The sequence below is a fragment of the Eretmochelys imbricata genome, chromosome 25, assembly GCF_965152235.1.
Source record: "Eretmochelys imbricata isolate rEreImb1 chromosome 25, rEreImb1.hap1, whole genome shotgun sequence".
In the NCBI taxonomy this organism is placed as follows: Eukaryota; Metazoa; Chordata; order Testudines; family Cheloniidae; genus Eretmochelys; species Eretmochelys imbricata.
The window spans coordinates 8,074,390-8,362,747 of NC_135596.1; the positions used below are offsets into that span (position 1 = coordinate 8,074,390).

The 288,358-nt window shown below is 45.1% G+C and overlaps 5 protein-coding genes and 1 long non-coding RNA gene across 14 annotated transcripts; 3 read left to right on the forward strand and 3 right to left on the reverse strand.

The window, feature by feature from the left end:
* Positions 1-3,610: 3,610 nt before the first annotated feature.
* On the reverse strand, positions 3,611-19,476 carry LOC144280263 (uncharacterized). 2 transcript variants are annotated; one of them, XR_013348759.1, is made up of 5 exons: positions 18,444-19,476; positions 13,806-13,853; positions 7,293-7,381; positions 5,717-5,950; positions 3,611-3,777 (listed from the first exon to the last, which is right to left on the reverse strand). It is a non-coding gene; the product is annotated as an uncharacterized LOC144280263 (long non-coding RNA). The 2 variants fall into 2 exon arrangements; XR_013348760.1 differs by lacking the exon at positions 13,806-13,853.
* Positions 19,477-20,469: 993 nt separating this feature from the next.
* On the forward strand, positions 20,470-82,212 carry MLLT1 (MLLT1 super elongation complex subunit). 4 transcript variants are annotated; one of them, XM_077842101.1, is made up of 13 exons: positions 20,470-20,597; positions 27,742-27,922; positions 42,369-42,451; positions 54,018-54,161; positions 56,416-56,541; positions 58,777-59,322; positions 66,229-66,316; positions 67,926-68,037; positions 70,502-70,601; positions 73,348-73,419; positions 74,287-74,349; positions 76,173-76,244; positions 77,766-82,212. In XM_077842101.1, the coding sequence occupies exons 1-13, from the start codon at positions 20,586-20,588 to the stop codon at positions 77,892-77,894; spliced, it is 1,728 nt and encodes a 575-aa protein (XP_077698227.1). In that variant the 5' UTR covers positions 20,470-20,585; the 3' UTR covers positions 77,895-82,212. The 4 variants fall into 4 exon arrangements, with proteins under 4 accessions (XP_077698227.1, XP_077698226.1, XP_077698229.1 ...); XM_077842100.1 differs by having other exon boundaries at positions 58,777-59,321; positions 66,219-66,316; XM_077842103.1 differs by lacking the exon at positions 74,287-74,349.
* Positions 82,213-89,914: 7,702 nt separating this feature from the next.
* ACSBG2 (acyl-CoA synthetase bubblegum family member 2) lies at positions 89,915-127,356 on the reverse strand. 4 transcript variants are annotated; one of them, XM_077842192.1, is made up of 15 exons: positions 127,280-127,356; positions 117,074-117,191; positions 110,787-110,866; positions 109,961-110,199; positions 107,414-107,502; positions 106,393-106,513; positions 105,492-105,572; positions 103,766-103,915; positions 99,104-99,280; positions 98,013-98,194; positions 96,834-97,067; positions 95,403-95,620; positions 93,329-93,468; positions 91,995-92,241; positions 89,915-90,160 (listed from the first exon to the last, which is right to left on the reverse strand). In XM_077842192.1, the coding sequence occupies exons 2-15, from the start codon at positions 117,184-117,186 to the stop codon at positions 90,054-90,056; spliced, it is 2,178 nt and encodes a 725-aa protein (XP_077698318.1). In that variant the 5' UTR covers positions 117,187-117,191; positions 127,280-127,356; the 3' UTR covers positions 89,915-90,053. The 4 variants fall into 4 exon arrangements, with proteins under 4 accessions (XP_077698318.1, XP_077698320.1, XP_077698319.1 ...); XM_077842194.1 differs by having other exon boundaries at positions 127,221-127,297; XM_077842193.1 differs by lacking the exon at positions 127,280-127,356 and adding an exon at positions 121,278-121,436.
* A 51,859-nt stretch (positions 127,357-179,215) lies between these two features.
* Positions 179,216-251,663, forward strand: RFX2 (regulatory factor X2). Its single transcript, XM_077841998.1, has 18 exons — positions 179,216-179,265; positions 199,650-199,759; positions 203,712-203,801; positions 204,541-204,620; positions 206,781-207,045; positions 215,254-215,328; positions 222,858-223,039; positions 228,728-228,847; positions 231,337-231,452; positions 233,207-233,325; positions 234,331-234,443; positions 238,581-238,732; positions 241,120-241,217; positions 242,814-242,963; positions 244,195-244,403; positions 244,891-245,044; positions 250,801-250,843; positions 251,554-251,663. Exons 2-18 carry the CDS (start codon positions 199,655-199,657, stop codon positions 251,661-251,663), a joined length of 2,181 nt encoding a protein of 726 aa, XP_077698124.1. The 5' UTR covers positions 179,216-179,265; positions 199,650-199,654.
* Positions 251,664-255,922: 4,259 nt separating this feature from the next.
* LOC144280202 (CD209 antigen-like protein C) lies at positions 255,923-272,924 on the reverse strand. Of its 2 annotated transcripts, XM_077842057.1 has the most exons (7): positions 272,808-272,924; positions 264,978-265,160; positions 264,231-264,335; positions 263,077-263,241; positions 262,571-262,722; positions 261,352-261,464; positions 255,923-258,795 (listed from the first exon to the last, which is right to left on the reverse strand). In XM_077842057.1, the coding sequence occupies exons 2-7, from the start codon at positions 265,054-265,056 to the stop codon at positions 258,642-258,644; spliced, it is 768 nt and encodes a 255-aa protein (XP_077698183.1). In that variant the 5' UTR covers positions 265,057-265,160; positions 272,808-272,924; the 3' UTR covers positions 255,923-258,641. The 2 variants fall into 2 exon arrangements, with proteins under 2 accessions (XP_077698183.1, XP_077698182.1); XM_077842056.1 differs by lacking the exons at positions 264,978-265,160; positions 272,808-272,924 and having other exon boundaries at positions 264,231-264,480.
* Positions 272,925-275,248: 2,324 nt separating this feature from the next.
* Positions 275,249-281,595, forward strand: LOC144257530 (la-related protein 6-like). Its single transcript, XM_077805513.1, has 3 exons — positions 275,249-275,415; positions 277,714-277,924; positions 280,534-281,595. Exons 1-3 carry the CDS (start codon positions 275,249-275,251, stop codon positions 281,593-281,595), a joined length of 1,440 nt encoding a protein of 479 aa, XP_077661639.1.
* The last annotated feature ends 6,763 nt before the right edge of the window (positions 281,596-288,358 follow it).

Sequence of the window (288,358 nt, forward strand, 5' to 3'; positions counted from 1 at the left end):
CCCAGAATCAGGGAGGGGCAAAGGTGGCTCAGAGCCATCCCCTTTCTCTCCCCACACTCTCTGTCTGCATCTCCTGAGGAGTGCAGCTCGGTACCTGGATTTATACCTCTCCAGCTCTCTTGCTACACTTCCCCCTTGCCTTCCCTTTACTCCTCTCCGTTTCTGTCTCCTTCTATCCCTTTCCCTCATGACTGCCAATCTCCACCTGGCCCTGCCTCTCCCATCTGGGGACCAGCCCTTACTCCGACACTCTCTGGCCACGGCCCAGCAGAAGACACGGCAGCCACATGCTAGCCATTGCTATCTGGGAGGGACGGGGGATGCTGAGTTGCGGCACTGGTGTAAAGCACTTTGGGCCCCTTGGATGGCAGGAGCCAGAGCGGATTTAAAGCCCCAGCAGAGGGAACTGCGTTGCGCCAGGCCACAGCCACTCTGCAGCCTTTTCTGGCTGCCTACACAACCATGGTGTCGAAGATGGAGCTGGGCACGGCCATGTCCCCGGGCCTTTCTGAGTGATGACCATGCTGTTGATGAAGTCGCGCAGAGATGTGTCGGCCACCAGGATCGTCAGCCCCATGACCTTACTGATGCCAAAGGCTTCACCCGACTGCAGCAAAACAGACACACACTGAGGACTCAGTGGGGTTGTTCAGGCTGAGAAGAGGACACAGTTATTGGCCCCATCTCTCCGTGTCCTCTCTGTGGGCTGGGAGCTGCCTTGCCTCCCAGGGGTCACACTGCCTGGGGAGTCTGTGTCCCCGCACAAGCAGTAGGAGAAGATCTCTGCACACAGCTTAAAGGGTGGCTCCGAATGGGGACCAGCTGCTGCAGGGGCTCACTCCCCACAATGTTACATGCCTCCCGGAGTCAGGTAACTGTGGGTGCACTTGCATGGGGAATGGTCAGCCCTTTCCTCACAGTTGAACCAACAGCAGAAACACTACGCGGCAGACAGTGCTTCAGTGTGTTCACCCTGGCACTGTGTCATCTCAATGTGCTTTGAATGGAGTTCGACAACAAAGCCCTAAGAACACCAGTGCCCTGGTGATGCGAGCTCCAGGGGAGCTGCATCGGTGCCAGAGACACTGTGCAAAAGCGCCAGGAGAGCTCCCATGGACACCAGACCTTTCAGCCCAACCCTGCCGGTTCCCTTTCCTACCCCCTCTGCAGCCACTAGATGTCAGCACTGCATGTAAAATTAGGTAAACATTTATGGTTCCAGAGAGAGACAAAGGTGAAGAAATGAAATAGTGGGCAGACATATACACCAGTACAAAGGGGAATGCTGTGGTGGTATTTTACACCCACTGTGCGCTCACTTTACCCTAGTCAAATGACTGCACAAGCCGGACAACGGAGAATCAGATCCCCTGTCTTTGTCCACCTGCCTCGCTGCTCTCTTTCTCGTCCAGTGTGTCTGTCTCTCCCTCTCTTTGTCTCTCATATTCCATCACTGTCTGTCTCTCTCTCTGTCACACTCTCTCCCTTTCACTTTTCCTCCCCATTTAATTCTCTCTCGCTCACCCGCTCGCTCCCTCCCTCTCCCCCGCTCCCTCCCTCTCCCCCCCCCCATTGCATTCTTCTTCTGCCTATTAATAACTTCTGGTCAATTTCACAGGTTGACTGCTGGGTGCCCTCCCCACCAATGGAGCTATCCAGCCCCAGCCACTCAGCATTCTGGCACCAAGTTCAAAAGTGCAGCGGGGTTTTTCTTCCCCTCCCTCCTGCTCAAAGAAATGACTCCGTTGCCAGGTAACTTGGCACAGGAAGAGCTGGTCACCTATGCTCCCCCAGCCTCCTCCAGGGGCTGCCTGGAAGGGCTGTGGTGGTGGGCATTTCCCAAGGCCCTAGATAATCAGACACATAGATGCCATACAGGGAAGCAACAATCTCCAGACTCAGCGAGTCACTGTGGTGGCAGTTTCCGCTGCAGACAAACCCAGAGGCAAAAGCCCCTGCATCTGACTGTAACAAGGGATCTGTTCTAAGCGCATCTACATTAAAAATGAGGTTACTGCACTTGACTGGGTGCCCCAGGCCTCAGTCACAACTAGGTGTGTAACTGAAACGCCCAGTCAAGTGGATCGATACCCGGAGAGGCCTCGTGGCATCTGAAACCTTCATGGGGTTTTGGATGAAGCCAAACGTTATTGCCGAGGCTGGGCGCTGAGTCCCTGACCCTAGACACCTGTAAAAAAACACGAGGCTGCTTTAAAGGGGCTGCAGGGTGTGCCCCCACCAGCATCCTCCTGCCTGCTAGCTTGAGGACAGCAGTGAACGTGGGCTAAGCAAAGGAGTGGGATCTGCAGGATGCACGTGGCACAGGCGGGGTGAGATCAAACTGTCGTGCTTATGAACACATTATTAGAAAACGGATGGGATCATCAAAGGAACAGTTCGGGACATCGTTCTCTGAATTTGAACGGATTTGTGTTTTGCACCACGCATGGGGAGCAGCGTGAATGGAGTGGGGATGTCGGGGTACCACATCCTGCATGCTGAGTGCAAACAATGCCACAAAGGGCTGTGAAGTCACCCGTGTGGCCATATGGTTTTCTAACCAGTGGTGCACCCACCTTATTGTCTCAGCTACATTTCCCTAGTTTGTTTCTGAAAAGGTCATGTGAGACAGCATCAAAAGCCTTGCTAAAGTCAAGATAGATCACATCTACTGCTTCCCCCCATCGAGCTTGTTACCCTGTCAAATAAGGATATTAGGTTGGTTTGCCATGATCTGTTCTTGACAAATCCATATTGACTGTTACTTATCACCACATTTTCCTCCAGGTGCTTACAAACTGATTATTTGATTATTTCCTCTGTTATCTTTCTGGGTACCGAAGTTAGGTTGACTGGTCTATTATTCCCCTTTTTATAGATCGGTACAATAGTTGCCCTTTTCCAGTCCTCTGGGATCTCTCCCATCCTCCAAAAGTCCTCAAAGATAATCACTAATGGCTCAGAGATCTCTTCAGCCAGTTGCTTAGGTATTCTAGGATGTACTGCATCAGGCCCTGCCAACATGAAGACATCTAACTTGTCAAATAATTCTTAACTTGTTCTTTCCCTATTTTAGTCTCAGCTCTTACCCCATTTTCACAGATGTTCACTACATTAGTCCTCCAATCACTGCTAATGTTTGTGGTGAAAACTGAAACAAACATATGGGCCCCTGGTCACTCTAACCCTACCCCTATCTCAGTCCCGCCCATGGGATTTCCTTCCCCTTGCTCCCTGACTCCTCCTCCTAGGGCTAGGGTCACACTGCATGAAGATGACAGGCAGGAACATTTGATGGTATCTGGAAGAGAATTTCAGACTCCAGAACCCAGCATCCCAGTGAGGGGCAGGACACAGGGAGAAAAATAATTTAGGAACAAGGGATGATGCAGAGGCAGACAGTTAATTAAAATTCTTCCCCATCCACCCTCCACCTGGGGCCCTTCAGCACAGAAGGGAAGCTCTAGCGTCAGATCCGCCCTGGTGAGATGGGGGGCAGGTTTGCACTCACTGACTGGCCAAATGTCAGGAAGAGAGGTGCAGTATCATTTCAAATGTACACTGGTCTAAACAAGAGCAAAAACTGGCCCTTAAAATTCATTTTCCCAGACTTTACACCACTAGAAATAAGGGCCTCCTTTTTCGATTAGGTTCACTTCTCATGATCAATATTTTATATCGACCCAAAAGCAACATGCCATAAGAAGAATTCTCACCCCTGGCTTTTCTGTTGTTCATTTTCAGGCAGTGATTTGTATGGACCCCAGGAGCTGTAGCCTAATGAGGAACCAAAGCAAAAAAAGAGGGTAGATCATAATCTGCAAACACTAAATAATCTAGCTGTCGTTAGTTGCTAAAATCACTTTGTTTATTGCTGACCAATAGATACTGTGGCTTTTTGTGGCCAGGTTAGTGATGTGCACCTTAATGACCCCATTATGGCATCATTATATTGCAGCATACACACAATTATATGCAAATGCTCACCACTTTTGAGCTGTTGACAAGTGATCTAGTGTGTACTGCCTATACAGTACAGTCATACATTTTCCATCTACATCAGATGTTTCATGACACATTTCGCACGTATACTTAAATGATATGTGACTGCATATAAAAATAAATAGGCAACAGAATGACTCTAGCCAGCACTGGTGATGTTTACAGAATGCATTTTAAAGGCATGAAATGTGGCCAAGTTGATCCTATCCTCCATCTATATAAAATATTTATGATATATAAGAAATATACACAACCCACTGGTAAGTGTGTTTTACAGTGGACATGGGTGTTATAGCTCTAAGCAGGGAGATCTGGCTCAGTAGTTCAAACAACAGCAGCTCATGTTTATAGCTCTAGAGGCCCCGGGTTCAGCTCCTGGTATGGCAGCCATCACATATGTCCTACACCTTATGGCCCAGCATGGGCCACTAAAACCGAGAGAGCTGTGGTTCTGTGCGGCTGCACTGGATTCCAAGGCACCAGAGACAGCAGTCACTGTTAGAGACACAAGCACTCAGATGCCGCATTGGGGTCTGTAACATTGGAAGCACCAGGTACAGTCAGAGCTACCAGCACCTAGCTGCCATATTGGGATTCAGGCACCTTAGAAATTCCAGTAATTCTGAGGTCTGTGGTCACTGAAATGCTGCACGGACACCTGGGAACCTCATAAGTTCAGTCCTCTGTGAGGGCTGAGAGAATCAAATTGCCATGTTGGAACTTCAAAGGTATCAGAAGTGACAGTCACTATGGGGGCTGTGGGCACCGAACTCGGACACTTAGGGCGTGGGGCATCAGAAACATCAGCCAGCGTGAGGACCACCAACACCAAGCTGTCTGAGATCTTCCGAAACACCAGCAAGCGTGTATGCCATGGCAAGCTATAATCCAGGGTACGGGGAAACACCAGCCACCGTAAGTGCAATGACCATGGAGCTGTTACACTCCAGGGCAGTATATTTTTGTAGTGGCTTTTTTCAGAGGCTGATTCTCAAGTGGTGAAACAAACCTCCCCTTTTGGACACTGAACCTCTTTGATCCATGTGAGCAGTTCCACATGGGCTGAGTTCTCAGCACCGGTCTGATTCCCCTGCCCGCCACTGCCGGTCACTGCCTTTAGGAGGCAGGGTAATATGCTCTCCATAGAAAATAATATCCTACTCTTTGTGACCTTGTTTTTCTGTTAGGATGTTTGATCGGCTTATAAGTTACCAGGGAAATCCTTTCTTAGGTGGATTGTCAGCAGCAAACATTACGCTTAAAGGCTGCATCAGTCTGATATTGCAATTGAGCAGCTTCCAGTGAAACCATCATCAGTGCAAGCCCATGTGTCAGCCAGGAGGCGGCACCTTGAGAGCAGATGGTGGTTTCTTCAGTGCGCTGTCACCCTCCAATTGCATCAGAAATGCATAAGCTGCCAAGGGCAAGTCATGTGATTAGGCGTTTCCGTGGCAGGGATTTGCTGTCCATCATGCACTACTGCCAAGATCTCATATTCGGTATTGAACACGTATGCCAAGTAAAGTGTTCATTGCGGAGGATCTGGCTGGCTCAAGGGACTGATAATAGAAGGAGCCTTTCCATCACTAGTTCAAATCCAGCATAAGTCTGTAGAGTGTGACGGAAAGCGATTCAATAGTCTGTGCAACAGGAGTTGGTGGGTCTCGGTTTAGATCCCAATGGACAAATGGCCACATTGTAAAACCAGCCTCACCTTTGATGTTAATTGGATCTCTCACGAGCAGTCTCAAGCAGAGAGGTGAAGGACTGAATAGAAGTGGAAACGGATGGTATGCCTTTCCTACCCATAAAGCTGGTCCCTCTAATTCAGAATTGAAGCACGTTAGCAGGGCAGCCTGAGGACACTTGCACGGCCTGTGCAGCATCTGCTAGGGACATGCTGTATTCATGACTGTTCATCTGGTTCTTTTCATCAGCACTAAATACACTGAAAGAAGAAAATAAATTCCATTGTGTTCCTACTTACTAAGAAAAATGTCTCTCCTCCTTCTGGCAAGGAGGGTGATTGTGCTTTTAACGTCTTTTGCATTTTTCGGTTGATATACACTATAATTTAGATTTTTCTCTACCACAAAAGAACTTAGTTAAGCTAACTATCTGACAGTGTTGTTGGTTTTTTTTCCCTACTGAGTCCCTCACTAATCAGGAGACTAGAAGAATGTTCAAGCTGTCAGTAATTTTTCCCAGATGCAGCTCATAGTTGCTAAGAGTATCTTTTTGGCAATCCAATTTCTTGGCTATTAACAATCTGGGCCTTCACTATCCTGTGTGCTGGAGTTAAATATGTGCTGTGAATAGTGGGGGTGAAGGAGAGGCCTTGCACCTCATTTTAAACAGCAGTTCCCGAGAGAAGAAAAAATACATCACTGGGGATAAGCATCTGATTTGTTTTTAAGACCTAACGTGCTCATAAGATCTCATGCGTTGTCAGGGTCACCATACACAGAAACATGCTGGGAGTCCCTGAGTATCAGTACTATAACCAGGGCATGGATCAGCATTCACGTCACACTCCCCGGGCCAGGGAAGCTAATGATCAAATCAGTGGACCAAATTCAGTGATGAATCCCGGTCACATGCCACCTGAGGCACGCTGCTCATACACTGGTAGTACTAGAACATCAGAGGGATCTATGGCTGCAGAACCAAAATTTCTTCATCCTGCCAGCTGTTTTCTCCCTCTGTTACTACCCTTTGTTCTATCTTCTCTCTGGCAACCAACAGGGAAGTGTTCCTTGAAGAGAGTGTCCTTCATTGAACTCTGTGGCATGAACCAAAACAGCACACGGCCCCTCACTCCGCCCAAAGTAACTGAATAATTTCGCTACCTTGGATTCAAAATATTTGCTAAGTGCGTAAGTGGGGGGATGTGATATCATTACTAGCAATACCACCCAGCAATTATAATTGCCAAGAGAAGAATTTTGAGTCTTTGTGATGCATCTGAAGAAGTGGGTTTTTTTACCGACGAAAGCTTATGCCCAAATAAATCTGTTAGTCTTTAAGATGCCACTGGACTCCTCATTGTTTTCGTGTCCTTGTTAGTTACTGTGTTTGGGAAACTGATATCTATATCCATAAATATACAAACCAGAGTCTCTCTGGTTCAGATGCAGTTCTGCTATTTTTGAAGTTCTTCATCAATAATACCTAGCTCTTATATAGCACTTTCCATCAGTAGAGTTCAAAGTGCTGTAAAAAGGAGGTAAGCATCATTATACCCATTTTATAGATGGGAAACTGAAGTACAAAGAGGTGAAGTGACTTACCTAAGGTGACCCATCAGACCAGTGGCAGAGCCAGGAACAAAATCCAGATCTTCTGAGCCTCAGATCAGTGCTCTATCCACTAGGCTGCACTGCATAAGGAACAAAAGAGGAACAAAACGGCTCCCCAGTGAATACCAAGGTAGATGCAAGGTCTGTGTCTTAATCTTCAAAAATCTTACAGGGGACTGGTTCAAGCTATTAAAGAGTGTCCGTGGTCACTACTTTCCACATCAGCCATGTTCTGCAGAAACTGCAAACATGTTATCTAACAATCGTGAGGACAGGAGATAGTGTTTTTTCTTAGAGACCGGACCACGACGACAAACTCTCACCCACCAAAGCACAGAACGACCACAAAGTCAGGCACCTTCAGCTCAGAGTGCAAAACACACTCCTCTTAGCTTTTCACGCACATCCTCAAAGAATCAAATGAAGTAATAATAAAACAGTAATACAGATAATGATCAGTATATCTCCATGGATGTGACAAAGAGAACAGGAATTAGACAGATGGCTGGATTTTATAAAGGTTTCAAAATCAATCACTCCAAAGTTTGGAAATAATAGAATTAAGGTTTCCCACGTTGGGGCCTGAAGGTACTATGGTAATGGGGGCGTGGGGGTTGGAGTGTGGGGAGTGGAAAGAACCTCCTGGACTCAGCTTTGGCATCTGCTCTCCTGTTTCCTCTTTTCAAACAGATCCAGTCAAACGCTCTCAAAGGGCCCAGGTAAGGAAGCCTTAGAGTTGAGTGAGGGGGTGACAGAAGTGAGGAGTTCAGTGCCTGATGGTCAGCTGGCTCCCCAGAAGTGTGCCTTGTGGGGTAACTGAGAACAGCTTGCACTCTGCTAGCTTGATACTGCCAGACTCTCCACCAACGCATCTGGACTCACTTCCCCCGTCGACACAGAAGAGTTTCCCCCTCACTGGTATCAGACACAAGCTTGTATGCTCCCCAGATAGCAAGACTTAGCTGATGCAATGGGGATATATCTGGTCCAGGCTTGTGTACCTGTAGGGGTCAGAGAGGGTTTGTTTGATATTCCTTTTGCACCCTCCCAAGAAGGGCTGGAGATTAGTCTGTCCTTGGTATCTCTCCACCTACGTTGAACAAAATGATCCAGTTGGTCTTCTCCATCCTTGGACTCTATGATTCCCTTTTCCTCTTACACATAAACATTGAGGCAGAGTTTACATGAGAGATTTTTCCGAAAAATATCCCTCCTGGTCCTAACACCAGTTTATCTGATGGTAGCACCAATGAGAGCCATAGTGACCTGCTTGGCTACATAATCACTCACCAGTTTTAACCCTGCTTGTAGAACCAGTGGCAATTATTTTGTAAAATTCTCTGTTGTGGGCAAGGCCCAAGTCAAGGATTTCAGAAGCAGAGCCTCTGAAAGAAAAAACCTAAACAAGAATAAAGGAGATCTACCACACTGAATCTGCATATATGAATATGCAAATTAGGCCAGTTTCTTATCCATGAGCACTGGATCTGCTGTAAATGACAGCAAAATAGCAACTCTCTGCCAGAATACAGCCCCCGAAAGAAGGAAGCTAATTGGATTTGCATCACCCACTGCAAAACCCAGAAGTTGCTGGAATGAATATAAAGAAACAGGAGCTCAGCCCATGGTTGTCTTGGATGCTGAGACATTCAGCTGACAGCTCATTAATGTGGGACATCCCCATACATTTAGAACCATTGAGAGGGCTGATTTGTCTACTAGCTATGCCTTCCCCAGTGCTTTGTGCACATTAAATTCCTTATGCACTCCCATTTACTTATGCAACCATTCCACCTTGGGGATCTTTTCAAATCTCATAAAGCACGAAGGGATAAGCACATCAATGGAGACCCCCAAAGAACGGGCAGGTCTCAGAGGAACTAATGTTGGTAACACTGTTTTCTCTGAGGGTGTAGTTACACTACAGATACTACAAACTCCCCTGAGCGATGTAGCTAGGTGGAGCTAAACATTTTAGGTACAGACCCAGCCTGAGTCAGGGCTGATCAATTGCCTCAGGAACAGTGCTAAGGGATGTTAGGTAAAGTCTGTCAGGTAAAGTACAAAGTATGTTTTTAACAATATAGGTCTTGTCTCTATTACAAAAATCATCTGGTTTAATCTCATAAAGCAGAGAACAAACAACATTTAGCAGATGTTAGTTGTGTTGCTTAATGCACTGCTGGAAGGCACTCAGGGTATGTCTTCACTGCAATAGCTAGCTCGAGTTAGGCCAGGTCTACACTACAGACCTATATTGGTCTGTAGTGTTGAGAAATCCACACCCCTGAGCGATGTAGCTATACCAGCCGAACCTCCCTCGTACGCAGCCCTGTTGACAGGAGAGCTTCTCCCATTCACATAGCTACTGCCTCTCGGGGAGGTGCCTTAATTATGCCAACAAAAGAGGCTCTCCTATCGGTGTAGTAGCACTGTACACGAAGACAAGTCCTTAGTGTTCAAAACAACACTGGATTTACACCGGGTGATTTGATGAGCAGCACAGAGTGATCAAATGAGGCGCTGATAAGGTGCTGCATCTCCACAGCACTACTAGCTTACTCATTTCAGCTTCGACCCCCTCCCCGACCCCTGCCCTCAACAGGGTACGTAGCTCAGGCTTAAAGCGCCACTTAACTTGAATAAGAATTTTGTGTGTGTAGGTGGGAGCTAAATTGGGGTAACACTCGAGTTACAACTTGAGCTAACTATGCTGTGAAGACACACCCTCAGATATTATGGTGACAAGTGGGGTATAAATCCTATACAGAATACTTAAATGCTTAAATTCCAGTTGAGTGTATTTACATTCTTAGTGATGTACTGATGCAAGTAAACATGTACAGCTTTGTCCTGCATCCACACTAGTATTGGGCTACCCTGATTGTAGTACGTTGCATTCTGGGTATGTATCCCAGAATTCCTGGCACTGCTCACTAGCATGGTGCTATGCCTTCTAACTTCTGGGCAATTTGCGCTCAGTATTGTGAGATAGAACCAGGGCTACTCAAAGGAACTGTGGGAGGAGGAGTTAGGGAATTTCCATAAATTCTTGTTGCAAAAAACAGCTCTGTATCCAGAAGCTGCTCACTATGATATGGCTCACAAATGAACATCACACAGTGCCCAGCACTGCTGGTATGGTAGATGATTTCCAGCCAAACTGATCCCTGGACAGCAGAGTGCAGAAAAGAGACCAACCAGACAAGCCATTTTTACAGTCACTGGGGTACTGGGGGACAGCAGAAGGGAGGCCTATTTGTATTTTATTGTGTTAGCACAGTAGTGAGATGGGTTCACACAAGCAAACAGTTGATTGAGCTAATTCCAATTAAGGTTCTCAAGAAATTGGGATAACTTGAACAGACTTGATAACAAGTGAAAAGTCAATTGTAGCAAACTTGTATGTGTGAAGGGCACAGCCTACCGAATGAAGAACAATTCAATTGATCTCTCCAGTCGAGAATCATAGAATATCTGAGTTGGAAAGGACCTCAGGAGGTCATCTAGTCCCACCCCCTGCTCCAAGCAGGACCAATCTCCAATTTTTGCCCCAGATCCCTAAATGGCCCCCTCAAGGATTGAACTCACAACCCTGGGTTTAGCAGGCCAATGCTCAAACCGCTGAGCTATCCCTCCCCCCCGAAGAGGGACAGACAAGGCCTCAGAGTTCACATTGCTCTATATTATGAATATGTAATGAGCTGGCATATTATGTAGATTAGTTATGGGTTTCAGATGTCATTACATGTAAGTGGTAGAGCAAGTTTTGCAATAAGAACTACAATGAATAACAAAAACATTTTGACAGCTCAATTTAGTATAGACTTTGGGCTAAATTCTGCCCCCTTCCACCATGTAATTCTGTGATAAGCCTGGGATTAGTCCAGATTTACAACAGTTTAACTGAGGGCAGAATTTGTCCCTTTTCCATACACACATACTTAGTCTGTGATACTAATTTATAAGTGATGAATATTATACAGTGAGCCAACAGATACATTCTATAGTACATTTGGTGTACCTGCCTCTATCTACAGTATGGCCACAGTGGAAAGTCCCAAAGTACACCTGCTGATCAGCATTAAGATATCAATTCAGCTGATGCCAGTTCAAGGCCTTGGTCCTAATATTCAACTTGATTTTTGGATCAAGCACCAGCTACATTACAGATCGAATTTTGATCTTTGGACTACTGAGACAGTTTCACTCTCCTGGGACAATGGGGATCGCAAACCCAAGGATGAAGTACATGAGAGCAGGGGACAGTCAAGGGGATAAGGCTGTGGAACAAACTTCCAGAAATCAAGCGAATACTGAGGTTAACCATTGTTAGGAAATGCCATAAAACCTTCCTTCTGAAAAACGCATTTCTACCATAGCAAAATTGTCACTCACAATGCTGACGTCGCACAACACCCACTCCCCAGAAAAACCATATAACAACCAAACAAAAAACCAAAACAAAATAAAACAAAAACACCGGTCACAAACCACTTCAAGCAGAGTTTTTACTTCAAAAAGGCAGGAGGAGCTACAGAGTCCATGAAGTCCACTAGGAACTTTTCTATTGCTATTGATTTTACATGGAAGGTGCTCAGATACTATGATGATAGGAGGCAGTATAAAACTCTAAGATAGAGAGATAGAAAATGTGGTCAGTTCATTTGTGAGGCCGTAACTGTAGCACACAATCATTTAGAGTCCTGCTTCCTTTTTGTAACTAAACAATGAAGATGTATTCAAAGGATAGCTTCCCTTGTGGACGTTTAACATCCTCAGATATTTTTCACAAGAGTAACAGGGGTTAATCATAGTGTCCTGGCCAAATTCTAATTTGGGTAACTGCTTGCAACCTCCTAAACTCCTTCTAAAGTGTCAACAAAATGATGTATTCTCTTTCTCTTCATAAATGAAACTGCTGTATAATTGTGTATCTCAAGCTGACTGTGAAACCTCTGCAAAGAGTCCAGCTGACACAAATGCAGTTACCCACCTTCTTTGTGGTTTAGGCTGAACACATTAAGCCTTTGCTCCAGCTCCATGAACACATTTAGTCTTTGCTCCAGTCCTACCACCGACTCCTTCTGCTGCCAGTTTAAATCCTAATCTCCAAAACATTTAATGGATCAGGTTCTAGCTACATTACAGACCACATTTCAATCTATGAATCACCAAGGCAGTTATGCTTTTCTGAGACAATGCAGAACAAAACACAGAGGACTTGAGCTGGTCAGGAATGTCCTGATGAAATGGTTTTACATCAGAAAACGTTGATTTGTTGGAACCAAAACTGTTTACAAGAAAGGGCCAGTTTTGATGACTCTCTCAAATAGAACAGTTTTTGAAGAAAAAAAAAAAAGTCAAGATTGTTGAAACATCCCACTCTGACATTTTAGGGGGAGGGGAAATCATTTTTTTATTTTTGTTTTGAAATCTAAATTAATTTATATTTTAAAAGGTACAAACAAAATGTTTCAAAAATTTACCAAAAGAAACATTTTGATTGATTGATTCCAACATTTTTCAAATGATTGGTTCATTAATATTTTCGAGATTGGGACATTTTGTCCTATTTTGGGACAGGAAACATTTCAAAATATTGAAAACTCTCACAAGATGGAAAATTGTTTTCCACCCAACTCTACAAAGTATTCTTGGTTGACGGAATCCAGCTACAGAATGAACTTCCAGAGGAGATCAGATGAAACCAGAGTCTGACCACCTGAAGGAAATGCTGGACAATCTTCCTTTTTGATAACGTTTTTCCATCAAAACCAGAACAGTATTTACAACATCAGCCACCCCACTTTCCCCACCAGAAATGTCCACCCTTCCCTCCCCATGCAGAAAGAGTTCTATAATACAAAACTGGTGTGCCAGAGACTCCAAGGCGGCCACACTGGATTTTGCTTTTGCCAATCTATTTTATGTGAGAGGGGCTCATAAACTACAGTGGTAGGTAGATGTACAGAATCTTAAAACAGATAGATTGATAGATTCTCTACTAGTCCTAGCTACATGCTTTACCATTAGACTGCAGCATAAGGGTGAATGTACCTCAGAAAGGTAGATAATTCCTCCTAATCAGGAGAAACATCAGCAAAAACTGAGGAAAATCTCTGCAAAATCCCCACAATTTTCTCTGTATTATCCATTCTCTCCCACTTCTGCAATGTACTCCTGTCCCTTGTGACAAATCATTGTGCTGCTGTAACCATGGGTATATCTACATTGCGACTGAAGGTGTGACTGGCTTGAGTAGGCACACTCAGGCTAGCTTCCATCTAGCTAGCGCGGCTAAAAATAACAGTGAAGACGTGGCGACACAGTTAGCAGCCTAGTAATGCAAATAAGTAGCCAGGGTCCTGGATAGGCTTGTACAGCCCATGGTGAAGCCTGAGCTGTTGCATCTTCATGGTACTTTTAGCACGGCTAGCTAGATTAAAGCTAGCCTGAGTATGGCAAGCTGCAGTCACACTTCTGACTGTAGTGAAAACTTACCCCAGGTTGTTGCAGGGGAAGCATGGCAAACCTCATGCTCTGCAGCTTCTGTTGAGGGAGAGGGGAGATTATCCACTTTAGTTACACCGAAGGAGTAATGTTAGATTTTTGCAGGTATATTTTGGAACCTAAACATGTTGACAGTGCTCCTTTAAATAAACAGCTGCAGGGAAGATGATGTGTTCCCACTGTCATACTGGGAATATTCTAGAGACTGTAGGTAAATGATGAGGATTGCTAGTTCCTTTTCTTTCATACTCAGCTATGGTATTTATTTGTCTTTTCCTGCCCACTGGTCCATTTTGTCATTCCCACAGCATGAGCATTATGTGACTGTTACTTGATGTCAGATCATTCTAGCTATTCTCAAACAATGTGTATTTTCCTTCCTCAGCACGCAGTTTCTGGACTTGATCCCACATTAAGGATTGGTTGGTCTTGGCAAGGATCCTTTCCTCTCTTATATTCCTCCCAAAGGGACTGAGCCAAGTCCCACGGAAGTTAAGGGAAAGACTGTCAAATTACCTTTCTTAGCGCTATCCTATCAAAATACTCATGCATTTTCCAATCTACAAAGATTCTAGAAAGTGTAATTAATTTGAATTTGTGTAGCAAATTGTTCTGCCCATTTCCCTTGTTGAATGATGTAGAATGTAATTCTAAATGCACCATAACATTTTCCCAAAGGGAATTTTTTAAGTTTTCCCTTGAAATGTTGTTCTACTCAGAAAAGCTACACAGCGTATGGCTTCACGGGGTTCTGTAACTCCAGATCACAAGAAAGTCAGTTCACAAGAAATCTACACAAGGAAAAAAGGTGTATTATTAATGTGTCGGCTAACACAAGTTACATTCCTAGTGTAGACAAGAGAGACAAGGTAGGTGAGGTAATATTTTTTATTGGACCAACTGCTGGCGGTGAGAGAGACAAGTTTTCAAGCTTACACAGATCTCTTCTTCAGGCTACAGAACTAACTCAGGGAAAGTCTACACAACAAAATTAAGTTGACCGAAGTTACATTGACATATAGCCACCATAGTAATTACATCACTTTTGCATGTCCATACTACGCTCCTTCTGTCAGCGGTGCATGTCCTCACCAGGGGCACTTGCACCGATTTAACTGACAGTGAGGGGCAGCTTCTGAAAGGCAGTAATAGTTGATGGTGCAAGTGCTGGAGGAACCAACTAGGGACAGAGGGCCCTAGACAAATTGGAGGATTGGGCCAAAAGAAATCTGATGAGGCTCAACAAGGACAAGTGCAGAGTCCTGCACTTAGGACAGAAGAATCCCATGCACCGCCACAGGCTGGGGACCGAATGGCTCGGCAGCAGTTCTGCAGAAAAGGACCTAGGGGTTTCAGTGGATGAGAAGTTGGATATGAGTCAACAATGTGCCCTTGTTGCCAAGAAGGCCAATGGCATTTTGGGATGTATAAGTAGGGGCATTGCCAGCAGATCGAGGGACATGATCGTTCCCCTCTATTCGACATTGGTGAGGCCTCCTCTGGAGTACTGTGTCCAGTTTTGGGCCCCACACTACAAGAAGGATGTGGAAAAATTGGAAAGAGTCCAGGGGAGAGCAACAAAAATGATTAGGGGACTGGAACACATGACTTATGAGGAGAGACTGAGGGAACTGGGATTGTTTAGTCTGCAGAAGAGAAGAATGAGGGGGGATTTGATAGCTGCTTTCAACTACCTGAAAGGGGGTTCCAAAGAGGACGGATCTAGACTGTTCTCAGGGGTAGCAGATGACAGAACAAGGAGTAATGGTCTCAAGTTGCAGTGGGGGAGGTTTAGGTTGGATATTAGGAAAAACTTTTTCACTAGGAATGGTGGTGAAACGCTGGAATGCGTTACCTAGGGAGGTGGTGGAATCTCCTTCCTTAGAAGTTTTTAAGGTCAGGCTTGACAGACCCCTGGCTGGGATGATTTAGTTGAGGATTGGTCCTGCTTTGAGCAGGGGGTTGGACTAGATGACCTCCTGAGGTCCCTTCCAACACTGATATTCTATGATTCTATGATGTAAACAATGCAATGTCTACATCAACCTAAGCGCTATGCCTCTTGCGGAGGCGGAGTTATTAAGTTGGCGTAATGGGCAAGTTACATCAGTGGGAGCTACATTTTTGTGTAGACAGAGTTAGATCAATGTAAGCTGCCTTATGTTGACCTAACTCTGTAGTGTAGACCAGCCTTCAGTGTCACAGCTAAAGACAAGGTAGAGCAGATTGTTTAGCATAAGTAGTTATCATATATTTCAAGGGACCATTCAAGGTGAAGTGGCCCATTAATACACCCCAGTCACAGGGAGGAAAGGAAGGAAGGGAAAAGCAGGGTTTGGAGTGGGTTAAGAGATTGTTGCAATAAGCCATAAAATTGGTGTCTTTATTCAGTTCATAATTTTGAGTATCTAGCAAAGTCATTAATGTTAGCTCACAGGTTCATCTTTTGAAAGTGTGGTGCAAGTTTTCTTTGAGGGTGAGGACTGATTGGTCAGCTAGAGAGTGATTGCTTTGCCAAAAGTGTTCACCCTCAGGTGATGCACAGGTTTTGTCTTTTATCACTTTCCTACGCAAGTTCATTCTAGAGCATGGTGATTGTCTCGTTTCACCCAGACAGTTGCTATCAGGGCTTTTAGTGCACGGGATGAGGTACACAACATATTGTGATAGGCACGAGTAGGACCCATGGATCTTCAAAAGTGTGTTGTGGAGGAGCTGATCATTGTAGCAGTGGAGATATGTCTGCAGGAACCTAGAGTTTACCTTGACCAGCTAAGACATATTAAAACTACAACTTGTTTTCCATACACAAGGATTTTAATGTGCGAGTTAATACATGTTAGCCTCTCCATGTTAAAAGAATATAAGACCCTAGCAACGCTGATTGTGTAGGGCTATCCGGAGTAAAAAATCAATAAAACCCTATTTTAATCACTAAAGCCACAAATATGAATCAGAAGTACAAGATATATGGCATAACACAGTGCCATTTTAAAATAGATTAGAACCATACTTTAAGAAGAAATTTTCTCTCTCAAAAGTTGACTATTCTAACCCAACCTGTGCATCTCTCTAACATTAGATTTCATGTTCTGGTATGAATTTACTTCAAAACGTCATCATTTTGCACACAGACTTTACCAGGGAGAAGACCGGATGCAATTTATTACCCCCAGACCTGGCTTTGAAGCATATATATTCCTGACTAGTATGGGAGCAGAGCATCGGAGAACGTAAAAAATCCAAAATTTTCCTGAGACCCACCCTTCTCATTAATTTATCACCTCCTTAGAACGCACTTCAGATGCGGGAATGTTCATGTTGTATGTGCTTCATACATTTGCACTGTGGAAATCTTCCTCATTCTCCAGTCATTTCAGATGGCAATAGTTTTAGCTGTGCTAGTTAGATTGGCTCTGTACCGAGTCCTTGATGCATGTTTTTTGAAAATTCACAATGGCCTGGGGCAGAGTACAGAGAGGTCTTTAATAAAATGAGAGCCAGAGAAGTCACGGGCAAAAGGCCAGAAGAGAAAATGGCTGAGTTGCAGTAAGCGCGGAGTCCAGGAACAACTGAAAGCCAGAAGGGAAACTTGTACTCAAAGACAGGAGAGATACAGTCCCACATTCTGAAGCGAGCGAATAGTCTGGTCATTGCATTGTGGAATCCCTGGAGTTTAGAGGATGGTACTTTAGGGAAAGTGTTAAAGAAAGAATGGTAATATTTGAGATAAAGGAAGATTAAGGAATTAGAATATTTTTGACGGGGGCAGGCTCAAAGAAAAGAAGTATCCTGATAATATTCACGTACAATTAAACTGAATAGACAGAAGTTTACAATTTACAGAGAAGGAAGACGAAGGATGAAAAGTTCAAGGGGAAGAATGACACAAATGACTAGTTTTAGGAGCAAAGTTTAAGAGATCAATAGCAGAGCCTGAGACAAGGGGAAAAGAAGATTCTTCTCCAAAACGGACTTCAGTCTTTGCAGCATGCAGACACTAAGGACCATATGATGATACCAGGAAGTAACAGTCAGGACAGTGAGTTAGAGGAAAAAGAGACGTGTAGAGCTGGGAGTTATCTGCATGGAAGTGATGTTCACAATCAAAGCTATCAATGAGACCTCCCATAAAGAGAAGCTCTAAGGAGAAGAACAGAGAGACAGTTTTCAGACCCTGTTTCTAGCAGAGGGGAACATGGAAAACTAAAAGAGTAGCAGTTAGCAGTGGAATTCAAACCAGGAGACAGTGATGGAGTCATTGCTGTTAGACAACTGAGATTCAACACTTCTAGTCCATTGTGCTTTGCAAACATCTGACATCAGGCTAATGAAACTGTTTCTGTGTCTAGAATAATTTAGGATCTTGGTTAATTTTTTTCGGATGTCACTAACTTACCCTCATTTTCATCCCTGCCTCTACCCTATGAGTTGGCTACACATACTATGTTAATGGATGACATGTATTTTTGTATGTACCCCTACAGACTTCAACAAACTTTCAAAATGTGATGATAGCCAGGGGCTTATTTGGAGCCTTACATAACTGAGGAAAATAACTTGCCTTCCAGGCTTAAAAAAATTAAAAACTTTTGTTTTTTTGGTTGTAAATATGACACACAAACTCACCAGCAGCACTAAGAACCACATCTGAGGATCTTTTCTCAGTGAACTGCATGCCACAGACAACAGTTCCTTTCAGGCGCCTCATCCACAGCTGGGCTTGTGGTAGTAACTGCTGCATCTCATAGCACAGCTGGGCCTGTGGCTAATAACCACTCATTTTGCAGGAGTTACTTCATATGATGTTGCATTGCCAAGGCTTCTTGATGTACAACTGAAAACGTGCTATCAACTTTTCTGTGCCATTTTTCTCATGCAAGATAATCAGCAGCGCATTGCACTTTCCCATACTGGAATCATCTGTCTCCATGGAACATGAAGGACAGTTTAGATCAAGATGACACACTCCATGCTAGGAGACCAGCGTGCACATAGGGAGCTGTACTGTTTCTGCTGCACTGTGTTCTGGAGATTCTCCGCCTCCAGCTGGCTGAAGGGGTGATTCATGTCAGGAGCTGTAGCTCTTGCCCTGGTGTGACGGGACCACGGGCCCTGCAGGGCTGGTGCAGGCAGGGGCACTGGAACAATTTGTACAGTGGGGGTGCTGAGAGCCATTAAATCAAACTGCAAACCCGGCATAGGAAGGAAACCACTTCAAGCCAGGGCATGCAACAGCACCCACAGTTCCAGCACCTATGGTGTGATGGGGCCCACTGGGAGCCAGGGGCCCTGCAGGACTGGTGCAGGGGGTGTGATGGGGCCCACTGGGAGCCAGGGGCCCTGCAGGACTGGTGCAGGGGGTGTGATGGGGCCTGCTGGGAGACAGGGGCCCGGCAGGGGTGGTGCAGGGGGTGCGATGGGAGACAGGGGTCCCGCAGGGCTGGTGCAGGGGGTGCGATGAGAGCCAGGGACACTGCAGGGCTGGGAGCCAGCGGCCCCGCGGGGCTGGTGCAGGGGGGGTGATGGGAGCCAGGGACACTGCAGGGCTGGTGCGGGCGGTGCGATGGGAGCCAGGGGCCCGCAGGGCTGGGAGCCAGGGGCCCCATGGGGATAGTGCAAGGGGTGCGATGGGAGCCAGGGGCCCCGCAGGACTGGTGCGGGGGCTGGGCTGGGAGCCAGGGGCCCCGCGGGGCTGGCGCGGGGCGGGGGGGGCGATGTGGGAACCAGGGGCCCCGCGGGGCTGGTGCGGGGGGGCCGATGGGCGGGGCGATGGGAGCCAGGGGCCCGCGGGGCTGGTGCGGGGAGGGGGGCGCGATGGGAGCCAGGGGCCCGCGGGGCTGGTGCGGGGGGGGGGCGATGGGAGCTAGGGGCCCCGCGGGGCTGGTGCGGGGGCTGGGCTGGGAGCCAGGGGCCCCGCGGGGCTGGTGCGGGGGGGCCGATGGGCGGGGCTCGGGCGGGGCGATGGGAGCCAGGGGCCCGCGGGGCTGGTGCGGGGAGTGGGGGGACGATGGGAGCTAGGGGCCCCGCGGGGCTGGTGCGGGGGGGGCGATGGGAGCTAGGGGCCCCGCGGGGCTGGTGCGGGGGGCCGATAGGCGGGGCTCGGGCGGGGCGATGGGAGCCAGGGGCCCCGCGGGGCTGGTGCGGGGAGGGGGGGGCGATGGGAGCCAGGGCCCTGCAGGTCGCCCAGGAGCCGGGGCCCGCGGGGCGGGGCAGCATTGTGCACTGGGGGCAGCGCCCCGGGGGCTGGCGTGGGGCACTTCTGGGAGTCAGGCGCCCAGCCGCTGGCGGGACCCCTTTCTGTGGGTGGCCCCCAGGGCCGTGGGTGAACAACGCAGGCCGGGCCGGGCCGGGCCGGGCCAGGTCCTCCCGGGGCCCGCGGAAGCGGAGGGGGGGCGGGAGCTCAGCTCAGCCCCCGCCCCGGCAGCGGGCCCAACCCCCTCAGCTCCACGCTGCCGCCTGACCCCGGCAATGCGCCGGCTGGCCACGCCCCCACCCGCCTCCCATTGGCCGCAGCGCCGGCCACTCAGCTGGCGGCGGAGGGGGGCTCGCGGTTCCCGACGGATGCCCCGCCTCCTGGATGCGGGCTGAGCTCCCATTGGCGGCGGAGGCTGCCCGTCCGGGCGCGTCTAGTTCCGGTTCCGTGGGGCGGGCTGAGGGGGGGGAGGGAGAGGCAGGGACTGTGCCTGTGAGTGACACACAATGAGGCGAGGGGCCGCGGCGGGGCCGTGAGGGGCCGGGACCGAGCGGGGGGAAGCAGCGGGCCCAGCCATGGACAATCAGGTGAGGAGGAGGAAGTCCGGCCTCCCACACACGGGGAGAGGCCAGGGGTGATAGGCCCCTCGCCCCCTCAGCGCCATGGGGGAGGGGCAGCAGCGGGACTGTTGCTCCCCCTCCCCTCCGAGTCATAATTCAGGGGAGGGGCAGCAGCGGGGCTGTTGCTCGCCCCCCCGTCCCCTCAGAGTCGTATGGGGGGGAGGGGCAGCAGCGGGGCTGTTGCTCCCGCCCCCCCCCGTCCCCTCAGAGTCGTATGGGGGGGAGGGGCAGCAGCGGGGCTGTTGCTCCCGCCCCCCCCCGTCCCCTCAGAGTGGTATGGGGGGGAGGGGCAGCAGCGGGGCTGTTGCTCCCGCCCCCCCCCGTCCCCTCAGAGTGGTATGGGGGGGAGGGGCAGCAGCGGGGCTGTTGCTCCCGCCCCCCCCCGTTCCCTCAGAGTGGTATGGGGGGGAGGGGCAGCAGCGGGGCTGTTGCTCCCGCCCCCCCGTCCCCTCAGAGTGGTATGGGGGGGGAGGGGCAGCAGCGGGGCTGTTGCTCCCGCCCCCCCGTCCCCTCAGAGTGGTATGGGGGGGGAGGGGCAGCAGCGGGGCTGTTGCTCCCGCCCCCCCGTACCCTCAGAGTGGTATGGGGGGGAGGGGCAGCAGCGGGGCTGTTGCTCCCGCCCCCCCGTCCCCTCAGAGTGGTATGGGGGGGAGGGGCAGCAGCGGGGCTGTTGCTCCCCCCCCCCCCGTCCCCTCAGAGTGGTATGGGGGGGAGGGGCAGCAGCGGGGCTGTTGCTCCCCCCCCCGTCCCCTCAGAGTGGTGGGGGGGGGAGGGGCAGCAGCGGGGCTGTTGCTCCCCCCCTCCGTCCCCTCAGAGTGGTATGGGGGGGAGGGGCAGCAGCGGGGCTGTTGCTCCCCCCCTCCGTCCCCTCAGAGTGGTATGGGGGGGGAGGGGCAGCAGCGGGGCTGTTGCTCCCCCCCCTCCGTCCCCTCAGAGTGGTATGGGGGGGGAGGGGCAGCAGCGGGGCTGTTGCTCCCCCCCCCCCGTCCCCTCAGAGTGGTATGGGGGGGGAGGGGCAGCAGCGGGGCTGTTGCTCCCCCCCCTCCGTCCCCTCAGAGTGGTATGGGGGGGGAGGGGCAGCAGCGGGGCTGTTGCTCCCCCCCCCCTCCGTCCCCTCAGAGTGGTATGGGGGGGGAGGGGCAGCAGCGGGGCTGTTGCTCCCCCCCCCTCCGTCCCCTCAGAGTGGTATGGGGGGGGAGGGGCAGCAGCGGGGCTGTTGCTCCCCCCCCCTCCGTCCCCTCAGAGTGGTATGGGGGGGGAGGGGCAGCAGCGGGGCTGTTGCTCCCCCCCCTCCGTCCCCTCAGAGTGGTATGGGGGGGAGGGGCAGCAGCGGGGCTGTTGCTCCCCCCCCCTCCGTCCCCTCAGAGTGGTATGGGGGGGAGGGGCAGCAGCGGGGCTGTTGCTCCCCCCCCCTCCGTCCCCTCAGAGTGGTATGGGGGGGAGGGGCAGCAGCGGGGCTGTTGCTCCCCCCCCCTCCGTCCCCTCAGAGTGGTATGGGGGGGAGGGGCAGCAGCGGGGCTGTTGCTCCCCCCCCCTCCGTCCCCTCAGAGTGGTTTGGGGGGGGAGGGGCAGCAGCGGGGCTGTTGCTCACCCCCCTCCGTCCCCTCAGAGTGGTATGGGGGGGGAGGGGCAGCAGCGGGGCTGTTGCTCCCCCCCCCTCCGTCCCCTCAGAGTGGTATGGGGGGGGAGGGGCAGCAGCGGGGCTGTTGCTCCCCCCCCCTCCGTCCCCTCAGAGTGGTATGGGGGGGGAGGGGCAGCAGCGGGGCTGTTGCTCCCCCCCCTCCGTCCCCTCAGAGTGGTATGGGGGGGAGGGGCAGCAGCGGGGCTGTTGCTCCCCCCCCCTCCGTCCCCTCAGAGTGGTATGGGGGGGAGGGGCAGCAGCGGGGCTGTTGCTCCCCCCCCCTCCGTCCCCTCAGAGTGGTATGGGGGGGAGGGGCAGCAGCGGGGCTGTTGCTCCCCCCCCCTCCGTCCCCTCAGAGTGGTATGGGGGGGAGGGGCAGCAGCGGGGCTGTTGCTCCCCCCCCCTCCGTCCCCTCAGAGTGGTATGGGGGGGAGGGGCAGCAGCGGGGCTGTTGCTCCCCCCCCCTCCGTCCCCTCAGAGTGGTTTGGGGGGGGAGGGGCAGCAGCGGGGCTGTTGCTCACCCCCCTCCGTCCCCTCAGAGTGGTATGGGGGGGGAGGGGCAGCAGCGGGGCTGTTGCTCCCCCCCCGTCCCCTCAGAGTCGTATGCGGGGGGAGGGGCAGCAGCGGGGCTCTTACCCCTCTTATCCAGCTCTTAATTTGTTTTAGGGCTTGCCAGGGCTCAGCCCTGGCACTTCTCAGCTTGGCAGTTCAGAGCCCCGGCACCTCTGGGCTTGCCGCATCAGTTATGAATGTGTAAAAAAAAAAGAAAAAAAATGCTTGAGGCCTGGCACCTCTTTCAGTACAAATTAAGCCCTGCTTGTCCCCTCAGAGGCATAAAGAGAAGGGCGGCAGCAGAGCTGTTGCCCCCCTACCCCCTCAGAGCCATAATGGGGGGGGGGGTATTGCCTGCTCCAGAGGAGTAATGGAAGGAGCGGTAGTAGGGCTGTTGCCACCCTCCTTCCCCTACCCAGTGGTGTAATGGGGGGGGCGGGAGCGACACAGTGCTCTTGAACCCCCCCCGTGGCATAATGGGAGTGAGGGGCAGTAGCCCTCCCATCCCCTCAGAGTTATAATGGGGGCGCAGCAGTGGGGCTGTTGCCATCCTGCCTCCACAGAAGGATAAGGGGGCAGGAACACGGTGGGTCTGTTCCCCCCATTCAAAGGCATAAGGGGGCAGAAAAGGCCAGTGGGGTTATTGTCTCCTCCTGTCCCCTCAGAGGTGTAATGGTTGGGGCAGGGGCAACAGCGGGGCTATTGTGTTCCCCTGCGCTCTCAGGCATAATTGAGGAGAGGGGAAGCAGTGGGGCTGTTGCCCCTCTGCCCCCTCAGAGACATGAGGGGAAGGGGGGCGATGATACAGCTGGCCTGTAGCCAGCTCACAACCTACCCAGACATGGGAAGGAGGTATGATGGGTAGCAACAGGCCTGTTGCTCCCTCACTCAGACATGAGGGAAGAAGGACAGTATCGGTAGCAGGGCTCTGCATACTGCCCCCTCCCACAATGCGTGAGCAGAGCAACTGCATCTGCAGGGGCATTGTCTTCTCTAGGCATTAGTTTGGGGGAGGATTAGCGTCAGCATTAAGGTTCTTGCACTGCAACTACCCTTCACTCAGCTCTGCTTGAGGGGAAGTCATGTCAGCAGTAATGCTGCTGCCCCTTGTTAGACGTGGGGGAAGAGGTAGCGTTATCAACAGGGCTATTGCTGGCCCTGGTCATGGGGGGAGACCCTGCATTCTCAGAACAGAGTTTATTTCAGATCGTCTTTTTTTATTTCAGATCATCATTTTTTCCGTCTTCTTCCATGTGTCCATGTATGTATTTTGACATATCATATCCGCACAAGTTCAGGCTTATGAAGTCATACGGGAGGTTCAGTTAGTGCTTGATTGATAATCCAAAAGGAAGAGAGAATAGGTAGAGTTGGTGACTTGAAAACAATTGATACATCAAAAGAAAATTAGAGGGGAGGGTTGAAGACTTTAGTAAATTATTGTAGAGTATGTTCATCCCCACCATCACCAGTTGAACAGGGTTTTTGTTTCCTCAGGGCATGAGAGAAATCTCTTACTCCATAATTTCAAATGGGGCAAATTAAAATATTTTAGGTTTTATTTAGATTTCCTTTCAGCTATTAACTGGACCTGAAGAGAATGTTGCGAATAGTTCCCACTCGAAGCAGTTCTTTTCTATATTTAATTTTCCCCTCATCCAGATAGTTTTAGCTGAGAACTGTATGGGACGCAGTCACTGAAACTGAGGAACCTCCATAGGGTAATAGCCATTTATACTTCTCTGAAGAGTAGAGTGTGTTGGATGCAGTAGCAAAATTTAAGGTGTAGTTGAAGCTACAGAATAAAATGAATCTGTTGAAAAGAATTCCTGTTTAAATATCATGGGAAATATCCCAGATAAACTTGCTTTCAAGAGTTTTCCCCCATGGATGTCAGAATTTAGGTAGACTATCTACACAATGGTGCATCACCATGTACTAGGTTCTTGTGTGTTGATTAAAACTCAGTTTGCCTTTTTCCTTGGACCTTCATGATTTTTAAGCCTAAAGAAAGGGAAGCATTTGTTAGGAAACAGAAATATTTGACAACGGAGCACCATTATCTGTAATATTGAGGTGCAGCCCATGGAAATGACAGGTGCCAACATGCAGAAGAAGAAAATGACCTAGCAAGATATCTTTAAGAGGAAGGTGACTCAAGAGAAAGACTTCTGTAGAATGGATTAAGCAGTTAATTAGAAGAGCTGGTACCTGGGTTTTATGGTTGATACATGAACTGCTGATCTCTAAAAGTATTTGATGGTGCAGGTGATAGCTTGGAAGAAAAATTTTAAAATCTTTTTGCCTTAGAGAAACAATTTTGAAGGTAGGTTTTGTGATTGAGGTACTAGACTGGGACTCAGGAGATCAGAGTTAAATTCCTGGCTCTACTATAGATTTCTTGTGTGATCTTCAGCAAGTAGCTTAGGCCAAGATTTCAGAAAGCTGTCTGATTTTTGGCTGCTCTAATTAAGACTCCTTAAAGGGTCTAGATCGGGGTGATGAAACTTACTGACCATACGAGCCGCGTACGACAGTCTTCAGAAGTTCAAGAGCCAGGGCACACCTGTCAAAGCTCGGGGCTTCAGCTCCATGGGAGGCATCTGTCAGGGCTTCAGCCCAGCTCCTGCTGAAGCCCTGGCAGGTGCACCCTGCAGGGGTGAAGCCCCAAGACTCCCCTCCCTTCTGGGCAGAAGCCCCAGCCCCACCACTCCACTGCAAGGCAGAGGTCCTGAGGCACCCCTCCTCCCCCCCCAGCCTGGTAGGTGGAGAATGCGGGGGAGCATGGGGGGGCTCTGCGAGCCGCACTTTAATGATAAAAGAGCTGCATGTGGCTCGTGAGCCACAGTTTGGCCACCCCTGGTCTAGATTATCAGAAATTGCTAAATAAACACCTTCTGAAAACCAAGCCCCTTCCAAGTGTGTCAAGTTTGGACACTCAAAATCACTATTCTCATACTCTCAGATCACCATTTCACATATGGAGAAAATACCTTTTTCAACTAGTATCTGTCTAGACCAGTGTTTCCCAAACTTGGGACGCTGCTTGTTCAAGGAAAGCCCCTGGCGGGCTGGACCGGTTTGTTTAGCTGCCGTGTCCGCAGGTTCGGCCGATTGTGGCTCCCACTGGCCGTGGTTTGGCTTGGATCAGCAAATGGCAGCCAGTGGGAGCCACAATCGGCTGTGGCAGGTAAACAAACCGGCCCGGCCCGCCAGGCACTTTCCTTGAGCAAGCAGCCTCCCAAGTTTGGGAAACACTGGTCTAGACTAAGCATTTTAGGGAAGGGACTCTTACTAAGTATAAAGTAAAGGAGTACTTGTGGTACCTTAGAGATTAACAAATTTATTTGAGCATAAGCTTTCATGAGCTACAGCTAGCTCACGAAAGCTTATGTTCAAATAAATTGGTTAGTCTCTAAGGTGCCACAAGTACTCGTTTCTTTTTGCGGATACAGACTAACACGGCTGCTACTCTGAAACCTGTTACTATGTATAGGTCCTATGCCTAAAACAGTGGGTACCTTGATCTCATTTGGGGCCCCTGCATGCAGCTGTAATACAAATAATAATGTTCCCCTTAAAAATGCCCATCTGAGACCTGACTAGGTTACACATACAATTTATAAGTGAAATCGAATCCCTTATTCCTCATAAATCTTAGTTGAGTGGGAATCCGAACCAAGCACTGCCAACCTTCATGTGGGTTTGAACTTCTACTTGGTTAATCTGATCATTTTATTAAATTTAGTGTAAGATGGTCTTGGCAACTACTTCAGTTTGTATAGGGCACATACTTCAAACTAGAGTAATACATACATGGCACATATTCTCAGGTGAGTCTCTGGCTCTTCAAATCTCTCCTGAAACCTTTTGGTGTGCTTTAGTTTTTTTGAAATTAATACTTGCCTTCCCTCTCCTACATCCACCTACCTCCTTCCACTGTCTCCGAGATGTAAATTGTCTACAGTAATGTATGCATCTTAATTTAATTTCAGCTGTTTCTTATACTCTGTGTAGTGGGCTTTTTGTTCCTTGTATGGGGCACAATACCCATTTTTTTCTAGTGTTATCTGTTTAATATTATTTAGACTAGACTTCAGAAACTTTATTTGGGGCTAGGTCCCTATAGTGCTGGGTGTTTTACATATACATACAAAAACACAGTTCCTGCCCTTAAAGAGTCTTGTGATCCTTTCTTTGAAAGAGGTTACATAAATTATTTGGTAAAAACACAGAACATCATAGTTACATTTTTTTTTGTAAATTACACAATTCTTCTACTAGCAAACACACAATAGTGTATTGTCTGTATAAGTCCATGTAAGCATAGGCCATGTAAATCAAATAATGTATGAAACTTATAATGCAACTAAATTCTAGTTCCTATGAAAATACATGATACTTGTGTCCTGGAAGTTTACTAACTCAAGTGCTGGGAAAAAGCAGTACTGTAAGTTTTTTTTTTTTTTGGTGGGCTTTCATAATGGTCTAACCCAGTGAGCAAATGCCTAATACTCTTTTTAAGATTATTTTACTATCTGCAAATGCTGTAAACGATTTGGATCTGAGAATCCAGTTGTTCTGCTTTGTCTTCCTGAATGATAAAGATGGTGGAGTCAGAACTTAGCTTACAGCTTAGTTGATGTATCTGTCTTCTATAGCTGTATTGACTCTGCAGAGTAAGGTGTGACTCAGGCACACAGAATAGATTTATGATGTTAGAAACCATTTTCACAATCACTTTTCTGACTGACCACAATTTAGTTTTAAAGAATCGCCATGATCTTCTGTGGCAACTTAGTTTCATTGTGATAAACACTTGATTTGATTCTTGTCCTTCTGATACTTAGTATCTTCTGTCTGTAGATCTCAAAGCTCTGTAAAACAATGTCATCTGGCCTGTATTGACTAGTGTCCCACATCTCTCTCCCTTTCCAGTGCACGGTGCAAGTGAAGCTGGAGCTGGGGCACCGAGCCCAACTCCGGAAAAAGCCCACCACCGAAGGGTTTACTCATGACTGGATGGTATTTGTCCGTGGCCCAGAACAATGCGACATCCAGCACTTTGTGGAGAAGGTGGTCTTTCGGCTACATGAGAGCTTCCCTAAACCCAAACGTGGTGAGCGTGCATGTTAACTAGCATTCAGTCTCCTTTCTCTGGGGGATAGTCATGCAGTCTGGGTCTGGCATTGCACTGTTGTTTCGGTGAAACATTTTCTTAAGGAGGAACAAAACACACATTGCATACACTTGAGTCTTGAGGTTTGCCACTTTTGTTTGAGGAAGATTAGAGAGAATCTGACCTTTCCTCTAATGAAAGGGTCAAAGGTGAAATGCTTCCTCCCTCTTTTTTTTGTTTTGTTACTGAAGTATTATTATTTGCGTGTTTTCAGAGAACTTAATGCCAAGAGAATGGGGACAAATGACTACCGTGTTACATGGTGGGAAGTGCCACTTGTGGCTATGCAGCTGTCTTAAGGGTATATACTTGTCATGGTTATTCGTAAAACTCTCATGCTGTGAAAAGCAACTTGAAAGGTGGTAGTTCTGTCTTAAACCTGTGCAGGTAATACATATAATGATTACGTCTGCCACAAGGTGGTGGCAATACAATTGATGTATGATAGGAAATTGGACTGCTGAACTAGAAACAAATTTATAGAAAGACTTGAATAAAAGTTGCAGTTTATGCTGGTTGACGAGGATCCTAGCACAGCAATTACCTTATAACAAACATCTTGATGACTATTCATCTTTGCTAACCAGATTACTGTGTCACCCAGCACTAAAAATGGTAGTTTGTTTCCCCCTTCTTAATTCACACTTACCTTAAGGTTCACCATGACGCCAACCTGTTTTTCACCAAAGAGGGGTTGGAATAGAGGGATTTTGCAGTCCATCAGTGCTATTCCTAGACTGGCCTGAAGGGTTGTTGCAAATGACTCTTTCCCTAACCTGAAGCAAGAGATTGCTGACATGGGCTGGGCTTCACTGCACTGCTAACAAGTTATTTTAACCACTAAAGTATTGTAGAAACAGTTTTTAATAAAATAAAAAAGGCGGCCTGCAAATAGTCTAAAAATCTGAAATCATTTCATGGTAGGATTTTAATGTGAAATCAGAGTTAAAATCAAGTCAATTGACCCTTATTTCAAACTGGCTTTTTTGTTGGGAATGCAGGGAATTGTTGAGTTACATCTCTTGGCACCCTTACTATGGAGTAAGAGTGTGGAAGTGGGGAAATTAACTTGTGTGGTGTTAGATTTGAGGAAATTGCCATTTCCTAATCAAGCTATTAATTTAAAATTCTTTGAGTGTTGGTCCCTGTATGTATTCCATATGTGGGTGCACGTGTGGCATGCACCTGAGTTTGGAAGTGTTCGTTAGCAGTGTCCTTTGACCCGAATGTGCGTAGTGTATCCCCTCCTGCTTGCAGCTGAAGGTATACTAGGTTGTGCAGGTTGATGTCTCTCCAGTTCCCTCTTACAGCTGCATTGCCTGAGTCGGAACCTTTGTTCCTTTGTGCTCTTAGTTTTTGCAAAAAAAGTTACTTCTGTCCATTTGTTGTAGATTGTAGTTTTAGAGTAGATAATTTAGTCCGGCGATGCCCTGGATTCTGGGTTTTAAAAACTCTCTCTCTTGCCCTCGCCTGTTCTCTGTGATTGACAAGCACCAGCGATGCCTTTGTTGCCTTGGCAAGGCTCGCATTGTGGCTTGCTGCTCCATTTTTAAGTCCTTCCTGCCCCAAACCTGGGAAGCTCAGGAGCTCTGCCTCCATAAGTTCCTAATGCAGTAAGCTATGCGACCACGTGCACTCTCGGATCCAGGACCATCAGATCCCCTGTACAATAGCCGTCAGCCAGAGGTGAGAGATCTTATGAGCACCTCACAAGCCCCAGGTCTGGTGATACTGAAGACAAACAAACTCTAACATGAGACTCTCTCGTGGGCACAAAGAGCTGCAGACTGCTCCCAAGTGCAGCTTTTCCTACCTGAGCTGGGTCAGGTTGGATGAGATGTCTCGCATGAATCCTGCTGGACCAGCACACAGGCTTCCCTGGATGGAGGGTGAAGCTCATTGCAAACAGGTTTCAGTGATGACCCTGGTACCCATGTGTCTGGAGTGCTCACTGGCATGTGCAACACCTATCCTGCCATTTTCCTCATGGCTCCTGGAGAAGCTGGCCCTGCAGATGCCACCAGGGCCCTCTGGTATCTCCATGGACACACCAAGGACTTCTGGCCGCTTGGAGCCTCTCTTGTCAGCAGCAGAGCTGATGCTCCCATACCTGCCATTTCCTCTCCTCTCTGGACCCTTGCTTGTTAGAGATGTCCCCACTCCAGAAGACGAACCTCTTCTGCTGTTGCCGGACAGACCCCTGCCATGCTGCGGCCCTCCTGTGTCACCGATTCCCCCACTGCCAGAACTATCCTTGGAGTCGGAAGAGTTTTCGGAGCCAGAATCCTCGTTCTCCCCAACGTCGCACTGCAGTTCAGACTTGTATCCCTACCAGTGTATGATCCAGCAGCAAGGACCATAACCTACTGCATCCGTGGGACCCTTCCCCTTGGCTGTACCGGGCACCCTCACACCCCTAGCGCCAACAGCATGCACGCTCCCAGGCATCTTACCGTGCCTGCCTGCTCTTCCACCAGCACCGTTGAGTTCTGAGGAAGAGGCAGACATTGAACTGGAACTGTCTGCTCTGCCGGTCCCAACGGCTGCTTGCTCTTACTGAAGTGTTTATTTCCCTCTCGCTTTCTCTGCCAGACAACAACTGGTAATATCAGGGTAGCAGCAGACCTGGGGATTCCCTTGGAGGAGATTCAGGACAAACAACATCAACTTCTGGACATGCTCCAACCTCGGGCCCTCTAGTTTGGCACTACCTATTGATGAGACCATCTTTCAACCAGTGTGGGCAGTGTGGCAGGCCCTTGCCTCCTGTGCCCCCACACCGAAACAGGCAGAGAGGAGGTATTTTGTACCTGCTAAGGGATTTTCTTTTTTCCCATCCACCCCCCAGCTCTCGTCGTCCACACAGCAGCAGAGCACGCATGCCAGCACCCACAGAAGTCGACCCTTCCAGACCAGGCAGCAAAACACACGAAAAGTATATTCTTCAGCAGCACTGCAGTTCCGGATTGCAAACTATCAGGCTGTGATGGCCACGTATGATTTTAATAACTATGTGAGGCTAGTAGAGTGCCGGGAAAAGCTGCCATCACACTAACAGCAGCAGTTTCAGTCACGGGTAGACTGGGTGCCTAGTGACCACAGTGGGCCTATAGGCAGCTGTGGATGCAGCTGATAAGTCTTCTCGCTCTCTCACAACTGGGGTCGTCATGCAATGACATTCATGGGTCCGGTCATCCGGCTTGCCCAGGGAGGTCCAAAATACAATCGAGGACCTCCCCTTTGATGAGAACAGATTGTTACACAACAGAATGGATGAATCCCTTTATTCGTTGAAGGACTCCAGGGCCACGTTACGGTCCCTTGGTGTGTATGTGTGTTCTAGCGCCATGATGCAGACAACGGAGGCAGCAGTTCTGTCTGTGCCCCCACACTTCCTACTCAGCCTACTATCAGCGTTCTCAGGAGGCCCCACATAGGTGGCACCACTCTCAACAACCTCGATTCCCTGCCTCTTCCACAACTGCCTCTGCCACAACCGCCTCCTCGACCTTCTCCCACCAGCAGTCAAAAGCTCAGTTTTGACATGCCGATCGACACCTAAGAACCTCCCCTGACGCCACCCATGGTGCTCCATATCGTTTTTGGGGGTCGTCTTGCTCTATTTGCATGCAATTGGGGCAAGATCAACATGGACATTTAGGTACTGGAGATCATCCACTATGAATACGTCATAGAATTTCTCTCATCTCTCCTCTGCCCCCCCAGCATCATCTCACTTCCCACCTCCAGGGAGCCATAGAGCATGTCCCACCTCACTACATGGGATGAGGCTCCTACTCACCATACTTCCTCATCCCAAAGAAGAGCAGAAGGCACCGTCCCATTCTCGATCTTTGGGTGCTGTACACCTTTATCAGAAAGTCCAGACTGTTCACCCAGCCTACTGCAAATTTCTCCGTTTTTGGGTAGGACACAACCACTACAATTCCGGGTCTTTTCGGCATAGTGACGGCTCTGCGAGTCTTCACAAAGGTCTTCACTGTGGCAGCAGCACAAATGCATCACCTTGGCTATTTGGTATACCCCTACCAAGACTGACACGACAGTCCGACGTTGTCTCTCTCTCCGTGAACATATGGCAGCCTGCACCTTTGTGACGCTACACATGTCTGCACATGCCTTGCCTCCAGATATGGCTCCTCTCTATCTATGAACCATATTGTTCCCCAGATTGTGCTGACCTCTCTCACTTGGTGGACCGATCCTTCCGAGGTCATGGTCGGTACCCCCTTCATCCCTCCCACCCCACAGGCCACCATCACAACAGACGCTCCTCTTGTGGGTTGGGGAGCCCATCTAAACCATCACACAGCCCAGGGAGTGTGAATACTATGGGAAGCCAGGATGCATGTAAACATACTAGAACTGTGGGCAGTCTATTTTGCATGCCAGGCATTTCTTCCTTTCATCCAGTCCCACCACGTTCAGTTGTTCTCCAACAACAGTGCAGCAGTTGTGTACACCAACAAGTAGGGCAGCGCCAAGGCTCCCTCCCTCTGTTCCAACTCCATCCACCTTTGGAACTGGTGCATCAAGCACCATATGAGGCTCCAAGCCATGTACATCCCAGGCATCCAGAATTCACTAGCCGACATGCTCATCAGGACTCTCTACCTCAACCACGAGTGGGAGTTGCGCGACGCCACACTCTGGTACCTCTTCGACAAACGGAGCACCCTTCGGTGGGACCTCTTTGCCACTTACGAGAACCAAAAGCTCCCCCTTTATTGTTCTAGGGGAGTAATAGGAGAGGACTCGCAGGGTGACACTATCCTCCTCCCCTGGACAGGTGACCTCTGCTATGCCTCCTCCCACGAGTGATACGCAAGAACCCTTGGGACTGGGTCACTGTGGTATTCGTAGCCCTGTTCTGGCCCTGTCAGTTCTGATGCATGGACCTCCTCAGACTCTCCACCCACACATCGCTCTGCTTTCGAGCCCTCCTGGATCTCCTCACACAAGACTGGGGCCGGAACTGGCCCCCCAATCTGAGCCCTCTTCACCTCATGGCCTGGTGTTTGGATGAGGCTTGAGGGTAGATAGGGCATGCTGCAGCCCAGTGCGACACGTTTTTAACCGGAGCAGAGGGCATCCACCATGGCCTGCTACCGAGCTGAATGGAGATGCTTCACATCATGGGCTCACCACAGTCCCCACCACTGAGTGCAATATCTATACCTATCATCCTCGACGACCTTCTCAATCTCAAAACGTCGGCAGTGCTCAGTGCCTTTCCTCCTCCCATGGATGGCACCGCTCTGTTTACACCCCCAACCACCATCTGTTTCATGAAGGGTTTACTTAATTTAATACCTTCCTGCCAGTAGTCAAACCCACACCCCCATGGGACCTTAACCTTGTTCTCTGTACTCTACATTGAGTGCTGGCAACGTGCTCCCTCTCTCACCTCTCGCTTGGTGGCCATTACCTCAATTAGATCGGTCAGTGAACTGGTGGCTAGGATGGCAGACCCCTCTTACACGGTATTCCACAAGGATAAAGTGTCCTTACGATTACACCCTAAATTTCTCCAGGAAAGTTTTTGGAAAGGGTAGGGGACAATTTCCTCGTGCAAGTGCTGGAGGAAGCAACTAGGGGCAGAGCTCTTCTTCACCTGCTGCTCACAAACTGGGAAGAATTAGTAGGGGAAGCTAAAGTGGATGGGAACCTGGGAGGCAGTGACCATGAGATGGTTGAGTTCAGGATCCTGATACAGGGAAGAAAAGAGAGCAGCAGAATACGGACCCTAGACTTCAGAAAAGGAGACTTTGACTCCCTCAGGGAACTGATGGGCAGGATCCCCTGGGAGAATAACATGAGGGGGAAAGGAGTCTAGGAGAGCTGGCTGTATTTTAAAGAATCCTTATTGAGGTTACAGGGACAAACCATCCCGATGTGTAGAAAGAATAGTAAATATGGCAGGCCACCAGCTTGGCTTAACAGTGAAATCCTTGCTAATCTTGAACACAAAAAAGAAGCTTACAAGAAGTGGAAGATTGGACAAATGACCAGGGAAGAGTATAAAAATATTGCTCGGGGATGCAGGAGTGAAATCAGGAAGGCTAAATCACACCTGGAGTTGCAGCTAGCAAGAGATGTTAAGAGTAACAAGAAGGGTTTCTTCAGGTATGTTAGCAACAAGAAGAAAGTCAAGGAACGTGTGGGCCCCTTACTGAATGAGGGAGGCAACCTAGTGAGAGAGGATGTGGAAAAAGCTAATGTACTCAATGCTTTTTTTGCCTCTGTCTTCACAAACAAGGTCAGCTCCCAGACTACTGCACTGGGCAGCACAGCATGGGGAGGAGGTGACCAGCCCTCTGTGGAGAAAGAAATGGTTCGGGACTATTTAGAAAAGCTGGATGAGCACAAGTCCATGGGGCCGGATGCGCTGCATCCAAGAGTGCTAAAGGAGTTGGCGGATGTGATTGCAGAGCCATTGGCCATTATCTTTGAAAACTCATGGCGATCGGGGGAAGTCCCGGACAACTGGATAAAGGCTAATGTAGTGCCCATCTTTAAAGAAGGGAAGAAGGAGGATCCGGGAAACTACAGGTCAGTCAGCCTCATCTCAGTCCCTGGAAAAATCATGGAGCAGGTCCTCAAGGAATCACTTCTGAAGCACTTAGAGGAAAGGAAAGTGATCAGGAACAGTCAGCATGGATTCAGCAAGGGCAAGTCATGCCTGACTAATCTAATTGCCTTCTATGACGAGATAACTGGCTCTGTGGATGAAGGGAAAGCAGTGGACGTGTTGTTCCTTGACTTTAGCAAAGCTTTTGACACGGTCTCCCACAGTATTCTTGTCAGCAAGTTAAAGAAGTATGGGCTGGATGAATGGACGATAAGGTGGATAGAAAGTTGGCTAGATTGTCGGGCTCAACGGGTAGTGATCAATGGCTCCATGTCTAGTTGGCAGCCGGTATCAAGTGGAGTGCCCCAAGGGTTGGTCCTGGGGCCAGTTTTGTTCAATATCTTCATAAATGATCTGGAGGATGGTGTGGATTGCACCTTCAGCAAGTTTGTAGATGACACTAAACTGGGAGGAGAGGTAGATACGCTGGAGGGTAGGGATAGGATACAGAGGGACCTAGACAAATTAGAGGATTGGACCAAAAGAAATCTGATGAGGTTCAACAAGGACAAGTGCAGAGTCCAGCACTTAGGACGGAAGAATCCCATGCACCGCTACAGACTAGGGACCGAATGACTAGGCAGAAGTTCTGCAGAAAAGGATCTAGGGGTTACCGTGGACGAGAAGCTGGATAGGAGTCAACAGTGTGCCCTTGTTGCCAAGAAGGCTAACGGCATTTTGGGCTGTATAAGTAGGGGCATTGCCAGCAGATTGAGGGATGTGATCATTCCCCTCTATTCAACATTGGTGAGGCCTCCTCGGGAGTACTGTGGGAGTTTTGGGCCCCACACTACAAGAAGGATGTGGAAAAATTGAAGGGAGTCCAGCGGAGGGCAACAAAAATGATTAGGGGACTGGAACACATGACTTATGAGGAGAGACTGAGGGAACTGGGATTGTTTAGTCTGCGGAAGAGAAGAATGAGGGGGGATTTGATAGTTGCTTTCAATTACCTGAAAGGGGGTTCCAAAGAGGATGGATCTAGACTGTTCTCAGGGGTAGCAGATGACAGAACAAGGAGTAATGGTCTCAAGTTGCAGTGGGGGAGGTTTAGGTTGGATATTAGGAAAAACTTTTTCACTAGGAGGGTGGTGAAACACTGGAATGCGTTACCTAGGGAGGTGGTAGAATCTCCTTCCTTAGATGTTTTTAAGGTCAGGCTTGACAAAGCCCTGGCTGGGATGATTTAGTTGGGGTTGGTCCTGCTTTGAGCAGGGGGGTTGGATTAGATGACCTCCTGAGGTCCCTTCCGACCCTGAGATTCTTTGATTCTCCCAAAAGTAGTGTCAGAGTTTCACCTACATCGGTGCATCCTCCAGCCTGTTTTCTTCCCCAAACCATACGTTTCCTATGCAGACAGGGTCCTGCATTCCCTTGATATCTGCTGTGCACTGGCATTCTGCCTCCACAGAACTCGCTCCTTTTGCACATTGCCAAAACTATTTCTGGCCATTGTGACCGATCCAAGGGCCAAGCGCGCTCCTCCCAGCGTATCTCCAAAGGGGTCTTGGCACATCCACGCGTGCTACACACAATCCAGTGTACCCACTGCCTGATGGAGTCACAGCACACACTACATGAGCACAAGTGCTCCTAGATACAGCAAAGACCATGTGGAAAACTCCTGCCACCATTTTGGCAACTTGTAAATGGGCAATAACATACTATCTCCCTGTGCTCGAGATTCAGAATTTTTGTTTACCCATCCCCACCTAATTCCCTGGTGCTGAATGCCATAAATGAGCAGGGTAGACAACATTACTCTAGGTCTACTCTTTATGACAAGGACCAGAAAAGGTCCTTTTTGAATGGAAGGCCTACTCATCTGCAACCCTCCAGTTTTGAATTGCAAACTATCAGGCGATCATGGCCAGGTATGACTACATGAATGGCAACAAGTTTACATCCTTTATTGAGCATCTTCCAGAGGAGCATAGAGAGTGCTTCCAGGCTGTCTTAAGGAGGGCCTTTTATTAGGCAGAACCTCTCTCCGAGCATCTTTGGATGCTGGAGACACTGCTGCTAGATGCCTCTCCACAGCAGTTGTCATGTGCAGGGCATTGTGGCTCCAGTTGCCAGGATTTCTGAGAGAGGTTCAGAATATAGTTGAGGCCCTCCTGTTTGATGGTCAGAAACTTTTTTCAGGAGCTATGGACGCATCCCTGCACACCTGAAGGACTCCAGGGCTACATTGAGGTCTTTCAGTATATACAGTCCTGCTAAATGTCCTCTTATTTGTAGATCTCAAACTGCCCAGAGATTGTACCCAGTACAATTCTCTGATTTTTACAGAACCACCGAACATACTAGGAAAAGAGATTCCAGAGGAAAAGAGCTTCCCACCCTCCTTCAGCTCCTACCTAGTTATCATTGAAAGAACAATTTTCACAGGTTGATTGAGAGCTCAACTCTTCCCTCACCTCTAGTTTGCAAGCCGCAACCTTTTGCCTACCTCCCCACTTCTGGAGGCTGCCTTTCCTATTTCCAACAGGCCTGGCAGCATAGTACAACAGACAAGTTGGTCATAGTGGTTATAACCTCAAGCTACACCATCTGCTTCATGTTTCTCTTCAGGGACCCCTTTCATGAGACTATTTTGAGTCAAGAAGTATGCTCCCTCCTTTGTTTAGAAGCCAATGAACCGGTCCCATCCCCTCACAAGTGGAAAGGGTTTTAATCAAAGCATTTTCTTGTGTCAAAGAAGGATGGAGGCTGATGTAGATCTAAGACAACTGAACAAATTTGTAACGTCTCAAAAGTTCCAGATGGTGACTCTGGCAGCTCTAATCCCTTCTCTAGAGGCAGGAGATCGGTTTTGGCCCTCAGCCTTCAGGACCCCTATTTCTTTATAGTGATACATCCCACCACACAGGAAATACCTGCATTTCACCAGGGGCCAGGATCATTTTCAATAGTGAGTACTTCCCTTCAGCCTCTTTTCAGCCCCAAGGCTGTTCTTGAAGGCTTTAGTGGTAGTGGCTGCTTACCTTCATAAAGAAGTAATTTTAGTCTTCCTGTATCTCAATGCATGGCTCCTCAATGGCTAATGTTATGAAGCAGTACTAACTTCCACTCAGATGGCTCTCCCTCTTCTAGGAGTTGGATCTCCAGTTAAATGTAAAAAAATCCAACTTAGCCCCTGTTCAGAGAATACAATTGATAGGGTGCATATTTGGATTCATTGATAGCCAGGCCTTCCTTCCCACAGACAGATTCATAACTTTATCGAGTCTGGTTGGGACAATTCAAGGAATCCCCCATACTACATTAAGGAACTGTTTGGAACTCCTGGGTCATATGGCAGCTTGCTCCTTTGTGATGGAGCATGCAAGATTATGCCTCTGCTGTTTTCAGGGCTGGTTTAGGGGGACCTATTCCTCAACCAGAGACAGCTTGGACAAACACGTTACTGTTCTCCTCTAGATGAAGAACTCCCTGGGTTGGTGGAAAGATCAATACAATGTATGCACAGGCGTCCATCTATCCACCCAGCTCCAACAATAACAGTGACAACAGATGCATCGCTGTTATTGTGTGGGAAGCACGCGTCAACACACTCACAACTCAGGGCAGATGGTCACCTCAGGAAACTGGTATTCATATCAACTTATTAAAACTCAGGACAGTTAGGAATGCCTGCCTTCAGTTCTTATCCCTCATCAATGGCAAATCAGTCAGAATCAGGATGGAAGAACAAGGTCCATCTCTCTGTGCGCCAAAGTTATGAAGTCATGGAAATGGTGTATTAGCCCATCAGATTGCTGTTTACCTTCCTGGAGTTCAGAATGTCACAGCCGATATGCTCAGCAGGTGCTTCTTCCAGGACTATGAGTGGGAGCTGGACTCTCACATCCTTCATGGGATATTCCAGAGGTGGGGACTTCCTGTTGCTGGATGTGGAGAATAGGTGCACCTGTGGAAGTGCCCATTATTCTGCTTGAGGGGAGGTCTAGATTGCCTTTCTTTTGGAAGACCCTTTATCCTTCCTTGGACAAATGGGGCTTGTTCTACGCATTTCCCTCCAATACCACTAATTCTAAGAGTGATGAACAAGATCAGGCAGGAAAAGGCCAGGATTATCCTTGTGATACTGGCCAGACTGAGGCAAGCTTGGGATCCTTACTTCCTTCACCTGTGTGTCCAACCAGTGCTCAAGCTTCTGACCTTCCCTCATTCCTCTCCCAGGTTGCAGGTCGTGTGCTTCACCCCAGCTTAGGGGTCTTCTGTCTCCAAGTTTGGCTCGTACATGGTTCCCGGGATTAGAGTACTCCTGTCAAACAGATGGACAAGTATTACTAAATGGTAGAAAGAAAAGGAGTACTTGTGGCACCTTAGAGACTAACAAATTTATTTGAGCATAAGTTTTCGTGAGCTACAGCTCACTTCATCGGATGCATTCAGTGGAAAATACAGTGGGGAGATTTATATATAGAGAGAACATGAAACAATGGGTGTTACCATACACACTGTAATGAGAGTGATCACTTAAGGTGAGCTATTACCAGCAGGAGAGCGGGGGTCGGGAGGGGGGGGAAGAGGGGAAACCTTTTGTAGTGTTAATCAAGGTGGGCCATTTCCAGCAGTTGACAAGAGAGTCTGAGGAACGGGGGCGGGGGATAAACATGGGGAAATAGTTTTACTTTGTGTAATGACCCATCCACTCCTAGTCTTTATTCAAGCCTAAGTTAATTGTATCCAGTTTGCAAATTAATTCCAATTCAGCAGTCTCTTGTTGGAGTCAGTTTTTGAAGTTTTTTTGTTGAAGAATTGCAACTTTTAGGTCTTTAATCGAGTGACCAAAGAGATTGAAGTGTTCTCCAATTGGTTTTTGAATGTTATAATTCTTGACTTCTGATTTGTGTCCATTTATGCTTTTACGTAGAGACTGTCCAGTTTGACCAATGTACATGGCAGAGGGGCATTGCTGGCACAGATCACATTGATAGATGCACAGGTGAACGAGCCTCAGATAGTGTGGCTGATGTGATTAGGCCCTATGATGGTGTCCCCTGAATAGATACGTGGACACAGTTGGCAATGGGCTTTGTTACAAGGATAGGTTCCTGGGTTAGTGGCTCTGTTGTGTGGTGTGTGGTTGCTGGTGAGTATTGGCTTCAGATTGGGGGGCTGTCTGTAAGCAAGGACTGGCCTGTCTGCCAAGATCTGAGAGAGTGATGGGTCGTCCTTCAGGATAGGTTGTCCTTCAGGATAGGTTGTAGATCCTTGATGATGCGTTGGAGAGGTTTTAGTTGGGGGCTGAAGGTGATGGCTAGTGGCGATCTGTTATTTTAATAAATAATATATAATAATATAATAAATCTGTTATTTTCTTTGTTGGGCCTGTCCTGTAGTAGGTGACTTCTGGGTACTCTTCTGGCTCTGTCAATCTGTTTCTTCACTTCAGCAGGTGGGTATTGTAGTTGTAAGAATGCTTGATAGAGATCTTGTAGGCGTTTGTCTCTGTCTGAGGGGTTGGAGCAAATGTGGTTGTGTCGCAGAGCTTGGCTGTAGACAATGGATCATGTGGTGTGGTCTGGATGAAAGCTGGAGGCATGTAGGTAGGAATAGCGGTCAGTAGGTTTCCGGTATAGGGTGGTGTTTATGTGACCATCGCTTATTAGCACCGTAGTGTCCAGGAAGTGGATCTCTTGTGTGGACTGGTCCAGGCTGAGGTTGATGGTGGAATACCCCCCCCTCGCTGGTAATAGCTCACCTTAAGTGATCACTCTCGTTACAGTGTGTATGGTAACACCCATTGTTTCATGTTCTCTGTGTATATAAATCTCCCCACTGTATTTTCCACTGAATGCATCCGATGAAGTGAGCTGTAGCTCACAAAAGCTTATGCTCAAATAAATTTGTTAGCCTCTAAGGTGCCACAAGTACTCCTTTTCTTTTTGCAAATACAGACTAACACGGCTGCTACTCTGAAACCTGTCATAAATGGTAGAAGGCAGTCAGCTTGAATTACTTACCTTCAGAAATGGAAGAGGTTCAACCACTGGTGTCCACCATGTGCCAGAATCTTCTCTGCTCTCAGTTGTCCGCTGGACTTATTTAATAAACCCAGGTTTCAGAGTAGCAGCCGTGTTAGTCTGTATTTGTAAAAAGAAAAGGAGTACTTGTGGCACCTTAGAGACAACCAATTTATTTGAGCATAAGCTTTCGTGAGCTACAGCTCACTTCATCGGATGCATGAATCCATGAATCAATGAATGCATGCATCGGATGTAGCTCACGAAAGCTTATGCTCAAATAAATTGGTTAGTCTCTAAAGTGCCAGAAGTACTCCTTTTCTTTTTAATAAACCCAATTTTTTTAAACTGTATTAAGGTTCAGCTCACCACAATATCAGGATTTTATTCCCGACTAGAAGGGCTTTCTATTTTTACTTCCCCTATGTCATTGAGATTTATTAAGGGTCTGGAAAACCTTTACCCCCAGGTTAAGAATCCTACTCTGACACAGATATGGAGGCCGCATAAGGTTTGATCTGCTCCTTACTTTACTTATCTATGAAGATGGCCTTTCTAGTAGCTATCACGTCAGCCCACAAGGTTGGAGAAATTGGAGCCTTGATGGCAGCAGACCCTTCTTTTATGATATTTTTTTCAAGAACAAGATGCCCCATGACTGCACCCAAAGTTCTTACATAAGGTGCTGTCAGATTTCTATTTTAACCACTCTATTTATCCACCAGTATTTTTTTCTAAACCACATCAATCTCAGTGGGAGACTTCCCTTTCCATAGATGTATGACAGGCATTTGTCTTTTATCTGGATAGGACCAAGCAGTTTTGGAAATCACCTAGACTCTTGTCTCTATCGCAGAAAGATCAAAGAGATCCATGATGTCTTCACAGAGACTGTCAAGCTGGATCTCTGGGTGTTCTACTGCTTTCTGTGATGCAGCTGGTGTGTTGCATCCTCAAAGAACTATGGCACACTTTATCAAATCACAGGCATTTTCCATGGTGTTACTCAAAAACATTCCTGTGTCTGAGATATGCAGAGCTCCTACTTGGGCTTCAGTGCTTACCTTTTCTAAATATTATGCCTTAGTCAATGCTGCCAGATCTAGTGAGTCTGTTCTGCTGTACTGTCTTCAGTCTTTTGTACTTAATTCTGAAGCTAGCTTCTCCCTGTGAGGATAGTACTCGGGAGTCAACAGAAGAGAAGAAGCCCTAGGGACACTACTTGAAGAAGAAGAAGAAGAAAAGGTTACTCACTTTGTGCAGTAACTCTGGTTCTTTGAGATGTGTGTCCTTGTGGGTAGTCCACTACCTGCCCTCCTTCCCCTGTGCTTCGGACTGTTCTTCTTGGACGCTCAGCTACAGACGGACGTGACTGTGGTTCCCCCGGGCAGCCCTATATACCTTTGCAGCACAGCATGAGGCTGCGTAGGGTGCATGCGCAGGCAGAACAGACACTACTAATAAAAAAATCTCTGAGGGCTCAAGAGACCCACTTGCACCTGAAGTGGAGCACCCTTAGAGCGCACATCTCGAAGAACCACAGTTACTGCACAAGGTGACTAACCTTTCATTTTTGAGGGTAGCGGGCAAGCAGTTTTCCTACCCCTAATTAAGCATAGGATCTTATTCTGTGTTTATAAAGGTCAGAGGTTTGCCCTGCATTGTCAGAGGCTCATTTCTCTTCCTTGTAATTGCTCTGATCTTGGATACTGTTACATTATGTCTGAAGCTAATGTTTGTTTTGCTTTTTTCTTCTTAGTGTGCAAGGAGCCTCCTTACAAAGTGGAGGAGTCCGGCTACGCTGGTTTCATTATGCCCATTGAAGTACACTTCAAAAATAAGGTAGAGTCCTATTCGCCTAATTGTTTTGATTGCTTTGAACTGCACCAGACAGTTAAACTGCTTGGCAAAAATGTGCTAAATTATGGGACCATTTTGTGTGGTTTTTATTGCTCTGATAAACAAAAATTGACTCTGATTTTTGGAAGTTATAGCAAGCTTTCTGCCAGACTTTGAAAGGAAACACTCCTGTCTGGTAGAGAGAAAGTTGTAAAGAAAGGTAATATAAGGATAGTGTAGCAAGTTATGGGCTTGTCTAAACACAAGTTTGTATAGTACAGATCCCCAAGTGGGGGTGAAGTTATATTGATATAAAGATGTGTGTACCAGAGTAATTTATTTGTCTTGCTGTACAGGAGTAAACTATAAGCTCCTTTTATATTGGTATAATGTCTTCCACACTAAGGATTGTACTGCTATTAAAAAAAATTTTCAAAAAATCACACCCTTAACCTAAATAGTTATACCAGTATTAATATGGTATGTAGACACAAACATAAGACTTGTGTGTCTTGGATATAGTAATTCACAATAGAGACTATAGGTCTGAGTTTGTTCACCCCCAAAAGAAAATGCGAAAGACTTTAAATCTTAAGATTCAACGATAACAATGTGAAAGTTAAAATGTAGTCTTCGCTGCATACGGTGAAGATAAAGTTTAGTCCTGCCTCAAAAGTCCTATGCCACATGACTTAAAGAAGGTTACGGAGACTAGGGATTTGTCAAACCAACTTTGCACTCGCTGGTTGTATATTCAGTTTCAAATTAACTCTTTATTATGATCGTTGTGTTGAGCGTTCCCTTCTTTTGGTTACTATACAAAAAATTGGATGTGAACCAGTTGTTTGTTATGTATAATATAGCTGACATAAACCCAGAAAAGCTAGGAAATGAAACCATTAAGCCACCTAACAGTACATAACCTCTAATTCCTCACCCATGGGTAGATACTTTACCATTACCACAATTACTGTATACCACACACCAATACCGTAACTCTACCTATCTGCCTTCCAGCACCTCCTTTACTGAACACATTAGGCTGTCTCCATCCTTGCCTTCTGCACCTCTCTTCACCACACTACCTCCTCCCAACACTATTAGATGTGAATGTTTGGAGTATTTGTCTGCTTTCCCTTTGTAGCTTGTGGAGCTCTGACCTTTATTACTGAGGCAGTAATGAGCTGGTGAGCAAGTCCGATAAATTTCTCATGTTTTGCCACAGAGGGAGCACCTCCGACATAGCATTGGAAGCTTTTTTTGCCCAAGATTGTCACTGTTCTGAGGCTGGGACATGGGGGAGCCCAAGGCATGTAAAGGGAAGTGGGGATTGCAGTGCGTGGGGCATGAGGGTGGGTGATAGAAGCAGTTTTGCCCAGACCCACAAAAATAATGAGATTTTAAATAGGCAAAGTTTGTGACTTTTCCTTCGGATTTTTTGGAAGCTTTTAGGTGAAAGCCACACCTCCCCCTCCCTTCACTCACTTCAGGTTCAGAATTCACCTTTAAATAACCAAACAAAAAATGTGATCCTCTCCCCTTAGGAGAGTTCCCTCCCAGCTGCCAAATCCTGGTGTGGGTGAACAGTCATTCACTTGCTCTTCACTTCTCTCTCCTATCATTGTCTTTTCCTCTCTTCCATTTTCCTCCCATTCTTTTGCCCCACTTGCATTCTCCCTCCATTCTACCTTATAATCACCTGTCTTTCACATGCCCTCAGTCTCCCATCTCCCCACATTCTTTCCTGCACCCACACTTGATTGTCCTTCCTGCCCTCCATATTCTCTTGCTTTCCCTGTCTTCCTTCCATATTCACATGCTTGTCAGAGTCTGCTCTTTGCCACCTAATGGCATATAGGGCTGCCACCTTCCCTGAATATAGCTTGGTTTCACCCTTTTGGGGAACAATGGGAGGTGGTGGCCATTATTGCAAAAGACTGCTTAAATCTCTTCCTTCACAGATATTAGGGACATGGTGTCCATCTTAACTGATAAAAGCAGGGGTGCTCTCTTTCCCACTGAGAACAATGGGAGATGGTAGCCATTTTGAGGGTCTTTGCAGAGACGAAAATGCGAAGAGGGGAGGAGGAGAAGACAGGAAAATCCCAAAGATCAGGAAGTGGAGGAGAAACGCAAAAGAAGATGAGGAAGGAAAAGAGAAGGCAGGATTACTAGAGTCCCGCAAATCTGCGGATATCTGCTTTATGTCCGTGGACCATGTTTGCAGATCAGATGCAGATACAAATTTTGTACCCACGTCGGGCTCTAAGGATTACTGTTGGCTTATAGGGGAGCATGCTTTCTCACTGAGTGATTGAAAGTGACATTAGTTGTTTGTTCAGTACCTTAAATGTTTATTACTTAAAGGCTGTATCCTCCCCATGATCTCTGTGCAAACCTACTGATGTCAGCGACAGGTCTGCTATATATTGTGGGCACATATAGTCCTGAATTTATATCACAGTTCATGGGTCATAATTAAATATGGAATTTGGCCCTGACTTCCAAATGAGTTTGATACCCCTGCTTTAGCTCAGTTAGAAGTTTTTGGATTTGATACAGGAATCACTTAGTGAAATGCTCTGTAGCCTGTATCTATGCAGGAGGTCAGACTAGATCACACTGGTCCTTTCCGGTCTTAAAATCTCTGAATTTTGACAGTTTTGGCGGATGGTTGAAATGTGTCCGCTTGGTGACTGCGGTGTTCGTCAGTTTCGACCCTCATATTGTGTTCCTGTAGGTGAATTGAGATTTACAAAGGGTTTTAGGCCCTGTAACAATACCACTTTTTAATACCTTTTGAAAGGTTGAAGTGTGGGAGGGTGGAAACAAACTGGAGAGGCAATGGACTCCTAATCCACGAGGGTAGATCTTTTTCATGGTTTGCTTAAATTAATTTTTAATTCCAAGGTTTTAGTCTTTCCTTTAACTCTTCCACTTTCCCATTTGGTTAGTTTCTGAATTGTTGCTAAAATGGGAAGTAGTGTTTGTTGGAGCCAATGTACTCCTTACCTTTTGCGTAGTGAAGCATGCTGCCATCTAGTGCTATTGGAGAACCTTACTTTGAGAGTATCTTCAATGAGCTTCATCGGGGACTTCTGGGCAGCGTGGTATAAAGCTGCCTGTCAACTCTGTCCTCTGCATTTTCTCACCGCCCAGTTGGAGTTGGGAGAGTCAGCAGCCCCAGCACCGCCATAGCTGGTGCGTGTTTGCCTTCTCAGAGAGGCACCAGAAGTAGAGATGGCAGAGTACAGACGGTGTTGTTGGGAGCTGTTCTTAACCTCCACCCCATGTGGCCCCGCCTTGACACTGTGTGTTCGTTCACCTTCACTATACTGTAATGTGGTTCATCGTGGGTGGGTGAATGCTTTTAAACTCTTGCCCATTTGACTTGGAAAAAGATCCTAATGATCTGAAGGCAAATGATTTGAGTCCTCCACAATGTCAGAGTAGGCCCTGTGGGAAATAAGACTTTCATACCATAAAGGTGGGGGGGGATCCTTTCATTTGCTAATCTAGTGCTGGTGGCCAGCTAGAGCTCCTGCCTCTGGAATCAAGCCTGAAAATAAAATGGAAGGTTCTCAGCAGATTATGTGAAAAGCAGTTTTGTGAAAGTGAAATTGACTAATAGTAACTGCCAATTCATTTGGGACTGTTTGACTGAAAATGTTAGCTCGCCCACTTCTATTTTTAAACCCTTTCTATTTCTTCCTGTAATTGGATCAGTATGAACTGGTTACAGTAAATGCATTGCAATCTTTTTCCTACTCCTTCCCCAGAAATCTGATGGTATTGAAATTTATCACAGCCTGCTGCTTATTTCCAAATACATATTTCAGAACAGCAACCACTTAAATCTACAACATAAAATTATAGGTACGGTTTGTGGTTTTCAACCACTATTATTACATTGTGGACACTGACCAAATGATTATAAACCATTACAACTAAAGAACCAAATACAGTTTCATATTATACCAAGATCAGACAGAAGATATTAATGTGACAGGTATCTAAAACCATTGCATTAGGACCTAAATAAAGTTTACCATCTTCAAACTGCAGTGTTAAAAAGAGAGACGATTTTCAGTATTTACATAATAGAATACATACAGTGAAACTTAATTTATTCTCCATTACTAAGAAGGGAGATGGGTGGGGAAGGAGAGATACCAATTTGGTTCTTATCAAACATTTTGCTTTTATTTAAAAAATGAGGTTTTTTTACTTTGTCTAATATTTGTTTTGGAAGAAAACTTCTTTTGTATTAGCAAGTCTCCTTCAGGATTTGAGTTAACTGTTTATGGTGATCCAAAAGAGTGTAACTAGGAGAAAAGGGGTGGAATGAACAAAGGAAAACTTAGGCTAAATAGCAGGAATCTTCCTGTCAGTGAGATATATTAATTTGTGGAATCGTCTTCCAGGGAAATTGTGGAGAACGCATTTTACCTGAGACACTTAAAACTTTACTGAAGAAAGCACTTTTAAGGTGCTGTATGGGAAAATTCCTACACTGATTGGGGGTGAGAAGGGATAGATTTGACCTCTTTCATCTATTATTTAATTGTAGCATGCTGAAAAAAACAAGAGTTTAGTTTACTATAATTGTTGCTTTGTTTTTGCCATTTTCTTTTTGGATGGACTGGAGTTTGTTCAGTATGTTTCCTCAGCCTAAGTTTTCTTGTGTGTCTTGCTGCCTTTCATAGGTCTTCCAGTTTGGTGCTCAAGGATTTATGTGGTGCCTCTTTACGTGCAATTCTGTATGTTACACATCACTGTCACTCTGGCTGGCAGAGCAGTGTTGTCAAATGTAGCTGCTTTCCTAAGTGGGGCAGTGTCCCCTTCAGCATTTCTAAGAGCTGACAGCTAATTAAACATATACCTGGATTTGAAAATTACCTTATAAAAATGTATTCGCTGCTCCAAGAAAGTATTGGCTTAAAATGGAGGGTTTATATGATACTTCAGTTTTTTATTAATTTTTATATATCACAAAAACAAATGAATATATGGAAAGTGCAGTGTATAAAATATTACTAAAACTTGTAAGGTAAACACAAGCATAAGAACCTAGATAGTAAAATAGTTCTATCTTACGCTCTTTCAGAGGAAAGACCAGAAAAGTTAGAAGAAAAAGGGATTGTAAGTTCCTAACTAGGATTGTTGTCTTATTTTCTATCTGTAAAGTGTCATTCATACCTGTGGAGTTATGTAAACAGTGTGTGATGAAGAAAATGAATAACTTTTTAATATTAGCCATTGGGAATTTAACCCTTAGCACTCACCTACCTCCCCTTCTGTCAGCGATGCTATCAATTTCTGAATTTTATCTCATGTCAGCTACTTTAGAGAAAAAGAGATTTTGTTTTCCTGAACTGTAGAGGTTGCCCAGACTTTCAAGAAGTCTTATTATACCTTGAGTTTTTAAAACAAAGGAATAAATGTCTCTTTGAGGAGATTATAATTTATAAAATCAAGACATCTAGTCATATATTTATCTCTGTAATTGGGGAAATCTGAATAATCCTATCATGTCTCAAAGAGGTTAAGAGTGTCTTGAGGACTTGCCCCCAGAATAACACCAGCAGCACCTTAGGCTAGTCACTCTAAAATGGCCTATTACACAGATCTGGGTGGAGAACCAGTCAAACAGGTTATATAGCCGTGAATAGAGGGTCTCATCCATACACCAGAAAGTGTTATGTACTGGTTACAGAAAGATGACCATGTCCCAGCCTAGATCTCTGGCAATGGGGAAGCACTGTTAGTTGTCATGGTTACTGAGGCTTTGTCTGCACTAGCATTTTTGTCAGTCAGGGGTGTGGAAAAAATCCGCACCCCAACTAAACCACACCCTGACTGACATAAATTTCGCCGACAAAAGCGTCTGTGTGGACAGCACTGTCGGCGGGAGAGCATCTGCCCCCGACATAGCTACTGCTGCTCATTGGAAATGGTCTAATTATGCTGGCAGGTGAGCTCTCTCTCACTGGCATAGAACAGCTGCTGTAGGGTCCGTAGTGTAGATGTAGCCTAAGTAATCACGGAGCTGCTTCCTTAGTATTTTAAATTTCTCTAGGGCCTTTCATTCTGTAGAATTCCAAAGTGTTTTACAAACCCTGTGCACATAGCACCAGTAAAATTCTTCACCTCTTGGTTGGAGCATGTGGCCAGGGACAACACACCTTGCCCAACCGGAGGGAAGGGGAAGTTTTGACCGAGGATATATAAAACTGTCACAAGAACTTTAACCCTTTTTTAAAATTTTAAAATGTCAGTAACTAACGAGGAGTAGGCGATGGTAATTGACGGGGTGCAAATGGATGCTAGAATAGTGAGGAATCAAGCATAAGGTGATCCGATAGGTGACAGGTGGGGGGAGTAGAGGCATCCATTGGATGGGACTCAAAGTGGTTGCAGATTGGTTAGGACATGTCTTAAGCTTTGCAGTAGGCTGTTCCTGGTCTATTTATTTAATGGTGTGTCAGGATTAAGGGATTGTTGTCCATGTGGAGTGGACAGAACCTCAGTTTCCAAAGCCTCTAATTGAAAAGATCCATACAAGATTAACAGCATGAAGGGCTGAGTTAACCCTTGGACTTGAATTTGAGTTCTAGCAAGTTTTAACATTGCAGAGACACTGTTGAAACATCCCCGCTAACTGTCGTCTTGGAGAGGTAGGAGATCTGTCCCTTTAAGAAGGGACTTGAACTCTGCAAACGTTTTGCCTTTCCCCTTATGCATCTGTTTGTCACTTCTTAGAAATTAATCTTGCCACATATCTATTTGAATGTGCCTAGTTGGCTCTTCCTTTCTTGGCATACTTATCAGCATCAGAGTTGGGCTCTATATAGTGGGATCATTTGAGCCTACAACAGTTACCAGCCCTTATCTCAGCAACTCAAGTAAATAACAGTGCTGAGTCCTCATGTCACGTGTATATGAGGCCTGGGAGAAGAGCAACAGTGCATGCAGCTGTGCACCTAAGGCAGTTTCGGAAAGGAAGAATGGAAAACCTAGGTTCTTATTTAGAATGGCTTTGAAGTCTGGCCTTGTAGATGTACTGGGACTTTCACTTTAGAGTTGGAGGGTGAGTAGCCTGTAATAAATCATATTGTGGAGGTGCTCCTGGGCTTTCCTAGGTGTGTGTTTGGAGAGTCCTGGGGGAGAAACTGGATGATCTTAACCTTCTGGGACCCACAGGGTTCTAAGCTCTAGTGGTCAGTGAACCCAGCACTGAAGAAACGCATACTTGCTAGCAGCTCTCTGGTTTAAGGCTGCTTGCAGTCATTTCTCTGGTGTGATACCTTTTTTTATTTAAAAATGCTTGTTTTCTAGAGTTGAAAACCTGTGTGAAATGGAGCGTATTTAATGCTTCTCTGACCACTAAATGGATTATTCTCCCATACAGGGCTGTTTGCATCTAGAGAAGAGAGGACAGGTGATCTTATGGTTAAAGCACTTGACTGGGACTCAGGAAATTGGGGTTCAATTCCCAGCTCTGCCACAGTCTCTGACTTTGGGCAAATCACTTAATTCCTCTGTCTCAATTCCCCATCTGTAAAATGTGGCGATTCATCATAGAGTTGTTAGAATAAATACATGGGAAATCCTCAGTTACTTTGAGGACCATATAAGTATCTAGATACATGAGATGAAAGGGAATTATCTCTTCTGCTTCTGTACGTGTAAATCTCCTATTTTGAAAACAGTATAGCTGTGCTTCCTCATTTGCCTACTATTACAGGATAATGGTCTTTAGATAAAGCTTGCTTTTGCTAGTTATGTCCTCGAGCCATTGACTCCATGTGGCAAACCTTGAGAAGTCTTTTAGAAACAATTCTATGTACGTCACACTTTCTGGGGCTCTCTTCATCTATTTAAGTTACATGAGGCAATTGCATATGTTTGCAATCTTTTGTTCCAGAATTAATTACTTTTTCTGTATATTTTGCACCTGAGATTGTTACCTCAGCCTTCAGGATACCCTCCACAGCAGCTATAGATTCCCAACAAGTGGAGAGAAGAAAGTGCAGAGGTCTTTAAATTCTCTGTTCATGAAAATGTCCTTTTTGACAAACTGAGAATGAAATTAAACTGTGGCATCCTTACTAAATATATTTTTTTCCACTTTCCTGTGAGGTACAAGTGGCTCTTTAACATAGCACTGAGAAACTGGATTCTCCAAAACTTACCTTAGGGGTTCCTTGGATTTTAAAGACCCTGTCTTCATCTGTGTAATTTGTATGTTCACACTGTGTTTACCTGAGAGCCCCAAAACCTTTGTGCTATAGCACAATCACCTGCACGTTAGTCTTCTTCTGGCCTGGGAAGCTAGAGACTAAAAACTTGACTCCCAAGCTCTCTCATAGGTACTACTTCTGATGAAAGGCCAGCTGTGGTCACAGATGTTTGTTTTAAGGTTAACAGTGGCTTAGCTCTTAAGGGGAGTCGCATTTATTTATATATATATATATATATATATATATATATATATATATAAAAAAAAAATATTATGTGCACACACTAGTATCTCCATGGCAAACTTCCAGAATCTGTGTGGTCTGAGAATTGCCAGCTCTTCATTAGATCTGCTGAAAATAGGTTGACTTGGGCTAGAAGCCCAAGGCTTCTGTTCTTGTATAACAGCTGCACTAGACTGGTAAATGAAATTGCAGGAAGTGATCTGTAGTAAGTAAGACTGCTGTGAAGTTGCTGAATGTTATGGACTGAATGCGACATTCATGGAATGCATGCATGCAAGTATGGGATCTTCTGAAAGGCCCCACATAGCTTCAGAAGGGTCCCCTTTGCTATGCTCAGTAGCATTTCTTGAAGCATTGCTTTCTGAGATGATCCTAGGAAATGGAGTATCAATATACAGGGTGATGGACAAGTGTGTACAATGGTCTGAAGCACAGGAGGGGAAATGGATTGGTGCTGTCCTGATGTGGACAAGAATGCATCTGAAGAAGCTTATGCCCAAATAAATCTGTTAGTCTTTAAGGTGTCACCAGACTCCTCTTTGTTTTTGAAGAATGCTTTGGTAGCTATAGGACAATCCCTATGACATACTCACTAATAAAATCTGGCATAATGGAAATGCAGCTTCCAGCCATACCAAGCCTTATCTTGTGACCAAACAGTTCATTGTTACATAGGAGAAGATCAGGAAGTTTCCTAAGGTCAGGAACATCAGAGGGTGTCTGCGTGGCCTCCAGGAGTGTCGGGTGTGACGCTATAGCTGAGTCACTGGCAAATGTCACCCTCTGGCCATGTTCAGCAGCATTCATTTTGAAGGGATCTCTGAAAGGGATTTGAGTAGTAAGAGCTTATCAGGGTGGTGTTGACTGTAGTACCTAAACAAAGGGGTAGGGTAAAACAAAAGGACTAGGGAGAAGAGGACCCAAGCTTGACTGTCTAGGGAGCCAAAATCTCCCTTCCCTCTCCTTAAAATAGAAACAGAATGTTGGTCTGAAGCAGGCTTCTGTGCTCCCTGTGTTTGTAAGAAAGAAGGCAATACTGGTTCACCCTGGTCCTTGAGGCTTTTCCCTGTTGTAATAAAAAGGACATGTCTAATTTCAGTGGTGTCATGAGGACACGTGGGCTGCAAATCCCCAGAGGATAAAAGCACTTGAAATTATAGTATTAAAGGTGATACATAGCCTTAAATAGGCAAATAGAGGAAGGTTTCTCTTCCTAGAGACCATTATCCATGCAATTTGCCAACTAAAACTGTTCTTTCACTTATTACCACAGACTGGGATGCAAATTGGGCCGGATGGGCATTCCATTTTATTTTTATAGTGAAATCTGTTATTGTACACCTCCCTAATAGCGCTGTGTGCTACGTTAAGGATCATCATCTGAGTTAACAGAACTTCCTCGCAACCTCACTCAGGGCTGTGAAACATTTCACTCCTTGTGTGATGTAGTTAGGCCAACCTAACCCCCACTGTAGATGCAGCTATGTTGACATAAGACGGAGAAGTGCATTAACTGCATTGACAGAAAAACCCTTTCTGTTACTGTAGTGATGTCTATGCTACAGCGGCATATCTGCAGCACTGCATCTGTTCCCAGCAGTGATTGTATTGTAGACATACCCTTACGCTTATCTGTGTGTGTAAGGTGATAGATACTCCTGCAGCAAGCAGAGTCCTTCCATTAGCAGTAGAACTAGACACTGCACTGACAGAGACTGATAAAGCATCACAATGGCTGAGAATTCCCTCTCACTAATGGCTGCACTTATGTTAGTAGCAGCCAAAAAACTAGCAGCCAGTGGTACGTGAAAGGGACACAGTCGGCATAAAACTCATATTTAAAACCCTTATTTCTGTTACTAGCCTCACCTTGGATTACTAACTCAGTTTTAAACACGTGGTTTGTTTTACACCACTTACGTTGTTTATTTTCTCCAATTGCCTTATGGCTGGATGACAGAAAGAAACTAATCCGTTTCACTGATGTACGTCTTCATTTTCTAGTTCTCCTGACCTAGTACAAGGAATCAATTGCAGGAGACAGGGTTTTGTGGGTTTTTTTGTGTTTTTTCATAGCACTGAAGACAAACAATATTCATATTATCTTTTGTAAAACCTTTAATATAAACCTGGGAACTAAAACTAGTAAATGTCCATTTGCTAACCTAGTATTATCGATTCTCCTAGTTTCTTGATATACGAGGATAGGTGACTGAGGAGATGTCACTCCTACTTTTTCTGAAGAAGATTAAGGAATTGTGTTACCTGTGTGGAAAGAGTTCCAGCAGTGCTCTGCCCCATACTGTCTGTCCCATACAACAAATGCATGAGAACTCTCTTCACTGATGCAGCAGGTGGAACAGAATCAGTTGGCCACAAATAGGAAAACAGTCTGAACTTGTATACAAATGCCAGACTTCATCAGATAAAGATGGCTCATTTACAGTACTTGTAAAGCTGAAAGGACTAGGGCATTTGCTCGTTCATCAGCTTCCACCCAACTCATTCAGTTTTTATTTCAAAAGGGATTTTGCATATCTAGCACTCCTTCCCTCACAGTGGCTAATCTTTCTAGAACCCGCATCCCTTTGGAGTCCAGGAGTTGTCCTTTCCCTAAATAATAAAGCAAAATATGTTTCTAATGGGTGGTAACTATAGTTCCATTATTCTCCAAAGAGGCTGAACAGATAGATGGTATGTTTGTACTAAAGAGTGGAATGGATAAAATTTGTACCTTCTTTCTTGGACCTTGGATGCCTAACCAAGACCAGCATCCCTGTAAACAATCAGTTTTGGCAGGTGTCAGTCAATATCCTTATCTATAGATTGTCACTCTAGGGGAAATTCATGTCTGAGTTTTTTGGTGTGAGTTTTTTGGCAACTGCAATCATTGCAGGCATTTTAGAAAATGAGATATTTGTACCTAGATTTTGAAAACTCTGTGATTCCCAAGATGAAAAACTGTTATGAATGTGACATTCATTCAAGAGTTAGTTCAGCATTCCTAGGACTGACCATTTGAAACCTCTGACCTAGCACACTTGCCAAAACACTTCATGAGTCTTCTGCTTTCTTGGTTTTAGGAGGAACCGAAGAAAGTTTGCTTCACATATGACCTTTTCCTGAATCTGGAAGGAAACCCACCTGTGAACCATCTTCGCTGTGAGAAACTGACATTCAACAACCCCACCAAGGACTTCAGACGCAAACTGATTAAAGCTGGAGGGGTGAGTGCCGAAAGAACCAGGGATGCGAAGAGACTTTTAGTGAAAAGGTGTAGCCAACTAATTCTATTCTGGGGGTTCTCTCTGTACTTGAGACCCAGCTGTTTTCTGAATAACTTAGCTATTTAGATACCCTTATTATAAACAATCTCAACTGAACACTTGCTGCATTTGTCTTGGGGCAGATTCAGGTTCTGGTGACTTAATTGAAATGCTAGCAGCTGCAAGATGTTCTTGTGTGGATCACTTGATGCATTTGTATTTTCAGTGTAAATTTGTCTGCACACTGTGCCAAGGCCATAAACTTGTGGCTGCAGGCACCAGTCTGTGGATGGTGACTTTTTTTGTCCATCTGGCTGTTTTCAGATTGTGTGAGCTCCTTTTGTGAACTGGTTGGTGTCAATAACTTCCTCCAAATGTTCCAATATACAGAAGGAGACTCAAGAAAAAAGATATCCTAGTGTTCCTATTCCTCTTTCCCACAAGCAGGCTTAATAGTTGGCACTTCTGGCCAGTAAGTGTCCCCTAATCCTAGCGTCCGCTGCCTATCGCATAGGAAGCAGAACCAGGGAGAAGTTCTGGGTGCCAGATTATTTAAAGCAGGCTAAGAGGAGAACACGCCTCTGCATGTGAGAAAACATTCTTTCTCTGCATGCTGGTGGGGGCCACCAGTTGCAGAGGAGAGAGGAACCATTTCATCATGTCTGCTTTTTTAAAGCTGGTATGTCTGTCGAGAGGTTAGAAACACAAACTTGGAGAAATAGAGAATTAGAATGAAAGGAAAAGAGAAGAAGGAAATGGAGAGACATGACATGCCAGGAGAAGCAGAAAATGAAGGAAACTGAGTTAAAGGAGAACAGGAAATATGGGGGATCAAGATTGTGTGATGGAGAATGGAGGCAAATAATGGTAAAAAGAAGTAAATAGTAAAAGTAAAGTTATGGAGAAAAGCCTAGACAGACCCTTGAAAAGCTGCAGTAATGAAGACTTGGGCAGCCACAGTGGGTAAGTTACTGGTTTTGTGGAAATTGGTACTGAGGAATCATTCACTGAATATTGCCAAATAGTTGTATAAGGTCTAAGCAAATTACCTTGACCCACATTCCCTGTGAGATCTGGCAAATTCGCAGTCGGGGTTCTAATATTTTGACAGTAAGTCTTTCCCTGAGTCTTTTTTCAGCTGAGGTTGTAATGTGACAGGGTTTTAGGGCACACCTGACACATGACTCCATTCCAGTCAAGCACCTTACTATTCCAGGTATTCCTAAATTAATCTGAAAAAAAGTTGTCTACCTAAAACCATCTTTCTGGCCTGGGATGGTAGAAATAGTCTTGTTCCATGAAGAAGTTTGTAAGCAGAAGATCTCAGAAGTGGAACTATTAATTTATTTGACTAAATTCTAAGTCAGTCTATCCAGAACTTCCCTACAAGTCCCACATCCTCCTGCAATGAGGATGAAGAGGAAGAGGCTTATTTCAGCCATACAATGGTGCTGAGCACTGTTTGCTTTTTGACACTTTTTAGGATTTTAGTCATGCATTTTTCTTGCACGTCTCTAGGATCATCAGATATTGGAGTAACATCATATTTGGACCGTTATTTAGAAACTGGGTGGATCAACTGAGAGTCACGTCTGATATGACACATCAAAAATCTTATTGGTCCCATAGCTCATTGACAAAAAATGTGGAAGACATTTCTTTCAGTCCCAAATTCTCAGGGGAATTACTTTAGCTACATTGAGAGGAGCCTAGAGACATTCTCATGGCTATCCATGTGTGTTTCTGATCTTGCCAATAAATGTTTTTCATGGAGGTTTTTTGGCTGAAAGAATCCAACTATCTCATATTCTGTGAAATCTTGCTCTCCCTGGCCCCCAGTTTGCCTCCAAACTGTTTAGGGCATAAGAGAGGCTGGTGCATTTTACTCTGTGTCTCCAGCCTCTCTTGGTCATAGCCACAGTTATGCATCCTACTTGTACACAGGGTGCTGAAGTTCCCCTTGGTGGAACTGAAACTTGTCATTGCATCTTGGCTCCCAAAGTCATCTCTCTGAATGGTCTCTATTTAGACATTTGTCATTGGAGCTGGGAATCTTAACTGGAATTATTCAGGAGATATCTTACATCTTTAAAGGGAAAAAAGACCTAAATAATAGTAGCTAGAAATGATCAAAAGTCACTTGCTGAAGAGTAATCATGTTAAAATAGTCAACATTTCTCCTTACTTGTATATCATTTCTCTTCTTTATTACTAGGTGATGGTAATGCCAGAAGGAGCAGAAACAGTGTCCAGGCCAAGTCCTGACTACCCTATGTTACCCACAATACCACTCTCTGCCTTCTCTGATCCCAAGAAGACCAAACCATCCCATGGGTCAAAGGTCAGTGAGGCATGCTGCATTTATTTTGGAGCATTGGAGTACAGGGCTCTGTTGCTGGAAATGCACCCCAAAATTAAGTTTCCTCTGTAGTAACTAATTCTGGTTACTTACTCTGAGCATCTGGGATTTCTTCTTCCTTAGACTCTAGTTAGTGACCCAAGCAATTTGCGTTGTATTTGCTCTGTAGGATTCCCTTCCAAGCAACAGCACTGCGATTTCCTCAGCTTTTAATGGAGGAGGTGCAGCACTTGGTAACCATTGTTGTCATCCTCTGTATCTGACACATTAAGAACCCTTTAAATGCCTCCGAGGAGCCTAGGTTTCCTTTCTAGTAGCTCATGCACACAAGCTATTATTTAGTCTCTACCTAGTATAGTGACAAGTGCTTTGGAAATTCATAGATGAACATGTCCCTAGTGGAGTCCCATTGAGTCCACTGCTCCTGTTTCTCTCTATCTCAAGTCCAGAAGGCCTTTAGAATTCTTGTGACTTCCTGGCCCCTCTGAAGAGATTTTAAATAATTAAAGCCGACAGGATTTGTGAATATTTGTGAGCTAAGCCTACATGCTCAACTGCTAGAGCTGATATCTTTAACTGAGGCTAGTAAAGCTTTCTTTTTAAGTCATTTCCAGTTGTTATAACTTGTTTCCATATCTCTGGATATAGAGTAATTGAATGCAGCTTTTGCCCCCTGTCTCATGTAATAGTTGTGGTCAGAGTCCCTGAGGAATTCAACCTCCCAGCAGGAAGGAGAGGTTGACTAGAGAATCAAAACTTACTCTAGCAGTGTGAATGCTTGGGATGGCCATGTAAAGAGCACAAGATGTGCTGGACCTGATCAAGCCAGTAGTTTGAAGATTTTGATATCCTGCCTGTAGCAATAGCTAGTTCCCAGAGGCTCCAGAAGAAGGTGAAATTCACCTTCAGCCTCCACCAGCCTAATGCAGCTGACCTTGTGTAGGTTTTTGTACATAGCAAGGGCAATTCTCGCATGATCCCCACAGGCAATGTGCCTTGAAGCAGATTACATGTATTCTGTCGGTTTGCATAGCTACAAAAATTAATGGCCAAACAGAATGCTCAAATGACCTGAAGAAGAGCTCTGTCTAAGCTCGGAAGCTTGTCTCTTTCATCAACAGAAGTTGGTCCAATAAAAGCTATTACCTCATCCACCGTGTCTCTCTAATGACCAAAGAGTTCAGTGCTACTATACGTTTTCTCCATTCTTCTAAAGTTATTGTATTTTGGCTGTGTCTTGATTCTTATGGGATGCAACAGGGAAAAATGACTTTGAATCATGTATTGCTTGTCTAATAGTGGCTGATTTGATTTTTGGACAGGTATTCGATAGAAAATGCTGAATCAGGAAGAAAGACTATGGCCAGGTCTACACTAGCAAGTTTACAGTGGTGCAGATGTCCCGATACAGCTGTGCCGCTGTAAGATTGCTCATATAGCCACTCTATGCCGATGGGAGAGAGCTCTCCCATCGACCTAATAAAACCACCTAAATGAGCCACGGTAGCTATGGCAGCAGGAGAGTGTCTTCCGCTGACATAGTGCTGTGCACACGAGCACTTATGCTAGCGAAACTTATGTCGCTCAGGCAGGTGTTGTTTTTTTTTCACACCCCGAGTGACATAAGTTTTGCCAACAATAAGGGGTAATGTAGACCTGGCCTAAATTAGAGATGCTTTCTCATTCCGTACAGACCCTCTCTCTCCTGCTTCCATGATGGCAGAGCAGCATGTGTGCACTAACTGGGGCCAGTCATCCAAAAATGGCAAAGGCAAATGACTCCTCATTATGCATTTCTATCCCTGAGATAGGCAGGTGCCTACTGAGGTGTGTTTTTGTACTGCTTGTTAAGCTAAAGATGTGCTGTGGCAGGAAGCCTTGGCTGTGATACAAGTGTCAGAGACCTCAATCATTTTCCTAAGATCCAACATAGTATTAGTTTAATGCTTGATAGGTAAGGCATTTTTGGAGGGGGATGGGTGTGATCACAGCTTACTCTGGCAGAGTAAAAGATCTAATAATTCTCCTCCATTGAATTGTTTTGTTCCTAAAATGTGTCTGTTTTAAAAGGACAGCTTGGTATAAAAGTTCACCTTATGTTTAACACTTACATGAAGTAATATAGTCTTTACCACAGTCTGTGCAAATTTGGATTATAGTGCTGTACTGAGTTTCAGGTTTTTATGTAGCTTCTGTGTTTCTGTCCCTAAATTTTAGGATGCAAACAAGGACAGTAGTAAAGCATCCAAACCACACAAAGTAACCAAGGAGCATAGAGAGAGGCCAAGGAAAGACTCTGAGAGCAAAAACTCCTCCAAAGACCTCGAACGAGAACAAAGCAAGCCTTTGAAAGATTCCTCCAGAAAACCAGCTGAGAACAAACTGCCTAAGGATGAGAAAGCACCTCCTAAAGCTGCTTTCAAGGAACCAAAACTAGCCCTGAAGGAGACCAAACTGGAGAACACTTCTCCAAAGGGTGGACCACAGCCGGAGCCAAAATCTTCCAGCAAGAGGCCCTCCAACGTGGAGTCACCAAAGCCAAGCGCCAAAAAGCAAAAAAAGAGCAGCTCCAAAGGGGTGAAGAACATCCCAGGAACTTCTCCCCGAACTGCGTCTTCCTCATATCCAGAGAAGAAACAAACCAAGGAGAAGATGAATGCCAAAGTGGAGAAAGTAAAATCTGAAAGCGAAGCCAAGGAGATCAAAAAACCCGTGGAGATGGAGGAGTCCAATTCAGAGGATGAAACTTCTTTTAAATCAGAGGTGAGAGAGAGTTTTTCTCCTACCTGGCCTGGTGGGCATGTTGCTTGGGTTTCTTCATGGGAAAAATGCAGACTAGATATAGTCTTTGATCTAGTCCTGTTTCAAAGAGGACTAGATGAAAGTGCAATAATGAACTGTTAATGCATGATAGTGGGGCCTTAGGGGAAGGGGTGGGCTGGGCTGGGGGCAAGCCTCCCCGACCCCATGGTTCACCCACTGCCCATGTGTCTAAGTTATGATCTGTCATTCAGACTTAGTTTCTTTGCAGTAACATTTTATGGTACAGGCCTGAATATGCCTTCAACTTCTTTGGTGATAACATCATGATTTTATGCCCTCGTCCCAGTTAAAGAACTGAGTAAATAATTTTTCTCTTCGAAAAGCATCATAACTGTAAAAATAGAATGTACTGACTTGTCTGAGGCTGATGGCGAGAACAGAGAATATAGTACTATTAGGCAGGCCTCAGAAACTCTACCTGATTCTTGCTAGCCTAGCCAGAGGACCAAACATACTAAGTGACGGGTTCTTCTACAGATAGGCACCTGCAGTGGCTCCAGGATCATCACAAGGCCTTGTAATAAAATTAATTTATGGCACCAATCTTGACTGAGTAGGTTTAGTTCTGTGGTGTAGATGTCTGCTGCTCGGAGAAGCTCTACACCAGTGGGGCACACCCTCTCTGGGGGGACAAGGAGGAACATCCGGGGGGGTGGAGGGGGGTTGGAAGGGAGAGGGAAGGTGCAGCAGGGCCTGGGCCAGCCCCCATGTTGGCCTGGAGGGGGACCTCCCAGCCCTGCTCTGCCCCAGCTCCACTCTCGGCTGCCAGCCCACAGCCCCTGCTCCCTGGCCGTGGCCCCCTACCTGGCCGCAAGTCCGCTACCAGCCATGGAGGGGCACACCACATTGCATTACTGGTAAGGTTGGGGCACAAGAGGAAGAGTTTGGGTACCACTGCTCTACTCCCTCTTTTCCTACAGCCTCTCTATGAGCTAGGGTGCGATTCCCAGCTCATGTAGACATACTCGTGCTAGGTCTCATCTGAGCTAGCGTGCTAGCATGGGCAGCAACCCGTCTGAATCCCATAGGTATCTACGCGGCACAGCTTAGCTCATGCTGCTGCTGCCTGTACCCGCTCAGCTACGGTACTTTTTTAGCACACGAGCTCAGATGAGAGGTAGAATGAGTATATCGATGTGAACAGGGAATCACACCCCTAGCCCATAGTGTAGATGTAGCCTTGGTAAACTGAGAGTTCCATTCATTCATTATCTCTCCCTTATCTTTGGCTGCTGGGAGAGGCAAAATGCCACTTTCTCCCTCAAGGATGGTTGTTTACCTGTTCTGCACTGAATCACAGGAGCACTCCTCTTTTGCCCTTGGAGTGCTCAAGTGGAGTGCTCCGTTGGTGTGTTCTGTGATTTGCTTTTCTGCCTGCGTATTTCAGGCAGAGAGCCGTAGGGGACTGGACCATGGACAGGACATCACATACCCTCTTGCCAATTGGCTATGGCAGAGGGCATTTTTTCCAATCCCTGCCCTTTGCATGTCTTTTCCTCAATGTTTTGATTCAGCATTAAACTCAGGAAGGGCCTTGGATGCCTTGGTGAGAACTGCATGGAATTTGGAAAATTGAAAAAAGTTTACAAAGAGAACAGCATTCTGAATGTGCACTCAGTTTCCTGGTAGAATGTCCATGCACCTTACTGCGCAGGATGAAGCTGGTCTCAAAAGAACTCCCTCCTTCCTGTTTAGAATGGAGTATAAAATGGTTGAGCTTCCCTCACTGTCGCAGGACAGTGGTCTTACCCACAGCAGTACATAATACAATGCTTAGATCTAAATAAGTGTAATACTTTTTAACTCCGTTGTTTTTATAACAGCCTCAATGAGAGGTGATACTTAAAAATAAACAACTGGAGAGGCTTGTTGCTAAATTAGCATTGGTATTGACACTGACCTGTAAAAATAATCTGAGCCCAAATTTTGGTCAGCTTCTGGACATTTGTCAGAAGATGAAGGGCTACTGTCCATATGCAAAAAATTGAGATAGGTGTAGCTATTGTTATTTTAAATATGGGGGTGCAGTTGTGAAACATGTTCATTGAGCAGTGGAAATTGGCAAAGGTAATTCAGCCAGTCACAAGTGATTTTATTCATTTGTAACTTTGATCACATTAGTTAAAATGCTCTAAATTTCTTCTTCTTCTTTTATCCTGGTTATGTCAGTCATAAAATGTACAATATCCATCTGAGGAGGATATAGGTAGAGAGGGACTTCAGGAGTGAAATGTTGACTTACCTGCCAAATAGAGATTTTTTTTTTTAAACCCATCGCTTATTTGTGCTTCACAACCTCAGAAGCTTGTCTCTCTCTCACCAACAGAAGTTGGTCCAATAAAATATATTAACCTCACTCACCTTGTCTCTCTCTAGTATCCTGGGACTAACATGGCTACAACAACACTGCATGCTTCACATATAGACATAGGAAATAGGATGTGGTTATAAGATCATGTGTGATGTGATCACCTGATGCTCATGGATAATCCCTGTCATCCCAGGGAAAGGCAGAAAAGACTCCAGCTAATTTTTCCTGGAGGAAGTTCTTTCCAGGTGTCAATGTGCATGTAGTGTGTATATATAGGTTATGTACAATATGCATGTGTATAGCAAAGAATGACTATTCCATCAATGATTTTTGGAAATATAAACAATCAAAATTTTAGATGGAATCATTTTCCTGGAACTCACTGTAGCCAGTCTTATTCATAATGCAAACTCTGAACTGTTTAAATTTTAAAGCTGCTAAAACATGTACTAATGAACTGATATCTATTTTAAGAGAACGTGTAAAAGTGAAGGAGAGATCACTCCCACAATCTGGAACGACGAAGTGGAAATCTCAGAGTAGTCAAATAAGAGTTGGGTCAGATTGTTCTAAAAGTAAAGATTCCTCTCCTTCCAGTTTTAGTATGACATTCTTCTGTATGGGTGAGGTGTTCCAGTGACGCTCTAGATCAGTGGCTCCCAAAATATGGGGCATGTGAAGGGTACTTGAATAGGCCTCCCATTTGTTCTTGAGCCTGAGCTTTTATATAAGGAGAAAAAAATCTCTAGCGGTTATGGTTGAGCAGAAAATCTTCAAAACCTGACGACGTGTAACTGATACCGTGGAGTCTGCCTGAATTTGCAAAGAGCCTGAAACAACAGTTCTGAGGTGTGAATTTCCCTATTTAAACCAATGGGTACTAAATCAGATTACAGTAATATTTCAGATGTTGACACTAACTATTTCACTGCTCCTCGAGGTATGTAAGAGAGAAAAAGTAGTATATTATTAAGGTCTACGCCAGCATTTTATGAAGTTGTGGGAGAGCATGGCACGAAGGCCTAGGTGGGAGGCAGGGGAATGAAAGATGTAGAAGGTGTGTAGGTCTTTTAACAACATGTAGCAGAGTTGCAGGGGAGGATGTGTGAGATTGGCTTCATTTTTCCCTTAGTGAAAGTTCAGCTTTCACAAGTTTAGGAAATGTCAAAACCATGACCTTTCTACGAATTGGGGATGCTTTATTCCAGATAAACAAACATAGGTAAATAGTTAGAAACACACATAATTCCACCCTGGATAGGGTGGGGAAAGGCTACTTTAGGTGGTAAGGGAGTAGATTTTGGATGCAGCAGGTGACAGATGCTGTGGAATATTGCAGGAGGAAATTAGTCTAATCAGTTGTTCAAATATTCTAATCAAATATTTCTAATCAAATATTTCACTCAGCTGTTAACTTCAGCCCAACTTCAGATTGTCCTTGCTCACAATAATAAGACAGGTAGAACCTCATCCAGCAATCATAAACGCAGTCCAATCTACTTGTCTGAGAAGAGGCCACGTAATTGGAAAATAGCTTTGCCATAGTCATCCTTTAGTCCATAGTTTAGTATTTTTGTGTGCCCAAAACTATTGACTGGATAGGTGTTGGCTGAAACAAGCTTATAAGATCCCATGTCGTAAAACAGAGATCCCTTAACCTAGGGTAATTTGAAACTGTAAATGCAAGGCAAAAAGACCTGTCTTTCAGGACAAGAGCTTCCCACCGAGCGAAGCATTTTAAACATATTTCTTTGATAGTCTGCAAGGAGTAGAGTAAACTGTAGCTAAGTGGTGTGCAGGGTGTGGCTACCTGCCTTAGTAAAGTGGGATGGACCAGGAAGAGCATCTAACACCTTGCTGTGTGCTCTGCACTGATGCCAGTCGCCTGGGTACATTTATAGATGGTAAAACCAACATCTTGAATTTCTAAGTAGCTTGTAGCCCATGTACCTCAAACAGGTTTTCCCTGTGACTCAGCACAGCTAAGGTTGCTGAAAAGTGCGGTCAAAGGGGGTCCTGTACAGTGTCCGGTCAGATGTACTGACCGGACACAAAAGTCCAGTTGCCTGGGTGGGGGAGGGGTGCTGGGTCATCAACCGCACTAGCTCCTACTCAGCCGGGGCCGCCTCCTACCGGCATCTCATGGGCAGGCAGGCTCTGCATCAGGGGCTGCAGCTCCTGATCCAGCCCTGGAGCAGAGGAAGCCCAGCCTGAGGGAGTGGAGGGATGTGGGGAGGCTTGAGTGACGGGGGAGAAGGAAGAGGAGTGAGTGGGGTGGGGCCTTTAGGGAAGAGGAGCAGCAGAGGTAGGGCCTTGAGGGACGAGGCGGGGCAGGGGGAGGTTCCCGTGCTCCTGCTATAGTGTCCGGTTTTCAGAAATTAGAAAGTTGGCAACCATAAGCACATCTTTGTTCATCTGGAATGCTTCAGTTAACTGTTCCAGGGAGGCCCAAGGAAGCAGGGGGCAGTGTGAGTAGTGTGGGGGTTTTTGCTTTGTTTTTTGTTATCTCCTTATCCTGGGGGAAATGTTGTTTGTAATCTAAGCTGTGCAAAGTGTGCCCAGCTACTGCAATGCTGGATGCCTCCCAAGTGTTTGAAATAAAATGGATGCTAATGAATGACCCCTCCCCTAAGTAGTTAGTTGTTTAAGGGGCCAAGAAGGCGCAGTGCAGGGTAAGAACACCTGTTAGTTGGTCAGGTACCAGAGTTATCAGGGTGGCTCCCAGATCTAAGTTCAAAAGCAGCACCTTGGTGAGAGTAGCAGCACCTCCTGTTCCCAGCAATCCTGAAGGAGCTCTGCTGTAGGTCTTTGGTATCTGCTTCTGCTTAGTAGGTTTAATCCTCATGGGCAAATAAGTGTCTTGTGAACTTTCTAACCCTTGCTGCTATATGCCAATGTATCAAATATCCCCAGTGTTAAAATGTTTACTTTGCTATGGAATAAGTTGTAACTGTAGAAAGATCTTGTTTAACACTTGTATTTCCCTGGTTTTGGTATGAGATACATGCATCTCTGGTGCGCTAGATAATAAACCTACAACATAAAAATATAAAGAGAAAATGCGGTCACTGCCTTCTTTTGCTAATGTTAAAAGGTGACATGCATGTTGCCGAGTCCACTGCACACTCCTATATCGTATTAATGTTTCCGAGTATATAAAATATATTCACCAATAGAAAAGTAGGGTTTTCAGACTCAGTATTCCATTGTATGAAATAATAACCATTGGCTTTCTAGGATTATGTACAAATTTAAAATGCTGTTTCCTGGGAGAACTACCAAGAAATAGCCCTGCATCCTGTTACAAAGGGGAACTTAAAGTAAATCTAGACCCAAAGGACTATCTCTTACAATAATCCTTACAACAAATAATTAAAATTATCTTTTTACTTTCTGCTGTTTTGGACCAGAATACTTGATTTAGCCTTGACTGCCACCTTGTGGTCTCTGGTACTACAGAATGTGGGTGCTCTGCAAATACCTGATGCTACATGAAATACTGTAAAAAGATTTTAATACTTAATTTCCATATGTTACTAATAGCACCTATTAAAACTCCTATTTACTTGTCACAATTTTATACTGTTTGTTTCTTGCATTTCTGCTTGGAGGGGTGTCCCTGAAGTTAATTTCACCTGTTTGGTCACTTTCATTTTCAGGTTCTCAGTGTTGGCATTGCAAACAATGCAAGGGAATGTTTAATGGTTTTCATTGGTATTTTTTTAAAGATGGAAGCATTTTTATTGATCTTGGCTTTTGTTACAATTTCTATAAAAATCTAAACTGGAGCCAAATCACAGTTGTCTTGTAAAGCAGTCACTGCTAGGAATGCTTAGTTTAAAGATGTACTGTCAGTTTAACATATATAGTTCTAAATAGAAATATTCTTAGTTTAAAGAGCATTTTAGGCTATGAGGATTAAAGTAATCTTAAACATTTAATTTATTTTTCATGATTTATGCTGGTTGTTTACATTTTGCATTTCGTCTTTCACAGTGAAAATAGACTTTGTATCCACTTTCACTTCCAGGTTGTCATACAAGTTGTCATACTATTTCATGCTTTTTGAGATGATTTGAGACTCAGTAGCGAGGGTGGTGTGTATTGGAAGCTTGTGCTGCTGCTGTTTCAGCTGTCTTGGGACTACACAATCCCAAAAACTAGCAGCCCAGAATAGGGTGATCAGAGAGCAAGTGTGAAAAATCAGGACACTTTTTTTTTTTTTAAAGGGGCGTGGGGTATATAGTTGCCTATATAAAACAAAGCCCCTAATATTGGGACATCTGGTCACCCTAGCTAGTCCAGAACCTTTCACTAATATTAATTAATTGAAATTACATTTTATATGTTTTTAAAAAAATTAGTGAGCAGTGCTGTAGATAAAATGATGTAGAATGGAATGATAATGTGACGTTCTTGAGCACTGCTAGACCATGTTGCATTTTGGTCATTCTTTTCTGTGGATTGAAAGGTTAAGATTTTTTTTTCTTTTCTTTTTTTTTTTTCTTTTTTTTTACCTTCTATGGGGGGTGAAGTCTGTCCACTCCAGTCCTTCCAACTCCAGTTCCAGCTCAGACTCCAGTTCTGACTCGGATTTTGAACCATCTCAGAACCACAGTCAAGGTGTGTTGCAAGAAGTGATATTCTTCAAAAACCTTCTCACTTGATTTGTATAAAGTGTTTTTTACCATATGTTACAGTCCAGGAATTCCCCAGGGGGATATAATAGAGCCTAAGGGGGGATATGATAGAGGTTTATAAAATCATGAATGATGTGGAGAAAGTGAATAGGGAAGTATTATTTATCCCTTCACGTAACACACGAACCAGAGGTCACCCAATGAAATTAATAGGCAGCAGGTTTAAAACAGAAGGAAATACTTCTTCACACAACGCACAGTCAACCTGTGGAACTTGTTGCCAAGAATGTTGTGAAGGACAAAAGTATATCTGAATTCAAAAGAGAATTAGTTTAATTAAATAAGTTTGATAAATTCATGGAGGATAACTCCATCAATGGCTATTAGCCAAGATGGTCAGGGATGGAGCCCCATACTCTGGGTGTCCCTAAGCTTTTGATTGCCAGATGCTGGGACTAGATGATGGGATGAATCACTTGATGATTGCCCTGTTCTGTCATTCCCTTTGAAGTGTCTAGCATTGGCCACTGTTGGAAGACAAGGAGTACTTGTGGCACCTTAGAGACTAACAAATTTACAGGGCTGGATGGACCATTGGTTCGACCCAGCATGGACATTCTTATGTTATCCTTTTTACACCACCATTCAACAGGCAGAATTTAAACCTGCTTCATCAAGACTATCTAAGGCCAAGGACATAGCTTGGTTTTGCTGAATGGAATTGATGCATGTTGAATTTACTATGTGATTCTATGCAAGGGAAAAAGTAGTATCTTATGTATTTGCCATAAACAAATATTTGTTACTTTGGTAGTTAATCTGTGGGCACTGAATATCTCTGGAACTGGATTTTTCCTGCACAACGTGTTGGCTTCTGCTTTTATTTAATCTTTTAAGATTTTTGTGATCTGTTCAGTTTAAGAGGTTTTAGTTTGTGAATTTGTTCAGTGCTGACTAAAATCTCATGGCATCACCAGGCTTATGACTTTCTCCCACAAACTCAGTTTGTCCCAATTAATAGAAATTAGAGATGGAAAAGACCTATTAATTATATCAAGTTCATCCCCTTGCCAATGCAGGCATGTTCCCATTATTACATTTCCAGTGCTTTGTTCTGTCCAGCTTTAATTACACGAAGAGATGGAGCATCCACCGCTACTTTCGGCAGTCTTAACAAGCACTGTGGTGCTGCAAATGCCACTTCTTGGGTGACACTTAAAACTTGCCTGGCACATGCACTGAAAAGTGGCTGTTTTTATTTTGACACGAGCAGGGGGAGTAGAAAAACCCTTTAAAGTATAAAAAGGGTTTTTAAAAGTTAATGTTCTTTTCCCAGTGATCTATGTTAGAAAACTGAATTTCCAACACTACTTCAGTCTTGAGAAACACAAGCTGACATATCCTTGGATAGAACTTAAACATCTGTGATGCTTGTCTAATAAATCATGACTCTCCTGGGTTACCTTAGGGATAAACAAAGCCAAGTTTAGTTCGTAGCAGTCAAATACGATTCTGTAGCAATCATGCTGAAGACATATTGCATCTGCGTTAAACTGCTTTTCTCCCTTTTCCTCCCTTACCTCTAATCTCAGGCCCACTGCGCTCCATGGTAGAGGATCTACAGTCAGAGGAATCAGACGATGATGACTCCTCTTCTGAGGAAGAGGCAGCAGTCAAAGCTAACCCGGTCAGCCGGGATTCCAGGTGATAAGGGAATGAAAGATGCCTAGCCATCGCTTCATTTTGCTTATGTTTATTTGTCTTTGTAACGTCTATGACCATAACTTTGTAAGAGAAAGGAAACAAGGGCATTGACATGAATGCTGGGGTGAAGAATGGTTTTTTGAAAGGAACAAATTCATGGAGGTTTAAAGAAGAGGGCCTTGAGTAGTAGTATGTGGCTGCTAGACTTAAGGTCAACAAAGTGACTAAGGGGAATTGGTATGGTAGAAAACCCCTTAGACTTGAAAAGGAAGAAGTCATTAGAGTCTTGTGAGAACTGTTCCTCTGGAATACAGAGGACAGAAGTTGAGTTGGAAGAATTAGAAGAGAGAGATGAAGGGGAGCAGGTCAAAGTGCTTGGAAATAAAGACCATGTTCGATAAGACAATGAGGAATAGAGGTAGACTGAAGACTTCTGCAAAATCTAGGCTTTTTCAGTGAAAGTTGCTAGTCCTCATAGTTAAACCTTTAAACCTTCCACCAGTGCAGTGTTGTCCTACTGAGGCCTCGGCAGCCTGTGACGTTCTTATTTGCATTGCAGTAGCACATAGGAGCTCCATTTATGAACGGTGGCCCTGCAGTGCTAGGCACTGTACAAACAACAAAATAAACTCCCCTCTCTCTCCTTCCACTTTAATCTCGCTGGAGTGTTGATACTAAGGCCTAATATTTGTGGTAGTGGTGTAGCTATGTTGGTCCCAGGATATTAGAGAAACAAGGTTGATGAGGTTATATCTTTGATTGGAACAACTTCTGTGGGTGAAAGACAAGCTTTCGAGCCACACAGAGGAGTTCTTCAGGTTCCAAAGCCTAATGATATTTTAAAGGTCAGCATGGACTATTTAATTGCTGATCGTTTTAGTGGAGGGGATGCAGTAGAGGTAGAGTGAAGCCTGTGGGCATTGCGGGTGGCATTGGGAACTTGTAGATGCTGCAGAGAAGAAAATGCAGAAGGGATAAAGGGGGGGGGGTGGGTACAGAGAAAAGAAGAGATGGAGTAGAAATAGTAAAGATCCCCAAAGGAAACGTAGTTTTCCATGGAGTGGTGCTGGATGTGACTTCAGGTAATGAACTACTATTAGTAGTAGCAGCAGTAAATATTTATTTATGGTAACACGCAACCAGGATTGGGGTTCTATGTGCTGGATGTTGTAGAAACACAGAAAAGAGACAGTCTGTGGCCTGAGTGGGACTTACACCCTAAATATACCAGATGATAAACTGTCACTAACGAAGGAAGAGCATAAAGGCTTTAGAAGCACAAGCCCCATTGACTTTCAATGGGATTTGTACTCCTAACTTCCTTAGGTGGCTTTGAAAATCTTCTCTGAAACTTGGTTATTTAACACCATATTCTAGCCTGTGACCATGGTGGGAGCACTGCTGTGGACTGGAAGCAGTAATCAACACTCAAACCATGACTCAGGAACCGTAATTGAATATAAAATTCGTCTCTTTCCACTGAATGAGTTTGATCTGGATAGAATAGAGAAATGGCGAGGCTGGCTGGCTGTGTAATCTCCTTACCTCAGGTTACCAGTACTCAGCCCAGAAGTAATTCTCATTCCTGCTGCTGATTAGACTGTGCTCCTGCAGGACTTGGCCAAAAGTAGTTTCCTGCTTTAGTCAATGGAAATAGTTGGATTTTGTCCATCTCCCCTGAGGGTATGCTGCTGTAGCCAAGATCTGGAATCTCATGCATTTAGCCCAGTGGTTCTCAAACTTTTGTACTGGTGCCCCTTTTCACATAGCAAGCTCTGAGTGCGACCTCCCCCCCCGCCCCCCCCAAATTAAAAACACTTTTTTATATATTTAATGCCATTATAAATGCTGGAGGCAAAGCGGGGTTTGGGGTGCAGGCTGACAGCTCACAACCCCCTATGTAATAACCTTGCAACCCCCTGAAGGGTCCCAACCCCCAGTTGGAGAACCCTTGATTTAGCCCAGGCAGCACCTGTAGGTTTTCAATGGGCCCTCTATCCACCACAAAAATATACTACTTTGATTAGCTTCTGTTTATATCATAGTGACTGAAAAGGAGTGTGGAGCTTTTTCAGGGTCTGTCATTGATGGTCAACCTATATTTAAATACAGTTGAAGTTGTGGTGCTTTTGCATGTTTATACACTGAGGATGAGCCTTCAGTGGAAATTTTGTGGTTTTCCTCATTCATTGTAAATGTTTAGTGCTACTTGTGTACAGTACCTACAGCATTGCAAAACATTGAGCTTCTGTATGGGAACAATTGCAGTAGCATGTCATCATTTGGAATATATTCTTCATTCTGAATTGGATTGAAATGTGCTGTATTGGAACCGCAGGTTGACCAAAACAGAACTGCAACCTCAACTACAAAAAGATGATTTTTGATCCATGTATTTCTCTTATAGCTAAATAGCAGTTTCCTACTAACTGGTGATGGTAATTCTATGCTACTTGCTTCTCAGATTGAGTCTTAGCGACAGTGACAGTGACAACAGTGCGGACTCCTGCCTGGCAAGTCGAGAACCCCCTCCCAGTCAGAAACTTCCCCCAACTAATAATAAGGTACTTGCAACATGGGTGTCGACACAATGCTCCTTTATTGGCTTTGGCTTGGATCTGCATCTCCTAAACAGGCAAGACTGAACACCCTGGAAGCTTTGCCTGTAGAAGGAACTGCAGGACTAGGCCCTTGAAGAGCTCATGTTAATTGCGGGTGGGGAGAGGACACTATCAACTTGACATCTAGTCAATTTCAGAGTTCAAAATTCCAGGTGCTATACCTACCTACTTGTGAGACTCCCTGCACATTTCCCTGGTTTGACATTCACATTTTCTGACTTCTTAATTTTGTGTTCTCCCCAAGGCAAACTGACTACATACAAAGTAAGCAAATTGAAAAATAGGAATAACTTTTACTCTAGTATCTTTCAATTACAGTAATCTGAAGTTAATTGTAATTGATTTTTTGAGTCAGAAATGATTTGTTGTACAGTATCTCTTTAACACAGTGAAATATGGCTCTTTAGAACTCAGTGATGCCAAGAGAACTGTGTGGTGATGGAGAGCAAATTAGGTACAACCGTTAATGTGAGTTGCCAGCCAGAGATGTCAGAATTTTGGGTTGCAACTTGTCTCATTGCAGCAATGATAAGACCATAGCATATTGCATGCAGGTCTTAGCATCTTGCCAGCAAAAGGGCAACAAATTGGATGGAATTCAGAAAAGAACAACAGATTAATTTATATATTATAAGTAAATCTCTCCGTCCCCTCATTAAACAATTGTTTAATGTTCCCCTCAGGAAACAAAGGGTAGGAATAAATGGTCAGTTTTCAGAATGGAGAGAGGTTAACAGTGGTGTCCCCCAGGGGTCTGAACTGGGCCCAGTCCTATTTAACATATTTATAAATGATCTGGAAAAAGGGGTAAACAGTGAGGTGGCAAAATTTGCAGATGATACAAAACTACTCAAGATAGTTAAGTTCCAGGCAGACTGCGAAGAGCTACAAAAGGATCTCTCAAAACTGGGTGCCTAGGCAACAAAATGGCAGATGAAATTCAATATTGATAAATGCAAAGTAATGCACATTGGAAAACCTAATCCCAACTATACATATAAAATGATGGGGTCTAAATTAACTATTCCACTCGAAAAAGATCTTGGAGTCCTTTTGGAGAGTTCTCTGAAAACATCCACTCAATGTGCAGCGGCAGTCAAAAAAGCAAACAGAATGTTGGGAATCATTAGGAAAGATAGATAATAAGACAGAAAAAATCATATTGCCTCTATATAAATCCATGGTATGCCCACACCTTGAATATTGTGTGCAGATGTGGTTGCCCTATCTCAAAAAAGATATATTGGAATTGGAAAAGGTACAGAAAAGGGCAACAGAAATGATAGGAGTATGGAACAGCTTCCATATGAGGAGAGAGTAATAAGACTGGGACTTTTCAGCTTGGAAGAGATGACGAAGGAGGGATATTATAGAGGTCTAGCAAATCATGACTAGTGTGGAGAAAGTAAACAAGGAAGTCCGGTGGCACCTTAAAGACTAACACATTTATTTGTTGTTTTTTGTGGATACAGACTAACACGGCTACCCCTCTGATAAATAAGGAAGTGTTATTTACTCCTCATAACACAAGGAGTAGGGGTCACCAAATGAAATTAATAGGCAGCAGGTTGAAAACAAACGGAAGTATTTCTTCACACAATGTACACTCAACCTGTGGAACTCTTTGCCAGAGGATGTTGTGAAGGCCAAGACTATAAGAGGGTTCAAAAAAGAACTAGATAAATTCATGGAGGATGGGTCCAACAATGGCTATTAGCCAGGACGGGCAGGGATGGTGTCCCTAGCCTCTGTTTGCCAGAAGCTGGGATTGAGCGATGGGGAATGCATTACTTGATGATATCAGTTCTGTTCATTCCTTCTGGGGCACCTAGCATTGGCCAATGTCGGAAGACAGGATACTGGGCTAGGTGGACCTTTGGTCTGACCCAGTACGGCTGTTCTTATGTTCTTAAACAGAGATTAGATGATGACTAAAGAGTGCTTACAATTAGCTGCAGGGCAGAAACACCAAGATGGAAAAGAATTTTTTGGGAGGTCCATTAGAAATAATGTTGTTAAACTAATAAGTGGAAAGTGCATCCTAAACATCAGAAACAGTTTTCTAAGTGAGATCTTTTGAATTGTGGATTGTCAAGGATGGAAGCCCAATCACAAGCCAGTGAAAAATGGGCAAAATGCTAGACATACCCTGTAGGGAACAATTCAGTGCTACTCCTAGGGAATGGCCTACTGACCTACTAGGCTATGACTGCCATCTTTTCCTGGCAGGCTTCTCCATAGCTGGTTAGCAGTGTGAATCAGTTTGCCTCTGCTTGCAGGTGCCAGGAGTGCCATTCGTAAAGGACTTTTTAATTGTAAGCGTAACTTTTTCGTACTATACAGTTCACTTCTTTATCCAGCACTGTGAAAAATAAGAGCTGTCGCTCTGCGTTGCAGAGCTGCTGAGGTTGTGATCATTCCCTTTGCCCAAGTCAATCAAGCCAGCAAGTGTTTCAAGCCTTTTATCAATATTTAGTGACGGAGAAACTTTTCCCCTCTCTGCCTTCAATCCCTACATCATGGTTCTGTCCTTGGTGCTGTGGACTGCCGAAGGCAGCTCTCTCCACAGCTCATCTACTTCACTGCCCATGTCAGCCAGAGGATTTCCTTCCATTGGCAGCCAAACCATTACAGTTCTGCTCTGCCTCAATTATTTTTGGTCACAACCCACTATTTGTTTTCCTCTCAGGCCTCTGGAAGAAAGAGTCCAGAACCTTGCAACAAGCCAGAAAAGATCCTGAAGAAGGGAACATATGACAAGGTACTTTTGCTTAGGGTAGGCATAGCATAGTATTGTGGGATACAGGAGGACATTTCTCCATGAAAACAAGAGCTCAGAAGGAGTACTTGCCCCCCACATTGAAACAATTTTGGCCCATTAAAGGCTTGAACCCTGAAATACTGATGCTAGAAGTACTGACTCAAAATGAGGTGATAGAAATGTTATAAGTGTTTAAGAAATGAACCCCACATCCTTTCCAGGTGTTGCCTCTTAGATTAGTTCTCTCTTACTTTGGTCTTTGTCTTCTCTTTGAGGAGCATTGTGGCCACAGGTGACAAGGCAGTTTACAGCTGGTTTGATCTTTGCCAGAATGTTAGAATGGCAGTTTGATTATTGTTTCACGCTCTGATTGCTCAGAGCCTTGCACACCTAATTGAGAGCTTTATTTATCTCGGTGGATGCCCCTTCTTTCTCCCCTCTGGGGCAACTTAATCAAGTTTTTTGAACCACACACAGTATTTAACTTACTGAAATGCTAAACATGGCTGATTTCTTCACTGTTCGGAAAGGTCTCAGTAGGAGAACTCTTCCTATGTAGAAATCCTTCAAATGTACATTTAATACTTTCATTTCTGAGCCACACATCATACTACTAAAAATCACAATATGAGGATTACCTATTGGACTGCAAGCCGGTTTCTTTTCTGCTTGAATATTATTCAGCCAGAAGAAAGGCAGTGTTTAAATATTAAAGACAATGTGTGTTTGTGATCTTGCTAGCAGAAGGGTCAGAATACACACTTTCAGTGGTCAGCGTAGTGTTCTGGGTGAGATGCTTGTCCCCAGGTGAAACTTCAGGGTGCTGTGCTAAGGTGTATCTCATGACTGATTTCTTTGCCTTGGTAGGATTGCTTAAATGAGCTCAGTTTTGCTGGTACATGCATGAATAACTCTGGGACAGCTTTACAGGTAAAGAATCTGTCCTCTGATTGAAAGCACTAGACCAGTGGTTCTCAACCTATTTACCATTGTGGGCCGCATCTGCAGCTCTCTGTGCGTTGTGTGGGCCGCATCCACACAATCCACGTATTACCTGTGTATCTACCAAAAAAAAGAAAGGTCGAGTATTTGTCATCTGACAGCAATACGATTCAATGCCTTTCATTTCAATAAAGGCAAATGTCTACCAAGAGCATTTTAAATTAGTAAAATAAGACAAAACATTAACTGTTAAAATGAATTAATTTACTGTACGGGTGGCCTGGCATGGTATATTGCCACCCTCACTTCTGCACTGTTGCTGATAGCGTCGCTGCGGAGCCTGCCTGCAAAGACGGGGAGCCCTGCCTGGTGCGGTGTGCCCCCCCCGCCAAGGCGGGACTGTCCCCATGCACCCAGCCCCCCTTACCCAGGGACTGCCACCAACCCCTTCCCAGATGGCCCCCCAGCCAGGGAAGGCCCCACCCATCACCCAACCAGCCTGGGACTGCCCCCCCCCCCAAAACACTGGGCTAGCATACATGCCTGCCCTGCAGAGACAGTGCCCTGTCCAAGGCAGAATGCCCCCCGCCCCCAAGGACTGTCCCCTTCTGCATTCAATCCACCACCCAGGGACTGCCCCCCAGCAATCAATCTCCCCATCCAGGGACTATGTCCCAGTATCTAGCCCCCTATCCAGGGACTGCCCCCAGCCACCAGTTCCCCCACCTAGAGTCTGTACCCCATATACCAACTATACCCTCGCTCTGCGGCCCTAGTCTGCTATACCCTTGCCCTGCGGCCCCAGCCCCCTGCATGCCATGCCACACCTGCTGGTCTCCTATCTTGGCAGCACATAGCTCTGCCCGCCTGCCTCTGCAGTCCTAATGCTGGGGAGCCTGCTCCAGCTAGGGTCACTGGACCCGCAATCCTGAGGCTTGGAGGTGGGACACTAAGCACCCTGGCCTCCTGCTGATGCCGCTGGGCCTGATCCTGTGCTGTCCCATTTTTGCACGCACACCCCTCCCCCTGCTGGCTCTGCGGGTGCCCCTCCCGCCCTACCCTAGTTCTGGCCCTAAAGATGTCACATGGGCCACAGCTGTGCGCTGACTCAGCTGCAGGTTGAGAACCACTGCACTAGAGTGTGCTAACAGAGATTTGCCCTCTTGGCTGGCTTCCCTGAAAGTCTGGTCTAATTCTTAAATTGAAGTGGGTGAGGGTGTAAATGTCCCCGTTTCTTGGATGTAGTATCAGTGAAACTTCCTGGGGAACAATGATTTCAAAAAGTTTCTTCCTCAGTTTGGTTGGAAGCTTCATATGAACACATACTAGTGTCAGTGTATTACTAGAATCCCATCATAGGTGACCACCTACTTGGTATTGTATTTGGGGGCACAGGTGAGCATTTAGCACAGACTGCTCATAGGGCACTAACATGGAAGTTCACCAAGAGACATTCAGCCTGAAATTGGGGGTGCTCTAAGTTCAAAGGTTCAGATCACTTCTCACAAGCCATTTGTTTGGAGGGAGACACCTTGTGGTGCACTATGAAACATACCTGACTGGACCCAACGCAGCTGGATTTCAGTCAGTTTAATTTCCAAGCAGATGAGAGTTGATGAATTAGACTACAGAGGAGGGACTGGAAGGTTTTTTTGCCGGGGGGGGGGCGGGAATGGGAACAAAAAAGTGACAGAAGGCCCTCAAGCAGCTGCCCAAAATCTTCATTGGGGAAGTAACTGCTTTGCTTCCCTGGCAGTACTGGAAACATGCCAGATGTGTTGTTTTATTCCTTTTTACCCTCTCTTTCACAGGCCTACACTGATGAATTGGTGGAGCTTCACAGACGGCTAATGGCGCTGCGGGAGCGCAATGTACTACAGCAGGTAGAGAGTCTGTCGGTTTTGTGTTAAATTACACCCTATATCCTTGTAGCATAGGTAATCTTCTCACATCGCTGGTGTAAGTCAGACCCTTTGTGTTTTAAGTGGTGTTAGGGGGCTTATTCCTTCACCCACTTACTTCCCTGGTCCTTCTCGCATGAACAGAGAGCAACAATACCCATAGTCCAAAGGTGCAAACAATTCGATGTTTATTGGGGTGAACTTCCAGCAAGCATGATTCCAGTTTCCTTCCTTAGTGTCCCCCTTCCCAGTTCTGACACCACAGAGCCTTACACCTGTGTCTCTGTTCCCATTCCTGCCCTTAGCCAAATGTGATTCCAGTTTCCCCACCCCCATTCCCTGTTCCCATTTCCCCCTTTAGCAAAACATGATTCCAATTTCCCCACCCCCATTCCCTGTACCCACATCCCCCACCCACTTCCTGACTGATTGCAGACTATATCATAAAACTTGAGTTCTGCTTAGCTATACCATAACCAATCATTTTCCTGAAATTTAACTAACCAATACTAACATATTGTAACATGATTATGTAACCAATTATATCCCACCACCTTAATTAGTTCACACCCAGCAAAATTAATTATACAGCAGACAGAAGCAATCACGGAACCAGACAGAGATTATACAGACAGACAATAGGGAAATGGGGACTACAGTGATAGAACAACAAAGAAATGAGGATTTCACATCCCAGCTATTGATAAGTGAGTTCTTGCCAGACAGGATGCTATCAAACTAAGTTTCCTTTTACATCTTCTAGGTACTTCCCTTTCTCTGGAGGCGATAGGCACTATCAGGACAGGATTGTATTCCTCACAGCCCAATAGCACCTTATTTCAATGTGACTAGTTTGGAATGTGAGGATGTGACCGTTCGCTTCCCAGCATATGGCTGCCTCTGTTGCTTAGCCAAAGACCTTAGCCTAAGCACAGGGCCGCAGACTGTCACAGTAGGAGAAGGACCTTACACTGGCAGACAGTGATTTTGATTCTTTCTTTTATATCTCTAACTAGCCAAGTGATAAGAATACACCTAAATTCTTAGCGTATAGGCCTTTACAAACAGGCCTGAATATCTATATCCTAACAAGTGGCACCTGTAATTTTCCATTGCAATGGATGGTTCACCACAAGTGAGTGATCCCTCTTTATTAAAGCAAAAAAGTGTAGAAAGAAGCCAGATACGCGTTGAGTGCTCGTATTGAAAAAGGGTTGAAATATAGTGCACAGGACCCTTCCTACCCGTATTTTGTTCAAGCCATACCCAACTTGGGCTCCTTGGAGCGTCCTGATAATTAAAATGCCTCAGATTTAAGGGGAAATGGTCTGCCAGTGCCTTTTTGTGGCTGGGCACCCATCTCTGCCAGGAGATAGCTTTTAAAGCCCTCTTGTGAGGGTAAGGGAGGGGGTTTAATTGGGCCAAACCGACCCTCCCCTTCCAGTGCACTAGGTATGGCTGTATCTGAGCTCCTCACAAACATCCTTGCTCCTTTCTCTTCAGATTGTAAATCTTATTGAGGAAACTGGGCATTTCAACGTTACCAACACAACCTTTGACTTTGACCTTTTCTCCTTGGATGAAACGACCGTCCGTAAGCTGCAGAGTTATTTGGAAGCAGTGGCAACATGACGCTTAGCCTTGGAAGCGGGCTGCTTTTGAAACCAGAAATCCCATCTCTTGGTACCAGGAAATAAACCCTTGGAACTAGGCCTTTTTACTCTCTCAATTCACCCGAAGCACTGCCTTAGAGAACAGCCATGCTCTGTGAATGCACCCACCGCCTGCTGCACTTTTTCCAAACAAGCACCCGTAGTGCTGAGTCTGTCCTCCCTCGCTTCGTACGTACACTCGGGCACAGGTACTGAGCAGAGCAAAAGATGTGCTGCTCCCAGCTACACAAGAGTGTGACCTTGGTTTGGTTTTACTTCAAGAAATTGTGTCTTTCAGAATACATTTTCAGGTATCTCTGAGAGCTGAAGGAATTTGGACAATGCTTTCTTCGCTGGATCCAGGGACCGACTTGCCCGCAGAGAGACTCAACTGAGTCAGATTTCTCCCAGCTGGGGGAAGAATTGTTCGCGCTGTGTAAGCAAGATTGGCTTTTACAAAGCTAGCCATGTGACTTGCAACAGAGACTGCTTCCCAAGGGGTCCTGTTGGTCTGTTGCAGAGGAAGTGGATAGTTGTTGCTTTTGATCATTTGCAAGTTCTAGAGCGGTTTGGTACAACAGCTTATTGTATGTAATCTGGTCCCTGATCCCTGGAAGGCATTGTTTCATATGCAGAGTGCAGGGCCTTATTCTGTGTTTCAGCTTCTCAGAGAGACAGAGTTTGTGCTCTTTGAAGAGGCTTCCAGAATCTGCTGTCTCCCACTGGGGTTTTGAGACTTCTTGTTGATCCAAGCCCCTAAACAAAGTCTCACTCCTTTCAGTCTGCTTTAACTGTAATAGGACTACAAAACTGTAAGCTGTATATTTTATATATATATATATATATATATATTATATATATGTATGTACTGTATGTATAAGAAGGGCCTAGTTGGGTCTTAAGATTTTAAAGGTGTGTTTTTTCTGTTATGTTTTTTTTAATGGTAATGGCAGGGGAGGGGGGTGGTTAATAATAAGATTTGACTTGTTTGTTTGTTAAAAGGCCTCTTGTGAACAATTTTTAGTGTATGAAAGCTGAACAGCGATCTTCAAAGCGTTTTGTGCTCTGGAAGGGACTGACCTGTCTCACTTTCATTCTTCAGTGTTTGAATAACTTCGCCAAAATATGTCATTGGTTCTTGTTCTATGTTCTCAAGGATGGATTTTTCCTACAGTGGCCCCTACAGTACTGGCTATACTCTGGGAAACCAGAATAAGGGAGTATTTTAATCCTGGGACACGCTAGAAAACGAAAAGATCTTGGAACAAGTGAAGTCAGGTTTTTCTCTCACCTGTTCAAAAGATGGCAGGTAAATGGCAAACACTAACCCTAGTTCAACTTCCAAATGGAGGTGGGGGAAATACCTGTTATGTCTTCAGAAATAGATTAAACTCTTCTTTCCTAAAGTCACTATTTTTAAAGAAATAATTTTCACTTTTCCAATCAGGTTCTAAGCTTTTGCCAGATGTAAATGGGCTGCTGGCCGAAAGTTGTGGGGAAAGCAACAGTTCAGAATAACCCTGCACAAACAAACAAACCTCTTTCAAAGTTCCATGTGGGAGCTGGATGAGGTATAAAAGATCATTCTAAAGCTTCTCCCATGTGCTGTCCCACTTTTCAATATGAAATTGTAGTCCCTTGTTTTGGATGTTCCCTTTCTTTATCATGGAAATGTTGCAACTAATAGATTAAAGTGGCAATATAATGATAAGCTTGTTTGAGTTGGGTCATGTTGACCCGATTCCTGTTAATTTTGTCTGTTTGTACCATCTGTCACATGTCTTCATAGAAACGTCAAGCTCATGCCAGGTCTATCCCCTGTCATGCTGACGGTGATCTGATCTGTTTTTGTTTTCCTGATGGACATTTCCAAGCCTGGATAGAAACCGTGTACAAGAATGTGCTATGGCAAGGTTAAGAGGATTACCAGGAAAGGATGAGACTACAGTACTATCTCAAGCTCTGCAACTGGATATGGCTAAGTGAAGGAAGTCGCACCAGACTTAGCTTTTTAATGTTCTGCAGATCCCTTGTGCTGTTCAGGGCTTACTGAGTACATTTAAACGATAAGAACAGTCTGTGCTTGTTGAGACTATTTTTGATGGAGGGAGTGAATTCTGTCATGTTGCAACATGTCCAAGCCCACTCCAAAAATTTTTGGGTGTATGGAGAATGGCTCCAGGTATTCAGAGCCTCCAAATAGCCTTGCTCCAGAGACTCTAGCCAAGGGATGTGTGAGGCCTTCCCCTCCATGTAACAGCAACAGTGTTAACTGAGCTGTTTGTGTGGAAAGTCCCTAAGACTTTCACCTCCTCTCTTCTCCCGAGATCAACTTCCTTCCCTGCTCCCAAATCCCATTTCTAAATCAACTTCACCCCTAGCACCCATACTTACTGTATTGGTCTTGGGACTAAGTAGTTTCCAGATCTGTAGCACAAAGGACTAGAGAGAGGCACACAAACACTTCCCCATCATATTAAAAACAGAACCTTTATCATGATGCTCCCCAGCTGGGCCAAGGAGCAAGAGTCTTGAGGTTGTCCCTGAACATAGCTGTGCCATGTGGTGGTGCCTAGGGCTCCCCCCTGTGGCTACTGCACCGTCTTGTCCCGGATTTTTACTTCACTTGTGAAATTTAACAAGTATTACTATTTCATGGGGAATCTTTTTTTTATAAAAGGTATTTTACATATGAATTTTTTAGACTGTTTATAATAATCTGGGAAACCTGAAATGGAAATGTTCCCCCAACAATAGTGTTCTCCGTTGTGTGCGCCTGCTGGTTTGTTTCTCACAAGTACTTTGCTGGTATTTTACGAAATCATTAGTTTTTTTGGGGGTGGTGGTGGTAGGATTGGGGACCACATGAGGAATGACTCTGCAAACAAGGAAAAATTGCTTAAATCATGGACCTCCCAACCTTTGTGTCCCCTTTTAGTTACATTTAAGAAAAGTTCCACTTGTAGATTCTCTAGTAGGCTGACTGGTATTCTGAACATGCCATGTACAAGTCTTTGTGGATAAAGTGTTTGTTCTTGTGTCACTCTTGAGAGCATGGGTGGATAATTGTAAAATAGAAAGGAGATTTTGATACTGATATTACCACTACAAATCTGTACGACGATGCATAGTAACTTGCATTGTTTAAAATAATGCAATTGTCTGACTGTTTTAGCCATAATGATTTTTCCAAGGAAAATGGACAAAACTCAAGTTTACTCTAAATGTCCTTCAGCTTGGTATTAAGGGCATGTACAAGTAATGATTAACCTGAAGGCTTTCAGAGTAATTGATTTGAGTAATGTGGATGTGAGATCAGGGCACAGCTTTTCTTTTGCCCTTGGTCTTTGTATAAAAGGGCAGAATAGGGGTCAAGAACACTGTCCAGTTGTCTTGGTCTGATCTGTATTAAGCCTTGAGGCTTTCATTACTGGCATTTACTGTAGAAATGGACAAAAGGTTGTGACCAGATCACAGAATGCCAGGTAGGAAGAACATTGGACACAATAGTAGTGTAAAACAGGCTTTGATGTAGTCAGCCTGAATATATGGAAGTGCAATGATTTAGCCACAAGTTCTTATACTGCTCTCCATGGTGGGAGCATCAGAACTCGTAAGGAGCTATGATGCAACAATCTAGGACCAGTTCTTGTCAGAGATCTTTAACTTATTTTGATGGTAAAACATTTAAACTTCCCTTTATGGAGCTTGCCCCATCATATTCTCTGCATGCAGAGACCTGTGTCATTATTGGTTCAGTAAATTTCAAATGTAATGTTGTCCAATGGCCACTGATGGCTTTACATGCACTATAGCACAGTTGATATACTCAAAAGAAGCTTCCTTGATCATTTCAGGTGCCTGGCACTTGCTAGTTGACATTCTGAAGTGTCAAAACTAGACACAACCATTGTGCACCTTGTAATGGTTCTTACTTTTAAAGATAAATTAAAATCAGATGGGTATTGCTTTCATGAGGCATGAAATAGCCATCAAGAACTAAAGAGATGAGTTTGCACTCCTAAAAGTGTGTAAGTACTTCAGCTTCTAGATTTTTTAATTGTATTCTCCCTGAAACCCAAGGTATTAAATACCTTGTCATTTGAGGATATGAAAGGTTGTGCTGGGAAATGAGTTCTTCACTCAACTATAAGAAATTCATCTGGCCCCCAAGATTAAAAGAGAGAAGAATAATGTTTGTAATAAGTTACAGGATTGTTTTTGTCCTGAATTTTAAACTTTTTGTTAAATTTGTGGAATTATGGAGGAGTTTTATAGAAAAACGTGAAATAAAGTAAGATGGAAAAGTAAAAATGAAGGGGTATTTTGTTTCTCTTAACTTCATTCCCGACTTGGAAAGGAGATGCTCTGCTAGAAAATGACCTCTACATTGTAAATCTCTGCTTCAGAAAATGTTTTTCCTGAGAGAAGTAATATGGAAACAGTGGCCTTAGCTTAAACTTAAAATAATCAACTGAATGTGACTCCTGCAACTCTGCTCTTACAGCAGCGTCAATAATACTTGGGACAAATATTAACTATTCTAGAGCCTTGTCATCTGCTCCATTAAACTCAGAACAGTAACTACTTGACAAATGGAAAAGGGCACAAGTGCTAAATGTTATCACACTTCTGAGTTAAACTGTTCACCACTCACATGAAACTAATCTTCATCAGTGTGGTGTGTAGTGCAGTCTGACCTGGCCTGTACTGGCCAAAAGGAACAACTTGCTGTTTAGCAGTGTCAGTGAGCACTCTACTGTCCAGGCAGTTTCTGCTTTTAAAAAATGCTTGCTGCTTAGTTTTATGAGAAATGCACGTCTTGTCTGCTCTGGAAGAGGCTCTGGGGCACAGCAACTTGTGATTATGATACTGGGTACCAAGGAAGGGAAATCTAAGTGAGAGGGAAGAGAGTTTAAAATAATTCAAGTTTCAGCTTTTCTTTCACGCGGGTGTTATTTTTGAATGTTATCTAGGAGCCAACAGATTCCCTCCCCCCAGTCACTGCAATAAAACTACCTCAGACTTAGGAATTTATGCTCATGGGACCCCGAAAGATGGAAGAATTATCCCAATTTTACATTTGGGAAACTGACTTGTCCAAGGTCAGCTTGTAATCAAAACTCAGGACTATCTTTGTGCCATCTTCGTTAGAGGCTCAAACACCTTCTCACACTTCCCAGTGTCTTTCGGCAAAAGCAATGAAGTCCAAACTTGATATTTAAGGTAGCAAAACAAGCAGGAAAACTCCCCCAGCCTTTGGCTGCCTTTATACAACACAAAAATGAGATGGAATAAAACTCAATTGTCTTTCCTTTCCAGGTCACCAATTAAAGATCTCACTACACTTTTACCTTGGAAGTTAAAGTATTTGCATGGAATTGAAACTGTATATTGGCAGGTATGGTGGTAGAATTTTATGGTGAACATCTGGAGCTGTTTAGTCTACTGTAAAATCTCTTGTGATCAGTCACGCTAGGACCACTATTTTCTGTGGGGTTAGAATGTTTTCTAATGTGTAAGGATACTGTTTCTGGCTGGAATTATGAGTAGTGTTACTAAAATTCCCTTAACAGGTGTGTTCAAAGGTTTATAAACCTTAGAATACACTGCAGGATTAAGCAATACACATCAGTGTTTATCCCTGCTTCTGCCATATGATACTACCTTTGTCCTCTTTGTTCATGGGCAGTGAACACACCCCCATTAGCAATGCATAATAAGAAAATGAATAATTTCAGGAGGCAACCTGCCCATCAGATTTAACAGCACTGGTAACAGGTTGGTTACAGGGTGGCTGGCTGGCTCAGGATCTCAAACAGAATTCTCCATGATGGCAGGACACTCTGCCTATGTCTCTATTCCAGCGGTTCTCAACTTGCAGCCCAATCAGCACACAGATGTGGCCCATGTGATGTCCTCAGGGCCATACAGGTAGAATGTTTGTGTGTATATATAAATAAATATATGTGGCCGTAGCCCACAGTGGTAAATAGCTTGGAACCAGTGATCTAATCTAACGCACCCACTGACTGCAGATTAGTCTGCTGGAGACAGTACAATGCTAAATTAAGACCCAACTTCCTACATTGACTTGAGGTAACATTATAAATATTTGCAAAAAGAAAAGGAGGACTTGTGGCCCCTTAGAGACTGACCAATTTATTTGAGCATAAGCTTTTGTGAGCTACAGCTCACTTTATTGGATGCATTGAGTGGAAAATACAGTGAGGAGATTTATATACACACACAACATGAAAAAATGGGTGTTTATCATGCACACTGTAAGGAGAGTGATCACTTGAGATGAGCTATTACCAGCAGAGGGGGGTGGGGGGGGGAGAAAACCCTTTGTAGAGATGATCAAGGTGGGCAATTTCCAGCAGTTGACAAGAATGTCTGAGGAAGGGGGGGGGGGAATAAACAAGGGGAAATAGTTTTACTTTGTGTAATGACTCAACCACTCCCAGTCTCTATTCAAGCCTAAGTTAATTGTATCCAGTTTGCAAATTAATTCCAATTCAGCAGTCTCTCCTTGGAGTCTGTTTCTGAAGTCTTTCTGTTGAAGAATAGCCACTTTTTTAGGTCAGAAATCGAGTGACCAGAGAGATTGGGGGGGTAGTCACTCTCCTGCTGGTAATATCTCATCTTAAGTGATCACTCTCCTTACTGTGTGCATGATAAACACCCATTTTTTTGTGTTCTGTGTGTATATAAATCTCACTGTATTTTCCACTGAATGCATCTGATGAAGTGAGCTGTAGCTCACGCAGGCTTATGCTCAAATATATTTGTAAGTCTCTAAGGTGCCACAAGTCATAGAATCATAGAATATCAGGGTTGGAAGGGACCCCTGAAGGTCATCTAGTCCAACCCCCGTCCTCCTTTTCTTTTTGTGAATACAGCCTAACATGGCTGCTACTCTGAAACTACAAATAGTACAGCTCTCATTAGGCTGGACAGTACATGTGGAAAAGTTTCCCCCTTTTCTGTAGATTCAAGTCCCCTGGGCTTAGAGCAGGCTTCCTAGTCACACACTCAATGATCTTGGAAGTTGAATTTTTCCAACTGTTGCTTAGTAAGTGCTGTCATGGAAGTATTACCATGTGTGTTACCTCAACCCCTTTCACAGATGTTTAACTGAAAAAATAGTCACATGTACAGAATTCTCCCTGCTGCCTCATCAGCATTGAGTAATGCAATCTGGGGACATCACTGGGAGCCTGGCTCTGAGTTAAAGAGCATTTTGCACTTTTACATTAAAGCAACCCCAGGAGAATGGCTCTGAAGCAGAGATTTTTAGTGCCCATGGCTCCATGAAGAGAGTGTGTGGCATTAGTAGAATCATCACCAGGAGAAAGCAGGGTGTGATGTGGAAAAGAGTCCCACTCTCTTTCTAGATCCATGTAAAAAGGTAAGTGAAGTGTGAAAGGTAGATCAAGCACTTCTAGAGTTAAGTGACATTTTGTAAATGTGTAGCACTCCAGGATAAGACCATGAGCATATTTTTCAAAGAGGTTCTATCCAGAACTAAGGCTTATGTTTCAGAAGAGAAACCCAGCCTCAAACTGGAGAAGGCTAGGAAGAAACTTTTGTTGTGGGCAGGTTCTCTACCTTCCTCAAAGAGCTGGTGCTGGCCCCTATATTGGGCTTGATGGATCTATGTAATGATGCAATTAAATTCCACTCAAAGGAATTAATTACCTTTCCAAAACCAATCCTGTCATTGCTCTTTCCTGGAGTTCATAACTGGCTATTTTACATCACTTTCTAAAGCTAGTATTTCAAGGTAGCTCCTTTGTTGCAACAGCAGGTCCAAGATCTCTTGCTGTACTTCAAGGGAGAAAGGACATTTAGAATAAGGAACACATGCTCTTTAGGATGGTACTTGAATGTGGAGTTCATTTGCAACATGAATACACCCTATTTCACCTTAAACTTTAGGAAAGCTAGTGTATTGGTTATATCACCCTTGTATATAAGGTAGAAATTTCTCTTTGATGCTACTGGAGTTAAATAGACCATGCCCCAAGTTCTCTAGAGACACAAGTCCCAAATTGCCATCTTAATAGAAAAAGGTTCAAGTACTGCTTTGTATAAGGAGTTTCTATTAGCCTTTTATACAAGGTGGCTATTAAACATCCCCAATTCCCTTTTAGGCTGGAACCTGTTTCTATAGGCCACATCATGTATGTCTACTAGAGCTGTCAAGTGATTTTAAAAATTGTGACTAATTGCACTGTTAAATAAGAATACCATTTAAAGTTGGGTGTCTTCTGTATTTTCAAATATTGATTTCAATTATAAAGTGTAATGAAGTGTATAGGGCTCACTCTTTTTGGTCACAAATATTTGCCCTGTGAGAAAAGAGAGTATATTTCCAATTCACCTAATACAAGTACTGTAGTGCAATTATCATGGAGGAAAGTTAATTCTACATTTGTAAGTTTATGTACAACAAAACAAACTGCATTCAAAAAAGAAAAAAAGTAAAACTTTAGAACCTACAAGTCTACTCAGACAATTTGCAGGAGATAATGCTGCCCCCATCTCATTTACAATGTCACCTGAAAGCAAGAACAGGTATTCTCAATGCTCTTGTAGCCAGCATCATAAGATATTTGTGCCAGATGCACTAGAGATTCATATGTCCCTTCATGCTTCAACCACCATTCCAGAAGACATGCATCCATGCTGATAACTGGTTCTGCTAGATAATGATCCAAAGCAGAGTGGACTACTGCATATTCCTCATCTGAGTCAAATACCATAAGCAGAAGGTTGACTCTCTTTTTTGGTGGTTCAGGTTCTGTAGTTTCTGCATTGGAGTGTTGCTCTTTTAAGAGTTATGAAAGCATGTGCCATACCTCATCCCTCTCAGATTTTGGAAGGCACTTCAGATTCTTAAAGCTTGGGTCAAATATTGTATCTACCCTTAGAAAGATCACATTGGTACCTTTTTTGCATTTTGTCAAATCTGCTGTGACAGCATTCTTAAAAAACATGAAACATGTACTGGGTCATCATCCAAGACAGCTATAACATGAAATGACAATGTGGTTGAGCAAAATTCCCCCCCCCCCCCCGCCAGTGAGGTCAGTCAAATTTAGTTTGTTTTTTTTTTTTAAAAACCAAAACACACAAACAGCAGCATAGAAGCATGTCCTCTGGAATGGTAGCCAAAGGGGCATATGAAGGTTTAGCAAATCTGGCACAAATACTTTGCAATGCTGGCTACAAAAATGCCATGCAAATGCCTGTTCTCACTTTCAGGTGACATTGTAAATAAGGAGTCAGCAGTATTGCCTGTAAATGTAAACAAACTTGTTCAGCCAATTGCTATGACAAACAAGGAGGAGAACTGAGTGGTCTTATGGGCTCTGAAGTTTTACATTGTGTTTCAGTGCAGTTATGTAACAAAAAAAGTCTAAGTTACACTCACAAGAGATTGCACTACAGTACTTGTATGAAGTGAATTGAAAAATCATGTTTAATTTTCACAATGCAAATGTTTGTAATAGAAAAAATTCTTTAAATTTTCAAGTATTGATTTCTAACAATCATTAACAGTGTGATTAAACTAAGTTAATTTGAGTTTAATCTGTTAACACACTTACCCACAGCTGACCCTTAACCAGAGGCCAAGTCACCTGGCAAAAGGACTAATTGTACTGCAGGTGTTCAAGCTTGGCTAGAACCTGTGATCTAGGAGCTTGAGGTCAGAGGGTCCCAGAGTGCATGTTCAGACTCTGGCTGCAGCATCTACACCACAAACAGCTCCTTAGCTGGAGTCCAAGCTACCTGGCACAGGTGGGCAAATGTGGTATTTTAATTGCAGGGCTGATGGGTAGTTCAATGTGTTGTCCATTAAACAGTACTCTATTCTCCAATGCTTAGTGTTCTCTGCTTCTACTAGTTAAGTCAGCTATAGGGCTGAATTAGTTTGCACTCTATTGTCCACTGCTTGCTTTTAGGCTTCCTCCTCCCTAGAGCAGGGATTGTTAGCTTTGCATTTAAGTTCTAAAACCTGACAGTTAAGGGTCTCCATTTCTCTCCCTACTTTAGAGGCAGTGAAGGTTATGCAAGTCACTATGAAGAAAAAAAAGTCTTGGCAGAATGTCAGCACTATAACCAACAGGATGTAATGTACAGGTGGTGTTCCTAGAGGGGTTGAGTCACCTCACTTAGATTTTATGAAAGCTTGCTCTTTCTGTACCTCTGTTCTAAATCTTGTTACTGTCCCATGAATCAAGATGATACCCAACTTCCTTCACCACTAGTTTGCTGGTCCAAGCTTCATTTAGTGACATTTAACTAAAACCTACCTTGTGGCAAGTTACTGAAATGCTATTTCAAAGACAAATGAGGTTCAGATGTTTATTAAGAGTTGACATTTCACACTTGTCCCATAAATACAGAAGGGCAGTCAATGGTAATAGTGCATAGCACTTGTATCAAATTACAAGCTTATTTACACATGTGGAATCTTCATCCTCAATTCTTGTGTAAGTGCTTTAAATTCCTTCCCTAGCCATCTTACAGATAGTTTAAACAACAAACCCTGATGTAGCTCAAGTGATGGCAAAGTTTCATTTGATATACAAGTCAGAATAGCCATTTAATCCTTGTGTCCTGAAGTACTCCTCAGCCTTTTGAGATGCCTTATCGTAATTCATTCATATATATTCCTCTGCCTGACCCATCCACTCCAGGCACTGACAAAGATAATGAACTGAAGATGACATCAGTAAGAGTTAGTCTGAAAGTAGCTAGAATGATTGCACTTGTTCAATCCTTCACAATCTCATACATGGTTCATACAGTGTTGTTCACAATCACAGATGAATACAAGTTTCTCAAAAAAAATTAGATCTTTAAAACATTTAAGGTCCCTGAAACTTAGTTGGAGTTAGGCCTTCATAATGATACAGATTTCTGCATGACTACCATATCATAACTGCTTAACAGGAGGGGGTAAGCAGAGCTAATTTACTCGTCCAGGCATAGAGAAGAAGATAACTGATATGCCTGTTCACATCAGGCAAGGTGCCCCTGAGTAGAATAGAGTTTACTGTAAGCATCCATGAATTCAGTAACAGTTGCTTGCTTCTGTAGAGGGGCCTACAGTGCAAGACTGCTTGAAGTTATAGAAATGCAGCACCACACCTAGTTCCCTCCACACCCCCACTGAGGGGGAACCTCCCCCTAATAAATTAACCCTTTTGCCAGAAAAGGCAATGCCAATCAGTGGAGCATTTCCTAATGCATGCATTATTTCTCTTTTCAAAAGACAATTAGCCTTTAAAAACTGTTCAGTCCATTACTGTCCTAAAAGTATACTTGCAAGAAGTCATTAAGACTTCTCACTCACCCCAAGTGTACTACACCATAAAAACCTAGAAGTTCTACCTGTGAGAAGTTTAAGACATTCCAGGGTTGTGGGACAACTGAGGAACAAGTCAGAAGGGACAGGATTTTGTCAGCTCTATCAGACTCCCTTTGCTGGAATGCTTCTTACAACATATGCACCGTATAGTTTCAACAAGTTTATGGCTTTGATATCCCAACCAAAAAAAGTATTACACAATGAACCAAGTAAACCTGTACTTTGTATCCACACTGTATAGAAATCCTTTATATGCTATATGTATAATTTACTTACAGAAGTCATTGCTATTAAAAAAGTACCCCAGCCCTCAAGTGTAACTACAAAGAAACCAAGATTCCTGCTTGTGTTTTACATTCATTTTCAGACAAAAAAAACTTTGGTGGAAAAATAAGTTATATCATGGTTTTTACAACACAAAGTAATGCCATGGTACTATTAAAATATTGTAACTATTTAACTTTTGCTGAGATTCTATTTGCCCATATATGATAACTGATTTTGAGCTGACCATGGCCATTAGAAAAAGTCCATCCAAAAGAGAGGGAATGTTAGTGCAGCATCACCAATAACTAGAGTCAGGAATGTATACAAATATACAGTGATTGCAGGGCTACAATATTAAACCTGGTTTATTTCAGAGATGCATTTATTCCTTCATTTGGGAGTCAAAGCAATGAACAGCACACACACACACTTACACAGCAGTAGAAGAGTTGAGAACTGTATGTTGAGACCTGCAGTATTCCAAGGTTACTTTGAAAGAGGATTTGCTGATGTGGTTTCCACAGTGTAGAAGTGGTCTATTGTATCTTTATACATCTTTGTTACAACAGGCCTCTTCAGTTTCATTGTTGGGCCTGTAAGAGGGAAGTATTTTAACTGTTATTTATCCTACTAAGACCAATTCCAAAAAGTTTAATGTCTTGAAGCAAGGCTGGTTCCTGATTCTAGAGAAAGGCACAAAAGACAGTTGGGCATCCAACTTGGAAAGTCTCCCTTAGTTACTATGGTTTCCCATCTTGGAAGGAAATCACTTGACAACATCAGGGTGGAAGGCACAAGAAAAAACTGCTGAATGGGGAAGTGTACACAAATGGAAGGAAGCAGCAAGGCTGCCGGCCTCAGAACCAGGGAGAGAAGGTGTAAGCCTTGGCTTCCCATACCATCTAGACTTCCAGGGCTGTAGTGAACAGAAATGCCTGATCTTGGGCTCAAGCCTATCCAGGCACCAGAGTCATTTGGCAGGCCAGGAATTGAATGGTTCTTGGTGGGTGGGCACCACAGAGGGGAGGTGCATGACAGCCTGAGGCAGCTTACTGCAATCCTCCAGGAAGGAGTTTAGGCTCTGGCACATTCTTTAAGAGAAGAAGATGGTTACAGTATTCACTTGTTACCGAGGGCATGGCTACAGATGGCTTGCAGATGTAGAGCGCTTTGAGTTAAACCAGCCTTTGTAGAGTGCAGTAGGGAAAGCGCTGCAATCTGTCCACACAGACACAACAAGTGCACATTAGCAGCTCTTGCAATGGCCAGAGAGCAGTGCATGGTGGTAGCTATCCCAGCATGCAAGTGGCTGCAACATGCTTTTCAAATGGGGGGGGGGGTGGAGTTGACAGGGAGCATGTGTGTATGGGGGGGGAGGAGAGAGTGGGTTGGGGGGCTGAAAGCATGTCAGCCTGCTGTCTGGTAAGTTCAGATAGCAGCTCTCCCTCCTGATAAGCATGCCAGCTGTCAGAAACTGAGCTTTTGAAGGGCATATCTGCATTCCTGCAGAGATTCCAAAAACGATTAGAAGAGTGGCCACATGACTTAAGGGCAGAGTGCAGTAACGCAACACCTTGTTCACACTGACACCTGGGTGTTTCAGCCAAGGCACAACAAGTGTTAATCTTCTTGCTGAGGTGGAGTACCAGGAGCACTTTGTGTGCCTTGCCAGTGTGGACAGGTAGTGAGCTAGGGCACCCGGGGCTGCTTTAAATGTGCTATAACTCGCAAGTGTAGCCAAGCTCTGAGATTAACCGGGTTCCCTCACCTAGTGCAATTAAGCAGCCCTGCAAATGGCTACCTACTTGTGCCCCTCAGGGTACTCTGCCCTTTTGGACCTAAGTAGGAGCAGGCACCAGAAATCATTAACTCCAAAACTGCAAATTTCCATACCTCTGGGGGATGTTCACTTTGAAGCTTGGACATGAAATCAAAGATTTGGATACTGTTCAACTGCTACAGATGCAGCAACAAGTTGCTACAACAGGATGCCAGGGTGCAGATGGTTACCAGCAAGGCTTGTTGGAATTGGGAATGAAATATTAAGCCATCCCACTCTAAGACTAAGGTCACAACCAGTTCCACCCACAAGCCAGACAGCATCTCCTCCCCTCTCTCCTGTCAACCAGAAACCTCAACCAATTTCTGGTTACTACACGCCAGACTTTCAGAGTGCCAAAAGTGGCTGTTGTCCAACCTACCTAGCTGACAGGCTCCTACAGTTCTGTTGCTTGAGTGTCCAGCACAGTGGAGTACACACACTGTACATTCACAGGGCAGTTTAAGACTGCCTTTAGTATCATAATACATGCAAGAGATCACATCACTCAGGACTTTAGGGCAATGAGAAGATGAGCCACCCCCTAATTTGAAATCAGGAGTCCTGCATTTGTTTCTAGTGTAGTAGCAGCAGCTCAGGTCACTTACCTAGCTCTCCACCAGAGATTGAGAAGTCTTTTTCTAGAATGACCCACTTCTGTACTTTCTGAGCATTTGAGGTGGCTCTCTCATTGACTAATGCAATTCCCTTCTGGATAGCAGCATCAACAGCTTTGTCTTTGCCACCTACAATGTCTGAGACTTTTGTAGCTTTGCTGCCTAATCTGAGACAGTATGCTATGGCTTCCTGAGTAAGGTTGTCCTCTGGTTCCCCTGTTTCTTCATTTACAGTGCACTGTAAGAGGAAGGACAGAAAAACCATGACTTCACTGGTTCAACAGTTTACATATTAGCTACACTACAGAAAAAAAAAAAGTAGTTCTTTTCTACAGTCACATGCTTATTTAACCCAGCATAGTTTATTTTCTTACTACCTTGGCTGATCCTAAGCAGACAGCCAGAAGCACATCACCTTGGTGCAATAGTTTACCAATTCACTGACGCCTGGTAGTCGAAGGAGATGATGTTCAAGTGAAACCCCTCAGATCTCAGCATGCTGGGGGAAAATTGTTCAGCACCTAGGCTGCTCTAGAAGTAGGTAGAGGATTTCTAGGGCTAATTTTGTTACAGCTACAGTTGTGGTTCACGCTCTTTTCCCATTGATTATTGGGGGCATTTCTAGGAGTTAGAAAAAGAAATGCATTGAATCTGGGAGAGGCATGCAGCACAGGCTTCCCATACTGCTTTGTCACGGTCTCTTAACAGCTCAGCACCCAACAGCTCTTATTATGGAGAGTGGGAACTAGCCTGCAGAAATCTAGAGCTCAATCTTCCTTGGTAAAAAGATCGAGACAGGTGTTTTTACAGGCTCTTGAGCTTGTCATTACCAACCTGGGAAACTTTTAAAGCAAATCAGATTTAAACAAAGAAGCTACAGCTTGTCACTGCTATGGTGGGTGAGGTTTGGGGAGGAACTACAAGTGAGAACCACATTTTCCCTCTTGCATCTTACTGCTTCCATGTCCTCAACTTCAACTCCCTTCTATTTTGCTGAATATGTATATAGAGGGACGAATTGCACCTCTTCATAACCAAACTATAGCCATAGAATCTAAACATGCAGTCAGTTGCTCCCATGTACTTCTTACAGTCAGGTTCTTGTAATTTAAAGTTATAGCATAACATGCTGTTTGGTGTTTATCAGAAGATTAGTTTGTGAAATGCTTATTTGCAGGTATTAGATACAGTTTCAGATCTTTGATTTGACAGCAACAAGCCCTCTTAACTCTTCTACTCCCAGAGTACAGCTATTCTGGCTAAGGTGATAGATAGCTCATCTTATTTTCTGGCTACTTATTAGGAGATAATGGAAAGAACCATACCTTCAGAGTTAGAAGCATAGCAAGGAATTTTGCCTTGTCTCCAACTAACATAGCATTGCTAATTATAGGAACAGCGTCCTTTACAGCATCTTCAATTGGAACAGGAGGGATATTCTCCCCTCCAGCAGTAATGATGAGCTCTAGAAGACAGTAAGGCATAACTATGAAAATGCGACCTTTCACTAGTTTCAGTTGTGTGTGTTTTGAGAAGTGTAGGTTTCAGAGACAAGTTGACATATGCAAAGATTACAGCACTTGCACATGTTAGACAGCCAACTTCAGTCTTGTAGCTACCAAACAATGATGTGTCCCTAAAAGTCAATTTAATAAAGACATACATGGTCTGCTGTGCTATTAAAATACACAAGTGACTAACAGATTTGAAACTGCTGTAGAGGGGAGTTTCACTAATGCCCTGGAGAACTTAGGACTGAAGAATTTTAGGTACAGTTGGCTATGTAGTACATGGGGCCTTGAGTATCAGGTTATTTTTGGTGAACCTTTTAACAGCTTAGTACTCGAAGATTCCCTGGGACAATGGTCATCCTGACTTGTGCAGATCCAACTAGGATCTGGAGAATCTTCCCATTAGGAAAGCCCAGAGAGGAACTGCCCTCAAGAGCGAAGAGACTAGCTGTTCCTTTGCATTCAAAGAACAAAAAAGGTCTTCAGCCCTATCTGCCATTAGTCGTTCTTCCCCATCCCCTCCCTTGGCCTTATTTGTGCTTAGGTCCTGGGGAGACTCCACCATCTGGGATTATGGAGTTTGAGCTGTTGCTGTAGGGGTCATTGTTACCTGACTGTTCACTACTCTTTTCCTTGAAGGAAAGGTCTTGGGCCATACTTCTACACCCCAGGCAGGGAGGGACCCTATTTAACCCAGTCCTTACCAGAACTCTAGTACTGGTAGCCAGGTATCAGAACTGGAGGAGGACCCAGAGGCCAATTCTTCCCTGTCTGTGCCAATGCAGAGGGGTGCCTATTCAGTACTCAAAAGACTCAAGACCAGCCATGTATTTGGGTAGGGGTAGACAGCGACAGTCTGAGGTGCCCTAGAGCTGCGAGACAGGAGGGGGACATTGCTACAGTGGCTCAGAACTAGGCAGTTTTAGACCCTTTGAGAAGAGGATAAGGGGCCGGGGGAGATGGGACGAAGGCTATTCTTCCCTTACAGTAGAATGTAGGGGTACAGATAGCACATGCCCAGATAGCATGGGTATAAACAGCTGTATAGAGGAGGCCAAAGAAAACCCCCCAAAAAAACCCAAAAAACCACCAACTGCCCCCCCACCACTCAGTGAATGGAGTCTGTACACACCAGAACCCTAGTGGAAGATACCCTATACAGCCAAGCAGTGCCTCCTACATCTGCAGTATAATGATCTGCTGCCAGAGAGAGTTTCCCTCCCATCCCCCTGAGGGAAATGCTAATCCTTTCCCCCCCACTGCTTCCCCTAGTATGCTTGTGCTACTGACAGCGCAAAGGTGGAAGGATCAACTATTTCTCTCTGAAGAGGACACACTAGGACAGATAAATCAAGTTTCTATAGGACAGATACAAAAGCAGATCTGTGATTTAAGTAGGTGTCCTTCATAGCAAGGAGTGGCATATACAGGCCACTCCTGGGAACGGCTTCCCTTAATAAAGTTTTATATCCAAATAGCTGGCTCATCTGACTGAGAAGGTGGATGATGTGGTAAGAGCTAATACCACAGCCCATTGAAACTAGAAGAGTTACTCTGCCAGTCTTGATTCCCTGAAGTCAGACTATAGCCAGCAAGACTCAGCCTTAGACAATATCATGTTGCAGAGCAGGCCACTGGCTCTTTAAACTCCCCACCCCCTTTTGAAGTCTTGACTTCTAAATGTGGTAAAAATGCTGCAAAACTAAAGAACAAATTGTAGAATACCCTACCACATCACCTTGATGCCAGGCTAGGTCATAAGTGGATAACTCCTGAGGTACTTATTTGATACCAAGTCACGATAGAGGCCTACTTAGCTTGCAAGTAGTAACAGTTCATAGTACAGGATGGTGCAGCCAGACAGTTCAAACCAAGGATGAGGTATTACCTTTAATTCTTCCAGTGATGTAAAGGAATCCATTCTTGTCATGCTTGCCAAGATCACCCGAATGGAGCCAGCCTTCATCATCAATGGCCTCTTTGGTTTTATCTTCCATGTTCAAATAGCCCATAAAGATGTGTCTACCTGAGAAACAGATCTCTCCACTGCCATCATTGTCTGGCTTGTAAATCATTGTCCGGCAGCCTATAATCTCTTTTCCACAGCTAAAACAGGGACACATTCTCCTTAAGATTCAGTATGCTAAAAGCTATAAATTGTTAGATTCCCTATCAGTACCACTTAAAATTTAAAAAAAGTATTTAAAAGTATTTGCACAACCTGAGTATGTCTCATGGCTTTGTGGTGTCACATCTTTCAGCAAGGAATTCATTTGTTTATAAGCTGAAGCTGCCTGTCAGTGTAGTGTAATGAGACCTACAATGGATCTGATATTAACTAGGAGAGATTAGGACCTACTAGACCAGGGGTGGCCAAACTTACTGACCCTCCAAGCTGCATACAATAATCTCCAGAAGTTTAAGAGCCAGATGCACCTGCCAGGGCTCAGGGCTTCAGCAAGTTTGGCCACCCTTGTACTAGGCATTTAGGCCAGGTCTACACTAGGAAATTAAGTCACTATAACTATGTTGCTCAGGGATATGAAAAATCCAGACCCCTGAGTGATGCAGTTAAACAGACCTAGCTCCCAGTGTAGACAACACTGGGTTGACAGGAGAATTCTCCTGTTGATTTAGTTACTGCCTCTGAGGGAGGTGGACTACCTACACTGATGGAAGAAGCCCTCCCACTGGCACAGGTAGGGTCTTCACTGAAGTGCCATTGCAGCCTGGCTGCAGTGTTTTAAGCATAGATCTGCCCTTAGTGTTTTCAGAAGATTGTTTTAGAATACCTTAGGTTTAGAAAATTGTATTATAATTAAGCTATTTATTCCAAACACTGAATAAACAGGGACTTGTGATTTCAAAGATTAAGAAAGATAATGTGAATATATTACAAATTACTGGATGTATTAACTATGTCATGAAGAATGGTTGTGTGCCAGAGTAGAAGTCATGAGAAACAAATGACTATTCCTCTTTTACCAGTTTCTCTATCCCTCCATTTCTCAGTTGTGCCTCCTAGAGAGCCTGGCTGATTTAGGCTTTAAAACAGAGCTCCTGTTCTATAGGCCACTGCCAAGTTCCACCATTCCTGTACCTCAGCCATACAGTTGAGATGTTGACTTGCTCCCAATCCCCTCTTACTGGTGGCTAGCTGATGCTGGTACAGGCTGAAGGAGGGGAGCTGCCTGTCTCAGGGGAGGGCAGCAGTGATCCAAGTTGTCTATAAGTTTCTGGTATGAGAGAAACTCTAATGAAGTTCTTCTTTATGTAAGAGTCAGTTATCTAGTTCCTCTCCACAATGAGGAATACATACCTAGTGATCCTGAATGTGTCTGGAAGAGAGACTGTGTGAGGTCCAGAGCTCTCGCTCATGCCATACAACTCATACACAGGAATGTCCAGACTCAGGAAATACTCCAGAGTCTCTTTAGTAATTGGGGCAGCCCCAGTGTAGCATTTTGTGCATCGATCCAGCCCGAGACCCTTCCGAACTTTTTTATACACCAACTGCCTGGCTAGACGGAAGTCCACTGGGAGTTCAGAAGCCCTTTAAAAGAAGAATTGAAAGAGAGACTCAGGTTAGTCTCTTATCATAGACTATTAGGGTTGGAAGAGCCCTCAGGAGCTCATCTAGTCCAATCCCCTGCTCAAAGCAGGGCCAACCCCAACTAAACCATCCCAGCCAAGGCTTTGTCAAGCCAGGCCTTAACCACCTTCCTAGGTAACCCATTCTAGTGCTTCACCACCCTCTTAGTGAAATAGTGTTTCCTAATATCCAACCTAGACCTCCCCCACTGCAACTTAAAACTATTGCTTCTCGTTTGTCATCTGCCACCACTGAGAACAGCTGAGCTCCATCCTCTTTGGAACCTCCCCTTCAGGTAATTGAAGGCTGCTATCAAATCTCCCCTCTTTTCTTCTGCAGGCTAAATAACCCCAGTTCCCTCAGCCTCTCCTCATAAGAGAATGTGTCCCAGCCCCCTAATCATTTTTGTTGCCCTCTGCTGGGCTCTCTCCAATTTGTCCACATCCCTTCTGTAGTGGGGGGACCAAAACTGGATGCAGTACTCCAGTTGCCAAATAGAGGAGAATAATCACTTCCCTCGATCTGCTGGCAATGCTCCTACTAATACAGCCCAATAGACCATTGGCCTTCTTGGCAACAATGGCACACTGCTGATATCCAGCTTCTCATCCACTGTAATCCCCAGGTCCTTTCCTGCAGAACTGCTGCTTAGCCAGTTGGTCTCCAGCCTGTAGCAGTGCATGGGATTCTTCCTTCTTAAGTGCAGAACTCTTCACTTGTCCTTGAACAGCCTAGACAGCCAAGCTTCTACTTAGTTTCAGAAGATGCTCTTAACTTTTTACAACAGACCATTAGTTAAAGACAGAATCCTGTATATTACGTTTGATAGCATCCCATCAGAATAGAGCAAAATATGCTATTAGGATCTACAGGCTGCATATAAATTGCTTTTTAAAAAAAATTTACCCATTCATCCGTTTCAGGTTAGTTTGTAATCCTACTTCCTTAGCCCATGCTGCCACTCTTCTTCTGAGAGCAGATGATTTTGCACCCACAGATTTCATTTTTTCTTGTATTTTCTCCCAGACGCGAGGAACTCCCATAAAAGCTGTTGGTCTGACCTCCCGTAATGTGTCTATCAAGCTGCCCTAAATGAAGTAGAATTTTAAATGTTTAAAACCACTTTTGTTCAGAAGATGTTTCTAGTCGATACCTAGATTTCCTTCCAAAAGCCACTGACAGTGGATTAAGTCAGTACTTATTACGAATGAGTAGAGTACTCCATTCCTATAGTACACTCATCTTCAAGGGGCACAAACCCAGAATCAGCCCTCATTTCAACTTTCAGGAATCCAACTCACAATGCCATAGTGCCACTACACTGTGGACTCCAGATTAGTGTCAAATGTCACTCCCAAGCAAAAGCTAGGTGCCCCCAGAAACTAACCTCTCATGCTCAGCAATTAGTCTAGCCCTGAAACATTCATACTAGCCATCTTGCCTTTTTGTATTGCTAGCAACGTGGGGAGGAGTTTGCTTTCCGAGTGCTTGTCAGAAACTCTGGTTTTCAAAGGCCAGGGCATGTTAATGCCCCTTGCTTGGACCCCAGATGCACATGTGCCAACTCTGCATAAAGGGCAAAAACCTGGCCCTTTGCATATCAGGGTAGATATTTTGGAGTATGGCCAGTAAACCCATGGCACTACCCTGCTATTAGAAAGGAAAGTTGCAGAATAGAGAGTGTCTGAAAATGACATAAGGACCCAATATATTCATATAGATTCAGAGTACATGGTCACCTTATCCATCTTTGTACCATACGCAGCAGAAAGGTGAATAGATGCAAGTTACTTGCTTGTGTCTCAAGTTTAAGGGTCTGTTTTATGTTACAAAATTGGTGTAATTTATTATTACTTGGATAAACAATCTGAATTTCTTGGGATTGTCAGCTTTGTTCATGGCCAACCTAGGTTTCCTCTTGTGACAACACTCCCCTCCCCCAAGATACAGCCCTGTTACTGTCTATAGGGATCTAGATTAAGTAGCGTGGTCCTTACCTTCAGTGCATCTGGTTGAGCAAAGAAAACTTGTGCACCACATTTTATTGGCAGCCAAATATCAATCATTTGAGCAGCAATATGACTGAGGGGAAGGTAGCTGATCACCAGCTCCTGTTGCTCAGTAGCGTCTGTCAGTTGTACATAGCGCCCTGCTGATAGTGAAGTCCAAGTTATCTGAAAACAAGCATCTCATGGTTACCATTCACACTAGTGGTTCTGAACAAGCCTGCAAGGACAACACTGATGTCATTTAAAGTTTAGATACTCTGTAGTTCACAGAAAGTATGCTGTGTGTGTTTTAAATCCATTAAACATTTCGTTTCACTTTGAGAGTTTCTCCCTTTTCCTGGTCTCTTTGGCTAGTTTGAAACTTGTGTTTAACTTAACCAATTGGGGGGGGATCAGAATGAGCCCTATCAGTTAAGGTTAAGCAGGTAACTGAATTAGATTACTAGATTCCAAGGCCAGAAAGGACCACTGTGATCTAATTGCCTCCTGCGTAACACAAGCCATAGAACTCCCAAAATAATTCCTTTGTGAACTACAGATGTTTTTCTGAAAGATCTGCTATCTTAATTTACTAGCTGCCATTGATTAAGAATCTACCATGAGCCTTGGTAAATTCTTCCAGTGGTTAAGGTCTAAATTTTTAAGAGGGCAATTATTTCCAGTCTGAAGGTCTCTAGCATCAGTTTCCAGACATTGGATTGTTATATCTTTGTCTGCTAGACTGAAGAGACAATCATAGATACTAAGGTCAGAAGGGACCATTATGATCTAATCTGACCTCCTGCACAATGCAGGCCACAGAATCTCACCTACCCACTCCTGCAAAAAACCTCACCTATGCCTGAGCAGGTATGTGTTCCCCCTCTAGATACCTGTTGGCTGACCAAGTCACCCTTTAGCCTTCTCTGTGAGACTAACTATCCTAGTGCTCCTTGGGTGGGATTCATGAAAGGACTCAGGTGTTGCAATGCTGAGCATCATGGCACCCAACTTTTAGGCATCCAGAAAGTCACAGGAAAAAACATGGAGATCCATAATGCCAAGTTAGGTACCTAAGCTTCCTCTAACAAATAGAGAGAGATAGGCACCTAAGAATGCAATTCACAAAAGCCATGTTAGGTGGGAAGCCTGCTAAGATAGCCAGTGGGAGATGTGGACCAGAGGGGTGTGTCCTAAAGGTGCCTATCTCTGCTTAGTTTCAGAGTAACAGCCGTGTTAGTCTGTATTCGCAAAAAGAAAAGGAGTACTTGTGGCACCTTAGAGACTAACCAATTTATTTGAGCATGAGCTTTCGTGAGCTACAGCTCACTTCATCGGATGCATACCGTGGAAACTGCAGCAGACTTTATATATACACAGAGAATATGAAACAATACCTCCTCCCACCCCACTGTCCTGCTGGTAATAGCTTATCTAAAGTGATCATCAGGTTAGGCCATTTCCAGCACAAATCCAGGTTTTCTCACCCTCCACCCCCACGCACAAATTCACTCTCCTGCTGGTGATAGCCCATCCAAAGTGACAACTCTTTACACAATGTGCATGATAATCAAGTTAGGCCATTTCCTGCACAAATCCTGCTTAGCAATCCATGAATGGGAACCTGCCATCTGGAGTGAGGTAGTTTAGGCACTGAAGTAATTTCTCATGAGACTGAGTTAGACTCTGCCCCACTCCACACAAAGTGGCTGGAGGGGGTAATGCCCCCTTACAAACAGCTTCTAGCTCAGAAGTTAGAACACACCTGGGAAACAGGAACTCCAAGTTCAATTCCCCCTCTTTGGCAGAGGGGGAGAAGGGAGCATATGAACAAGGGTCTCTCTCAGAAGTGTGCTCTAGCCATGGAGGTCTGGGATATTCTGATGTGGGGCTCAGTTTCTCCTAAGGAAGCTGTTCCACTGTGTGTAAATAATGTGTGACTGGACCCAGGAGGCGAGTGCCCTACCACTGGGCTACACAGTCATTCCCATTCTCTTGTCCAGTGACTGCCCCACATCAGAATGTCCTACAGCTCAGTGGTAGAGCCCACCTCAGCAGTGGGAATTCCACCCGGGTCTCCCATAATCCAGGTGAGTGCTTTAGCTATTGGGGCTAAGAGCTAGTGGGCACCACCATTACCCCCTCCTCCAGCCAGATTTTGAATGAGAGCTGCTCCAGTGGGCTTCCTTGGAGGCCCCTATGAGATCAGCCTCTGCATGAGGTTTTAGTTGCTCAAATCAAGGAAAGACCAGCTTTCAGCGTCACTGTCTAGGCTGGGCTGGAGCATGAAACATAGGCATGGAGGGAACATTTACCCTGAACAAGAAGCTTAGGCACCATGTGAGTTTCAGTGCCTACAGAATTCAGCAGGAGTGGTGTGGATCACAGTGGAGCCAAAACTGGGACTCAGGCACTTGACTAGTTGGATCCCTTGAGTCTATCCATTCCCTATAAGGCATGTTTTCCAATCCTTTAAATCATTCTCTGGGCTCTCCTCCAAGCCCTCCCCAGTTTATCATTTTTGAATTGTGGATACAGTTGTCCAGCTATGGTCTCAATGACCAATTTAAAATAAAAAAATAAAAAGGGAAAGCCCCTCTAGTCTTACTCCAGATTCTCCCATTTATGCTTCCAAAGATTGCATTAGCCCTTTAGGTCAGTGCCACACTGGGAGTTCATGTTCAGCTGATTATCCCTGGAAGCAACAACACGAAGATGTGTGTGTCTTGGGGAACAGAGTCCCTTCATCCTGTATTATGGCCTACTTCTGTTGGTCCTAGATGTAGGCTTCAAGTACATGTTCAGCCCCCTGCTACTGGAAGGGCAGCAGTTGGCCTCCCCCTTTATACTACCCCTTCTCAGGAGGGACTGAAGGGGTGTGTCATTTATACTCTGAGGAATGAGACAGAAATTTCACTTATGGGCAGGTATTTCCATCATTGCTCACAGCAGGGCAGTCTTGAACCTTTTGACAGGCTATTGGACTAGATGGAGCACTGGTCTGGAAATTCTCATGTTCACTGTTGGGCCTGTTCAGACACTAAGAAAGCATCCTGGATCCAGTCCTGAATTAGTTTTGATCAAGAGAATTGGGGAAAGACACTTTGTAAGTAGCTTCTGTGTACACACAGAGAAAGCGGAGATTAAACCTGCCATGACATCTCAGTCACGTTCGCCTTGATTGCTTTAGTGTCTGTGGCCAGTACTACTTGGTTTTCAATCTAGAATCACTGTCTGGGAGATTGGGACTGTAGCACTTAGAGCAGGGGTGGGTAAACATTTTGGCTCAAGGGCCACATCTGGGTATGGAAATTGTATGGCAGGCCATGAATGCTTGAAGACAAAGACGAAGTAGCAGCATGTCCTCCCTCCGGCTCTTATAGCAGAGGTGTGGTCAGGCAGCTCTGCACCCTGCCCCGTCCACAGGCGCTGCTGCTGCAGTTCCCCGCCAATGGGAGCTGCAGGGGCTGTGCTTGGGGTTGGGGCAGTGCATGGAGCCCCCTGTCTGCCCTTACACTGCTGCTTCCAGGAGCTGCACAGAATCTGGCACACCCCCAACCCTGCTCCCTGATGGGAGCTTGAGGGCCAGATTAAAATGTCTGGAGGGCTGGATGTGGCCCTCAGGCTGTAGTTTGCCTACCCCTGATTTAGAGCTTAAGTAGGATTTAAAAGCAAATTGTATGAACTTGCATCCACAGAAGACCAAGTCACGACCACAAAACAAACCAGTCCAATGCTTTTGGAGTTAGGCTATAGCCTCGGTTTTGATCTGACCCATACTTATCCTTCCTCACACACACCGTGTAGCCCTTGAATCCAAGTACTCTGCTTTTCAGAGTCTCTTGGTGTCTTAACAGATTCACCAGCTGAACAAAGAGCATAATCTTTTGGAGCATCTCTTGAATCTGGTTTTGACTTTTTTGCTGGCAGACTAATTGCCAGCTACATAAGGTGTGTAAAACAGCATCAGTAATACTAGGGAAACAAGCTACCCCAAACTACTTCAGTCACCTCTATGCAGAGACCACCATGAAGGAGTGTCTAGGTTAGTGGCTCTGACATTCCATTTGACGGAAGGCGAGGGTATGTCATTAATAGCCCACATGAATGCTGGCCAAGGTTAAGCTTTGTAAAATGAAGATACTGATCTTTATACATTTCTTTGAGACTTAATGAAAAGACCTAAGAGCTAGCTATTAGTAGCAGTAATGAACAGTAGGGCCCAAGTCTACAAGAAACCCAGTAACAGTTTCAGTGTCCTGATCTGGGTTATAGGAGAAAGAGAGAGAACTGCCCTTGTAGTGACAGACTAATTTCAACATGTACAAAATGGTTGTCTGCATTTTTAGGACAAAATATGCCTAATATCTTTTCCTAGAGATCTATTCTGACCAAGCCATGGGTGTGTTGGACATACACATGTGGGGCATGACAATTAAGCAAGATTTGCCTCACTCTGACCAGAAGTAAATGAATTTTGCCAAATCTTGCTTAAACAAAGTGGTCTTGAAAAGAGAAACTGTTCCAAAGTTAATGTGTGTTTGTTTCCATTATGTCTTAATGTTAAATATTTTGGCTAGAGCCATTCTTCCAACCTCAACACTATTTAAAAAAAAATAGTGCATCCCAGTGACGTCTGATCACCAATAGCAGTTAGGCAAGAATACTTACATTATCATGACTGAGCATAACTCCCTTTGGCTGTCCAGTTGTTCCTGAGGTATATATCAGCATACAGCATTGGTTAGGTTTCTGGGAATCGATGATCTTATCGAGCTGGGAATCTGGAACACCACTGCCAAGGCCCATAAATTCACTCCACTGCATTCAAAAGTAAAGAGCTTGGTCAGGCTTTACACCATCTTTCACATATGCAACTAAGCTGTCTGGAAGGGGTGGGTAGGTGGAGGGATTTAAATTGGTGAAGACCACTATTGTTTTTCCAGTGAGATTTCATAGGTTTTGTGACAGGGTAAGGTCAGATGGCTATAGAAAAGTAGTGGAAGATATTAGCTCCAGGCTAAACAAATCCCTGGCACCAGGATAAGTAAAATGGCAGCTGCTCTAGGTCAATTACAACACCTGGGGCCAATTAAGAACTTTCCAGAAGGCAGGGAGAATGCTAGGTTGATTGGGACACCTGAAGCCAATCAGGGGCTGGCTGAAACTAGTTAAAAGCCTCCCAGTCAGTCAGGTGGGTGTGCATGTCAGGAGCTGTGGGAGGAAGTTGTGCTGTTAGAGAGACTGAGCAGTACACACCATATCAGGCACAAGGAAGGAGGCCCTGAGGTAAGGGTGAAGTGGAGCTTGAGGAAGTGAGGGCTGTTGTGGGGGAAGTAGCCCAGGGAATTTTAAGTCATGTTTCTAAAAGGTCAGCTACCATAGCTGATACTATTAGGGTCCCTGGACTGGAACCTGGAGTAGAGGGTGGGCCTGGGTTCCCCCCCTTTGCCCCCTGATTAATCATGGAGACACTGTGCAAGGATGGATAACTTCTCACCTCCCTCACTGGCTTATGATAAAAATGGCTCTGACTGTGATCCTTGTCTCTAGAGAGAAGGGTTATGTGGAGGGTCTCACTAGCCTCAGAGGCTCACTGTAATGTGCCAGGAAACATGGGACCCATGGAGGCAAGGACAGAACTTTGTCACAGTTTACACATCTAATTATATCTTCCATTAGTCCATGGAAGTCTTTCCAATCAAGAATTCACTTCAATTACAATAGTGTATAAAGCTGTGGATATGGGGTGTGTGGGGAGGAATACAGGTGTTTGGCCCCAGTGCAGTGATTTTGTTCTACTGACACATGAAGGAAGACATGTTTCGGGGAGTAGTTTTGAGGGAGTTTCCTGGGCTGTTAGTGATGATTTCATTGAGTCTTGCTGATATCCTGTCTAAGGGCTTATTTAAAAATAGGACAGGGAACACTAGCAGGAAAGTCATTGGTCGTGATTTATTGGAAAGGGTTATCCTCCAGAGAGTTTGAGAAATAAAGGGCCTACTTCTACATGGCTTTTACTTTGTTTAGTCATTACATCCACTCCACACAGCTGTGGAGTTACCACTTGTGTGAGTGGAGAATTATCTTGTAGTATTTCCCCCTCCCCCTGCCACCTCCATCCACTGCATACAAGTGTAAGCAATTTATGAAAGAACATAAAAGAAAGAACTTTCCCCACCCCAAACTGTTCCCTAATGAACAAGAATGTCCCATTGCCATCTCTCATGGCTCACCTATGGAGGGGCCCCTACTAGATGACAGTTTGCCAGTATTACTCACTACAGCTGCATGTTGAGGTGTACTTGCAGCACCATCAAAGTGTAGCTAGTTATTTACAGAGGCATTTGTTATATGCAAGCAACACCTCAAATGTTACTTAAGTGTCATTACTTACAGTGTAGAGATTTGGTCTCTTCTCCTTAAGCTCTCCATTGTACTGGATGATTGCTTTCAGAAGAGGGAGCTTGTGCTGAACCTGCAGTAAAGTGGAAGCCAGGGATCAGAGTAAATTAGTGTTTCTTGTGCCTTCCTTTCAGCTTGATGTATGCAACAGAACTTTGTTGTAGTCTGAAGACAATAGCTTCACCCACAACTGAAATTGCAGCCACCTTTGGAGTGGAGAATATTAATACTATTTAATGATATAGTCTGAAGCCTGTTGGATTCTAACTTCAGGTAGTTAGAAAGTAATTATCCAGACTGAAGTTTTACAGGAACACCTTGATTTTTAGAAAGCATCATGGGATTTTTAGTGATGATTAATTTTTGCTTGTGGTATTGTGACTGTTTCAGAGCCTTGACTAGAAGGGTTTCTAGTTTTAACTTCCCTTTCAAAGTTGCTTTGGCTACCAGCCCCCTCCCATCCACCTCTGATAGGTGAGAGCACAGGTTGGACTGTTCAAATTCAGTTAATGATTCCAGTCTTTATATTTAACATTGCAATCACCTTTCCACTCTAGTCCCAATTTGGCTTCCCTGCCTGCTCACAGGTAGGCTTGCCAGCATTAGTGAGTGTTTGTACTCCACCGTATCCCTTTAGAGTGCTATAGCACACACCAGGTGCAGTCTGAAGTCGCAGGGGGAAGTGGGAGTTCTGCTGTACAGTCAAGTCCCCTTCCATCCCCAGCCCAGAAAGAACAGGCATTTCTTGGTTTGACAGAATGAATAAAAAGGAGAAGGAACACACCCTAGGTTAGAGCTAGGGATGGAATTTAAATACTTGCTTGACTATCTAACCCAGCCAAATGCTTTCCATATGCCACAGCCACCCCTAAACTCTATAAAAAGATATTTACTTCTAGGATTTTCTGCAGCTGTTTATGATTCTCCACAACCAGGATATTAGCACCACAGTTCTCTGCTACATACTGGCAGGCTTCAGGAGAGTTTGTGGTGTAGATGCCAACAGCAAAACCACTATAAATAAATCAGAGTTAGAGGGTAATAGTTAAGGATTTCAGTCTTAGAAGTTGGCCTCTTTAACAGAGCCCTCCCACCTGGAAAAGTGCTCCATTACAAAAGAGTTTTAGATTAAAGAGGATACCTCCTTTGTGCTAAATTCTAGAAATTGAAGTTCCATTCATAAAGATCTAGGATTTGTTTTTCAGGAGCCACAATATACTAGATTCTTTGCAGAACCTCTGCTCAGTTACAGGACTAGTAGTCTCTCCCCTCCCCTGCAACATGAAGTGCAATGAAACATTCTTTCAGACCAGCATATTATTGCTTCAGCTCAGCATTCTGGAAGCACGACATCCTCTAATCCAGTGATTCTCAACTGGGGTCCATGAGCAGGTTTCAGGGAGTCCACCAAGGATTAGACTCATTGGGGCCCAGGGCAGAAAGCTGAAGACCAACTGCATGGGGCTGAAGCCTGAGGCCCTGAGCCCCACCACCCATGGCAGAAGCCAAAGCCTGAGCAACTTAGCTTCATGTGGCTCCCTGTGGTGTGGGAGCCCAGGCAATTTGCCCTGCTTGCTACCCCCTATCACCGGCCCTGGTTTTTATATGCAGAAAACCAGTTGTGGCACAGGTGGGTAGTGAAGTTTTTATAGCATGTGGAAGGGGGGCTCTGAAAGAAAGGTTGAGACCCCTGCTCTAACCAAGCTATATATGTATCCCTCTAGCCCACCTTGTTCATTTGTTAGAGGTCTAATGATAGTTAAAGAGATATCTAGAGTCTAAACAAATTGCTAACCACAAATAAAGAGTAGAGCCTTTGACATCAATTGTTCAATCATGTTTTTAACACCTATTGGCATCTGAAAATACAATAGCTTGCCCTGGCACTTTAAAAAGACTAAATTGGTTTCTTACCCAGCTAGAATAGCTCCAATGTCAGCAATAAACCACTCTGCAGAATTAAATCCCAGAATGCCCACTCCATGGAAACGCTCCAATCCCAACTGTAAATAAAGATCAGATAGGACTTATTTCTCTGGGAAAAATAAATGCCTTAAGATGAGTTAAGCCATGTATACACTAGTGAACTTACAGTGGCACATGTGTGCCACTGTAAGATTGCTTGTGTAGCTGCTCCATGCAGAGAGAGCTCTCCTGTTGATGTAATAAAACCACCTCAACAAGCAGCAGTAGCTATGTTGGTGGGAGAAGCTTTCCCATTGACATAGCCTTGTGTACACCACCGCTCTTGCTGGTGAAATTTATGTTGCTCAGATGTTTTTCTTGCTGAATTGGAATTCATTTGCAAATTGGATACTATTAATTTAGGCTTAAATAGAGACTGGGAGTGGCTAAGTCATTATGCAAGGTAGCCTATTTCCTCTTGTTTTTTCCTACCCCCCCAGATGTTCTGGTTTAACTTGGATTTAAACTTGGAGAGTGGTCAGTTTGGATGAGCTATTACCAGCAGGAGAGTGAGTTTGTGTGTGTATGGGGGTGGGGGGTGTGTGTGTGTGAGAGAACCTGGATTTGTGCTGGAAATGGCCCACCTTGATTATCATGCACATTGTAGGGAGAATGGTCACTTTGGATGAGCTATTACCAGCAGGATAGTGAGTTTGTGTGTGGGGTTTTTGGGAGGGGGGGTGAGAACCTGGATTTGTGCAGGAAATGGCCCAACTTGATTATCATGCACATTGTGTAAAGAGTTGTCACTTTGGATGGGCTATCACCAGCAGGAGAGTGAATTTGTGGGGGGGGGGGGGGGGGGAGGGTGAGAACCTGGATTTGTGCTGGAAATGGCCCAACCTGATGATCACTTTAGATAAGCTATTACCAGCAGGACAGTGGGGTGGGAGGAGGTATTGTTTCATATTCTCTGTGTATATATAAAGTCTGCTGCAGTTTCCACGGTATGCATCCGATGAAGTGAGCTGTAGCTCACGAAAGCTCATGCTCAAATAAATTGGTTAGTCTCTAAGGTGCCACAAGTACTCCTTTTCTTTTTGCAAATACAGACTAACATGGCTGTTACTCTGAAACCTGACTCTTGAATATAGTTTTGCCAACATTAGTAGTATAGAAATAGCCTTAGTTTGAACATCTTTTCTATATGGCTGCTAGAAGCAGGCATATACTTTGAGCTTAATCATCAAGAAAAAGCTCAGCCAGTGTACAAGAGGATTCACATTAAAGAAATTCCCTCAAGAATTAGCACAGAACCAAAACACCAGTTTAAATTTAATCTCAATATATTGCTCTGTTTTGTTCAATGCTGACAAAGTGCAAATGCAGACTCCCAGCAAATACAATAAGACCACTTCATTAGCATGAAGTAATACTCTATAGTGGAAGACCAGATCAGGAATCCAAATTCCTGAGTTTAATCCAGACATATCTGCTCCCTCTGTGGACTTGGAAAAAGCTAAAGTGGCAGAAAGAGTTGAGACCCTTGCATTTAGTACCTTACATAGTTAAAGGGTTAGTCACATTTTAATTTAAAATGTGATGTATCTAATATCGAAGGCATGCATCCTGACTCCATTGAAGCCCAGGGCTGGTATGCTATGGACTTCAACTGTACCAGGATTTCACTTAAAATCCTCCTGGTTTTGCAGCAGGAACTCTTACTGTGCAATTGAAAGGGCAGGAATCTTGGATTTCAGAGCTTTAAATTAGAGCAATAGGTTAACAGAAAGCACATGCTATTTTTAGTTTGACAAATCCTCTCATGAGTGAAACCTGGAGAAGAGGTCTAATATATTCAGCCATAGAATTTCTGCAAGAGGGTGGCAGACAAGACTTTTATGCTAATGAAAAGCCAAGCAGAAAGTTTTGAAGCAACTTTTCACTCTTATACAAAGGTCATTTTTCCCAGTTTGGCCATTTCCTTAATATTGAAATATTTTGATAAAACATTTCATGGACAGTAGCAGACACTTGCATATAGTCACATCCTTAATTATATTAATATATTATATTGCATATAATCACATCCTTAGTTCTCATTACTTATTGCAGCAGAGAACATGCAAACAGATTGAGGCTTGGCTGGTAAGTTTGACAGTTTTGTAAGGTGGTCTTGAATGTGGGCAGGGAGGAACATTTATATAATGGATGTGTCTAGAATTAACCCACATTTTTAGAGTTAAAAACAGAATAAGCCAAGTTTAAATTCCTTTGAGGAATGTTATGTATATCCAAGATGAAAAACCAACTCACATGCCTCCTGAAGAGTCATCCTCTGGCACGAGCACATGAGAGGTTTCAGACAGAACAATTCAGTTAGCAAGTGTCTCTCATTAAGACTCCATGATACTGAGCCACACTATCCACTGTGCCCCACCCTCTTCCTGTAAGATTAGGGTATACTTAAACATTGCCTAAGTTTCAGTGACTTAATATGGACATTACTGCAATCAGTAATAGTGGATGGGTGAATAAAAGTTCTACAAGACATACCTTTATAAAGCTTTTTGCTGCCTTCCGGCATTCCTCATAGTATTGCTTATAAGTTTGCTTTATCCACTTGTCACCCTTCTTTGATGCAAGGGCAAAATAGTTACCATATTTTTTAACAGCTTCCTGGAATACTTCATGAACAGTCTTTGGTGTCTCACTACCAATACCATGTTGATCTAGCCTCAGTTTAACTTCTCCATCCCGTCGTGTTGTCCATAGGCCTGAGGCAGGGGATGAAGCTAGTATTAAATAAATAAGGTTAGTGTAATGTCTTGCATTTAGATTTTTCCTTCTGCCACTATGAAATAAGAAGTCAGATCTGAGAGATTATACCCAAGGTATAATGTGAATTGTCACTTCTGTACTTTGGGCAAGTTGGCAGGTAGTTCAGATTCTATTTTAAGACTGGAGTTTTGCTGAAACCTGAACTATATTCAAGCTGTATGCAAGAGAACAAAGATGGGGAACTTGAAACCTCTCCCTCCCACTAATACTTTCACATATCCTCTAACAAGGAGGGTGCTATTCTGCCAAAAGATGCTTGTACAGGAACAGCTGGCACAAGAGGCCAAACTCATTCAGTGCCTCTGCCCCAACCCCAGCAGGGGCTTGTTACACTACACTGTGTGCCAGTGGATATTTACCCTCCCTGAGGGCTACCACCACTGCAACCCAAGCTAAATTCAGCATGGTTTCTCAGGAGACTATCCTGCAGTTCATGTTTCTTGTTTTATAACATACAATTTTGGAATTCAACAATTTGAAGTTTAGAGCAATGTATTAGTCTACAACAAAAGATAGTTGTGACAGATTCCTTTTTGCTTACCTTTGGATCTAAACATATTTAACTGAGATTCTTCAGTCTTAGTCTCTTCAGTTGTCTCAGCACTATGGTCCTCAACAGTTCTGCAAGCAATAGCAAGCACTAAGTATTGGATGTTATTTTAGTGCACGGACCGAAGTGTATAACATATTCCCATCACAGTTCAGATATTTCTCAGTTTCATAATTTCATTTTGCTAATCCCTTGATGTTAGGAGGGGGATTTTCCTACTATATTATTGGTCCCCAATATTCTGGATTTGAGTTTGTCCTTTTACTGATAGTCTATGTGGGGCTAACCTAGCAAGACAGTCCCAGCCTCAAAAAGTTTACAATCTAAATCCAAAGTGTTTGTTAACGTAAGTTTGAACACAGAACTGGTTTTGACCAACAAACTGATTACTTGCATTTCCAGGCAAGCTGTGTCTGAACTCAAGCTTAGCATCCACTGGCAGCTAGGAAGGCTGGCACAATTGAACAAAACCAAACCAACTTCCCAAGTAGTGGACTTACAAAAGCAGATGCCAGAAGTGGAGGAGCTCTCTTCTGCTCCTCCTAGGGAGCAGGTCTTCCCTGCTTGCTACCACAGAGCTCCAATCCAGGACACTTGGCCCCAGCAGCTTTCCCTCCTTACCACTCAGATTAGTGGTCACCCAGCACTCTCTCAGGAAAGTCCAAGAGTCCCCAACTTCTCTCAGAAGGATTCAGCAGCCTGAAAGTAGGTAAATTTTCACAACACTACTTTTGCCTAAACTAGTATGCTTCAGCTATTGCTAGTTGGCCTGATGTGGTGGTTTCTGCTAACACCAGATGCTTCAAAGGACGATGAAAGAAACCCCCTCTGGTCTGGTTAGTCCATTAAGGGAAGTTTTTCCTAAATGCTTAGTTAATGATTGGCTTTTCTCTTGAAGCATAAAGGTTATATCCTATTGCATTCTAGCTTATGGAACTGTGGATCATGTGAGCCACGTAAGTCAATTTTGACTCCTACTAAGCTGTTTGCCTCAATAGTGTCTTGGTCTCTTCCTAGCCCACCATGCATCTCCAGTCCCTTTTAGGGCATTACCCCACACACTAGTCCCCACCTCCTCCAAAAAGCCATGGAAGTAGCTTTTCACAAGTCATACAATGGGGGGTGGAGGGTGAGAAAACCTGGATTTGTGCTGGAAATGGCTTTTAGATAAGCTATTACCAGCAGGACAGTGGGGTGGGAGGAGGTATTGTTTCATATTCTCTGTGTATATATAGAGTCTGCTGCAGTTTCCACGGTATGCATCTGATGAAGTGAGCTGTAGCTCACGAAAGCTCATGCTCAAATAAATTCGTTAGTCTCTAAGGTGCCACAAGTACTCCTTTTCTTTCTGCGAATACAGACTAACACGGCTGTTACTCTGAAACCTGTTATGGGACTGAAACCACCACCTAACTAGTAAACAAAAAGGAGTACTAGTGGCACCTTAGAGACTGACCAATTTATTTGAGCATAAGCTTTTGTGAGCTACAACTCACTTCATCGGATGCATCCGATGAAGTGAGTTGTAGCTCACAAAAGCTTATGCTCAAATAAATTGGTCAGTCTCTAAGGTGCCACTAGTACTCCTTTTTGTTTACGAATACAGACTAACACGGCTGCTACTGACACCTAACTAGTGTTTCACTATTTTTATGGTCTAGACTTAGTCTCTGATCACTGCCTCAAAGTTAAGTAGGCCTCACCTTGAGCTCAAACTATATAGTTTAGGCTGCAAGTTGGTCACCAATTCGATGATTGTGACTTCTGGGGCAGCCCATGGACCAGTTGCACCAGCCACTGCTGGGGCAGTCTCAGGCCACTGCCTGCCCCCCAGCGGTGGGAGGATATTTGGTGTGGGAGGGGTGAGGGCTCTGGGCAGTGCTTACTTTGGTGGGGCCCTTCCCAGAAGGGGCAACATGTATGTCCATCCATCCCTCCCTCAGCTCCTAGCTCTGTGTGCTGCCTCCACCGTTCCCAACCAATGGGAGCTATGGTGCTGGCAGCGCACAGAGCTAGGAGCTTAGGGAGGGACATGTTGCTTCTGAGAAGACAGGTTGGGAACCTGTCAGCCCCACCAGCTCCCCCCACAGTGCCCCCCCCAGTCCTCCCCATATTTAGTCAGGGGTATAGTACAAGTCATGAATAGGTCATGGGCCAAGTTCCCTCTAAGCTGCACAGCAGCCTATTAAGCTCCACACAGGTGCTCAGGGCTGCAGCAGGGAGAGATTCCTCTCCCCCCAGCCCCAGGCCTGCTGTGGCCATAGGAGAGGCACCCCCAGCCCAGGTGCTGCTGTGGGGAAAGCTTGGGGGGTCCTCTCCCCACTGTAGCCCTGGGGCAGCCTACACCCCAGACCCCACATCCCTGGCCCCACCCCAGAGCCTGCACCCCTAGCTGTGACCGGTCCATGACTTACTAAAAATACCAGTGACTAACACAGCCTTAACCAGAGTTAGTTGAGTCATCATCCTAGAGGTTAAGGGATCATCCCATCATGGTGCTGGGCAGCAGCTCTACTCCAGGTTCAACCTTGCTAGAAGACATCTGGTAAGCACTGTCCCTTAATTTTTGTAGAAATTGGGGAGGAAGTGAACTCCACTCTACCCTCTTGGCTGCTGATAGGAATGAAGAGACTTTGTATTCTTCTTCTCCAAGACAGGTTTATTATCAGACCTTCATTCTCTGCCCTCATTAGCCAGGTATATTTGCCATAATGAAGACTGACAGCAGTCACATACTGTACCTTCCAGATAACTTAACTGGAAGCTGAACTCTGGCCTGGCCTTTGGGGACCCATGAACCACTCACCAGAATGAGATCTCTTGAGCTACAAGTGTAACTGTCCTGCTCTCCTAGTATTCATATGGCTGGTGCTTGCTCCCCTGCACTGTACAATGCCATTCATACACTCACCTTAACTCCTATTAGTCAGCCATGACTGCCAAAAAAATATATAAAGCTTATTTTCCACCCTAGAAGGATTGAATATTCCCATCTATCTTGCCTTTGTTTCTCTAAAGTCTGTCACTTTGAGATCACTGCAGGTCGATAGGCAGGTGAGCACTTTGTGTCAGTGCTGAACCTTCACTCTTCATGAAGACTCAGGTAGGGGGAAGAGTCCCACCTTTTGTTCTGTTAAGTACTGATCCACAGTTTGAGTCTGACTGTATCCCTCAGTGTCCACTTCTAGAAGATTGGCATTTGTTCAGAAAATACTCTGGAACTCACTAGGTTCTTATGACATCACTGACTTCTGAATTCTAGGCTGACCCTAGCACTAGGTATCCAGTTTGACCCTACATGCAGGCAGGGTCACTTGGACACGAACTGTTGCTATAGAAATAGAAAACCTTAGCTAGATCATTGTGACATACAAGAGTCCTGGCACATGATTGGCTGTAGACAGATCTGTAGTTTCAGCTGTTGGCTTTGGTATGAGAGAATGTTGGTCCAAGGCTGTTGGTCCTGATTCAGTCAGAATTTGTGTCCTTCACCCCAAACTTCTAGTTCTCCCCCTTTTGGAAGGGGAATTGAACTGTTCTGTTTAAAATGTAGTTTTCTGGAGAAACACATACTGGCATTTGAGGTGCTATGTTTATCTCATTGTAAAAATGAGCAGACTTGTTCATTACACATGAGGTGACTTAACTGGCAGTCAAGCAGATGTGGGGGGAGAAGTGTTGACATTTTACAGTTAGTACATTGTCACTGGTTTTGAATCAGTAAAGTTCAGTTCTTGTTCCCATCCCTAGAGTTCCAGGGGTGGGTGCACAACTGCTGTATTTGGAGGCGGTTCTCATGATCTGCCAAAATAGGACTCAAACCACTGCAATTAAGTCTGAGGTAGCTATTTTGACACTGCACAATAAAACAAAGCTTGCTTCTCCCACTAGGTCTGCAATCCAGAACCAGAACAGGAGAAAGTAATCAAGTCTGTCTCTTAACCTTGCTCAGCAAGCTATGGAGTCTTAACTGCGGGGCCAGCATAAAGTATGCTTCTTATCAATTTGCACTTCTGTTGACAGATTGGCATGAATAACTGTCACTATTAAGTGTTCATTTTGCTGAAGTGTTTGTGCATTTGTGAGAGTAGTTTAGGAGGTTAAAGCAAGGGGAGGGGGGAGATCAGTACATAAAACTGAAGACCAATGAGAGGTTGCAGAAACTTCACTACTCACTAGGGCATTTGGTAGCTGTAAGCTAGCAGAGGATAAATTAATACTGATAAATGGATGCAGAACCACTGAAAAGTCAGACTGGTCATTCTTACTGAATCTTATGGATCAAACAGTAAAGCCACATCATTAAGAAAATAGAGGAGCAGTGTTGCAGTATTTGCAAATGGTAAAATTTACTCTATTAGCAGTACAATGAGGTTGCTTATTATTGGAAGGGAGTTTGGGAAACTATTGCAGGGCTAAGAGGTACCAGCTTTTTAACATGGTTTGGTATTCACTAGCAAGATGTGGGTGGTTTTTCTAGCAGGTTGTAGCACTGGAGTACAAACACTTCCACAATGCTACCACCACAACACAAGCTTTCCTTTTGATTTTCCCACACCAGGTCAAAAGTTGTTTTCTTCATGTGTTTCAAATAAAGAGACAAGATCTTAGGCTGAGAGCCTCTGGAGAGTTTGGCACCTAAATCCCACTAATTTCATTGGATTGGGGAGCCTAATTCTTAGGCTCCTTTTTAAAAAAGAGAATCCCAATTTCTCCAGCAGCAGTTGGTTTGACAAGGCTCTTATGCTATAGTTATGCAGGAGCAAGTGTGAATGAAATATTATTGCTTAAATCACCTTAAGCCTTAATTGAAGATATCTTTTTGCAAGACATTCCCTATTGGCTAGGGTTCAAGGCTATACACAAATCTTTGTTCCAGGCCATCTAAATTAGGGAGGGTTTTATGGGCCATGGAGCAATAGACTATAGCTGGTCAGGTGAACCTATGGAGTTCTCTCCTCCCCAAACACTGCAGAAAAATGACTGACAGGGAAGCAAAGGAAAGCCACAAGAGTGATCACATGACCTTCCCCAGCAGTACCCAGGGCAGCCAGCAGAGATGTAAATCACTGTGGGGCAGGGGAAGACCTAGCTAATGGTTTCTACCTTGCATCTGGCTCAGCTGCTAATCCTGGCTGAGCAGGACAGGACTTCCTCTTTCCCCACATGGCATCTGGGTCAGACCCACCCAAAGATTTCTCATCCAGCTGCAGGAAGCTCTGCAAACTTCCCCTGCTTCCTACACCCATCATTCCTCAGCTGCAAGGGGAGGGATCCCTGTACAGGGAAATGCTCCACCATCTGCCCAACCCCCATGCATCCAGACAGTCTCATAACTAGAACCTCCTGCTGAATCTCACACCCCCTCCCCCCATAGAACCCTCTAGTAAGCCCCATTCCCCCTGCATCTGGACCACCCTGTTGAGCTACCTGCACCCCCACCCTACTGAGCCCCAACCATCTTCACTTGGGACTTCCTGCAGGGGGCTCCATCACCATTGCACCCAGACCCCCACCCCAACAAGCCCATGCACCCAGATTCCTCATTTTGCCCCACACAACCCTCTCAACCCACACCTGGATCCCCCCTACACTAAGTCCCTCCACTCTTGGATCCTGCCTTGCTGAGCCTGCCTGCCCACACCTGGCATGGAGGGGGAAGGTCCCTGGGGTGTTTCTGGGGCAGGCCTGGTCCTTGTGCAGTGTCAGGGTTGGGTGCAGCCACACCACTGAATGCGTTCTCGGGGGTGGGGGGTGGGGGGGAGCTGCACAGTGATCTCCCATCTCTGGGCAGCCAATCTTTTAGTTTTCCCCATGGGCTGTAAGAGATACATAGCTCTACATGGTCTACTTTGACCAAAATCCCCCTTACTTCCCTCATATGTGGCACAAACAAGATGTACTTTCCTACATTTGGAGATTTCCCTGCAGACACCCAATATTCTGTTTGCAGTATAGCAACATTCCATAATATAGAAGTGCTAAGTATTGGCCCATGCCTTTCTACGGACAAGTTTAAATTCTGCCAGAGTTAACATTAAATGCATACTTTTATAAGAAGTTCAGTCTGCCTGTACAGAATGCTTTTTGAACACAAGCTAAACGCAGTGTATTTCAGAAGCTAGTCACTGCACTAAAAGTGAGTTCTATTCTGCTCTTTTCCTTCCTCACAGGATTAGATTTTAATAGTACAAGCCCATGTGAATGTAGATCATAGAAACTATTCTAGTTAATCAAATGGAAATTAATCTAAAAATTCTTAAAGAAACTGGACAAACCTGGATGGAGAGTTCACCAAGACATCACTAAGAGACACCCCACATGGTACTGGAACTTCTGAGTTAGGGGCTGAATCTGCCAATACAGTACCCATTTCTGATTCAGACAGCATTGTCCCTGCAAAAGTTTAAAATGACAAAGTGATAGTTTAAAACTGCTTTAAGGAAACTACTTATCAACATTGTTAACTGTCACTGAAAGCAGCAATATTTGTATTTGCAAAGAATAAAATAAGATTCTTTATCTGGTCCAGTACTAGGATGGTGCTAGATATAGAATATATATATTATGAGATTTGTTAGTTGTCAGATTTTCCCAATTCATTTTTAAAAGTATGGTCTATAGTTGACCTGCTTACAATTTAACATCTCATAAAAAGGTTCTCATTTATATCCTATGCTATTTAGCCAGAAATAATGAATTTAGATCTTAACCCCCCAAAACCCAACCACCATCACAGAATTATGGTTTAGAATCTCAGTGCATTTTCTGTGCCTTTGTTCAATCCTCTTCCTCTGCAGTCTATCAGCATGAGCACAGATGTGTAACATCCTTTATTTTTTTTAAACTAGCACCTACCAGGAAGAGCTGTAACATCTTAGGTCATGTGTTCTCTGCATTGCAATTGGAAGTAGCCCATCACCCCACTTTTCTCCTTATATAGAAAGACTGATCATGTGTTTGTTCCTCCTTCCCCTGCAACACCAGCACATGCAATTACTTTCTTAGAGGATGCTGGATAGTTTCCTTTTTCCTGCCTGGAACATGTCCACAACAACTGTGATGTGGTCACAGGAACAGGGTTACTATGCTACAGACAGTCAAGTATCTATTATATTTGAACACAAAGTAGGCACAGTTCATTTTTATATGAATGACAGTTCAGTAGCTGCCTTCTTCCTGAGTGGGTTTCATAGTCAGCATTAAGTGAATGTATCACTATTGTGTCTTAAAGGTTGAGTTTGTTCATCTAAAATTAACCTAATGCTAGAAGAAATGTCAGTGTATATAGTCCTCAAACTCAGGATAGTTGGGTTGGGCTGGGCTTTATTTGCCTGGAAGAGAATCACCCTATAAACAGGAAGGAAAACACATTCTTGTTAACTCCTTTAAGAGGCATAGTTCACCATACTATTTTTTATTTCTTTTAACAGGACAGACATTGCAATAACTTTAAAGTGGTCAATAAAAGGCACTATGATAACCTAAATCCATTTATTGGATTTTTAGGTTAAGGGCTGGTTGCTTTCCTCTAGCTAGTCATGAAGCAGAGAGTCTGCTGAACTGTGGGGTGAGAGAAGAGAGTAATAGCAGCTCTGAATCATTTTGCTGCATCAGAACAACTCTTCAAAATATATTGCGTGGCTGCTTCACCATGGCCAATCTATAGTATGCTAGACTCTTATCCCAGTAGGAAATTCTTACAGATGTTCAGTGATAGGAGGGCAGTCAAGCCACCAGTGTAGGAGATAAGGGGAGACAATATGGGAATTCTCTGAAATATTTATTATGAAGCCTTTGTGCCTCTGTTTCCCCTCTGCACTTTGCATTGTAAAAAAGTTTAAGTCTCCTGCTAAGACAGTGCAGGAAGCATGAAGTAGAAGTGTCACCTAGTGGTCTGAGTGGAAGAGCTAAGTCATTAAAGACTGGCTCAAACTGACCCCAAATCAAATCAGAACATCCAGCAAGACTAAGGCCTGGTCTACACTGCCATGTTAGGTCCAATTTAAAAGGACTGCGTCCACACAGCCAAGCCTGTTCCGTCAGCCTAAAGGGCTCTTAAAATAAACTTCTGTACTCCTCCCTGATGAAGGGAGTAGTGCTAAAAATTGACCTTGCTGGGTCAAATTTGGGATAGTACAGATGCAAATCGATGGTATTGGCCTCCAGGAGCTACCCCAGAGTGCTCCATTGTGACTGCTTGGGACAGCACTTTGAACTCTGATGCACTAGCCAGGTACACAGGAAGAGTCCTAGGAACTTCTGAATTTCATTTCCTGTTTGGTCAGCATGGCAAACTCAGCAGTACAGGTGACCATGCAGTCCCCCCAGAATTGTAGAGTGTAGACTGTTTCTAGGCTCCCCCTATCATCTCCATCCCTGAGGAGATCGCAGGTGGGAAGAGCACTCATGACTACATGTTTTCAGAGCTCATGCAGTCCTCCCGCACTGATCATGCATTAAGCTGTGCCCTGAGATATTCAGTGGCAGAGGCCAGAAAGAATTCAGCGAGTGTGAAGAGCGGAGGCAGGACATGATGCTCTGCTAATAGGAAAGCCAACGAGAGCACAGACCCCTGCTGCATCCACTGTATAACCGCCTACCCTCCTCCCCATGTTCCATAGCTGCCTCACCCAGACACCCAAGAATGTGTGGGGGGGGGGGGAAGGAGAAGACTCTGGGCACCCAGTCATTCCACTGGAGAGGATGACCCAAGCAACAGAAGGCTGTCATTCAAACAGTTTGATTTTGAGTGTTCCTACAATAAACAATGTGGCCTTGTCCTTCCCTCCTCCCCTACCCCACTCAGGCTACCCTGTCAGGTTTTTTTGTTTTGCTTAACAAGGAAAGAATGGTTTCAAAACAATAGTTACTTTATTTCAAAGGGGGGAGGGTGGCTGGCTTACAGTGTATTAAAAACAAAGGGCGGGTTTGCATCAAGGAGAAACACACAACTGTCACACTGAAGCCTGGCCAGTCATGAAACTGGTTTTCAAAGCCTCTCTGATGCGCAGCGTGCCTTGCTGTGCTCTTCTAAATGCCCTGGTGTCCGGTTGCTCAAAATCGGACACCAGGCAATTGGCCTCAACCTCTCACCCTACCATAAATGTCTTCCCCCTTACTCAGATATTATGGAGCAAACAGCAACAATGGGAATGTTGGTTGTGCTGAGGTCTGACCTAGTCAGCAAACAGCATTAGTGAGCTTTTAAACCTCTAAAGGCACATTCTGCACTTGCTCAGCCTATAGTTGAACTGCTCCTTACTACTGTCCAGGCTTCATGAGCCATGGGAGCAAGGGGTAGGCTTGACTGCACAGTGCTGCCAGCTGGGAGAGCCTCCAACTCGCATTATATTCCAGGCAGGACTGAATCTCCATGAGACAAAACTTGGAGAATGACCTGGAGTGTCTGGCTCCCATTCAGTGCTCTAAGAGGAGGATAGCCATGTCTGTCCAGGCACCCTGATCGACCCCACCAAGGTCTGCCAGGAGCACCCAGGAGATGGATGGCTCAGTCCTCCTGCACCATCTTCTGCAAAGGCAAGGAGCTACTGCTGCGTTACACATTTTCTTACATGGTACCATTTAGAACATCTAGTCACTTGTTCACACACTAGTTACAAATATTTAGGTATTAACTTACCTAGCTTAGTGAAAACTTGTTTTAAAAGGTTACCATAGTTGCTAATTGTCGCACAACTGTTAGTAAATGGCTTGGCTGCCCTTGTATACATTCTTAATATGTTCATTCAAGACAGACTCTCAGCCTCCATTTCATTTAGCATAAGTAGTTGCTTAAACAGTAAACAAAATTTGTTAATGTTTAGCCATTGGATTGGGTAACTGAATATAGAGACTTTGTCTGCACTACCACTTTTGTTGGTAAAACTTGTGTCAGTCATGGGTATGAAAAACCACCTCTCACTGAGATAATTTTTGCTGGCAAAAGTGCTGGTGTGGGCAATGTTATGTCAGCAGGAGAGGCTCTTCTTCTGGCAAAGAGCAGCTACACAGGAGACCTTACAGTGGTACAGCTGTGCTGCTGTAATGTCTGTAGTTACTTAATGTAAGTGAATCTTGTACAATGACCTGGTCAGTTGTTACTGGTCTCCTAGTGGGGGAGCCAGCTGTGGTCACTCAATTAGGGTGAACTGCAAAGAATGGGGCAGACAATCCCCAAAAAGCTGGTGGATATTCCAATACTTAAATTCACCAATCCAGCACAGCTTATTTATTACCTTACTGGTTACTCAAGTCTAAAGAGTAACCTTAAAGTGATCCAGCATCAGGCCCCCATCCAGGTATGCATGTCAAATATTTCATCATGTAAAAGAACAGGTTCTATCGGTCCCAAAGGATTGGACAGTTTACCTCCCAAGTTAATGAAGGTTTCAGAGCTTACCCAAATATACATGACAACCAATTCTTATTAAACTAAAAATTAAGAAAAAAAGAATGTGGTTAAAAGATCACTATACATACACAGACAGGAGTTCAATTCATTGAGTTTCAGATTCACAGCAGAGATGGTGAGCTTTGTAGTAGCAAAGACTGTTGATTACATGGTCCACCCTACTCATATATAGGTAAATACGCAAACATTATCTCCCCACATGTCTTCTCTGGGTTATTCATTTTACTGGATGTTTAACCCTTTCTAGCCATGGGTCAGTTGTCAAGGCTGGATTTAAGGTTCAATAGTCTACAACCCCCCCCCCCCCCCACTGGAAGCGTTAACAGGTCACTCCACCTTGAATGGTCCCTTGAAATGTGTTAAATACTTATGCTAAACAATCTGTTCCACCTTATATTTAGCTGTGACACTTCAATTAAGTTTCCCAGCTCTAGGGTATGCCTTAACATGGCTGTGTAAGCTCTGCCGGGGCAGCGCTTTAACATGGCTGTGTAGTCTTGGCTCCACTACTGGGGGAGAGCTCTGCCAGCGCTGTAATAAAGCCACCTCTGTGAGGGGAAGGGCTCCCAGCACTGTAGCACTGTCTATACAGTCACTTTACAGCACTGAAACTTGCATCGCTCAGGGGGTACCTGTACTGTAAGTGCTACATCAGTAGCATCAGTGTAGCTGCGCTGCTGTAGTGTATCTAGTCAAGATGCTCTATGCTAGGGTGGCCAAACTGTGGCTCAAGAGCCACGTGTGGCTCTTTTACTGTTAAAGTGCAGCTTGCAACCCCCCCCACCCCACCTACCAGACTGGGGGAGCAGCTTGGGACCTCTGCTTTTCAGTGAGGTGGTGGAGGTAGGGGCTGCTGCCCAGCATGGAGTGGGAGTCTCAGAGCTTCTGCCCTGCAGGGGCTCAGGGCTTCAGCAGGAGCGAGGCTGAAGTCCCATCAGGTGTCTCCCACAGGGCTCATGCCCTGAGCCCTGGCTGGCATGCCCTGGCTTTTGAACTTCTGAAGATGGTTGTATGTGGCTCAGAGGGTCTGTAAGTCTGGCCACCCCTACTCTATGCAGATGAGAGAGCGCATGCGTGCTCTCCCACTGGCATAATAAATCCACCTCTGTGAGAGGCAGTAGCTATGTTGGCAGAAGCAGCTCTCCTGCTGATATAGCATGGTCCACACTGATGCTTACAGAAATGTAAGTCAAGGGTTCTCAAACGGTGGGTCACCACCCCATTTTAATAGGGTCACCAAGGCTGGTATTAAACTTGCTGGGGCCTAGGGCCAAAGCCCACCACCCAGGACTGAAGCTAAAGTCAGAGCCCCACCACCTGGGGCCAAAGCTTGAGGGCTTCAGCCCAGGGAAGGGAGGGGGTGGCTAAGGTTATATGCCCCCTGCCCAGGGCAGAAGCCCTTGAGCTTTGGTCCCCCCCTTCTGGGGTCATGCAGTAATTTGTCAGAAGGGGGAAGGGTGTCACAGTGCAATGAAGTTTAACAGCTGGTGTAACTTACATTGCTTGAGGGGGTTGGCTTATTCACACCCTACCCTGAGCTACATAAGTTATAAGTGGTAGCATAGATCTGGTCCCAGACCTGGAGAAGAGCTCTGTGTAAGCTTGTGTGTATCAACAGAAGTTGGTCCAATTAAGAGATACTACCTCACCCACCTAGTCTCTCTAATATCCTGGGATTGACACAGCAACAAACATTGGATGCTGGAGCAGAAAGTCTAACTTTAAAAAGTACTCTGGAAATATTTCTGAAACAACTGAACACACTGAAAATAGAAGCCGCACCAGACAGGATAATTTCAGCATGTCAGCTTCTCTTGGCCAAAAGTGAACTAACTGATGTCCCTTAGTCTAATATTGGAACTTTAGTACAGTTAATATTTCAGTAACATCACTTCAGAGACTGTACTATTTGAACAAGAGAGACTATTTGGTGATTGTATTAAAATTAATTTGGCCTTAATGTTTAGAGCAGGCTGTACCTTTACAAAAAAGGCAGGGAGTAGAGGTTTCAGATTACATGGTTTCTAGTGCAGGAGTACTTTATATTTATGGTTTTAAATCTTGATCTCCTTGTGCAGAAGGCACTGACTTAGAGGAAGCTAAGTAAGACTATTTTCTTGAACATGACCCTAATGGGTGGAGGAAGGGGAGCATGGATTTCAAATGATTTTTCTTGCAATTTCCTGCCATGTACTGGAGAGTTGCTTACATATGGGAAATAGCGTGACTGTTACTACAGCTTCCTCACTATCTCTCTCAAAGGTTCTTTGTTTTACAGCAGAGGGGTGTCAAACAAAGATAGTTTTGTTACCATAATTATAGTTGACATTTAAACATAATTATGCTTGAAAAAAAAGCTAAGCTTCAGGTTAAACAGATTGCATCTACATGGGAAACTTTGCTAAAATTCCCCACCAGCATACCTTTACCAGTAGGCTATTTTCTGTTTGTGCATTTGATAGCACATTAGATGGGGTAATGTAAGTTTGACTGGTTTCAGAGTAGCAGCTGTGTTGGTCTGTATCCACAAAGAGAACACAAGTACGTGTGGCACCTTAAAGACTAAAATTTGAGCATAAGCTCAAAATAAGTTTGACTATATAGTCAGTTTCCCTTTGTTTGACTGGGGTTCCCCCCACCCTCACCACACAGTGAGAAGCCACTTTTTCAAGCATGATGCTACAATTTTGAAACCACAAAAGTTGACAGGACCAGAGTGTTGGTGTAGTATTCAAGACTATCCCTTTAACCTGAATTTTTAAACTGACTGAATTTCAAGTCAACAGTACCCCTACTGAATCTTTAAGGTAATTTTAAGCTAGTTTCTACTAATCAGAAATTTACTTCATTGTAGCTATATTTCACCAGGAGGGAGATGGAGAAATACAGGAGACAGGGAAATATAGGTAGGCAGCTAGCTGCTGCTTAGGGAAGAGTAATAGATGTAAGCCTCTCCTCCCCCCTCTAAACATTTAATCTTCTTTATTCCTGCCCAGAATGGGAACTGGAAATTTATCCAGCCATTTCTGGGTGCCAGAATTCTCAATGGACTTCTGACCAGATGCTAAAACCTGTTTTATTGTACATGAGAATTTTTGGGAGGGTAGGCAGAGAAATGTATTCATTTTTCAGTACAGAACTGTAGGTTGAAAAGGACAGAATTCACTGCAGGTATCCAGAACACAAGTGGAACTGGCTAGATATGCAGCCTGAACTCTCCACCAGTTAAATTTGGTGAGCCATCACAGCAAGTGTAGTAATTTTTGTTCACTAGTTAAGGCTACACTAGTTATAAATTAGTAGGAGCTGGTTAAGATGCCTCTCTCATTTAACTGTGTTTTTAGCTTTAGTGTATAAATCTGATCTCAAATCTAGAACAGTTGTAGTCCATGGAACACTGGTGATCTGTTGAGACTGCATAGTCACAGGTTTCCAACTTCCCTTGTAGCCATCTGCTAAGCCACCTTGCTTCCACAGAACAAGGTTAGAAGAGCAGTTTCTGTATTTGCCACAGGGGTGTTTTGATAATTACTGGCAGATATGGTGGTCCATGTTACTGCCGAAAACAAAAGGGGTGGTGTTCCATATGGCACAATTATGATGTGAACCACCTCATGAAAAATTCAGAAACCCTGAACTAGATACTACTGTGATCATTCTATATAGCGATCCTACTTGACATCTGGATTTAACTGACATAATATAGTTTAGGAAAATGTGGAGTTTGTTACTGAATGGACACAGAGGACATTTAAAAATCCTGGTAAAATACTGGAATGAACTATTAGTTTTTTGTGGCTGCAGAATGTTCTGACGTCTTATACCAACGTTAGTCATTTCAGCACCGTTTTCCTAACACTGCAGGCTCCCTCTACAGCATCATGCAAGTGTAACCTGATTATTTCAGCCAATAGACATGTTACAAGTCATCATTTTGACACATGATAGTCTCAAGACACTGAATGAGTAAGCTTAGAGGTTATCAGAGAACATTAACCTGTTGTAGAGGTCACAAGTGCACTTCTTCCTGTCGAGGCAGACAGCAGAGGTACCATGAGTTACTCACACAGATGGAAACACACTGAAAACAGTTTAATACTGATGAAAGTATAGAACACTGTTTACAGTTTATAGCCATCAGCTTTTCCACAGGAAGTTATGTATGTGGCAGGAAGTCTACTGTTGATTCTTTGATACACAGCTATATTGATCTTGTTTCAATAGAGGCAGATGAGATCTCTCCTCTAGGGTCTACCATAGCACCAAACATTTTTTGTCCAGAACTGGAAATAGGCAGTTAAAATATGCACCAGTTTCTGAAGTATACTGGCAGTTTTTACAAGACAGCCACAGAAGAAGGGTATAATATAGACAAAGCACAATCTACATCATTTTTGCAGCAGGAAGTTCCTCAGCATTGGAAGATTGACTTTTCAAAATCTGATCAGATCTCACATTTGCTGAGGTCAGCTCCAGTACCAATTAAGAATATGGAATACATTAAGATTTTAGTTCAGAAAATCAGAGAAACATGAAGTCTTTTTAAACAACTTTGTCACATTTTTAGAGAGACACGTGAGACACAAGTGACTAGCCCTCACGCAGGCATAGCGTTGTATTAATATTTGCTTAAGGAAGTGTCAACAAAACAAAGGTCTAGAAACTAGGTGACAACTACAAACATCCTGGCAGATTTCAAATGTAAGGGAACAGACTAACGTTCTTGTAGCTAGGAGGACTTTTACCTTCGGGGGGGAGGCCTCTGAGCAAGCACACATCAGAAACGCGCTAATAAGCGGCCAAACGCTCACTCTTTGCGCCATGGGGGGAGGGGGGAGGGAGAAAGAGGAGACCAAAAGAGAAAATGGAAATTCCAGTTCTCCCCTTAGACACAAAACCTCAAGTGCCCCAGATGACGTGTCTCTTCCCCCCCCCACCCCCAGGGCCGCCCGCCCCGCGCCCTCAGAGGGGAAACCCAATACGTGGCACGGGTGCTGCGCTTTTCCGTCCATAAAGCGCCCTCCAGCCATGAGCTCATTGAGGAAGCTGCTGTCCACCCACGCCCTCACTCCGCTGGGGGGAAGTGGGGGGGGGCGGGCGGTGAGGCACCTGCCTTGCCCAGCCCCTCGCCGAGCCTTTGCTACCAGCCCGAGGGCCCGCCGCAGCGGAGCTTCCAGCAACGCGGCGTCCCGCCCGCGGCACGTTGCGGGCACTCGGGCCAAGGAGCGAGCGGCTCCACCCGGGCGGGGCGCCTGCAGGGGCGGGGCGGGTCACCAGAGCCCCCGCCAGCCGCCTCACTCAGGCGGCCGCTGCCCCGCCAGCTCCTGCCCACGCAGAGGGAGAGGAAGGGAGCAGGGGAGCCCCCCCCGCACAGCCCATCTCCGGGGGAGCAGCCGCCCCTCCATCACCAAGCCGTACCGGGGGGGAGCCCCTTCATCCATCGCCTCCCCACCTGAGGGGCCAGGCACATCGCTCCCCAGTACCTGGGGGGGGTAAGGGCGGCCCCTCCATCTCCCCCACCACCACCACCACACCTGCCTGAAGCAGCCCCGTCCCTCCCCAATACCTGAGGGGGGGGTAAGGGCAGCCCCTCCATCTCCCCCCCCACCACACCGGCCTGAAGCAGCCTCGTCCCCCCCCCCCAGTACCTGAGGGGGGGGTAAGGGCAGCCCCTCCATCGCCCCCCCCACCGGCCTGAGGCAGCCCCATCCCTCCCCAGTACCTGGGGGACGGGGGTAAGGGCAGCCCCTCCATCGCCCCCCCACACACCGGCCTGAGGCAGCCCCCCCCCAGTACCTGAGGGGTTGTAAGGGCGGCCCCTCCATCGCCCCCCCACACACCGGCCTGAGGCAGCCCCGTCCCCCCCCCCCCCAGTACCTGAGGGGGGAGGTAAGGGCAGCCCCTCCATCGCCCCCACACACACCGGCCTGAGGCAGCCCCCCCCAGTACCTGACGGGTTGTAAGGGCGGCCCCTCCATCGCCCCCCCACCGGCCTGAGGCAGCCCCAGTACCTGAGGGGTTGTAAGGGCAGTTTCCTCCGTCCCTGCGGGACCAGCCCCCCGCCCTTTACCTGGGGTGGGCGCGCCGAACCGAGCCTCCTCTCCGCGCTGCAGGACCGACTGGCTGCCTGGAGGAGGCACCAGCTGCCTTAAATTTAGAGCGCTCGCGGGCAGGGGAGGGGCGAGAGGGCGAATCCCGTCCGCGGCGCGTCACCCCGCGCCGCTTGAAAGCCCCGCGCGCGCCCCCTCCCCGCCCCATTGGACGGAGCGCCTCTCCTGAGGGGGCGGGGCCAGGAGCGAGCTCCGCCGTTTTGGATAGGAGCAACTTTTTCGCCAGCAGCCAATAGAGGTGGGTTCCGCGCTGCCTCAGCCCCGCCCCCTGCTGTAACCCTCGGTCATTGACCTCCACTAGACCACGTGGAGTCTGCAGCCGGCTTCCTGGCAGGCGGTTGCGCGGTACTGGGAGGGCTGGGAGCGTTGCTCAGGGGAGGTGGGACATAGGAGGGGGTCGGAGGAGCTGTTACAACAGCGGGGGATTGTCTCAATTAGCATCGATTGCTTATAAATATGGTTATAATCGGCCAGGGGCAGCAAACAAATTGCAGACCTGCTGGTAATAAATTGCATAACCTGCTGGTAATAAATCACAAGCAGGGGATGACAGATACTGGGAAAGTAAGCATTGGGGAACAAACAAAGCAGAACAGCAACAAAGCCTATAGCAGTTTATTGCAGGCTAGTCGCAGGTGCAGTAACAACTCTTGGAGAAACTGGTGAGTCTCATGATAGGGAGTGATAAGTGGGAGATGGTCATGGGGCTGTGCAAAATGGGCCATATGCTTGACCCTGATGCCTTCTGGTTAATGTTTGAATGGGTGGTTTCAGGAGCAGACTGGGTAAAGAGGGTATGGGGTCTTCAGCTGCCTCCCTCCCTGCCTTTCGGGGTATAAAGGGTATGGGCTCCCTATCAACCTCTCGTGAGAAACTCAAGCTGTTTATAGGGTGCTGTGGGATGAAAAAGCATCAGATTATGATACCATAAAGGCTGCCATTTTAGATCAGATGGGTCTGTCAGCAGATCGATACAGCCAGAAGTTTTAGGCAGCCAGGTGGTCACAGGGGACAAGACCTAGGGGCTTTGCACATATTATTGGATTGGACCACTGGGTGGCTGAGGCCAGGTGAGGGGTTGGGGAGATCATGGACTTCATTATTTTGGAATAGCTTTTGCAGTGCCCACCCAAAGTCACTAGGTCTTGGGTGCGGAAGGCACTAACCCACTATTCTGGAAGCCACTGTTAAATTCACTGAGGAGTTTGTGGAAGCTGGTGTCCCTAGTAAAACAACATGTTCATTCAAAGAACATGACCTGGGGAGGAAAGATGAGGAACTACTGACTACAAAGTGCTGGAGAAGAAAAGAGAAGAGGAAGGACACCCCACCCACAAATTGCCAAACTGTTTATCAGTGTGGGGGCTCAGGACATCTGAAAAGGGACTGCCCCTATGTAGACTACAGTAACTCCTCATTTAACGTTGTTACGTTGCTGATCAATTAGGGAACATGCTCGTTTAAAGTTGTGCGATGCTCCCTTATAGTGTTGTTTGGCAGCCGCCTGCTTTCTCCACTGCTTGCAGGAAGAGCAGCCCGTTGGCGCTAGCTGGTAGAGGCTTGGAACCAGGGTGGGCTGGCAGTGCCCCTAAGTTCCCTGTGCAGCAGCTGCCCAGCAGGCTTATCAATTGCCAGGCAGTTTGAGTGCCCGCCCCCCGCTGTGTGCTGCTCCTGCTCTCTGCCTTGGAGCTGCTTCCAGGAGCTTCCTGCTTGTTGTGCTGGGGGGGGGGGAGCGGAGGGAGAAGGGATGCTGATGTCAGGGTGTCCCCCTCCCCCTGCTCGTGTACCCCATCTCCACAGAGCTGGGGGAACGTGACAGGGCTCAGGATGGAGGGAGCTTGCTGGCAGCAGCTGCTGTTTCAACTTGTTGATCTACTTAAAAAGGCAGTGTACTTAGAGTGGGATCAGTGTACTTAAAGGGGTAATGCGTGTGTCTCTCTCTCACTCACACACACACACACAGTGTGTGTGTCTGTCTCTTACACACACACATGCAACCCCCCCGGCCCTGGCGGTTTGGAAAGTGGAGGGACTGGTGCACCCCAGTGGGATAGGGTCATCATCACGTTCAGTTTCCACAGGGAATGTTTGCAGCTACTGCCAAGCATCTATTGTGTCTCTTCCCTCCATTCATGCTCCTTGTAGAGTGTGAGGCTACATTAACAACAATATGTTAACACCTGAGGGCTCAGACGAGTGCTAGTTTATCATTTAGCAGTAAGGCATTCCCTGGGAAATAACCCACTCTCTTCCACCCTCTGACTCCACCACCTCAACCAAGCTTCACAATCATCATTGCTGTGTACAGTATTAAACTGTTTGTTTAAAACTTATACTGTGTGTGCGGCCAGCACATCCCTCGGCCCGCGCAGCTACCTGCAGCCCCCATTGGCCTGGGACGGCGAACCGCAGCCAGTGGGAGCTGCGATCGGCTGAACCTGCAGATGCTGCAGGTAAACAGACCGGCCCGGTCCGCCAGGGGCTTTCCAAAGGTTGCCGATCCCTGCTATATAATGTCTTTTGTATGGCGAAAAAAATTTCCCTGGAACCTAACCCCCACATTATTACATTAATTCTTATGGGGAAATTGGATTCGCTTAACATCGTTTTGCTTAAAGTAGGATTTTTCAGGAACATAACCACAACGCTACGTGAGAAGTTACTGTATAATCTTGCCAAGTTCAGGGGGGAGAGGGGAATCTTCAGGAAGCAATTAAAGCAAGCACTTATAGTCTCTCTGAGAGTTGGGTGGTGACAAGGGACAGGTCTAGAAGATTTTGCTGAGGGATGCTTGTTGGTTAGGACACTGGGTGCTGGGAGAAAGATTGAGGCTAACGTATCCACAGGGAAAGAAAAATCTCCCAATGGCCTGGGTGCCTTTGGAAGTTGGAGGAACATTTCAGAGGAAGCAGGCTGGAGTTGTCAAGGCATTGCCCCAATCTGTGTTAATTATGACAAATCAGAGCCCTTTTCCTTTAAGGAAGGAGAGAAATGCCTGAAGAACCAAACAGCTAGAGAGTGAGGGACCAGGGGAGATGCCAAGAAGCCAAAGTAGGAGCTAGAGAAAGAAGGAACAGGACAGACAAGGCAGAAACAGATGTTGGGGTTATCCTTGCCACTGGAATGCACCTTTTGTGGTAATGGGACAGGAAGCTGCCTATGACATTGTAAATAAAGTACACTGTGATGAACCTACAAAAGAGTATTATATGAGGACTGCTTGCAAAGAGAAATCCAGGTGACCAAGCCCACCCTTTAACAGCTCTGGTCCTGCAAAGACTCACACACGCTTGATTTTACAATCAAGTAGTCTCATGGAAAGCAAGTGTTTGAGGAAGACTGCAGAATTGGGTCCTACTGGAGCTAGTCAGGACACTTATGCTGAAATGACATTTTGGTAAAATACTCTTGTTAAAGCCAAAACATTTGGTGATGTGGTAGTTTCCACAAAATCCTCATCAGGAAGGTTTTTGAGATAGACAGACAGAGTTACTCTACAGCCAGGTGGTTAAGGTTCTGACCTGTGCTGTGGGAGACCTATATTCAAATCATTGATCTGCCTGATTTAGAGTGATCTGGAATGGAAAAACTACTCTTAATCAGGGAGAGCAGGGACTTGACCTTGAGTCTGCAACATGCCGGTCAGTAGCGCTAAGGGAACAAAACCACCTTTTGAAACCTTGAATATTTTTGCAAAACAGAATTGTCGTTTTCCGACAAATGACTCTGTCCTCTGTTGGTGATTGTGATGTTTTTCCATAGACAAAGGGAAAACATTTACCTTGTGTCTGGATGGCCTTTATTTTAGATGAAAGGCAATAACAAAGAACGTAGAAATGTAAAATCTTCACAAAGGAAGAGAGCATAGTGTGGTTTTGTCTGCACTGGACTTTTGTCAGCAAAATGTTTGTCATTCAGGGGTGTGAAAAAAACACATACACCCCCGAACAAAAAAAGTTTTAACCAACAAAAAGTGCCGGTGTGAACAGCGCTTTGTCGGCAGGAGAGCTCTCCCACAGCTGTGTCGCTAAAAGGTGCGTAGTGTAGACATAGCCTTGATGTGTGTCTCACTCTGTAACAGCAGTGTTGAACTACTAATACAAGTTAGTGTTTACTTTCTTCTTAATGGTGCAGTAGTTATCCCTGTATACAGCACAGTACTCTTCCAAGTTTCTACCAAAAATATAGTGTCTCTAAAAATAAAAATTATTCAAATCCTAATGTGCATATCAAATGTTGCAACAGAGAGCAGAGTAGATGTTTCCGCTATACAATTAGAAACTAACTAGCAACATACTGACAGGTTTCAGAGTAGCAGCCCTGTTAGTCTGTATTTGCAAAAAGAAAAGGAGGACTTGTGGCACCTTAGAGACTAACAAATTTATTTGAGCATAAGCTTTCGTGAGCTACAGCTCACTTCATCGGATGCATTCAGTGCTTTCAGGTCAGTGCAAAACAAAGCTCATAGCCTGCATCTACGCTAGAAAACATTGTAGCTGCAAACATTAGCCAGCCCTGCCAGCAAGAACAGTAGACGTACTGAGCAGCAAAAAGGTAGTGTGGCCTACTAGATAAGACACTGGACTCACTTAATTCTCCTCCCATGTATGACTCCAGAGATGCTAAGTAGGGCTAGATGATAAGATAAAAATGGCTGAGTCTTATCTACACTATAACGTCTGTCATTGCTGCTAATGGTGGAGCAATATGAAGCAGGAATTATGGCTACAAAGTTTGCTATGATAGACAAGGCTATGTGCAGCATAAAAGATCTTACTCTCTCCAGTGAAGGAAAGTGTGTCCACACCTGTCTTTTGCTATGATTCTGCAGTCTCCAGAAAGTGGAAAGGTATGCAGCAGATCTCGCTATGTCTTACTCCTGCTGCCTACAGAGGAGGGACTCTAACCAACACCAACTTCCTCATTGTAACTGTGGTAACTTTGTAGTAGTGGCGCCTCCTCACACAGATCTTAGCTGCCAAAGAACCTGATGACATTTGCCTACTTATCTGAATTTTGAACAGAACATTTGGATACTGCACTTTTCATGACTGCAGTCTGCCTGAGTCATTGTGTTGGAGGCTGACTCCAGTGGGCTGTTGAGTCAGATTTTACTGCAAATGATCTAAAATGCTCCCGATTACTGATACAGCAGAGCATATCAGCAGTATTTAAGAAATCGGAAACATAAAGCCTATGGTCCATTTGCTCCTGCATCTGTCTTTGTCCTTGGCCAATACCTTCTGTTCAGGGGAGGAATATGGAATGCTTGAGAATGGAAGATGATCTGGTGGCACACTCCACCAGGAGTGCCAGAACCTCCCCTGCCCCACCTCTTCGCGCCCCCCCCCCCCCCCGCCTTTCCCCACCCTAGATTTTAAAAAGGCTGGGTCATTTTATGACCAATTGGTAATAACTTTTGTCCATGTGCCAATTAAAGCAAATCTCTTTCATTGCAGAGTGTAAATTGATCCCCTGCAGCTGTTGGGAACAAATCCTCCTCTCCTGGGCACAGCTGCCCCAGTAGCCAGCTGCATTGTAGAGGAGTGTGCTTTGCCCTAGTCTGAAGCATTGCCAATAATACATACACCTTCCAGCCAAGGATCATGGAGAGTTTAACAAACATTGTGAATTTATCCTCACAGTCCCCCAGTGCAAGATAGACCAGTGTTACAGACTCCATCTGACATATAAGGAAGGTGAGACACAGAGAAGCAACTTGCACAGCATCGCACATTGTCAGAGACTGGGACATGGGCAGTCATGCCTCGTGGTTGGAGCAGGAATTGGTAGCCAAGAACGGTAGTAATTAGCTCTGACCCCTTGAAGCAGTGAATGCCACAGGATGGCTATACCCTTTGTGAAGCATTTCCCTTGGTTGGTTCTAAACTCGTGTAGAGTTAACTTAATGGAGTGTCCCAGGGTTCTCATATTATCAGACATCATCCAAGGGATGCACTGGTTGACTGACGGTTAATGGAATACAGAATCATTCACCTCTAGGTTATTGTTTCATATCCAACCTAGGTCAGTGGAGACTAAAAGTTCTTGCCAGGTGCTGGCTGTTCAGTGGCCTTTGTGAAACGAGTTTGGAGAAGGGGGGGTTCGGTCTCAGTCCAATTGCAATGTAAACAAATATTCACATAGTGAAAGTCACCGCCACAACTGGATTAATTAGCTGCCTCAGCAGAGAGGACTGACCGACTGGGAGTGAAGAATGAGGAACCCCTCTCGCTTCTGGAATTGGTCCCTCCAGGTCAGAGGAGAGGCACATGGGGTAAAGCTGCCTGATGTCTTTATTCTGTACAGAGAGGTTTCCAGAGTTGTAACAGAAATAGGGCCAGGTCCTCAGCTGGTGCAACTCAGGATAAAGTTACAGTAACAGATGCTACAACACTGTCCCTGCCCAGGACAATATTCAGATCAAGACTTGACCAGTTACAGCAAAGTCACGCTCAGGCAAGTCAGCTTCCTGTCTCAGTGTTCCCAACTGCAAATCTTGCCTAATAATAAAAATACTGTGCCTGTACCTGGCCCTGTCTAGACTATATAATTTTAAGGGGTGTTTTTAAAATAAGGTAGCTGACATGTGAAATCCCAGCATAAGAGAGTGTAGTTTTTTTGGTTTTTTTTAACCTCAATGTAGTTTTGAGCCACCACTCCTCCAAGACAATACAGCTCACAAAGTCCAGGCCTAAGCACTTGAGAGCTGGAGACAGCATTCTCAGTGAAGGGGATCTGGCTGTGGAACAAACTTCTGGAGATCAGGTGAATACAGTTTGACCATACTGAGAGAATGCTGTAAAACTTTCCTCTTTGCAAAATCTTTTCCACTATAAGCAGACATTCACAATACTGACACTCCCATCTGTCCCTGAGCCCTATCCCAACCAGCCAAAAACCAAAACCTGAACCCAAAGATGAAGAAAAGCCAGAGACTTCAGGAAGTAGACCTGAGACTTAGCTTTCGCTATTGATTTGATGTGGAAAAGGTGATGGGTGGCAAGATAAAACCCTCAGATAGATGTGGCTGGTTGAGGGACACCTCCCCGCCCCAACCTACCATCCACATCAAGGTAAAACGACAAGTCGCCTTGTCTAAACCAGGATTTTGCAATATGTTAGCTATCTCACTGTAAAAAATCCCCACTTTTTCCTGGTGTAAGCACAAGCCATAGACCTGGTTCCCCATGCTCTGCACCTAGTGCAGTCATTTACTGCATTGCAAAATGCGGTGAAATGCTACCAAATCAGGATGGAATCTTTTTAATGCCCACCTTGTGCCAGTATAAATGTCTGGACAAGGTGCAGGGTAACAGAGAATCAGGGCCTGCTGTGTCTGTATCTGTAGATCTCAAAGCACCTGACCCAGTTGAGTATGTTTTACAGATAACACAAGCAGCGTAGATGTGAAGCTGTTTATCTAAGAGGGGCTGTGGTTCTGTGGATGCAGGTCGGGCCTATTACCGCAGAGAGCAGTGCTCTCTTCCCAGCTCTGCCACAAACTTCCTGTGTGGCCTAGCACAAGTCACTTATCCTTCCTGTGAATGGGGAAGTACTGTTTGCACTATGTTACCTTCCTCCCCCCACTTAGAATCTTGACTAAATACATGTTGGACTGTGCAGAGAAAAATGAAAGTAAAAATAGCACCTTGTTATTTAGCCAGACTGTTCCCCATGTGGAGTGAGTCACATCTGCTGACTTAAGCAGCAGAGCCTGATCTGGATCACTTTTTTCTCATGTTTGTCTTGCAGACCCAATGCAGAGATGAACTGGAGTCTGTTCTGACTCACATGCTATCCACAGAGTTGTTAACTAATGTTCCTGCTGTAGAATCATTATCACTGGTTGCCAGCACCCCAGGAAGACCCCAACTGCACTCCCGGACAATGACATGCAAGATAACTGGAAAAATGTAAACCTGGAAGCGGACAGATCTAGAGTTAAGTGCAGCACGAGGGTAATACACAAACTCAGGAAACAAGATGGTAAACAGCTTGGGGGTCAGAAAGAGGTGATGAGGACAGGATCATCCAATGGTCACAAGATAGTTTCTAAATGTAAGCAGGCCTGACTGTTTGTCGTTCACAATAAGGACTCTACACCACATGTAGAGTAAAAGGAACTTTAAGTCTTAGAATTGGATCAGATTCTCAGCTGCCATAAATCAGCAAAGCTTAAATTAAGTCAGTGGAGCAACCCCTATATACACCAGCTGAGAATCTGACCCTACTGAGTCAAGTTCAGGTCACTCTGAAATAATGGCCCTTTTGCAGTCTGATTCTCACTGCAGTAGAAAGAGAGAGTCTGGAGCATGGCGCCTGGTGCAAGGCCTGAAGCCTGAACCAAAGTCAGCAAAAGTTATGCAATAAGCAAAAGTCAGGCCCTGTCAAAAAAGCAGATGCTTGCCTGCAAGGTCACTGTCTGGTACATGAACTAGGCACATTGCTAAAGCAAACTGAATATGTAAACACATTCCCGACTAGCACAACTACACCCCAACCAAGCACAAGATAAATGGTTTGACGGAAGTGATGAATAGTGATGTTTTGTCTGAAACATAAGGAGTAAAGTGCAAAGACAGGTGGTGAATAGGGGCGTATCTCGCCTTAACCCTTTTTCAGCCTAGGGGGCAGCAAAAAGTTCCACTGCTGGCTGAGCTGAGTCCTTGCCACTGGGTACTCGGTGTGTTAGTGTACCTGTAAATACTGATCCAGGAAGCTAGTACTGTGTCTTGAGGGCAATAAACCTGGCTGAGCACCTTTGCCACTGAACCGAATCTGTGGTCTTTCTGGGTATTACTGTCAAGGTCTGTTGGGCTAGCTATCTGCGTAGAGCTGAGACAGCACACGGAGAAAACACGCACGCCAACTGGCAACAGTCACAAGCACTGTATAACAAACCCTAAAACCAACCATGACCAGTGTATTTTTTTTAACTCTGTGTTTACTGTCTTTACTATGCACAAAATTCTGTTTAAAATCCTGTTAGTTAAAACCTGTTATGAACACATTCTAACACAACGTGTTTTCCTAGTCTGGATGCAGCCTTTGCATTGTCATTTACACTGTACAAAGTGAGTGCCAAGTGGGTATATGATTTGCAAATGTTTTACACCCATGTTGCAAAGGGGTAAAAGTCTACAAAACGTGCAAGTCAGTGGAGAACTGGGCCCAGAATTTATAGCCTATATTATTCTCAAGCATATATGCTCTTGAACAAGAATTTTGATGGAAAATTAATTTGATGCAAAATTTGATTGACGCAAGCAATTCACAAGAGTGGGTCTATTTTCAGAACTCCAGCAAAAACAGCGGGTCTCAGCAGCTTCAGCTGTAGTTAAATCGACCTAACCCCTGGTGTAGATGCAGCTAGATAGATGGAAGAATGCTTCTGTCCTCCTGGGTACTGTCGCTTGGGGAGGTGGTGTTCCTACAGAGATAGATAAACCCCTTCTGTCACTCTTGGCTGCATTTACACTATGAGGTTATGCCAGAGTATAGTCCCCGTAGTAGGCATGGCCTGAGTCAGGGGACCCAGTTACTCCACAGTTGGTCCCTGACTCAGCTGCAACAGGGTTAAAATGTTGCAAGGACCGGCCAAGATGTTAGCCCAGTTACAAGGACAAGGTTAAATCCTGTCTGTGCTCAACATATGAACTGTGTTGTAACTGGGTCAGAGAACAACTGTGTTGTAATGAAACTAGGGAAAGCTGTGTTTGTAAGCAAGTCTCCTCACTGGATTAAAACTGAAGTGTAGATGAGTCCTTTTTGTCTTGGGACAATTTGGACAGAAAGCTGATGACTCAGTGACAAGTATATTGTAGACAAGGGTTAGGTCGCTGCGAGTTTAACTCGGCCCCAAACACATTAACAGTCACTAGAGCTGGTTGAGAATTTTTTGCCACAATATTTATTTGTTGGAAAATATCAATCTGTCTAAACAGACACTTTCCACAGGAAAGAGTCAGTTTTGATGAATTTTTCAACTTGAAAAATAAAAAAAAAGTTTTGAAATTGTCAAGTTGGTTCCTTTTGACACTTCCAAAATGAAGAATTCCAGTTTTCCACTTTAAAGCAACTTTGTTTTGAAATTTAAGCTAATTTTAAATTTAAAAAAAGTCAAAATGGAAATTACAGAAATAAAATGTTTCAATGTATCTGAATGTATAGTTATTTGTTGGTTAATCACATTTTTTGAGATTTCAATTCTTCCTGATTTGGGATGGGAATTTTTTTTAACAATCTTGGTGGTTTTTTTGTGTGTGTGTGTGTTGGGGGGGTGGGGTTGGTGGGACAGGAAAACTGTTTCCAGTCCAGCTCGAAGCCAGTCTTGTCACAAAGCCAGCTTTATTACAAGAACTACTACTTGACTTTCCCCCCAGAAACAGCTACTTCCTATTGCCTCAGTCCTTCATTCTGGGTGTTGAGCAAGTGGTTGGCCCAGTTGTTTAGCCTTTGCCAGTATGGCTGTGGTTATCTTGCAAACAAAGAGGAAGTCAGTTCAAGCTATTACATTAATAAGAAATTGTGTTGAAATGCTCCATTGAAATCTTAAACACTGGTCATCAGCCCAGTGCCATTCTGATACTGAGGGCTTGTCTATCTTAGTGCTGCCTACACACAGAAGTTACAGTATAAGTTAAATCAACAGACCTATTTCAGCTGAGTGCATTCACACTGTTAAGCTTGCATTGCATTAGTGACATCGCATTTCAAGGCTTTTGTTCACAGGAAATCATGCATGCAGCATTAGTTTAACATTCTGAATGGATAACACAAAGTACCTTGCACTGCCTCTGTGCCCACTGCATTCTGGGAAACTTGCTGTGGACTGTGGGATACCTATGGTATCTGAGAGCTTGGCTACACTTGCGAGTTACTGCGCATTAAAGGAGCCCCGGCGCACTAGCTCACTACCCATCCACACTGCAAGGCACGTAGAGTGCTCTGACTCCGCAGCTAGAGCGCTTTTGGTACTCCACCTTGGCGAGTGGAATAACGTTTGCTGTGCCCCCACTGGAGTGCCGTGGCGCCAGTGTGGACACCATGGTCTGTTAGTGCGCTCTGATCGGCCTCCAGAAGTGTCCCACAATGCCTGTTCTAGCCACTCTGGTCATCACTTTGAACTCTACTGCCCTGTCCTCAGGTGACCAACTGTCAGACCTGCCCTTTAAATTCTCTGGGAATTTTGAAAATCCCCTTCCTGTTTGCTCAGCCAGGCGTGGAGTGCTCTCAGTGAATCTTTCCAGGTGACCATGCCTCCATGTGCCAGGCGATCCGCAGTATGGAGCAATGGCAAGGTGCTGGACCCCATCAGTGTTTGTGGGGAGGAAGTTGTCCAGTCCCAGCTGCGCACCAGCCGTAGAAATTACGATATCTTCGGGCAGATTTCAAGGAACATGATAGGAAGGGGCCATGACCGGGACGCACTGCAGTGCAGGATTAAAATGAAGGAGCTGTGGAATGCTTACCCCAAAGCCCATGAGGCAAACCACCGCTCCAGTGCTGCCTCTGCAATCTGCCATTTCTACAAAGAGCTGGATGCAATACTTGGGGGCGACCCCACCTCCACTCCAAGTACCAACATGGACTCTTCAGAGTCCAGTTCAACAAGGCAGGAGGAGGAGGAGCAGCAGCAAAGTGGGAGCGAGGGTGCTGAGGTGGAGGAAGACATGTCGGAATCCCTAGATGCATGCAGCCAGGAGCTGTTCTCAAGCCAGGAGGAAGGTAGCCAGTTGTAGTGGCCGGTGCTTGGGGAAGGACAAACACCAGAGGAGGTTCCCGGTAAGCGGCTTTTATTCTGGGAAGGAAGTTATTCTGTGCGGGGTCTTGGGGTGAGGAGGGTTAGGGCTGCATGCATGGCTAGATGCAGAATAGGGCGTTGATGTGCTCTCTCACATTGCGGTAATCAGCCTCAGTGATCTCTTCAAAGATCTCATCCAGAACTTGGGCAAAGCGCTTGCGCAGGTTTCTCAGGAGAGCTACTGTGTTTGGTGTCCCAGTAAGGCTAACTTGTCTGCGCCACTGTGCCATGAGGTAATCAGTTAAGGTGAGCTATTATCAGCTGGAGAAAAAAAACCTTTTGTAGTGATAATCAGGATGGCCCATTTCCAACAGGTGATAAGAAGGTGTGAGTAACAGTAGGGGGAATAAATAAGCATGGGAAAATCATTTTACTTTGTGTAATGACCCATCCACTCCGTCTTTATTCAAGCCTAATTTAATGGTGTCCAATTAGCAAATTAATTCCAATTCAGCAGTTTCTCATTGGAGTCTGTTTCTGAAGTTTTGTTGTTGTAGTATTGCGACTTTTAGGTCTGTAATCGAGTGACCAGGGAGATTGAAGTGTTCTCCGACTGGTTTTTGAATGTTATAATCCTTGACATCTGGTTTGTGTCCATTTATTCTTTTACGTAGAGACTGTCCAGTTTGGCCAATGTACATGGCAGAGGGGCATTGCTGGCACACGATGGCATATATCACATTGGTAGATGTGCAGGTGAACAAGCCTCTGATAGTGTCGCTGATGTGATTGGGTCCTATGATGATGTCCCCTGAATAAATATGTGGACAGAGCTGGCAACGGGCTTTGTTGCGAGGATAGGTTCCTGGGTAGTGTTTCTGTTGTGTGGTTGCTGGTGAGCATTTGCTTCAGGTTTGGGGGCTGTCTGTAAGCAAGGACTGGCCTGTATTTCAAGATCTGTGAGAATGAGGGATCATCCTTCAGGATAGGTTGTAGATCCTTGATGATGCGCTGGAGAGGTTTTAGTTGGGGGCTGAAGGTGACGGCTAGTGGCGTTCTGTTACTTTCTCTGTTGGGTCTGTCCTATATGAGGTGACTTCTGGGTACTCTTCTGGCTCTGTTAATCTGTTTCTTCACTTCAGCAGGTGGGTATTGTAGTTGTAAGAACGCTTCATAGAGATCTTGTAGGTGTTTGTCTCTGTCTGAGGGGTTGGAGCAAATGCGGTTGTATCTTAGAGCTTGGCTGTAGACAATGGATCATGTGGTGCGGTCTGGATGAAAGCTGGAGGCATGTAGGTAAGTATAGCGGTCAGCAGGTATCCGGTATAGGATGGTGTTTATGTGACCATCACTTATTAGCACTGTACTGTCCAGGAAGTGGATCTCTTGTGTGGACTGGTCCAGGCTGAGGTTGATGGTGGGATGGAAATTGTTGAAATCATGGTGGAATTCCTCAAGGGCTTCTTTTCCATGGGTTCAGATGATGAAGATGTCATCAATGTAGCACAAGTAGAGTAGGGGCATTAGGGGACGAGAGCTGAGGAAGGGTTGTTCTAAGTCAGCCATAAAAATGTTGGCATACTGTGGGGCCATGCAGGTACCCATAGCATGACTTGAAGGTATACATTGTCCCCAAATGTGAAATAATTATGGGTGAGGACAAAGTCACAAAGTTCAGCCACCAGGTTTGCTGTGACATTATCAGGGATACTGTTTCTAATGGCTTGTAGTCCATCTTTGTGTGGAATGTTGGTGTAGAGGGCTTCTACATCGATAGTGGCCAGGATGGTGTTTTCTGGAAGACCACCAATGGATTGTAGTTTCCTCAGGAAGTCAGTGGTGTCCTGAAGATGGCTAGGAGTCCTGGTAGTGTAGGGCCTGAGGAGGGAGTCTACATAGCCAGACAATCCTGCTTTCAGGGTACCAATGCCTGAGATAATGGGGCATCCAGGATTTCCAGGTTTATGGATCTTGGGTAGCAAATAGAATACCCCTGGTTGGAGTTCTAGGGGTGTGTCTGTGCAGATTTGTTGTTGTGATTTTTCAGGGAGTTTCTTGAGTAGATGGTGTAGTTTCTTTTGGTAACCCTCAGTGGGTTCATAGGATAATGGCTTGTAGAATGTGGTATTAGAGAGCTGTCTAGCAGCCTTTCGTTCATATTCCGACCTATTTATGATGATGACAGCACCTCCTTTGTCAGCCTTTTTGATTATGATGTCAGAGTTGTTTCTGAGGCTGTGAATGGCATTGTGTTTTGCACGGCTGAGGTTATGGGACAAGTGATGCTGCTTTTCCATAATTTCAGCCCGTGCATGTTGGCGGAAGCACTCTATGTAGAAGTCCAGTCTGTTGTTTAGGGGCCCCCTGCCACTGATGGCTCTCCCCAAGGCACAGAAACCCAGAGGACAGTACAGCTGTGAAACAATCAGTCATGCTTGACCCTGTGCTTACTCACCATTTTGGGGCTCCCGTGGGTTATGTGTGCTTGCTTTGGGACAGGCAAATTATGCTATTGTGTATACTGTGCTTGCCCTTAAGTACGGGGGAATCATTGCTCTGTCTGGTGTGAACAATGCTGCCTCTGTTAAGTATTGCATTTTGCCTTTACAGATGCAACCTTGAGATCTCAGCCGTCCGTGTTATCACTGGCCAAAAGTCTCCAAAGAATCAGAAAGAGGCCAAGTAGAAGCAAGGAAGACATGTTGCATGAAATAATGTGGCATTCAAGTAATGAAAATTGAAAAGTGCAGGAGTGGCAGGACAGTGAAAGGAGGATCCGCCAGCAGAATGAGGAATGCTGGCACAAAAGCGCAGTGCTCCAGCAGCAAAGCACGGATCGGCTGATAAGCATAATGGAGCGCCAAGCAGACTCGATCCAGGCGCTTGTAGCCATGCAGGTGGAGCACTACCGTGCCCGACCACCCCTGCAGCCCTTGTCCCAAAACTCTTTCCCTTGTGCCCCCATGTCACCTCCAACCCACCTTCCCAAACATCCGGGTTCTTACCATCACCAGCTCCAACACCTGTAGCTTCACCACCCAGCCCTGAAAACTACGACCCTTACCCACTGCACTCAACCCCCATCACCAGGCAGTATAGCCATCCTGAAGTTTAGCACTCTTTGCAGAACACTCCAGACAGGAAGGCTGAGTATGATAGATAACAGGACATACACAAATCTGTGATTGTACCATTCTCTACCCCACCCCCTTGCTCTTTCTGTTTCCGAAGCAGTTGTGTTTCTTTTCAATAAATGGATTTTTTGGCTTTGAAAACATTATTTATTATTGCATAAAGTAAAAGATAGCCCAGGAAAGAAACATGCACTGCAAGTCAGTGTAGCAAACATAGATTCCTACTAACATTGGAACCAGTGCACTTCACTCCTGTGCAGGGCATCATACATTACTGGTGGCTTTCAGCCTCAAATTGCTCCCTCAAGGCAACCCTAATTCTTGCAGCCCTGCACTGGGCCCCTCTAATAGCCCTGCTCTCTGGCTGTTCAAATTCATCCTCCAGGTGTTGAACCTCCGAGTTCCATACCTGAGTGAATTGTTCACTCTTCCCTTCACAAATGTTATCGAGGGTACAGCACGCAGATATAACTGCAGGGATGCCGTCATCAGCCAGGTCCAGCTTCCCATACAGAGAGCACCAGCGGCCCTTTAAACGGCCAAAAGGACACTCCACAGTCATTCTGCACCGGTTCAGCCTGTTGTTGAACCACTCCTTGCTGCTGTCAAGGCTCCCTGTGTAGGGTTTCATTAAAGGGTAAGCGGGGTCTCCAAGGATCACAGTGGGCATTTCGATTTCCCCTATGATGATCTTCTGGTCTCGGAAAAAAGTCCCGGCTTGCAGCTTCCTGAACAGGCCAGTGTTCCAAAAGATGCGTGCATCATGCACCTTTCCGGGCCAGCCTGCGTTAATGTCAATGAAACACCCACGGTGATCCACAAGCGCCTGGAGAACCATACAGAAATACCCCTTCTGGTTAATGTACTCGGAGGCTAGGTGGGCTGGTGCCAGAATTGGAATATGTGTGCCATCTATTGCCCCTCCGCAGTTAGGGAAACCCATTTGTGCAAAGCCATCCACAATGTCATGCATGTTACCCAGAGTCACGGTTTTTCTGAGCAGGATGCGATTAATGGCCCTGCAATCTAGCATCAACTGATTCTAACGGTCGACTTTCCCACTCCAAACTGGTTGGCGACCAATCGGTAGCTGTCTGGAGTTGCCAGCTTCCAGATTGCAGTAGCCACCCACTTCTCCACTGTCAGGGCAGCTCTCAATATTGTGTCCTTGCGCTGCAGGGTGGGGGTGAGCTCCTCACACAGTTCCATGAAAGTGGCTTTTCGCATCTGAAAGTTTTGCAGCCACTGCTCGTCATCCCAGACTTGCATGACGATGGGATCCCACCACTCAGTGCTTGTTTCCCAAGTCAAAAAACAGTGTTCCACGCTGGTGAGCATGTCCATGAATGCCACAAGCAAACTTGTGTTATATGCGTTACTCGAGTCGATATCATTGTCGGAGCCCTCACTGTCACTTTGGATCATGAGGAATAACTTGACTGCCAAATGTGACGTTCTGGCAAGACTCATCAGCATACTCCTCAGCAGTTCAGGCTCCATTCCCGCAGACCAAAAGGGAAGACTGAGCGCGCAGTACAAAAAACGTTGAAAGATAGCACCAAATGTGGACGGAAGCACAGGGATTGCTGGGATGCGAACCGATGCATCACGGGGCATTGGGACAGGACCCAGAATGCCCTGTCCCCCCCCCCCTTCCCACAAGCCACAGCGCCAGAATGGGAAGAGGTGCTTTGTGGGATAGCTGCCCATAATGCACCGCTCCTAATGCCACTGCAAGTGCTGCAAATGTGGCTACGCCAGTGCGCTTGTTCCTGTCAGTGTGGATAGACTGCAGTGCTTTCCCTACTGCGCTCTCCGAAGGCGGGTTTAACTCAAAGCGCTTTATGTCTGCAAGTGTAGCCATGCCCTGAGGGAATTATGGGAGCAGAGGTCAAACGTCCATTATCACTTTCACTGGATTCCAGAATTTACTGGTGCCGCACTATTTCCAAATTGATCTCTGCCAGCAAGGATGAGGGCCAAATGAATGCAGTGAGTTCTTGTCCACTGTTACAACAGGAAAGCAGATCCAGTGGCCACAGCACTGTGCTTGCTAGAGGAATCTGCAGTCTGAGCAAGCTGGTATAAGAGAATCTGTGCTTTGATGTTGCTCAGGCACTCCTGTAAGATCTAGCTTTGGAGTAGTTATACTTGGTGGACCAACACTTTTGGGCTGGTCAATGAACACTGAATGGTGGAACTGGATCACTTTGGGGGCCAACAGGGGCTGCAAAAGGTCACATTCCTGGAATTGTGGGCTGAGCTTGCCCTAGCCCTGAAGCACAAGAACACCAGAATGAGAATATCCCTCTGCATGGAGAAGCAAGTGGCAATCCCACTATGGAAGCGTGTCACCCCAGATTACTATCAGTACTCAGGAACCAGTTTCAGTGACACAGTTGTGATGGAGGTCTACAAGGCTATTCAGCTCCTTTGGGGTTCATTTTGACCAGCTAACACATGTTCAGATACAACTTGCCCTAATACACCATTAGAGTTTTACAACTTGTTTGTTAAAACATTTTGATATGTTTAAAAAATACACTTGTTATCCTAGTCTAGACATGCTCTGTCTTGAACTGGGTGTTATTTCCCTGTGTGCTAAGTGGATGTAAAATGCTACCAAATCAGAACCAGCTGAGCCACTCTAGTGTTTTCAGTGTAGATCTACCCTTACCATGGCTGTTGAGGCCTTCAGCACTGGAGCTGGTTGAAGAAAGGTTTTATTTTGAGAAAAAAATTGAAAGCGACGAAAATGTTTTGTTTCATTTGAAACTTTTCATTTTTTTAAACAAAAAATTCAAAACATGTTTTCAAAAAGTTTCATTTTAGCCAGTTGTCACTTTTGTTATTTTTTTTCCCCCGCACTGGAAAAAAAATTGTGGCGAAGGGTAAAAAAGTGAATGAAAGTGGGGTGCTTCCCCCCTCCACTATAAAAACATTTTTTTAATGTTAGTGAGACAAGGTGGGTGAGGTAATATCTTTTATTGGACCAACATCTGTTGGTGAAAGAGACAAGCTTTTGAGCTACACAGAGCTCTTCTTCAGGTCTTTTAATGCTGACATTTTTCACAGAAAAACTTGAAATTTCAAAGGACCCAGCATGATTCCACAAAACATTTTCATTCCTTCAAAACACCTTTTTTTTTTTTTTCCGGGGGCGGGGAGCAAAATTTGTTTTAAGTTGAAACATTTCAACCAGTTATATTGAGCACACATTATCCAAGGGACTAGATTTTAGTCACATTACAGGTTTCAGAGTACAGCCGTGTTAGTCTGTATTCACAAAAAGAAAAGGAATACTTGTGGCACCTCCTTTTCGAGTCACATTAGAGGTCACTTTTAGAGAGAAGTGTGCCCTCTTGTGTCTGACTGGTACAACTGCAGTTAGCTATCATGGAATCATTGAATATCAAGGTTGGAAGGGACCTCAGGAGGTCATCTAGTCCAACCCCCTGCTCAAAGCAGGACTAATCCCCAACTAAATCATCCCAGCCAGGGGATACAGTGTATGGTCTGTTTTATCTACTCCCGTAGCAGGAAGATTGTTGTGTTATCATTAACAATTTTCTAGAACTAAAAGAAAAGGAGTACTTGTGGCACCTTAGAGACTAACCAATTTATTTGAGCATGAGCTTTCGTGAGCTACAGCTCACTTCATCAGATGAAGTGAGCTGTAGCTCACGAAAGCTCATGCTCAAATAAATTGGTTAGTCTCTAAGGTGCCACAAGTACTCCTTTTCTTTTTGCGAATACAGACTAACACGGCTGTTACTCTGAAACCTTTCTAGAACTAGAAGACTTTCACTAAATAGATGTTGGTCCTGAAGGGGCTGGAATGGAAGTGATGAGATCTGGCTTATGCAACAGGTTCAAGAAACGGAAGAATTTATTAGAGTGACCAGCTTGACACACAATGAAGAGCTTCTAATTAAAAATAATTAACAAACCTTTGATAATACCCAGTTCCCAGCAAGAAATTGGCTAATATCCCAGGCTTTACTGTAGGGATTTACTAAGGGATTGTGTGCTGGACATAAGAGCATTTCTGGCTACTCCGAGGCAGGATGGGACAGGGCAGGGCAGGGGAGGAGCAGGGCCTGATTCTCTTCTACCTTCCATCTTGTGCAGGGGGTGCAGAATGCTACCATATCAGGATGGCAGTCTATGTATATATGTCTGCACAAGGTAGAAAGCATGCCCTGGGACTAAAGTACCATATATCCCTGTTTACTAGGACAGTTCCAATTTTTCAGTTTTTCACTTAGGTGCCTGTTCCATTATAAAAATGACAGAGGCACTTAATTCACTTAGGCATTTTACCCATAACAGCCCAGTGTCCTAGGAATATCTGGGACACCTGAAATGTGCCATCTCTTCATTTAATCAATCACAACATTTGAGGCTCTTCTGAACCCAAAATACTTATTTAAGATGCATGGCTATAAATATGTAGAACATGTTCTCTGTTTGCCAGGAACAAACGTGTTTGGGGCAAAGAGAAAATCTGAACGAGCATGTACACTATCAGAGCTTTTTTTCCCCTCAGAGTGAATGTTAACGATACTTGTTCAGTGCTTCATGATTAAGACTGTGTGTCTGTAATGAAGGTCACGGAAGTCACAGATTACGTGACTTTCTGTGACCTCCGTGACTTCTGCAGTGGCTGGTGTGGCTGGCAAATCAGGCAGCCTCTGGGCCAGCTGCACCAGCTGCTGCTGGAGCAGTTTGGCAGTGGGAGGGGGGTCAGGGCTGGGGCAGGGGGTTGGTGTGCAGGCTGGTGCTTACTTCGGTGGGGGTGGGGGGAAGGGGTCGGTATGGAAGCGGCCGGTATGTCCCTGAAGCTCCTAGGTGGAGGGGCCAGGGGGCTCCGCATGCTACCCGTGCTTGCAGATGCCGCCCCTGCAACTCCCATTGGCTGTGGTTCCCAGCCAATGGGAGCTGCGGAGCCAGAGCTCATGGCAGGGACAGCTCTGGCCTTCCGTCCCCTTAGGAGCTGCAGGGACACACAGAGCTGGGTAGGGATCCTGTCAGCCCCGCCAACCCTCCCACATCTAGCACCCTCTGGGGTCCTAGGCTGCATGATGCTGCCTGCCCCCTCCCCCAGCACAAGCAGGAATCCCAGGCCATGTATTGCTGCCTGCCCCCTCCCCCAGCACCAGCGGGGATCCCAGGCCATGCACCACTGCCTGCCTCCCCCCAGCACCAGTGGGGGTCCAGGCCATGCCCCAGTACCCCTGGACCGCCCCGCAGAGCACCCCTGACCCCCTAGCCTTAGTTTTAGTTAGGGATATATGGTACAAGTCATGGACAGGTCACAGGCTGTGAATTTTTGTTTACTGCCCATGACCTGTCCATGACTTTTACTAAAAATATCCGTGATATGTACATTCACTTACGACAGTAAGTTGTGCAGAAAAATCCTCTCCTCTCAGAAAAACTCCCATGTCGCTGGCAGTAGCAACACCAGCAAACTTTTTTTTTAAAGAAAAGCATACTTTTATCTTTGAATTTTAATAATAAGCACTCGTCTACACTACAGAGCCTTTGCTGATGGAGCAAAGGAGATTAGAGATTTCTGTTGGCATAACCACACCATCTCCCCATGAGGTAAGCTGACAGAAGCACTCTTCTGTCAGTATAGTTATGCCTACACTAGAGATTTTGCTGATATAATTATGTTGGCTAGGTGGTGTGATTTTTTTTCACAATCCTAGCCAACATACTATGTTGCCAAGATGTTGTAGTGTAGACTAAGCCTGAGACACAAAAATGAATCCTGACCCAACCTATCTTCCTCTGAGCTGTCCCTCATGTGTCTTTCTTCTCACTCCCAGCTCTGTGCCTTAGGGCTTGTCTACACACAAAACTTGTACTACTCTGACTATACCAGTATATTTAAAGCAGTACAACCCTCCTAGTGTGGACACAGTTACACTGGTATAAAAGTGCTTATACCAGTATAGATTATTCCCATAAAGGAAGGGAAATAAGATATGCTAGTATAAGACATTTTATATCCAAATAACTATTTTCGTTTAAAAAAAATCACACCCCTAATTGACATGGTTATACTGTAATGGACTGGGGTGTGGGCAGGTCATGCGTAGTGGTTGGAGCAGTGTTGGTCACGAATCAAGTGATTCTGCTGCAGCCCAGCTGGGCTCATTAACTAGCCTGAGGAGTGAGCTGGCTAGGCCCAGGCTCAACAGAGGGAAGTCTGGCCTGGTCTACGTTAGGATTTTACATCTGCATAGCTATGTCTCTCAGGAGTGTGAAAAATCCACACCATCGAGATGTAGCTATGCCTATCTAGCCCCTAATGTATACAGTGCTAGGAGAGGGAAGAATTGTTCCATCGACCTAGCTACTGCCTCTTGGGGACGTAGATTACCTACACTACTAGGGGAACCCCTCCTGGGCAGGCTGCCTACACCTGTGCGAATCTCCCTTCCATTTGGATTAACTTCTCTGCAGAGAAAGGCAAAAAGGTTTCTTTGAAGCTTGATAGTTAATGCTGACTTAAAAGCAGGTACTGCTAAGCAAAGCCCATACAGAGAGTGGAGGCTGAGGGCTTGTCTACACTTACATTTTATAGCGCTCTAACTTGCCAGCTCAGGGGTGTGAAAAATCACCCCCGAGCACAGCAAGTCTGAGTGCTTTAAAGCGCTAGTGTAGACAGGCTCCGAGCACTGGGAGCCGGGCTCCGAGCGCTGGGAGCTAATCCCATCATGGAGGTGGATTACCAAGAGCGCTGGGAGAGCTCTCAAAGTGCTGCCGTGGGAGCGTTCCCGCAACAGCACTTTGAAGTTTCCAGTGTAGACATGCCCTAAGCTAGAGTACAGAGCTGCTGGAATGTACAAGCTTTCATTACATCGGCCTTACAACCAGTGGTTAAAATAAGAGTGGAGGAGAGAGCACAGCCCCGCACTTCTCTGCTAAAAGCTGCTCACAACATCCTTGTGATAGAGATAAGGTAATGGGCTTTGTTGCAAGGATACAAGCCATCAGGAACAGTATCCCCAATAATGTCATGGCAAACCTGGTGGCTGTTCTTTGTGACTTTGTCCTGACCCACAACTGTTTCACATTTGGGGACAATGTATACCTTCAAGTCAGCGGCACTGCTGTGGGTACCCGCATGGCCCCACAGTATGCCAACATTTTTATGGCTCACTTAGAACAACGCTTCCTCAGCTCTCATCCCCCAACGCCCCTACTCTACTTGCGCTGCATTGATGACATCTTCATCATCTGGACTCATGGAAAAGAAGCCCTTGAGGAATTCCACCATGATTTCAACAGTTTCCATCCCACCATCAACCTCAGCCTGGACCAGTCCACACAAGAGATCCATTTCCTGGACAGTACAGTGCTAAATAAGCGATGGTCACATAAACACCACCCAATATTGGAAACCTACTGACCGCTATACTTACCTACATGCCTCCAGCTTTCATCCAGACCACACCACATGATCCATTGTCTACAGCCAAGCTCTAAGATGCAACCGCATTTGCTCCAACCCCTCAGACAGAGACAAACACCTACAAGATCTCTATGAAGCGTTCTTACAACTACAATACCCACCTGCTGAAGTGAAGAAACAGATTAACAGAGCCAGAAGAGTACCCAGAAGTCACCTCATACAGGACAGGCCCAAGAAAGAAAGTAACAGAACGCCACTAGCTGTCACCTTCAGCCCCCAACTAAAACCTCTCCAGCGCATCATCAAGGATCTACAACCTATCCTGAAGGACGATCCCTCACTCTCACAGATCTTGGGAGACAGGCCAGTCCTTGCTTCAGTCTTTCTGGTCACTCGATTACAGACCTAAAAGTCGCAATACTACAACAAAAAAACTTTAGAAACAGACTCCAACGAGAAACTGCTGAATTGGAATTAATTTGGAAACTGGACACCATTAAAATAGGCTTGAATAAAGACTGGGAGTGGATGGGTCATTACACAAAGTAAACCTATTTCCCTATGCTTATTTTCCCCCTACTGTTACTCACACCTTCTTGTCAACTGTTGGAAATGGGCCATCCTGGTTATCACTACAAAAGGTTTTTTTCTCCTGCTAATGATAGCTCACCTTAACTGATTACTCTTGTTATAGTTGGTATGGCATCACCCATTTTTTCATGTTCTCTGTGTATATATATCTCCCTACTGTATTTTCCACTGCATGCATCTGATGAAGTGGGTTTTAGCCCACGAAAGCTTATGCTCAAATAAATTTGTTAGTCTCTAAAGTGCCACAAGTACTCCTCATTCTTCCAGCTTTTGAGAATCTCTTTGTCCAAAGGTTAGAGATTTAGGTCCTGCCTGTACCGTTTGGTGTTTGTGGGTCTGTTTTTCAGCCCAACAGTGCTAGGCACTGTACAAACATAAATGGTCCCAGTGTGCAAGCCTCATTTTGCAATGGTGCAGTATGTCTATATTAGATGTTTTCATCAGCATTATTATACTGCTCCGAAGTTTCCTAACTTTAGACAAGCCCTTTTGAAATGTGCCTTACAAGTCATTGTGCAATCTCAACCAGCAGATGTCTCCTTAATACACACTCTAGCTCAATTCACACACACAGCTTAACAGGGAAATGGACTTTCCATTAAAGCCATTCAAATTATATAGTCAGACATTCTGTAGACTATTTCCTGGCGGGCTCATGAAAACCCGTAATGCATATTCCACTTAGAAACAATCCTGCCGACAGACGATTTGTATCAAATGGTAGTTTACACATTTCATCCAGAAAGAACCCCAAACCGAATTACAAACACCATGTTCTGGAAGTGCCACACCCAGTGCTGAAATGCAGCCTCGTCTGGGGTGAGAATGGTAGATGTTTAACAGCATACAGCAACACTACACAACAGTATTTGCTCAAATGTTATTTATTTCTACTTTCTACTGCTTTCTTTCTACTTTGGCCGTTTGACCTCAGCTCAAACTGTAATCCTCTGCTTGTTGTTTGTGACTTCACAATTGATTGCTATGGAAACCATTTTGATGTCATGGAGAATTATTAGTTCAGGTAGGGAGAAATAAACAAGAGCAAATAAATTCTTAAGAAACAAAGAGCCTGTTTAGATGCAAATGCCCATGTGTGGTAAAGGGGTGAGGGAACAGAAATGCAGCTAATCTATAAACAGACTATTTCCAGAGAGATTTGGCAGTTTCCCATAATGCAACAGCAGCTCTTTAATATTTAACTGGCTAGAATTTCACTTGTAAAAAATGCAAACAAACTGAAAGGTGAAGATTCAAATATCTAGTCAAATCTATCTATCCAACAAGCTTATCCATCAATAGTCACTGACCTGCTGGATGACTTTGGGCAAGAAAATCCCTTCCACTCTCTGCACCCCTACTTTCCCCTGAACCTGTTACCTGTCTTATCTATTTAGATGGTAAACTCTTCAATACAGAGACTATCTTTCACTGTGTTCACGTACTGCACCTAGCACAAGATCTTGGGTGGAGCCTCTAGATGTTACAAATTGTAACAAAACAGATGAATTTGTAGGGAGAAAGGTGAAAAACCATAGTCAATAAGGGGAAATTCTAAATATGACCCATGGCTGTAGGCTGAGAACTTTGCAGGTCTGGCAAGGTAAGTAGGGGTCAGTTCTAGTCAGTGCGTGGATAAAGGAACACCTAGGTGGTGCTGGTTACTTAGAAGGTGATGCTCATCCCTGAGTCAGCACTGAAGCTAATGCCACAGCATGGTGATGGAGGGGAGTGGAATGGGATGTCTTTTGGATGAGAAAGGAAATTGAAGTCCTCACCACCTATCTTCATTAAACACCTTGCGGTTTTCTTCATAAGAATAAGGGCATGAACCTATGTCCTAGAGCAAAAGGGGGTTCTGTCTCTATTCCCCAGTCTACTACCATCCACTTCAGTGCCTGCCCTATTTTGTGTTTCCCTTTCAGCCCCCACAGCATCCTCTCTCCCAATTTGCCTGCACCCCTTTCTGCCCCCACAGCCCCAGCCCTGCCTCCCCATGTCCTCTATAAGTTCTCATCACTAATTAACCCCCACCAGCTCCAAACCCCATTACCCCCTCATCCTGCTCCAACCCCTATTACCACCAGCTCCACCCCTTTACCCCCTCACTCTGCCCCCACCAGTCCCTGCCCCCTCACCCCCACCAGTCCCTGCCCCCTCACCCCCAGGTCCACCCCACTACCCTCTCACCCTGCCCCCTTACCCTCTCACCCCCACCAGTCCCTACCCCCTTACCCCCACCAGTCCCTGCCCCCTTACTCCTAGCCCCACCCCACTACCCTCTCACCCTGCCCCCTTACCTCTACCAGTCCCTGCCCCATAACCCCCAGCCCCACCCCCTCACCCTGCCTCCTTACCCGCACCAGCTCAGACCCCCATTAGCCCGTTACCCTTTCTCCCATAGCAGCGCCACCTATTACCCCCTCATTCCCGCCAGCCCCCGCCCCCATTACTCCCTCCCTCACTAGCCCCCGCCTCCTGGGCACCGAGGCTGTTGCCCGCTGGGCGGGGCGAGGGGCAGCAGCAGACCGGCTCCCCGCGCCGGGCTGAGGGGAGGCGCGGGAAGTCTCATGCCCCAGACTGACGGCTGAGGTGACCCCGTCCCCTGCTGGCCCCTCCCACTCCTGAACGGTCTCTCCTCCCTCCAGTTGAAGCGCCAAAGCGCGCGCCAACTCCCGGCCCCACCCCTACCCCCACATGATTGGCCGCGGCCCGCCCCGCCTTCTATGTGAGCGACAGCCCTAGGGCCAACCAGCCGCCGCGGAACCCAGACCCCCTCCCTTCCTCGAGAAGAGGGCGCGGCCTGCATGTGACGTTAGGCGAGAGGGTAGCAACAGTTGCCTCGAGACCCCGCGCGAGGCGCCATAGTGACCGTAGTCCTGGAGACTGTTACTTGCCAACGGTAGCAACACGCAGCCCCGGCAGCCTGAGCCCAGCGCAGCCCGGGGAGTCCGGCGGGGAGGGCAGGTGAGATGGCAGGGATGGGATGGGGTCCCTGAGGGGAGGTGCCCCCACCCCCTTTGGGGTGCCACAAGACTGGCCATGGGGCTGGAGTGAAACTGGTTTTGGGGGCAAAGGGCAGGAATGGCTTTCGGTTTGTGCGGGGTGGAGGGGCAGGAGTGACTCCGATTTGGGAGAGGGCGGAGGGGGCAGGAGTGGCTCTGGTTTGTGCTGCGGGGCTGGAGTGACTTCGGAGGCATGTGGGGGTGGGCGGGGGGGGGCTGAAAGGACTGGACTGAGGTAGACTAGTGTGAATCTAATTCGCGGGAGGGGGCAGGAGTGACTCCAGGTCGGGAGATGGAGGGGGCAGGAGTTGCTGGATTGGTGTAGACGAGTGTGACTCTAGTTCGTGGGAGGGGGCTGGCGTGACTGGTTAGTATGAGAGGGAACTGAGGAGCCTATGGAGGGACAGGGAGGCTGGAGAGATTCTGGCTTATGTGGGTGGGGGCTGGACTGACTGATCTGGAGGGCTGGGGCTGGAGTGAATCTTGTTTGTGTGGCAGTGTGAGGGGACCTGGAGTTTATCTGATTTTTAGAGGAGGTGGGACTGGAGTTAGACCGGTTTGTGCCGTGGCTTTCTCCCTGGCTTTTGGTTGCATGTTATTTATTATTAATGTAACTTATTTTCCTGCTGCCTCTTTGCAAACTTTTTCCTGTAGGCGTTGGGAGCTGCTGCTCAGAGATTTCTCTGCCCAGCCCCTGCCTGAGGTATTTTTGGTGGGGGAGGCTTATTATCAGATGATGTACACACCACACTGGCCTTTTCTCTGTTTTGGAGAGAGCCTGCCACAACACCACTCTCTTCCCAACACTTTCTCTGCCTTTTCCTTTTTAGTGAAATGTTGCCTTTAACCAATTGCATAGAGAAGGTGGATTAAGTGCTCTTACCCTTTCTCATAATACAAGATCAAGGGGACAGTCAGTGAAATGGAAAGGCAACAAATACGACATTGATTAAATGCTTTTTTTTACCCAATGCATATGTAACCTGTGGAACTCACTACGGCAAGAGTTTAGCAATATTTTACAGAGGATTCGATAAGTAAGTAGATACTGAGAGCATCTGCTGTTTTCATTAGATAGGATGAGATTTTATAAAGTATCTCAACACTTGTGCTTCTGGGCATAAACAAACTTCCACTGAGAGAGTTTAAGAAGAAACTTCCCCTGTGGGTAGATTATTCCTTAATTGTTCACTACAGAGTTTCTTGCACTTTCCTCTGAAGCATCCAGTTCTGGCCACTATGAAAGACGAGGATATTGGATAAAATGGAGCCATATTCCTCTGAAACATTTTTTCCCATTTTTTTTAAGGGTTTGGATTTTACATTTTTTCTAATTTTTCTTTCTTTATCTCATCTAATTTTAATCTCTTTCCTTTCTTTCCTATCACTCTTATTCTGTAACTTTTCCAGTAACCACCATCATGCAAAATGATTTAATAGGTTTCTTTTAAACTCTGTTGCCTTCTCTTTAAAAAAAAAAAGAAATACAAATCAGCCTTGGGACTCAAGTGTGGCATTGAGTTGTGTTTCTTTACCCTCTGGTTATCTTGGAGGTGGAAGAATTGATACAAATGTTAGGGAGTTCAAAACCTCTAATGATAAATTATTTCTTTCTATTTTTGTGCCCTGAATTTCATGTTCTGATATTTTGTTTTGAACAAAAGTATTCCCTGAAAGAACAATTAGTTGGTACATAGCACTGGCCAAAGTAACCCGTTCCTTCTTCTCCTTTTCACATTGTAAGTTTCTGGATGCATGGCATGAATGTAAATTAAAAAGAAGGAAAAATGGTAGCTGACTCAAGTAGCTTCTTTTTAAAGGAACTTGCATAAGCTTTGCTCCCTTTTTCCTCCTCCTCCTTTTCTCCTGGGTTTTTATATTAACTTCACATCTAGCAAAACTTGTTTGGTTTCCACCTGTCATTTATTTGATTCAATTCTCTGGAGCTAGCAAGTCTTACTCTCTGTTTTTCCTGCAGTTAGAGTAATATGTGAAAATCTTAACAGGAACTTTGTGAAGCAGGTGCAGGCTATTCTTCACTTGATTGCTCCTGTTTATTTTGAATAACACATGTTGTGATACACCAAATATCAGTGTAAGAGAAGATCCACCTCAAATGTGTCTATTTAAGACTGAGTTCCTGTAGACTGACTACATCATTCCATTCTTTAACTTAGATACTAAACATTCTACCTTTTTAATCTTTTTTTTTTTAAAGATGCAAAATCTTGTTTGTTTATAGTACTTGAGGTAGAACTGAGTGAATACCTGGCAACAAATGATATAATTTATTTTTCTGCTCTTGGAATATCCACAAGCAGATTATTGACTTTTTCAATTACATTATTCAAGATTAACATGTTTTTGTTCAGTTTGTTTGAAAATTTATGAACTCTGATTGGACTAAGAATAGTTTCCTGTGAATATACAATAATTGCTACTCAAAATAACTTGATTAGTGGTGATTGGTTAGAAGGAAAGATAATCTTGTGCTTACAGCTTTGGATTTGGACTCCAAAGACCTTGCTCTAGTCCCTTAGGGTCAGGTTTTCAGTATCCACAATTGGAACCAGACTTTTAAAAGTGCTTAGCACACAGTAGCTCCCCCTATGATACTTATGGCTACATTTTGAAAACCTGGTGCTGAGGTCTTTTTGAAAATCTTGATATTGCCAGCACTGTTCAAAAGTTATGAGAGTAATTTAAAAAGAAACCAACATTTCTTGTTTAAAATGTGCCTTCTGTTTTTAGAGCCTCTAGACTTCATGTTTTCAAGCTCTACTCTGAAACCATGAGGGCTAGAAATGGACTCTTTTTAAAGGAAAGGTAAGAGTCTCATGTAATCACCTGACTTCAGGAATTGGGGCTTTGAGAAAAACAACAAATATAGTGAGAGTTGGCAACACTGACATATTTCTCTGTGCCTTGGTTCCCAGTCTGTAAAATGGGAGTGATACTGGTGCTGAGAGGATGAATGTTCATGAGATCTTCCAGTACTACAGAGGACTGAGGGAGGGGCATAGAAGATTGCATGGTATTGTTTCTGTTCTCTGAAAGTCTACACAAGCCCTTCTGGGTTGGCTATTTATATATACAGAAAGTGAATTTCAAATTTGTGCAATCTAGGGTATGTGACTTGGAAATTTGTTTTCTGTGAGGTTTTGTGCCAGTTCCATGTATCTCTTAAATCTTTGCTTTATCACAATAATATAGGACCAGACATGGGGAAGTTCTGAGCACCCACAACTTCCACTGAAATCAAAGGATGTTGTGGATATTTGGTATCTCTCAGGATCAGACCCTTAAATTGCAAATTTATAACATCAGTGCTAAAGGGAAATAAATCACAGTTGCTTATATTTAACCCAGACTGTTTCTTTTTATCTTCCACTCATATGATTTCTAAGCCAAACTTGTTCAGGACTGATATGAGACTGTCTCATCTCAATAGTTAACAACTGTTCCTTTTCTTGCTGGTTCAAAATTAATAATTGTATAGAAAAGCAAATTACTTCGGTAGTTTTTAAATAGCTTGATATTTGTAAAACTCCAGAAGACTGACACATCTTAGCTTTAATAGAGATCTGGTTTCTTTTTTTAAATACAGACTGAAAACATAGATGGCCTAATTTATATTTTGTGCAATTCTCCAGATTTAGTACTGAAAATGTTCTCTGAATCCAAAAGTATCTTATGGAGCACAAAGACATATAATGATGAAGGCATTGCTGATTCAATAGCTTATCTTAATGCTACACTCTTCAGCAAAAGTTTCTGCTGAAGACTGCTGAGATATATTTAAACCAGTTTCCCCCTCTCTGCTTTTCTAGAAACAAATGCCAGCACAGTTAAAGTCTGGACACGTGCCAGCTGGAGCAAAGTGCTGTCCTGAGTAGCATGATAGGACTTGAAGTGGGGTGCTGAGCAGACAGTCTAATTTCCTTGAGCATTGGTAACTGCAATCCTGTGATTTGAGGTTATATTTCTGATATGTGAAACATATGGATTTTTCTTTTGTTCTGTCTGTGCTTTGAGACTAGGTATTTTGTCTTATTTGCACTGGCAATTCTTTATTCCTGTGTTCAAACACTCACAAATCCACCTTATTGTCTCAGAATGTACTGGCTTTCTTCAGTTAAACTGTCCCAGTGTCCGTGTAGCATGTGAACTAATTATGATGTGAATCCGTTAATGGACAACATAATATATCTTTTCAGGCTGAACCATGTACCCGTTAATACGTTTGGTAACTGGGAATCCTAATGTACAGGGAACCCACTTACAGAGAATTTGTGTTCATAATGAACAATGCAAGACATGAATTATTTCAGTGCACTGTACTGTGCGAATCATATTTCCAGCTACAGGGAATCCTCAGCTTTGAATGAAGTTGTTCTATGAAAAACTGCTGTACTTTTGTCTCAACTAGCTATTAAAGAACAAACAGAAAATACCAAAATTCTGTAGACGCCATTAAACTGTTTGTTTGTTTGTTTGTTTTTTAAGTGTGTTGAGTTGCATTTAGACATATGATTTCATCTCTTCGATTAGTGAAGGAATTCTGTTACTTCCCCTTGTTTAAAGAATGTTCATATTTACTTATGACAGGGAGGTAGTCCTTTTTTTTTTTTCTGTATGAAGTTGAAGAGCAAGGGACACTTTTGAGGTGTGGTGATGAATAGAGGGAAACATTTCAGGAGATTTCTGTGCAATGTAAAAGTGGTAGGACTTCTGCCAACCATGACCTTAAAATTTTTTTTGATTTGTGTTCTGTTGATTTGGTGCTAGGTAGGGTTTGTAGATCTGTACCAATGCTAAATAATGGCATTTGTAAAGTAATTTACATATCATAATGGGATTAGATTCTTTTATTGTTGTTTAGAAGAAAGAAAGTTTATTCTTCTGAGCATATCATTATCTAACGTATATGCAGGAAGACTTCCCAGCATAGTTGACTTCCTACTATACTTGTGTTAATCTCTGCTAGAAATTTAGCCTTCTTAATAACTGGGCATTGCAGTTACACTTTCAAAGGGACCAGTATCACAAAACACTATGGTGAAGATGAGTGTGTGGAAGACATGTGCAAGAAGTGTAATGAATCATCTGTGGATACATACCCTATGTGGATATTTACAAAGTAACAGCAGACAAAGAAAACTGATGTTCGCACATTCATCTTGTTCTCTTTGGGCCATTTGTTCGAATAATTATTTAAACGAGGAATAGCTTTTGGGACTGGGGATAGACTGTATAGATGTGATAGTACGTGTGTCCTCACTGTCATCATGTACTATCAGTCATGATGAAGATGGACAGACTCTGCCAGATTCATCCCTGGTGTAACTCAGTGATGTTCTTGGAGTTACCCCAAGGGTGAATTGGGCTCACTTTTATTAACAAATACATGGGAGCTAACTTCCAAAATCTTGCCCTATGTGTGGGGAAATGCATATAGATGGATCCTAGTCCAAAATTGAATGTAGTCATGATCTTTGTGTCAGAGTTGGTATGTTATCCATTCAACTTCAAAGAGTACAACTGATGAGACTGGTTTTTATTACCATCACAGCTACTTGCATGTTATAACTAAATCTTCTGATGGGCTTATTAGGTGGTCTTCTGATATTTAAAAAAAAACCTGGGAAGCTCTGATTTTTTTTTTAAGGGATGGCTGGTTCCTTTGAAAGGAATGTGTTTATTTTGGTATCTTTTGAAAATGGCTATTATGCTGAAAGGGGCTTTTTAGAGGCTATGATCATATTTTAGTGAATTTAGGCTGGAGCAACTGCACGCCTCTTAGCCACCCACCTGTATCCAGAATATCCAGAATGGCTAGTAAATCTAGAATCTTCAACCCTAAAGTGAGGATTAGTTACAGGAAAAGACATGGTCAGGATACAATATTGACCTTATGAAATGTTAAGTCTGCATACTGGAAACAACCTCCAGTGTAGTAAAGCATGTATATACCTACTGAATATATATGAATATGCTCTCTGTTGCTTCTGCCTTCATGGAAACGTTATTTTTCATTGTCTGTCTGATTCTTTGTCTGTCTGTATTTGTGTGGTTTATTTTGATACCCATTTAGTATGAATTATGTAGCTTTGGCTGCATCTGGCTCTAAACACAGATGGCTTCCCATTCCAGAACTAGATTTTAAAGTGTACCCAGCTCGTATGTAAGTCACAGGATGGAATTAAGATGGGTCCTGCATTAATGTACAAATTGCTGATGGAACTTACTTCTGCAGAGGTACTGGAGTTGCTAAAAGAAAGTGTCCTGGGTGACTTCATTATCTGTGTGTCTGACAATTCTTAATTATTTGTATTATGGTAATGCCTACAGGCCTCAATAAAGGATCAGGTGCCCCATTGTGCATGGCACTGCACAGAGACATAACTAAGGCCATGTCTTCTACGCTATGGGCACTGTGGGGCTGTAGCAACCCTGTAGCGTAGACACAGACTACAGCAATGGAAGGAGTTTTTCCATCCGTGTAGGAACACCACCTCCTTGAGCAATGGTAGCTAGGTTGGCAGAAGCATTCTTCCATCAACGTAGCTGCATTTACACCGGGGGTTAGGTCTGCAATTTTTACAGCACTGAGCACTGTACCTACGTTGACCTAAGTTTTAAGAGTAGATCAGGCTTAAGAAAGTTCCTGCCTCAGAGACCTGACAGTCTAGGAGTGTGATAAGATACAGCAATAGAAAAGGACAGGGGATAAGGTGAGGTAATAGTATGCTTAACATGTTCATTTTACCAAGTAGTAGCCTCAGCTCACCACCTGCCTAGGCATTGTCAGACAGCTCTTCAGAGTTAGCTTAAGATCCTATGGCCACCATGACAACCATGGGACTGTCCCAGATAGTTTCTGGCTCAACATTCAGCTGGCCAAACACTGGAATTTGGGTTTTGGGATGGAATTAGAGGTAACAGGGTAACTAATCTGTGGAACTTGCTGCTGGATGATATTGTTGAGGCCAAGACTTTTAGTAGGATTCAAAAAAGGTTTGGCCATTGATGTGGTTAAGAAGATCCACATTTATGTTAGATGGGGTGCAAAAAGAGATATAAACCTTCCTGCTTCAGAGCACCAGCCAATTGTTGACTGATGGGGGGCAGGGGTTGGGAAAACAAGGATTCCCCTATGGCAAATTATTCCAAAGTGTTGAACTTTGGATGGGGAGGAGGTTGTTGTTTTGTACTTTTTCTCTGGAGCACTTTGTACTGGCCAGTGTCAGAGGCAGGTACCAAATTAGATGTGTAACTGGTCTGACCCAGTATAGCAATTCTTAGAGGTCATAGACTATCTCTTCAGTTCTGGGACCAGAGTAAAGGTCTTCTTTTGATAGCCATCCTCGGTGACTAATGGGAGTGTGCTAGGTTTCAGAAGTCTCTGAAGTAGAGCATTACCTTATCCACAGGCCACTCAGCCAGTGGATGGTGGGGGCATTTTATAATGAACTGTTATCCTAAACTATTGATGCAGTGGCTGTTGAAATTAGGGAAGTAGCCATTTAAATTTGCTGGTCACAATGGTATTTTGATGGTCTGCCACTGATGAAACAGGAGGAGACAATGATATAGCATTGGTGGCAGAAGTCTTTCTCACTGTGACCAATGGTATCACAAAAAGGTTTTGAAAAGATTATTTCATGACTTTGAAGAAGAGTAACTTCACCTTCACTATAGCATAGCATTTGTTGGGCAGAACTGTACTGGGTGGTTAATCTAGCTAACTTGCATCTGGTGATGGCGTATCTCTCACTGAGGAATTTTCATGTTATTTTGCAGTTAAGGTTTCATAGAGTCTGCTTTAGCTATCTACCACTAACTTAGTAGAGCCCTGGGTTGCTGGCATAAAAGCTGAAGCTTTCTGCTTGGGTTTCAGCAGTGCCTCTCACTGAGGTTCTGGAGACGATGGAGGATGTGTGGGCTGAGAGTTAAATCCCTGTTTCTCTTGGCTGGGGTAAGCCAACATGGAGGTTCCAGAGCTTTACTGGAGTTGTTTTTCAATTCTTACTCAAGGTGGGGAAAGATGTAGCATCTGCTAATGGAACAACTTTAGGTCTTTGTTAAGTTAATTGCTTGAGGACATCAACCTCTCCAGTTATCATCTTTTCTCAAATATACCTTATCTGGTTGCATCTGACAAAGTGGGTATTCAGCCACGAAAGCGTATGCTCCAATACGCCTGTTAGTCTATAAGGTGCCACAGGACTCTTTGCTTGTTGAAAAGCTGAGTGTGAAGAAAGTCCAGATTCCTTGGATTTCCTTGGCCCTATTTAATGAGAACTTCATCCTGAGTATGGTACAGAGATGAAGCCTATTTTCTTTCTTATTATTAATTTGTATACTTTAGCACCTAACACCACTAGTGTAACACCACTAGTGGTGTTAGGTGCTAAAGTTGTGCTAGGCTCTGTACATACACAGAATCTCCTCCTGGTGATAAATAAAGATCAGATATTTGTGCTGATTCTTTTAGGTCTGTCAGATGCCTCTAATACCATTGACCATGAAATATGGATGATGAGTTTGTAGAACCAGCAAGAGAAAATGGAATTGCTTGAGAGCTTTCTCTTCTTTGTGGGAGATCTCAGAGTCGTATTTTGGCAGCTTTTCTGCCTCTTCTGCTGAGTGTGTATGGGATTTAAGAAGGTCAGCAAGAAAGTGTGGGCTGCAGTATTTTCAGTATGCAGATGACACTCAACTCTATATTCTCCGGTCTGTCATTTGGTGTAGAGAGACTTACCTGCTATCTAGATTAAAAGCTAGCTGACTGAGGCTAAACCCAGATAATGCTAGGTAATGCTGATAAGGTGAAGAAAGCACCAGAAGAAAGGGGAAAGATTATATCAGTCCCTCTGACTGCAGGAGTTTCTTTTTTATTCTCCAGAGGGTCTTCGTTATGGACAGTCTGGGCCACAACTCACTGAGAGAAGCAGGAAGAAAGATTTAGCAAAATGTGGCAGGTGGGCAAATCATCATTTTATTTTATTTTATTTTATTTTATTTTATTTTATTTTATTTTATTTTATTTTTTCCCTGCAGTGGCATTCACAAGGAAACTGAAGCAGGCAGCCAGATTTCATTTTTCTCTTAGGCCAGATGTAACGGTCAATGTAACTATCCAGATTCAGGAGTCTTTCAGGCAGGCAGTAAATTAATAAATTTCATTTATCTAGATTATGTTTTTGCTTGGCTAGAAAATAGAATTCTACACTAGCCTCTGATAAGGTGAAGATCACGAAAAATGCAAAGCAAGGAAATTCTGAGTAAGACAGCACTCCTTATCTCGGCTACATTGTTCTTGGGCATTGCAGTTCTGAAGGTTCTGTGTGAGACTGCCCTTCTCTTTCCAACTCCTTCTTCGTCCTGAGTTCTTTTGTGACGTACTGACAATAAATTAACAGAACTTGAAATCCTCTCTGGGCCTAAGGACTCTGTGTATGTGCACACGCATGTACACACGCACATTGATTCCACTAATCTCTTCTTCAATCTCCGAATTTAAACATATTTCCTATTTTGTTTCAAATCAAAATCCACCCAACACCTGAAATGTGGATCTTATCAAATATGCATGACCTTCAGGATGAACAACCATGGGGGGAGGTATTTCTTTAACAAGTGCAGATAATAAGAGGCAATAATGGCTTTTGGTCACCAAGTTAATTCTACAGAGCTACCTTCTGCCTGACAAATATTTATTCTTTTTAATATGATAGACACATTGCATTGTTCTCAAGGTTTGCACCAATGAGGGAAATGAAATGTCCTTGCTTTCACCCAGGTCTTGAAACCTTTACAGAAGTAGCAGCCTGCCTGCTGACTATATAGTTTCCACAAAGGGTAGGAATAAATGGTCAGTTTTCACAATGGAGAGAGGTGAACAGCAGGGTCCCCCAGGGATCAGTACTGGGACCTGTGCTGTTGAACATATTCATTAATGATCTGGAAAAGGGGATGAATAGTGAGGTAACAAAGTTTGCAGATGACATGAAATTATTCAAGACAGTTAAGTCAAAAGCTGACTGCGAGGAGTTACAGAGGGCTCCCACAAAACTGGTGACTGCACAACAAAATGGCAGATGAAATTTAATATTGATAAGTGCAAAGTAATGCAGAGTGGAAATAACTGTGTGTGTATGTGTGTGTGTGTATACACACACACACACACACACATATACAGTGATAGGTTCTAAAATAGCTGTTAGCACCCAAGAAAGAGAACTTGGAGTCACTATAGATAGTTCACTAAAAAGTTCTGCTCAACGGTCAAAAAATGTCTAACAGTATGTTAGGATCTATTAAGAAAGGGATAGAAAATAAGACAGAAAATATCATAATGCCATTATATAAGTCCAGGGTGCATCCACACTTTGAATACTGTGTCCAGTTCTGATTGCCCCAACTCAAAAAGGACATAGTGGAAATGAAAAAGATTCAGAGAAGGGCACCAAAGATGATCAGGGGTATGGAATGGCTTCCATATGAAGAAAGACTAAAAAGATTAGGGCTGTTCAGCTTAGGAAAGAGATGACTAAGTAGGGGTATGATAGAGTCTATAAAATCAAGAATGGTGTGGGAAAAAATGAATAGAGAGGGGTCACCCAATTAAATTAATAGGCAGTAGGTTTAATACAAACGAGGAAGTACTTTTTCATATAACGCACAACTAACCTGTGGAACTCATTGCCATGGGATGTTGTGATGGTCAAAAGTATAACTGTGTTCAGAAAAGAACTGGTTATATTCATGGAGGTTATGTCCATCAATGTGTAACCAAGATGATCACGGTTGCAACCCCATACTCGGGCAACCGTAAGCCTCTGACTCAGAAGTCGTGAGTGGACAACAGGGGTCCATAATAGGGATTACTCCATAATTTCCTGTTCTGTACACTGACCCTAAAGCTCTGGTATGGGCCACTGCCAGAGACAGGGCAAGATGGAACATGGTCTGGCCAACTGTGGCAGCTCTTGTGTTCTTATGTATTTAAAGTGGAGGCTTTTCTAGGTTTACTTCCTTTCCCAAACAGATACAAGTAAAGTTAATCCCTCTTCATAGTCCAGGCACCATCTGAGCCATTTGTTGCCCCCTGAAATTGATGATGTACAATCATCATTTATTAAGCACTGAGAATATGCTGGGCACTGTAAAAGTAAAGATAGCCCCGGCTTTGCAGTACTTACAGCCCAGGGTATTCAGACATTTTCTACCAGGCATAGAGTTTACTACTGGAATTTTGTTGTCTTCTATAAGATTCCTTCCAACAATACACTCAGCAATGTTTACGGACAGGGCCCTAAAAGACAGAACACTCTGGGAGATCCAGAGCAGGGAGATAACTTGATTTTTTTGTCAGTTATTATAACAAACTCACTTTTTGCTTGAATCACAGAATTATTTGCTTGTACACTATGGCTATTAGAAGTTTATATAAGTTACTGGGCTTTAGGAGAATGTTTATATAAGTTACTGGTCTTTTAGGTGTGTTAAAAGTTCATTATTATAATAGAATTGTTATTATTGACTTGGTTTACTTATTCATAGTACAATTTTAATAAAGTGGAGTAAGTTGTTAAACAATTAAACAACTGTCCTTGGTATACATTCCTTAAAATGATGAAAGCCAAGTTGTCTATTAACACTCACTAGTGAAGGGGGTGAGATTTCAGTGCAGCCAATATTGGATATTAGTATTAGTTATTTAACAATTGTATATAGATAGTGCATTAGGTTTGCGTGGATTCTGGAATTTTGAAAGCAAGTGCAATGCCTAAGCATCATATATTAGAGGGATGTAACAAGCAGGAATAACTTTCTACAGATTCATTCTTTAGTGCTAATTATTATCTCAATTAAATAGCATTATCCTTTTGTTATCATAGTGCTGAGAGGCCCCAATGGGGGACTGAAGCCATGTTATACTAAGCGCAGTACAGAAATATAATGAGACACAGTCCCTGCTTCAAAGAGCTTGCAATTCAAATGGACAAGATAGAGAAAAGAACTTCTCTTTGTCAGAGATGCTGGTTAATTCCCTTGTTCTAGCAGTAGTGTTTTGCTGGTCAGAGAAGCATCCTTATGGGATTGCAAGTCTCCATCCAGCGTTCTGCCTCTTTAACTGCCTGTGCTTAATCTTCCCTATTGATGGGGGTAATAGCTATAGATACAGCCTTTTAGTTATAGGGGAAAAAGTGGGATGGATCCTAACACACTGTCCTTTAGAAAGACAAATGTCTTTCGTGCTCATTAAGGTATAATCTAGTTGGAGTGTATAATACAGATAAACTTACTAATAACAAATAGACCCTCTTTACCCCATGAGGGAAGAATGTGGAAAGTGAGCTTTTTCTTTTTTTCCCTGGAAATAGGCAAACTTCAAATTAGAAATTCAAATTAAAGCAGTAAATTAGATATCTAAGATTCTGGTACATAATCCTTTATAAGTATACAGCACACTATAGTGATGGCCAGGCTCATGTCTGTTTGTTTATTTGTCCGTAGTTATTGTAAGAGTGGATTGCAGTAGAGGTGAGTAGCAGATTGCTGGTTAATAGTCTCTGTAAATATATACTGTGGAAGAAACTCAGTGCTTTCCTGCATATGATCCAGGAGATGACAGTTGCACTTAAAAATGTGACATGCCTTATTACAATGTTCAGTTTTGTAAGATTGTTACTGATGCCTGATGGACAACTGCAGTTTGGCACCCTGCTCAGCTATGTCATATGAGTTCTGTGTGCCTTGATCTGTAACATTTGGTTAATCCTTGGTCCCTCCCCCCAGAGTGTATCCTTACAGCACATTCGTTAATATAGATAAGCTGTGCAGATTCCCTGGTGATCAGTATCATAGAAAAGCCTAGACATATAATATGTATCTATCATTATTATTTATTATTTGTATTATTGAAGCACCCAGGTGCCCCAGCCATGGACCAGGACCCCATTGTGCTAGGTGCTGTATGAACCATGGAACAAAAAAGACAGTTCCTGCTCCAAAAAGCTGACATCTAAGCACATGTGGGATGTATGTCACACCAAGGAGAGCAGGCTTCACCATCCTAAAGGATAAAGGGGGTTGTGAAACCTTCCTGAGCTGTGTACCAGGCAACCTAGAGGCTCAATCCCCACCAGAGTTCCCCCTGAAGTCATGCTACTCCTCTCCTGCTTTGGGTTTTGCCTTAATGACACAAACTAGTCCTTAACCTTTCTGTGCCTCAATTTATCCATCTACGTACTAGAAAAAAATCAATGCTGCTCTACCTCCTGGGAGTGGGAGGTGGAAAGAGGAGTTGGGTTGGTTTGTGAAGGATTAATTAATGTTTCTAAAATACTTTTGAGATCCTTGGGTGACCAATGCTTTATCCATGCAGTGTCTGCAATAGCTAGTGCTTTGTAGTACCTAACGACAAAGCCCCAAACCATTTGAATGGCCAATCCCTCTTTTCATACATTTGTAGACTTCTGAAACATTTACATTTTGGGCTGAAACTTTCCAGCTATATAATGGAAATGTGTGTATAAGTGAGTATAAATATTATAAATGTTTGAGAAAAGTTTATAGAAAAGTTGACAGAACATAATATTGTATGGGCAAGCTTTTTCAAAAGATGAAAACAAAACACTGGTACATGAAACCGTTCTTAAAGCAATCTAAATAGAGATAATTATTTCCAATCTAGAATTATTTTCGATTCCTGCCCTAAAACAGCAATATTTCTTTTTCTAAATGCCATCAAATACCTGTATTCAGATATCATTCATACTGTAATCCTTATTCATGTTCCCTGAAGAATTATCTAATGCTTTGACATGTGATATGTCTCCTATTAGTCTATTGTTATGGAATTTATCATAGTTTTCATTTTGGCAGCTGTTTAGTTGAACTTATATTCTGATCTCAAACATGCAGAACATTGTTCATGTTATACATTTTGAGAATCCCTCTTCAAATTCTCCTCCACCATTATATAAGACTGTGGAATGTCATATGTAGGCAATTTCTTTCTAAAATTTCATTTATAGCTCCTTTGATTTTTATATCTCAGTTGTTATGGAATATAGACCCATTTTCCACTAAGTCTCAGGTTCAGATCAGTCCTATACTGGCAGTGACTGAAAGTCATTATTACTGACTAATAACTGGTCTGTGTGAAATGAGTTGATGATTTTCTACCAGGTTCCTAAGTGCCACTTATTCACCTCACAAAACCATGTTCATAGCACCATTGTTAGTACCCTCAGCAAAGCATGAATGGGTACGGAGCTTGAGCAACCCTCTTGCCTTTGGAGATAGTGCTTCCATGTCAGCACTGAGACATGCTGATGGGTTACAAAGCCCCATGGCTCACTAAGAGAGGTATGTAAGAAATAATAGGATCAACTAATGTAATAAACATCGTATGTACATTAGAAGTTTTTTCCAGAAACCTTAGTCTAGTAGGGTACAATGGGTTTAGTGTATTTAAAGCCAACAGTGGGTTGAAAACAAATTTTGGAAGGTAAAGAATTCTCTGTATTAATCCTGTTTTATGAGTTTATAAGAATACTTTATTGATTTTTCTCCTGTAGAAACACAGTGTACAGACACAAAGAGGGATTTACAGAACAGGAGCTCAAGGCTGTGGGCCAGACTTTTCTGTTCTTCACAAATTGCTTCAAGCATCATTGCTATAATTTTCTTTAAGTAAGAGAACCAACAAAGACTCTTATAATAAATCACTTAAAATGTTTCCATGCATCTCTTTCTTGAGCAGCACCTTTGAGAAATCTCTCCATAGCTTTCTGAAAACATGTCAGAGGTTGAGACTAGCTGGCTCTGTGGCACATAATGTACTTGAAAAATACCTCTTATATTAACACTTTCCCCCAACAATGTGTCTCTTCCCTCTGTAGTATCTGTCACATGAGCAATTTAACTGAGAGTACAAGCTAAAGAAGACTGTTGGTTTTGTCTCTATTTCTGGTTGAATATATATAGGTGCTTCTAAAGTTCACATCAACACTATATGTGTGATGAATGATTGACATTCCCTAACCCCCATTTCTGTTACTGTGCTGCAGTTTATATTTAGCTGTGTGGATCTGTGTCTTGGGTGATTTGGGATGTGAGAAATGGTCTGAAGAAAATAATTCTGGTGACTAAATCCATCCTTGAAATATACTTATGTCCTTTCAATCTTCAGCATCCTAGATTAGAATGACTAATTTCTATTCCCAAATACATTTGTTAGTCTCTGAGGTGCCACAAGGATTCGTTGTTTTTGCTGATACAGACTAACACGGCTACCACTCTGAAACCTGTTTCTATATGCTTCTGTGCTTAGGTCATTATGTCTTTAATTATAGATCAGATCTTTGAGTTCACATGGTTTTATTTTGTATTCTGATGGCTCGCAGCTTACACCAAATGTATATGGAGTCTAAAGTCATGTTAACATATTAAATATTACCTGAGTTGTTGTTTTTAAAAAAACCCTCTCCTCATTAATAATAAACGAATAATATAATTTGAGAGTGAACCTTTAGTCTGATTTAATGATCTTGTCAATTAAAAATATACACTTGATGAAAAGTGTCACAGAAGTAAAGAAAGAACATAGTTTCCCACAGGCAAGTATAGAGCAGTTTATCACATTATTTGACAATAACTTTACCTTTTCTTTAAGGTATTAGCTTGGGACTACTTCACAAGCCATATAAGCTTTAAGGGTTGACTTCAGAGGAGTGAAGTTTTGGTATAGCCTTCCAAGGGAAGCAGTGGGGGCAAAAGATCTATCTGGCTTTAAGATTAAACTCGATAAGTTTATGGAGGAGATGGTATGATGGGATAACATGGTTTTGGTAATTAAATATTCATGGTAAATAGGCCCAGTGGCCTGTGATGGGATATTAGATGGGATGGGATCTGAGTTACCCAGGAAAGAATTTTCTGTAGTATCTGGCTGGTGAATCTTGCCCATATGCTCAGGGTTTAGCTGATCGCCATATTTGGGGTCGGGAAGGAATTTTCCTCCAGGGCAGATTGGAAGAGGCCCTGGAGGCTTTTCGCCTTCCTCTGTAGCATGGGGCACGGGTCACTTGCTGGAGGATTCTCTGCTCCTTGAAGTCTTTAAACCACGATTTGAGGACTTCAATAGCTCAGACATAGGTGAGAGGTTTTTCGTAGTAGTGGTGGGTGAAATTCTGTGGCCTGCATTGTGCAGGAGGTCAGACTAGATGATCATAATGGTCCCTTCTGACCTAAATATCTATGACTATTATGCATGTATGTACGTAGGCAGGCAGTGTGTGTGCGCCTACTCTGTATCTAAACTGTACCAGCTTTAATTATTTTAATATAATTATTTAATTATTTTATTTATTTTATTTTACTATATTTATTTATAATTTATTTTATTTAATTTATTTATAATTATTTTATTTATTTTTCTTTATTTATTTTATTATTATTATATTTGTTGATTTTCATAATTCCTTAGCTTCTCATACCATGTGATTTTATAAAAATGCAGGATTCTAACTCCTGAGAGAAAAGCTTGAAAACATGTCCTGAGTATCCTAAAAGGCTCATAAGCCAGAAGGCAAATTTAAAAGAACCCAAAATGTTAACTTTTTTTAATCATGATTTTTCTGGGTTCTGACTCATGATTTTTGAATGCTTTAGGCTGGCAATAGTAGGTTCTGTTCCTGACTGTGATTCTGACTTGCTATTTGAATGTTAGGGTATTACTTATTGTCTCTGTATTTAGCTTTCCCAAATAATGGGGATATCTGTCTCATAGGATATTGTGAGGTTGAATTAATGTTTGTGGATTGTTCCTCACATGAAAAGTGCTAGACTTATTCTTAGATAAATTAGCATTATGACATTATTGGTGAATCTGCCTAAAATCTCATACTAGGACATTCATATAATGTTACTTCTCATACCACAGCACTGTGTATGTGACCTTGTAAATTACTGCTGCATATTGTGCACTTCAGCCTAACACAAAAGATACTCTGGCCTTTGATCCTGTCCGGTGCAGGTGCAAGGTGCTGCACATATAAGTGCAACGTAAAAATGCTAAGCAAGACATGGAACACAGGGGGCTCCAGTCCTGCATGAATAGATGGGGAGCAACTGTGTGATGATTGCGAAGTTAATTCTGCTTAGTAGCGGGACAGAAGTCCAACAGGAGTTAAGTCTCCCCACCTCCCATGGCTCCGTCATGTAGACGCACAAGAGTCCAGGATGGGCTTGTGTGATCCACTCTCCTTTGTGGTGGTGGTGTTTTAAACGCAGGATAATAGAGAACAATTAACAATCAGCTGGATGCCACCATTCTGAGAGGTTGCAGAAGAAGGTTGAAAGATTTTAATTCTCTATTCATGGGCAGTGGAAATTAAAACTGTCATGGATGTTGTATGATAAGTACTGTCATTTGGAGTTGGGGAGTTAGTTTAAGAGTATTTTCTTTATTAAAAAAAGACAACCTACCTTACAGGCCATGTGGCCTAGTGGATAGACCATTAGACTGGGAATCAGGAGACCTTGGATATATTGTAATCTCTGCCACTGGTTTGCTGGGTGACCTTGGGCAAGTCACTTCCCCATCCCATGCCTGAGTTTCCCCATTAAACCCATCTCTAAAATGGGAGTAATTTCAGTAGGGAGCCCTCCTTTACAGAGCATTTTTAAATACATTGACAAAAAGTACTACATGAGAGCTAGGTATTTTATTTATTTATTTTATTATTACAATGGTGAAAGATTTTAATTTTCAGTGCCTTTAAACGGTAAAGCCAGTTCTTTGTGTCCCACTTGTATTCTTATTTTCATTACAGTGGTATAAATGGAGTAAATAGTTTGGCTTCAATGAATTTACACTTGATTTTACATCATGTTAAAAAGATCAGACTTTGGCCCTTCTGTTTTGAAAAATTGAGCTGGAAAAGGATTAGAAAAATCTACCCATTTGCCTACCAGAAGTGGGAAAGGCAGATGGTATCATCTGACATATCTCTTACTAAAGTTTATTTTGACTGAAGTCTGATATCAAGTAGCATCCAAACAAATATTTAAAGAAGAAATTACCATATTTGCTGATTTATAACTCTGTTGTGATACTTAGCTTGAATTAACAATGGTTATAAACTTGTTCTTATTGGCATGAATTCTATTTTATGTGTTAGTTGTTAACAGCAATTATTTGTGTGTAGTATTTTAAGCTAGTTGTTTCCTGCTATCACATTAATGTGAAGCACGTTTTCACTTTCCTCCAGCTCAACGACTAACTCATCTCGGATTTGGAATTGTTTGTAAGTGGTTGCAGTGCAGTAAATATCTTTCTTCCCTTCTCCGCCACACTGTTTTTCAGTGTGGAATGCCTTGAATCTTCATCTCATAATCTATAATGGCATGGGGGATTAACATATAAAAGCAAACTAATAATTTTATTTTAAAACTTCATTATCAGTTGACGTAGCCTGCTACTTGCAAAGACAGACAACTGGGCTGAAGGTCTCCAGAGAGATGTGATACTCTTAACATAGTTCAAATATCTTACAAATCTCGAAGCACACTTAGTACTCAAAATCACTTTTTTTAGATCAGGGTTTCTCAGCCTGTGGGTTGTGACCCAAAACTAAGACACTAGAATATGTCAAGGGATTGCAGGACTGGCTAGGCTCAGTTCCCTTCTGTAGGCGTTGCGACCTGGTGCACGGGATCACAGCACTTCTTAGATTTGGACCAGCTGTCCCTCTGTCATGACAGTGGGGCCAGCTGGGCCAAATGTGAATGAGTAGTGCTGCAACCACATGTGCCAGCTCGTGACTCCATTCACAGAAATTTGGCCCAGTGGGCACTCCATCAAGGGGGCTGGACCAAACTTCAATCCCAGATGTTACAATGCCTGGAGTGGGGAGCTGAGCCCAGCCAGCCCTCTGGGACAGGGGCCAGGAGAGAGCAGTTTGTGTCACATTCTCTGGTAAGTACCAGCCCCTCGATGCACCTCCCACACTGCAGTTGGGTGACACCCCATCTTTCATACCCCCCGTCCTGTCCCTCCAACCCCAGACCCCAGTGTGCCTCTTTCCCATAGGTAGGCAATTTCCCCTCTGTCATCCCATCCATCCTAGCCCCCAGCACCCCAGATCTTCCCCCACTGCACCCCCAGCCCCTTCTATTCTCTAGCTCCTTCCCCCAGCACATCCACTTTACCCCTAGGACCCAAATTCTGCCCACCTCTTTACCCTCTGTCCCCCACAGACATTGTGTGGGAGCTGTGTGTTTTTGGGGGATGTTTTAGCTTGCTACCCTTCCCCCTCAGTTGCCAGTTGGGGGATTCTCCAGCTGTTCACATCTGGCTGGAGCATCTGGAATCTTAGCTCTGAGCCCCTTTCCCTGCTGAAGGATCCCTGCAGGAGAGGGATCCAGGTCTGGGACCATCTCAGGGGGTCGTGACAGGTCATCAAGATTTACAAATGGGTCCTGAGCCCAAAACAGTTGGAAAAACCACTGTATTAGATTACACCCCATTAGCGACCTGTGAGTCAATGAAAATAGAAAAGGGACAAATATGAAGTTGATAGGAACTGAAGTCTAATATTTTTATAAATGGATTGAATCAATGTTTCCTTTGACTGTCCCAAAAAAGATACTCTTAATTCAACACTCCTTTTCTCCCCCTCCTCTTCCTTTGATCTTCTTTGTCTTTCTGGTGCAGAACACAAAGGTTCATGGTCTCAGTGGTGAGCTGGAGCCGGTTCCTACCAGTTCGCTAGAACCGGTTGTTAAATTTAGAAGCCCTTTTAGAACCGGTTGTTCCACGAGGGACAAATGGTTCTAAAAGGGCTTCTAAATTTAACCGGCCAAAAGTGGCGCCTTAGGCACCGACTCCATGGGTGCTCCAGGGCTGGAGCACCCAAGAAAATTTGAAAATTTGGTGGGCACAGAGCGGCAGCTCCCTGCCCCAGCTCATCTCACCTCACCCCCGGCCCCAGCTCATCTCCGCCTCCTCCCCTGAACGCACGGCCCTGCTCTGCTTCTCCGCCCCCCCACAGACTTCCCAAGAATCAGCTGTTCGCACGGGAAGCCAGGGCAGGCTGAGAAGCTGGCGGCGGCTTCGCACTCAGGCCCAGGGAGGCGGAGATGAGCTGGGGCGGGGGGGTGTGAGGAGGGCTGCCCACGCCGCAGCAGGTAACCCCTGGCGGGGGCACAGGGGAACCACTCCTCACCCCAGCTCACCTCTGCCACCCTCGGCCTGAGTGTGAAGCTGCCGCCTGCTTCTCAGCCCTCCCAGGCTTCCTGCCGAACAGCTGATTTGCAGGAAGCTGGGAGGGGGGGCGTGGCACGGAGAAGCAGAGCGGGGCGGAGCGTTCAGGGGAGGAGGTGGAGCGGAGGTGAGGTGAGGTGGGGCCGGGCATGGGACAGGGAGCTGCCGGTGGGTGCTCTGCACCCACCAAATTTTCCCCGTGGGGGCTACAGCCCCGGAGCACCCACGGAGTCGGCGCCTAAAGCGCCACTTTTGATGTGATCAGTGGGAGGAGCGGCCGCTCCCCCCCAGCTACACTCCCCCGCCCCTAGGAGCCAGAGGGACCTGCCGGATACTCCCTGGGAGCTGCCGCAGGTAAGCACCACTGGGACTCCCCACCTCGCCCCCCAGCAGGTCCCTCTGGCTCTTAGGGGTGGGGTGGGCACCCACTATTGTGGCCCACGAGACCCTCCTGCCCAGTTCTGGGGGCAGTCAGGGGACAGGGGAGGGGGATGGATGGGACAGGGGTCCTGGGGGGCAGGGGTGGGCAATGACCCCCTCGTGGGGTGAGGAGGGAACCAGTTAAGATTTTGGCAGCTCATCACTCCATGGTCTGACTCCCACTGATCACCCATGTTGATTAGGGGGGGAAGTAATGCTTTCATGTCATATTATTCCTCTTCCAATTTTCTTTTAAAAAATGGGTTCTTTAATGCACCCAATGAGAAAACATCCTTAAAATGAAGTTTTGAAGGTAGAGAAGTATATTAAAAGCTTTCCTCTTAAGATGCTGTACCAACTGCAAAGCACAGAGGGACAGAGGAAAAACAGCTAGTTCATGCAGAATGGAAAGGGGAATTAGGTGACACGGGCAAAACTCTTTTGGAGCAAAAAATGCATTGACAGTTTTAAGGTCCACACCAAAGAGACAGAACACTGGTTTTTCAAATCTCCTCTGAAAGGACCTCCCTTCTCACACAACAACCAAACTTCATGGTACTCAGTTTATCAATAGCAGAAGAATGGTTGTTCAAGGGAGTCCAGGTATTTCTAGCCCAATGCTTGCACAACAGAAGGAACTGAATTGGTGATGCTGAATACAGTTGTGGAGTATGCCTTCAAATCCTGCTTCTGATGCTACCAGTCTCCAGTTGCCACAGCTCAGATGAACATCCTCCTACCTCGTTTCCTCTTTCCAGATTCATCCAGCTTTGATACAAAATTGATGTAGATTTTGTGACTCCCTTTTAAGCCAGTGCTGATGTCATTTCTTTGAGTAACACTGAACCTCCTTCTGCTGGGAATACAACAATAATCAGTTTGGCTAACCTTTGAACTGTAGATTATGTTTTTGTTGTAAACTTGCAATCCCTTGGCCGGACTTTCAGGAGAGTTCCCCTCCCCTTCAAGCACCTAATTTGTGGCTGCTCCATTTAGCTACCCAAAAGGGGAGCTGAGCTTTTGAAAGAGCTGGACCCTTCTTCCTGTTCACGATATGTATGCAGATGTCACTGTTACACAAAGAAGGCTACCATGTAAAGTTGAGTTTCTTGACTTCTGGAGTGATCTGAATTTGCCAAGCTATTATGTTTAGGTAGGTGAGATGGGTTCTAGCATAGCACTGGAAAGCCACTCCAGCCCATAGTGTTCAAAATGTGGAGGTCAGTGCCAGAAACTAACAGCTATTGTGACAGGCTGCTGCTGTCTGAAATACGTATTAAAAAAGGAAATAAGAGACTGTCTCAACAGTTATGTTTTGAATTATTCAGTGCAACTTTCATTAGACATGTTAATTTTCTGTGATCACCAGGTTGACATACACTGTTTAAGAACTCGCTTCTTACTGAGCCTTCTCCTCCTCCTTTCTGTTTCACTGATCAAACTGCATTATACGTGCTTTTGTTGTTCCAGGTTTCAGAGTAGCAGCCATGTTAGTGAGCTGTAGCTCACGAAAGCTTATGCTCAAATAAATTTGTTAGTCTCTAAGGTGCCACAAGTACTCCTTTTCTTTTTGTTGTTACAGTCCCTGTCATTGAAGGAGTCTTTTTTTGCTAATGTTGTGCTCTCCCATTGTTATCAGCTCTGCTGATTAGTTGTTGCTGCAAGTACATTAACTTTGCCTTCAGCAGTGTAAGGCTATTCTTGCTGTGGAAGATTAGTTTGCTTTTTCTCCCTTGCAAAATTTAGTTACTACTTATAGTCCTCAAAAATGTATTCTGCAAGGTAACTATAAGTACTTGTGACAGACGGCACATGAATATCCTCTTCTAGTGCCATTCCCACTTGCAGTTCACAGAAGTAATTTACTAATTATCTAGTATAGAACTATATATTAGATTTTAGTTAACACTGAGACAACTCATTTTAAGAGTGGGGAGTAATACTTAAATCTAGAGGTTTGTCAACAATGACATTTCATAAACAAACAAATAAAAATGACAGACTGTTCTGGTTCCAAATGTGTCACTATGGTGTGTTTTATTAAGGGTTGCCTCTCTCTTCCCAACTATAAAATGGGCAAAGCACCACCTAATGCCCATCACTTGTCATGATGCTTGTTTAATTGGTACTTTGTGATCTTCTGCTGCAAATTGCTATACAGGTGGAAGATTCTGTAATTGCTTATTAACTCAAACACATATTCCAGGAAATGTCTCTCTCTTTATTTGTAAAAGAGACATTTTTTGGTTTGCCTTTTAAGCGAGTAGTATAGACTGAAAACTTGCCTTAAGATTTTGATGCCAATAGAACCTAGGATACTTGAAAGTGAAGGAAAATATTGCATCTTTATCTTACTTTTGTGCCAAGGAAATATGATATGTATGGTGCTACATAATGGCACCAGTGGGTCCCTGGTGTTTGGGGCACAATGTGGGGAGTTAATAGAATTGTTAGGAACCATTAGGAAAGGGATAGATAATAAGACAGAAAATATCATAATGCCTCTCTATAAACCCATGGTACATCCACACTTTGAATTCTGCGTGCAGTTGTGGTCACTCCATTTCAAAAAAGATATATTAGAATTGGCGAAAGTACAGAGATCAACAAAATTGATTAGGGATATGGAACAGCTTCCATATCAGGAGAAATTAAAAAGACTGGGGCTGTTCATCTTAGAAAAGAGAACTAAGTGTGTGTGGGGAGGGGGAGGGGAGAAGGGATATGCTAGAGGTCTTTAAAATCATGAATGGTGTGGAGAAAGTGAATAAAGAAGTGTTATTTATTCTTTCACATAACACAAGAACCAGAGGTCACCCCATGAAATTAATAGGCAGCAGGTTTAAAACAAACATAACAAAGTACTTCTTTGCACAACGCACAGTCATCCTGTGGAAATCATTGCCAGGAGATGTTGTGAAGGCCAAAAGTATAACTGGGTTAAAAAAAGAATTAGATAAGTTAATGGAGGATAGGTCAATCGATGGCTATTAGCCTAGATGGTCAGGGCAGCGACCCCATGCTCTGGGTGTCCCTAAACCTCTCACTGCCAGAAGCTGGCACTGGACAACAAGGGATGGTTCACTCAATAATTGCCCTGTTCTGTTCATTGCCTCTGAAGGATCTGGCACTGGGCACTGGCCACTGTCGTAAGACAGAATACAGGGCTAGATGGACTTTTGGTCTGATCCATTATGACCACCATTCTTATGAGTTAAAGACAGAATTTGAGGACTGCCTTTGGATTGCTTTCTTTTATTGGTTTGTATTTTGAACATAGTTGGGTTTTGTGTGTGTGTGTTGAGGTGGGTGGGTGGGGTGGGGGGAATATGTGCCTACTAGTAACTGATCTTCAATCTGATTCCTTTTAAATCTCTGTAGAGGTGCATGTGTGTACATTTTTTACAACTCTCAGAACACATGTTTCAGCTTGTGGTCTCTTAATGTTGTTCCTCTACTTGTAAGCAAGGACATTCTTAGCATTCTTTCCAGTTTGTATCGTGGCTACACAACATCTAATTATATTTCTTGACAGCAACTAGCCAGGGAGGCTAAGAATTAACATTACAATGGGCCTTAAGGTTTTGCAATTACTCAAAAATGATCTGTGTGGGGCCTGTAGAACACTTGGCTAAGTCCTGTCAACATCCTTTCTTTTTGGAGGAGAAGTCTTCATTCAGATTTTTCTGGTCATTCTGCAGAGTTTCTGCATAGAATTTATTGCAGTTACTATTTATCTGGTATGGTTTCAGAGTAGCAGCCGTGTTAGTCTGTATCCGCAAAAAGAAAAGGATTTCCACCGCATGCATCCGATGAAGTGAGCTGTAGCTCACGAAAGCTTATGCTCAAATAAATTTGTTAGTCTCTAAGGTGCCACAAGTACTCCTTTTTCTTTTTATTGATCTAGTAGTATATAGTTGTGTGGTGACTGGATCTGATCCTGTAATGACTTCACACATGCAAATAGTCCCATTGAAATTTAGGGTTACAGTCACCAGTGAAGTTATTCACATGTGTAAATCTTGGGGTGTTTACTTTGTTAATACTTTGTTGCTGTTGCGTAGCATTTGTAAGACCAAACCTCATTCAAATGACAGACTGCTAGATCCTGTACAAGGCTCTCTGACTCCACGACTGTTTCAGCAGACTCCCAGTTATGAAAATATTTAGCACAGAGCCTGTTGCTTAACAGCTGGAAAAATCCATTTCCTTTTAGCTTCGGAGGTAGCAGCTGTTTCACTTTCCAAAAAACTGTTTGATTTTGTTGTTAGCTAACAAGTTGGGGTTTGTTTGTTTGTTTGTTTTGTTTTTTATTCTCCTCTGTGGGGAGAAAAGGAGCAAGGGTAGAGCTGTTGGATTTGATGTGTGATCAACCAAAGTGTGAGCTCATAGAAATGCAGCCGTGAAAGTATATTAAAGTGCATAAAGAGCTGGAAAGATACTAGAGAGCGATGAAGAAAAGGTAAACAATGAAGACAAAAACATTTATACTAGTATTTTAGTTTATAGTTCACATAGTACCACATAAGATCTTTACCATAAATGCTGTACAGTAACACTTATTATTCATTTGTTTCTGATAGGCCATCATTTAATATTTCTGTCTATAATTTGTATCTGAAGCTGGCAAATAATTCCAAGATTGATTACCATGTAAGCTACTGTTCATAGATGGTACGATACCTAGATATTTCTGTCTTCTAACTCAGTTTAATTCCATAATTACATGATAATGCTTGACTATGAAATTGCATAGTGAATATCTATGCATTTATCTTTGCTCTGTATAAAACGGCACTAGTATTTCCAAATATGGGCAGCCCTAAACCTAGAAGAAGCTTTAGGTCCCAATCCTTTGATCCTTACTCAAGCAAAACTTCCACTGAAGTCAATGGGAGTCTAGCCTGAGCAGGGAGCAGAGTACTGCATGCTACATTTATAATGTAGCTTATTCTCTATAATGCTTATATCCATACTGTTAAATGTACATTGCTTTATCTATCCCTCCCCCTCAGTTTGCAGGCTTGAAGGTGTCTCTAAAAAGCATATGCTGACTAGACATGAATGGGCAAATCCAAATTTCCGGAGCCTTGCCTGAGTATCTTGGTTGCATGCTGAGGCACAATTCATGGGGAGAAGACAGGAAGGAGTCCTCCGCCCAAATATGCAGACTGGCAGCAGATCTGTTTCACTGAAAGAAGGAAGGATCTGACTCACCAACCCCCTGCCCCCCCCTTCACTCTTTTTATGCAACTCCCCAAATTCTTCCCTTAGAAGTCTTTGGGCAGGGGAACTGGACTGTTGTGGCCTGGACCTCCTCTGCATACCAGAAATGAGGTAGTACAAACATCAGAATTTAGAAACAAAAACAAAACAAAGGTAAAAATCTTTAATGGATGCTTCCATCAAAGGGCTGCTGTATTGTGGCCCTCGGAGGCAATCCACATGGGCAGCACCCACTGGCATCAGTGTGCCCACACCAAAGGCAACGTGGGCTTGAACTATCACGATAACTTAACTTACCAGATGCATCTGTGGGAATCTCAGCAAACTTTGAGTGGCCTTTAGTTTTGGACTTTCCTGAAAGTGAGCGGAGTTCTAGGCTAATTTGGAGAGAGCACATTCTGCTGTAAATCGATGTTGTCACCCTTTTTAAAAAAATTGGAATGAAATAATAGTTACTACTTGATGCATATGAGCAACAATGCTGTTCTGGTTGCCTAGCAGCCAGCTAGACACACTGGAGAATAAAAAAGGCTGTCTGACTAAGCAATGTGGTTGGAGCTGGTTTTTAGGTTTGCGGGTGGAACCTGACCCAGGGAGCTCATATTTTAAGGAGGGGGAGGAGGTGGGTGGAATTTACCATTAATGGATATTTTAGTTCTAGCAGGATCATCAGTCTTCCCCTCCCCCCTGTTTTTCCTCTTCAGTTTTTAATGCTTTAGAAAAGGAATGAGAAAAATCTCCAAATTCTGTGCAAGAAAAAGCCAAGGACTCTCTTCCTTGTGAGGCTTGGAGATTATTAATATTTCATATTTTTTCAAGATGCAAGTCAGCATTTTCTGCAAGCTCCATGTGTGCTAGGAAGTGGCTGCTGTAGTCAGCTTGGTCTAAACCATCCACCTGCTTGCAGAAAAAAAGGAAAAAAAGAAAAAAAACTGAGACTCTTTCATCTTTGTCTTTAGAGCATCTTTCTCTAGAGCATTTTTTCCTCCGGATTTTATATATACAAAAAGTTGGACTGATATGGTGCATGGATAGACCTATTTCAGCATTGCCAACCCCAAGCCTTTAAAAATCATGAGTCAGACCCCAACAAATCATGCGACTGGTTTAGAAATCATGAAATTTTAAAAACAATAAATTTTTGGTTTTATTTGTCCTCTGGTGTTGGAGCCACTAACGGTCATATTTTCAAGCCTTTTTTACACAATCCTGAGGGCTCGAAATGGTTGGTTTTGTTTTGTTTTTAATAGAAGCTGAGATTCTCTGGTAATAATATGACTCTGGCAACATGGGCTTTAAGAGAAATGCCAAATACCCCACACTTACAATAAAATTGCAAGAGTTGACAACACTGCTATGTTAATGTCCTTGTCTTGGCCTTGTGACTTCTTAATGTTTTTAAGGCTGGAATGGGGCTGGCTGACTTGAAGGACTGCTCATGGAGTCTTTGATCCAGCCCAGGTCAGTAGTTACTACTACCAGTTATCATTTCACACTGGCATTTGAAAAATGAGTTGGTGGGTCTCAGTTTAGTTTCTAGAAGAGAGTTGTCCATCTCTTGGTACCCATTTCCCCACTCATTGGCAGCCCGGGTCGAGAAGCTAAGAATTAGCTGGACATAGAGGGAGGGGGAGTTTGCTCTCTCTATGAGCTGGCTCTTCCTGGTCAGGGCTAAGACACATTGGTGAGGGGCAGCGTGATGAAAGGTCATGCCACTTTTGCCTTCTCCCCTTCCAGGGTTAAATAGAGGTCTCTGTTCTTCAGTTTTCAGTCTAGCACCTATCATAGAGTTGTCAGCGGTTCCCTGTTCTACGTTACCCTTTGGATCCCTCATTTTGACATTATGATCTATACCTCCATTCCTCTTTGTTCAGTTTTTGACTCAAATAGTTTGTCACCTGACAGAAAGGGCCTTTCCTTGCTTTGGAGTGGGCTCTAACTATTGATCAAAGTAATCAAATAGGCTGGTACCTTTCACCAAAACTCAGTTCCCACCTCCTCCCCAACAAAAAAATCAGCTATGAAAGCTGGAGACTCTAGCAATAAAGATGCACTGCCCGCTCGGAACACTTTTAAATAGTGTTTTCTAGGACTGGGCATTTGACTGGTCCAAAAATAATTGGTCAATTAACCAGTCAAATATTGGTCAGATAATGTAAAAAACGGTCAGATATTTCAAACCACTAATTTATTAGAACAGTAACAAAAATGAGTAAGACTTTGTGATCTCCATCAGGCTTAGCCTTAAATAGATATGAATGCGCAATTATAACACAACATGTAACTCAGAAAAATGTGAAACACAATGAAATGACGGTCTAAAAAATGAAAGAATGGCACCATGATCCAATCAGAAAAGTAGGCTGCTGCCTACATCAGGGCATTTTTGCTGGAATATTTGATAATATTTGACTGTGGCCAAATAATAGGTGGTCAATTGACATTATTTGACCAGTCAATTGAACAGCTTGCCAACCTGGGCATTTTCTTCTTTACACTCCAAGTCAATCTGCTGTAGGATGACCAGACAGCAAGTGTGAACAATCAGGACGGGGTGGAAGGTAATAGGAGCCTATATAAGAAAAAACATCCGGTCACCCTAATCTGCTGAAATAACCTGAGCAACATCAGACCTGGTTTCAGCTTCTTTATACATGGCTGAATATTATAATGCTAAAGGATCTTATTCGTAGATGACCCTAAGTTTTTAATGTCTTTGTGCTGTCCTGTATTGCTGGATATTATATTTCAGTACCAAAATTTACCATTAAGTTGAGTGTTAAAGATCAGTTCATGATAATATATCAGGCTTGATTCTCCATTACTCTGCACCTTGTGTGTTCATTTACAGCTTTGCAAAGTGAGTGTAAAAAGCATATTGTTAACCGGTCCCAATATGCATTTTGTCCCACTGCTGGGTATATCCTTCAGTTTTGTCACCTCTTACTTCTCTCTTGCCATTTCAGTGGCCCTGAGCTCTGCTGACCTCCTGTCTGATTTACAGAGATAGGGTGAAAGTCACTCCAGTTTCTGTTAACGTCGCTCGTCGCTCGGAACATCAGCCAGAAAGTGATCATGCCCTCTACAGTGCTACTGGGCCAAGTCGTTCTTGGGAGCAAAGGTCTGAACTTAGATTCCCCCTCACAGGGGTTTGAACACAACTAGATGGCAGAAGACTGCTGAGTACGTTCATTTTTGTCAGTGATAGAATTAAAAAAAGTCCATGCAGTTCAATCACAAAATCTTAGTTCAAAGCATTAAAGCGCAGGTTTTTCTACGGAATTTAATGCAATGATTTACGATCCTGTGGACTTCATTTCTGCTACTTATGATTTCCTGTTGCAGAAGAGAGAATGTCTTTCTATAATTCTGGCATGTTGCATTGTAAGGCTGAGCTATCGTTGGATAAGAGTCTGAAAAAAAATCTGTTCCATTTTCATGACACATTATTTAAAAACTCCTAAAAATCTCAAATATTTAGAATTAGCGACTTTTCCTGTAAACTTAGTCCTTAATGAGTGTGAAGATGAGCCAATGTCATGGTGACCTTGAAAGTGAATGAACTTTGGTTTCAAAGTCTGAGCTATGGGACAAATGCTGCACAGACACAGTTCCCACTGACTTTGGAGCATAAAAAGGGCAGCCTGTGGCTTTAATAATAATTAGCAAGTGCAGCAGATCTTTTGTTTCAGTTCATGCCATCTATGATCATAGTACGTATGATCGTGTTCCATTTCTACCAATTTAGCAAAATAAAATTTAAAAAATATATATCCTGTATTTTTATACCAGCCACCTTCGCTCTTGCCTAAAATACTCTGTAAGACTTCACTACAATAATGCAGAATGTGGAGTTCAGATTGGTTTCATATGTTCACAGAATTCTGAAAAAAATATTTTCAGTGCATTTCTTCTCCGAAGCACTACAGTTATAGGACGCAAAAACAGCCTCAAATTTTCTCCTCCAGGGCTTGTTTGTTTGCATGGTAGTTTTGTTTTTGCAGTACACTTGCTGTGTTGTAGCCTGTACTGTATATTTCCTGTAGAAGCTAGAAGAGGAGACAACTACTTGCATAATGACTAGTTATTATCACCTCAAAGAGAGGTTAATTTGTTGATATTTTTAAAATAAAAGAGGGATTTAAAAGTGCTCCTTTCCTCGACATTTGCTTCTAAGAACATTGTCTGCCTGGACTGTTTTATTATTTCAGAATAAATAGAATAAACCTCCCCCCACTCCACCTCCTTAGTTACTATAGAGAAGAAATTATTTATCAGTCCTCCCAGGGCTTCTGAAAATAATCACTGACATATTAAGTGTGTTTTCGATCTGGTTAATGTGTGATGCGGGGGGGATAGGCTGGGGTATAGCATTGTTTGGTTTGGGAAGTATTCTCTCCGTCGCTGAGCAACCAGCCCTTGGAAACGGGAGTGGACTGTGTCACCCATAGCAACCGTTGTTACTCGACAAACAATGTGGGCCAGTGCAAACAGAGCCAAGACTGTAGGCTCCAGTTTTTAATTGAACATCTGCATGTGTTTTTCTCTGATTAAATGGTGTCTCAGTTTGATTTGTCTGTGACAGATACGCTTGAGCCAGTTTTGTGTGGTTATTTACAAAGTGCATGATTATCTTGTCCAAATTAATTCCTTTTGTTTATTCTTATGTGAAGTTGAGAGGGCATTTCCCCCTCCCATCTCCTGTAATCCATAAAAATAGTCTCAAAATAAGAACCTTTATTTCTCAGTAATCTCTCAGTTTTCCTCCTGATTGGGTATGTATTGCATAATTACATAAGGTCTCTTAATCAGGTTGATAATTGTAAGTACAATTTTGATATATTAACATTGTGACATTTGAAAATATCTTTTTCTTTTTTAATCCCAGTTTTATGTTGCCCTTTGTTGGATAACCAAAACCCCTTCCATTTTATGGGTTTCAGAGTAGCAGCCGTGTTAGTCTGTATTCGCAAAAAGAAAAGGAGTACTTGTGGCACCTTAGAGACTAACACATTTATTTGAGCATAAGCTTTCGTGAGCTACAGCTCACTTCATCAGATTTTATATATCTGAATCCCTCTTCCCCTCTACAAATTTGGAACCAAAGAGGTGAATGGGTCAAGACTCCTCTCGTTACCCTCAAAACACTGGGTAAAAGAATTTTTTGCCTGGGTAAATGATACAGCACAGTATTTACTTCAGACTCGGTGACAGAGTTCATCCTTTTTTCTGTAGACGACACAGCTGTTAAGGGAGGACAGAGGACTGTTAAACCAGTGCACATTCTCACAGGCCTTTATCTTTTCTTGTTCATCTGGAATGCAGTCAGTCTTACTACCATCCTAGCCCAAAAGGTTACAATGGCCTCTTCTAATTGAAGAGCATTAGAATGTGCCCTATAGAACTGCATCTCTAGTAAAGATAAAGCAGCCCTTCCATTCTATCTTCTTTCCACGAAGGATCACATCTCAGTTTATGGCTAATACAATAAATAACCTTGTATTTTCCTTTTATTTGGGTGGGTTTTGTTTAGCCTTGTGTGTTACAGCACATGCCTAGTTACCAAAAGCCTAATGAACAGCCCCAAGGATCTGAACAGGCTTTAACTTTCCCTCCGCTTGTAGCGGAGCAACAGTCTGGAAAGTGATTTCGCTTGTTGCATTATTCGCATTGGGTCCTGCAATGAAACAGATGAAGTAATTAGCAACTAGTTGTGACTGGTGCTGCTGGGACCACACAACACGCAACCTGGGATTCTGAGATGAATGCACTTTTAAAATTGATAATATGTACTTTCTCCAGCTGAATTTATTGCAGAATTATTATTCGTTAATTTATAAAAAAAAATTTAAAAAAACCTCTTACAAGAAGAGTTTCTCTAGAGCATCCTATTGGTTTGGTCTGATGCCAGCCCCAATTCCCTGGGTGGACTTTACCATGCACTCTGAAATTCTTTTGGTTGGTTGGATGTGTTTCTTTTAACTGGCCCAACCCTTCCCAGTTCCACTCCCATAATGGAACTGTCTCTCTGCTTGGTTTGGACCACACCTGACAAATAGGTTCTGAGCTTAATTCAGGCTTCAAGAGGAAGCACATCTGTCATAAATATAAAGGGAAGGGTAACCACCTTTCTGTATACAGTGCTATAAAATCCCTTCTGGCCAGAGGCAACGTCCTGTTACCTGTAAAGGGTTAAGAAGCTCAGCTAACCTGGCTGGCACCTGACCCAAAGGACCAATAAGGGGACAAGATACTTTCAAATCTTGGGGTGGGGGAAGGCTTTTGTTTGTGCTCTTTGTTTATGTGGTTGTTCTCTCTTGGGACTGAGAGAGGCCAGACAGAAATCCATCTTCTGCAACCCATCCTAATCCAAGTCTCCAATACTGCAACCGGTATAGGTAAGCCAGGCAAGGGGGATTAGTTTATCTTTTGTTTTATGTGAATTTTCCCTGTGTTAAGAGGGAGGTTTATTCCTGTTTTCTGTAACTTTAAGGTGTGGGCTAGAGGGGGATCCTCTGTGTTTTGAATGTGAATACCCTGTAAAGTGTTTTCCATCCTGATTTTACAGAGGTGATTTTTACCTTTTTTTTTTTTTTTTTTTTTTTTTTTTTAATAAAATCCTTCTTTTAAGAACCTGACTGATTTTTCCATTGTTCCAAGATCCAGGGGTTTGGGTCTTTGATGATTTTGGAACAAATTGGTTAGGATATTATTCTCAAACCTCCCCAGGAAAGGGTGTGTGTAGGGCTTGGGGGATATTTGGGGGGCCAAGTGGTCTCTTTCCCTATTCTTTGTTTAAAACGCTTGGTGGTGGCAGCATACTGTTCCAGGACAAGGCAAAGTTTGTATCTTAGGGAAGTTTTTAACCTAAGGTGGTAAGAATAAGCTTAGGGGGTCTTTCATGTGGGTCCCCACATCTGTACCCTAGAGTTCAGAGTGGGGAAGGAACCCTGACAACATCTATGTCTTATGTGCAAGTGGGTAGGTTGAGAGAGAAGGGTCAGAGAGGTCACCCAGGCAATTTAAATGGACAAAGGAAAGAAACTTTCTCCCAGTGTCAGAAAGTAAACAAGACTTTTTACCCTGCCTGGAAAAGGGACTTCAGGAACTTTTCTCATAAATAAAGCAGTTTCTTAATTGATTCTATCCTTGCTTTGTCTGCCCTGACTGATTTTTGAAGCTGTCCAGCACAGGCCCAGAGTTTATGTAATAATAATATTTCTGCCATTTGCTCATCCCGAATACCATATTTTTTCAAACCTTTGCTGCCCCTGTGGTCAAATCTCTCCCCAGAGAACTCCAGTTTGCTGGGCCAGTTGCTATTTTAAAATCTAATTTGAAGATTTCTTTTTATGAATGACCACAATTTGTTTGTGGTTTGTTTGCCCGAACTCTCTGAACACTCATGAATGGTGCTATATAAATATAAATAACAATAATGTGTTGGCAGGAGATACTTCTTTGTTTGTTGTTCACCAGTTAGGCATGACAGGGACAGCTGCTACTGCCCCACATCTAAATTGAAATACAGAACTGAACCTTGCACTTCACACTTAACTTGAGCAGGGGCTGGCTAGCTTTCCTGCTCCCTTAAAAAAGATTGTCTGACCTAAACAAACATAAACAAAGTACTAATGACCAGATAGGTTGAGATCAAGCTGATCTGTTGGAGTCAAAATAAATAGAGTGAAATACGATTTCTCACAATGTGTAATCATCCTATAGAATTCTCTGCCATAGGAGAACCTAGAACAGCAGGGTTTGAAAAGGGGCTCAGTTTTATAGCCAATATTTGTAGTTATGCATCCTAAAATGAGGGTAATCAAATTTCACATTTAAGGGGATAAATTGACCACCACATGGCTCAGGAAAGAACTTTTTCCTGACCTTGTGTGTGTAGTGCATTGCTCAATTAGCCAGAGCCAGTTTCCCCTTCCCACTTCCTTTGAAATATCAAGTACTCTTCACTGCCTAAAGCAGGATACACAACTTGAAGGACCAATGGCCTGATCCTGTGTTCCTGCTCTGTCAAGATCTTCTTATTACATGTACAATGCTATTCTCCTTTCCCCTCTTGCCTCACTGTAATGTGATAACAGTTCCTGTGTAGTTTGTATTGAAGTTAAATATGATTGCCAGTATGAAGATCTGAAACCTACTAATTGGCACCTATGTATCCCATGCCCCCTTCCAGAAATAGTATATATCCAAAAATAAGGTTTCCCTGTAGGATTTTAGTAAAAGAAGGAAAGCAAGTCACAACACAGTCCTTTCCAAAATGGGAAATGTTGAGAAATGTGAGAGGCAAGCCTGTTCAAATTGCTTAGTGTTGGTACTGTGATTCGGGAATGGGGAGGGGCAAATAAGTGTATGCTAATTTATTTGGGAGATACCTTGGAGGCTTGGAAAAGGGAAAGAACAACCCGATTACTTAGGGTTTCATTGTTTCTGTATGGTTTCAGAGTAACAGCCGTGTTAGTCTGTATTCGCAAAAAGAAAAGGAGTACTTGTGGCACCTTAGAGACTAACCAATTTATTTGAGCATAAGCCTTTGTGAGCTACAGCTCACTTCATCGGATGTTTCTGTAAACTTTCATCCAAATCTATTTAGTTTCAATGCAGTATGTGTGGTTCTGGTATAGGACATAGTTGGGTCCAAAGTTCTACAGAAGCTAATCACTATTAGAAATGTCTGAAAGTGTATAATCAATAAATACCATTTGTTTGCATTTAGACATTCCTCTGCAGTATTTGCAACCTAAAATTGTGCTAGTGGAGAAAAAGGTAGAAATTGAGGCTGACTAGCTTATTTTTCTTTGTCCAAGATAAGAGAAGCTTAAAGAAAAAGAGCATGAATGGTGAAAATTGAATTAGATCTTTAAAAATCTTCCAGTGTGACTACTTTTCAAATGTTTCTTGTAACCCAGGTGAGTAATTTTTAAAGCAACAAGTATACTTTTAACCTGACAATGTGTCTTAAAGATGTATAAAAGTGTATTTGAAGAGTAATATGTTTGATTTAGAAACTGCTCTTGATTAGTAGCTGCGTCATTATCCTAGATACAGGATAAAGAAACTATACTGAAAAGAAGCTATGTCTTCAAAAAAAAAACAAAAAAAAACAAAAACAAAAAAAAGTTTGAGACTGCAGCACTTTATCCTTCTGCTGACTTTCTTATTACCAATAACTACAATTTAAAGGTGAACTGAAAGGCCTAGGCATACAGTAAATCTGAGTGCACGGTTCTGGTTTCCCCAGCTACAGCTGATAACCCACTGACACCAAGTACAACACAAGAAGTTGCATTTCTCATGCTACATTAGTTGCCTTCAATCGTAGCAAAAGAAACCTCTTTTTGAAGTCAGGACTTGGCAGGCCTATAGAAAAGGAACAGACTTATTCATGTATTCATTTATCAAGCATGCTCAAGTCTGCATATGTATTGTATTAACAATTTGGGGACTGTTTCTGTGTCTATCTTTTAAAAAAAATTCAATTTCCGTTTAAAATTAGAACCATTAATTTTCTCTTACTTAAAATATCACTAACTTTGTGTGTGCTCCTATAACTTTCTTTTAAGGCACTATGTTTTAGTCATTGGACTACTGTGGTTGGATGAATGGTTGGACAGCACAATGGTGAGATAGACAATGAAAGTCTGGCACCTGATATCTCTTGAAGTATCATTTTTGAGTCTTCGGAGCCCTGGAGTTCAGATAGGTTAGGGCACTGATAGCCTAATGTTGAAACTCAACATGGTCGCAAAACTGGGTGCTCGTTAACTTCTGTACTTCTAAGAGCCGCTGAAGTGGTGTGTTCTGAATTCAGGGCTGAAGGAGTTAAGTTCTCCTTCTGACATTTTTGAAGTTCTCTTCCTCAAAAACAAAAAGCATGTAAAATGGGTCACTTTGTGTATGGAACTTCCTTGTGGTTTGTCTGCAGCTCATAGAGTTACTCTCCTTGCATTCAGGTTTGAGATACCACACATGGGTACTCATCAACATCCTGCTGCCAGCAGCATATGCTGTTGCTGCTTCTGCCACACATTCAACTGACTCTTAAGGAAACACCTTTTAAATTATCAACACAAAAAAGTTCCTAGCACTCTTCCACATCAGTGAAAGGGAAACTTAAAGAAACAATGAAGTCCATTAAATTTCCCTGGCTCCATGATAATATAATATCTATATTACATGATTCCGTTCCATGAAATCCAATTCAAGACTGAGAGTGTATTTGTAATATTAACTATTGCTAGAAAAAGTCCCTTCCAAGTGTGTATTTTTCCATGAGGGCCATGTTTCTGAAATACAGATATACTGCTTGGTGTCCTTGAAAGCCTTGAAACCTATGTTTTGGGTTCATCTGTGTTTCCAGGTAACTAGAGCTCTTACAGAAGCAGTGTTTTGTCTCTGTTTTAATTTAATTTAACTTAATCAGTGGAAGGTTCTGGTGCCTTCTGTCTTTATAACATTCTGAAGCAATTTAATCAATTAAAAAGCAGCGATTCCAGAATCAGCTCATTATCAGGTTCCTTGCCATTTTCGCCCTCCACTTACCTCAGGCTATTGAAAGAGTAAACGCCATTACCCATAATTCACAAGAGCCCTTGGATGAGTCTGTTTTGCATGGCAGGATAATTCCACCTTATTTCTGGGTTTGAGTAGCAGAGAGAAGGAAAGATCAGCCACAACTGAGTGAACTATTTTAAAAGACATAACAATGTGCTCGGATATCATAGTGAAGGGCACGTTAAAACAGATACTTATAACTGGCCCCAACCTTCACCCAACTCTTTCGGTGAATCAAGGGAAGGATTAAGGAAGAATTATTGGGAACTGGACCAGTGGTCAGGGCAGCCTGATGCAGCCATAGGTCCGTGAATAGCTGATGGCACATGAGTGCTCACTATTGCTACTGTAGGACTTGTAGACAAGTATCTTGGGTGCCCTCCCACAATACCGCAAGTTGTGTGATCTGATGAAAGTGGAGAAGCACTGGCCCATGACTGTTCGCTGAAGACAGTGTTGACTGAGCTGGGATGGCAGATCTTGGCATGGAGGCCAGGGTTCTGATGGGCCTAGATTTAATATGTTCTTAATGTACTGCTGCATTTCCTGGTTTTATCTGAAAGCAGAAATAGGAGAGGCTATTCTTTCCTGATTTTTTTTTCCAGATCTGTCCATAAATCAGGAAATACTGTAGATCTCATGAGTGTACCTGATCTTAGGATTTCCAGGCACACTGCATTTTGGAGAAGCATTAAACTCAGATGCTTGGCTGCCAGACTTGCAAATATTTTGAGGTGCGCTTATTACTAACAACAATGCTGAGAGCCTTGTCTCTTTATAGGCATCCTCTGTGTTCTCTTAGACTGGAAAGTGAAGATACTGAATAGCTTTTATAGATTGGACCCATAAGGAACAGAGTCTTGGCTTAGTTCAGCTGGCAGAAAGTAATAAGGGTTTCGTTTCAGGTCAATAAGCTTTTAGAAATGGATAATCTGGAGCCAAACTTTCCCAAAGATTTGGGGGGGTATTTGGCCCGGGATTCTGGTTCAGAGTCATTTGCTGGCAGTTTGAAAGTGTTTGCTAATGTGCTCCTCCTGCTTTTAAGTTCTATGGACATTGGAAAAACTTTCTTCCCTTCATCTGAATTTTAAGGAAACTCCTTGCATTTTTCTGAGATTGTGTGCCCTGGAGAAAGACAGATGAATGTATTGGGTTAAGGTTGCAGGCAGGGAATAATCTATTTCTGATGCAGATATTATCTTACATAGTTCTGCCTTAAACTGGCTTAATTACTTGAGTTGATCTTAGTTTCATTCACTGCAAAATCATTTAAGAAGTTTTATCTGCTACACTTTATATGCTTCAGTTAAAATGCAATTAATTCCATTTCAGGGCAGTTTTTTAAATAAGAGGGCAGGCCAAAAGTGGCAAGTGAAGTGGAAAATATTTGACCATATGATACCTTCTTAAATAAGTGTGGCATAGTTGCTGTTGGAGATTCATAGTAAGCATTTATTGGTGAACGAATGGAAAAACAGCAGCCCTCTGCGTCCTTCTTACCACATATTTTTTATTACTGTGGAGGGTATTGAGAACTAATATCTTCCAGTATATACTGAAACTGTTTTAATACTTTTTTTCCTTTTTTATATATGTACATGGCTACAGACACACTTCGGAGAAAATACCCTCTTAATGCCTGTTGAGAATATGATGGCCTGATACTTGAAGTTATTTCTTCTGATTTCAGCTGTTACTAGTTCCTTCTTTACAGAAATAAATAAATTAAAAAAATGCTCTAAGCAAACGAAACCTGGATAGAAGCTCCAGAAGCTGAATAACTTAGGTTTTTTTGTTTTGTTTTTTGTTCTTTTTAAAATTTACTCTTCCTTAAAAGTTCCATGCAAAGCAAACCCTGGAGTTTTAGTTTAGATTCTAGCAACCAGTGTTAAGGGTGAGACATCATTCAGGTCAAGTAATTCTAAAAGTTAAGGCTGCACTTTACAGCCGTCTGCATATATTTTAAAAATATGACCTTTTAGCATAATTTTATGGTATTTGTCAAACGATATGGATAATACAGACTCAGAATTGCTGACTCCAAGCATTTAAAATCCATGAGCCAAGCGCCCTGAAAATCATGATATTGGCTTAAAAATATTGAGATAAAAAAAAAACAATAAACTTTGGGTTTTTTGATTTGCCTTCTGCTTTTTAGCATGCACTTGGATCACATTTTCAAGCTTTTCTTTGCATCCATAAGGGCTAGAAATCTTTAATTTTTTTTTTTAAATGAAAGCTGAGATTCTCACAGAACCACTTGTTTCCAAGAGTTGGGGCTTTAAGTAAAATGCCAAATATTGTGAGACTCATGATACAACTGGAAATTCTTTATACAACCTTGCATGCAGTGAGCATACTGGACTAGAAGTTTAACTAGACTACTTTTAATTACACTGGGTCCATTTTGGTCCCTGGATGGCTCAGAATCCATGAAACAGCACAAGCTCTGCACAGCTGAAAATCTGGTGTGTGCCTTGGAAATATTACTTTTAATTAACTAATGTTAATGATAAATACAAAGGTTATGTGTAGCATTGTTTTAAAGAGAAATTTAATATGAGGAGGTGTTAGTAAATGCTGATTGTGATCTTGCATTATTGAATATGGATGCTGCTGAACTGTTATGCCTTTTTGTTGCCCTGACATGTCTACCTGTCCCATTTTCCTTCCTAAATATTTTTATTTAGCATGGCTTATGTTTTTCCTTGGGACTCTATTGTGAACTGAAATTAGAACAGGCAAAGGTCTGTGTCTGAGAGCCTCTGCTGTCAGCTACAGGTGGAATACAGCACTTCATGTGAAAAATTGTAATTGGTCTGTTTTCCACTGTTCTGTCTTAATTTGAAATCCTTAGATGAAAGACATGAAGTGAAGACTTAGTATTTTTTAATATTCTGCAGTTCTAAATATTTAGCTTTGCTACTGACTCACTGTGTTTCCTTGGGCAAGTTGCTTAACCAACTACTTTTTATGCCTTCGTTTACCATCTGGTTGTAATAACTTGTCCTCAGAGAGATACTGTGAAGCTTAATTAATAGTTGTGAAGTGCTTTAAAATCCTTAGGAGGAAAGCATGAAATATAAAGTAGTAGCATTCTTTAGTATTCTGTAAAGGTCTCAACCCAAATCCGCCCTCACGCTACTGAATTGTCTTTTATGTGATGTTCCACTTTACAAACTTTAAACATTTGCCAAAATGATGATAAAAGGATTATAAATATCCTCGAAGTTTAAAGAAAATCTGGTGGCCAAATAAGCTTTATCACAAAGGTGAACTGATTTTTTTTCCCCCCCAAAATAGTTTTAACATAAATTTTGTCTCCCAAAATGCTCAAATAACTTTCTGAAAAACAATATTAATTCTTGTACTTTATAATGTGATATCTACATTCATTGGGGGGAGGGATAGCTCAGTGGTTTGAGCATTGGCCTGCTAAACCCAGGGTTGTGAGCTCAATCCTTGAGGGGGCCATTTAGGGATCTGGGGCAAAAATTGGGGATTGGTCCTGCTTTGAGCAGGGGGTTGGACTAGATGACCTCCTGAGGTCCCTTCCAATTCTGATATTCTATGATTCTGTGATTGTTTTGGATTGGGGAAGGGAGACATTCTCTCTACTGCTTGATTATTTTTTCCTTATGTATTTCAGGTTAAAAAAATAATAGAGAATAAATTAATACTGTTGCTATGGTATATGTCAGATCTGCTATTGGTACCCTGGTTTCCATGGGCATTAATGTTAGTGCCACCCAGCATTATATAATCCTTGATCTTTTTTGATATTTATATGTTCAATACAAATGGCAACACCACAACCTTTTGCATATGCTTCTTTGTATAAAAATAGTGTGTAAATAGGCACACCGTTAAGTGAGTCACTGTGGTACTCCTTTATGCCCTGGTTGCGAAAGGAGCTTAAGCACATGGGACTACTCTACTGTTTAAAGTTAGTCATGTCGTTGCATACATTGCTGAATCAGGACCAGAATACTGGAGTTAAGTTAATGAAATATTTTCTCATAGGCAGACTCCCTGCCCTGACTCTGATCAGCAGTACTATATGTTCGAGGCCTCAGCATGTAGCTTAGAAACTTTAGTTGGGTATTCAGGAGCTGATGCGCTGTTAAAACAGTCTGTAGACAGATACTTGCAGTTCTTCTTTAAGGCCACAGTTCTGCAATTGGGAACCCCTCCCCCCCCCCACAGAGTCCCATTGACTTCAGTGGAGTTCTGCGTGGGTGCTGGGGTGCACCCATAGACAGTCAAGTGCAGGATCAGGGCTAAATTTACCTGTTTGTTTGTTTGTTTGTTTTTGTTTTTTAAGCCTGGGAATTGGTAGTGAGTGGGGTTTCCCTTGTTACAAAGTTAAAATAGACATGCCTGGGGAAAGCTAGGAAAGTAGTATTTACTCCTGAGCAGTCTATTTTTACTTTTATTTTTTCCTCACTGCAACGCTGACTGTGGAAAGTATTTTGAAACACTCATCTTTGTTTTCCCAGCTTTTTAAGGCACGCCCGGACAAGATGGATTAAAATCGACAAGACCAATCATACTAAGGCAGTGTGGTTTATGAATTAAACAGTAAAAATTGGAATGTATGAAATTGCCATGTCAGCAATTTTCAATGTTTTTTAATATTACTAGTCTTTCTCTAATGCCTTTGAGTGTCAACATTCTGAGGTGGATACCTTAGAAACACCTTAGATAGGAAACTAATTTTCAGTTTTTTCATTACAAATGGAAAAGCTGAGACATAGGAGAAGGGAAATGACTTGCTCAAGGTCAAAAAGCAAGTTGGTGGTAGAACCAGAAATAGAACCCAGAAGTTATTAGCTTTTTCTGTATTTCCTTTCCTGTCACTGCTGTTTGCCTGGATACCAAGATAGCTGTGTGTAAACAGAAGGTTTCCAGAGTACAGCAGCCTCCTGCATCTGCCTTATTCATTTAATGATGTTGCAATCCGGAGTTTAGACCTTTCCAATCACTTCCATAGTGGTGAACTCTGATGTCACAAGCATGGTATTGTCGCATCACCAGGTGGATCACCAGAGTTTTAAAGCTTGCCTTAATCTGAAAATGAATATTTTTAAAAGGTCCCTTCTTACTACAGAGTTGTGCCCCGTGTGAGTGCTCATAATCCGGTCTGCTGACTTTACTGACAAAAATAATTGACTTCTTTTTACTTTTCTTAGCTATGCAAGAGCCAACACAGCTGAGAGAGTCAGCTTTGGATTCTATTCCTTCTTATGCATCATCAACTGATTGGAATTACAGTTGTTAAATCATTTTCACCTGTACAAATCTATTGAGACAAATGGGATTGCACAGGTGTCACTTCATTAGTTGGCTACCAGGGTCCATCGACGGCTTTTAATAGTTCTGTTACTCTTTTATGCTGATAGCTAACTTCAGTGTCCTCCTGATATCAAGGTCATATGGCCAATGTGGCTTGGCTGTGTGTATCTTTCTATTCTTTATGCCAAATCTAATAAGGATAGTAGCAAAATTTGCATCATTGACATGTAGCAGAATTTACATTTGAGCAACTGAGTCTGCATTAGGAGCAATAGATCTAGAATGCCATGGAATTGGTGCGCTGAGGACAGGTCAGAAACCAGATAGAGAGATAAAGCGAGTCCCTGTACAAGTTGTAGCAGGCATCAGTTTCATAGCAGTGAGCAGAATTCCAAAGTGCTCGGTGAGAAGTTAGCAGCTGTACTGTTGACATAAATCAGGGTGGTGCACCTAAGACAAGGCTCTTCCCTTTAACGCTCAGGCTTTGTCTACACTAGGAAATGGTGTTCCGACACTGACAGATAAATTCCTTCCGTTGGTATAGGCTGCGTCTACACTAGCAGGCTGGGCTAGCAAAGTTATGCCAACAAACCTATGCCAGTAGAGGATCTATAGTGTAGACATAGCATTAGCTCTAAATGACGGGGTGGTGGGGAGGGGGCTTTCAATGGCATAAATGGGAGTTACCTATCCAGCTTCTATTGACTTTCAGTGGAAATTCGGTGCTTGACTCCTATTTGTACCTCTGAAAATCTCCTCTTTGGCTCTCAATGTTGTGCTCCTTGCCCCTGCCCTGGAACAGTCAGCTCCCGTGAGTGCAAATGTCCTCCCAAGATACAGGGCAACATTGTGTACAGCTCTTCAGAGAGTAGGAGTCATCACTGAGTGTAGGAGTTCTGTTTATGTTCTAGGCTTGTCAGCAGCACAAGTGAATCTTAGCAGAAGGCATAAACATATTTGCCTCTTCCGTTCCCAAGAAGCATGGAACAGCTTTGAAGGAAGGTGGAAATTATCCAAGGAGGTTTTCACTCAATTAAAAAAAATCACTATGTAAAATTTCATTCTGGGGCTCCAAATCACATTTGCTCAGTTTTACATATCAATGGCTTTTCTAATGGTCAGTGCTGCAAACTTCACTTGGGATCTGAAAATCCAGCTGAGTTCTCTGTGTTTATGGCATCATCATCAGTAGTAAAGAGTCTGCAGTTGTAACAAATCTGACAATGCTGATGATGCAAGTGTGAGGAAAATAAGATCCAGCTCTCATCCCTTTAGGATTTTCAGGGTCACTGGAAGAGAAAAACTTGTCAGTAAAGGTGAGTACATGTGAGTTGAAGGCACAGGGAGAAGCAGATATTTGAGATGGTGCCGCTTTCACCTGGTTCCTCTTACAACTGTAGCTTCACTTTATAAATCTCTCTTATAGACCAGGTGCTTCAGGATCTGACCCTGCCAAGGTCCTGAGCATCCCTTGCAAGCATCAGGCTCATAGAGGGAAATTTGATATTGGAGCAACATACTACTATACGCTTGAGATGTAGTCTCATACAGCACTGTGAAAAGTCCTTAGGAAAAATGGAAATGAGAAAAAGGTGCATTTGTGATCCTACTGCATTATAATGGAGCTCACAAATGAGATTTTCTTCTCCTTGAGGCAGTTTATTCCTCTGTTTATATTAATATATACATTTATCTTCTTCGCCAAAGGTCTTGTGCTGGCCACCTGTTTACTTGCAAATAATGTGGGCCCCAGGACTAGTACAGATGTGATGCTATTCCTTAACTTCGGGGAGAGAATTATTCTTTTATATATATAAATTTGTCACATTGTACTGATGCAACTGGAATCTTTTTATAAATAATTTTTTTTTAGATACATTTCAAAAATACATTCAGCCAGTGAGGCAAAGCAGCAGATATTTGGTATAATGGAGTTGTATGTAGGATTGCCAACTTCCTATTGGCACAAAACCAAACACCTGAGCCGCCCCCCCCCCCCCAGTGGCTCGCTCTCCCCCACCCTAACTCCCTCTCACTGGGCTGGGGCAGGGGGTTGGGTTGCAGGAGAGGGTGAGGGCTCTAAAAGGGGGTGTGGGCTCTGGGCTAAGGCCAGTAATGAGGGGTTTAGGGTGTGGGAGGGGGCTCCGGGCTGGGGCAAGGAGTTGGAGTGCGGGAGGGGATGAGAGCTCCGGCTGGGGGGTGTGGGCTGTGGGGTGCAGGAGGGGGCTCCGGGTTGAGGGGCTCAGGGCTGGGGGTTGGGATGCAGGAGGGGGTGTAGGCTGTGGGCGCAGACTTTGAGATGGGGCCAGGGATGAGGGGTTTGGTGTACACAAGGGGGCTTCAGGTTTGGAGGCGCTCAGGGCTGGGGCAGGGGGTTGGGGCTCAGGGTTGGGGTGCGGGCTTACCTCGGGTGGCTCCCAGTCAGCGGCATAGCGGGGGGGGCTAAGGCAGGCTGCTTGCCTGTCCTGGGGCACCACGCTGCGCCCCGGAAGCGGCCAGCAGGTCCAGCTCCTAGGCGGGGTGGGGACAGAGGGAGTGGCAGGAGGCTCTGCGGTATGTGCGGCTCTCACCCGCAGACACCAGCTTCCCCCAGCTCCCATTGACCAGGAGCTGGCTAATGGGAGTGCGAACTGGTGCTCGGGACAGGGGCAGCACATGGAGCCCTGTGGCCCCCCTGCCTAGGAGCCAGACCTGCTAATCGCTTCCAGGGCACAGTGCGGGGCCCCAGGACACAACTGGACTTTTAACGGCCCAGTAGGTGGTGCTGACTGGAGCCACCAGGGTCCCTTTTTGACCGGGTGTTCCGGTCAAAAACCGGACACAAGGTCACCCTAGTTGTATGCAAACCTATTCTGTGCACTGTTCCCAAGGAGAATGGAGGGTATATATGACTTGGTGCCTAGGAAGAGGATATGAACTATGATGCAGAATATGACTTGGTTTTCTCTTTTTTCTGCAGTATTTGGTTCTTGGTCCTTTAGCTGTGTTTTGAGCAGTGAGCTGAGAATATATTATTCCTGTATCTCCTGTCTTGTCCTGTCCCTGTCCAGGAGGAACATAGAAGAGAAAATGACTCACAAGCTGTTTGGGGCTGGGTGGAGTAGAGAGAGAAAAAACATGATTGCGCAGGATCAGAGCTGGTTAGAAAAATGGAAAAATAACTCTGAAAAATATTGAAGTTTGTTCTGTTTTGACCACACAAAATGGAAACATCTCTTGTTCAGTTCTCCAACTATTTTAAATATTCAGTGTCCCCCTCCCTGCTTTCCTTTTTTCCTCTTTGTCATGGAGTGCAATAAGATGAATAATATCCAGAGTTTTGGATTTTTACCTCCATTTTCATTTTTTTTCCTTTGCCTCAAACTTTTTTTTTCCAAAGTTGAGGACGTGTTGAAAAGTGAGTGTCAGACAGAAAGATCTAAATAAAAGGAAAGAATGAAAAAGAGTGTTTGTGTGTAAAGAGACTCCAGAAGTCTTCATTCTGTTGCATTCAGTGGCAAAAGGGGAAGAAGAGAGAAAAAACAAAACCTCAAGATTTGGAATTTCTAAATCTTTGGTTTTGATCAGAAACCAGAAAGGGAGCGTGAGTGTGGGGTTTTTTATTTGTTTATTTTAAGCTTTCAGTTTAGAGAGAAAAGAGCACTTTGTATTTTTTTTTTTATACAAAATTTGCTCTAGTCAGAGTATCCCCACCATTGCAGTTGGGGATATTACTGTCCAACGTGGCATGGCTCTAACACAGTGGTTCTCACCCAAGGGTACATGTACCCCTGAGGGTGTGCAGAGCTCTTCTGGGCGTACATCAACTCATCTAGAGATTTGCCTAGTTTTACAACAGGCGATATAAAACGCACTAGCGAAGTCAGTACAAACTAAAATTCCATATAGACAATGACTTGTTTATACTGTTCTGTATACTATACATTGAAATGTACGTAGAATATTTATATTCCAATCGATTTATTTTATAATATGGTAAAAATGAGAAAGTCAGCCATTTTTCAGTAATAGTGTGCGGTGACACTTCTGTATGTTTGTCTGATTTTTGTAAGCAAGTAGTTTTTAAGTGAAGTGAAACTTGGGGTATGCAAGACATTAGACTCCTGAGAGGGTACAGTTGTCTGGAAAGGTTGAGAATTAGTGCTCTAACACACTGTGACGTGGTTACATTGCTGGGAATAGAATCAAGTTGTTTGGCACTTTGCTTTATTTAAACACTTAGAGGTAGCTAAATATGCTAAGCCCAGGTTGGAAAGAGATTGTATTTCTTGTTCTTCGAGTGTGCTTCTGTCCCAGTGAGGAGCAGCTGCACGTCTGCTATGACACAATAATTCCCCAATGCGATTTTTTGTTATATTTATATTCAGAAACACATTTTCTGCTCCTTCCCTTTCCTTCTCTTTCTGTGGAACAATTGTGTAAATTTATCTCAATATAATACAGCAGTAATATTAGAACCAAAACTAAAAAGAATCCTCCAAGTAGGGTGGTGGTTACCTTTCTCTGACAGGTCATAGACCCTCTACGGGGATTTTATTCTTTTGGACTCTGATTACTTTTCTTTGAGAACTGTAAATTAGTAAAGTTGTCTCTTCTCTATCTGATCTCCTCTGTGCTCTCTCTGGCAGTGAGCATGCAGAATTCAGAGGGCGGATCAGATTCAGCGACGTCTGTGGCACTGCGTACTTCTGCATCTGCTCAAGCTCCAGTAGTGCAGCCAGTGCCAGCCTCCCAGCAGGTAACGTTGCTCCAGCTGCACGGCTGTGAGTGCTGTCTCCATGGAAAATAAACCTAATTTTAATGAAGAATATGCTTTAACTCTTGGCTCAAAGAATTTTGTTAAAAAATCAACCTGAAGAGTGCGTGTGTGTGTGTGTAAGTGGTGATGAAGCCTACCTAGATATGACATTGATAAATGCCATATAAATGTTTGTAATAAAAACACACTTTGATTTAAGGCATGAGATTTGGATTTTAATTTAGCCGTGTTGCCAAGAAAACGCTTTCCTGCCAATTTGGTGTTTGCTCCATTGCAGTGTCCTGACGTCATTATTTGATGTGTCAATAAAAGCAATAAAGATGCAAATTGTACCACATTGTTTAAAAAGGCATCTCCTGGAGTTGAAAGATGTATCAAAATCAGCAGAATTTGTGTGTAAATCAGAAAAAAAAACCCCATAGTGGGGTTTTTTGGCAGGGAGGGGGTGATTCTGGAGGTGTTTTCTTCACTTTTTGAGTGTGTATTGCTTTGACACATTTACATACATATAACATGTTTGAAAGTTTTTGTGATACTAGAAATATTAGGTTCTAATTTCAATCTGTGAATGAAAATTGTATTTGAGAATATTAAAAGGAAGTGATGAGAAAATTGAGGGTCCACTTATGTCTCTTAGGGAACTATGAGAAAGTTTTTATATAACTGTTCAGAAAGGATGCAGAACAGATGGAAGGATGGAATGATTGATTGGAGAGAGAGGTGTAGCTAGTGGGTAGAATCAACTATTATTGGATGTTGAAGAGGGGAGTGGATGGAGCTGGGAACTGCTTGGACACTTGCTTTGCTAGAATCTTGAAATTGCTCTGCCCAACTTGCAGGGTAGAGTGTGGTCCTGCTATAAAATTGGCCTGTTCATCGTATTTTTTGATCTTCAGTGTTGATTTCACCAGAAGGTTGTTTCTCATTCTAACGATTAAAGGGTAGGAATATAATTAATGCTGTCAACATGATTTAATGGAAAATAGCTCCTGTCAAGCAAACCTGACCTCCGTTCTTTGAGATTACAGGTTTGGTTGATAAAGGTAACTGCGTAGATATATTTCAGAGTAGCAGCCGTGTTAGTCTGTATCCGCAAAAAGAAAAGGAGGACTTGTGGCACCTTAGAGACTAGCAAATTTATTAGAGCATCAGCTTTCGTAAGCTACAGCTCACTTCATCAGATGTATACAGTGGAAAATATAGTGGGGAGATTTTATATACACAGAGAACATGGAACAATGGGTGTTACCATACACACTGTAACGAGAGTGATCAGGAAAGGTGAGCTATTTACCAGCAGGAAAGCAGGGAGTGGATGGGGAGGAGACACCTTTTGTAGTAATAATCAAGGTGGGCCATTTCCAGCAGTTTACAAGGACAGTAGGAGGGGAAATAAACAAGGGGAAATAGTTTTACTTTGTGTAATGACACATCCACTCCCAGTCTTTATTCAAGCCTAAATTATAATAAATGTTTGTATTGCATTGACATAGTGTCACACAAAATTCTGATTTAAAAAATTAGCACAGTAGAATATCAATCAAGCACACATTAAAATGATTAAGAACTGGCTAACTGACAGATCTCAAAAGTAGTTGTCAATAGGGAATCATCATCAAAAAGAGGAATCGGTACTAGACTCGACACTCTTCCACATTTTCATCAGTTGTGGAAATAAATATAAAATCACTGCTGATAAAACTTGTGGATGACACACAGACTGGGGGAGTAGTAAACCATGATGAGGACAGGGCAGTCATACAGAGCCATCTGGATCGCTTGTGGGCCCGTTCGAACAAAATGCGTTTTAATACAGCCAAGGCAAAGGAACACAGAATACAGGTCATACCTATCGAATGGGGAACTGTATCCTAGAAAGCACTAACTCTGAACAGGATTTAGGGGTGATAGTGGACAAGCAACTGAACATGAGCTCCCAGTGTGATGCTGAGGCAAAAAGGGCTAATGTGGTCCTTCAGTGAATTAAGAGGGGAATAGTAAGTCGGAGTAGGGAGGCGATTTTACCTCTGTATATGGCATTGGTGAGACCAGTACTGTTTACACTTTCGCTGTCCATATTTTAAAAAGGATTTTGAAAAATGAGAGGGGATGGGAAAAAAGAGCCACAAAAATTATTTGGAGGCTAGAGAAAAGGTCTTAGAGACCGCAGAGTTCAGTCTCTTTAGTTTATCAAAAAGAATGAAGTGACAAGATTAGTGTATAAATGCCTTCACCAGGAGAACATATGGGGTGCTAAAGGGCTCTTCAGTCTAGCAGAGAAGGGTAGAACAAGAACCAATTGCTGAAAGCTGAAGCCAGACAAATTCAAACGATAAATAGGATAGAAATTGATGAAGGTGATTAATCACTGGAACAAGTTACCAAGGGCAGTGGTGGATTCTCCATTTCTTAATGTCTTCAGATTAAGACTGGATGCCTTTCTGGAAGGTATACTTTAGCCATATGTACGTTATGCCTTATTCAAACACACGTTATTGGGCTCAACATAGGGGTAACTGGGTGAAATGTAATGGCCCATGATATGCAGCAGGTCAGACTAGATAATCTACTGATCCCTTCTGTATGAATCAAGTGTTTGTGTGGAGTGAAGTAATGAAAACAGATGACTCTTCTTAAGTAAAATGTAAACTTCTACAAAAGTCCAGCAGCAAGATAGAAAAGAATCATGCTTCTCTTGAAAAAGTCTAGTAAATCAGTTTATTCAGATTAATTTAGTGGCCCATTTGACCCTGAAGAAACATTGCTTATTAAAGGAATAGCAGAATATTGCTCTGGTGGAGCAGAATATTTAGTTTGATCCTGGAACATCGATTTTGGATGCCACAAATGTCATCGAAAGATACCCACACTAAAAATTTACATTCCTCTTCTAGGCCTTCCAGCAGCTCTTCAACATTAGTTTCTTTCTAAAGCAATTTCTGTTCATCATCAACAGTCCAAATATGTCACAGGTCAATCTGTGATTATGCCATTAAGAACAACTGAAAGGCAAAGACTTAAAGGTTTCAACTTCTTATCAAATTCTTTTATGCTAACATCACCTTTAATGTAGCACAAAAAGAGCAATTTGAAGAAGTGATTGAAGCAATTTGTCCTGGACAATCTCCTCCAGACAGACTTAAACTTGCAGACCCACTTCTAGATTCTGCAAGTGAATAACAAGAGAGAAAAAATTAAAGGAAGCAGTAGGAAAATCAACTTTGACATTAGTGTACGATGGTTGTTTGAACATGGCAAATTATGCAATAATGGCTTCAAGGATCCAGAATTAAAAATGGCATTTCAATTTAATGTTATTGGCTCTACATCTGAAAAGAGAGAATTCAGACGAGGTTAGTGCTCATCATGGCACTGAATGGAGATCAATAAATGTATTTGCTTTGTTCCTTGTAGGGATTATGGCAGAAGTGAACTTTGAAAAAGGGTAGTGGCCTGGAGTAGCAGCTTCTGAAGAGTTTTCCCTGCATAGGAGAAATGCAGGCATGGGGAAAGATGCAGAGATTTTCCACAATAGTTGTGGCTGACCTTTTGTTTTAAGACCTGCTTTTACTAAGCAACCAGTTTCTGCTATTCCCTGGGGTGGCTGCTTAAACCAAGTTTCACTTAAAGATGGGCCCAGCCAAACCATTTGGATCCACATCTGAGCTCTCCCCAAGTTTAGGGTATTGGGTTTGGGCCCATGCCCAATTTAACTGTAGTTTAGACTAAATGGAATATGTGTGGAGGCTTTAATGAGCGGGAGTGTGTGTGGGTAGCCATAAAGTATGGTGGAGCTGCTGCCTGTATTTGGGGATTTGGAGCAAATCCTCTAGTATGTGTATTGCAGGAAATGGCCTAGCCAGAATGGGGTGTTCTGGGTCCAACTGTAACACTGGATCTAAATGCACATTTCTCTTTTTTATTTTTTCAGAGGATTTTGGTTCAAACAACAAGCTCTTCTCCCAAAGGAGCACAGATGCAGCAGATCTCCATTCCCAGAGTTCAGCAGGTCTCACAGCAGGTAATATCAATGGAGTGGGGGACCAAATGCTATTGCCATTCAGTCACTTGAAAGCAAACACAACCTGCAGCCCTTCCCTTACCCACATGTCCAGCATGGGCTGCTTGAAACTATATAGGCTATCTCTTTAATCAATTAAAATGTGGATTTTTTCTAGAACAGTGTCTGACCAGAGAACTTGATTATTCCTTATTTTAGATTGATGATAAAGGAGACTCTCTCATGGTTGTTTAAGGTTTAAAATCAAATTCTCCTAGGCACCTGTCTTGCATCAGGTTTCACTTTATAGAGTCTAGGGAGAGATTTATTTTAAAATTATTTTTATAAATATTAAAAAATAATTATTGCACTCTTCTGTAAAGATTACTGTCTAGAGCCAATGGTTTTTTAAAACAATCCTGACTTGCATTCACATAGTAGGCCCAAACAAGTAGTTGTGCTGACAAAGTGTGTGTTTGCATGCACAGAACGGATGGGTATGAGAACAGTGTTGTTTGTGCAAAGAATTGCCCGTGTGTATTTTAGTTGTGTGAACGTTGATGTCAAATTTTAAAAAATGAGGCCTTTAAAAAAATAAATACATTCCAAAAATAGGACAAATAGAAAGTTAAAAGTTAATATTCATTCTTAAACAGCTTTGAGTGCCCTTTTAAATGCTAATTGCTTGTGTGTGTAGTGTCATCCATTACTGCTTGTCAATAATTCATCTATAAACCCAGCATTGTCACATGTGTTTCAGGTGCAAACTGTGCAGCATGTGTACCCAACCCAGGTCCAGTATGTGGAAGGAGGAGAGGCTGTCTACACCAATGGAACCATGTAAGAGTCTCTGTCATTCACATTACTAGGGCCAATAAATGCCAGCCTGACAGATGTAAAAGTTCATTTTGCTTTCTTTGAGAGACAGGGCACAATTATGTCTGCCCTGAAAGGTGGAGAGAGAGTACACAAAAAGCCTTATTCTCCACTTCATACACCCACCTTGCAGCTTGGTACAGTGTCAGTCCTTACATTTGCCCAATAACAAGATTTGCTCCATTCTAGTGCCGCTGCAGGCAGTAGCTCCCATAAAGGGGAGAGTGAGCAAGAGGAGAAGCAGCACGCACTACCCTGTTTAATGGGTGTGGCAGTTGCCATACTGCTTCTTTGATGCTGGAGGCATTGTGTGTGTGTGAGGAGATCCCACCCTAAACCACATGGAGCTCACTCTATGGGCTGGTCTACACTACTGCGTTAAATCGATCTAACTTACTCCACTTCAGTTACATGAATAACGTAACTGAAGTCGACGTTGTTAGATCCACTTACCATGGTGGCTCCCCTGTGCTGTGTTGATAGAACGTCTCCCATCAACTTCTCTCACACTTCTCGGGAGGCGGAGTACGCACGTCGATGGGAGAGTGCTCTCCCATCGATTTAGCGTGTCTTCACCAGACCCTCTAAATCGACACTCACTGCATCAATTGCAGCAGTGCCGATCTACCGATAAGTGTAGACATGCCCTATGTAAGCGGATCCTATATTCCTTCTCCAAACCCTTTTGTATCTGTTAGGGAGCTGGGGTTTTAAAAATGGAAACTCCACATAAATGAGAGACCATTCTAATTGGAAGGAAGGTTCTTTCTAGGGTTTTCTCTTTTCCACTTGAAAGCCTCTTTGTGTCCTGCCCCCTGGGAATTGTGGGTTGCTACCTGTTCTGTGGTGCTGGACCGTAACAAGGGCCAAAACAACTCTCTTAGCCCAAGAAATATCTTCATGCAGCGCATTCATATTGCATTACCTTGTATTTGTTCCACGTCATGCGAGGGTGCCCTGCTGGACAGACTTGTAAGAGTAGAGACCCTGGGTCTCAATGTTGCTCTGAGTATAGATGACATTGGTTCTTACCCATCTTGCCCTTCTCTTGAGCATATGGTGGCTATTAGTGGGGTAAACTTGAGATTGGATTCTCTGGCACTGGCAGTTCCACTAGACTTCTTGGCCAATTCCTGAAACTTATTATCAGAGCTGGTCCCCCCCCCACCCTATCCCCCCAAAAAAGCCAATTTTTGTCACAGGAAATTTAAAGAAAACTAATCTTTTCCTGCAATTTTGTGTAAAAATATTTCAGTTTTTCAACGGAAAACCAAAAGAGGAAAAAAAAATCAATTTCTAGTTTTTCAATGAAAAACTGAAACATTTCAACCAAAATGAAAAATTTGGGCAAAAGCTTTACTTTGGGACAAAAAGCCATATTTACTGAAAAAAAATATTTTGATGAGAAAATTTCAACCAGCTCTATTTACCGCAGATTCTTGAGCTATAAAGGGTAGAATTTTCAAAAGACCTAAATGACTTGAAAACGTCAGTCGCATTTTCAAAAGGGACTTAGGCACTTCGGAGCGTCAGGCCAGTTCTACGATAGCAATTTTTGCTAGGATAGTAGTGTTCATTAGGGTTCTGAAGTTTTGTTTTTGTGTTTTTAAAACAACATTTCTATCCCAGAAAAAGCCCCGGTATAGATGCAGTTTTGCCAGTTTATCTTATTAGAATTGATATCGGAAAAAGCCCTCTTTTGCCTTTATGTAAACTGTGCCTGCACTGAGGGTTTGTTGGTAGCAAACATTTTTCAGTGTTGACTAGGCCTCAGTCTCATTTGGGTGTTTTTGAAAAATTTCCCTCATTTCTGAAGAGCCAGGCTGTCAGAAGGCTCCTTCTTGGGCCCAGTCATGCTGTGCCCAACATTCCCCCTCTGACAAAGCAAACGTTCCAAAGGGCTCTGGCTTGAGGCCTGCTTCAGGGCTGTCATTGGAGAGATTCATGTTGTCAATTGACTTCTATATCTGAACTAAATTTCAGTAGAGCAAATCCCGTCTGCAATGGAGTCAAGGCTTTTAAAAAAAACTTACTGAAGATCCCAGTGTGAGAGTGAAATTAGATATTTAAGCTCCTCTCCGTTCGTGTGTGCTTCACATCCTAACCGCATTGTTCCTTTGACAGCCGAGCCGCCTACTCCTACAACACTGAAGCTCAGATTTATGCCCCCAGCAGCGCAGCTTCCTATTTCGAACCGCAGGGAGGTGGAGCACAGGTGACTACAGTGGCATCCTCTCCTACAGCCATTCCCTCTCACAGCATGGTGGGCATCACTATGGACATTGGGGGAAGTCAGATCCTCTCCAGCTCGGGAGCCTATCTCATTCATGGGGGGATGGAAAACACTAGACACTCTCTGTCACTAACTTCACGCTCCTCTCCAGCAACGGTATGTAGCCCTGAAGGTATTGCCCCTACAGGGCCAGGAATTGTAAGGACTTCAGAAAATAAATAAGATTTGTGTGTGTGTAATATATATAATCAATGAGAGGGAGAGAACACATGCTGGTGTGGTGCAAGTGTTTTATTAGCATGAGCTTGGGATGTCTCATTACTCATGCGGTTAAGGGGTAACTTGATTACAGCCTCTAAGTATAGACATGGGGAAGAAATATTTAATAATGGGCCCTTTATTCTGGCAGAGAAAGGTATAACACAATCCAATGGCTGGAAGTTGAAGTTAGACAAATTCCATCTGGAAATAAGGTGTACATTTTTAACAGTGAGGGTAATTAACTGTTGGAACAATTCACCAAAGGTCGTGGTGCATTCCCCATCACTGATAATTTTTAAATCAAGATTGGATGTTTTTCTAAAAGATCTGCTCTAGGAGTTATTTTGGGACGTTTGGTGGCCTGTGTTATACAGGGGGTCAGACTAGATGATCACAATGATCCTTCTGGCTTTGGAATGTATGAGTCTATTGGTTTGTTAAGTAGATCATCTCAAACACATGTTGATAAAATCTTTATGCTGTCCTATGCCATCATGTAGTCTGTTTATGCCACATAGCAAATACAATTTCAGGATATTTTAGAGTTTTAAAAAAAAATTTTATTGGGACTATATTTTTTGTGTTCCTCCACCTGTGAAGTCTAGTGCTGAGTTCCTATGAGCCCAGCTGTACTGGACTCAATGGGATAAAAAATTTTTTTTTCTTTAATATTTAAAAATATCAGGGGTGTTATGTTGGAACTTTCCAGTCTTAAAAGCAAGTACTAATTGGGTGCTAATGTCCTGTTAGAACACAGGTCATCTCCCTTTCCAAACGGCTGGTGTGTGTGGGTGTGTATATATAAATATGTAAACTTTGTTACAAATGTATGTAGGTAGCACCTACTTTGGGGAAAAATGAGAACATCTAATCGGAGAACGCTCTTGAAAACATGACCAGTAAAGTTCTCATTTCTAGCCCTGCAGGGTTTTGAAATAGAAGACTTTAAATTTTTTGCATTTTCATGCCTAGAAGAGCTGTTGTTGATCCACAGCTGAATTTTGCCTGTTCTGGACATTGGGTGGGAAATTCCACATTTCTGGAGAAAGAGGCGGAAACATTTCTCTGGCAGGTTGTTTTTGAGATGAAGGGGGAAAAGCCATGGTTGGAAGCTGTTAGAGTAAACGCCAGGTGGGACAGGAGTAGTAGGAATTCATTTAGCACAGGGATATCACTCCACCTATATGGCTTGTATGTGTGTGTAAATACATAGTTTTAATTTCAGATGCATTTAAAAAACAAAATATAGGGCCTTCCGCTTATTTTGATTATGTCTGTCCTTGTCATTTTGAGTCAAATAAGTGCTGATCTTGTCACCTGCCTGGGGATGTATCTTAGTCTGCAGAGCAACATGGGATTATTCATGTTGTCAGGTGCTCTGATACTGTGGTGATGGGTACAGTACAAGAACCTTAATAGAATTAAATGTCAATAGCATCGTCTCACTAACAGGTCTAATTGCTGTAGCTGTCTTATGTTATGGGATTTTTCTTGGCTTTCTCTCTTCTTTGGCTTCATTCAGGATTTAGGCCCCTTACTGTTGAGACAGACCAGCAGGAACAATTCCTGCTCTAAATAGCTCACCGTCTAAGGACAGATAGACAAGAAGACAGGTCAGCAGGAAGAAGAAACAACATATAATTTTTTAAAAAGTGAATATACATGTGAACTAGATTCGCTGTAGGTAGCACAGCAGAGGTGGATCTTCAAAAGGGATGTAAATGTGGCCAGGGTAGGAGCCTTGCAGATGGGCCCAGGAAGGGAGCACTGCATATGAAGCAGCAAGGAAGAAAGTGCAGAAATGTTCATGTGGATGGTTGAAGGTAGGAAAATGAGTGTGGAGGGTAGATGTGAACAACACAAAGTGAGACAAGTGAAAATAAGTGGAGCGGACAGAGTTCCCTAGAAGTCTGAAAGTAATGACAAGAAGCTTGAATTTCCTGCAAGAGAAGGTGAGGAGCCAGCAGAAGGATTCAAAGAAAGGAGTGACCTGATCAAATTGATTATCAAGGAAAATCTTTGCAACTTTAGTTGCAACATTTTGTATAGACTGAAGCGAGGGCAGCATGGATGTTAAGGAGGCCAAAGAGGAAGATAGGATGTAATGAGGCCCTGCAGAAGAGACTCAGCTGTGGGGATGGAAAGTAAAAGGCAGCTCATGGTGATATTGAAGAGGAGGAAGCAGCAGAATTTGGGTGTGGCCTGGGTGCCTGGGCGGAGACCAGGAGGGGAGTGGTGCTGTCAACAGTGACAGAACGGGGGAAGATGAGTGTTTGGGAGGGGAGATGAATGAAGCAGACAGCGAGACATTCAAGCAGAGAGGACAAATGATCTTCATATGTAAAATCTGTGGTCAAGAACCAGCAGTCCCAAACTGGTGATAGCATAAGGAATGTTTCTGGTCTTAACTTGATCTTTGCTGGTAAAGCCTACTGAAATCCTGGCAAAGGGTTTACTAGTAAAGGTCTGTGTGAACCTAAAAACGAAATAAGCATCTAAGCCTGCCCCACATAAGAATGGCCATACTGGGTCAGACTAATGGTCCATCTAGCCTAGTATCCTGTCTTCTGATGTGGCCAATGCCAGGTGCTTCAGAGGGAATGAACAGAACTGGTAATCATCAAGTGATCCATCCCCTGTCACCCATACCCAGCTTCTGGCAAACAGAGGCTAGGGACACCATGGCTGCCCATCCTGGCTAATAGCCATTGATGGACCTATCCTCCATGAACGCATCTAGCTCTTTTTTGAACCCTGTTATAGTCTTGGCCTTCACAACATCCTCTGGCAAAGAGTTCCACAGGTTGACTGTACATTGTGTGAAGAAATACTTCCTTTTGTTTGTTTTAAACTTGCTGCCTGTTAATTTAATTTGGTGACCCCTACTTCTTGTGTTATGAGGAGTAAATAACATTTCCTTATTTACTTTCTCCATACTAGTCATGATTTTATAGACCTCTATCATATCCCCCCTTATTCGTCTCTTTTCCAGTATGAAAAGTCCCAGTCTTATTAATCTCTCCTCATATGGAAGTTGTTCCATACTCCTATAATTTTTGTTGCCCTTTTCTGTACCTTTTCCAATTCCAATATATCTTTTTTGAGATGAGGCAACCAGATCTGCATGCAGTATTCAAGATGTGGGTGTACCATGGATTTATATAGAGGCAATATGATATTTTCTGTCTTATTATCTATCCTTTTCCTAATGATTCCCAACATTCTGTTTGCTTTTTTGACTGCCGCTGCACATTGAGTGGATGTTTTCAGAGAACTATCCACAATGACTCCAAGATCTGTTTCTTGAGTGGTAACAACTAATTTGAATTTATCAACCTCTCAGTATGACTGTGAGTATGGCTGGAAAAATGATCTTCTCCATGGTCTTTAGCTAGCAGCACTACCAGATGGGCTGAGACGTAGGACTCCTATGAAGTCATATGATGATGCCTATTCTAGGAGAGGGGTGTTTGTGATGTCTATGCTAGGAGAGGGTGTGTGTGTAATCAGATGTCCAGAGGCAGGACAGCCTGATGTTTTCATATCCGTAGCTCCCCAGAACCCTTCTCTTCCTCTGGTCCTTTCTGAGCCATAGTAATCCAGATGATTTTAGCTCTTTGCTCAGGAAACGGGTTTGTACCCATTTTTACTCTTACTCGTACCAATTAGTGAGTAGCAGTTAATAGAGAACTGTTGTCACCTTGTACACCAGTGTTCATGATGTGAACCAGCAAATCTTAAATAATGCATGTCTCTGGCTTGCCGGTTGACCTTTCTTGTTAAATAACAAAGATCTAGTTTCTCTCTGTCCTGGGCTAAAGCTGGGATGGAGGGAGGGAAAGATACAGCAGCTGAGTTTCTTAAGGTGCTCTGCTGAACCACATTACCTTACACAACATATTTTTGGCGGCCTCAGCGTGCGGCCACCAACTCTTGCTGGTGGCCGCCCTGAGAATTTTTCCTAAAATACTTAATTAACTTTAGGACAAACAAATACATATGCACATAGACATATCCAGATCATTGTAATTTATTTATGTAGGCTTTTTTGCAGACTCAATAATACAAATAATGTGCAGTTGTCTCTGCTTTTCACTGGACCTAAACAGAATAGAAACAAAAATAAAGTGCTTTGCATGTTTTGATTTTTTTTAGATTGCTAGTTAATAATTCTGCTACTGTGAAAAGTGATATTTGTATATTTGTTCATAGCGCTTTTCACAGCAGACTTACTTTGTCCCCCAGCATGCCAGGGCTGAGTAAGCCCTGGATGAGGAGGTGGGTAAAGAGGCAGGGGGGCCAGGGGCAAAGGGGGTCTGGAGGAGGCAGTGGGGGTTGAGGTGATCCTGGGGGGTGAGTCTGGGGGTGGCGCCCCAAACCCTGTGGCTGGGGACAGAGCCACGCCGTGCCCACCACCCCAGGGCAGAAGCCTGAAGCCTGAGCTGCACCATCCCTGGGAAGGTGGGGAACTCTCACTGATTGCCTGTTCCTACAGTGTTTGTGGCTCCAGAAGGGGATAGGGACCAATCCCTGCAGGCAGCCCCAGGGGAGGAGCCATTACTTTGCTGTCCTCCCCAGCCCAGGAGGCTGTGGCAGCAAGAAAAGCCCCTGGTGGCCACATGCAGCCACAGTGGCATTTGAGAAACGCTGCTTTAGGCTACAAAAGCCCTGTGTCAGCCCAAAAGCAATTGATATTTCAAGTTGCCCAAACTTCAGTGTCCCTTCCACTAAAGTAGCAAATCATGGTGGGGGGGCTGTTGTTATTCTGATTAAAAGGACACACCTTAATGTGGGCTGTAAATATATCTAGGCGCTTCCTACCAGCCTCTTCTTTTTTTGTGGGGGGATATAAAACGTAGCATTCACACTTCTTTAGGGCTGTGTTTATCACTGCATGCCTATGAGAGAGACTTGCTGCTTGTCTCTGCATTATGTGGATGCGTACACAATGCAGATGCTCCGCTGTCTCCCTGTCTTGAACAGGGGAAGGAAACGGTGTCTCCCTATGACATTTTGACTGATTTCCTCAAGGCTACATCAGCAGTCTGCTTGTGCTGATGAGTTTTGGTTCTTCCCAGTTATCACAGGATGCTGGAGATGTTTCTTAGAAACATCTAAGTTTCTTAGTTCCTTGAAACTGGCCCTTTTTTGAGCTAGATAGTATCTTGTTAAGCTAAGGAGCACTGTAGCCTGAATACTTTGTACTGTATGTCACTGACTATTTCCTGAGTGGAAACAAAGGAATTTATTCTGCAGGGTAGTGTACAGGAGGGAGGGGACAACACCTAGGCACAGACATTGTGGAAACCACTTCTTTGGCTACTGAAGTAACCAGATCCATTCCACTCATTTAGGGCTCTGGCAGATTTGAAAATGGGTATTGTTCTACTTTACCTTATGGCCACCTTCTAGCATGCAGTGGGTCACACTATAAACTGCAGCATAGGGAGTAAGCTAACATATATAAAGGAGAGAATAAGCAGGGTGATCTCCATTCGGATAACAAATGCAAGGCAACAAATGGAGCAAGTGGGCTGTCGGCAACATGGTAACACTTACACCTGCAGCTTCAAACCAGCGATGCTCTGCAGGGGTGATCCTGCAGCATTCTCCGTACCATACCTCTGCTAAATGGTGGCAGGTGCAGTATATGAGCCATCTTGGCCAACTCACTTTTGGGAAAGAGAATTTGTTAATGATACCTCTTACCTGGATGTGCGTTATTAGTTATTACAACAATGTGCGCCTTCTTATCCCATCTCCACTAATAAGCCATGAATAGGGCCCTACCAAATTCAAGGCCATGAGTAACACGTCACGGACCATGAAATCTGGTCTTTTGTGTGCTTTTACCCTATGCTACACAGATTTCACAGGGGAGACCAGTGTTTCTCAAACTGGGGGTCCTGACCCAAAAGGGAGTTGCAGGGGGGTTGCAAGGTTATTTTAGGGGATTGTGGTATTGCCACCCTTACTTCTGCGCTGCCTTCAAAGCTTGGAGGCTGGAGAGTGGCAGCTGTTGGCCAGGCACCCAGTTCTGAAAGAAGCACCCTGCAGGCAACAGCGCAGAATTAAGGGTGACAATACCATACCATGCCATCCTTCTGCACTGCTGCTGGCGGCAGCTCTGCCTTGAGAGCTGGGATCCCAACCAGCAGCCACCGTTCACCAGCTGCCCAGCTCTGAAGGCAGGGCCCCGCCAGCAGCAGCGCAGAAGGAAGGGTAGCAGTACCGCAACCCCCCCTACAATAACCTTGCGACCCCCACATGACTCCTTTTGTACAATTACAACACTGCAAAATTTCAGATTTAAATAGCTGAGATAATGAAATTTATGATTTTTAAAATCCTATGACCACGAAATTGACCAAAATGGACCATGAATTTGGTAGGGCCCTAGCCACGAATAATGAGTTGTGTAGGCCTTCTCTACTACTGCGCATATAGGCGGGGAACTGGAGGGTGTATACTTGCCAAGACCTAAGCTTGGGTCTTACTTGCTTCACTTGTAAACAACCAGTGCCCTCTGTCACTGACAGCTTATACAGCTCAGGGAGCTGCATCCCTCTGTTACCAAGGTCACCAGTTGTTGCAGAATATCCAAGAGCCCTCTGTCCAGGTCTTAGCGTATCATTTGTATGTATTTTGAGAGATTGACAGATAGTACTTGGCCTTGAAGGGCAAGGGAGAGGGGGGAACAAGATTTTATTTCTTTAGATTGTAACAAATTTTTCAGTGCCTCATGACCCCCCCATATTTGCCTTTGGTAACTTCTCTGGGTGTTGCTACCCATCAGTTGGGAAATACTGATTAAAATATTGTTTTCCTTCTCCAAATCCTGAAGAATTTTGCCACCTGTTTGGGGTGTCCCCTTGCAGGAATGCTCAGAAAAAGTTATCTAGGAGATTTGGGCTCCTCTGCTGCCTGTGGTGGGAAAAGCAAAATACACCTTTTAAGTAACAAAACGAAAACTGCAAAGCTGCTATACAGACAGAACAGTCTATTGCTGAATAGACTGCCATCCCCAAAAGGAGCAGCTCTGACAATGAAAGGTGAATTGGCCTCTACGTCCACTACTGGGGGTCTGCCTGTTCTTGAGCTTAATAATAGTCACCTGTAATTACATAGCAGATTTCATGCTGAATGCTTTACTACTGACTGTCTAAAGGGGCTCCCCCGCCACTGGTTTGAAGCCAGCAACACTACACAGCAGTGTATTAAATGAGGAAATGAAGGATAACTTCTTTAATCGAATGTGCATGGACATCAAGGCCCGCAGAATGTAAATACTCAAGGTGGAATATCTGTTGGGTAGAGTGCCATGAGATCATGACCATGGATGGCTGAGACCTTGGTTTAAACTCTCACCCAAGGGCTGACACCATTCTGCAACTCTGGTTCAAAGGGGAGAGTGCCCCGTAGTGAAAGACTTTCAGCACACGGAGGTCTTGCATCCAGCTACTGACAAGGCCCACTTCTGTTTAGCCAGTAAGATACAATATGGCATACTGCAAGGCTGTATGATTTTAGAGTGACACTTTATGCCCATTAGTGCATTATCTGTAGTAGCTCTGCTGCATTCAGTACTTTGTTCAACTACTATTAATTTGTTTGTTGTTTCTATTAGTAATTTAGGAAATGCTAATAACCAAAGCTATTAATTTGGGTTTCACAGAGATGGGTCTGATGATAAAATGCACCATCTTTATGTGGTTCTCTATTTAGACATGCAATAGCTCATTGCTACCGATGAGAATTTTTGGAGGAGTGATTCACCATATTTGTAGCAGAAAAGGGGAAAGACATAGACATCTCTTTAATAACAGGGAATTTAAAACGCAAGTTCTGAAATGATCCTAGCGCCGTTCTTTCATCCTTAATGTGTGTCCTGGCTGCACAGTTAGTTTGCATGTGTTACAATAACATTTCTTTGCTGCACCTTCAGCCCATAAGGACTGTATCTCATCTACCTTGCATCTTTGTCATGAGCCTGTTTATAGAAAGCATTAATCATTATTCAGATTATTAATAAAGACAAATCTTGGCTGTTGCTAACTATCTGATTTCCTTTCTTTTCTTTTTTCTCGTGCACATTTTCTTTAGCTTGAAATGGCGATTGAAAACCTACAAAAAAATGAAGGGATTACATCACACAAAAGCAGTTTGCTCAACAGCCATGTAAGTTACTATTGGACTTTACAACCTATTCCCTGCTTTGTTAGGAGCATTATTTATAGACGTTTTGTACACCAGCTAATCTGGGCAAATCAAAGCAGCCTAGGGTTTGGTTGCCTGCACTCCCCATGGCAGCCCAGTCCATAGAAACAATAGTGTGCAAAAGCCTGCAGTGATTTTTATGTTTGTTTGTCAAGATGCTCTGGATTCTGTTATCTGTCTCTGCCCCATATTTGTTTATTTGATCTGCCTTGAAATGGAAGCTGCAGGCACTTAGGTAAATGCATTGAGAGTTTTGTCTCCCTTCACTGGAAGTTTGCTGGAAAACAGTTTTGTAAGGCTCTGCAGCAACACTCTGTAGTGAATCGTAACAGATGTCCCCTACACCTGTGTAACAAAAGCATACTGTGTGTGTCTGTGTCTTGGAGTGCCTGAGCCTGTATTTCTTCTTTCTATAGCCAGGAAAGGCCTTGACTGTTGCAAAGCTATGCTAAACCCACTTGCTGGACCTTTCCATTTCATACTGATAGCAACCATTTCTTTGCTTTGGGTGAAATTCACCCCCGTCTTCTGGGTCTATACAAGGTCTTCTGTGTTATGTCTTCAGGCCTTGATCCCGCAAAGCATAATTTTTAAGCACATAATTATGTGGGGCTAAAAGGCTGTAATCCAAACCGTGCTGAAGTCAATAGGAAGGTTCCCATTGAATTCAGTGGACTTTGGATCAGGCCCCAAGTGTGGTTTTACACTGAAGTGTCATGGTATAAAATGACACCTTTTCCCACAGTCCTGGTCTCTCTGTGCATTTAAAGTCAGATCTGTTGACCCTGTAGGGGAACAAAAGAATAACTACCCCCCACCAGCTCTGGAGCAGTGGCGTAGCCAAGATGGAACATTTGGGTGGGCCCCAACATTGGGTGGGCAGGAGGGCAGTGATGGGGGAAGGAGGGATCGGGGCCCGCCTCCCCCTACCACCTCCAGCCGGCCTTGGGATTGTGGGGGCGATGGATGCTCTGGCCAGGGGACCTCTGGGGCCCCAGGCGCACACCCAGTTCTGGGAGGAGATGCCACTCTGCAGCAGCAATGGCAAGCCAGGCCACCCTGGGGTCACCTGAAGCTCGACCTCCTCCCACTGGCGGATTAGCCACTGGGCCAAAGGGGTGTGCCCAGGGTCCCAGCCAATTGGGGGGCCCCAGAAAGATGGGCGTCTCCACCTGGTGCTCCCGCTGGAGAGCGGGGTTGGGGCGCAGAGCTTGCCCAGCTCCCCAGCTGGAACGTCAGGCAGGCAGAGCAGGGCAAGCCCCCGACCCCGCTCCCCAGCTCGAGTGCTGGGCGGAGTGGGGCAAGCTCCCACGACCCGACCCCGCTCCCTGGCAGGAGCTCTAGGCGGGCAGAGCAGGGCAAGCGCCTAACCCTGCTCCCCAGCTGGAGCACTGGGCAGGCGGGCGGAGTGGGGCAAGCCCCCAACCACGCTCCCCTGCTGCCCACAGGAGCACCAGGCGGGCAGAATGGGGCAAGCTCCCGCCCCCCAACTCCACTCCGCAGCTGGAGCACTGGGCAGGCGGGCAGAGTGGGGCAAGCTGGGGCCGGATCAGAGCTGGGGCTGGGGGGTGGGCCTGGATGCTAAGTGGGTGGGCTGTGACTCACCCAGGCCCACCTTTGGCTATGCCCCTGCCGTGGAGAACTAGCACAGCTCTGCTGTAGTGAACTGGACATCTTTTTGGTTCACACGTCAACGAAACTGTTAATTTAATTGTCCAATCCCTCGAGGTGCTGAACTCCTGGTTCTGAGGTGCTGAACTTTCGGCCCGGAGCACCCTCAACTCTCATTTGAGTCCATGGGAATTGAGATCACTTAGCACCTTGCAGGATCAGGCCTTCAAATTCCTGTGTCATCAGATTATATTCATGGTTACACGTATGCAACTCCACCGAAGAGCAGCACAGATGAGACTATGGGAACATTTGCTGTACAGAGTCAGCATGCATCTGATGAAGTGAGCTGTAGCTCACGAAAGCTTATGCTCAAATAAATTTGTTAGTCTCTAAGGTGCCACAAGCTCTCCTGTTCTTTTTGCGGATACAGACTAACACGGCTGCTACTCTGAAAAGAGTCAGCCTTATTGATGATGGTGCATAAGCTGGAAATAACCCGGCTGTTAGAGCACAGGGTGGTTTAGATGACCTGGCAGTAGGAAAATACACACTTGTCACCTTGAGAACATTTTGATGTGGAAAAATATCGCAATAAATGTGGAATCCCACTCTGACCAATTTTTAAAATAGTCATGTCTCTGAGTAGAACAGCATTCATTCTGGAGTCTGGGGCCAGGCCTGGCTATTCTGCACTAGGGTGAATTTCACCAGAAAATAACTACCAGTTTTTTTCAAGTATATCAACTTTATTTTTGAGTTATTGTAGTCAGTGTTCTGTGTGATCGGATTTTATAAGAAATCTCCAGAATTGCCTTCCCCAAGTGTTCAAAAAGTATGTGATTGCTTTAAACAATCATTAGATTTATTTATTTTTTAAAATTGATTCTTTTTGTTTGATTTTTTTGGTTTGAACCTTTAGGAGTCACATTTTTAAGCTTATTTCTGCAACCACAGGGCTAGAAACTTACTTTACAGGAGAATCTCCGCTTTCATTTTTTTTAATCACATAATTCCAGGAACTGGGGCTTTAAGATAAACACGAAAAATCGTGAGACCTGCAATAAAATCATAGGAGTTGGCAGCACTGAATCTCTTCTAGTATTTCTGGGAATTTCTAAAGAGCACTGCTGATATCATAATTTTGACTCTACGAAGTGCTGTAGGAGGACAGAAGGCCAAAGGGTCAGAAACTCAGGCTACCCAGCTGGGTCTGGTGACGATTTAAATGTCCATTACAACAGGCAGGCTCCTCTTTTTTTCTGTGTGGAGGCAAAAATGCTTCTGACTTCCAGCATTAAAAATAAAATAAAATAAATCTCTGAATCAAAAATCCTTTGCTAGCTTCCTTGCAAGCATGTCCTGCTGTAAGCATGTCCTTTTGAAATCCCTGGTAGAGTAGATAAAGTAACTGGCTGGTTTGAGTTTCCTTTTTCCGTCTCATGAACAAACCGTTGCTGTTTCTGTTCTATGTTAAATGGAATTACTTTACAGTGTACAAGTAAAGAACAAGAACGAAGGTTTCTTTAAATTGTCTGTAGTTTTATTTAGGTTCTGTTATAAATAAGTTTTTGCAAAACCTAATACGTATACGTGTTTTTCATGAAAACGTGTATACATCTTAGTGTTTGCAACCCTGCTGTTAGAAACCCGAATACAACAGTATTGGGCTTGTGCATGAGAATCAGAAAGTGAAAGGCAAAAGGAGGCAACAGTCTGTCCAAGCTGAATGGACTGGAAAAAAAATTAACTTGGCATAAATCATGCAAATAAAAATAGATTTTTTAAAGCTTTGTTTTGATTATTCCTAGCACTGTTAGTAACATGAGCAAGGATTGCATTTTTCTCTTGGCAGTTTGCCTTGGGCCCCCTATTTTAGAGGGTCCCCAAACCAAATGGTATTGCAACTTGGTGCAGAGTCACAGCACCACTCACATTTGGCCTGTCTACCCCCCCATCATGATGGGGGGTGGGCATCTGGGCCAAACCTGAGTGGTGCAGCAACCCCGTGCACTATGCTGCAATGCCTGGAGCGGGGAGTTGGGCCCAGACTTATAGAACAGGAGCTGTCACTGTGGAGGGAGCTCACTCTCCACCCTGTCCTCCCTGGAGGCCTCCCCTTAGTGGTAATTTTTTTTGAAGGGCTGCGGGGGGGCTCAGTGTCAGATTTTTGCCCTGGGCTTCCAAAATCTCGGTGTGGCCCTGAGTGTCTCTGTAACAAGGAAACTAGCTCCCAGGGAAGTTGTTAGCGAGTGACAATTATAGTATTAGCTAGGGCTTAGTTCCTTTCTTTGTTTCTTGTGCAAAGTTTCATTAAGGTCGTAGAGAACCTTGCAGAGGTTTTCATTAAGTTCATTAAGTATTCTGTTGAGGTTTGTTTTACTTCTTCATACTTCATGTTACACAAATCTGTAAATTCCTAGGATAAAGATTCCTATATTACCAGCAGCAATTGTATCATGTCAAGATTTCAAAAACCAGTAAGTTTTATTTATCGGGAGATCACTTTATCTACTCCCTTAGGCCCATTCCTGTAAAAACCCTTCTTCACACAGTTTATACTATTGAAGTCAAGGACACTGTTCACACGAGTATGAGCTACTTTTGGTAGCAAGTCTTTGTGGAATCAGATCCTAGCCCTCCAAAAAGTTCTTGTTGCATATGGTAATGTGTACTTGATGGATCAGAAAGTTAGAAACTGAGGCTAAAGTTATAGCTACAGTGACACATGAAATTATTTATGAAATGATGTTTCATATAACTATATAAGCTATAACTATTGCTGAGACAGCACTAATCACATGCGTAGCATAAGACAGTTAGGTCAGAGGGAAGGCTCTGTGGATGTCGGTGATATGAATTTTCAGATGCTGGGAAGAGACTTAAATGAGGCTACAATATTCAAGTGTGTGTGTCTGAAGTTAAGCACCTAAATCCATATTTAGGCACCAAGTGGTCTGATTTGCAGAGATTCTGAGCAGCTACAGGTTCTGAACATCCACTACTTACAGGGGCTGTTAATTCTCTGCATCTCTGAAAACCAGGCCATTTCTTTAGGCACCCAAATATGGATTTGCTTGTTTAGCGTCAGCCAACCATATTTGAAAATCTCCTCCTGCTGAAATCTTTAAGAAGGGAATCACATAGGGTTCTATTACCAAGTATAACTAATGATTGGATAAAGCTGAGCAATGGAAAATACTCAGTGACTATCAGGAAATGTTTCCTGGACGTAAACTAATCTCCTTTGGGAAATGGTAGAAACTGAAATGTTGCCATTGACTTCAATGGGGCCAGCATTTTATCCCAAATTTCTTTTTAAAATTAGACTGGACAAAGCACTAGTAAAACTACTTCAGGGAATAATTCTCCATGGACAGACTAGGAGGAACGCAGTGAGCTAAAGAAGAATGAATCTTCACTTCTGTGACAAAGAAGTCAGGAGATCAAGTCCTTGAGATGACGTCTCAGCAAACAATGGTGTAATTGCAGGATGACGCCCCCTATTTTTGGTTACTTCGGACACATGTAATTAATGCTAGGACTTTTCAGGGGCTAAAAAAGCGAAAAGCACAAAAATCTTCATAACATCTGCTTCCCGCAGCAAGTCCTTAGATGTTGTTAGCAACTAACTTCCTGAGTGAGTTCCTTGGAACTGGAACATGTTTAGAAGGTCAAACCTAGTTGTGACTGATCAGCACCGAGTTGGGTCCACAGGACAAATGGAACCAATGAAGAAAAAGTTTAACTTACGGCCAACGAATCTTCTAAATACATGGGGTGGGCTAAAATGAACATGGATACAGACTCATTGAAAACAGCACTACTTACCTGCATGCTAGGAGCGTTTGGGTTCATCTCATGTTATAGCTGGCTTAATCAGTAACTTAATGGCTACAGCATGGGTCATTGTAAGAATTTAGTGTGCCATTCTCGTTTCAGGGATCCATGGAGATATGACTCCCTCTGCAAATAAGGGTATAAAGTGATGTGGGTCACCATACTCTTAATACCCTTTTAAAACAGAGCTTGAGACTGAAGGTTTAGATTTTGAAAATTCTTTATCTGTGAGATGTGTATAAAAGAGCAGATAAGATGTTAATGGGAATAATGCTCCAAGCAGCTCTCAGAAATACAGGGTTCAGAGCAAATGACCCAAGTAGTCTCTTCTGGCCCTGGTATCTAGTGATCTGATCTAAAGCTCATTGAAATCAATGGAAACAGTTTGATGAATTTCAATGGCATTTCAGTCAGGCCCTAAGGTTTTCTGTTAATATAAAGAAATAAAACCTAAAATGTAGCATTTTAAATTTATCTTGTATGCAGTAGCTCATAATAAGCTGAAGTTTCAAATTTTAGGCACTCAACTTGCAACTACAAAACACTTGCATAGATGTAATTAGCTCATTTTGTGCATAAAAGGAGTATGGTGCATACTTCAGTTCTGATTCTACTCTGACAGAAACATATGTTGAAAATACCTCAGTTGAAATAAATGGGCCTGATTCACCACTGCATACTTGAGTTCTGATTTCAGTGGAGTTACTGCTGTAAAACTTGAGTATCGAGTAGTGCATTAGGCTGCTAGAGATTTGCTGCTATAAACCTGCTATCAGGAAGATACAGGCCTTTTTGTGTGTGAGCAGGTGTGTGTTTGCTGAACAGAGACCTTCATGCACAAGTGTACAAAGCACTTGGCATGAGCTTTAATACCATTGACTTCAGGGACAAAGCATCTGCTTAAGGTTAAGCACATACTTGAATGCTTTGTTATACCAGGGTCATATTTTGCAGATATGATTTTGGCACACAACACTTGATTCTGCTCTCCTGTTAGCTTTACATCCGTGTAACTCCATTTGCTTCAATTGAGTTACTCCTGATTTACACCAGTACAAAGGGAGATCAGAATCAGGCCCAGTTTTGAAAACGTTGGCCCAACATATCATCAGGATCCTCCTAATTTTTATTAAAGGAAGTACCTTATCAATATTTACTCCTGGTTGTACATCTAGCTTTTCTTTTGCTTTTTTATTTTATTAGTCAATATTTGCTTTAAAATTGTACTCTTTTTATTTTTCTGAATCTGGCATTTAGCCAGTTAGAGGCTTTACATTCTAATTCATGAACTGCAGTTGTGTGACTGACCTACCCTTTCAAACTGGCTGAACATAAATAATTTATATCTAATTGCAAACTCTGATCAAGATAAATGTCAAGAGAAGTAAAGTTCAGACAATACATTTTGAAAAATAGCTGGTAACTTGTCAGATTTTAAGGTAGGGTTTGGCAGCCATTTAATTTTGTTGTTAAGGGGACAGTTGTAAACATTTTAAGCTTGAAATTAAGACACATTAATTCAAACAAGCTTTGCCTGCTGCACTAGCAGTTGGAAACTGCTAATAGACAGAGAAGTAATGTATTCAGATTCCTCTGAGATCTTTCTTTCCTAGTAAATAGCATCAGGTATCGTAGCCTTTGTTCTCCTTAACAGTGAACTCATGAGACTTTTTTATTTTATTTTATTTTATTGATTGATTGGCTTTACATGAATGCAAGGAGAATACAAATCATGGAATTGAGTAAAGGGAAGACACCAGCATAAGTGGCAATGTATACTTGGGTGCTGTATGTGACAGCCTTTTTTGATTTCACACTGTTCCTACATCATGGAGGACATAAATATCAGATTGAAACACACAAGAGTTAGCTGCAGTTATGTACTAACTACCAACCACTTAAGTCCTCTTGAACTCTGATCACATCAGGAAGGTTCTCCTCCCTTTTAAATGTTGTCATCTTTTTAAGCAGGCCATTTTAAACATCTTTAGTCTTTCACATGTGTGGGCTTTTAAAAAATTACATTTTTGTACATAAAGCTCCAGTGGCTGTTGGACAACTATGAGACTGCTGAAGGTGTGAGTCTTCCTAGGAGCTCGTTGTATAACCATTACTTGCGGCACTGCCAAGAGCACAAACTGGATCCGGTGAATGCTGCTTCCTTTGGAAAACTGATTCGTTCTGTGTTCATGGGGCTGAAAACTCGGCGCTTGGGAACAAGGTTGGTATAAAGGGGTTTGAGATTAGGGCTCAGTGGTAGCAGAAGCACATTCCCACCTTCCTTTGGCCCCTACCAGTTTCACTTTACCACTGTTTCTGTAAGGTCATGGAAAGGCCAATGAGCTCAAATGCCACTTCATTAAATTAAATGCTAAATACCATTGCACCGGACACTCACTGCATTCAATGATGTTGCAATGAGTAATGGATGAACGGGCAATGACTTGCCATCTTTTTTATTGTTATCACCTTTTTAATAATGTGGTGTGGATTACTTGAGCGGCTTTGTTGTGTAGTGATCTTAATATTAGGAGTCATGGATAGTTCCCAGCTCTGCCATAGACTTGCTATTGGGGATTTAGGCAAGCTCCTTCACCTGCCTATATATCATTTTATCCATCTGTAAAATTGGTTTAATACTTCCTTCAGAGGAGTGTTTGAGGCTTAACTGAAGTTTGTAAAGCCTCTGAGAGCCTCAGGTTGTAGTAGTAACTGTTTTCAGTGGTTGCAGATTGTCCTTAAGAACAGTGGCTCTTGACTTTACATTTTGCAGGAGGGAGAACTACTGCCCTGTTCTGCCGCAATCTATACCACAAAATGCTCCTCCCCTCCTGTCCCTGGTGCTGCAGACCCACCCAACATTATTCACCTGTAACAGCCGTTTATTCCTAGGTCTATATAGTAACCACCAAACAATATCTCAAATGGAAAATTGCTATACGTAATCTTAACAGGTCATAAGGTAAGAGTCCTCTCTCTGCAGGAATCAGCTGTGTCATGTATTTGAGGATAACGTTTAATTACAGTGGTGTTCCTGAATCGGCTGCAGGGTGGAGAGGCAGCCATTTTGCTGAAGAGATCTCATTTGGGATGTCTGACCATGGTGGGAGGTGAACAGAGCTTGCAAGCCAGTTTCTTAAGCAGTCTTTATTCTGTTTTGAATTTTGGCTTAACAATAATAAACCCCATTGTTTTAAAAGCTAAACAGTCAAGTTCAACTTTGGCATTATGATTCAGTATTACAGCAGATGGGGAAACTGGTTTCCAATCTCACACTCTGTTCCACTCATCCCAATCAGTGTCACAAATGAGGTCCCTTTTCATCAAGATTGCTACCAGGAGCTGGAGACTTAGAGAATCATACTGCAATTAAACAGTTAGATTCTAATCTCACTGAAAGATTACACCAAAAGAATTCTGTTGACTTCAGTAGCGGTTACTCCAGGTTTTTACTCCAGTGTAACTGAGATCAGAATCTGACCCCAACCCTTTAGATACAGACATGCTTTTCAGAGTTTTCTAATGCAGAAGTAGGCTTCTTATCTATAAAACTTCCAGGGTGCTGGGCCGAGTCCCATGTGCAGAGTGTTCTTCTTAAAAAGTGGGAGGACCCTAACTAAAACAGAAAAGGTTAACTTGAATATTTGTGTTTGGAAGATGGTTAAAACCCCAAACATGCTGCTGCACATATATTTTTGAAGGAGTGTATTGCTTTATAAGAGAAAGTAAAATACACTGACATTTTTTGATAAGGTAACAAATGGTCAAAGTGTGTGTTTGTGCACACACATGCGTATAAAGGTATAAATATTGGGGTGACAAATATTTTTATAAAAATTTGACACTCAGTCAAGGTACTGTCAAATTTCTGTGAAACAATGCTTCCCTGCAAAATGTTTCCATTTCGTTGAAACAGCATTTTCTGAGGGAAATATGTTCAGTTGGAAAAACTTCAACCAGCCCTACCTGAAGAGAATTTGTGCTCTTGGGGCTGTGCTTTCTAAAAATGCTCAGCACCCACAATGTGAGCCAGATTTTAAAGAGTTTGGTGCCTAAATGGGAGATGAAAGAAGGAGCCAGATTTTGATAAGAGCTCAGCACATTGGGTGCATGCTAGATGCTGAGTTGTTTTGAAAATCGGGCCCTTCCATAGGTGGCTAAATAAGAGCTGAGCTGTTCTGAAATTTGGCCCTGATTGTGGGTTCTGAGTCCTTGGAAAACTTGGCCCTTAGTAAAAACATTTGAAATGAAAGATGTGTGGATTCTGAAGAGTGCAGCCAAACAAACGCAGAAATACCAAAACTCTTACTAAATAAACATAGTAGTTATTTAACTTCGAGTCACAAGTTTAGGTCCACTGAAATCCCTTTTAAATGGGTTAAGACAATAGCTATGTAAAATATATTACAATAGCTAATCAGATAACACAAAGCTTGCAAAATCCTTCATTACAGCAACAGACAGGGCTAAGCATTCCAAAATCTTCCCTTTATAAACCTGAAGAGACTAATTCCTACCCCAAGAAGGAAAGGGGTTCCATGTAGAAAAACAGTTGTCAGACAGCAGTTCCCTTCTCTAAATTCTCTGTGGTTGAGCTGTGAAAGCATCATTAAATTCAAGGTGTGTTCAGACTCTTCAATACGGTGAAAATCATAACTGTTCTAAAGAGCACCAACGCGGGTGTCTCTGAGGCTGTAACGAGTGCTTTCCCAGCCGTTTATCCTGTCCCAGTGAGGACCTGCTTGGCCATCATTCGTTACAAATTGACAACTCTTGCTGCAGTCTGATTGAGCAGAACTACTATCTTCAGACATCCAGGCTGTGTAATTACCATCCTCATTTCTATAGCCAAGCACTGGGTAGATCAAAAAAGAACGCCTAGCTTAGTGGGAATACTTTAATTGAGTCATCCATGTGGAATGCTGACAGCTTAGGAGACCGTACAAAGCTGCGCTGATCAGCCAGAGAAGAACTCCCAGCCATTCCTGCTGTTTCGAAATCTTGTGTAGGCTTAATTCAGCCTTACAAAACTACCATGAAAATGAACTAGGTCAGGTATAAAATCCACCTTCTGCCATGGTGACTGAAGATAATTTGGGGGCATGGGGTAAGAGTTGGGGGAACCAGATTTTTCTCACCCCCTGGTGAGGGGTCAATTAGGATGGTTTTATCCAATTTTATGTGCAGAAATCTAACCCCTACAGCAGGGGTCGGCAGCCTATCAGAAGTGGTGTGCCAAGTCTTCATTTATTCACTTTAATTTAAGGTTTCGCGTGCCACTAATACATTTTAATGTTTTTTAGAAGGTCTCTCTCTATAAGTCTATACATTATATAACTAAACTATTGTCGTATGTAAAGTAAACAAGGTTTTCAAAATGTTTAAGAAGCTTCATTTAAAATTAAATTAAAATACTGATCTTTTGCCGCTGGCCTGCTCAGCCCGCTGCCAGCCTGGGGTTCTGTTCACCTAGGCCGGCAGCAGGCTGAGCGGGGCCTGCGGCCGGGACCCTAGCTAGCAAGGGGCCGGCAGCCAGAACCCCAGATTGGCAGGGGGCTGAGTGGGGCCAATGGCCAGGACCCCAGACTGGCAGCGGGCTGAGCAGCTCAGCCTGCTGCCGGTCTGGGATTCCGTCCGCCCGCTGCCGGTCTCGGATCCCGGCCCTGCCCACATAGAGTGGGTACCTACCTTCTCCCTGGTTCTAGCCCATTCTCTTCCTCTCTCCCTGCACTGAGCTGAGGGTGGGAATGCACAGAGCACAGGGCTGGGGGTGAAGGAGCAGGCTGGGGGTTGGGGTGTAGTGTCTGGCCAGGAGCTAGAATGAGGGAGGGGGATCAGGGTTGGGGCAGGAGGTTTGGGTGTGGAGTGCTTACCTGGGCAGCTCCCATGTGGTCCGAGGGGTGCAAGTAGGAATGGGGGGGGGTGCAGGAGCTCCCGTTTGATGCTTACAATGGGGGTGAGAATGTGGGGGGTGCACGAATCAGGGTATGGGGGGCTAGGTATGTGTGGGGGGTGCTGGAGTTAAGGCTGGGGTCGTGGGGGGTGCAGGGGTCAGGGCAGAGGGCTGAGAGTATGTGAGGAGGGTGCAGGAGTCAGGGCAGAGGGCTGAGAGTATGTGAGGGGGTGCAGGAGTCAGGGCAGAGGGCATGTGAGGGGGGTGCAGGAGTCAGGGCATGGGGTGTGGGGGGCTGGGTATGTGGGGGGGGGTTCTGGAGTCAGGGCTGGGGTCGTGGGGGGATGAGGGGTCAGGGCAGGAGGCTGGGGTGTGTGTGAGGGGGGTGCAGGGGTCAGGGCAGAGGCCTGGGGGTGTGGGCTGGGATCATGGGGGTGCTCCCAGCCCCCTGCCCTGAACGGCTCATGACAGGAGGCTGGAGGGGATATGCCCTGATTCCACCCCCCTTCCCCAAGACCCTGTCCCCATCTCTTCTCCGCCTCCTCCCTGGGGCAGCGAGAGCGCTTCGGCTCCACTTCTCCTCCTCCCTCGCAAGGGCCATCAGCTGATCAGCGGCAGGGGAGGATGGGCAGGACCCCAGCACGCTGGAGGAAGAGGCGGGGGTGGGGGGAGCTTGCCTGCCCTGCAGCAGCAGCCGCGGACCAAGCTTCTTCACTCTACCCCCGTGGGGGGGCGGGGGAGGCGGAGAAGAGCGGGCCAGGGAGGGCAGGATTTTTAATGGCTCACTGCTGCCTTCTGGGGTCCCGGCCTGGGTTCGGCAGCGGGCGCTGAGTGGGGCCGGCGGCTGGGACCCGGCAGGCAGCAGCGTGCCGTAGGTTGCCGAGCCTTGCCCTACAGTGAAGTTCTGTTGCTGTATAAAGCCAATTCAGATTGAAGGGTAGAATGACTCCAAGGTCTCTGTGGCATTCTATATAAATAACAGTTTGCATTCTGACACTTACCTCTTATTCTCCAGTTGCCATTGACCACTTAAAGGACAGGTTGCAATTAAAATGAAAGAGTCTGTGACCTGAAACATCAATTGCAATTTTAAAAAAGTAGTTACATTGATATCAAATGTGACACTTTCAGTTCCGGGTTGAGACAGGAGCTGAGAAGATCAGAACAGCTCCCTTTTGAGTGAAGAGATACATTTCAGCATCTCTGTGGCTCCAGAGTGCAGGCTGAAAGCCATGGAGGACCACCAGCCAAGAGCATTTCTCACTACAACATTCAACTCCTGGAGTGATATCCTGGCTCCATTGAAGCCAACTGGAGTTTTGCCATTGACTTCAGCGGGGCTGGGATTTCCCTCATTGGTGTTTTAAAGCACAGTATATTTCTGGATACCACAGTGATGAGCCTGTTATAAATTCTTAGACATAAAGAAACCTTCACTCCGTCACAACAAAGGGTCATGTCTGGCTACCGCTGAAGTCAATGGTAATGTTTCCATTAATAAATGTAGATTTGGCTCAAAGTATTTTGACTTGGATAATCCGTTATCTGCCTGTGAAGAAGGTTTTATGAGTAGATTGAAAGTAAGGCTGAAATGGGTCTAGGCTGCAAGATTTTAAATGTAGATGTCACTGAACTGTGTTTTGAGACACATGGTACCATATTTTCCCAGAGATAAGTGCCATGTTCAAACAAATCCTGTAAAAGGAATCCTGGATTCTGATTGCTTTCAAAGTTTGGGGTATAAACCCTCTACTCCAGGATCTTAGTTACAGCAAGATTTGAAAATAACACGTATACTTCTGAATGTGAAATTAGGTTCTTAATATGCTTATTAAGCAAAGTAAATCTATGCTAAATTGGCATCTGGGATTAGACAGAAGTTATATCGCACATTTATGATCCACAAACCATTAGCACTGTCAAATGTTTCACTGAAGCCTAAAAGTAAATTGCAATGCTCGTGTGTCATCTCCATGAAATATCTGACATCTATAGATTCTAATGTTATGCTTGCAGGGGAAACTCCAAGTATCATTATTATGGGATCCGTCTAAAGCCAGAATCTCCACTGAATCACTTACAGGAAGACACACAGTATATGGCGATGAGGCAACAGCCCATACACCAGAAACAAAGGTATGTGCCCCCTGCTTCTCAGACCTGCTAGTTGTGGCAATGGAAGCTGCGAGGAGTGGTTTCCCCAAAAGAGCAAAACACTGGGTCCCACCTCAAACAGCAGCAGCAGGAGCTTGAGACGTTTAGCGTTGGTTATTTGCAAAGGGACTGTACGCTGCAGGGTAGTGCATGGCATACATTAAAAACCTTGTGTAACTTAGTGATAAGGTAAAGTACATGCTATAGGACAAAGGAAGGCACTGCACTTAACAGAGCTTGAAGTTGCTGATACTGAACAAGGATAAAGAAGGATTGAGGAAAAATTTTGATTCCACAAACTATTCCTCTTTGCCTTTTTTGTGCAGCAAAGGCTTGGACTTGGGCTGCCTGTTGCTATGGTGAACACTACAGAATATCCTTTTCACTGCATCCCAGTGATGCAACTTTTTTCTGACCTCTGCTGTACAGTTATTTGTGTTTAACCAGTGGAAGGGGTCTTATTTTCCTTTCATAGACCAGCTAGTGGAAGAGCTTCAGATGGGGCCCAATCAGACTCTCATCTGGTAATTTTGGGTAAAATTAAATGAAGGTTATGATGCAAAGCAACTCTTGAGTTGCCTCTTGGGAGCTTCAGCACTCTTGCTTCTGGTTGGAGTGGAGGCATGGAAAAATCTCAACTTTTTTTAGTTCCCAAACAGCAAAAAAAAAAAAAAAAATAGCTTATTCGCTGTCTGACCTTGAGCAAATCATGTAACCTTTCTCTCAGCCCCAGTTTCCCTGTCTATAAAATGGGGAGGATAATACTTATCTCACATGGATGATGTGAGGTTTCATAAATATATGTATATAAAGCATTCGGAGAAGGTGGTACAGAGACATGAAATATTTATTGTTGTTTCCATCCTATTTTTGCCTGAAGCTTCCATAGTATTTTTGAGATTGCTTGGTATCAGGCCTCATCTTCAGTGAAATCTTGTTGCTATTAGAGAACAATGTTTTTACTTGGTTTAAAAAAACCTGTGTGTAAAACAGTATTATTTATCTAGAACACTTTTTTAATCTACCAGTGTTTAGCTCTCTGTTAGAAACAGGCTTGTGAAACCATGCTTAAACACTGTTTAAAACACAATTATAAATAAGTGGTAAAGCTCTAATGCAGGCAGACATTAGACTTTTACTGGTACTGCCTCACTTTAATGGATCGTCCTAACATTTATTGCATGTCTGATATGTTAGGAGCAGCGGGGGGAGGGCCAGCTATCGGTTTACACAGCCCATTTGTAATATGAAGGAGAAGTTAATGTGCTTCATAATCTGTCTTGTAAATGGCATCCCAGGCACTTAAGACACATTCCTGATTGTTTACCCTGAGAGGCACAGTAAAAGCAACTAGTGCAATTAACAATATACATATCAGAGCCTCAGTCCCTTCACTGGAGCCAAATGGTTTTATTCATTTTAGCATTTCCCTCCCCCATTAAATGTAGGCAAACCATGAATGCACATGACGCAAACTGGGACATCCAAACCAGGTTGGCTTCCCCACCCCAATGTGAAATTGATTGGTCTTAGGCCATTCCCAGTGGGCGCTGTCATCATCACAAAACCCCCAACCACAACTTGCTTTGATTGCCCCGCTCCCTCACTAGCAGCATCGGCAGACAAGCCAAGAACCAAACAGAGCATAGGAACTGAATTACCCCCAGAGTCCTAGTAGCTGTTTCTCTGGGTCAAGGCTGAGGGGGGAGCATCTACTCTTCTGCTTGTATTCCCTGGATAAGAAGACTTCAGGCCCCAGGGCAGTCAAACTAGAGCCATCCACCTGCTCTAAATTGTCTTCAACATCTAGCAATTAAAAAAAGCAGATACAATACTTCTCTGAGGTTAGTCAGGAAATGTCCACTACTATTAGTTATTATTTGTGTTGGGGTAGCACCTAGGCGCCCCAGTTGTGGGCCAGGAACCCACTGTGCTTGGTGCCATTCAAGTGTGTGTCGTTTTATTTTAAATGCAGAGCAATATAAATGACACGGCTGCCTTCCTGTTATTAACTCTGTGTAGAAACAAGCTGCATTTGATGCTACTTACACAATATATTTACCTCTCTGGGATTGTTTGAGGTGGATAATTTGGCCACATTTTATATTAAGAATACGTTTATAAAGGCTTAATAAATGATGAATCCATGTTATAAGCATATCACAGATATGAAAAATATGAGTTATAGTTACAAGCACATCAGCAGGTTTGCAAACCCCATGGTTATAAACCATCTGTTGATCTAACAATCGATTAACCATTTATTAAAACAATTATTTATAATTTATTAACCCTTTATAAACTATTTATAAATGTACGCTGACCTATTAAGTGACTTGTTTGTTTGTTTAATTCAGAAGTGTTATACTGGTATAGGACTTTGCCAGAGACCTCTTTCACTCTGTGTGTGTTTGCACATTTTAAATGTGCATACTACCAAGCTGTACTTTGAGGGTTTTTTATATCCCTAGGTATAGACCTGCACAGAAGATGGAAGGCATAAGGGAGAGTGGATCCAGCAGTAGCCTGCACACTACTCCAGAACAGTCTGTTGCAGCTCAAAGTCAACACCATCAGCAGTTTATAGGTGAGGAAATTCAACTCAAATTCCACACTTCCTTTCAGTTTTCTCATTTCTAGGAAATGCTGCTGATTTCTAACTTGAAAAGGCTTTGCAACCTTGCTTAGCAGACCCAATCTATTGCCATTCTAGGTGTGTGTTTATTTTTGACATTTGCCAAAGATATCCTAATAAGTGCTTATTATACCATATCTTTTATTTTTACATTTGCAACTTCCCTCACTCACCCTATTATACCCACAATCCGCACAGCTTTCCTCAGTCACGCTGCAAAGATGTCATGTGTTGCATGCTTCGGTTCTTAAAAATAGCATTTAATTATATATATTACTTAGAAATAGCCATCTTTTCTTTAAAATTCTCCCTGCAATCTTAAGATTCTACCTCTGCTGACTTCTGTGGGGCTTCTCAAGGTGGGACACACTACAACCAGAAGAATGGAGCCCTTAACTAGTCATTTTTTAAATTATATTTGCTTTCATCTAGGTTTCCCATTCATTGAACTTCGCTGAGCCTCAAAAAGGCTTCAGTTTAAGCTGAGTTGGGGGTAAAGGTTAAGATAAACTTCCAATAAAATGAAAATTATTCTCCTGTCCTTATGTTGATGTTATGGCATTCTAATCAATAAGGCCCACGTTCTCTTTTGGATCTGCTTCCATTCCTCTTGATAATGGAAAAACTAGCAGCCCTGCAAAACAAGGGTAACAAAAGTCTTAATCCTAGCTCTTTCTGTGGGGATGACTCAAATGAGAGAGCCTCCAAGATGGTAGATTTGTTGTGATTGCAATGCATACACACATGATAGAAGCATGCACCTTGCACTGTCCCTTCCAAGGTTTGCATTCAAGTCTTGGGGAAGCTAATCTTTCCTACGACAAAGACATACCATTCAAGTCCAACTACTCTGGGTGAGGTTCATGTCCAGCAGTGCATTCATCTATTACATTGAAACCTTAAGTAAGCATTCAAGAGATCAACAAATACTTACTGCTTAATGCGGGTGGCCTTCTAATAATGAATCCAAACTATATTCTATATACTTTGGGCAATCTTTTAAGAGGGGAGATTGCCTAATAAGGCTGGCCTCCTATATAGATTTCCACATGTGTGGGAGGAGAACTGGATGCAACATACACTGCCTAATAGTTGCCACAGTTGCCCGCATTTTTTCTATTTAAGGAAGACTGTGTTAAGAACTTGCTGGATACCAGCTCCTCCTTCAAAGGAACCTAAGAGGAATGAAAGTGGGTACTAAAAAGTGAGACCAACAGTTTACCCAATTACTTCCCAGTCCAAACTGCAGGTGTGGGTGTTGAGGTTTTTTCTCCGTATTTCTGAGTAATGACACACAAGAACACGGCCATCTCTGAGCAGTCTCTAAAATGCAGTTGTACCTGTTATGTCTGCCATCCAATTAAATTTTCCATTGTTCTCTCAAAATACCGAAAGGATGTAATTCAGACTTCAGAGAAAATCTAATGGGAACACACATTATAGTGGTACAAAGCATTCATGTTTCTTTCCTCCTAGTTGCAATAAAAACATTTTCTTTTCTGCAATGAATAATTGGACAGTGGTGTTCTTTTTTGGAAGTGACATGTTGAAGTATTGGGCAATCAGTCTCAATTCACTAATTTCATTTAGTTATCTGAAATATGAAATGTAGCAACCGGCTGCTGCAAAATTACATCCTAATTCCTAGTCTTATAAAACTATGAATGCCTGTTAAAGTTTGCCATCTTTCCCAACTTTTCTCCTAGATGTAACCCATGTCTTTCCTGATTTCCCGGCACCTGATCTAGGAAATGTCCTCTTACAAGAGGGGATCACCATGAATGATGTCAAGACTCTACAGCTTCTTTACAGACGACACTGTGAGGTAACTATATAGGCCAGAGGTGGGCAAACTACAGCCCGTGGGCTACATCCGGCCCGTGGGACCCTCCTGCCTGGCCCCTGAGCTCCTGTCCGGGGAGGCTAGCTCCCGGCCTCTCCACTCCTGTCCCCTCTCCCCTGCAGCCTCAGCTCGCCACGCTACCAGCGCTCTGGGCAGCGGGGCTGCGAGCTCCTTCTGGGCAGCGGGGCGGCGTGGGTGGCTCCCGCTGGACTCTGAGCAGCATGGTAAGGGGGTGGGGAGCAGGGGAGTTGGATAAGAGACAGAGGATCCCAGGGGGCAGTCAGGGGACAGGGAGCAGGGGGGGCTGGATGGGGGGAGGGGTCCCACTGGGGGCAGTTAGATAGGCGTGGGAGTCCTTGGGGGCAGGGGGGGGTCTGTCAGGGGGTGGGGTGTGGATAGGGATCAGGGCAGTCAGGGACAGGGAGCAGGGGGGATTGGCTGGGGGGGATCTTGGGGATGGGGGGTGGTTAGGGCCAGGGGTTCCCAGGAGGGGATGGTCAGGGGACAAGGAGCAGGGCGGGTTGGATGGGTTGGGAATTCTGAGGGGGGCAGTCAAGGGGTGGGAAGTGGGAGGGGGTGGATAGGGGGCGGGGGCCAGGCTGTTTGGGGAGGCATAGCTTTCCCTACCCGGCCCTCCATACAGTTTGGAAACCCAATGTGGCCCTCAGGCCAAAAAGTTTGCCCACCCCTGATATAGGCTCTGTTTGCTTGATCTAGGATTTGATTCCATAGTGTGCTCCCTCCACTCCAGTCCTGCTCTCTTTAGGAGTGGGTTCTGAACAGGAATGTTTCTGATTGGCTTGATAGCATAGTTCAAGTTATTTCCTCCCTGTGTGATCTGCTTATATTCTCTGTGTTAAAACAACACATTGCAGATTGTTCTACTTTCTATCTAATCTAATCCATACGGCAGGGTATTCCACTTATGAAGAAACTGTGACTGAATGTTATCAGAGCATCTTATGAGCCGTCGTCTTTTATTCTTAGGCCACTTTGGATGTTGTAATGAACCTTCAGTTTCATTACATTGAGAAGCTATGGCAGTCCTTCTGGAGTTCTAAAACACCATCCAGTGATGGCTCCACCACCATGCCTTCCAGGTAAATGGTTACACACTTACCCTTGCTAAACTTTGGATGACCTAAGTTTTACTAGTGTTTTACCTTAGAGATCACGAGTGGTACAGTTTTCAGCTTCATGATTGTATTGATCTCTAAGAGTTAAGGATGTTAACTACCTACCAGGAGAGGACACTATTTTAGGAATAGAGTTAGAAGTATGCTATTGTAATTATATACCAGATGCAGAGGATTTTACTATCTGTTTATTTGATGTGCTGTTACTTTTGATTACAGACACTAATCTAAAACATGTGTTATTTTGACTAACAGGAATGGGTCACTGCTTTTGTAGAAGCCCCGTTTAAGCAGACATTTAGAACTGCATGCCATTGAATGTTGTTACAGAATGACATCAGAGGAAGCCAATAAGAACGTAATGACATTTGGATAAACTGGGACTCGTTCTTAATCAGGTTGCCGTGAAAATTAAAAAAAAAAAAAAAAAAAAAGAGCCTTGTGTTCTGGGGCAGATAATGACAAAATGTGCTGCTTTGATCTGTTAATTGCATTCTTGCCTGGTTCTCTGTCCTTCCCTATTCTTCCCTGTTTGTGTTAGAAACCTGCCATCAAGGGACAGGGAAACGGACAGTGAGCGAAAATAGAGGAAATTGAAATAGTTTGAATGGTAATGAAAGTCTAAATAATATCCGCTTCCACTGACTATATATAAGGATTTCAGGTCCTAATGTTTTATACTCCGAGCAAGGACTGTAAACATTTGGGAAATGGAGAGAAAGTCCCCTCATTCTCCTAATAATCTTAAATTCTAACCTGATTATCCTCCTCAGATAGTGCCCAATGGGTGGATCGCTGCCAAGAAACACTGTAACTGCAGGTTTCTTTTCAGATGTTTAGTTTAGAGAGTCACAGATAGGAAACAAAAATAGGAGTACATAGTAATTGGGATCCAGTCATGGAACATTGAGGTGTTGTTAAAAATCTTACAACACTGAGAAAATTATTACAGGCAGGCTGCACAATCAGGGAAGACACAAACATCAGTTTCATGCATTGCGGCTGCAGTCTCGCAAGATTTTACTCCTCCGGAAATTCTGTGCCAAAAAATTAAAAATTCTGCACACGATATTTTAAAATTCTGCATATTTTATTTGCAAATAAATAAATGTGGAGGCTCCAGCATGGCAGTGGGGAGCGTCTGTAAATCATCCTGCATCCCCCCACCCGGGACACGGACTCAGCGGTGAGGCTGTATCTGACCCTAACACAGTGCAGGGGCCGAGCCTGTCCCAGAAACCCCCTGGGGTCCTGCCCCTCCGCACCAGGCATACCAAGAACATAGAATCATAAAAGATTAGGGTTGGAAGAGATCTCAGGAGGTCATCTAATCCAAACACCTGCTCAAAGCAGGACCAATCCCCAACTAAATCATCCCAGCCAGGGCTTTGTCAAGCCGGGCCCTAAAAATCTCTTAAGGATGGAGATTCCACCACCTCCCTAGGGAACCCATTCCAGTGCTTCACCACCCTCCTAGAGAAATATTTTTTCCTCCGATTGAATCTAGACCTCCACCACTGCAACTTGAGATTATTGTCCCTTTTTCTGTGGTTTGCAACCACTGAAAACAGCCTAGCGCAGGGGTGGGCAAACTTTTTGGCCCGAGGGCCACATCTGGATGGGGAAATTGCATACAGGGCCATGAATGTAGGCTGGGACAGGGTTGGGGTGCGGGAGGGGGTGCGGTGTGCAGGAAGGGGCTCAGGGCGAGGGCTTGGGGCAGAGGAGGGGTGCGGAGAGTACAAGTGGGCTCAGGGAAGGGGGTTGGGGTGCAGGAGGGGGTGCACAGTGTGGAAGAGGGCTCAGGGCAGTGGTGCAGGGAGGGGTGTGGAGTGCAGGAGGGGGCTCAGGGCAGGGGGTTGGGGTGCAGGAGAGGTGCGAGGTGCAGCAGGGGGTTGGGGTGCAGGCAGGGGGCTCAGGGCATGGAGTTGAGGTGTGGAGTGCCGGAGGGGTTCGGGGTGTGGGCTCTGGCCTGGCGCAGCTTACCTGGAGCAGCTCCAGGGTGGCAGTGGTGCGCTCCGGGGCCAGGGCAGGCTCCCTCAGCCTCTCCTCATAGGTCATGTGCTGCAGCCTCCTAATCATTTTTGTTTTCCTCCGCTGGACTCTCTCCAATTTGTCCACATCCCTTCTGTAGTGGGGGGCCGAAAACTGGGCGCAATACTCCAGATGTGGCCTCACCAGTGCCGAATAGAGGGGAATAATCACTTCTCTCGATCTGCTGGCAATGCTCCTATTAATGCAGCCCAATATGCCGTTAGCCGTCTTGACAACAAGGGCACACAGCTGACTCATATCCAGCTTCTCGTCCACTGTAATCCCCAGGTCCTTTTCTGCAGAACTGCTGCTTAGCTAGTCGGTCCCCAGCCTGTAGCAGTGCATGGGATTCTTCTATCCTAAGTGCAGGACTCTGCACTTGTCCTTGTTGAACCTCATCAGATTTCTTTTGGCCCAATCCTCCAATTTGTCTAGGTCACTCTGGACCCCATCTCTACCCTCCAGCGTATCTACCTCTCCCCCCAGCTTAGTGTCATCCGCTTAATAAATAATGCAGCACTCACTGTAGCTCCTCTCCCACTGGCAAGCGAGTGGGACAGAGTCTTGAATGCATGCTCAACCCTGGCCCCCGATTCAGGTGTGGGACAGGCAGGCTCAGCCTGGCAGGATCCAAGTATGGAGGGCTTAGTGTGGGGGGATCCAGGTTTGGAGTGAGAGGGTTCTGTGTGGGGCAATCTGAGTGTGGACAGCTGTGGGGGGATCTGGATGCACAGGGGCTCATTGGGGGGTTCTGGGTGCAGGGGAAATGGGACTTTATGGGGGGGGGTTCAGGTGAAGGTGGTTGGGGCTCAGCAGGAGGGGTCTCAGTGTGGGAGGATGGGGCTCGGCGGGGGGGTCTCCATGTGGGTGACTCTTGCAGGGGAGTCTGGGTGCTCGGGAAGTGGGGTTTAGTGGGGTGAGGGTTGGGTTTGGGGGGCTCGGCAGGGTGGTCCAGATGCAGGAGGGTGGGGCTCGCAGGGGAAGAGGAAGTCCTGTCCTCCCCAGCCCAGCCCCAGCTGGGGCTAGCAGCTAAGCCCAGCGCAGGGTAGGGGCCACCGGCCAGGGCATCCTCAGCTCCCCCTCCCCACCCGCGCAGTGATTTCCTCTCTGCCTGCTGCTCCAGGTGCCTGAAATGATGTGCCCGCACTACGGGGGAGGGGCATGTGACCACTCTTGCAGCTTCCCTTTGCTTCCCCATCAGAAAGTCATTTTTCTAACTCTATTCCTAAGATAGAGTTTTGTAATTATGAACAAGATAATGTACGGTTTCCAGGTGCCATCTCAGGAGAAAAAAAGTTACTTAAAAATACTAAAAAGAAGAGTAAAGATCCTTTTGCCCATGTATAAAGGGATATTGAGGCAAGTTAAATTGACCTCATTCACTTGAAGACAATGCTGTGTCCTTGTCGCAGCATGGGACTGGCTTTTCCTCCATGAAAATGTTTTCAGTATTTGTTTTCCGGGCAAATTTGGCACTGGTCGTATACAATACCTGGCAATACAACTTAATTTGACTGCTCAGTGGCAGTCAGTCTGCTCAGCAGCAATGTGATAGTCAAAAGGAGTCGGTTGGACAGCAGAAAAGAGAGGTGTGGATGTCTGGGAATGGCAAGCCGCACTGTGAGGAACCAGATGAGCCCTTGCTTGTTGAAAGGAGTGGAAAAAAAATTTGGGTTATGAGCTGCATTTGTTTTAGAAAGATGGGAATGGGGAATCACTGAGCCAGAAGGAGGCAGGGAACTGTTGTGGGTGGTTGGATTGGTGGCAATGAATGACCAACCTTTGAGAGAGGACTGGAGGAATGAGGGGAGCTCCAGATGAGCCAAATGGGGTGTGTGGATTGGAGGTGAGATCCTGGCCAGAACTGGCAGAGACATGACAGAGAGCAGAGCTCCCAGAGGTGGTTACGTTCCTACAAATGATCAAGCACCACTTCCTCAGAGAGACTCCAGAGGTTGTCTTTCACTAAAAACCCAAGCTGTGTTTATTCTAATGAGAACTAGGGAACAACTGTCCATGCATAAAGCGAAACATGCCATTAACACTACATTACTCCTTGCCATGCAGTGAAGAAGAACATGAAGGGGTCATCCCAAAGGACAAGCTCATCAGCCTGTGTAAATACGATCCTATCCTGAAATGGATGAGAAGCTGTGATCACATCCTGTATCAGGCCCTGGTGGAGATCCTCATCCCTGACGTGCTAAGGCCGGTGCCTGGTAAATATGTTGTGAAGTGATCAGAATGGCCTGGGGAGCCCGGACTCTTGCCCAACTTTCCCCACTTTTTTTTACTGTTTCACTCCATATTGTGCGATAGAAATAGATGGGTCACTGCGGTTGGCTACCACTTGCCATAAAGGCTGGTGCAGAAGGGTTTTGTTTTGTATTAGAGCTTGTATGTTATGGCAACAGCCGTCTCCTCTATATGGAATGATTCCCATCCGTATCATGGCTCCTGGATGCTTTGATGTATTTTTTCCATCTTTTAAAAATTCAGTTAATCACATTATCACAGCCTCAGGCTTTGGCCAGGAACCAAACTGGAAAATGTAGGCTTAATATGCATAGAATGTATTTAAGCATAATTAATCCATGTTGAATACTTCCTTAGAGATGTGTGTCTTTCTGTTATGTCACATCATTCTGGCCCAGACTGCACATTATGGATTTTTCTCTCTCTCTGTATATATTGATACTGGTTTGGGAGATTAGCATGGGATGCAGAGGCTTTTACCCCCAAGCCCCTGATTCAGCAATCACTGAAGTCTCACTGCAAGCAATGAGAGTGAAGCACATGTTATGTACTTTACTGGATCAGTCCCTCATTCACTAGCTCAGACTCTGTCCATGTCAATAGTGACCAAAAGGTACTGCCAGCTGATGTCTCCTTGGTGAGCTAATGGCGTCAGTGCAGTCACTAGTGGCAGAAAACCACCACTGTGTGCCCTTCTGTTGGCAGGAGAGGAAGGATGGTCTGGAGGTTTGTGTGCTAAGCTGGGACTCTGGAAACATGAGTTCAGCTCCTAGCTTTGCCACAGATTTCTTGTGTGACCTTGGGAGAGTCACTTGAGGCCATCTTTTTAAAGGTACTGTATTTAGGTAACTAACTCCCATTGAAATCAGTGTGAGTTAAATACCTTTAAAAAGCTGGGTCTTTTGTCTCTCTTTGCCTCAGTCCCCCTTCTGTAAAATGGGGATGATAGCACTTCCCTACCTCTGGGGGCAGTGAGGATAAATACACAAATCATTGTGAGATTCTCAAATACAACCGTAATGGGGGCCAGGTAAGTACTTTAAGTGTTCAGTTTTAATGGAAGAGGCAAGGACCAAGTGGGCTATAAATGGCCCCGGTATAGGTGGGGTTGTATATGTCAGGATGGAAGCAGGATTGTTAGCTAGGCGGCGTGGAGAAAACTCTTGGTGTCGCTGCCTGGCTTTGTCCGGGAATAAACAAGGTTTGCTTCTTTAGAACTGCCAGGCCCGCCCCTTTCACAACATCACAGTTACTGAAAGTGAAAACTTGTTTTTTAAATGCCTCTTTCCTGTCCGCGATTTTTGTTGTTCACCACAAACCCAGCAAAAATATATTAAAAAACATGTTTATTTGCTATTGTGACCTAGTAAATAAAAAGGAACACATTAAATTGGTTTTGATGCAAAAACAACCAAAAAGGCATTTTAACAATATAGCTTTACAATGGACACAAGGCAAAACATTTGCAAACCTGGGTACACAGAGTTGGGCTCTGAACTCCATGTTTAGGCAACTAAATAAGTGACCTAGTTTTCAGAGATGCCGAGAATCTGCAGCTTCCATTCACTTCACATCTCTGAACACTGGGCTACTTTTGTTTAGTTGCTCAAATATGGATTTAACAGCCTGCCTTCAGGCACCCAGCTTTGAAAATGTTAGCCAAGGTCCTCAGTAAAAGCCTGTCTCCATAAGTACCTTTTGCACAGAAGCTTAATTGTCATTATTGGTCCATACTGGTCAGAGAATGGACTCTGATGTTGGGCCTTATTGCTAATTACTATTACTATACATGTGCATATCAAACAAAAGAGATTCACAGATTCCAAGGCCAGAAGGGACCATTGTGATCATCTAATCTGACCTCCTGTAGAACACAGGCCACAGAACTCACCCAAAATAATTCCTGTTTGAACTATAGCATAGCTTTAAAAAAAATGATCCCATCTTGTTTTTAAAAGGCAATTGATAGCTTCAGTGCTGTGAACTTCTAGTCATCTGTAATTTTCATACTCTGGCCCACACATGCACTTGAACATTATTGTTATTATTATAGATGCCAGGAGTCTTAGAAAAGTGTTCACATGTGCCTCAACTAATAAGAGAGAGCTATTTAATTTGTTGGATAAAAATCACAGCCTGATTAATATATTTCAGTCTCCGTTACTTTGCAAGACCCCAGTGGACTGCATTCATTGGATTAATCTGTAACGGCACTAGACTCCCATGGTACAATTTCTGATCCAATAGCTATTATCTCGATTTAATATCTCCCAGGGTGGTTCGAGGCTGACAGGTCTCATTAAAGCAATTTGGAAAAGCCGCTTTAACTATCCTGACTTCTCTCTTGCAGGCACCTTGACGCAAGCCATCCGCAATTTTGCAAAGAGTTTGGAAGGATGGCTGATGAATGCAATGAGCGATTTCCCCCCACAGATAGTCCAGACAAAGGTAAACAGCGGGAGTTTGTTACAAACAGGGGGAAGTGTTTTGTAACAGTTTTGTGCAGTGGTTCCAAGCCACTGGTATTTCAGGCTTTGGTGACTGGCACTCCTGGCTCACCTTAATGACATGCCTCTGCTGGGCCTTGTTACACCATCACTGCTCACTTGGCCAGTTGGGCATAATCCGTGCTCAACTAAGCATAATAAACAGGCAATGTTGAGCCAGAATAGCAAGATGTGGGGAGAGGTCCATGATAACCTGACATGGACATCTGGATGTGGTGATATCTCCTCATGGGATATATGGTCATAGCCGCTTCATCTCATGAAGCATGTATGCTGGAGCCTGGATTTGCTATTTCTAACTCCATGCTTCAAATGTAGTACTCAACAGCGAAGATTAATGGTTCAGACACGGTGTTCATCAAGCACTTACCACACCCTGTAGTTGCAGATAAAACAGTGTGCAATAAGGCATCTGCAATGGAACGATGCTTTCCTGGAGAGAGAGCTGGAATGCAGGCAGTGACTGAGGAGCATTGGCAGGTCTTGTTTAACTGCACTGCCTCCTCTACTTGTCACTTCTGCCAGCCTTTGATTTACATAAGCACTAAATTGTCCAAGCTGATAACCATGATCAAAGCTGCTCACTTTCCGCTCCAGTCATACGTTTCTGTAACACTCACCCCTGCTGCTGACATGGAGTCAAGGGTTCCACTCTGAGAACTTATTTAGACAAATGAAGTGACAGGATTGCCTTGGGAGGATCACAGAAATGTAGGGATGGAAGGGACCATGAGAGGTCATAAAGTCCAGCTTCTGTGTTGACACAGCATCGACGATATCTTCTCTGTCTACTACTTCTCTATCCATGAGGCCAGTACCCTTTCAAAGAAGAAAATTAGGTTGATATGAAGTAGCAATGAGCTATTACAGTGAAGAGTGCTAGCAAAGATTTTTAAGTAGCAGCATCAATAGAAGAGTGTTGTGCCTTTATGCAGTAGCCAAGAGTGGCTTAGTGCTTGTGTCCAAAGTGAAGGAGTACTTGTGGCACCTTAGAGACTAACCAATTTATTTGAGCATGAGCTTTCGTGAGCTACAGCTCACTTAATCGGATGCATACCGTGGAAACTGCAGCAGACTTTATATACACACAGAGAATATGAAACAATACCTCCTCCCACCCCACTGTCCTGCTGGTAATAGCTTATCTAAAGTGATCATCAAGTTGGGCCATTTCCAGCACAAATCCAGGGGTGGGGGTTGGAGGGTGAGAAAACCTGGATTTGTGCTGGAAATGGCCCAACTTGATGATCACTTTAGATAATCTATTACCAGCAGGACAGTGGGGTGGGAGGAGGTATTGTTTCATATTCTCTGTGTGTATATAAAGTCTGCTGCAGTTTCCACGGTATGCATCCGATGAAGTGAGCTGTAGCTCACGAAAGCTCATGCTCAAATAAATTGGTTAGTCTCTAAGGTGCCACAAGTACTCCTTTTCTTTTTGCGAATACAGACTAACACGGCTGTTACTCTGAAATGTGTCCAAAGTGTTTTGGAAGGTATATGTGTAACGGCCCTGTGGTCTTCGTACCTTTTACAGGTTGGAGTAGTGAGTGCCTTTGCACAGACATTACGGAGATACACTTCCCTGAACCATCTGGCTCAGGCAGCTCGCGCTGTGCTCCAAAACACCTCCCAGATAAACCAGATGCTCAGCGACCTCAATCGAGTGGACTTCGCCAACGTGCAGGTGACTTTTTGATGTTTCAGTTGAGGCCGCGAGATGTGGTGCAGAGATTCTTAAACTACAGTGGCCTGCAGAAACCTGACTGGTCACATAATGCTAGCTCCTCCTTATTTCCAACTACCAGATTGCACTACAAGACAATGAAGCATACATTAAATGCTTTCCCAGTATTGCTTTTCTAGGAAAACAGTTGCTATAGGTGCCAAAGGGATGTCATACAGTTGTGAGTAGGAAAGGAGGTGTCCACAAGACAATCACTTTATAAAATGTGGCTCATGCTATGGACAAGTTTGAGAAGCCCTGATTTTAGTGCTTTGGGCAGGGGACTGGGAGTCTCCTGAGTCTTAATCCTGATTTTTAGCAGGTCACAACCTCTCTGTGCTTCAGGTTCCCACCCAATGAAACAGGAACGCTAGTACTGACCTACACCATGTGGTGGGTTGAGAGGCTTATTAATGTTTAAAAACCACTTTGATATCGGTTGGTGAAAGGGTTAATGTTTGGGATTTTCAGAAGTGCGTGTGTGATTTAGAAGTATAGGTCCCTTTTAAAACCTACAGGACTTGTGCGCCTAAATCTCATAAATGCTTTTGAAAATTTCACCCAAGACTAAAGAGTTAGGTGCCCAAATCCCATTTAACTCAGTGGCAGTTTAGAACATAAGAACAGCCATACTGGGTCAGACCAAAGGTCCATCTAGCTCAATATCCTGTCTTCCGACAGTGGCCAATGCCAGTTGCTTCAAAGGGAATGAACGGAACAGGTAATCATCAGGTGATCCATCCTCTGTCATCCACTCCCACCTTCTGGCAAACAGAGGCTAGAGACACCATCCCTGTCCATCCTGGCTAATAGCCATAGATGGATCTATCCTCCGTGAATTTATCTAGTTCTTTTTTTAATCCTGTTATAGTTTTGGCCTTCACAACATCTTCTGGCAAAGAGTTCCACAGGCTGACTGTGCATTGTGTGAAGAAATACTTTCTTTTGTTTGTTTTAAACCTACTGCCTATTAGCACCTAATGAGACATCTTTTGAAAATCCCAGATGTTGCTGCTACATACAGAAGTTCTAGTCATGGAGTACTGTGCCAGAATGTTATTCTGCTGACTTGACGTCTTTTCCTTTGCCAGATATGAGTCAGGATGCACCAAAAGCCATGAGATGGAATGAACAGCAGTTTTGCTCAGGCATGTAAATATTGATTTCTAATTTCCTCTTGTGCCCTTGGCAGGAGCAAGCCTCATGGGTGTGCCAGTGTGAAGAAGGCATGGTGCAGAAGCTGGAGCAGGATTTCAAACTCACACTACAGCAGCAGAGCTCCCTTGATCAGTGGGCCAGTTGGCTGGATAACGTTGTCACCCAAGTTCTAAAGCACCACGAGGACAGCCCCAGCTTCCCCAAGGCAGCTAGGCAGTTCCTGCTGAAGTGGTCCTTCTATAGGTACAGGTCTTTTTTTATCCTGGAAATGTATATGTACCTGCTGGGGACTTCTAAATACCTTGCTGCTAAATTGTATTTTGTCCATCCGCAGGCCAGACTTCAAAAAGAAAAGCCATCCAAGGTCAATATCCTAAAACCTGGGTCCTTAAAGTTAGGTTCCTAAATCACTCTACCCTGGCGTGAATGACTACACGAGTGTTTAGGGCAATGGAAAATCAGGCCCTGATTCTCTGTCTTAGTTCCCCATCTGTGAATTGGGGATAATAATCCGAATCTCCTTTGCTAGGGGGTTTGTGAGGCTAAATTAACTAATGTTCTTAAAGTGCTTTGAGATTTTGGGTGAAAGGAAGAATTTAACGATTGCGTATTAGGTACTGCACAGTATGACTCAGCATTTCCCATGATTCTCCCCACTCTAGAATTCACACCAGCCAATCTGTGGTTCTAAAATGTGTCCAAAATGTTTTGTTTCCCAACCATTCTCTAGCTCTATGGTGATCCGTGACCTCACCTTGCGCAGTGCTGCCAGCTTTGGTTCCTTCCACCTGATTCGCCTGCTCTATGATGAATACATGTTTTATCTGGTAGAGCATCGTGTTGCCCAGGCAACAGGGGAGACACCAATTGCTGTAATGGGAGAGGTGAGCACTATTTATGCCCCAGTAACAGAACCCAAGCTGAACAGTGGTTAAAGGGACACCACCAGCTACCCTGTGCTCTGAACATGTTGTACCAGCCATTTTTTCTGAAGGATTCACTAATTTTTGGTGCCTCTGTTTTTCGCACCTAACTTGAGATGTCCTGGGCCTGACCTTTCAGTTTCTTCCTATTGAATGACCAGGAGTTGAGTGCTCAGCACCTCTGAAAATCACACACAAATTGGCTCAAGTTGGGTACCAGAATATGGAAGCACCCATTTGATGGCACTTTGGGGGAGTGTATCTAAGACATCCCTGCAAGTTACATACCCCAATCCTATTGACTTTTAATGGGATGGAGCACCTAGCTCCTCTAGCCCCTCAAAAACCTCAACCTATGTCCACAGTCAACCACTTCCCCTCTTTGGGTTTTTGAGGGAAAAGTATTTTTACAAATCACACCACTTTGCCAAACCTTTGGGGTTTTATGACTGTGGGCCTCGGACACAGGTGCTACACTTAAAGCCACTGCCAAATCACTTTTTAAACCGACTGGATCTCAAGTTTATAGTGTCCCCTTAAAGCTTGCTGTCCACATAGGAAAATATTTAGTAAGAAAGTTTCCTTGTTAGTATTAACATGCTAGATTAAAACAAATAAATTTAAAAATCTAATTTGCAATGTGGAGTTTATACTGTTGTTGGTTTTTTTCCCTGCACCTGACACAGTGAACCTAGACAAGTCAAGTTTCACCATCTGTTTAGTTAGTTTCACTTTCTGATTCTGATCCATTAGCCCAGGACTTAATTTTCTTAGGACCTCAACACTGCAGTGGATTGTTTAAATACACAAAAACTTGTTTTAATTAAAAAAGAATTTTAAAATGCTATGGAATTATTTCTGTTTATAGTTCTAACAAGCCCTGATTGTGGGCTTTAACTGTTTGACAGTTGGATTTTCCTTCCTTAGACTCTTGTAAATATTTGTATGCGCCATAAACTTCAGAAGGAGAAGGATTCTTCAGAGCATAAGAGAACTAATCCCATCTTTTCACGTACATCTCCTCAGTATTTTATTGCTCTTACTAACTTATGTTCTTACTACATCTTTGTTTTTCATGGTCTTACCCAACAGTTCAGCTGGTGCCTCAATTATTATAAAGTAATAAGGCACTGCAAGAAGTCAGAGAAGTATTTATCATTCCAGGTGACTTACTAAAATAACAGAGGCAAGCAAACTAACTAATGCAGCTGATTTAAAGTTGCTCTTTAGAATCATAGAATATCAGGCTTGGAAGGGACCTCAGGAGGTCTTCTAGTCCAACCCCCTGCTCAAAAGCAGGACCCATCCCCAATTAAATCATCCCAGCCAAGGCTTTGTCAAGCCTGACCTTAAAAACTTCTAAGGAAGGAGATTCCACCACCTCCCTAGGCAACGCATTCCAGTGTTTCACCACCCTCCTAGTGAAAAAGTTTTTCCTAATATCCAACCTAAACCTCTCCCACTGCAACTTGAGACCATTACTCTTTGTCCTGTCCTCTTCCACCACTGAGAATAGTCTAGAACCATCCTCTCTGGAACTACCTCTCAGGTAGTTGAAAGCAGCTATCAAATCCCCCCTCATTCTTCTCTTCTGCAGACTAAACAATCCCAGTTCCCTCAGCCTCTCCTCATAAGTCATGTGTTCCAGACCCCTAATCATTTTTGTTGCCCTTCGCTGGACTCTCTCCAATTTATCCACATCCTTCTTGTAGTGTGGGGCCCAAAACTGGACACAGTACTCCAGATGAGGCCTCACCAATGTCGAATAGAGGGGGACGATCACATCCCTCGATCTGCTCGCTATGCCCCTACTTATACATCCCAAAATGCCATTGGCCTTCTTGGCAACAAGGGCACACTGCTGACTCATATCCAGCTTCTCGTCCACTGTCACCCCTAGGTCCTTTTCCGCAGAACTGCTGCCTAGCCATTCGATCCCTAGTCTGTAGCTGTGCATTGGGTTCTTCCGTCCTAAGTGCAGGACCCTGCACTTATCCTTATTGAACCTCATCAGATTTCTTTTGGCCCAATCCTCCAATTTGTCTAGGTCCCTCTGTATCCTATCCCTGCCCTCCAGCGTATCTACCACTCCTCCCAGTTTAGTATCATCCGCAAATTTGCTGAGAGTGCAATCCACACCATCCTCCAGATCGTTTATGAAGATATTGAACAAAGGCTGTCTGAGTGGCCATGGTAAGGTGAAAGGCCTCACGGTAGCTCTGCTTCCTCTTTCAGTTGCTGGATACACACACGCAACGTGAATGCTATTTATTGCAATCCAATGACTGCTGTTAAGAGCAGAGCAGACAGGCAGCAGAGAGGGAAGGTGCCATGTGTGTATGGTCGTGTGTGTGCCTGTGAGCCCAGAGAAACCCAGCATCCTGCCATTTGATGCTGACAGGTTGCTCAGCACAAGTTTGCACTTGTTTAGTGCTTCAAGCCTAATTCCACAAGGAGCTCACAGATTTGCAGACTGAGTTTAGGGTCCTGTAAGGTAGAAGTTTGGGCCTCACAGCTAGATACATTCTTTAAAAAGGGATGCTGTCTTTGACAAGGGCCAAGTGGTTATCCAATTCAGGATACTCTATCCTGTAGGAGAAAATTAACTGAGGATAAAAACTAGTAGTGTCTGGTGTCTCAGTGGCCTAGAGGAGTGGCAATAGGAGATGGAGCCTTTCACCTCTGAAGCCACTGCTTTGAGTCTAGCCTAGGTACGTTAGTCCCTGCCATCTCCCAGCTGTGCAGTGTTGACAGTGTTCCCAGTAGATCGCGAGCACCTCAACTGGCACTAATCTGCCCCCTTAATAGATACATCCAAAGAAAGGCCAAGCATTGAATGGGCCATGGAGACTGAATCCTCCTCTCTGTCTAGCTCAGCAGTGAGGCACTCTGGGGACAGCACACAAGGAGTTTTGGAGCCCTCAGCGTGGTGCCTTTGACCAACACTGACTCTCAGCAGCTCTCTTTGTCCAGGAGGTGGCACTGTGGCCATACAAGCAGAAGATCATATTTTAAATGAAAGAAATTGCCTTGCACAGAGCTGTCTGATCTACAGATGTCAAGTAACAATAAAAACTCGAAAGAGGCAAATATGTTTTGCTTGTTTGTGATTAGAGCAGTTTACTGACCGAGATCTACAGATGAAGAGCGCCGTAAGAGTGCTAGCTGTTATTAGCTATTACTGGAGCTCGTGGGAACTACAGTAATACAAATAATAATATAAATGCTCTGGGTATTACATTTTTTTAAAAACAAAATTTAGGTCCAAGTCTCTAATAGTGATGGTCTGCTCGCGATTTCAGAAATGATTAAGCAAGTTTCTCCTCTTACATTACGAGAGTCAATTTCTGTCTCTTGAGCTGTGTATGGGCTTTGTGCATGTTAGATTGACTTAAATGGGAGCTGTGATGGGTTCCTCCCGGGGTTCCACCTAGAATGGGGTACCACGGAGCCCCCTGCCCCTCCAGCCTGGGCTCCCACTCATCCTGTGAGGCTGTGACAAGCTGCACACCCACTCCCAGTCTCACATTCTCACCAGCACGCAGGTAGACACACACACATAATAATGCCTGCATCTGTAATTTTCACTCCATGCAGCTGAAGAAGTGGGTTTTTTACCCATGAAAGCTTATGCCCAAATAAATTTGTTAGTCTTTAAGGTGCCACCGGACTCCTCATTCCTTTTTGTAAGAAAAAGGTAACCGCTAGAAGTGACGCAGATCTTTAGATGGTTGCCCAGCCCAGTCGTGATATTTAGCACTTCTGTACCATGTTAGTTCTTTAACATCACTGTACAAACATTAAACAAACTTAATCTAAAGCCTTTCAGCTTTTGAATCACTAGGAGTTGACAAAACAGAGCTATTCCCTGAACAAAAAGACTTCACTGAAAATCAGCATCTTAAAAGAACCATTAAGGATCTTTCAAAAGAACAGTCCAACCAAGGCTGCTGTAGTGACACTCTTGTTACATTAAAAAGAAAAGGAGGACTTGTGGCACCTTAGAGACTAACCCATTTATTTGTTACATTAAGGCTGGTGTAGAATGAAGGGAGAGCTTCCTGTTTCGTTTGCAGGTGTAAATCAAGCAGACCTTGCTTATTTTTTTCCTTAAAGTGCTCAGAGTTTAGGGGAGGAAAGTGAATGAGATTCTGCTTATCCCAGGTGTGAAAAAGCAGACGGGACCAAAATCTATTCTTGTGCAAAAATCTCTTCTCCCTGAAGTCAAGAAGACTCCACAGGTGTGACTGTCAGCAGGAATTGGCCTGTGTTCTCATTCCCTTCTCGAATCACACACATTCCATGCTACCCAACGTTTTCCACTTGGGAAAGAAGTCCTCATTTTTCTGCCCCAACTCAAACTCACTAACTTCAGGTTTATTTAGCTTTAAGTTTTTGGAATGAAACTGAAAAGAAATCAAATGTGAGGTACTTTTATGATGGATTAAACTGCTGGAGAACCAGCAAATGGACAGAACCTGCCTTTAGTCTATTCAACTAGTCTGTCATCACCTGTTAAGAAGTGGATTTAAAATTCTTGAGAGAGGGGGGAGGGAGAAACCCACAACATTGTGTGTAGAGCTTCCTCCAGTGCTTTTGCAACCCCTTAAAAGTACAAAGATGCCTTGGCCTGTGGAACTAGGTTGAGTATAAGGAAAGAACTTAGTTGCCCTGTGCATCCCAGTACAGAAAAATACATCATAGAAAAAAATTAGATTTCTTTGATTTTTAGTACAGTTCAATACAGTATTGAACACAGTGCATCATACATCGAAAGCCTCTCGCTGGAAGGTTCTGTAAAAGTTCAAGGACTGGTATCCAGAATGGGATGGTTTGTTTTGCTGTTCCTACAGACGTGTGGGAATTCGTTCCTTATACATGGGAGGGGCAATTGTTCTGGCTGGAGCTGAATAGAGTGTGTGCAGGTTCTGTGCAAGCTTCCCACCCTACTGCTCTGGTACTACCTCTTCCCCCCCCGCCACCCCTTTGCCCTGCCCCCCTCACTCTCCCCAGGAACTCACCTGTTGTCCAGAAACAGGACCCAGCACACATAGAAGATGACAGTGACGGGCACTAGGACCCAGCGTCCTGGAACTCCTGCCAGCCTCAGCACAGGAGAGGGACAGAGGGAGCCTCTTCCCTCCCTGACAGCTAAGCAGAGCTCTGGAGAAATCGGCAGGGGGAGGGCACGCAATGCCTGCTCAAACTACGCCCACGGCTGGCACGGGTTCCCGTGGTAACTGGATTTTTAGTGTCCGGTCACCAGTGTTAACCGGGTGCCTGGCAGTGTGTTCCTGCAGCACGAGCTGCCAGCTGGCTGAGCTCCTTCCAAGCCACCGGAAGCTGCTTTGCCTTTCCTGCTGGCAGGAGCGCTCCAGCAGGGCTGCATGAGCAAGTTGACTCCCCCACTCACCCGGCCCCAGCTGTGCCCCCTGCCTGACCAGTAGGGCCTAAAAATAGGAGGGCCTAAGGCTATAGATTTATTAGTCTAATGGTTAATCTGGCCCTGGAGACAACATCTGGCCTGAATGGTCTTGGGCAAGTCCCTGACTGCTCAGCACCTCCTTCTGTGCTGCTTGGGAATAAGCTGCCAAGATTTGTAACTTCTGTTAAGTGCTTAAAATCAGCTATTAATTAAAATGGGTTTGAAACAGCTGGCAGATGTACATCCAGGGGACTCTTTAAACCTCACTCATCCGAGTTGTTTTCTCTTTCAGTTCAGTGACCTTGCATCCATGTCCTCAACACTGCTGGATAAAGGTATCGTCCAACTCTGTTATTCTCTCTTTCTCCTCTAGAGCAGGGGTGGACAAACTTTTTGGCCTGAGGGCTGCATTGGGTTCCGAAACTGTATGGAGGACTGGGTAGCGAAGGCTGTGCCTCTCCAAACAGGCTGGCCCCCGCCCCCTCCCACTTCCAACCCCCTGACTGCCCCCCTCAGAACCTCTGCCCCATCCAACCACCCCCTGTCCCCTGACTGCCCCCCGGGACCTCCTGCCCCTTATCCAACCCGCTCCCGCCCCCTTACCATGCAGCTCAGAGCAGCAGGACTGGCAGCCGCGCTGCCCGGCAGGAGCTTGCAGCCCTGCCACCCAGAGTGCTGGCCGCACGGCAAGCTGAGGCTGTGGGGGAGGTGGGACAGGAGGGGAGGGGCGGGGGGCTAGCCTTCCCGGCCAGAAGTTCAAGGGCCGGGCAGGACGGTCCCACAGGCCGTAGTTTGCCCACCTCTGATATAGAGGTAGCTCCTTTAAGTCAATATTCAGTTCATTTGTTGTGGGGAGCAGAAACTTGTGGTCTGGGGACATGGTCAGTTTCCAGGGTGCCATCTAAGGAGAAATAATGTTGCATGAAAATACTTTAAAAAAAAAAAAAAGGTAAATGAAAACTTGGCGCAACCTGCCTCTGGTTTAACTGAATTGCACCTTTCTATCCCCCCCCAAAATGCTGATGCTGGGAATTGTCCTCCACAGATGACATTAGCGACCTTGGAGGCGAGGCAGACGCAGATTCCCGAAGTGTCGGCGAGCCACTAGTGAAGCGAGAACGTAGCGACCCCGGCTACTCGCTGCAGGAGATCTAGAACAGGGACTTGGGTTTCCTCCAGCCAGCTGAAATGTCTGAAGACTTTTGGACCCGGGTTTGAAAGTCAAGCCTGAGTTTCCTAGTACTCGGCGATATTAGTGCCTCTTAGTTTATCTTAATGTTTACTTCTGTTCGAGAAAGGGTTTAAGGCCATGTGAGCATTTGTAAAGGATGCAGCGGTTTGTGAAGAGGGTAGCAGTTTGTCCATAGAGGAAGAGCCGATTGGAAGCCTGCTTTCTCCATCTGTCTCCATGTAAAAGGAGCACAAGTGGTAGGTGAAGGGTGATGGTTCAAAAAAAATCCATGAAGGACAATGCCTTCATTGTTGACAATGAATTGAATTCCCTGGCCTTGGGATGCTCTCAGGACAGGTTGCTTGAGTCCTGTTGGACTGATCAGATTGCTTTGGAGTAGAGGGGGTCAGATTAGGGGCTAAGGGGGCTTCTGTTTCAGGGGGAAGGGTTTGGGTTTCTTCTCCGCTTTTTCAGACTTCACTGTGATATGGAACTTGCACCAGTCAGTGCCCGAGAAGAACCCGCCTGTGCCCTTTTGGGATGGGGCATCCAGCCTGGCCCTGCCTTTGCCAAATCGTTCACACTGTGGGATTACAGTACAACCTTCTCTTGTACCTACCTGGAGAGAAGGGCCCTGTGCTATGTGTCTGTCTGACCCGTGCAGGGTGGTGCGTAGTGTGTAGTTTGGACTTTGCATGACAACTTTCCTACCCGCTCCTCTGTTACTTGCTGTGTATTGCTGCTTTTAGTCCATGGATGATTCTGTGACCTCCCTGTAAATGGTCCAGAACTCTGACTCTCACGGGAGCGTCTGGGACCCTTTCTGTCTGATCTGAGATACCAAAGGATTTGGAGGAAGCAGCAGCTGGTCACAACATTTGTTCTTTGCCCTCCATGCTCTAATGCGAACAGTAACTGTAGGGAGACAACAAAAAGAATAAGGCACGTACATCCTCACTGGGATATTTCAGCACAAGGCAGATTCAGGCCTAGAGCCTCAGCACCCGTTATAATTTTTAAGAGTCAGATCTGCCATGCTGCCAAAATGTTGAATGTAGGGTCCGGGGGAGGGGGAGGGGGCACCTAACCCAGGGCACAGGCTCGTGGCATGAGCATGGATGCTGGGGTTACCTTGCAGTGCCTTAGGGAGGACCAGCGCACCTGCTTTCCTCTGCCGTTCCAGTTTAAACTGATACAGTAGTGCCTGTCACTCGGAATACGAGGTCTGAAAACAGTAAATTAGCCAGTTTCCATGTAGCATTCGTGAGCTCCTGGTGGGGCCCTTTGGCCACATTCATGCTCCACCTTACAGTGGCAGCTCCCAGCCTTGTATCATTTACCACTTCAGGTCATTCTCATTGCTGTGACCGAACACTGAACATGTGTGGCTTAGAGAACTCTGTCCCAATGTGTTTATGTACACTGCTATGGCCTGGAGGGCTTATGTTATGTCATTACCTATGCGGTGTGAGAAGGGACAAAATTCTAGCATCAAACCAAACTGCAAAAAAAAAAAAAAAAAAGTGCAAATCTTTGTGAATAAAGGCGGTGTCATAACTAGCTTTCATTATTCTTTCTGATTTGAGTATTTGCTGTGAGCTTTTCCCAAGACCCTCATGTACATTTGCATATCCAAGTATAATCTATCCACTCTATAATACTCATTAATTCCAAAAGGTACTAATATTGCAGTAGCAATCTTTTTTAAAGTGTGAGAGCTAAGGGAAAGGAGTCAAGTAGCAGATCTTGCTACAGTACGTTTGTCCATGCGAGGGTGTTGTATGTCTATAAATATGTCACAAACTCAGGGAGAGACATGGGAAAGTGAGACTTATTAGCAAAACTAAATTTGTAAAGAATGACACTGCCGAGTGTCCTAGCCAGTGTCTCAACCTCAGATGCTGAGGCTTAAAGACAACCACCCCAGTCTTACACTCCCTTGCTCCTGAAGAATTTGATGTTAACTGCAGTTGTTATTCTTTGCGGCTTGTAACCACTAAATACATCAAACTTCTGCTTGCCACAAATGAGATCTGCCAGCTATTTTGATAGATGCTCAAAAGGGACATGCACAAAAATCCCCCTTAAAAACAGTAATAAACATGCATGCTCAGACCTATATGAGATCAAATTCTTATGGCCCCAGTTCCTTCTTTATCTACCCAAACCCTACTGCAGTTGGCTGTTGTTGTAGGCAGTCAGAGGGCAAGCACGGGATCCACAGAGGCGGTTTAGTGCATTGTCATTTTAAAGCAAACCTGGTCATCTTACTTTTCAGGCTTAGCCTTTTGCAGGTGACTTTTGGCATGACACAGCTGCTGGTTTGCAGTTGGAGTTATCCGCTTGGGCTATGGGGTTCTGTACTATGGTGTTTGCTGTGAGAGAAGAGGATAGGACCCCACAGTGAATTGGCACCTCAGAGCCTTAATTACAGAGAATGCCTTACTGCGCCCACCCCCCGACTTTAATCATTGTCAGGAGATGGAAGGGAAGCGGGGGAAACACTGAAGACTTGACAGTCCACCCCCCCAAACATATTCTCCTCCAAATACCATATAAACATGGTTCACAGAGGCAGGTGCTGGAGGGGCCTTTGTACTTATGTCAAACTATCTTTATATAGCCTCCCATGTGGCATAGATACAGCTGCAAGGGTTTGGGTCTGGCTAGGGAAGCTTTCCCTCCACATGAGTCTGAAAAACAGTAGAGAACAGATGCTAAAAAGTTAGTGATTCTGTGCTGGCCACATGACCAGGGTGCACTGACTGCTCAGGTTCATTTCACGCCTGCTGTCCAGCAAACTCATTCCCAATTTGCTACTGTGCTGGCCAAATAACAAATGCTCTCAGTGAAATGGCCTATGCATAAGGCTTCCACCTCATCTCAGATGCAGAAGGAATAAACATCTACCTACCTTAGTCCTGCTACTGTCATCACTGGAGCTACCTGTGGGAGGGATGAGAGCAGGATTTGACTTGGGAATTCCCATTGAACTTAACCCCATAATCATCCATAGCCTATGGAGACAGAGGGTAGCAGCTGGCTGGGCCTCACCACCCCTTTCACGTCACCATCAGCCTGCCTTTTGGCAGGGACACAGCCCCTAGCATGCAGCTGCTGGATGGGAAGGCTGAGAAGTTTTCTGGACCCTGTGTTGTGGGCCCCATTTCTAAACCGTTTCTGTAACACCCTTGATCGCAGATGCTGATTTGCTCACTTCCAGTAGTTGCTACAGAATAGAGTCTTGCTGGCAGTGACTTCATTCTCTCTTTTATTTGGCAGCTGCTGAAATATGTAGATAAGTTGTTGTTAACGATTAAAGTGTCAGAAAAGGCCAAATATGGGAGTGTGTAATTTTTTTCCCCTTCCACAAGGAAAAAGGCTTACAAATTGAATCCTTGAGAAACAAATGAAGCAGCTAATCTGACAATATGCACAAGTAACTTGACGAGGGAAGGCCCAGGGTCCAGTGAGTAGGGGCAGGTTTGCCAGAAGAAGTCACAGCTTCTATTCCTTGCTCTCATTACTCACTAGCTCAGTGACCAGGATCAGGTTTCTCTCTGCTTCAGTTTCTCTGTGTCTATTTGGCGTGCAAGCTCTTGTAAGATGGAGGGGCTGTGTGCACAGCGCTCAGCACCCTGGAGCCAAACTCTTGGTTAGAGCTTCCAGATGCAACTGTCATAATTAGGGCCCTACCAAATTCACAGTCATGAAAAACACAGCACGGATCGTGAACTCTGGTCTCCCCCAGTGATATCTGGGTTTTTGGGCACTTTTACACTGTACTATACAGATTGCACAGGGGAGACCAGCATTTCTCAAATGGGGGGTCCTGACCCAAACAGGAGTTGCGGGGGGGGGGTCAAGTTATTTTAGGGGGGCAGGGTCATGGTACTGCTGCCCTTCAGAGCCGGGTGGCTGGAGAGCGGAGGCTGTTGGCCGAGCACCCAGCTCTGGAGGCAGGGCCCTGCCGGCTGCAGTGCAGGAGGCAGGGTGGCGAGACCATGCCAGCTGCCCAGCTCCGAAGGCAGCAGCGCAGAAGTAAGGGCGGCAGTACTTGCTATCCTCCCCCTTACAATAACCTTGCAACCCCCTCCCCCCACACACACACTCAACTCCTTTTTGGGTCAGGACCCCTACAATGACAACAGTCTGAAAGTTCAGATTTAAATAGGGAAATCATGAAATTTACAATTTTTAAACTCCTACGACCCTGAAATTGACCAGAATGAACCCTGAATTTGTTAGGGCCCTAGTCATAATGAATGGCATTTTCAGAGCACTGCTCACCGGCCCCCTCTTCAGGCCACTCAAACACCATCATCATAATGAAGTCTCAGAAATGCTCTGACTTTTGGTGCTTTTTAAAGTCAGAAGCCAGGTCTGCCCTCCAGCTTGAGCTCACAGGCTTGCTTGACCTAGAGAGGAGAAGAGCATCCCCTTCTGAGACCAAACTGCCTTAGACCGGCAGCAACTGGGCCCATGAAACAGTTAGGGGTTGGAAAAGCTGGAGCTATGCAACACCTGGATTGCGCCCCAAGTTTGTGACGGACAAATATAGCTATATTTCAAAATTCCACTTCCTTCCTTTGAGGCCCTCCTGCTGGTTGCCCATCAGCTAGTTCTCATTCTCAGGCTTCAGGGAAGCCTCAGGGCATTTCACAACTCCCCTCTGTGAGGGTGGGATGCTGCTAAATCTTATTTTATAGAGAAAGGAGCAACGCTGGCTTTTTTAGATAAGCCAAAAGCCTCTTCAAGGGCTGGAGCCTGTAGCTGCCCTTTGTAACTGGCACTCCTGAGTTACCCTGGGTTTAACCATTGCTTGAATGTTCCTTGATCGTTCACCCGCGCAGCAGCGTAGATTGCAGCAGTGCCAAAGGTCATTGCATCCCCAGGAAAGACCTCTGTGGCCATTACATTTCATGCTCGGCTCTAAGGCTTTAACTGCAAGGCCTTCCACGTGTTGTGGCCGAATCTCAGTGTCTCAAGAACAACCCAGTCACAGGAGCGGGGGAGGGAGAAGGGACTGTGTCAGACTCGTCCTGGAGTCAGTGTCATGTGGCCCCCTTGCTGTTATAGCACGGAGGAAACTCTCATCTTCAGGAACTGCAGCTTGCTGGGGGGCAAGACCATTTGCTGCAGATGTTTCCTACCACAGAAGAGCTGAATCAGGGTCTTGGGAAAGTCCTGCTTACAAGCATGCAAAGTGCTATGCAAATCTCCTCACAGAAGTGTGGCAGGGGACTCGGCCAGGGAAGTGGTTTGCAACACTGAAAATCCATTCAGGTTTGTCCAGGGTAGCAGCTCTCAAGTCATCAAATCCCATCTCTATTTAGATCTCATCACTTGTTCCTGGTTTGCTGCTGCAGGCGATCAGCTCTCCACTCACACTGTGCAACAAGCAGCTTCCAGTCTGGGACTTCCCCACTGTCACATGCTTGATACTGAAACCTTCAAATTCTTTCAAAATAGTTTGTTTGCGCACAAGCAGTAATAAATCTGTGCTGCCATCCTCAAAGCATTCTGTACACAAGTGGCTGTAGCCTCACAACCTCATTACCCCTTTCTTATACAGATGGGGAAACTGAGTCACAGAGAGAGGTAACTTGCTCAAGTCCACGGCAAAGCTGAAAATAAAACCCAGGTCTCTGATACAGGGGATAGAATTCACTAGAGGTGAGTTCTATTCCCAGTGCTGGCACTGGCCTGCTAGGTGACGTTTGGCAAGTCACTTTGCCTCAGTTTCCCCCTCTGTAAAATTGTGATACTGACCTCCTGTGTAAGTCACTTTATTGCTAAGAGCCAGGGATCATGGCTACCACCGTAAAAACCACACACACACACACACAAAGCAGGGACACTGATTCCGACAGGACGTGGGGCAAAGCTGAAGAGATCTGGCTTGACACTTTCCTGCATTTCCTCCTCCAACACTTCTTTTTTTTTTTTTTTTAAATATTAGACTCCCTTTGTCTTATTTCAAAAAGAAAAACCCAACCAAAATGCAGCTGTAAAAAGCAGGGGTGGGGAAGGAAAACCAGGCATATCTAAAGGCCTGGATACACTAAGAGACCTTGGGGGTGCAACACCTAACTACCTAGCCACTCCGTGGAATCCACAAATCCTGGGTTAGGCTCCTGGGCTGCCCATTCAATACATGGGGAGAGAGGCCCTACCCCTGGGCTTAGAGTTATCAGGGAATCCTCCTCCTGCACCGGTCCTTTTGTGCAGAATCAGGAGTGCTCAGAGACCACCACCTGTTAGTGTTCCCCTCTGGCACTAGTTTACTCCTGACACCATATCACGTGCACCTTGTACACGCTAGATTTCAGGGCTGCCTCTAGCAGGTCCGGCTTCTGCACCACATATGGACTGGCTACAGAGCTTCCTTCGCAGACAGATCACACCAGCCGTGTTCACTACAAGATCTTTGATGGACAGCCAAGTATGGCCGAGGTTAGCTTCAATAAGGGTTACTCACACAGTATCACCAAGTGGCTGAACCACAGAATACAGTCTAGCCTTCCATTACACCTCTCTGCACCTGCTCTGTGCTGGGAGGCAGGCACTGGGTGTCTGCCTGATGCAGCAGCAGGCATGCCCAGAGGTAGAAAATTTAGGATTCTAGAGAGATTTTTAGAGCAAAAGTTTAGGTGCCAAGTGAATTTAGGTGCCTACAAGGTTAGGCCACAGCTGAGCAGGGGTTTTGTGGACCTCCGCGGTGCCTAGACCTAGGAGCTAAGCTCTGAAGACCCTGTGTGGATCTGGGCAAAAATACCCTTTGGAAAACGGGACTGGACAGCCTGTGGCTTCTGCCAAGCCAGCTGCAAAGGTGAGTCCTCAGCACCCTCTATTGGGTGTTTGTCCAACAGGAGATGAACTGGCTCAGGAGGAGCCCAGTGGCATTTGGGGACGCTGCATCATCGGCCACAGTGAACAAGATGTTCCGAGTCAGAGGAAGCTTAGATGGTGAGAGTGTTGGCTGCCTTTTCACAGATGTAGGGGAAAAATTCGTAGCACGGGACATCATTCCAGTTAAGTGGCAGGGGTTGTTTGGTGGTCAGAGTCGCACAGTCCTCATTGTGATAGTTATCTGGCTGGGGAGAGAACCAAAATCTGGAGGGGAAAAAATAAATGGAACGGTCAGGATCTGCGTTTTAGAAACTAACAATGCAGATTTCTCTGCATCTCCGCTCTCCTTCCTGTGATGGGCCCTCCCCCCGGCTGCTGCACCCAAGGGAAAGTACGGCCCTGGCCCATCCTACAGCATCAGGGGTGTATTGACTCAAGAGGCCTCTGTATGTTCGCACCCATGGGACTGCACAGACACTGCAGCCTGCCCCATGAGTGGGGATGTGCAGAGCCCATCTCAAACAGCTTCAGTTACAGGTGAGCAATCACAATTTTCTGGGTCCAGATCACATGGATTTAGGGTGGCTACCAGGAAAAGCTTTCGAACAACAAGGAGTGATAGTACTGGAGCAGGTGACTTAGGAATGTTGTGGAATCCTCCCCCCCCACTGGAGGGGTGGGCAAACTACAGCCCGGGAGCCACGTCCCGCCCTTCGGACGTTTTAATCCAGCCTTGACCTCCCGCTGGGGAGTGGGGTCCGGGGCTTGCCCCGCTCCACATGTGCCGTGGCTCCACATGGCTCTCAGAAGCAGAGGCATGTCCCTGCTCTGGCTCCTACACATAGGGGCAGCCAGGGGGCTCTGCACATTGCCCCTGCTCCAAGTGCCGCCCCCGCAGCTCCCATTGGCCAGGTACCGCGGCCAATGGGAGCTGCAGGGGCAGCACCTGTGCACGGGGCAGCACGCAGAGCTGCTTGGCCACTGCCATGCCTCTGCATAGGAGCCGGAGCGGGGACATACTGCTGCTTCCGGGAGCTGCTTGAGGTAAGTGCCACCTGGAGCCTGCACCCCTGAGCCCCTCCCGCATCCCAACTTCCAGCCCTGATCCCCCTCCCACCCTCTGAACCCCTCAGTCCCAGCCCAGAGCATCCTCCTGCACCCCCAACCCCTCATCCTCAGCCCCACCCCAGAGCCCCCCCCCCCCCCAAGCTGGAGCCCCCATCCTTCCCACACACCCCAACCTGCTGCCCCAGCCCGGAGCTCCCTCCTGCACTTTGAACTCCTCATTTCTGGCACCATCCCAGAGCCTGCACCCACAGCCAGATCCCACACCCCCTCCCAACCCCCAATTTCGTGAGCATTCATGGTCCACCATAAAATTTCCATACCCAGATGTGGCCCGCGGACCACAAAGTTTGCCCATCCCTGGGTTAGACAAACATCTGTCAGGAATGATCTAATTATACTTAATTCTGTTTCAGCATGTGGGGGGAGTGGGGGGCTGGAGAAAATGGACTAGCCGACTTCTTGACATCCCTTCCAGCCTTACATTTCTATAATCATATTCCTACTTCTTCCTCTTCACCAGGATTATTCCAGATTTACACCAACATAGCTGAACAGAATCTGACCTGCAGCATCCTAAGAGATCAGGCTGAAATTCCCCACCCTGCTCCCTCATCAAAAGATAAAAGATGTCCAAAAAACACCCCCAAACCAAAACACACTACTGTTTGATTTTGGCCACATTTTATATTTTTCAACAGAAAAACAAAAAAACAAACAAAGACCAAAACCAAAGTGAGCATCTTTAAATGCAAAATGGGCCAATTTTCATTTAAATTTTTTTTCACTCAATTTGCCATAAAAAAAAAATCGAATGAAATAGTTTTGTTTGAAATTTTTAATGGAAGTGACTTTGGATTTTGCCGCTAGCCCTAGCGTCAACCCAGCCTGCATTTGGCTTGGGAGCAAGCAGCTGTGTCCCATTCTGGTGCCCACAGCGCAGGAAGGAGGTTGATAAACTGGGGAAGGATCAGAGAATGAGGAAAGGATTAGAAAACCTGCCTTACCGTGATAAGCTATAGACGGAGCTCCTAGAGTCTAACAAAGATACAGGCGGAGGGGTGACTTGGTCAGTCAATATGTACCGACATGGCCAACAAATATTTGATATTGGGCTCTTCAAAGTAGCAAGCAGAGGTAGAACACAATCAAATGGCAGGAGGCTGAAACTAAGTAAGTGCAGACTGGACATATGGCATACGTTTTATGAGCGAGGGTAATTAACCACTGGAACAATTGACCATGGGTCATGGTGGGTTCTCCATCACGGACCATTTTTAAAATCAGGATGGGACGTCTTTCTAAAAGATCTGCTCTTATTCAAACAGGAATTGTCCTGGGGCCAGTTATACAGGAGGTCAGACTACATGATCTGGTGGGGGGCGAGGGCAGGAGGAAGAAAGGGGGACAGGTTATCCTGTTTGTGTAACGCTGACAGACCCCAGTCGTCAGCAGGTGGGATCGAACCTGGGGCTTCTGGAGCTTAGTGCATGAGCCAAAAGCCAACTGGCTGTAGAGCAGACTCATTTTCTCTCTCTCTTGAAGTGGTCTCAGTGCCACTAGATGGGACCGAACGCCACCCCCAGAAGGTGTGTGGGTGACATTTGTCCCCCTTCAGTGCGGCTGTTGAATCAATGCCTGCTCCCTCCTGCTCCGCTCTTAGAGAGCTGCTGTACGGCTGTGTGGGGAAGACATTCAGCGAGTGTCCTTCAGCCAGAGAGAGCACTACGAAGGACCCTGCTGTATTACACTTACTTCTCCATTTGGTTTAAGTCAGTGCCATCCACCCACTTCCAGGAGCCTTCTTGGGCCACATCCGTCAGGCCAATCCAATAATCCGCAAGGCTTTGCTGCTTGCTGAGAAAGTCCTGGAGAAGGTTACAGACAGCGCCGCATGAGGGATGCTTCAATGTTTCTACAAAGAAGCTCCACTGTGCTCTCAGCCACAAATCGCACCAGGCCACTGAACTGACAAAACAGGGCCCTTTCCCAAAAGCAGCAGGGGGAAGGGATCCCAGTTGGCCCTGTTCACTTGGGAGAGGAGGGGTCCTTCACTGTGGTACGTGAGCTCCCCACTTTTCATCCCCAGAGATTTTAGCCCTGTTTTAGTTAGTCATTTGTTATGGGACACCAGGGATCATGGAAGTCAGAACTGGCTCCTCTATTGCAGTGGTTCTTAACCTGGGGGTCAAGAACAGGTGTCAGGGGGGTCACGGCCACCCTGCCCTTCCCATATCTGTCAACGAGGGAAAGGGCACGATCTTGGGGGTTCCTGGTATGGACAAGGTCAAGACTTCCACCAGCAAAGTCCCCCAGCGGCCTCAGTTCTGAGGCCATTTTGCTGCTCAGCGCCTGGCCTGGTGCTCGAACGTGGCATCCCCCCACCTATCTCCCTGTGGGGCCTGAGCTGGTAGGCATTGTTAGAGGCCACCTCAGAGTGCTCCGATCGGAGGGGGCCCACAGAACAGTGCTGGAGGAGTCCAGCTTAGTCCCTTCCTTCAGCACTGGGGCCATGTGAAAAATTCAGCTAGAATTTGGGGCCCACAGGAAAAGCTCCTATTCCTTAGGCACACGCCCCGCCATTTGGGGCCATTCACTGCCTTCTGGAAGTGGGTCTGCAGTGTCTTGACCACTACCCATGCACAAGGCAGAATGGCCAACTAGCAAGCCAGGCATTCACCCCCTAGGCTGGAAGGAGATTGAGGCAAGAAATGAGTCAACCCCTTGCCCCCCAGGGGCAGGGAACAATCCTGCAGCAGCTCTTAAGCGCTATGCAGTAGCTAAGGAACACACAAGCCCTGTGCTAAGGGTCATGGGACAGCTCCGGTGGAAATGCCTTGGGCCAGGGCCATTGACGTGGGGGTTCTCAGCACTTCCCAGAGCATGGGCTTGCAAAAAGAGGCATTAAAAATAAATAAATAAATAAAAATCTACGGCCCTAGGAGGCTCCATGATAGTAAGTGGCTCACGTTACCTGCTCCTCCCGATCGGAAATGACCACTAGCTCGGCCTGTTCCTTCTGGCAGCTTCTCCTGCTGTCGTTCCACGATAAAGTACTTGGAGAAAAGTAGTAACACCTCCCTTTGTTTGAAATCCACTGGTAGGGGCAGAAGGTACAGCTGATGTCTGAGGAGGGAGGAGAGGGAAACTGAGCACACCTTGGCTCAGAACAGGGGGCCGTGTAAGAACAACCAGCGCCTGGACTTGGCGCTTGTGCCCCTCCCGCCGGCTAGGCAGCTGCCATCTCCGTTCCGGACCTTTGCCCGAGGCAGCAGGAGAGAGCGGCCTTCGCAGCTGAAGCGGGCAGCAGCACATCTGCCCTTTCCTTGAGGCCCATCCGAACAGGTGGGTGTTCAGAGCTGAGACTAGGAACCTGGACTCCTGGGTTCTACTGCCAGCTCCGCCATCTTAAGAGTCACTTCCCTGCTCAGGGCTTTCCTTTCACCCTCTGTGAAACGGGGACAATGGCACCGTACTCACTGCGGGGCTCTGAGGTGTTGGAGGACGGGGACTCCAGGGCGCAGATCTTTGTGTGCAATGCCAACTGCAGTAACTGGGAGTATCTCCCTTCCGCTTGCTGCAGTTTGCTCTTGGTTTGCTTGGATTCCTCTAGAAGCTGCATGTTGCCAGCTAGGAGCCGGGAATCTAGCAGAGGGAGAAGACACCACGTCTGAGTGGGGCGGCCCCTTCCCAAAGGCAGTCTACTTCAGCATCAGTCTCACCATTGATAATGAAAGCTAGGCCAATTGTGGCCTCAATCGATGGTCTCTCCTGGCCTTTAATCAGGAGGCTGCGCAGGTCTGAAAGGTCTGTGTGAACAGTGTGGGGACTCAGGCTGCCAGAGTGGACATTATGGGAGCTGCCTCCAAGCCCCAGCCGTCACACCGGCCATCTGGTTTTTCTGTTGCATTAAACTATTTTCTTTAGGTTGATCTAACTGACCCCTCCAGCCTTGGGGATTTGAGGTGCCCATCATGCTAGGCATGGATTGGCCACCCACACTAGAAGCCAGTCACACTTGAGGAGAGTCATTAGGGATGAAATTGTGGAGAGTGAGGGAGGGAGGGAGGTGGAGGAGATGCTAAGGGAAGAGGATGCATTTGCTGGAGGTTTAAGGTCTCAAATCTAGGGCTCGGGGGCAGAGATCTTCCTGATGAAGTGAGCTGTAGCTCACGAAAGCTCATGCTCGAATAAATTTGTTAGTCTCTAAGGTGCCACAAGTCCTCCTGTTCTTTTTACGGATACAGACTAACATGGCTGCTACTCTGAAACCGAGGAAAGGAGGTTCACCTAGAATAGAGGGACCCCACTTTCCAAGTCAAAAAAGTGCTGTACAACTATTTCACTACAAGTTGTTCCCACATGACCCGTGTTGAGTCACCGTTGCCAGCTTCTGACACAATAGCTTCCTGAGTACACTGCTCAGAGGCAAGGATGTCCTGCCATCCACTAGATGACTGTTGGAAACGAGTTTATTATGAAATAGCGAACCAGAGGACTTAGGAGGAGTGTTTCAGTGGGCTGAAGATCTCTGAGCGCACTTCAGCTGGGGAAAGCATTGTTCTCTCCATTTAACAGGGCGGCGGGGGGGGGGGGGAACCCCAACCCTCGTCCTTTCCATCAAAAGTACTTACACAGGATACTCAGGGAAATTAACGCCACTAGGAACAGCACACAGAGAATCACCACTGTTGCTAGCCAAGCCCACGGAGACGTCTTCTGGGCAGGGGGCTTTGATTCTGGGTGTACAGGGAGAAAGGGAAAAGAACAAACACACACACACCACACTGGTGTGCATTTGGTACAGACCCTACGCAGTATCAGCAGCAGAAGGAAGAAAGTCATAGGCCAAATCCTCAGCTTGCGCAACTCAGCACAGTTGCTCCAGCGGCATACGTTAATTTACACCAGCTGGTCCTTAGCATTCAGAAATAGCTACAGCATCCAGTGTCCTCGTGCAACCGGCTGCGCTTGGAGGCCCGAAGAGAACGTCTTATCTGAGCTTATTATTAGTGTTAGGTAGAGTCTAGAGACACCCCCGCCCCCCCCCGAAGCCTTGGGGCCCATTGTGGTCGGCACTTTACATGCACATTGTGAGAGGCAGTCTCTGGCCTGAAGAGCTTCCAATCTAAATAGCCAAAATAGGCAGAGGGTGGCGGGGGAAACTGAGGCAGAGAGAGGCAAAGGCACTTGCCTAAGATCATCCAGCAGGACAGTGGCAGACCCGGGAATAGAGCCCAGTCTCTTGGGTCCCAATCCAACTGGGCCATGTCGTCTCTTTATGTAACATGTAACACATGGGGATGTTGATATTCCAAGCCCCTCACAGGGGCTCCCACCTGAGAAGCACCTGTCAGGGTCTTTCTGTGGCGGACTGTTACCTGCTTTCTTCACATCTGTTTGCTGCGATCTGGGAAGAAATTTCAGATCCGCGTAGGTGACCTCAGCTTCCGGATCCATCTTTCCTTTTCCCCACAGATCCGCGTTTCAGCTTCCTCCTCCTGCCAGACACCCGGCCGTGGCTAAGACCAAGCACCATGTATCCCTCCTGAGCAAACAGCGAACTTGAATCAAAGTAAGAGATGCAGTTAAAGAGCTGGGGTTGGTTATTGAATAAAAAGATTGGCCACGTAAATGACTGCGACCTCCAGGCTAACGGGCACTGCTTGGGCCAGGAAGGGTTTTCTGAGTCTGGGAGTGATTGGAACAGGCCAGCTGGTGGACCCAGCTGGTGGACCGGTGCATGTGTAAGACAACAGGAGAAACAAAGTTAGCTGAACCCCCTAATTGCTTATCCTGGCACATCCAGATTTGTTAGTAAAAAAGCCAGCAAACATCAGAGAACTTGATTTAACACGACCACCACCTCTTAACTAGCACTTTCCCTCAGTCGATCTCAAAACACTTCACAAAAGGAGGCCAGAGACAGAGCCTCCATTTTACAGATGCGGAAACTGAGGCATAGAAAGGGGAAGTGACTTGCCCCAGGTCACCCTGCAGGCCAGTGGAAGAGCAAGGAATGGGACTCAGAAAACCTGGATTCTAATCTAGTGATCTAGCCTCAAGGCCATACTGCTTTCCCTAAGACTAATGGGAGGCCAAGTGACCCGGTACATAGGGAACTAGACAAGGACTTGGGAGACCCGAGTTCTGTCCTGGCTCTGACCTGCTGTGGGACCTGGGCCAAGTCACTATGCCATTCCATACCTCAGTTTCCTCATCTGAAAAACAGGCAGAATAATATTTGCCTACTTTGTAAAATGCTTTGAGATCTCCGGATAAAGAATGCCAGACAAGGACTAGGTAGTATTTCCATGATCAAAAACCAGACCAGAGAAGAAATATTACAGCAAGAATCCCAAATTGCTGCCCCCATGACGGGGCAGGAAAAAAACAAGCCAACCCACAAACCCCCTGCAAAGAAGACACACAGGTTTAATTCTGCACTCTACACTTCCCCGTAGATCTGAGGAGGGTGGGAATGGGCAGTCCCGAAGGAGGAACAGAAGACCTCCAAATAAAACCAAGGAGGACAATGGCTCCCCTCTTTCTTGAGGGCCCCTAGCAGGCGGCTGTCAGCGGAGTTGCCACCCAGCCACTGACAACCGAAATCTTGCATGTGGCAGCTCCGCCTTGGCAGTGGAACAGGCTGCTGGAGAAGGAACCCTCCTGAGACCAGCGTCACCATCATCATGGCACCACCGTTAGTAACTGGCTGGCATAATTCCCCCCGCCCCCTTTTTAAGACGGTATTTCTGGAGTCAGTTGATCTCAAGTCCTGTCACATGACAGGGACATTTAGTCACATGACTGGAGCCAGAAAATAAAGTGTTGGCTTCTTGCCAGCACACCCCAGCCTTAGGTCCTTATTCCACATGGCAAATCCTGCCATCGGATGGTCACTGCTAACTTCGGCTGGACAGGAAGCAGTGAGTTAGCCAGAGAGAGGCGTAGCCCATCTACCTGGACACTCTGTTAATACAAGACACAGGAAGTAGCTGTTCCGCGCCACTCAGCACCAGCCAGGCCTCAGCTGTGTCCAGCTTTGGGCACTGCACTTCAAGAAAGATGTGAACGAATTGGACACGGTTTCCGGAGGAGAGCAACAAGAACAAGAAAAGCTTTAGCAAACCTGGACTCTGAGGAATGGTTGAAAGAAATGGACCCGTTTAGTCTACAGCAGTGTCTCTCAACCTTTCTGATACCAGGGACCTGCTTGGTGCCTTCCTAAACTGTGTCAGCGAGATCTCAGGGACTGGTGCCAGTCCACGGGCAGGCCGTTGAGAAACACTGGACTAGAGAAGAGACGGCTGGGGTGGAGGGACCACATGATAACACAGTCTTCAAATATGGACAAGGTTGATATCAAAGAGGACAGTGATCAGTTGTTCTCCATGTCTACTGAGGGTTGGAGGAGAAGGAATCAACTTAACTTGCAGCAAGGGAGATTTAGGTTGATAACAGGAAAAACTATCTAGCAGGAGAGCCAAGCCCTGGAACAGGTTATCTAGGGAGGTGGTGGAATCCCCATCTCTGGAGGTTTCAAAGAACAGGTTGGACAAACACCTGTCAGGGAGAGTTTAGGTTGACTTGGTCCTGCCTCAGAACAGGGGGCTGGACTAGATGGCCTCACGAGGTCCCTTCCAGCCCGGCATTTTGAGGATCACGAAATAGCCTGTGTCTGCCAGGGCGGGAGGCAGTTCAGTGATTGAATCATTCAAGGCAAGGAAGGAAGGAAGGAGGGAGAACTTTAACTGTCAAAAAGAAAAGGAGTACTTGTGGCACCTTAGAGACTAACCAGTTTATTTGAGCATGAGCTTTCGTGAGCCACAGCTCACTTCATCAGATACATACCGTGGAAACTGCAGCAGACTTTATATATACACAGAGAATATGAAACAATACCTCCTCCCACCCCACTGTCCTGCTGGTAATAGCTTATCTAAAGTAATCGTCAGGTTAGGCCATTTCCAGCACAAATCCAGGTTTTCTCACCCTCCACCCCCCCACACAAATTCACTCTCCTGCTGGTGATAGCCCATCCAAAGTGACAACTCTTTACACAATGTGCATGATAATGAAGTTAGGCCATTTCCTGCACAAATCCAGGTTCTCTCACTCCCTCACCCCCCTCCAAAAACCCACCCCCATACACACACAGACTCACTCTCCTGCTGGTAATAGCTCGTCCAAACTGACCACTCTCCAAGTTTAAATCCAAGTTAAACCAGAACATCTTGGGGGGGGGGTGGGAGGAAAAAACAAGAGGAAATAGGCTACCTTGCATAATGACTTAGCCACTCCCAGTCTCTATTTAAGCCTAAATTAATAGTATCCAATTTGCAAATGAATTCCAATTCAGCAGTTTCTCGCTGGAGTCTGGATTTGAAGTTTTTTTGTTTTAAGATAGGTTTCAGAGTAACAGCCGTGTTAGTCTGTATTCGCAAAAAGAAAAGGAGTACTTGTGGCACCTTAGAGACTAACCAGTTTATTTGAGCATGAGCTTTCGTGAGCTACAGCTCACTTAGTGAGCTGTAGCTCACGAAAGCTCATGCTCAAATAAACTGGTTAGTCTCTAAGGTGCCACAAGTACTCCTTTTCTTTTTGTTTTAAGATAGCGACCTTCATGTCTGTGATTGCGTGACCAGAGAGATTGAAGTGTCAGTTTCTCTCAGCCCCGGAAACCCCCTGCCACCCAGGCTCAGCCAAGCATGGAAGTTTCAGTGACAATGGGTCACGTTGTGGGTTCCTCGTGCACCGTCTCCACAGCTGCAGCAAGGAGAATTCCTCCTGTAGACCTCTATTACTAGCTAAATAATAAACATATACCTACATTCTTAAAATATAGGCCTTTACAGGCAGGCCTGGATATCTATATCCTAACACCTCTTTCAGGAGAGACCTGTCAGGCTGGTTTGTACAGGCCCTTACCGAGGGAAAGCCATCACATTTCCGACTCTTGGAAAAGTGAAATCTTTCTTTGCCCAAATCCCATCTTGGAGCTGGCTTGGTTGGAAGGTTTCACCTCAGTTTTGTACATTTTCTTCAGGGGGAACTAAAACGTGGTGCTTCCCCACCCCCACGTGTCCTGTGAAGTCAGGTGGCATGGGAGCATCTCAGACACAATGCCTCTCAATCCTGTTCTGCAGCACCCCACTCTGCTCTTCCAGCCCTGGGCTCCCCATGTATGTACAGCTCAGCCCAGGAACCTCAGGCCTGCTCTGTAACAGCCCCTGCTCATCCAGCCCCACCATACAGTTCTGCCAATGCACTTCAGACCTGAATTGCAGCCCTCTGCTATTCTAGCCTTGACGCCTCTCCAACAGGACCTAAGTCCTGAACCACAATGACCCCAGCTATCATCCCCTCGTCCCACAGAGCTTACATGAAATACCGCCCCAGGCTTGATCAATTTTGCTCATGGGAAGCTGTAGCACTCTGGGTTCCCCTCCTAACATGGTTCGAATGGAGAGGTGCTACCAGGGAAAAGTTGGGATACCAGGGGCCAGAGCTGCTGCAGGGCTGTATGGCTTGTGTGCACATGGCCGTGGCATCACACTGATCCTGGGGCCTCCACCAGGGGTGGGGGTACACACAGGCTGTGGGATACTGCTATGTTCATGGCATACTTACAGAAAAGTTCAATACATAACTACTCTTGCTGCATGGTTGCAACATAACACTACTTTATTTCTTAGAACACGGCACCATTACAGACAAGAACCCCAAAACAGAGAGAGAGACAAAGCAGGCTGTTCCCTAAAACAGAGAGGCATAACGCACCCCACCTTACTAGCCTGGCTGTCTGCAGACTGACTGCTGTTAGCCCAGAACACATGCTTCCCTACAGAACCCCCTAAGCTGCAAGCAGGACCAGGAAAACCCTCTGAAATTTAAAGTGACAGCCTACAATTTTAAAACAGTTTTCAATGCACCTCAGGGACAAATCCCCCTGACAGCTTAAGGTGACAGAATCTGTTTCTTCATGAGGAGTCCTCGGTCACTGTTTTTTAACACAGGAAGGGGCAATTTGGGCCATGGGTTTTTATCTCAAGCCTTAGTGGCAACGCTGTGGATCATCACTCCTGGGTCCTGCCCTGAGCCACATGAAAAAACCAGCATGGCCAATCCTTTCCATTATGTTGCCAGGGTGAGCATTAGGCAGGTAGTAAACAGTGCAGGCTGGGCTTTACCTTCACCCTCCTCAGATCTAGGGGGAAGTGAAGAGTGCAGAATTAAACTTGTCTCTTCTTCGCAGGGTGTTTATGGGTTTATTTTTTTCCTGCCTTGAAGTGACACCCAGCTGGGGATCCTTATGCTGACAGCTAGCTAGGGTCTCATGACCCCGTCTCCACCAAGCAGTCAGTAAGACTCTACGTTGGCAATGGCAATCCCCCCCAGACAGTGCTTCCTGACTATAGTTACAACGGGAGGAAGCATCTATTCATTCAACAGCATTAGGAGAACGGTTATAAACATGGACCATTGAAAGCCGGGGCATTAGTATTTAGGTCCCATCAACAAGCTGAACTCAGACTCCATATCTGCCCCTCCCACCCACAATCCAGCTTCACCCTCAAGCTGGGTAAGTCATGCATCCATCGCCCAGCCTAATTCAGATCCATTACTGCTGTGGTCCAATCCCCACACCCACCGTGGCCCACAGACCTCCCTCCCATCCCAAATGTACAACAGTGCCATCTTTCTTAGCTGCCAGAAGCTACCACAGAATCAACTCAGCTTTAAAACTCCCCAGCCGAAGGGAGTAAATCTACAAAAGGGTTTAAAGGAGGGAACGACTTGGGGGGAGGAGGGGGAAGGGAGGGGCAAGGGGGTGGATGGTTTGGTGGAGGCAGCCTTGTTCAGTGGTTAGCGCAGAGGACTGGGAAGCAGGACTCTCAGATTCTATTCCCAGCTCTGTTAGAGGGGTGTGTGTGTGTGTGAAAACAGGACTCCTGGGTTCTATTCCAGCTCTGTTAGAGGTGTGTGTAAACAGGACTCCTGGGTTCTATTCCAGCTCTGGGAGCCATGGGTTACAGCAGGGGTCGGCAACCTTTCAGAAGCGGCGTGCCAAGTCTTCATCTATTCACTTTAATTTAAGGTTTCGTGGGCCAGTGACACATTTTAATGTTTTTTAGACGGTCTCTCTCTAAGTCTATACATTATATAACTAAACTATTGTCGTATGTAAAGTAAACAAGGTTTTCAAAATGTTTAAGAAGCTTCATTTAAAATTAAATTAAAATACTGATCTTACACCGCCGGCCCGCTCAGCCCGCTGCCAACCTGGGGTTCCATTCACCTAGGCTGGCAGCAGGCTGAGCGGAGCCGACGACCGGGACCCCAGACCGGCAGTGGGCTGAGTGGCTCAGCCCACTGCCGGTCTGGGGGTCCATCCGCTGGCTCCTGCCAGCCAGGGTCCTGGCTGTCAGCCCCACTCAGCCCGCTGCCGGTCTGGGATCTCAGCCCTGCCCACACAGAGTGGGTACCTACCTTCTCCCTGGTTCTAGCCCATTCTCTTCCTCTCTCTCTACACTGAGCTGGGGGTGAAGGAGCAGGCTGGGGTTTGGGGTGCAGGGGCTGGCCAGGAGCTAGAATGAGGGAGGGGGCTTAGCTTTGGGGCAGGAGGTTTGGGTGTGGAGTGCTTACCTGGGCAGCTCCCATTTGGTGCGAGGGGTCCAAGTAGGAATGGGGAGGGGGGGTGCAGGAGCTCCCGTTTGGTGCTCATGGTGGGGGTGAGAATGTGGGGGGTGCAAGAGTCGGCATCGGGTGTGGGGGGCCTGGGTATGTGTGGGGGTGCAGGAGTCAGGGCAGGGGGCTAGGGGTGTGTGAGGAGGTTGCAGGAGTTGGCATGGGGGGCTGGGTATGTGTGGGGGGTGCTGGAGTCAAGGCTGGGGTCGTGGGGGGTGCAGGGGTCAAGGCAGAGGGCTGGGAGTGTGTGAGGAGGGTGCAGAAGTCAGGGCAGAGGGCGTGTGAGGGGGGTGCAGGGGTCAGGGCAGAGGGCTGGGGTTGTGGGCTAGGGTTGTGGGAGTGCTCCCAGCCCCCTGTCCAGAGCAGCTCACAGCAGGGGGCTGGAGGGGCTATGCCCTGATTCCACCCCCCTTCCCCAAGGCCCTGTCCCACCTCTTCTCCGCTTCCTCCCCGGAGCAGCAAGCGCAATGCGGCTCCGCTTCTCCCCCTTCCCTCGCAAGGGCCATCAGCTGATCAGGGGCAGGGAGGGAGAGGAAAAGGGGCAGGACCCCAGCAGGCTGGGGGAAGAGGCAGGGGAGAGGGGCAGGGGCAGGACCCCAGCAGGCTGGGGAAAGAGGCAGGGGAGTGGGGAGAGGAGGAGGAGCAGGACCCCAGCAGGCTGGGGGAAGAGGTGGGGGAGAGGAGGAGGGGCAGGACCGCAGCAGGCTGGGGGAAGAGGCAGGGTAGGATGGAGAGGAGGAGGGGCAGGACCCCAGCAGGCTGGGGGAAGAGGCAGGGTAGGATGGAGAGGAGGAGGGGCAGGACCCCAGCAGGCTGGGGGAAGAGGCGGGGGAGAGGGAGAGGGGCGGGGGCAGGACCCCAGCAGGCTGGGGGAAGAGGCGGGGGAGAGGGAGAGGGGCAAGGGCAGGACCCCAGCAGGCTGGGGGAAGAGGCGGGGGAGAGGGAGAGGGGCAAGGGCAGGACCCCAGCAGGCTGGGGGAAGAGGCGGGGGAGAGGCAGGACCCCAGCAGGCTGGGGGAAGAGGTGGGGGAGTGGGGACCTTGCCTGCCCTGCAGCCGCCGGCAGGACCAAGCTTCTTCACCCTGCCCCCGCCGGGAGGTAGAGCGGGCCGGGGTGGGCAGGGTTTTTAATGGCTCGCTGCTGCCTGCCGGGGCCCTGGCCTGGGTTCGTCAGCGGGCGCTGAGCGCTGGCGGCTGGGGCCCGGCAGGCCACAGCCTGCCATTAAAAATTGGCTCGCGTGCGGCCTTTGACAGGCCTGCCATAGGTTGCCGACCCCTGGGTTAGAGCTTGTTATTCTGGCTGGTTCTGCAACCCTGTGTGACCCAGCCCACTTCCAGCCTTGGATGTGCTCAGCCCCAAATCCCCAGCATGAAGATCCCTCTCCTTTGGCAGAGCTCGAACCAAGACCTACCTGGCTTGGACTCAGCTCTACTTTTTAACTGTGGCTAAAATGCAGACAACAGTCAGCCCCTCCTGGGGAAGAGTCCTTCTCCCCATGCCCAGCGAACCCCAGCACTTACTTGGCAGTAGCGTTCTCCTGTCTTCTGCTGTTGTATGAGCCGTGCAGAGCGAGTACTCAGCAGGGCTCTCTTTTCTCCTCGGTCAGAGGAACACCATGGGGCTGCGGCTGGCTCTTGACAAGGGCAGGCCGGTACCCCAGCATGTGTCCTCCTGCTCATTGAGCTGTGTCCAAAGCACCGCAGGGAAGACGTTGAAGACAGGAGTTCTTGTTTTTTCAGCAGCACGGTTCCTCTTTTTGGAGGCAGAAGGTGAACAGCTGATGTGGAAAAGCCCTTGAGTAACAAGCTCTGTCAGACAGCCCAAACGAGCGCCGAGGCCCCAGAGACCGAGAGGAGAGAGCCAGGGTCACGCAGCTGGTGTATCCACCACCAGTCCCATCAGACCAGTGCGGATGGTTCCCCTGTGGTCCGTTCCCCCCCGCTCCCTTGTTCCACAGCCCCCCGGAGCTCAGCACATGGAACATTTTCCTGAAGCGCAGCCTCTGTGTTCCCGGTCCAAATTTCAGTGCCTCACTCCCAGTTCTAGCCCCTTCTATTGCTCCAGCTCTGATCTGTTCTGGTCCTGGCGTCCGACAGACAGTTCACACGTCCGGCCCCAGCAGGTGGTTACAGCTACTTAGCTCATTTTGTTCTTTTTCTATTAATACACTGTCAAAAGCAAGCAGGCGGACAAATGCACTTGTGTGGCGCCTGGGGACAGAGCTCGCTGACTGGGAATTCCCCTGGCATAGGGATGGGGAAGTCCAGTCTGGCATACAGCAAGCCTGGCTGGCATACAGGCAATAGGGTGCCCCTGGCATGGAGGTATTATCAAGGAAAGAGGGCCTGGTGGAATTTAGAGCAGCCTAGGGGCTGCTCTGACATGCTGGGAGATCAGCCTGGGGCAGAGGATCCAGGGAGCACATTTGTGCCATGTGATTGACACAGGTCAGACTGGGCCCACAATCGGGATTGGGGTTGTGTTTTTTGTTTTTCCCCACCCCCTTTCTGTATTGATTCCATCCCAGGGTTTCCCTCCAGCCATCTGTGCCCAGGACAGGAAAAGGCACCTGGTTCCCATATCTTCACTCCCTGCCCATTAGTTCACACCTTCCCCAGCTGAATGCCAACCCCCCCAGGCAGGGAACTGGTCAAAGCAGGGAACTTCCTGTGACAACAGCATCATCTCAGCTCTAGGAGCTGCACACAGGCCTGGCCTTTGTAGATTTGGGTAGAAACCAGCCGCACCCAGGTTTTATTTAGGTGGGAGGAGCAGTCAGCTCCACTCCCCTGCTTACACAGCTAGAGCACATTCCCTGCAGTTTATAGCTTGCCTTTAACAGACGGATAGCTGCCTGCCCCTTTCCAAACAGTTCACGTGCCAGAACCGTGCTCCCACCAGCCCAGGCAAGTGCAAAGGAAGTAGCCTTAGAACTTAGGGTCCTGATTCTGGCTACCAGCCCCTTTCTAGCCTGCCCAAAGGGCAAGAGGCAGCATTTCAGCAGCTGATCTAAATTAGTAATTTTATTATAGCAGGGGATGCAAAAGGACCCCCCCAGAAAGTTCTCTGTCCCAGCAGAGTCATGGACAGGGCTCACCAACTTTTCCCTGTCTTGAGCTCAGGGTCCATAACATGCCTACAAAGGGAGAGTTAACTCCGCAATTCACCCACTCCCCCTCTCCCATAATATACCTGATGAACTCCATTAAAAGCCCTGAGCAGAGCATGGCTCAGCTCCCAGGCACACCTGCTAGGAAGCCAAAGGCCTCTCCTCAGGCTGGAGCGCTGCCCGATTTCCTGCAGGAGTCTCATGCAGAGCAGGTGAAGCTGTTTAAACTGAGAACGCATTTCACCTGGATGCTCGTTTGCCTCCTCTTAGCAGCCAGGGTAGCCCCCAAAGCTCTGTTGTGTGGTTTCCTGGGTGGCTCTGGCTTCTATTATAAGCTAGTGGTCTAGGGGATTCTCTCTCTGTATCGTTAGTGGGGCCAGTTTGTGCGCTGCGGGGAGGGAAAGGAAATAACTTAGGGGTCTCCACAATGTAGCAGAAGGAGCTGGTGGGCTCTTAGTGCATCTTCACCTGGTGAGACAGGTAAGCAGCTGGTGTTTGCACCCGCTTTCTCCTGCTCTTGGGCCCAGCCCTTTCCTAGAGCCCATCATATGCTTCTTGGGGTGTAGTGTTGATCCTCGCTGGGGGGAGAGAGGGGATATGTACTGTGGGCTCCCAATTACACTCTCCTTATACTGCTGAACTGGTAATGAAAGAAGTGCTGGGGCTCAAGCAATTGTTTTACATTCATAACTGACATGCCAAGTCCAGAGGTACTTGGGCTATGAACTCCCAAGCCCAGAGCTGTGGGGGCGTAGCCCTGTTGCTAATTAAGCACTGTCTCATTCAGTAAGAGGCATTGGAGATGCTTGTGACTGTTCTCTGTATTTCTTATACCTTGCTAGATGAAGCACCATGTCGTCCCATGGTTCCTTGGTGGCCCTGGGGCTTGGTTCCCAGCCCAGGTGTAGCACCCCCATGCAAGTGCAAACGACCCCCTTTTCTACTCTGCACTTCCTGCCACACAAGGGCCAGCCTCTCCCCACACTCAGCCAGGAAGACTTCTTTGAGAACTTTGATGGGTATGTGTCTACTATCTATTTATTGTGGGGCTGCCCCTCCCTGATAACTAGGGCATTATCTCCAGGAATACCTACAGATTCCTAGTAGTGCAGGCAGTATGATGCATCTCCTAGAGGAACCTGCTCTAGGAGAGAGAAGGGAGTTCAGGGCTCCCTTCAAGTCTCTGTCTCTGCTGAGACTGCAAACAGAAGGGGCAACTGGTGCCCAATGATAGCTGCTGGGGGTTAGACCGAGACCCCAACTCACTTTATGTGCGCCTCCAAAAGGGCCGTTGATCTTCTCCGTGTCTGTTGGCCGCTGATCTGGACTCGAGCTAGCGCTCCAGAGTTGAAAGTTCCCCTCTAACCTAGCGCCAACAGGCTGGAGTCGGCTAGTTCCCGGCAGGCTTGGCTCTGCAGTGTCCTGCCACGTGGGTAGACCTTTACCCCAGGGCACAGCGGGTGTATAATGCTCCCATGCTGAGTTATTACTGGTTTGCGTAGCAATAACACCTTAAGACCATTGGGGGCCTCCTGGGTGCTGGGCACTGTCCAAATGCACGGTGAGATGGCCTCCGGCCTGAAGCGCCAACTGTCTAAATGGATGAGAGAGAGGTGCATAGAGGGTACTTGCCTTTGATCCCACAGCAGATCAGAGACAGAGCTGGGCAAGGGGGACTTGACCCCCTATGACTTTTAACCTGTGGCTAAAATCCATACTCTTCTCTCCCGGCTCTCGCTTGGCTTTCTCACGCAAGCAGGGAGCTACCCGCCCAGTGCAGGCTGGGGATCTCTTTTTAACGGGACCCACTTCCCTGCACTAGGCCCGAGAGAGGCCACTATGGTTGCAACTTGGAAGCTCTCAGTGGAGCCGATTCTCTGTGGGCCTCTGGTCCCCCCCCATTGTATGTCTGCTGGCCAGATGCATGGAAACGTGGGAGAATCCTGGGAGTGGGGAAGGGAGTTGGTATCAAATAGGAGAAAGTCTTCCCAGCTTCTCCCTTAAAGAGCCTCGCCCCACCTTCCCCCAAGGTGTCTCTGCTGGGGAGTTAGATAAAAGCAAAGAAATGGAAGACTGGAAGGGACATCAACAGGTCATCTATTCCAGTCCCCTGCACTTGAGGCAGGACTGAATCTAGGACAACTCTCCCATCGCTAATTAAGGGGCTCTCCTGTTCCCAAGGGTTCTCTTCCTACTACTGCAGCAGAGATTTCTCTCCCCCCCCCCCAGTGTTTCAGGGTGAGCACTGTAACGTGGGAATGAGATCCAGGCCTTATCTCATTCCCCACTCTTTCAAAGTGACCCAGCTTCAGGAGATGGTGGGAGCAAGAGGGGGAGTTAATCAGGAAACTAGCTCTTCTCGGGATTGTGGAAGGGAGCCTGACTGACCCAGCACGTTGTCCCTCCCAAATGTACCATACCTGGACTTCCTTCCTTTATCACTGTAATGTTTTGGCACCACGTGACTATCTTGCTCGCATGGGTATAATTAGCGGGCAGCAACAGAATCGGGGTGAGAACAGGCCTTATGGGTCATACACTGAGTATTTGCACCGCAGCTGGCAAGCAGCATTTCTTTCAAGAGCTAAATGCTCAAATGTCTGGTTAAGCAAAGCTTAATGCTATTTGCAATAGCACCATCTGCTTGCATCCTAATGTTGCAGTCATTCCAGAGACTGTTCCGTACCCTCTTGAAACAAATCCTGGATATCTCTTGATCCCCTGTCTAGGGTGTTTGAACGGCCTTCCCCCAGGTGAGCACCTTGACAGCCAATCTGCACAAGCAGTAATAATAATTGGAACAGAGCCCTGGTCTCCGGTGTCCCAGTTCTGTTCCTCTAGCTGCTGCACCATGCTCTCTTCCTCAGCCTTGTAGCCCAAATAGGTAGGGACTCGTGGGTATCTTTCCATGCCCAGCCAATATTGATACTTCAAATCCAGAGCTGCACTCCTGGTCTCTAACCCAGCCACCTCCCTCTCCTGAGTGATGCTGACCCAGTCTGCAATGCAGGTCACTTCCAGGAACAGCAGTGGGGAAAGTGCTGTGTTTACCTGCACTGAGGGCTGGAAGCTCCTCTGGGATTTCCTTGTATTGATGAATCCTTAAAGGCGTTGCCTCAATTGCAGCGACACTGGGGTACCTGGGTGTTTGTCTGTAAGTGGGTAACCCAGCTAGTGACTGGTGCCCACTGTAAGTGATCCAGGCCTGGTGCAATTTCCTAAGGTGTGTGCAGACCCAGCTCAAGGCCTGTGTGCTTGTTTATCCCAGCTGCAAGTGCAGTTAACCTTGGGCGGGATCCTGGCTGTCTTGCTTGTAGGAGCTTCTATGACCTGAATGACATTTTTGGGGCTGACTCGTTCGAGTGCGACTCCTCGGTGCCCGACTCCCATCTGATCCAGAGGATTGTGTCTCAAGTGGAGTTCTACTTGTCTGATGAGAACCTGGCCAAGGATGCCTTCCTCCTGAAGCACGTTCAGAAGAACAAATTGGGCTTTGTCAGCATCAAACTGCTGACATCTTTCAAGAAGGTGGGTGGTTCTCTCTTGCCGCTAACCTCCTGGTACACGTGACTAGAGCAGCGTTTCTCAAATGCGGCCACTGTGGCTGCATGCGGCCACCAGGGGCTTTTCTTGCGGCCACAGCCTCCTGGGCTGTGATTGCCCTCCCAAAGTAGGGACTCCTCTTTCTCTCCCCCCCCCCCCCCCACCCCAGCCCCCTGTTGCTCCTGGATGCCCCTGTTGCTCCTTGGTGTTGGTTGCTGGGGCCACCATCAGGGGTTGGGCCCTGCCACCCTCTGGAGTCACCTGGGGCACAGCGCTGGAGGAGCAGGCAACCAGTGAGTCCCCAACCTTCCCAGGGGTGGTGGGGCAGCCAGCTCTGGCTGTGGGGCTTTGGGCTCCAGTCCCGGGCACTGGCTTTGTGGTGGCAGGCCCCAGGTCTGGCCCGTTGGCTTCGGCCTCCATTCTCTGGCCTTCTCCTCCAGCTGCAGGACTTCTGTGCAGCCTCGCTCTGTTATCAGTTGTGCTTCACCCCAGAGGTGGCTGCATTTCAGAGGTAGACAGAAGTGGGCGGTTTGTAAAATCCTTTAGGATCTTTCAGGATGAAAAGTGCTCGATGTAGATATTAAGATTTTAACTGTTTGTTTGGTGCACATTTTCTAAAAATAGGGGCCTCGAATTAGGCTCTTGAATTGTGTGATAGGCTCTGGAAAAGAAAAGCTGTCTGATTTTCAGAAGTGCTGGGAAAGAAGCAACATTCATTGGCTGCTCCTGGAGGTAGTGATTGCCCAGCACTGGTAGAAATGGGGCCCTTTACTTGGGAGACTAACCTTAGGTTCCTATTTTGAGAAATCTTGGCCTAAACAGACACATCAGCAGCCTTTTATGGAATTCTACATATTCAAGCTCTGACTCATGTTTAGCTGTTCTTGGCTTGTGGGAGAATATTGCGTGCGCTCTGACAGTACGTGATCATTCTGCTCAAACGCACAAAGGCCTATCCAAACTGCTTCAGATTTGGTCAAACCATCCTCTACTGGCCACAGACTGGACACGCTTCACTTGAAGCAGGAAGGACCTTGCTTTTTAAGGGTGAAGTGGTACATCCTGCTGGAAAGTGAGTCTTCACCTTAGCCATACCAAGTCCGCTGTCTGTCCATATTCAAACCAAGCAAAGGCACCTAACAGAGTGATTACCCATTGGTGGAGGCGAGGGGAATCTACCAAGGGAAGTGTTGGGCTCTTCATAGCCTTCAAATGAAAACTGGGTAAATTTCTGGAAGACGAGGTTTACCCAAACACATTACTGGGTTCAGTACAGGTGTAGCTGGATGGAAGTTTCTGAGCTGTGTTACGCAAGAGGTTGGACTCCATGATCTAATGGTCCCGTCTGGCCATACCATCTATGAAACCTCTTCTCCCTTCCTCCCCTTGAAAATAAGTGGGAACCAAGGTTCCCAAACTGTGCTCTGCAGACAGCTGAGCTCTTCTCATTTTCGGCTGGTGGGGGTAGCCCAAGTGCTAGCCTGGACTTCTGTGAAAACAGCTGAGGGCAAAGAGGAGAAGCTTCTTTCCTAGGGGTCACTGTGCCATAATAGGGAAAGGAGACAGATGGGCTTTGGAACCTGAGGACAGCAGTAGGAGAAGGGAACAAGGAAAGCAGAGGAACGGGAGCGGGTGGGGGGAGGAGGAGGACATAATGGTATTAAGAGACCAATCAAAATACATCAACCCGGCACATGTCAGCATCAGGTGGCGTTTCCCCAGAGATGTAACCCGACAACCGGTGGGAGGTTGGGGCAATCCTCTCTTGGGCGATGCATGCTATGGAAAAGTTAGGAGAGCACCCAAGGCTGAATATTTTGTAGCTGGGAAGTGTTCTTCCCCCTGGCCCCACCAACACGGCCTGTTTCCATTACTGGTGTAACCGAAGGGATTTGCCAGCTTCCCAATAGGAGTGGTGGCAAACTAGTTTTAAGATGAAGCTTGATTAAACCTATGGGATTCTATGATGGGGTTGCCTGCAATGGCAGGGGACTGGCCTCAGTGACCCAAGAGGCTCCTTTCGGTAACTCTCTGGGGTCTCCGGCCCTGTTCTGTGGAGCAGCGTGCGCTTGTAGGCCTCTGTCTGAATAACCGAGGGCCAGGCAGCACACTGGACAGCGTCCATGCACATTCCTCCCACGCAACGTGCTTCAGCTCAGAGCGGGAAGCTCCCCTCCAGCAGGGAGAGGTGAGGAGTTGCTCTCCACAGAGCGTTTGGATCAGGGCAATTTCCAGAAGCTCCCACCAGAGAAACATTTTTATTCATATCTTCCCCTGGCGCTTCCCTCCTGGATCTCTTCCATACGCAACTTTCCCACTGCCTGTCTTCTCGGAACTGGGAGTGAAATCCTGCCCAGGGCTGGGATGGGGATAAAGGAGGTGGGAACATCATTCTGACTGGCTGCTTGGGGGGGATGAAAGAAACCGGGAGCATGTGGGGAACTGTGCCCCCTTTCCATGTCCGCATATGGACAGTACCAGAGCTCCTGGTGCATGGGGGCAGAGGGTTCTGTGCAGGTACATCCCAAGAGTAGGGAGAGTCTTTGATATCCTCATGGCAGGAGAATATTGTTTCCCTTCTCTCTTGCTAACAGGTGAAATACCTAACCCGAGACTGGAGGATCACTCTCTATGCCCTGCAGTTCTCGGAGCTGCTGGAGGTGAACGAAGAAGGGACTAAAGTGAGAAGGAAAATCCCCATCCCGGAGTCTCTCCTGAGCATCCCACCAAGCAAGCTGCTCCTTGCCTGGAACCTCCTACCCCAGGAACAGGGAATGTCGCCACCGCTCCAGAAGAGCTTCATTGAGACCATCACTAAAATGTTCAGCCCCTTCGGCGCCATCGCCTCCATTCGCATCTTGAGGCCAGGCAAGAAGCTGCCCGCTGACGTGAAGAAGTATTCCTCCCGCTACCCTGAGCTCCTGACCAAGTGCTGTGCCCTGGTGGAGTATGAAAACCTAGAGAGTGCTAGGAAGGCTTATGAGGAGCTGAACCATGGCCAGGGCTCCCCCGGCAGAGAGAGCATCAAGGTGGTCCGTCTCTCTGGGAAGGGCTCCAAAAAGAAGAGCGGGGATGACGTAGAAGAGGTGGAGCTGGTGGACCAGCTGGCCAGGAAGCAGCAGGCGTCGGAGAGGCTGGCTTATGCCACGGGAGATTCTTTCTTCTGCAGCTCTTCGGAGTCTGACAGCACGCCGGCTTCCCCTCCCGTCCTGATGCAGAAGTATCTCTCCACTCCAGCGTGGTCCGCCTGCAGCCTGGGCGTGAGCTTCAAACCCTCCTTCTTCAGCAGCCCTCACGCCAGCCCTCTTCTCTCCAATAAAAGCCTGGCTCACCCCCACTGCCCTTCACCGCTGGCTGCCGAGCTGGGCAATGGTGGCTCCTCCAGCCCAGACACGAGTCCCGAGTTCCGAAGATTTTCCGATTCCTGCTGGGACAGCGGGATTGGCTCTGGCAGCTCATGGGTCCAGCGGCGACGGGTGGCCGCCCATAGCCAGTCTCTGGAAGCCAGAGCTCTACCCTGCTGCTCTCTGGAGTTAAGAAAGATGCCAGATCCCTTTGGCCTTCGACCTGGGGTGATGCGCCTGCCCCGTGGTCCAGATGGCACCAAAGGCTTCTACAACAGCATTGGGAGAGGAAAGCTGGTCCTAAGACACTAGAGTGTCTCGTTGTGGTTCTTTTTTGTTTTTGTTTTTTTTTGTTCTTCTCTCAAGTAAATTAACCTCTTTCCAGGGTCACTGGGATATCTGCTAACGACATAAGCGCTGCCCTGCAAGAAGCTGGAGTCTGAAGTATTAGAAACTTAGGGGTTAAGAGGGATGTTCAACGAATAGTCGGCTTGGGAGGTGAGATGCTGAGGAAGAGGATGTACCAAACCACCGCCAATTCTCTCTCGCTGTAGTGGCCACTTCTGTCCATGTGCTGTCTAGTATCTAGACTTTCTAAGCTGAGCCATGCTGCTGAGATTTTATTGTAGCTAAGGGTTTTATTCCACTAACTCCCAAGCTATCCGCCACCAAATAGTTACATGTATATCTCAGCCTGCACCTATCCCTAGCAAGATTCAGGGGCATACTCCTCTTTCTGATCCAGTAATGTAGCCTTCAGTTCTCCAAGCAGTGTCACCTGGGGTGAGTTTGTACCCTTTCAGAACCAGGCTTTCAGGAGGTGGTACTCTGTAACAGCACTGCTGGGCAGCAGACGATGTAAATAGGTTGTTTCTAAATGGAGCATTATCTGTGTTGACATGAGAGGTGATGCAGGTGGAATGTTAAATAAAGAGAGTTGAAGTATTCCAGGCACCTGTTGTACCATTTGAGCCGTTGCTTTCTCCTTGCACATCTTTCCTGGGTGATCTGCAGGCTGCAAAAATATCTCCCTCTTTTTGAAAACGTTCCAATTTCAAAATGAGTTTCCTAGCAAAGGGATGCTCATTTCATCCTGTACCTAGGCTGTTTCACTGCTTCCTGCCAGGGATTAAATTAAAGTCCTCCTCTCCCCAAGGAATAGACATTTATTCCACACTCAGAGAATCTTCACTAGTGGTATGGGTTCTATGACACAATTAGTAGGCCTGCCTCTAGAGGATGGAATCAAGACACTGTTTCATTCCTGTATCCATCCCTGGCAAGGTAATTTTGGGGTGAGAGTCCCTTCCCCACCCATATAGACTTTTGTCTCCAAAGCAGCTTGTTTTGTTGGCTCAATAAAAGGGTGTCATGTTCTCTTCCCTAGAACCCACATGGTTGTAGACACGACTTCTGTGTCTGCTCTGAATACTGGTCTTGGTAAAACTTTAAATAGGAGATCTGCAAAGGAAAAAAAGATGGGGGGGGGGGGGGGAGGGATGTATGGGGGGTTAGGCTCCTTGATGGGGATGGATAAGTACTTAATTATCTACTTTCCAGGACTCTAATAAGGTTGAAATCATTAGTTTTGCAATCAAGGGTTCTGCATCATTTTACAAAGTGATTTCTATGGGCTAGTCAACACTTAAAACTTAACTTGCCTGAGCTACATTGCCCAGTGGTATAACAAATTCACACCCCAGAGTACTGTACTCCTGGGTGTAGAGGCGGCCAGGCCCCCAGAAGAATTCTTCTGTCAATCTAGCTCCTGCCACTCGGGGGGGTGGATTTCCTACATTAGTAGAAGAACCTCTTCCATTGCAGAAGGAAGCGTCTACCCTCTGGTGCTTCAGCAGCATAGTGTAGATAGAACGTATGCACAAAGGACAACTGTGCAAATAACCACGTGATTTCCCCATGGAGTCCTAATGTGGGTGCTCAATGTAATGGCATCCCCGGCTGGGATCATCAGTGGGGATCAAACCAGGTCAGCTGGAGCATGAGCCTCCACTACTTAACCAAAGAGGAAAAGTCCATTAACTCAGTGGTTTTCAACCTTTCCAGACTACTGTACCCCTTTGTCTGGCATAGCCCAAGTTTTACCTCACTTAAAAATCATGGGCACTGGAACAATGTGTATTGTGGGGGAGCTGAGAGCCAAACTATAAACCCTCTATATGATGGAAACCACTTCAAGCCAGGGGGTGCTGCTGCACCCCCTCAACCCTGAGTTCTAGCATCTCTGAATGATAGTGTCACCTTCTGACTCAGAGTGAGGCCCCAGGCTGCTCAAACACAGAGAGAAACAGTCCCTGCCCTACAGAGTTTACAGTCCAAAGAAGACAGGCAAAGGAAATATTAGTAAAATGGAGCCTAGGCTGGAACACCTACAACTGTGTTTACAAACCCACCCTATGAGTGCAGAAGCCAGGGTGCACGACACACATGCAATTGCTATTGAAATAATTATTGGATTTTTTTTTTGTTTATCAAAAACCTGGTAAATTATAAACAGGTATGTTTGGGGGAACCAGAACTGCAGCTGTTTCAAAGCCTGCAACTTGGAAACAACTTCCCACTTTCAACACAGTTTGTGAATTAATGTTGTGAGCAGCCCGACTACAAACATGACAGTAATGGGACTCTATGTATCTGATGCATATCATACAAAGGTACCTATTTAAGGGGCAGCTGTAGGAGAGCTGGAGAGGGGTAAAGAAGCAGAGGCCATCTGAAATGCAATGTTGGGAACAGGGTTGAAAACAAGTGATTTTATTGTATTATACAGTTTTATCTGGCATTATAAGGCACCTCTCCAGGATCCTAGGTGCTTGTAAAGCAAAGCTGTATAATGTACATATGGCTATAGAAATAATCTTCACATAAACACTTGCCCACTGACCCCATCTTTTGAAATATAAATCACCCAGTTCACTGAACTGCCCCAACTTAATTGGCTCCTCCAGCCAACCAACCCTTATCCCTTAACTTGCCCCTCTGGGGAAAAGCTGGGGCACAAGATGAGTCTGGAGCTCATCCATTCTGGGCTGTTTTGGAACAAAGGAGGAGGAGTGAGTACCTGTATCTAGGCTCCCTAGATGGAAGATGTCCCCTGCCACCGGCTTAAGCTGTGGGCCTGTTGGCTTCTGGGCCCCTGCAAATTGCAACTGTGATGGCGTAGCATGGAGATGTAAGGAGTAGCAAAGTCCCAAACTGTTCAGGGCTTTATGAATCAAACCTGGCACTATCAATCCCACCTAGAAACCAGTCGGGAGTCTGCACTGGCTTCTGAATGGCGATGTAACAAGGTGTCTGCGTGAAGCAGTACTCTAGGAAGGAGGGAACGTCAGACCTGTGGTCCATCTAGTCCACTATCCTGTCTCCAGCAGGGGCTAGTTCCAGATGCTTCGGAGGAAGGTGCCCGTGAACCCCCTGGAAGTGGACTGGTTCCTTTAATCTCAGAGGATGGCCCATGAAACAGGCTCTCACCAAGTGAAGGAACAGTCTGCCCATGGCCAGGATGTAACCTCCACCTGCTCTGTGACTGCCAGCTTGTAGCCTGCTCTAAGTGCAGAGCCAGAAAACAGCTGGGTCCGCCCCCAGGTTGTGGTGGCAGCCCTGAGATACTGAACTAACCCCCACGAGTCATTGTTTGCATGGACAGTGAAGTCACCAAGGACAATGATCCTCGCTGGCTCCAACATTGCAGCAGAGAGAAGCTGAGTCACCCCGGCCAGGCTCTGCAGTGGGGTGATCTATGCACCAGGCCAGCACAGCATTCACACCTTAAATGCATGATCGGTTGCACCCCAGAACCAGCTAGTAAGAAGCAGGAGGCAAACTCCGGCAGAGGCACCTGCTGCCACCTGCAGACTCTCCCCCAGCCTCCAAGCAGTAGCGGCCGCAGCTACTTCCTCTTCCTCCTTTTCCCTTGGCCCCCATCTTCTCAACTACCTCTGTCCTGCATCGAGAGGGGAAGAAGGGATATCCCCTCCCCACTGCACACACCAGACGCTGCCGCCCGGCCCAGCACCAAGGATCTGGGGCCTCGTTGTGTGCCCAGGGCCCATGATGTGACCAGTTGCATCCCAATTGTGGGGCACGTGGGTGAAGGGGAGTCACAGAGGAGGAGATCCTAGGGGTGGGCATAGAGGAGCTGCTGAGAACTAATTTACACTCTGAGCAGAGTGGGATGGAAGTGGGGGTTACATCGTCTCTACCCAGCTCCTCTAAACTTCATTCGAAGGGAGCTCTGTAATAGTTACAGCGAGCCTAGTCATCATGCATTCTGAGACCATGCTACTGTGCCTGGTGCTCCATTGCCATCTCCCCAGGATCCGCTTGCTGGATCCACACTCCCATGACCAGCGTGGGTTAGAACCCCCAGCTGGCAATCCACTGCCATGCATTCCGGGCTGGGCAGGACTGCGGGCTTCAGTGCTTTCACTGAGGGCCTCCTTTTCCACAGCCCAGCACCTTGGATGGTCCAATGGGGGTGTCTAATCTCACCATCCTGCACTGTACTTGACACACCCACTTTGCAGGCGCTTAAGGCACCCGCGACTGGAATAAATCCCCCCTTTGCACTGACTGACGCCGGTTTTTGTTGAAACCTGCTTTCTTCGAAGAAGGAAAGCCAATTAATTTCCCTAGGGACTTTCTGCACCTCTGGGAACCAGCCCTGAATGCATCCCCGAAAGGCAGTTAAGGAAACAGTCTGCATTAGTCATGCACAGATACATATATATATTGTCTAAGAGACCTGTAACTCATTGACCAACTGTAATGTCTGGGAATGATGAATGCCTGATGGTGGACTCGGTTTCAATGACCCTTGCAGACACCTGGCCCTTTTTCATCTCCTTCCCCTCTACCACAGTGTGTGTGTGACACACTTAGAACCTTCTTGTAAATGCGGGCACAGATTGGGGTTCCGGATAGATCGCTTTTAATAGAATAACAGTGGGATGGTCCAGTCACCAACTGCAACCACCTAGCCCTGCTCCAGCCCAGTTTTGCTTCCGCACAGCTGCTCCGAAAGTGCTAGTCAGATGCCTGTCACCGGGCACTCCTGCCTGTCTGGTGTGCTGCTACCCTGTGTAGAGGCAGGTTTATTCTTGCTGTCTTTCTGCTTTCCTTTCTTAGTGGATGCATTGCTGTGCTTCCTTTTTCCTTGAGGCTCTTGCCTGGGGCCCTGGAGCGACCCACTGGTTTGGGGAGGCTGCAGCACCAGCTCCAAATCCCACTTGGGGTCCTCATTGAAAGTTTTGAGGTCATAGAAATAATCCACGCTTGCCACTGTGTTTAGGATCTCGGGCACGCTATAGTCAAAAGACAGCAGCTCATCAGGCAGGTTGAGTGACCGTATGTCGCTGGACGAGTCGTCACATGGGAAGCTGCAATCTTTGCTTTCGCTCTCGCTGGACGCTAGGGTGCGGCTCAGGTTGTCTCTGGAAACCTCCGAGTCCGAGTTAGCTGGAGAGCAATCAAACAGCTTCATCGCATCTTCCAACAAAACCTTCTCAGGCAGATCGAAGGGCTCCTCTGTGTCCAGCACTGTGCTGGCTTCAGCTCCGAGGCTGTCCTGCAGAGGACAGGACACTGCCTTCACCATCACCTGCGCGTTTGCAACACTGGGACTGGAAAGAGGGTTTTGATCTTCGATGCAAGTGTCTGGGATCTGTGTATTCAATAGGAGGTTCTGGCTCATGTGATTTTCTTTGAGTTCTTCCCCCTCCACCTGCAAACCATCAAACCCTTCACACTCCAGGTTGTGGGGACTTGGCGTACCCTTAAGGTGGCTGTAGGGGCTTATCTGGAGGCCCTGCTCATTCTGGCTGAGTCCAGGCAGCGATAGGAGGAGCTGGGGCAGTTTGCTGTCATTGTTCTGACCTTCTTCCTGGGGCTGAGGCATCTCAAGAAATGGAGAGTCATGGAGTGGGTGAGGAACCAAATTAACTTGTTCTGTCCCATTAGCAGGGCCCTCCTGATTGAAATAAGGCATGATGTACTGGGGGTTGCTTGGGATCGGGTGGAAGGGTGGGTAGGGGACTGTCTGGACAGGACTCTTGAGGTATCTGTGGGTGTCCAGAAGGTAAGCGTTTGGTGAACTTGATCCACCCGTGAGTTTATAAATGGACGGTTGCACGAAATTGGTCGTTGCCCATTCTATGCGATATATCCGGGGATCGAAAAAGCACCCACAGGGTGCCATCTGGAAACCTGGGCAACGGAGATAAAAACATCATTTGTGGTGACCCCCAGAGACGATGAGTAAATAAATCCTCCAGGAGCATGTGACTCACCCCCGGCCAAGACCTGCCAAAGGCCAGATCCTCAGCTGGTGTAAATTGGTGGTGTAGTTCCGTTGACTTCAATGGGGCTGTGTGTGTGTACCAGCTAAGGGTCTGGCACAAAGGATCAAGTTCTGCTGTGGCCCAGGTAGGAGAATAAGTTACACACAAGGTACACATCTGGTCTGAAACCGGTGCAAGTGGAAACATAGCGTAACTTGCACTGATCTGGGATTTGGGGCAAATGCAGTCTGGAGTCAGAGGGTGCAGTTCCCATGGAATCTCTGAGCCCCCGTGAACAGTGTAAGTTACATGTGTGGTGTAAACTGATCACAATGCAGGTGCCGTTGACATCACAGGGTGTGTCTAGGCTACGAAGATGAGATGGGCATAGCTAGGTTGCTGTATCTGTGCCGACCTAACCCCGTAGTGTAGACACAGCCTACACTGACGGAAGGGGTTTTCCCATGGGTGTAGGAACACCCCCACCCTGAATGACCATTGTCCATTGGTGTAGCTGCATCTCCACGGGGGGTTAGGTTGGCACAGCTCTGTTCGTTAGGGATGTACTTTTTCACACCTCTGACTGATATAGCTACCTCGACCTAACTTTTCAGTGTTGACTAAGCCACAGTTTTACACTTGCACTTTAGCTTGCACTGATTTACCATTCAGATGGTGTGTGTGCGTGTGCAAAATGAGGGGAGCTTACACGCCAGAGAGGGTGTACAAGAAAGAGCAACCAACAGGAGACCGTAAGGGAAAGCAGACCTTCTCTCCAG

Excerpts from the sequence above, each read along its gene's own strand:
- LOC144257530 (XM_077805513.1), top strand. The coding sequence starts at position 275,249 with ATGTCGTCCCATGGTTCCTTGGTGGCCCTGGGGCTTGGTTCCCAGCCC. Across the intron at positions 275,416-277,713 it reads TTCTTTGAGAACTTTGATGG|GAGCTTCTATGACCTGAATG; the intron begins GTATGTGTCTAC and ends TCTTGCTTGTAG. Across the intron at positions 277,925-280,533 it reads TGCTGACATCTTTCAAGAAG|GTGAAATACCTAACCCGAGA; the intron begins GTGGGTGGTTCT and ends TCTTGCTAACAG.
- ACSBG2 (XM_077842192.1), bottom strand. The coding sequence starts at position 117,186 with ATGCTGTCTGAATCAGAAATGGGTACTGTATTGGCAGATTCAGCCCCT. Across the intron at positions 107,503-109,960 it reads CAGCAAAAAGCTTTATAAAG|TTGGGATTGGAGCGTTTCCA; the intron begins GTATGTCTTGTA and ends CTTTATTTACAG. Across the intron at positions 92,242-93,328 it reads CTATGCTTCTAACTCTGAAG|TGCACTGTAAATGAAGAAAC; the intron begins GTATGGTTCTTT and ends TTCCTCTTACAG.
- LOC144280202 (XM_077842056.1), bottom strand. The coding sequence starts at position 264,441 with ATGACTTTCTTCCTTCTGCTGCTGATACTGCGTAGGGTCTGTACCAAA. Across the intron at positions 263,242-264,230 it reads AATTTCCCTGAGTATCCTGT|ATTCCCGGCTCCTAGCTGGC; the intron begins GTAAGTACTTTT and ends TCCCTCTGCTAG. Across the intron at positions 262,723-263,076 it reads CAACACCTCAGAGCCCCGCA|ACATCAGCTGTACCTTCTGC; the intron begins GTGAGTACGGTG and ends CTCCCTCCTCAG.
- RFX2 (XM_077841998.1), top strand. The coding sequence starts at position 199,655 with ATGCAGAATTCAGAGGGCGGATCAGATTCAGCGACGTCTGTGGCACTG. Across the intron at positions 228,848-231,336 it reads CCCATACACCAGAAACAAAG|GTATAGACCTGCACAGAAGA; the intron begins GTATGTGCCCCC and ends TTATATCCCTAG. Across the intron at positions 234,444-238,580 it reads TCCACCACCATGCCTTCCAG|TGAAGAAGAACATGAAGGGG; the intron begins GTAAATGGTTAC and ends CTTGCCATGCAG.
- MLLT1 (XM_077842100.1), top strand. Across the intron at positions 66,317-67,925 it reads ATCTCAGAACCACAGTCAAG|GCCCACTGCGCTCCATGGTA; the intron begins GTGTGTTGCAAG and ends CTCTAATCTCAG. Across the intron at positions 74,350-76,172 it reads ACTCTGGGACAGCTTTACAG|GCCTACACTGATGAATTGGT; the intron begins GTAAAGAATCTG and ends TCTCTTTCACAG.